Here is a 288,358-nt window from a genome sequence, read left to right as displayed (position 1 = left end):
CATTCAAACAGCAACAGTCACAAGCAGTACCTGTAATCTTGGAGATGTCTTGTCTTTAAAGAGAGATCTGTATGGATTCAAATGAAATGAGTCAGGAATGTGCATCTAGGAGCTGAACTAGGCGTCCATGACCTCAGGTGAAGTCAAAGCACTTATGAGTCCTGGTTCACCAAGGCCCCCAAGCCGGTTTCAGAAGGGGGCTTTTTTGAGCCTTGGTGCCAAAACAAGTCTGTTAAGACAGCTTCGATAGAAGGAGGCCATGGGATGTTTGGTGTTAAAGCAGGCCGTCATGGCAAGTTGGTAACTAGGTATCCTATCTCAACCCTGATGGCTAGACAAAGACTGACAGAAAAGCCTGCCACCTGACACCAGCGAAGGCCAGGCACTTCCATAATGCTTGGCAAGCCAGGATCTGTACAGAGTTACCCGGTGGTGGCAAATTATCGAAAATGGCCCATATAATGGGATTTTTATCTGTACAGGGCTTGCCCTGAGCATCTAAGACCCTCACAGCGTTCCTATCTTGGGGTGTAAGAGAACAGGTACAGCCAACCCCCAGACAGGCTCAATGACGCCAAGCGCCCCAGAGTATTTAGACACTAAACATTACTGTGGAAGTTGAGACCGCCTCCTCTTCAGCCAATGATGGGGGACCAGGGAACCCCAAACCTTGGACGGTTCGACGCTGGAACTCTGCTGCCACCTCCTACAGTGCATTCCAGCTGATGCCTCACACAGGAAGCCCCGCCTTCACCTCAACGCCCCTACCACTCATAGACTTCCTGGCCGCTATTTTTTCATGCCTGTCATGGTGGACACTTGGGGGCTTATTTATGACAGCCCTGTGTCACTTTTGCCCCACTTAAAGTAGTACATGCGTGACGCAGGGATCTCATAGAGATTTATGAAGCCACGCAAAGCCACCGCACGTGGCTTAGAGTGGCCTCATAAGCCATGAGTAAGGCAACGCAGCGTAACTCTCTGAATCGCATTACTCTGCACCCGGAGGCGTTCAATGGGCCTTGCGGTGGGTTTTCCCATGCAACACCCATGGAATTTGACACTGCCCCAGATTAACAAAGTGATGTAAACCTGGGGAATCATCAAATCTGTACACCACCTCCCCCCCAGGTGAGGCGTAACAAGGAGAATATGTTTGTTTCTCCTCGTTTTTCCCTCTTTCCATGTGTATGACATTTTGCAGCACACATAGAAAGAGGAAAAGGCCTTGTAGGATTGTTTTTGTGCAGGAAGATGCCCCTTCCTGCACAAACAATCCTGCCTGCAACAGAGGCACACTTGCAGCATTGTGCAAGGGTGCCTGCATTGGTGCTAGGCCGCCATTATGGCATAATACTGTGCATTCCAGCCCTTTACCTTTGGCGTAGGGTAGCGCAGCAGGGCGCCTTGCAGTGCTGCCCTAAAACAATAAATGAGGCCACCCCAGCTTGCACCACCCCTTGTCACTTCTGTCGCGTCCAATGACAGTACCAACAAAACCGCTACAAATGTGACAATTCAGAATGTTCAAGGCCCCAAAAGCTATAAGAATTACTTGAGAGGCAGGTATTGGTTGTTTTAATGTCTATTTGATTAATAAACAACTTGTTGTGGCCATGTCTGTGTAACACACAGCAGGGACACCATGTGGTGGCTGTCTAAGTCCTGGTGTTGTCTATTAAGTGCCAGTGCTGAGCACCGGAAAACACTGGCTCAAATTAAGCACTTGGTGGAAATGAGACCCTTGGTTCCGAACTGTCTCTCTGATCTAATGAGACTGCGCTCTCTGTGTGACACCTCTCTTATAAAGCACCTGAACTTCCACCTCTCTGATGGCTACTCCTACTGAGATGATGGACTCACAAGTCTGCAGTGATAATCCCAACTTTGGGTCCATCAGTTTCAGAAGAGGAAGGAGAGCGTCGATCCTCTGAAACGGTAGGGCATTGCAATGAAGCGATAACAATCGATGTTTCCTCTGAATATCGCATCAACAGCAATGATGAGATAGAATATTAGAAATAAAATATCGACAAGTAAGTGTAGAGTTTCTATCTCTAACGCCACATATATGCACCAGCAAGGGTACATGCCGCTTCAAGGTATGTAGTTGTGGAGTTAGGAGTAGTAAATCTATACTTTCCTATATGCACTTACCTTTCCATATTCTGCCCTCAATATTAGTACGCCACGATATTGTTGGGGTCGATATTCAGTAGTACAATCCTAATAATCGAATGCTTTTCATCTGCCGTTGAGTAACACGGTGATAAGAGAGGTTGGACACCATTTACCAGCGGACAACGCTCTCTCACCGCGTCGCTCACGGACTGCGCTATCGATGGTGGTGTTGGACGCTATATCTCGCGTGTTATCGAGAAGGTTCTGTCTTTGACTTCGCTATCTCATCGTCTGAAGCCACAGATAAGTCCTTGAAGGACAAGGAGGTGTCAGCGGAAGGACCTGTGATGGTCAATGTCGCCGCTATCACTCATGGATCAGGTGCTGATAGGAGCACATCAGAGGGCTCTGATACCGCCTTGGCTCAGGTCCAAAGAGAGATAGGCTTGGAAAACCAGGAGAAGACAGGAAGCGGTCCTCGCTTTCTCCTTCAGGTATCTCCTTTTAAGTCATAAACAGTGGGATATCTCTGCCTGGAGCCTGCTCCCAGAGCACAATATATAAGAGAGAAAACATTTAGCCTTTTAAAGAAAATATACTTCATTGTAATCGTATTTCTCCCACCTGTGTATCTTCCTACATTTAATAATCATGATAATATATTTGCCAAAGAACCGGATCTCCGAACACAGCACAGCAGATAAAATATTTATAATTTAAAAGAAAACATACTTCATTCTAATCTTATTCCTCCCCTGTGTGTCTTCCTACAATTAATAATCATTATAATATATTTGCGGATGTTCAGGATCCTCGAACACATCTCAGCAGATAAAATATTTAACAGTTCAATTTATGAAAATGATCCCAGGCCAGAATCAAATCATGCGCCTGCCCACGCGATTTATCGTATTCATTTCACAGAAGCCCATAAAAAACCTACTGTTAACATTATAAACTGCACAGCCCCCTAACACCCACTTTAAGAACAAGAGTTAGGTGCGCGTCGGCATCACTGCTGACAGAAGAAACCTGACCCTGTCCTTTTAAGGAAAGAAGGGCTCCACTGTCCCAGAAACCACCGCGGTGTCGGCCAGGCACTTCACTTTGATGTAAGGGCCAACAAGCAGCGATCAAAGTGCATTCGAGAAGTATGGGGCTGTGATCCTGAGTGTAAACGAGTGACGTCAGTGAGCGGGGCGGGGTTGGGGGGGGGGGAGAGGGTTAAAAAGAACAATATATTATGTCACTAATTTGTTGGTCTTTCACCTTCAGGTAACTGTCTATAAAATAACACACACACAAAATGAAAGATACATGCAAATTAAACGAATCCGTGGAAAATGCACTTTAATAGCCGGTATAGCCCTGCTGTGAAGGGCTATAAGACTAGAACATTCTGCCACTAGAGGGAAGAATGTTCTAAAAAATAAAACTAAGGCTTCTCAGCTCGAGGGGATTCCAGGTTGGTGCAGCAGGGAATAATGGCTTGTGTATTTTAAGAGCTACAAAGTCCTTGTCTGTTCCGAAAGTACTTTGAATATGTCTGTCATTACTTTAAACATTCATGATTTAAATTTAAGATAAAAAAAGTCCATTCGAAAACATTTTTTAAAAGTGTTCATTAAAAGGAGGCCCTTCTCATGTCAGCTGGTGACACTCTTACAATACCTCTCAAGCTTGAAGTGACTCCATCAATTAAAGCTAATAACAGCTCCTACACAGCCTTTACATGTTTTTTCACCAACAATTAATAACTGTTCCTTTCCCAGAATCACAGAAACAACTTTTTATTCTTAACACCGTCCTTTCTATCTCTCAGAGTAAAAAAACATACATTGAGTAAAACATTTGCAATCAACAGAAAAGGAGCCTACACGTGCACACTTATGGAAGTCAAAGATGGCTTTGTTTATTGCAAGTTGGCTTCTGAAATGTGTCCTCACCCTCAAGTGTTTCACTGTGCACCCACAGCCCCTCTTTCAAGTGAGAAACAGCTCTGCTGAAGAGTGTGGGGCTTTCAGCTCCACTATGCACAGGTCTGACGAGAAGACACTTTACACCCCCTCACACCAGACATTAATAAGAACCACAGCATCTCTGGGCTCCTTCTAGAAGCTTGAGCCCCTCTTGAAACTGCTCTATTTTCAGAACAGCATCTGTCTGATGTAATCAGAAATGTGTGCAGCTAGTGAAAGAAAACAGCTGTTATGATTCACCATGTAATTTCGAATAAAGCTTATTTGAGTGAAAGAAGACATTTCCATGACAAACAATGGATCAATATTTACATCTTATATAAATTGCATTTAAAGGGGCCTGGAGTGAAGACAAAAAACTGTGGGGCATATTAACAAGATGTGCATTAAAAAACGCACATCGCACATCGCACATTTCAGTATCGCCGGCTATCGCCGGATTTTTTCGCCGTGTTAGCGCATTATTATCAACGCGCAACACGTAGGCGATAGTAAATCCTGCGATAGCCGGCGATAGTGAACATTAGCGCGTGAAAACAAGCGTTGTTTTCACGCGCTAATGTGTGCTTTGATAATATTGGGGGGTGGATTCAGCTTTATGATCCACACCCCCATGTTAACAATGCCTAACGCCTGGTCAGAGCAGGCGTTGGGAGACCTGCGATAAACGAGTTTATCGCAGGTCTTTTCCTCCCAACGCCTGCCTTGGTGATAGGGTGTTCCCACCTCCAACCACATTTTACATGTGGTTGGACGTGGGAACACCCACTTTGCATGTCATTAGCAATGTTAATCGCGGACATGCAAAGTGGGCTAGAGGCAGGCGTTGCAATGCCCTTGTGAATAGGGCGCTGGAAGTATCGCCGCTTTCTCGGCGAATTGTGCCGAGAAAGCGGCGATACTTCAGCTTGTTAATATGCCCCTCTATTCTTTACCCAGACCTGCATCTTTAATCATCACCAGCAACAGACCTTCGAGAATATTCCTTTGTTCGATGGGGGCTCCTTCGGACCCCTGCAGTGATGCATTCATTGGGTGGCCGATGTAAGTAATTAACATATCTGTTTCCAGCTGCAGACAAAAGCCCCCTCCCTAATCCACTGGGAATATTTTTGCCGCCTCTGTTAATGCTTGATTAAAGCAGCCCGCTGAAAAGGGGCCAGTTAACGTTTGCAAAGTTACAAAGTACCCGGTGTAGCGCTGCATCTTGTGTGCGAATGCTTCACCAGCCTTTGATCAGCTAGAGTTAGAACTTGATTGTAGAATTCTGCAATTTAGTCAGAGGATGTTGAGTGATGAGTTGAGTGAGGCAAAATCATACTTATGCGGAAACCTCTGTGACCACACTGTCATATCTCCATTGGTCATAGCTTAATGATATATAAATACAATGGAATACTCTACACAGCATGCACAAACGGACTGACGCTAACTCGCCCTTGTAACTGATGTTAAAGCCACCTCTCGCGAGAAATGCCGCACAACACGTCTCGATAAGTTTCAAGTAGGGTTCCCAGTTTTATGGTATTTATTTTTGTTGACATTTCCGTCTGTATTTATCCATATTTCTTTTTTGTCAACTTTATCTGTATTTATCCATATTTACTTTTTGTCAACTTTATCTGTATTTATCCATATTTATTATGGGTTTTGTAAAAAAATAAAGCTGAAACTGGTATATTTCCACATTTATTTAACCAATAACTATGCAGTCATGCTTGAATGCCTGCCAGGTTTCAGTGATATGAACATCCTCAGAAAATAAATCAATGCACTTGTATGAAAATATGCCCATTTCAGTATCAGCCTTGTGCATTTCTACTGCTTCTTAAGCCTCTTTACTAAAATTCCTTTCTTTTTTAACCCCCTTAAAACCTCAATCCATACAGCTATTGGCATGGCAAAGTATATTTAGAATCACTTAAAAAGTACCCAATATCTGTTTTTATCCACATTTAAAAATAAATACAGATAAGAAAATGAATGTTTTTCTGTCTGTATTTATCTGTAAAAATCAGTAAAAAAGGAAAACAGGGAGCCTTAGTTACAAGGTAACGAGGCGCCCACATTTTGGTAAGACTACCATTGAGTAGAAAACTTCTTGACTCTTGGAATGACCATCCTAAGATGCCCTCTATTTTCTATCCCTGACCTGAGGACAAACAAAACCTTCGATGATTTCTCTTGAACTCCAATATTCCTCAAATGTATATCCACTGAAAAAATTGATAACCGTATTCAATTAAAGTTGAAAGTTCAGATGGCCGTCTCTTTCTGATGTTATGTTATGTTATAATGAGTTTTGTATAGCGCTCAGCTACTCCGAGGAGCGTCCCGGCGCTTTGAACCCACAGCGGTGCAGAGCAGAAGAAAGCAGACAAAAACCTACTGAACAAAAAGCCAAGACTTAAGGTCCTTCCTAAATGCCAATAGATTTCCATTCATCCTAAGAGACAGAGGTAGGGCATTCCACAGCTGTGGTGCCAGGCATTTAAAGGAGCGGCCGCCGCAACGGGCACGCCTGAAAGCTGGAACGAAGGCCAAGGTCAAGGAGGATGATCTAAGTGACCTGGATGGCTGATAAAACTTCATCCGTTTGCTGATGTATTTAGCACCCGTGCCCTGACGTGCCTTAAAGGCCAGAGTAAACGCTTTAAAAATGATGTATCTCTGTATCCATATGCTCATACTGACACCGACTGCAGAATCGCCTCCAATGTCCAGAGTGCGATGAGGATACGGAAGGGCGCCTTGTCTCTCTACGCATGCAGATGGAGGTAAGACCGTGGTTTGGGTGATGCGGTGGAAGAGCTGAAGGGCCAAGCGGTCAAGATCCGTGATGCTTGGCAAAGTCCTTCAAAGGGAACCTGAACTGAACTGGAGGCTGCTCAGTGACTTTGGGAAGTGGACAACTGGGCAAGAAGGTCTGCCCATCCCCCCTCCACCACCTTCCCCAGGGCAGTCAGTTGGGAGAACAAAGAATATTTGCAGTTATGGGTCTTTCAAACCTGATCGTCTTTAGGATCAGAAAGACATCGAAGGTAGCCCCACTCTGGGGAATCAGCACTACAATGATGCACCGTCCTAAAAAGGGGAAAAGAATAAAGTGAGAACCTATCGAAGGTCATTAGCGTAATATTGCGGCTACTCCTAGCACAAGACGAGCAAACAGCGATGATGCAGCTTTCAGGGATGCAGTGTGACATCAGCACTAGATAGAAACCTCTAGTGAATTCTCACCAACCAAATTCTCGCTGACATCTTCAGCCAATAAGGAATTCCAAAACAAATATGGGCACAGCAAACATACCCAGAGAGTGGGTTTACGCCATCAGTGCCGCGTAGCTGGTCTTGCTGGCTGCTGTTTCCTAGCATCTTACAAACTTCAGATTTTCCTTGTTTGGAACGCTCACTGTCCTGTCAATCTTCCGCTGACGTAACTCTTGGACCGGCCAATCTGGAGGATGAGGCTTCACTGAAAGGGTCTAAGATGGAGCTGAGGCTGAACCTTGGTGCGTCAATGGAGGAGAGAGGACCCTCTGATGGTAGGACATCTGCCACTGAGGGAACTTCAGATGTGAGGTTCAACCACTGGAGACGCAGGTGAAAAACCTGGTGTATTGTGGCAGCTCGGCCATTATCCCCCTCCTCGAATACAAGCTGTGAGTCAAAGGGAGCAGGTAAAAAGCAAAGGTTAGAGGGATTAACGCAGACTTCTAGGGCACCCCCTAAGAAGGCCAACTGGAACGAAGGCTTGGACCCAGCAGAAGAGCCAGCGGGGGATGCATCACGCCTTAGGTAGATCTTTGATGCTTCTGAGCTGGGCACTTCCATCTTCCCCACTTGAGTGCATGATGTTGTGACAGCAGGAGAAACCCACACTGTTCTGTGACCACCCTATGTGCCATTCTGAGGGATGAGAGGGGCAAGAGAGAATGTAGAAACATCTAATACTCTCCTCTTTGTACCCTCTCCTGAATGTCAGTGAGTGAGCGAGCGAGTGAGCAAGTGAGTGAGAGAGTGGGACAGTGAGGGAGTGAGGGAGCAAGCGAGAAAGTGAGTGAGCAAGTGAGTGAGCGAGTGAATGAGTGAGCGAGCGAGCATGGCATTCATTTGGTTACATCCTGGAGGAAATATTCAAACCAATGTGGTTAAATCAAACTTTTACCATGAGCATTCTCAGTGAATTTGCAGATCAATCTATCTCTCCATACTCGCTGCCTTTTCTTCCTCCTCTCATCCACCCTTCCTTCTCTCATAAATTCATCCATTCATCCAACCACATCTCCATCCATCTTTGCTCCTCTCCATCAATCCATGGTCCTTACCTCTCTCCATCCACATCTTCCTATCTTAATTCCATCCTTCTTTCCATCATTCCAGCAATCAAGCCTTCTCCCATCAATATATCTTCACCCTCCATCCAACTCTTTATGAACCAATTAATCAAGTTTCAAGTTTCAAGTTTCAAAAACTTTATTCGATTAAAAAGAGTTCAATCATAAAAGCAAACAATACATATGCTACATAATATACAGTCTAATATGATTATACATAAAAGGAAATTTGGTGCAACCTAGTACAGGGGATAAAATAGTTAAAAGATCATACTTTTCCTTGCGGCCACAGATTTCAATATAAACGTAGCAGTGTGAAAACAGATATCAAAATCATCAAGAGAAAACAACATCTTCATTGCCAAATTTACCGTTGTAATTGCCCGTTTAATAAGTAATGGTTTTAAATAGGCAACGCGTAGATGTTTGTAGAGGTCACACAAACATAAGAAGTGTACAGTACTCTGTTTAGCGAACCAATTAATCATCCTTCGCCACCCACCCAATCATCCATTCACCTCTCTATTCATGCTTCTTCACCTCTCCATCAGCCTCTCACTTCTTTCTTTCCTCTTGTGTTCTCCAGTTTCATTTCCTCCTTCCCCACAACTTCATCATGCTTTTACTGTCAAGGGTCTCCGATCAAACAAAGTCAACAAAATTAACAATGTGTACAGCCCTCACTCTGCTGCTCACAGTCAAATCCCCAATGATGGGCTCTTTAAAGCGCTCCTTCCACCCTTGGAACCCCTGCTCCCAGTGTCGACCTGTATACAGACCTCCTTCCACCCTTAGAACCCCTGCTCCCGGTGCTGGCCTGTATACAGACCTCCTTCCACCCTTAGAACCCCTGCTCCTGGTGCTGGGCTGTGCACAGCCCTCCTTCCACCCTTAGAACCCTTTGCTTCCGGTGCTGGGCTGTGTGTACAGCCCTCTTTCCACCCTTAGAACCCCTGCTCCCGGTCCTGTCCTGTACACAGCCATTTTCCATCCTTAGAACCCATGCTCCTGGGGTTGGGTTGTGCACAGCCCTCCTTTCACCCTTGGAACCCCTGCTCCCGGTGCTGGTCTGTATACGGCCCTCCTGCCACCCTTAGAACCCCTGCTCCCGGGGCTGGGCTGTGTAAGTGCTCCTTCCACCCTTAGAACCCTTGCTCCCGGGGCTGGGCTGTGCACAGCCCTCCTTCCACCCTTAGAACCCCTGCTCCCGGGGCTGGGCTGTGCACAGCCCTCCTTCTACCCTTAGAACCCCTGCTCCTGGTGCTGGCCTGTATACAGACCTCCTTCCACCCTTAGAACCCCTGCTCCCGGGGCTGGGCTGTGTAAGCGTTCCTTCCACCCTTAGAACCCCTGCTCCTGGTGCTGGCCTGTATACAGACCTTCTTCCATCCTTAGAACACCTGCTCCCGGGGCTGGGCAGTGTAAGCGCTCCTTCCACCCTAGAACTCCTGCTCCCGGGGCTGGGCTGTTCACAGCCCTCCTTCCACCCTTAGAACCCCTGCTCCCGGGGCTGGGCTGTGTAAGCGCTTTTTCCACCCTTAGAACCCCTGCTCCTGGTGCTGGGCTGTGCACAGCCCTCCTTCCACCCTTAGAACCCCTGCTACTGGTGCTGGGCTGTGCACAGCCCTCCTTCCACCCTTAGAACCCTTTGCTCCCGGTGCTGGGCTGTGTGTACAGCCCTCCTTCTACCCTTGGAACCCCTACTCCCGGTGCTGGCCTGTATATGGCCCTCCTTCCACCCTTAGAACCCCTGCTCCCAGTGCCTACCTGTATACAGACCTCCTTCCACCCTTAGAACCCCTGCTCCCGGTGCTGGCCTGTATACAGACCTCTTTCCACCCTTAGAACCCCTGCTCCTGGTGCTGGGCTGTGCACAGCCCTCCTTCCACCCTTAGAACCCTTTGCTCCCGGTGCTGGGCTGTGTGTACAGCCCTCCTTCCACCCTTAGAACCCCTGCTCCCGGTCCTGTCCTGTACACAGCCATTTCCCATCCTTAGAACCCATGCTCCTGAGGTTGGGTTGTGCACAGCCCTCCTTCCACCCTTGGAACCCCTGCTCCCGGTGCTGGTCTGTATACGGCCCTCCTGCCACCCTTAGAACCCCTGCTCCCGGGGCTGGGCTGTGCACAGCCCTCCTTCCACCCTTAGAACCCCTGCTCCCGGTGCTGGGCTGTGCACAGCCCTCCTTCCACCCTTAGAACCCCTGCTCCCGGTGCTGGGCTGTGTAAGCCCTCCTTCCACCCTTAGAACCCCTGCTCCCGGGTTGGGCTGTGCACAGCCCTCCTTCTACCCTTAGAACCCCTGCTCCTGGTGCTGGCCTGTATACAGACCTCCTTCCACCCTTAGAACCCCTGCTCCCGGGGCTGGGCTGTGTAAGCGCTCCTTCCACCCTTTAGAACCCCTGCTCCTGGTGCTGGCTTGTATACAGACCTTCTTCCACCCTTAAAACCCCTGCTCCCGGGGCTGGGCTGTGTAAGCGCTCCTTCCACCCTAGAACTCCTGCTCCCGGGGCTGGGCTGTTCACAGCCCTCCTTCCACCCTTAGAACCCCTGCTCCCGGGGCTGGGCTGTGTAAGCGCTTTTTCCACCCTTAGAACCCCTGCTACTGGTGCTGGGCTGTGCACAGCCCTCCTTCCACCCTTAGAACCCCTGCTCCTGGTGCTGGGCTGTGCACAGCCCTCCGTCCACCCTTAGAACTCTTTGCTCCCGGTGCTGGGCTGCGTGTACAGCCCTCCTTCTACCCTTGGAACCCCTGCTCCCGGTGCTGGCCTGTATACGGCCCTCCTTCCACCCTTAGAACCCCTGCTCCCGGGGCTGGGCTGTGCACAGCCCTCCTTCCACCCTTAGAACCCCTGCTCCCGAAGCTGGGCTGTGCACAGCCCTCCTTCCACCCGTAGAACCCCTACTCCAGGTGCTGACCTGTATACAGCCCTCCTTCCACCCTTAGAACACCTGCCCCCAGTGCTGGGCTGTGTAAGCGCTCCTTCCACCCTTAAAACCCCTGCTCCTGGTGCTGGCCTGTATACAGACCTCCTTCCATCCGTAGAACCCCTGCTCCCGGTGCTGGGCTGTGCACAGCCCTCCTTCCACCCTTAGAACCCCTACTCCAGGTGCTGACCTGTATACAGCCCTCCTTCCACTCTTAGAACCCCTGCTCCCAGTGCCGACCTGTATACAGACCTCCTTCCACCCTTAGAACCCCTGCTCCTGGTGCTGGCCTGTATACATCCCTCCTTCTACCCTACCCTTAGAACCCCTGCTCCCGGTGCTGGCTGTGTACAGCCCTCCTTCCACCCTTAGAACCCCGACTCCAGGTGCTTGGCTGTGTACAGCACTCCTTCGAACCTTAGAATACGTTGTGCCCGGTGCTGGGCTGCGCACAGGCCTCCTTCCACCCTTAGAACCTCTGCTCCCGGTCCTGTCCTGTACACAGCCCTTTTCCATCTTTAGAACCCAGGCTCGCGGGGTTGGGCTGTGCACAGCCCTCCGTCCACCCTTGGAACCCCTGCTCCCGGTGCTGGCCTGTATACGGCCCTCCTTCCACCCTTATAACCTCTGCTCCTGGGGCTGGGCTGTGCACAGCCCTACTTCCACCCTTAGAGCCCCTGCTACCGGTGCTGGGCTGTGTAAGCGCTCCTTCCACCCTTTAGAACCCCTGCTCCTGGTGCTGGCTTGTATACAGACCTTCTTCCACCCTTAAAACCCCTGCTCCCGGGGCTGGGCTGTGTAAGCGCTCCTTCCACCCTAGAACTCCTGCTCCCGGGGCTGGGCTGTTCACAGCCCTCCTTCCACCCTTAGAACCCCTGCTCCCGGGGCTGGGCTGTGTAAGCGCTTTTTCCACCCTTAGAACCCCTGCTACTGGTGCTGGGCTGTGCACAGCCCTCCTTCCACCCTTAGAACCCCTGCTCCTGGTGCTGGGCTGTGCACAGCCCTCCGTCCACCCTTAGAACTCTTTGCTCCCGGTGCTGGGCTGCGTGTACAGCCCTCCTTCTACCCTTGGAACCCCTGCTCCCGGTGCTGGCCTGTATACGGCCCTCCTTCCACCCTTAGAACCCCTGCTCCCGGGGCTGGGCTGTGCACAGCCCTCCTTCCACCCTTAGAACCCCTGCTCCCGAAGCTGGGCTGTGCACAGCCCTCCTTCCACCCGTAGAACCCCTACTCCAGGTGCTGACCTGTATACAGCCCTCCTTCCACCCTTAGAACACCTGCCCCCAGTGCTGGGCTGTGTAAGCGCTCCTTCCACCCTTAAAACCCCTGCTCCTGGTGCTGGCCTGTATACAGACCTCCTTCCATCCGTAGAACCCCTGCTCCCGGTGCTGGGCTGTGCACAGCCCTCCTTCCACCCTTAGAACCCCTACTCCAGGTGCTGACCTGTATACAGCCCTCCTTCCACTCTTAGAACCCCTGCTCCCAGTGCCGACCTGTATACAGACCTCCTTCCACCCTTAGAACCCCTGCTCCTGGTGCTGGCCTGTATACATCCCTCCTTCTACCCTACCCTTAGAACCCCTGCTCCCGGTGCTGGCTGTGTACAGCCCTCCTTCCACCCTTAGAACCCCGACTCCAGGTGCTTGGCTGTGTACAGCACTCCTTCGAACCTTAGAATACGTTGTGCCCGGTGCTGGGCTGCGCACAGGCCTCCTTCCACCCTTAGAACCTCTGCTCCCGGTCCTGTCCTGTACACAGCCCTTTTCCATCTTTAGAACCCAGGCTCGCGGGGTTGGGCTGTGCACAGCCCTCCGTCCACCCTTGGAACCCCTGCTCCCGGTGCTGGCCTGTATACGGCCCTCCTTCCACCCTTATAACCTCTGCTCCTGGGGCTGGGCTGTGCACAGCCCTACTTCCACCCTTAGAGCCCCTGCTACCGGTGCTGGGCTGTGTAAGCGCTCCTTCCACCCTTAGAACCCCTGCTCCTGGTGCTGGCCTGTATACAGACCTCATTCCACCCTTAGAACACCTGCTCCCAGTGCTGGGCTGTGTACAGCGCTCCTTCCACCCTTAGAACCCCTGCTCCTGGTGCTGGCCTGTATACAGACCTCCTTCCACCCTTAGAACCCCTGCTCCCGGGGCTGGGCTGTGCACAGCCCTCCTTCCATCCTTTGAACCCTTGCTCCCAGTGCTGGCCTGTATACAGCCCTCCTTCCACCCTTAGAACACCTGCTCCCAGTGCTGGGCTGTGTACAGCGCTCCTTCCACCCTTAGAACCCCTGCTCCCAGTACTGGGCTGTCTATAGCCCTCCTTCCATCTATAGAACCCATGCTCCCGGTGCTTGGCTGTGCACAACCCTCCTTCCACCCTTAGAACCCTTTGCTCCCGGTGCTGGGCTGTGTGTACAGCCCTCCTTCCACCCTTAGAACCCCTGCTCCCAGTGCTGGGCTGTGTGTACAGCGCTCCTTCCACCCTTAGAACCCCTGCTCCCGGTGCTGGGCTGTGTGTACAGCCCTCCTTCTACCCTTTGAACCCCTGCTCCCGGTGCTGGCCTGTATACGGCCCTCCTTCCACCCTTAGAACCCCTGCTCCCAGTGCCGACCTGTATACAGGCCTCCTTCCACCCTTAGAACCCCTGATCCCGGTGCTGGCCTGTATACAGACTTCCTTCCACCCTTAGAACCCCTGCTCCTGGTGCTGGGCTGTGCACAGCCCTCCTTCCACCCTTAGAACCCTTTGCTCCCGGTGCTGGGCTGTGTGTACAGCCCTCCTTCCACCCTTAGAACCCCTGCTCCCGGTCCTGTCCTGTACACAGCCATTTTTCACCCTTGGAACCCCTGCTCCCGGTGCTGGTCTGTATACGGCCCTCCTGCCACCCTTAGAACCCCTGCTCCCGGGGCTGGGCTGTGCACAGCCCTCCTTCCACCCTTAGAACCCCTGCTCCCGGTGCTGGGCTGTGCACAGCCCTCCTTCCACCCTTAGAACCCCTGCTCCCGGTGCTGAGCTGTGTAAGCGCTCCTTCCACCCTTAGAACCCTTGCTCTTGGGGCTGGGCTGTGCACAGCCCTCCTTCCACCCTTAGAACCCCTGCTCCCGGGGCTGCGCTGTGCACAGCCCTCCTTCTACCCTTAGAACCCCTGCTCCTGGTGCTGGCCTGTATACAGACCTCCTTCCACCCTTAGAACCCCTGCTCCCGGGGCTGGGCTGTGTAAGCGCTCCTTCCACCCTTAGAACCCCTGCTCCTGGTGCTGGCCTGTATACAGACCTTCTTCCACCCTTAGAACCCCTGCTCCCGGGGCTGGGCTGTGTAAGCGCTCCTTCCACCCTTAGAACTCCTGCTCCCGGGGCTGGGCTGTTCACAGCCCTCCTTCCACCCTTAGAACCCCTGCTCCCGGGGCTGGGCTATGTAAGCGCTTTTTCCACCCTTAGAACCCCTGCTCCTGGTGCTGGGCTGTGCACAGCCCTCCTTCCACCCTTAGAACCCCTGATCCTGGTGCTGGGCTGTGCACAGCACTCCGTCCACCCTTAGAACTCTTTGCTCCCGGTGCTGGGCTGTGTGTACAGCCCTCCTTCTACCCTTGGAACCCCTGCTCCCGGTGCTGGCCTGTATACGGCCCTCCTTCCACCCTTAGAACCCCTGCTCCCGGGGCTGGGCTGTGCACAGCCCTCCTTCCACCCTTAGAACCCCTGCTCCCGAAGCTGGGCTGTGCACAGCCCTCCTTCCACCCGTAGAACCCCTACTCCAGGTGCTGACCTGTATACAGCCGTCCTTCCACCCTTAGAACACCTGCTCCCAGTGCTGGGCTGTGTAAGCGCTCCTTCCACCCTTAGAACCCCTGCTCCTGGTGCTGGCCTGTATACAGACCTCCTTCCATCCGTAGAACCCCTGCTCCCGGTGCTGGGCTGTGCACAGCCCTCCTTCCACCCTTAGAACCCCTACTCCAGGTGCTGACCTGTATACGGCCCTCCTTCCACCCTTAGAACCCCTGCTCCCAGTGCCGACCTGTATACAGACATCCTTCCACCCTTAGAACCCCTGCTCCTGGTGCTGGCCTGTATACATGTTATGTTATGTTATGTTATTTATTGATTTCTATAGCGCACGGCTACTCAAAAAGAGTGTCCCGGCGCTTTAATGGAGAAAGAAACAATGCTGCCACACATAAAAAACATAACACCAAGATAAAAACTAACAGAAGAATAGGCCGGAAGTTAGCGGGAGACCGGCTACTGAGTAAACAGCCACGTTTTGAGGCCCTTCCTGAAAGCCAGTAGGCTGGTCGCTCCCCGTAGGGCCAGTGGTAAAGAGTTCCAGAGCTGAGATGCCAGCAGTCCGAAAGAGCGGCCTCCAAGGCGCGCTTTCTTTACCCGGGGAACAACTGCAAGGTGCAAGGCTTCCGACCTTAGAGACCTGGTCGGATGATAAAAGACCAGTCTCTTTTGGAGGTACTTGGCTCCCTCCTTGTGAAGGGCTTTATAGGCCAAGGTCAGCGCCTTAAAGGCAATCCTCTTGCGGATAGGAAGCCAGTGTAACGTTGCCAACAAACCCGAGGCCCTGGAACGCCTGCTAAGGCCAAAGACAGCCCTGGCAGCGGCATTCTGTGCCACTTGTAGCCGCTGCAACAAGTACTCTGGGAGGCCCAGGTAAAGAACGTTGGAATAATCCAACCTGGACCCGATCAGAGCCTGGACAGTCAGCGTCCTATGTTCCACGGATAACAGAGGAAGAAACCTCCGCAACATCCTGAGGATGCCAAAGCACATGCCCGACACCCCCAGGATCTGGGATTTTAAGGAAAGCCTGTTATCCATCTTCACCCCCAGATTCTTAGCGACCTGAGAGGAGCAGGACGGAGGGAACATATCCCGAGGCCACCAGGTCTGCCAGTCTGGTTCTGTATCGCACCCAAAGAAAAGAACTTCGGACTTGTCGGAATTGCACTTAAGGCTGTTTAGATGGAACCAGTGAAAAACAGCCCCAAGGCAATCCCGAATGCTCTCCCCATCAAAGTCGCCTCCTCTCTTACAAGAGAAGAGGAGCTGGGTGTCATCCGCATAGGATACGATCTGGGCACCATGCGACTCCACCAGCGCCGCCAATGGGGTCATAATGATGTTAAAGAGGGTCGGGCTCAAAATAGAACCCTGAGGGACCCCGACTCCCAGAGGCGGCATCGCGGCGGAATCCGGCGGGGCCCAGATCGACTGCCGGCGGCCGGCTAGGAAAGAAGAAAACCAGTCGAGCACCGTCCCCCGTAGGCCAATCTCGAAAAGTCTGGCGAGAAGACCATCATGGGGAACGGTGTCGAACGCCGCCGACAGATCTAACATCACCAGCATGACTTTGCCCCCCGAGTCCAGAACCCCTTTAATGGTTCCCGAGACCTCCAGGAGCGCTGTCTCAGTACTGAGATGGGGACGAAAGCCCGATTGGGTGGCGTGCAGAATCTCATGAGATTCAAGAAAGTTGTTCTACCCTACCCTTAGAACCCCTGCTCCCGGTGCTGGCTGTGTACAGCCCTCCTTCCACCCTTAGAACCCCGACTCCAGGTGCTTGGCTGTGTACAGCACTCCTTCGAACCTTAGAATACTTTGTGCCTGGTGCTGGGCTGCGCACAGGCCTCCTTCCACCCTTAGAACCTCTGCTCCCGGTCCTGTCCTGTACACAGCCCTTTTCCATCTTTAGAACCCATGCTCCCGGGGTTGGGCTGTGCACAGCCCTCCTTCCACCCTTGGAACCCCTGCTCCCGGTGCTGGCCTGTATACGGCCCTCCTTCCACCCTTAGAACCTCTGCTCCTGGGGCTGGGCTGTGCACAGCCCTACTTCCACCCTTAGAACCCCTGCTCCCGGGGCTGGGCTGTGCACAGCCCTCCTTCTACCCTTAGAACCCCTGCTCCTGGTGCTGGCCTGTATACAGCCCTCCTTCCACCCTTAGTACCCCTGCTCCCGGTGCTGGGCTGTGCACAGCCCTCCTTCCACCCTTAGAACCCCTGCTCCCGGTGCTGAGCTGTGTAAGCGCTCCTTCCACCCATAGAACCCTTGCTCCCGGGGCTGGGCTGTGCACAGCCCTCCTTACACCCTTAGAACCCCTGCTCCCGGGGCTGGGCTGTGCACAGCCCTCCTTCTACCCGTAGAACCCCTGCTCCTGGTGCTGGCCTGTATACAGACCTCCTTCCACCCTTAGAACCCCTGCTCCCGGGGCTGGGCTGTGTAAGCGCTCCTTCCACCCTTAGAACCCCTGCTCCTGGAGCTGGCCTGTATACAGACCTTCTTCCACCCTTAGAACCCCTGCTCCCGGGGCTGGGCTGTGTAAGCGCTCCTTCCACCCTAGAACTCCTGCTCCCGGGGCTGGGCTGTTCACAGCCCTCCTTCCACCCTTAGAACCCCTGCTCCCGGGGCTGGGCTGTGTAAGCACTTTTTCCACCCTTAGAACCCCTGCTCCTGGTGCTGGGCTGTGCACAGCCCTCCTTCCACCCTTAGAACCCCTACTCCTGGTGCTGGGCTGTGCACAGCCCTCCGTCCACCCTTAGAACTCTTTGCTCCCGGTGCTGGGCTGTGTGTACAGCCCTCCTTCTACCCTTGGAACCCCTGCTCCCGGTGCTGGCCTGTATACGGCCCTCCTTCCACCCTTAGAACCCCTGCTCCCGGGGCTGGGCTGTGCACAGCCCTCCTTCCACCCTTAGAACCCCTGCTCCCGAAGCTGGGCTGTGCACAGCCCTCCTTCCACCCGTAGAACCCCTACTCCAGGTGCTGACCTGTATACAGCCCTCCTTCCACCCTTAGAACACCTGCTCCCAGTGCTGGGCTGTGCACAGCCCTCCTTCCACCCTTAGAACCCCTGCTCCCGAAGCTGGGCTGTGCACAGCCCTCCTTCCACCCGTAGAACCCCTACTCCAGGTGCTGACCTGTATACAGCCGTCCTTCCACCCTTAGAACACCTGCTCCCAGTGCTGGGCTGTGTAAGCGTTCCTTCCACCCTTAGAACCCCTGCTCCTGGTGCTGGCCTGTATACAGACCTCCTTCCATCCGTAGAACCCCTGCTCCCGGCGCTGGGCTGTGCACAGCCCTCCTTCCACCCTTAGAACCCCTACTCCAGGTGCTGACCTGTATACAGCCCTCCTTCCACCCTTAGAACCCCTGCTCCCAGTGCCGACCTGTATACAGACATCCTTCCACCCTTAGAACCCCTGCTCCTGGTGCTGGCCTGTATACATCCCTCCTTCTACCCTACCCTTAGAACCCCTGCTCCCGGTGCTGGCTGTGTACAGCCCTCCTTCCACCCTTAGAACCCCGACTCCAGGTGCTTGGCTGTGTACAGCACTCCTTCGAACCTTAGAATACTTTGTGCCCGGTGCTGGGCTGCGCACAGGCCTCCTTCCACCCTTAGAACCTCTGCTCCCGGTCCTGTCCTGTACACAGCCCTTTTCCATCTTTAGAACCCATGCTCCCGGGGTTGGGCTGTGCACAGCCCTCCTTCCACCCTTGGAACCCCTGCTCCCGGTGCTGGCCTGTATACGGCCCTCCTTCCACCCTTAGAACCTCTGCTCCTGGGGCTGGGCTGTGCACAGCCCTACTTCCACCCTTAGAACCCCTGCTCCCGGGGCTGGGCTGTGCACAGCCCTCCTTCTACCCTTAGAACCCCTGCTCCTGGTGCTGGCCTGTATACGGCCCTCCTTCCACCCTTAGAACCCCTGCTCCCGGTGCTGGGCTGTGCACAGCCCTCCTTCCACCCTTAGAACCCCTGCTCCCGGTGCTGAGCTGTGTAAGCGCTCCTTCCACCCTTAGAACCCTTGCTCCCGGGGCTGGGCTGTGCACAGCCCTCCTTACACCCTTAGAACCCCTGCTCCCGGGGCTGGGCTGTGCACAGCCCTCCTTCTACCCGTAGAACCCCTGCTCCTGGTGCTGGCCTGTATACAGACCTCCTTCCACCCTTAGAACCCCTGCTCCCGGGGCTGGGCTGTGTAAGCGCTCCTTCCACCCTTAGAACCCCTGCTCCTGGTGCTGGCCTGTATACAGACCTTCTTCCACCCTTAGAACCCCTGCTCCCGGGGCTGGGCTGTGTAAGCGCTCCTTCCACCCTAGAACTCCTGCTCCCGGGGCTGGGCTGTTCACAGCCCTCCTTCCACCCTTAGAACCCCTGCTCCCGGGGCTGGGCTATGTAAGCGCTTTTTCCACCCTTAGAACCCCTGCTCCTGGTGCTGGGCTGTGCACAGCCCTCCTTCCACCCTTAGAACCCCTGCTCCTGGTGCTGGGCTGTGCACAGCACTCCGTCCACCCTTAGAACTCTTTGCTCCCGGTGCTGGGCTGTGTGTACAGCCCTCCTTCTACCCTTGGAACCCCTGCTCCCGGTGCTGGCCTGTATACGGCCCTCCTTCCACCCTTAGAACCCCTGCTCCCGGGGCTGGGCTGTGCACAGCCCTCCTTCCACCCTTAGAACCCCTGCTCCTGAAGCTGGGCTGTGCACAGCCCTCCTTCCACCCGTAGAACCCCTACTCCAGGTGCTGACCTGTATACAGCCGTCCTTCCACCCTTAGAACACCTGCTCCCAGTGCTGGGCTGTGTAAGCGCTCCTTCCACCCTTAGAACCCCTGCTCCTGGTGCTGGCCTGTATACAGACCTCCTTTCATCCATAGAACCCCTGCTCCCGGTGCTGGGCTGTGCACAGCCCTCCTTCCACCCTTAGAACCCCTACTCCAGGTGCTGACCTGTATACAGCCCTCCTTCCACCCTTAGAACCCCTGCTCCCAGTGCCGACCTGTATACAGACATCCTTCCACCCTTAGAACCCCTGCTCCTGGTGCTGGCCTGTATACATCCCTCCTTCTACCCTACCCTTAGAACCCCTGCTCCCGGTGCTGGCTGTGTACAGCCCTCCTTCCACCCTTAGAACCCCGACTCCAGGTGCTTGGCTGTGTACAGCACTCCTTTGAACCTTAGAATACTTTGTGCCAGGTGCTGGGCTGCGCACAGGCCTCCTTACACCCTTAGAACCTCTGCTCCCGGTCCTGTCCTGTACACAGCCCTTTTCCATCTTTAGAACCCATGCTCCCGGGGTTGGGCTGTGCACAGCCCTCCTTCCACCCTTGGAACCCCTGCTCCCGGTGCTGGCCTGTATACGGCCCTCCTTCCACCCTTAGAACCTCTGCTCCTGGGGCTGGGCTGTGCACAGCCCTACTTCCACCCTTAGAACCCCTGCTCCCGGGGCTGGGCTGTGCACAGCCCTCCTTCTACCCTTAGAACCCCTGCTCCTGGTGCTGGCCTGTATACAGCCCTCCTTCCACCCTTAGAACCCCTGCTCCCGGTGCTGGGCTGTGCACAGCCCTCCTTCCACCCTTAGAACCCCTGCTCCCGGTGCTGAGCTGTGTAAGCGCTCCTTCCACCCTTAGAACCCTTGCTCCCGGGGCTGGGCTGTGCACAGCCCTCCTTACACCCTTAGAACCCCTGCTCCCGGGGCTGGGCTGTGCACAGCCCTCCTTCTACCCGTAGAACCCCTGCTCCTGATGCTGGCCTGTATACAGACCTCCTTCCACCCTTAGAACCCCTGCTCCCGGGGCTGGGCTGTGTAAGCGCTCCTTCCACCCTTAGAACCCCTGCTCCTGGTGCTGGCCTGTATACAGACCTTCTTCCACCCTTAGAACCCCTGCTCCTGGGGCTGGGCTGTGTAAGCGCTCCTTCCACCCTAGAACTCCTGCTCCCGGGGCTGGGCTGTTCACAGCCCTCCTTCCACCCTTAGAACCCCTGCTCCCGGGGCTGGGCTGTGTAAGCACTTTTTCCACCCTTAGAACCCCTGCTCCTGGTGCTGGGCTGTGCACAGCCCTCCTTCCACCCTTAGAACCCCTGCTCCTGGTGCTGGGCTGTGCACAGCCCTCCGTCCACCCTTAGAACCCTTTGCTCCCGGTGCTGGGCTGTGTGTACAGCCCTCCTTCTACCCTTGGAACCCCTGCTCCCGGTGCTGGCCTGTATACGGCCCTCCTTCCACCCTTAGAACCCCTGCTCCCGGGGCTGGGCTGTGCACAGCCCTCCTTCCACCCTTAGAACCCCTGCTCCCGAAGCTGGGCTGTGCACAGCCCTCCTTCCACCCGTAGAACCCCTACTCCAGGTGCTGACCTGTATACAGCCCTCCTTCCACCCTTAGAACACCTGCTCCCAGTGCTGGGCTGTGTAAGCGCTCCTTCCACCCTTAGAACCCCTGCTCCTGGTGCTGGCCTGTATACAGACCTCCTTCCATCCGTAGAACCCCTGCTCCCGGTGCTGGGCTGTGCACAGCCCTCCTTCCACCCTTAGAACCCTGTAGGAAGGTGGCTACCTGACTATGGTTACCCCAGATTTTTTGCCTGTGTTTAGCTGGTTTTTTGACTTAGTTGACCTGGTTCCCTGCTAATCAGGGCCCCAGGCCATCTGCTCTCTCTGTAAAATGGATTCCATGTACCCTAGGTACATACCACAATTGGAAATGGACTCCTTGTCAGCCCCTGTATAATGCACTATAGGTGCCCAGGGCATAGGGGCCACCAAGGCCTACCAGGGGCTGCAGCATATCTTTTGCCACCCCTGGCTGGTTCTTAAATTGACACAACTGGCTGATCACTCAGCTGGGGTAAGGTGGTGTAATCACCCCTTACTTAGATATAGTATACCTATATCTAAACCTATATCTGGACACATATCAACCTGTGAGCCACTCCTATGGAAGGCCTCATCAATCCTGGAGGCAGAGTGCGTGGTTTAATGTGAGATGGAGCTCTAGCATGAGCTGAGCCTGTCTGCAGCTGTCGGGAACAACTCCCTAAGCTGTTTCAGGATAATGCCATACCATATACTCTTAAGTGCCTTATAATCCTCGCGGTTATATAGCAACTCTGGTTTGGCTTTATCAAAACATGTCGTGTAAGGTGTCATACGATTTGGAATACTATCCCCTCGCCAGTTCTGGCGACGGGGATAGCATTCCACCCCTCTAGAGGGGTAAGACATGTTACTTTGCTTAAATGCGGTTAATTTCTAAAAGGGCCTTAGATCCACAAAATGGATGCCTCTGCCACAGACAAGAGTCTGACCCCCTGAAGCTGACCGAAACTCAGCCAAATGGGGCCTGGACAAAGGGTTTCCTGTCGCAGGAGGGTGTCACCACCCTCCAGACAGGAGATAGTGGATTGTAGCAGGGAGGTCTGAAAGAAACCAGACACTGCCTGGGGCGCACAAGGCTGCCCCTTGCATAATCCGGCCAAACCGGTTCTGGGGCACTCCAGCCCTCGTGCCAGGGCGGCCTGGATCAAAGGAAAGGGGTGTATCCACCCCCTTCCTGGGTCCCACCCATAGGAGGGGACCTAGCAGGTAATCCAGCCCCCAAAATTAGTATAAGACTGGGAGCAGTGCCAATGCACTTCAGATTATCCTGAAGAAACATAAGAAACGAAATTCTGGACCCTTCGACATCCTACTCGACGTAGAAGCCCGAAGAATCTCCCTTGTGGTCAAGGAGTGACCACCCTGTGCAAACAGGCACCATCCAGCCATCGACGTCTGCTTTGTCGCAGTTCCCGCTGGAACTCGAGCGACAGAGATCGACAAGATCAAGCTTGCCTGCCTTCCAACAGCCCGATCCACAGTCCCTGCAGAGCTGAGACCCGTGGAGGCGACCGGAAGCGTGGGGCACGCCATCTTGAATTGACCACGAGACGCTGACTGTGCAGCCCACGAGTGACCCTCGAAGCTGTACACCGGGGTTTGAGAAGCCCCAACCCTGAGCCACTCTTGCACCGAAGTTCAGCCCTCCACACTCGACGAGTGCTGCGTGGGGCCCTTCTGCTCCATTTGGCTCAATGCGTTGGCCCGGTCACTTGCCAGCCGGCTAGTGGCCCCTGTACCGACGAACTTTGAAATTCGACCTGTGAATCTGGTTGCTCCAGATCTACACCAGCTCCCCTGAAAAGGAGCCCCCACTCTGACCCTCCTGGTTTGAGTGAGAAGCAATCTCCCGGTTCCGCGTGGATTGCTCTTGCCAAGTGTTGTTTGCTCCAAACTTGAAGCCGACTGCGCCGACGGTGAGAGCCCTTGTGGGACAGATCGTGACCCGCTCCTGGACGTCGCAGATGCCCCAGAGCCCACGTGACAGCGGAGAGAAGCTCCTCGACGACCACCTGATTGCGCCCGACATTGCCTGGTTCCGTCCTGGTTCCACCCTGGTCACTGCTGAGTGACCCAGACTCTGTCCCCTCTGCTTTCAGGTACTTTTCGACTCGAGTCCACCCTTGGACTCCACCGGACACTTCTCTTTCACCCCGCCTGCAGCCCTTTCAGCTTCAAGCACCAAGAGCCTGCGTGACGAAACCCGACTCAACTTCGACCCTGTGCACCTACTTCCTGTGGGTGAGGTAACTTTGCTCCGCCGGTGTTCCCACACTGGTACACATCTCTAGGGTCTGTGTCTTAAGTTTTGTTCCTCTAGGTTCAGCGGAAGTGTCCTTAAACTTTAACTTTGTAACTTTTACGCACCATTGGTTAACATTGGTGCATGCGTGCGCTTTCCGCACTGCTCCCGAATCCCGTGGGCCTCTCCCGACTTCAGCGCTGCTTGTCCTGACTGCTCCCAGCGATTCCCTAGGCCCTAGGCCTAACCACTGTTCGATTGGTATCTCTTATACCACTTGTTTAGTATATGGTTTGAGTGGCCCCCCGCCCTCATCCATAATTGTGCAACTTTGTATATTTAAACTGTGCTTTTGATTTAACGCTTGTGCCCCTTTATTCATAAAGAATACTGGGGATTGTTTTTAGTAATAAACACATATATTTTTATAATATATACTTGTGTGGTGTCCTTTCATTTGATATTACAGGATTGTATGTGGTAAAACAGCTCGCTTAACACGACCTCTTAAGTTAAGCCTTTAGGCTCCTTAATCCATGCTACCCCTAGGATAGCTTGTCTAACAAGGTTGACTTACAACCTGACACCATAAGGGATTGTTTGGTCTGATAATAGGTGGTTCCAGAATTGGAAACATCACCTATCAGGCCAACTTCTCACATTGGTGAGCAGCGGTGCGGATTTGAGCTTGCTGTTGTTTTACCATTGCAATCTTTTTATCAAATTGAAAGATCACATCAAGTACCTCTAGGTACATATAAATCAAAAGCTTAGCATATTAAGTTCTACTGAACTTAGTAGTTGTAGATAAAAGGGATTAGCACACCCTGACTACAACTCACTAGCAAGGTACAGTAGGAAAACGCTTAGTGTAGGTAAGTGCACCACTTACACCTCACTAGCAGTCATGTCTGACACAGGAAAAGCCTCAGGGTCTGCTCCTGTGACAGTTGACCTTACCAAGGCAACTTCCAGCTATGACAAGTTAACTCGAAAGGACTTGATTGCCCTGTGCATATCAAGAGGGTTAAAAAGGGGCAGAAGTCCCACATGTCCTATCCTGATAGCCATTCTAGAGCAGGATGACTTAGAGAAGGGAAAGGAAGCTCCCTTAGAATCAGGAGATGGAGTGAACCACCCTGTAACTGATACCCCTCAAGAGGAAGGAGAAGAGGAGGAAGAAGAGGAGGAGGAGGACTCAGATGTAGAGGACCCAGAAGATAAGGATCAGAGGGGTAGCCAGGTCCAAGTTGCCAGGCTTAACCAGGCCAACTTAGACCTACTGGGAAATGGAGAGGGCCAGCACCTCCCCAGATCCAACCATATCATTCTCCCAGGCAACAGAAGAGTGAGATCTCCTTCAGGGGACTCTCATATTTCTAGTGCCTCAAGAGAATCTCAGAGAGGTATGACTGCCTCTCAGAAGATAGAGCATAGGGCCAGAATGAGGGCTGTCAAACTCCAAATAGAGAGGGAGGAGGTAGCCTTGGCTCAAGCTAGACTTGCCTTGGCAAGAGAGCAAAAATTGTGTGGCTTAGATGCCACTGGTGGCAGCAATATTCCTAAAGAGAAATCCAGGTCCTATGATAGTAGAAACCTGACAAAGATTGTGCCCCCCTACAAGGAAGGGGATGACATCCACAAGTGGATAACTGCTCTTGAGAGAGCCTGCATGGTACAGCAGGTTCCTGAGGAACAGTGGGCAGCAATCTTATGGTACTCCTTTTCAGAGAAAGGGAGAGATAAGCTCCTCACTGTCAGACATGAGGATGCAAACAATTACAAAGTCCTGAAGAGTGTCCTAATAGATGGGTTTGGCTTAACCACTGAACAGTACAGGTTGAAGTTCAGAGACACCCAGAAGACACAGACTCAGGACTGGACTGATTTTGTTGATTGTGCAACTAAGGCTCTGGAGGGTTGGCTACATGGCAGCAAAGTACATGACTTTACAGGATTGTATAATTTGATTATGAGGGAGCAGATCCTAAGTAATTGTCAGAACCAGCTCTTACACCAGCACCTGGTGGACTCTGATCTGACCTCTCCCCAAGAATTGGGAAAGAAGGCAGACAAGTGGGTCAGAACCAGGATTAGGCCTAAGAATCAGGACAGTAACCAGAAGAAGGAGTCTACCAAGCCTCAAGATAAGGGTGGGGATAGAAATAAAGAAAAGACTTCCCCAGGGCCCCAAAACTCCAAGAATGGGGGTGGGTCCCAAGACACTTCTTCAACTGAGAAAAAGCCTTATTGTTATGCCTGTAAACAGGTTAGGCATTACAAAACAGACAACTGTTGTCCCAAGAATAACAATAAAGAGAATATACCTCCAAAGCCAGCTCCAACACCTCCTGTTACTGTCAGCAGTAATACCCCAGGAAGTGGGAGCACACCCAGGAATCTGGGTGGGTTTACTTTTGGAGCCCAGGAGGACCCTGGCCTATCCAGGTCCCCCTCCCCAAATAATCTTGTTTATGAGACTGGCATGGGGTTTGCCAACTTCTCTGATTGCCCAAATACTTTGAGCAAATATAGACAAGAACCCATCATCAATGGTTTGAAAGTTGAAGCTTTTAGAGACACAGGGGCTAGCATCACCATGGAGCCTGATGGCATAGTCCCCTCTAAGCAACTTTTACCTGGTGCCACATACCAGGTTACAACCATTGATGGAATCCAAACAAATCATCCCATGGCAGTAGTAAGTCTCAGCTGGGGAGGTGTCATTGGCCCAAAGAGAGTGGCAGTGTCACCAAACTTGCCTGTAGACTGCCTACTTGGTAATGATTTGGAAATCTCAGCCTGGACTGAGGTTGAACAGGAAACCCATTCTAGAATGATAAATTCCAATGGAAAGGTTAGTGGGGCTGTAATGGCTACAGCCCCAATCCAAGATGTCCTTCCTGAAAAGGTTGGTAGGGCTGAAAAACTCTCTGCCCCATCTTTAGCAAAAGCTCTTCCTGAACAGAATAGCAAAGCTGTTATGATAACAGCAGAAACCCAAACTGAGTCTCCTCCTGAAAAGGTTGGTGGGGCTGTGATGGCCACAGCCCAAACTCAAACTGATATGTGTGTTGTGAAGCCTGAAAAGATGGATAACTCCACACAAACTGAGAGCATGGAGGAGGAAGAGAAATCTCCCCCTCACCAGACTTTAGGACAGGATCAGCCTCCTCAGGGAACTGATCTTACCCCTGATGAAGGAACTGCCCCAGAGGTTGTTAGGCCTGGCCTGACAGAGCCTCTGATGGCAGTGGACCCTTCTCAGGTGGGACCCAGTCTGGAGCAGGTAACCTGCCCCTCTCTCCCTTGCCTTAGCCAGCCCAGGGCTGCAGGGGACAAGAAGGACAGTGAGACCCAGAGGGCCCCCTGTCAAATAAAGCACCCCCATCAACAGATTAGGGGCACCAAAACTAGTAGCCCTAGTGAGGTGAAAACTTTAAAAACTCCTGAGGGAGCCCCCTTAAAAACAGTTAGGGACCTCCCACAGATGGATTCTGTTGGGCACAGCCAAACCTGGGACCCAAAGGGCCCAAACCTGAACTGTCCCTCCAGCAAGCCAAACAGAGGGACCCAGCCTCCAGCTTTAGGTAGCCAGAGGTTGACCCTGAGAGCACAGTGCAACTCAGTTAAAGAAAGCAAGGCACACATGGTGGAAGATAATTGGAGGAAGCTAAGCCCTAAATTAGTAGAGCCTCACTTCAGTACTCCATATCCAAACCAGCCTTTAACTTTGCATAAACACACCCAAGGTAGTGATTCCCTATGGTGGAGACCCTCTAATACCCCAAGGGTGAGGGACTGCTTAGTGGACCATGAGACAGGGGGTACCCATGCTAGTGCAGGTACTTCCTTATATGGCCACTCAGGCAATATAGGCTTACCTGGCCAAGGATAGCCTTATCTCCTTTCGTTTGGGGGGGGGGGGGGTTGTGTAGGAAGGTGGCTACCTGACTATGGTTACCCCAGATTTTTTGCCTGTGTTTAGCTGGTTTTTTGACTTAGTTGACCTGGTTCCCTGCTAATCAGGGCCCCAGGCCATCTGCTCTCTCTGTAAAATGGATTCCATGTACCCTAGGTACATACCACAATTGGAAATGGACTCCTTGTCAGCCCCTGTATAATGCACTATAGGTGCCCAGGGCATAGGGGCCACCAAGGCCTACCAGGGGCTCCAGCATATCTTTTGCCACCCCTGGCTGGTTCTTAAATTGACACAACTGGCTGATCACTCAGCTGGGGTAAGGTGGTGTAATCACCCCATACTTAGATATAGTATACCTATATCTAAACCTATATCTGGACACATATCAACCTGTGAGCCACTCCTATGGAAGGCCTCATCAATCCTGGAGGCAGAGTGCGTGGTTTAATGTGAGATGGAGCTCTAGCATGAGCTGAGCCTGTCTGCAGCTGTCGGGAACAACTCCCTAAGCTGTTTCAGGATAATGCCATACCATATACTCTTAAGTGCCTTATAATCCTCGCGGTTATATAGCAACTCTGGTTTGGCTTTATCAAAACATGTCGTGTAAGGTGTCATACGATTTGGAATACTATCCCCTCGCCAGTTCTGGCGACGGGGATAGCATTCCACCCCTCTAGAGGGGTAAGACATGTTACTTTGCTTAAATGCGGTTAATTTCTAAAAGGGCCTTAGATCCACAAAATGGATGCCTCTGCCACAGACAAGAGTCTGACCCCCTGAAGCTGACCGAAACTCAGCCAAATGGGGCCTGGACAAAGGGTTTCCTGTCGCAGGAGGGTGTCACCACCCTCCAGACAGGAGATAGTGGATTGTAGCAGGGAGGTCTGAAAGAAACCAGACACTGCCTGGGGCGCACAAGGCTGCCCCTTGCATAATCCGGCCAAACCGGTTCTGGGGCACTCCAGCCCTCGTGCCAGGGCGGCCTGGATCAAAGGAAAGGGGTGTATCCACCCCCTTCCTGGGTCCCACCCATAGGAGGGGACCTAGCAGGTAATCCAGCCCCCAAAATTAGTATAAAACTGGGAGCAGTGCCAATGCACTTCAGATTATCCTGAAGAAACATAAGAAACGAAATTCTGGACCCTTCGACATCCTACTCGACATAGAAGCCCGAAGAATCTCCCTTGTGGTCAAGGAGTGACCACCCTGTGCAAACAGGCACCATCCAGCCATCGACGTCTGCTTTGTCGCAGTTCCCGCTGGAACTCGAGCGACAGAGATCGACGAGATCAAGCTTGCCTGCCTTCCAACAGCCCGATCCACAGTCCCTGCAGAGCTGAGACCCGTGGAGGCGACCGGAAGCGTGGGGCACGCCATCTTGAATTGACCACGAGACGCTGACTGTGCAGCCCACGAGTGACCCTCGAAGCTGTACACCGGGGTTTGAGAAGCCCCAACCCTGAGCCACTCTTGCACCGAAGTTCAGCCCTCCACACTCGACGAGTGCTGCGTGGGGCCCTTCTGCTCCATTTGGCTCAACGCGTTGGCCCGGTCACTTGCCAGCCGGCTAGTGGCCCCTGTACCGACGAACTTTGAAATTCGACCTGTGAATCTGGTTGCTCCAGATCTACACCAGCTCCCCTGAAAAGGAGCCCCCACTCTGACCCTCCTGGTTTGAGTGAGAAGCAATCTCCCGGTTCCGCGTGGATTGCTCTTGCCAAGTGTTGTTTGCTCCAAACTTGAAGCCGACTGCGCCGACGGTGAGAGCCCTCGTGGGACAGATCGTGACCCGCTCCTGGACGTCGCAGATGCCCCAGAGCCCACGTGAGAGCGGAGAGAAGCTCCTCGACGACCACCTGATTGCGCCCGACATTGCCTGGTTCCGTCCTGGTTCTACCCTGGTCACTGCTGAGTGACCCAGACTCTGTCCCCTCTGCTTTCAGGTACTTTTCGACTCGAGTCCACCCTTGGACTCCACCGGACACTTCTCTTTCACCCCGCCTGCAGCCCTTTCAGCTTCAAGGACCAAGAGCCTGCGTGACGAAACCCGACTCAACTTCGACCCTGTGCACCCACTTCCTGTGGGTGAGGTAACTTTGCTCCGCCGGTGTTCCCACACTGGTACACATCTCTAGGGTCTGTGTCTTAAGTTTTGTTCCTCTAGGTTCAGCGGAAGTGTCCTTAAACTTTAACTTTGTAACTTTTACGCACCATTGGTTAACATTGGTGCATGCGTGCGCTTTCCGCACTGCTCCCGAATCCCGTGGGCCTCTCCCGACTTCAGCGCTGCTTGTCCTGACTGCTCCCAGCGATTCCCTAGGCCCTAGGCCTAACCACTGTTCGATTGGTATCTCTTATACCACTTGTTTAGTATATGGTTTGAGTGGCCCCCCGCCCTCATCCATAATTGTGCAACTTTGTATGTTTAAACTGTGCTTTTGATTTAACGCTTGTGCCCCTTTATTCATAAAGAATACTGGGGATTGTTTTTAGTAATAAACACATATATTTTTATAATATATACTTGTGTGGTGTCCTTTCATTTGATATTACAGGATTGTATGTGGTAAAACAGCTCGCTTAACACGACCTCTTAAGTTAAGCCTTTAGGCTGCTTAGTCCATGCTACCCCTAGGATAGCTTGTCTAACAAGGTTGACTTACAACCTGACACCATAAGGGATTGTTTGGTCTGATAATAGGTGGTTCCAGAATTGGAAACATCACCTATCAGGCCAACTTCTCACAAACCCCTACTCCAGGTGCTGACCTGTATACAGCCCTCCTTCCACCCTTAGAACCCCTGCTCCCAGTGCCGACCTGTATACAGACCTCCTTCCATCCTTAGAACCCCTGCTCCTGGTGCTGGCCTGTATACATCCCTCCTTCTACCCTACCCTTAGAACCCCGACTCCAGGTGCTTGGCTGTGTACAGCACTCCTTCGAACCTTAGAATACTTTGTGCCCGGTGCTGGGCTGCGCACAGGCCTCCTTCCACCCTTAGAACCTCTGCTCCCGGTCCTGTCCTGTACACAGCCCTTTTCCATCTTTAAAACCCATGCTCCCGGGGTTGGGCTGTGCACAGCCCTCCTTCCACCCTTGGAACCCCTGCTCCCGGTGCTGGCCTGTATACGGCCCTCCTTCCACCCTTAGAACCTCTGCTCCTGGGGCTGGGCTGTGCACAGCCCTACTTCCACCCTTAGAACCCCTGCTCCCGGGGCTGGGCTGTGCACAGCCCTCCTTCCACCCTTAGAGCCCCTGCTACCGGTGCTGGGCTGTGTAAGCGCTCCTTCCACCCTTAGAACCCCTGCTCCTGGTGCTGGCCTGTATACAGACCTCCTTCCACCCTTAGAACACCTGCTCCCAGTGCTGGGCTGTGTACAGCGCTCCTTCCACCCTTAGAACCCCTGCTCCTGGTGCTGGCCTGTATACAGACCTCCTTCCACCCTTAGAACCCCTGCTCCCGGGACTGGGCTGTGCACAGCCCTACTTCCACCCTTAGAACCCCTGCTACTGGTGCTGGGCTGTGTAAGCGCTCCTTCCACCCTTAGAACCCCTGCTCACAGTACTGGGCTGTCTATAGCCCTCCTTCCATCTATAGAACCCATGCTCCCGGTGCTTGGCTGTGCACAACCCTCCTTCCCCCTTAGAACCCTTTGCTCCCGGTGCTGGGCTGTGTGTACAGCCCTCCTTACACCCTTAGAACCCCTGCTCCCAGTGCTGGGCTGTGTGTACAGCGCTCCTTCCACCCTTAGAACCCCTGCTCCCGGTGCTGGGCTGTGTGTACAGGGCTCCTTCCATCCTTAGAACCCCTACTCCAGGTGCTTAGCTGTGTAAGCATTCCTTCCACCCTTAAAGCCCCTGTGCACAGCCCTCCTTCCACCCTTAGAACCCCTGTTCCTGGTGCTGGCCTGTATTCAGCCCTCCTTCCACCCTTAGAACCCCTGCTACTGGTGCTGGCCTGTATACATCCCTCCTTCCACCCTTAGAACCCCTGCTCCTGGTGCTGGCCTGTATACATCCCTCCTTCCACCCTTAGAACCCCTGCTCCCGGTGCTGGCCTGTATACATCCCTCCTTCCACCCTTAGAACCCCTGCTCCTGGTGCTGGCCTGTATACATCCCTCCTCCCACCCTTAGAACCCCTGCTCCCGGTGCTGGCCTGTATACATCCCTCCTTCCACCCTTAGAACCCCTACTCCAGGTGCTTGGCTGTAAACAGACCTCCATCCAGCCTTAGAACCCCTGCTTCCAGTGCTGGCCTGTATACAGACCTCCATCCACCCATAGAACCCTTCCTCCCAGTGCTGGCCTGTATACAGCCCTCCTTCTACCCTTAGAACCCTTCCTCCCAGTGTTGGCCTGCATACAGACCTCCTTCCACCCTTAGAACCCCTGCTCCCGGTGCTGGCCTGTATACAGCCCTCCTTCCACCCTTAGAACCCCTGCTCTTGGTGCTGGCCTGTATACACCCCTCCTTCCACCCTTAGAACCCCTACTCCAGGTGCTTGGCTGTGTAAGCATTCCTTCCACCCTTAGAACACCTGCTCCCAGTTCTGGGCTGTGTACATCCCTCCTTCCACCCTTAGAACCCCTATCCCAGGTGCTGGCCTGTATACAGACCTCCTTCCACCCTTAGAACCCCTGCTCCTGGTGCTGGGCTGTGCACAGCCCTCCTTCCACCCTTAGAACCCCTGCTCCCGGTGCTGGGCTGTGTGTACAGCCCTCCTTCCGCCCTTAGAACACCTGCTCCCAGTGCTGGGCTGTGTACATCCCTCCTTTCACCCTTAGAACCCCTACTCCAGGTGCTTGGCTGTGTAAGCATTCCTTCCACCCTTACAACACCTGCTCCCAGTGCTGGGCTGTCTATAGCCCTCCTTCCTTCCATAGAACCCCTGCTCCCGGTGCTGGGCTGTGCACAGCCATCCTTTCACCCTTAGAACCCTTTGCTCCCGGTGCTGGGCTGTGTACAGCGCTCCTTCCACCCTTAGAACCCCTGCTCCCGGTGCTGGGATGTGTGTACAGCCCTCCCTCCACCCTTAGAACCCCTGATCCCAGTGCTGGGCTGTGCACAGCCCTCCTTCCACCCTTAGACCCCCTACTCCAGGTGCTTGGCTGTGTAAGCATTCTTTCCACCCTTAAAACCCCTGCGCACAGCCCTCCTTCCACCCTTAGAACCCCTGCTCCTGGTGCTGGCCTGTATACATCCCTCCTTCCCCCCTTAGAACCCCTGCTCCCGGTGCTGGCCTGTATACATCCCTCCTTCCACCCTTAGAACCTCTGCTCCCGGTGCTGGCCTGTATACATCCCTCCTTCCACCCTTAGAACCCCTACTGCAGGTGCTTGGCTGTAAACAGACCTCCTTCCAGCCTTAGAACCCCTGCTCCCAGTGCCGGCCTGTATATCTTATGTTATGTTAATAACTATTTCTAGAGCGCACGTACACCCTTGGGTTTCTTTGCGCTATTTGTTCAAGAAACTAGACACAGTTCTAAGCGTAAGCCTGTTGGAAAAGCCACGTTTTTAAAGACTTTCGAAATGCCAGTAAATCATTGCTCTGTCTAATAGGAAGTGGAAGAGCGTTCCAAAGAGAGGCAGCCAGATGGTAGAAACAGCTGCCACCCTGGCGTTTCTTCTTAAATGAAGAGACATTTGCAAGGCCTAGGTGTGTAGAGCGTAAGTTGCGCTGAGGCTTATAGTTAGTGATGGACTTCCTAATGAATATAGGGCCATTATCATGAAGCGCCCTGAAAGTGATGCATCCTGCTTTAAAAGCAATTCGCTGGGCCACTGGCAACCAGTGGAGTTTTTCCAGCCCAGCCCTGATTGAATGCCACTTGGGTTGTTTCCAAATGAGCCTAGCCGCCTGGTTTTGGACCATCTGGAGACGTTTTAGTAGGCCAGTTGGAAGGCCCAAATAGAGACTGTTGAAATCCAGACGGGAGAGAACAAGGGTAATCACTACTTGAATGAGTGCTGAGTGTGTTAAAAAGTGGGCAATTTTCCTAATCTATCTAAGTTGAAAGAAACTAGAAGAGGCCACAATTCCTACCTGTCCTTTAAGAGATAGATCCTCGTTAAGAGTGATCCCTAGGCTTTTAACCGAGTGGGTCTTTGTGGGAGGAATACCCATATCGGTTGGCCAAAAATGTTGGCCCCAGCTCAGTTCGCTTTCCCCGGGCAAGATCAATTCTGTCTTGCCCGGGTTAAGTTTGAGATGATTTAGGGTCATCCATCTCTGTATGTGTGACATAACGGCCAGGCATTCGGCAGCTGAATCCTGGGTGTTTATGGGAATGATTAACTGAAGATCGTCAGCATAGGTATAGAGGAAGATTTTATAGTTTTTTAAATAGTGAATCAGTGGACGAAAATATAAATAAATAATAAAGGGGAAAGTGACGAACCTTGGGGAATCCCACAGGTAGATGACATCCTGGGGGCTGTGAAAGACCCTAATCTCACTGACTGTGTGCGATTTGTAATAAAAGAGGCAATCCAGTTCAGTGCGGAGCCCCTGAGGCCGGCCTGCTCGACACGGCTGATCAGAATGTTATAGTCGACCGTGTCGAACGCAGCCGACAAATCAAGGAGCACCAGGGCCTGGTGGATGCCCTTATCTGCATTAGATCTTAGCGTATCCTGGACAGCCAAAATGACAGTTTCTGTTGAGTGAGATGGTCGAAAACCCGCTTGATTCGGTTCTAGGTATTCCGAGCTTTCAATAAAATTAGACAAACACCTGGATACATGAGCCCCCATGAGTCTAGAGCAAAAAGGGAGAAGGGAAATAGGCCTATAATTGGCTGGATCCAGGGGGTCTGCTCCCTGTTTTTTCAATAGTGGGATCACAATGGCATTTTTAAACGTATCAGGGACGTTGCCCTGTATGAGTGATTCATTCAGAAGAGAAAGAATTCCTGATGGAATGGCTGAACACACCTCCTTTAAAATATGGGGAGGGCAACTGTCATAGGGCGAGCCTGATTTGACACGAGAAAGAAATTCTGGAAAAATCTTTTCATCAATAGATGGAAAAGCATCTAGAGTAACTAGGTTATGATGGATGTCTTCAATGGGATCCCCGCAGGGGAGACTTTGAATATTCCTTTTGTATGGTGACAATTTTATCTATGAAATAATTGTAGCAGAGTAGGGTCTGCTATCCTATGGTCACCCCAAATTTTTGCTTTTTGCTTCACTGGTTTATGACTTAATGTGGCTGTGGGCCTGCTAATCAGACCCACAGCCTGCTGTTCTCTCTCTAAATTAATGCCAATGCACTCTAGGTGCATTACGAATTGGAACTGGTTCACCTTATAGGCCCCTGTAACAGTGTACCCAGGGTACCCAGGGCATAGGTGTTTCCAAGGCCTACCAGGGGCTGCAGCACGTATTGTGCCACCCCTGGCCTGGCCTCCATATTTGACACAACTGGCTGATCACTCAGCTGGGGTAAGTCGGTGTAATCACCCCTTACTTAGGTATAGTATGCCTATACCTAACCTAAAATGGACACATATGTTCCTATCAGCCACTCCTATGGAAGGCCTCATCAATCCTGGAGGCAGAGTGCTTGGAAATATGTGAGATGGTGCTCTAGCATGAGCTGAGCCTGTCTGCAGCTTTCGGAACCACTTCCTGTAGCTGTTCCATGATACTGCCATACCATATACTCTTAAGTGCATTATAATCCTTGCGGTTATTTGCTAACTTTGGTTTGGCTTTATCAAAACATGTCGAGTAAGGTGTCATACGAATTGGAATACTACCCCCTCGCCAGTTCTGGCAACGGGGGTAGCATTCCACCCTCCTAGAGGGACACGACATGTACATAGCCTGAACCCCGGTTACAGTTAAACTAGAGCCTCAGCATCACAAAATGGATGCTGCCACCACAGACACAAGTCTGACCTCCTGCTGCTGGGAGTCCTTCCAGCGAGGGAGGCTTGGACAAAGGGTTTCCTGCCTTGGGAGGTGCTAGCACCACCCCAGACAGGATTTTGTGTATTGGGTAGGACAGGGCTGAATAGAATGAGACATGCCTGGGGCACACAAGGTGTCCCCGTGCATAAGCCAGTCCAAACCGGTGCTGGGGCTTCCCAGCCCCAGTCTTGGCGCGGAGATGGACAAAGGAAAGGGGGTGTAGCCACCCCCCTTCCTGGTCCCACCCAGAGGAGGGACCTAGCAGGTAATCCGGCCCCTAGATTTGGAATAAGAGTAGGAGCTGTGTCCCAAGACTTCAGATCATCCTGAACTCGACTTGAAACTAAGAAGAAAACTGGACTTCGACATTCTGCTGCACAGAAGACTGAAGAGAATCTCCCTTGTGGCCAAGGAGTGACCACCCTGTGAATACAGGCACCAACCAGCAACTCGACGTCTGCTTTGCCGCCGCCTCCCGCCGGAGCCCGAGCCCAGAGCCCAACAAGACCTGGATTCCCAGACATCTCACAGCCCGATCCACAGTCCCTGAAAAGAAGAGACCCGTGGAGGCATCGAGAGACGTGGGACCGGCCATCTTGAAAGACCCCCGAGAAGCTGACTGCGCAGTACCCGAGGCGCCCTCAATGCTGTGCTTTGGGGTTTGAGAAGCCCCACCACCGAGCAGCATCTGCACCGAAGATCAGCCCCCCAGCATCTCCACGATCGGCGTGGGGCCCTTTTGCATTTTGCCACTTGACGCGCCATCCCGGTCACTTGCCACCCAGCTAGTGGCCATCTTGGCGACGAAATCTACGATCTAAACCGTTGATCTGGTTGCTCCAGATTGGCCCTCGCTCCTGTAAAAAGGAGCAGCCCCTCTGACCTTGCTGGTCCGAGTACTAAGCTTTTTCTACTTCCTGCGTGGCTTGCATTAGCCAAGGCCTGTTTGCTCCAATCAAGTTGTCGACACCACCATCAGCTAGAGCCTTTGTGGGACAGCTCGTGATCGACTCCTGGACGTCCTTGACCTCTTCGTGTCCACGTGGCTGCGGAGACAAGCTGCACCTCTTCACCTGTTTGCACCCGACATCGCCTGGTTCCATCCTGGTTCCACGGCAGTCACTGGCTAGTGACTTTGAACATTGTCCCCTCTGCTTTCAGGTCTTCACATCTTCAGATCCATCCTTGGATCCACCGGAACTCTCCTCGACGACCCGCCTGCAGCATCTCCAGGCACCATCGACCTGCCTGACGAAACCCGACACTACTTGGCACCTGTGCACCCGCTTCCTGTGGGTGAGGTAACTCAGCAACGCCGGTGTTCCTACACTGGTACACACCTCTAGTGCCTAGATCTAAAGTTTTGTCCTTCTAGGTCAGTCGGAAGGTTCCTAAAACACTAACTTTGTAACTTTTAAGCACCATTGACATTGCATTGGTGAATGCGTGTGCTTTAAGCGCTGCACCCGAGTCCCGCGGGCCTTTCCCGACTTCTTCACTGTTAGTCCCGAACAGCTCCAGCGATTCCCCAGGCCCTAGGCCTATTTCCTTTCCAATTGGTGGTTCTTATACCACTATTTTAGTATATGGTTTAAGTGGCCCCTAGGGCTCATCCATATTGTGCAACTTTTGTGTATTTAAACTGTGTTTTGTTTTAACGCAATTGCTTCTGTGCTCATAAAGAGTATAGGGGATATTTGTAGTAAATAAATATATATATATTTTCAATATATATCTGTGTGGTGTGCTTTCACTTGGTATTCAAGGGGATTGTGTATGGTAAAACAGCTTGCTTCACATGCCTTTACAGAGTTTAGCCTAAGACTGCTTTGTCCACGCTACTAGGATAGCTGGTCTATAAGGTTGACTTACAACCAATCATCATAAGGGTTGCTTGGCATGGTACAAGGTGATCACTAGAACTAGTGAGCATCATATACCAGGCCAACTTCTCACATTGGTGACCAGCGGTTGGGATTTGAGCTTGCTGTTGTTTTACCATTACAATCTTTGAGAGTATCATTTGAAAGATCATACAGGTACCTGTTAGGTATATATAAAATAAGACTAGTATACTTAAGTTCTACTGAACTTAGTTGTTGTAGAGGATAGGGAGTAGCACACCCTGACTACAACTACTAGATAGGTTTAGTAGGTGAACACCAGTGTAGGTAGATTGCAACATATCCACCCACACTAGAGCAATGTCTGGAGCTTAGGGGGGCACTGAACCTGTCCCTGTTGAGAGTGACCCTCCAAGGGCACCATCCAAATTTGCTATGTTAAACTTTAAAGAAATGAGGCAGCTGTGTACCTTAAGAGGTCTCAAGACGGGTCCAGCCCCTACCACAGCACACCTCAGAGAGCTTTTAGACCCGTCTGAAGTTCTAAAGACCTCTAAAGCAGACCCCACAGGGAATGTTGAAGGAGGCTCTCCCACTGAAGATGATAACACCGATGCCCCTGTCCCTGTTGTCCAGATAGATGAGGAAAACCAGAACACTGGAGATACTCAGCCTGAGGATGAGGAGGATGAAGAGGAGGAAGAAGAAAGTGATTCTGATGATGAGAGACTTAGTCAGGTGCCAGCCAGAGGGCTTAGCCAGGCTAACTCAAGCCTATTTGGGACTGAGTCAGGGTCAAACCCACTCAGACCCCCAAGTGGACTTAACCAGGAGCAAGGGAGGAGGAGGAATCACTCAGGTGAATCCAATACTTCCCAAGCTTCTAGAGGTTCTCATGGTCACTCCAGAAAGGGGATGACTAGCCCTCAGAGAAGGGAGCATGAGTCCAGAATGAGAGAGGCTGAGCTTAGGATCCAGAAGCAAGAATTAGAAGTTGACCTGGCCCAAGAGAAGCTTGCTAAGGCAAGACAGCCTAGAGAGAGTGGATTAGGATCCACTGGTGGCAGCATTATCCCAAAGGATAAAGACAGGTCCTATGACAATAGAAACCTGAGTAAGATTGTGCCCCCCTACAAAGCTGAGGATGATATCCACAAATGGATGACTGCACTTGAGAGGGCCTGCAGAGTACAGCAGATCCCTCAGGAGCAGTGGGCAGCAATCTTGTGGCTCTCCTTTGAAGGTAGAGGCCGAGACAGACTCCTCACAGTTAGTGATGGGGATTCTAGAAACTACCTGGTCCTGAAGAGTGCTCTGATCGATGGGTTAGGCTTAACCACTGAACAGTACAGGTTAATGTTCAGAGAAACCCTGAAGACACAGACTCAGGGCTGGTCTGAATTTGTTGAATGTGCCACTAAGGCTCTGGAGGGATGGTTGCTGGGAAGTAAGGGTACAGACTATGAAGGATTGTACAATTTACTTATGAGAGAACACATTGTAAATAATTGTCAGAACCAGCAGTTGCATCAACATTTGGTTGACTCAGATCTGACCTCTCCCCAAGAATTGGGAAAGAGGGCAGACAAATGGGTTAGAACCAGAGTTAAGCAAAAGAACCAGAACCAGAACCAGGGTGGTGACCAAAAGAAAACAGACCAGAAGGGTGGGGAGCAGAAAGCTAAAGACCAGAAGTCTTCAACAGGGCCCCAAACTAATACTGAGGGTGGGTCTCAAACTTCCAAGAAGAAGAAGAAAGAAGGTTAAAGAAAACCCTGGTGTAGTAACTGTAAAAACACCTCTCACTGGACCAGTGAGTGTAAAAAGGGTGGAGCCCCCAACACTGCAGCCCCTAAGGCACCTGCACCCAATAGTACAGTCAGCAGTGTTGGTCCACAAACTAAGGGGGTAGTAGGTATCACCTTGGGAACTGAGGGAGAGTCTGGCCTAGTCAGAACCCCTACACAGGCTGTTCTGATTTGTGATGTGGAAATAGATTTGTCCACTACTGTCAGCCCCAGTAATCTGGGCAAGTACAGGCAGACGCCTTTGATTAATGAAAAAGTGGCTCAAGCATACAGGGACACATGTGCCAGTGTCACCATGGTGACACCTAGCTTTGTGTACCCTGGACAATACATACCAGGTGATAATTACCTGGTGACCAATGCCAGCAATGTCACTACTACACATAGTGTGGCACTTGTTAACTTTTCCTGGTGAGGGGTAACTGGCCTAAAAAGAGTTGTGGTTAGTGCTGATCTCCCAGTTGAATGTTTGTTGGGCAATGACCTGGAGAGCTCTCTATGGTCAGAAGTTGAGTACAGGACTCATGCAGAGATGTTAGGGATATCATCACATGTCCTTGCTGTGACCAGGTCACAGGCCAAAAAGTGCATCTCTGAACCTCAGGTCTTGGATCCTGGAACAATGGACCAAGCACCTTCCAAGAAGAAGAACAGGAGGGTAAAGGCTGTGCCTTCCCAACTGCCTACAAGTGAGGATCAGCCTTCACAGGAAGATGATCTTGAGACCCCTGAAGGAACTGTCCCTGAAGAGCTTGAACCTGATCAGGTTGAGTTTCTGGGGACAGGGGGACCTTCTAGGGCAGACTTGGGGCAGGCTCAGTTAACCTGTCCTTCTCTTGAACCCCTCAGACAGCAGGCTGCTGCTGAGGCTGCTGGGAATGCTCAAGGTACCCATAAAGTGTATTGGGATGATGGGCTCCTTTATTCAGAGGGTAGAGACCCCAACCTGGTACAACCAGGAGGTTGGTTATACCTCTGCAATTTAGGGGCTTCCTTCTAACCTTGGCCCATGATATTCCTTTAGCAGGACACCTAGGCCAGAACAAGACTTGGGACAGGCTTGTCCCTCACTTTCACTGGCCTCACATGTCTGAAGATACAAAGGAGTTTTGTCGCTCCTGTGTAACCCGCCAAGCCAGTGGCAAAGCAGGTGGAACAACAAAGGCCCCCCTGATACCACTACCTGTGGTAGGGGTCCCCTTTGAAGGAATGGGGATTGATATTGTAGGTCCAATGGATCCCCCTACAGCATCTGGTCACAGATTCATACTGGTGGTGGTGGACCATGCCACCAGGTCCTCAGAGGCAATTCCCCTTAGGACCACTACAGCTCCTGTTGTGGCCAGGGCCTTACTTGGAGTTTTCTCCAGAGTGGGGTTTCCTAAGGAGGTAGTATCTGATAGAGGTGCCAACTTCATGTCAGGATACTTAACAGCTATGTGGAAGGAATGTGGTGTCAACTACAAGTTCACCACTCATATCATCCACAATGCAATGGGCTTGTTGAAAGGTTCAACAAGACCCTAAAGGGTATGATCAAAGGATTACAAGAAAAGCTCAGGCAAAGATGGAACATCCTTCTACCCTGCCTTCTGTTTGCTTACAGAGAGGTCCCGCAAAAGGGGGTTGGCTTCAGCCCCTTTGAATTGTTGTTTGGGCACCCTGTAAGAGGACCCCTGTGTTTAGTGAGGGAAGGATGGGAGTTACCTCTCAGAAAACCCAAGCAAGACATAGTGGACTATGTACTTGATCTCCGCTCCAGGATGGCTGAGTATATGGAGAAGGCATCCAAAAACGTTGAGGCCAGCCAAGAATTACAGAAAGCTTGGCATGACCAAAAGGCTGTCCTGACTGAGTACCAGCCTGGACAGAAAGTATGGGTGTTGGAGCCAGTGGCCCCAGCAGCACTCCAAGACAAATGGTTTGGGCCCCATACTATCATTGAAAAGAAGGGAGAGGTTACCTACTTGGTGGACCTAGGAACTCCCAGGAGCCCCCACAAGGTGCTCCATGTTAACCGATTGAAGGCATATGTTAACAGGGCAGACATGGGCTTGCTCATGGCTACACATGAGGGGCAGGAGGAAGAGAGTGACCCTCTCCCAGACCTGCTGACTCAGAACCCTGAAGATGGCTCAGTTGATGGTGTGGCCTTGGATGGCAGCCTCACTGAACATCAGCAAAATGACTGTAGACAAGTTTTGCAGTCATACAGGCATATGTTCTCCTTGACACCCAGTCAGACTAACTGGTGTACCCATGTGGTAGACACTGGTGACAGTCTTCCTGTGAAAAACAAGATTTACAGGCAACCTGACCATGTCAGGGACTGTATAAAGACTGAGGTGCAAGAGATGCTGGAATTAGGTGTTATTGAGCCTTCAGAGAGCCCCTGGGCTAGCCCAGTGGTTCTGGTCCCCAAACCTCACACCAAAGATGGCAAGAGAGAGATGAGGTTCTGTGTGGATTACAGAGGACTCAATGCTGTCACCAGGACAGATGCACACCCTATGCAAAGGGCAGATGAGCTCATAGACAAATTGGCTTCTGCCAAGTATTTGAGCACATTTGACTTGACAGCTGGCTACTGGCAAATCAGGTTAGCTGAAGAGTCTAAAGCCAAAACTGCATTTTCTACCCCAGGCGGGCATTACCAATTTGTGGTGTTGCCCTTTGGTTTGAAAAATGCACCTGCCACCTTCCAAAGGTTGGTGAATCAAGTCCTTACTGGGTTGGATGACTTTTGCGCAGCATATCTTGATGATATTGCTGTCTTCAGCTCCACCTGGGAGGATCACCTGGTCCACCTGAAGGAAGTGCTAGAGGCTCTGCAGAAGGCAGGCCTCACTATCAAGGCCACAAAGTGCCAGATAGGGCAGAGTAAAGTTGTATACTTGGGCCACCTTGTAGGTGGAGGCCAAGTTCAACCACTGGAGAGTAAGATCCAGACCATAAAGGACTGGTCCCCTCCAACTACCCAGACTCAGGTCAGAGCTTTCTTGGGCCTGACTGGGTACTACAGGAAGTTTGTTAAGAACTATGGGTCCATTGTGACTCCTCTTAATGATCTGACATCAAAGAAGATGCCCAAAAAGGTTCAGTGGACAGTAAACTGTCAAAAGGCATTTAATGACCTGAAGAAGGCCATGTGCTCTGCACCAATCCTGAAGAGTCCTGATTACTCAAGAGAGTTCATTGTCCAAACAGATGCTTCTGAGTTGGGAGTGGGAGCTGTGCTTTCACAACTTAATGTAGATGGTCAAGACCAGCCCATTGCTTTTATTAGCAGAAGGCTGACCCCCAGAGAGAAACGTTGGTCAGCCATTGAGAGGGAGGCCTTTGCTGTGGTGTGGGCCCTGAAGAAGTTGAGACCATACTTGTTTGGCACTCAATTCAAGATTCAGACAGACCATAAGCCCCTCTTATGGCTCAATCAGATGAAGGGTGAAAACCCCAAACTGCTCAGGTGGTCCATTTCCCTACAGGGGATGGACTTTACAGTGGAGCACCGCCCAGGGACTGACCATGGTAATGCAGATGGTCTCTCCAGGTACTTCCACTTAGAAAATGAAGACACAACTGGTCAAGGTTAGTCTAATGTCCCTGCGTTTGGGGGGGGGGGGTTGTGTAGGAGAGTAGGGTCTGCTATCCTATGGTCACCCCAAATGTTTGCTTTTTGCTTCACTGGTTTATGACTTAATGTGGCTGTGGGCCTGCTAATCAGACCCACAGCCTGCTATTCTCTCTCTAAATTAATGCCAATGCACTCTAGGTGCATTACGAATTGGAACTGGTTCACCTTAAAGGCCCCTGTAACAGTATACCCAGGGTACCCAGGGCATAGGTGTTTCCAAGGCCTACCAGGGGCTGCAGCACGTATTGTGCCACCCCTGGCCTGGCCTCCATATTTGACACAACTGGCTGATCACTCAGCTGGGGTAAGTCGGTGTAATCACCCCTTACTTAGGTATAGTATGCCTATACCTAACCTAAAATGGACACATATGTTCCTATCAGCAACTCCTATGGAAGGCCTCATCAATCCTGGAGGCAGAGTGCTTGGAAATATGTGAGATGGTGCTCTAGCATGAGCTGAGCCTGTCTGCAGCTTTCGGAACCACTTCCTGTAGCTGTTCCATGATACTGCCATACCATATACTCTTAAGTGCATTATAATCCTCGCGGTTATTAGCTAACTTTGGTTTGGCTTTATCACAACATGTCGAGTAAGGTGTCATACGAATTGGAATACTACCCCCTCGCCAGTTCTGGCGACGGGGGTAGCATTCGACCCTTCTAGAGGGACACGACATGTACATAGCCTGAACCCCGGTTAAAGTTAAACTAGAGCCTCAGCATCACAAAATGGATGCTGCCACCACAGACACAAGTCTGACCTCCTGCTGCTGGGAGTCCTTCCAGCGAGGGAGGCTTGGACAAAGGGTTTCCTGCCTTGGGAGGTGCTAGCACCACCCCAGACAGGATTTTGTGTATTGGGTAGGACAGGGGTGAATAGAATGAGACATGCCTGGGGCACACAAGGTGTCCCTGTGCATAAGCCAGTCCAAACCGGTGCTGGGGCTTCCCAGCCCCAGTCTTGGCGCGGAGATGGACAAAGGAAAGGGGGTGTAGCCACCCCCCTTCCTGGTCCCACCCAGAGGAGGGACCTAGCAGGTAATCCGGCCCCTAGATTTGGAATAAGAGTAGGAGCTGTGTCCCAAGACTTCAGATCATCCTGAACTCGACTTGAAACTAAGAAGAAAATTGGACTTCGACATTCTGCTGCACAGAAGACTGAAGAGAATCTCCCTTGTGGCCAAGGAGTGACCACCCTGTGAATACAGGCACCAACCAGCAACTCGACGTCTGCTTTGCCGCCGCCTCCCGCAGGAGCCCGAGCCCAGAGCCCAACAAGACCTGGATTCCCAGACATCTCACAGCCCAATCCACAGACCCTGAAAAGAAGAGACCCGTGGAGGCATTGAGAGACGTGGGACCGGCCATCTTGAAAGACCCCCGAGAAGCTGACTGCGCAGCACCCGAGGCTCCCTCAACGCTGTGCTTTGGGGTTTGAGAAGCCCCACCACCGAGCAGCATCTGCACCGAAAATCAGCCCCCCAGCATCTCCACGATAGGCGTGGGGCCCTTTTGCATTTTGCCACTCGATGTGCCATCCCGGTCACTTGCCACGCGGCTAGTGGCCATCTTGGCGACGAAATCTACAATCTAAACCATTGATCTGGTTGCTCCAGATTGGCCCTCGCTCCTGTAAAAAGGAGCAGCCCCTCTGACCTTGCTGGTCCGAGTACTAAGCTTTTTCCACTTCCTGCGTGGCTTGCATTAGCCAAGGCCTGTTTGCTCCAATCAAGTTGCCGACACCACCATCAGCTAGAGCCTTTGTGGGACAGCTCGTGATCGACTCCTGGACGTCCTTGACCTCTTCGTGTCCACGTGGCTGCGGAGACAAGCTGCACCTCTTCACCTGTTTGCACCCGACATCGCCTGGTTCCATCCTGGTTCCACGGTAGTCACTGGCTAGTGACTTTGAACATTGTCCCCTTTGCTTTCAGGTCTTCACATCTTCATATCCATCCTTGGATCCACCGGAACTCTCCTCGACGACCCGCCTGCAGCATCTTCATCTCCAGGCACCATCGACCTGCGTGACGAAACCCGACACTACTTGGCACCTGTGCACCCGCTTCCTGTGGGTGAGGTAACTCAGCAACGCCGGTGTTCCTACACTGGTACACACCTCTAGTGCCTAGATCTAAAGTTTTGTCCTCCTAGGTCAGTCGGAAGGTTCCTAAAACACTAACTTTGTAACTTTTACGCACCATTGACATTGCATTGGTGCATGCGTGTGCTTTAAGCGCTGCACCCGAGTCCCGCGGGCCTTTCCCGACTTCTTCACTGTTAGTCCCGAACAGCTCCAGCGATTCCCCAGGCCCTAGGCCTATTTCCTTTCCAATTGGTGGTTCTTATACCACTATTTTAGTATATGGTTTAAGTTGCCCCTAGGGCTCATCCATATTGTGCAACTTTTGTGTATTTAAACTGTGTTTTGTTTTAACGCAATTGCTTCTGTGCTCATAAAGAGTATAGGGGATATTTGTAGTAAATAAATATATATATATTTTCAATATATATCTGTGTGGTGTCCTTTCACTTGGTATTCAAGGGGATTTTGTATGGTAAAACAGCTTGCTTCACATGCCTTTACAGAGTTTAGCCTAAGACTGCTTTGTCCACGCTACTAGGATAGCTGGTCTATAAGGTTGACTTACAACCAATCATCATAAGGGTTGCTTGGCATGGTACAAGGTGATCACTAGAACTAGTGAGCATCATATACCAGGCCAACTTCTCACAATAATCATTTAGTGAATTGCAAAGTTCCTGCGAGGAAGCCAAGGGAAGCACAGTTCTTTCGCTATTACACAGGTCATTCACTATATCAATTCAATTCAAAAGTGCTTTATTCGAGTAGTTACTCATAAAAGCAGACAAACAAACACATAATAAAATACAATTAAATTTCTAAGTCAGCATGACTTTAAGCACAAATACACATAAAAAGAGATTTAAAATAACATTACATCCAGTTAATTACCATCAAGGTGCAAAGTTCATATAAAAACATATTAAAAAACAATCCAAATACATAGTTAAAAATTGATATAAAAATTTTACGTCAGATAGACACCAGGCATGGGAACAGAGAATAGATAAACTAGCAGTCTCTGATCAACTAGGCAGAGAGTAGTCACCCTACTAGCAATCTCTGTCTAGTTACCCACGCCCACCCCAAGTACTTTGCGGTCGCTATGATAATCCAATTTAAGGAGGTAGTTTTAACAATACGTAGAGCAACCATGCTGTTTTTAGTACCCAAATTTCTACACATGGGGGCCAACCACACACGTCTGGGAACAGAATATACAGGGCAAACAAACAAGAAATGACCCAGCGTCTCGTTGCCTTCCCCACAAACTGGACAAGTTGCTGGACCTACATTTCTCCATTTAGATGTTAAATTACCAAGAGGTAGTGAGCCAGCCCTCATTTGAAAAAACAGCTTCCTGTCCATGGGTCTAGTTATAATGTCCCAGTACATTTCAAACATTGGAAACAGTTTAGCTTCAAGGAAGGCAGTCGTCATAGTCCCATTATTGTTGTTAAGGAGACTCTTATTTTCAACCTGTTCCCAATAAAGGTTTTTTATAAACAGCTTCGATGGAAAGGATGACCCGGTTGGATCAGACCATAATTCACTTAACCCTAGTTCCCTTAATGCAGTTCTCAATGATCTAAACCATTTAATTTCATGAAATCGATCTGCTTTGATCACATCAGCAAATCCTTCTGCATATTGTGACAACTCGGGGGTGGTCCAAATTCTACGCCAATATAATATCGGTCGAAGTTTACACATAGCCGAGATTTCCTTTCTGCCAAGATCATATCTGAGTGGCAAGAGGGGACTGCTCTGTGGGGTACCAGTTAGTTTTCGGAGGAAGCTATTCTCTGACCTCTGTAGCTCCTGGAGGTTTTCTTGCCCCCACAGCTCTACCCCATATAGTGCAGACCCTATTGCTTTAGCCTCATATATGATTAGTGGCGGTTTAATTGGCTTAGTTAAAGATTTCATATGCTCCTTAATAATGGTACCAGCCAGTTGTTTGTGTCTTAAAACTGCCAGATTCAAGTGGTGGTTCCATCTGTTGTCATTTGAGATTTGAATCCCTAGATAGGTAAAAGAATTCACAACTTCAAGGCAGCGCCCACTCATGGTTATTTTGGATTTGAAATTCCTACAAGGATTAAAAACCATGAGTTTTGTTTTTGCTGCGTTTACCTCCAAGCCGTGATCACAACAAAATTTGTCAAAAATTACCAATGCCTTTTGCAGACCACTTGGGGATTTTGATAAAATTAAGGTGTCGTCTGCAAACATTAAAATAGGAACTTTTGCACCAGCAAGTGAGGGAGCATCTACGGGCTCAGCTTGCATGAGGGAGACAATTCCATTTATATAAAGAGTAAACAATGTTGGTGCCATTGAACAACCCTGCCGAACCCCACGCTCGACAGGGAAGTCAATGGTATCGTTACCATAGCCACCCCATTGGATCTTAGCATAAGTGCCCTCATGAAGTCTCATGATCAAGGTTAAAATAATCATCGGGACCCCCAGGGCTGCCAACACCTCCCACAACTTTGCCCTCGGCACCAGGTCGAATGCAGCCCGTAGGTCAACGAAAGCTGCATAGAGACTGCATCCGCCCAGGACCACTGTCCGCCATTGTATCAGTTGGAAGCGGAAGACCTGGTCTACAGTGCTAGTTGCTCTGCGAAAACCAGCCTGAAAAGGGGATAGGACATTCTGCTCCTCAGCCCAATCAAGCAGATTATTAATGAGTACACGCCCTACCACTTTTTGGACCGTGTCTATTAAGCTGATTGGGCGATAATTACAGGGTTGTGCACGATCCCCCTTTTTATATACCGGTATAATGACTGCACCCCGCCAGGATACCGGGATTTCAGCCCCCCTGGCTATATGATTTAATAAAAGGCAGATGTATTTACTCCACCTGTCGGTGTCATCTAAGAAGACATCCGCCGGGACACCGTCATTTCCCGGGGCTCTGCCCCTATGAAAAGATTTCAGGGCAGTCAGGATTTCACTTAGCATAAAAATATCTTCAGCTGCAAACAGATATATAAGGTTGGAATTACTACCAGGCTGATCTCTGGAAGAATACTGCTCGCTGAAGAACTTAACCCAGGCATCATGAGGGACATTGTTATTGGGAGGCTCTGGAGATCTATCATGGCCCCATTTGACAATATGCCAAAATTGCCTAGAATTTTTACTTTCACTAGCACATCTCAGTTTCTGCCAGTGGTCTTCATCCCAGTCTCTTTTTGCCCTGGCGATACAGTTTTTGTAGTGCTTCCTGGCAGACCGAATGACACTCAGATTATTGTTTTTAATAGCAGCTCCTAGTTTAAATCTTGCTGCCCTGCAATCTTGGTTATACCACTTAGCTGGTTTAAATGGACAAGCCCTGCTGTTTCGTGCGGGTTTTAAGAAGAAGTTTTTGACTTCATCAAAGAGAGTCGTATGAACTTTATTAACATCTTCTTGTCCTTGTTCAAAAGCAGTAATATTTTCCAATGCCAGAATGGCCTTGTCTGCCGCTGCTCCTATCTTTTCCAGGGCCTGTTGGTCCGTCTTAACACCAGACCACCTTAACCTACGCATATTATTGGATTGCACGATCGTTGGCGGCACAAGTAAGTCACAAGGGTTTGGAGTGATTACATTAGATGTCCACCAATTATGCGAGACGCATAGCGGGTCGTGGTCACTTTCTATCCTGGCTGTAACTACCATGTCACTGAGAGATGGCCATAACGATGTGCTACAGATGACATAGTCAATACGACTTTTGCTTCGCCCGTTATTAAACGTCATGGCGGGAACACTGTCTGATAGGGTTCGGCCGTTCAGGGCTCGTAACCCATGCTCCAAGCACATGGCGTTTAGACCTAGGATATCGGCCGTCCACCGAATTAACGGGGGGGACTCTAGTGTGGGAATGTCCCAGAGCTTGTCTTCCTCCGATCCCAGAGGAGAATCACCAGTGATGAGAGGTTCGAATGTCCGATTCAAATCACCTGCAATTAAAATGTTTTTTCCTGCAGATTGGGTCTCAAGAAGTGTAAAAAGGCACTTTAGAACCTCGGATCTACCTTTGCTACCACCTCTAGCATAGATATTGTATATATCCATGGAGAGGGGTAAATCACTGGTCAATCTAATAAGCTGGATGTCTTTCTGGTCAAGTTCCACACATTTTACAGCAATTTTTAAAGACTGTCTAACCCATATAGTGAGGCCCCCCATCGGCCGCCCGTTAGGGCCCTTAATAGCAGGAACATAAAAGTTTACATACCCCAATGCAAAAGTAGGCTCACAGGCCCAAGTCTCTTGGAAAATGCAGAGGTCATACTTATTAATAAATTCAAGCCAATCAGCGCTGTCCATTTTAGAAGATATTCCAGCCACATTCCATGACAAAAGATTCCCTGAGATAGATGTCATAAGAATACCGGGGTTTGTAGTATGCATGTTTAGCACCTTACCCTCAGTAGCCTGGTCTATGGTTGTAACATTGGATAACCCAGGTAAATCAACAGACAGAAGCCCCAAAGGGCTAGTAGTTGTAAAATTACAGGCTAAATCAGATGTACTTTTAGCACAAAGAGGCACGACAGCAGTATTACAGGTAAATGGTTGTCAATCGCAATCGCTTAAGTTAGACAATGCAGAAAAACGATTTTCCAACCCCAAACCCCAGTCCACTGAAGCAACATCCTTCCTCCCCCTCTTAGTCACAATGTTCCATTTGGTTCTTAAAATACTTGAGTTTGGTCCACTTCCCTTTCTAGGATAAAAGAAGTCCAAAGTCAATGGAACAATTGAAGTTGTTCGCCTTTGTGGTGGTAAGATGTTTGGTAGGATGTTAGGCAAGACCCCAGGGTCGGAGAAGTGAAGAACGACACACTCCCCGTTAAACTTTTTCACCCTATCCCCGATCCACTGTACCCTTCTCACTTTGACGAGCTCTTCAGAAAGTTGCTGCTTTCCCCAAGGAGTAATTACCATGTTGGTGGTTAACCATGATAAAGATTTATTTCTTAGAGAAGATGTAGTTTCCCGCTCTCCTTGAGCCAAGGGAGGAACGTTGGCAAGGACAAGTACCAGTGGCGAAGCTTCAACCACAAGCTCGAAAGTCCCCTTTTCAATAAATGGGTCTTCAACAGCAGGAACAGGGATCGAGGAAATATGGGAATCACCTGGTAGGATATTATCACTTGCCATTAGGGGATTTAATACAGGGGCGGGGATGAGACCACTAACAGCTGTAGTTACTGATTTGTTTACGAATTCCTCTATCCTTACAGAGACATTTTCCGGAAGTTTCCCTATCTCACCCATGGATTTTTGTAATAGACCTTCCAGTCGGTTAACCTCAGAAGTTAACTTATCTATTTTGCTAACCAGGGGTTTAACCACACCTTTAATTTTTGTGTCCATTAGAGCCAGTAGTTTATTGAATTGGGCATTCGAAAGTGTAACGTACGCTTCATTAGTCAGGTCAAGCTCCTCATCCTCAGAATGTTTCCTCGGGAGGTTTGCAACTTTGTTTTTAGCTGACCTGAGACATTCCCGTTTACCCAGGACGGGTGCTGGAGGGGAGGTAGAATGAACATGACTAATAGTTATATCAGCCAATACCTCGTTGACACTAAGGTCTTCAGCTACAGCAACAGTACCACTTGGCTGGATAGTAATAGTGTCTGGAAACAAATCAGGTGTAGCACTATTAGTACTATTGTTGATTAGAAGGCCAAAGGGATCATCAGCCTCGATATCAATAAAGGGAGATTGAGCAGGTGAGTCTATTCCCAAAGAGGCTCTTCTGTCGATGTTAATTTTTTCAACTACTTGCACCAGGTAGTTCTCAATAGAGTTACTAGAAGTGGTTAACTTTTTTGGAGGCATCATATACTTTAAATACAACCAAAGTCAATGTAACTTACGTAGCAATGTGCACGGCAGATGTCGATGCACAGAAACGTCAACTCCAAAGCAACGAACCAAGAGACCAGGCCCAACCCAACCTTGGCCAACCTCGGACGGCCTCAGACGGCCCGCCCTTTGCCCGGGCTTCGCCCCGGGCGTCCCGCGACGCGGGTCTCCTCGTCCTTTATCTGTCCCTGTGCGCTCTTCCGACGCGTCCCGCGTCACTCACGCGCCACCGCAAGGCCTGCCGGGAGTTGAAGTCCTCCCGGAGCGGCGGCGCGGTTACCAATGCCCTTTGATGACTCTCGGCGGTGGCGGCTTGGGCGTCGTTACAGGCGAGTGCTGTGCTGTGCGTGGCCAGGAATGACTCTCGGCGGTGGCGGCAGGTAAGTGGCTCTCCCCCCGCTCTGCCGGTCTCCTCGTCCTTTATCTGTCCCTGTGCGCTCTTCCGGCACGTCCCGCGTCACTCACGCGCCACCGCAAGGCCTGCCGGGAGTTGAAGTCCTCCCGGAGCGGCGGCGTGGTTACCAATGCCCTTTGATGACTCTCGGCGGTGGCGGCTTGGGCGTCGTTACAGGCGAGTGCTGTGCTGTGCGTGGCCAGTAATGACTCTCGGCGGTGGCGGCAGGTAAGTGGCTCTCCCCCCGCTCTGCCGGTCTCCTCGTCCTTTATCTGTCCCTGTGCGCTCTTCCGGAGCGTCCCGCGTCACTCACGCGCCACCGCAAGGCCTGCCGGGAGTTGAAGTCCTCCCGGAGCGGCGGCGCGGTTACCAATGCCCTTTGATGACTCTCGGCGGTGGCGGCTTGGGCGTCGTTACAGGCGAGTGCTGTGCTGTGCGTGGCCAGGAATGACTCTCGGCGGTGGCGGCAGGTAAGTGGCTCTCCCTATATGGAAGATGTCTTTAGATTTATTTTGAGAGTTTGGAATTTTTCCCGAGAAATAATCAGTTTTACTTTGTAAAATAATCGTTAGATCATTTCTGCGAGCCGCAATATATTCCTCCTTGTCTTGGGGCTTATATTTTGCTCTCCACTTTCTTTCTTTCTGGCGTACCTCAAGTTTTAAGTTCTTAAGGTCCGAGGTGAACCACTTATGAGCATCCATAGTGCGTGCACGAGTGAATTTTACTAAAGGCACGTGTGTGTCAGTAGCCTTCAGAAGCCATTGTGAGATTTCCTCCTCCATAAGGTTTACCTCCTTATAGGGTGCTGGCAACGTAGATGCCAGTGTTTTAATAAAGGCAGATGTATTAATGGCTTTCCATTTCCTGGTTTCTCCACCCACCAAGGGCGGTGATTTGGTGTACCCACTGATAGTTATTGAAAACCGAATTAAAAAATGGTCAGACCAGATGCAAGGCATGATGGAGAGTAATGAAAAAGAAAGATTAAGGGACCAGATTTGGTCCAGAGTATGACCTTTTACATGAGTAGAAGAATGTATATGCTGAGTCAGATTGATGTCTGAGAGTAATTCTGAGAGTTCCCTTGCCTGGGGGTCGCCAAAAGGATTGTCAAACCAATAGTTTAAATCGCCAGCCAGGAGTATTTTTGGATACTTAGTCACAAGATGAGCAATCTGCTCTGCCAGAGACATTGGAAAAGTAGTCTTGATTTGAGGAGGTCGGTAAAGCAGGACGAGTAATAAAGCCCCACCAGCCGTGTCAATTTTAATTACTATATTCTCCGTGTCACTCAAGGTCAGGGAAGGCAGCAGCGCAAATTTGTGATCTTTACGAATAATGGCTGCTACCCCCCCACCCCTTTTACCCATCGGACGATTCTCAGCTATGATGTAATACTCAGATGGGAGAGCTGGAGAATGTCTGGTAATGAGTCCTGGGTAAGCCAAGTCTCTGTGACCAAAAGGATATCAGGTTTTTCCGTGTATACAGCCCTCCTTCCACCCTTAGAACCCCTGCGCACAGACCTCATTCCACCCTTAGAACCCCTGCTCCTGGTGCTGGCCTGTATACATCCCTCCTTCCACCCTTAGAACCCCTGCTCCCGGTGCTGGCCTGAATACATCTCTCCTTCCACCCTTAGAACCCCTGCTCCTGGTGCTGGCCTGTATACAGCCCTCCTTCCACCCTTAGAATCCCTCCTCCAGGTGCTGGCCTGTAAACAGCCCTCCTTCCACCCTTAGAATCCCTCCTCCAGGTGCTGGCCTGTACACAGCCCTCCTTCCACCCTTAGAACCCCTGCTCCCGGTGCTGGCCTGTATACATCCCTCCTTCCACCCTTAGAACCCCTACTCCAGGTGATTGGCTGTAAACAGACCTCCTTCCACCCTTAGAACCCCTACTCCAGGTGCTTGGCTGTGCAAGCATTCCTTCCACCCTTAAAACCCTTGCGCGCAGCCCTCCTTCCACCCTTAGAACCCCTGCTACTGTGCTGGCCTGTATATAGCCCTCCTTCCACCCTTAGAACCCCTGCTACCGGTGCTGGCCTGTATACATCCCTCCTTCCACCCTTAGAACCCCTGCTCCCGGTGCTGGCCTGTATACAGCCCTCCTTCCACCCTTAGAACCCCTACTCCAGGTGCTTGGCTGTAAACAGACCTTCTTCCACCCTTAGAACCCCTGCTCCCAGTGCCGGCCTGTTTACAGACCTCCTTCCGCCATTAGAACCCTTGTTTCCGGTGCTGGCCTGTATACAGCCCTCCTTCCACCCTTAAAACCCCTGCTCCCGTGGCTGGGCCGTGCTCAGCTCTCCTTCCAACCTTAGAACCCCTGCTCCCAGTGCCGACCTGCATACATACCTCCTACCACCCTTAGAACCCCCGCTCCCGGTGCTGGCCTGTATACAGCCCTCCTTCCGCCCTTAGAACCCCTGCTCCCAGTGCCCGCCTGAATACAGACCTCCTTCCACCCTTAGAACCCCTGCTCCCGGTGCTGGCCTGTATACAGACCTTCATCCACCCTTAGAACCCCTGCTTCTGGTGCTGGCCCGTACACAGCCCTCCTTCCACCCTTAGAACCCCTACTCCAGGTGCTGGCCCGTATACAGCCCTCCTTCCACCCTTAGAACCCCTGCTCCCGGTGCTGGGCTGTATACAGCCCTCCTTCCACCCTTAGAACCCCTGCGCACAGCCCTCCTTCCACCCTTAGAACCCCTGCTCCTGGCCTGTATACAGGCCTCCTTCCACCCTTAGAACCCCTGCTCCCAGTGCTGGCCTGTATACATTCCTCCTTCCACCCTTAGAACCCCTACTCCCAGTCCTGGGCTGCCTATAGCCCTCCTTCCACCCTTAGAACCCCTGCTCCCAGTGCCGACCTGCATACAGACCTCCTTCCACCCTTAGAACCCCTACTCCAGGTGCTGGCCCATATACAGCCCTCCTTCCACCCTTAGAACCCCTACTCCAGGTGCTGGCCCATATACAGCCCTCCTTCCACCCTTAGAACCCCTACTCCAGGTGCTGGCCCGTATACAGCCCTCCTTCCACCCTTAGAACCCCTGCTCCTGGTGCTTGGCTGTGTACAGCCCGCCTTCCACCCTTAGAACCCCTGTTCCCGGTGCTGGGCTGTATACAGCCCTCCTTCCACCCTTAGAACCCCTGCGCACAGCCCTCCTTCCACCCTTAGAACCCCTGCTCCCAGTGCCGACCTGCATACAGACCTACTTCCACCCTTAGAACCCCTACTCCAGGTGCTGGCCCATATGCAGCCCTCCTTCCACCCTTAGAACCCCTGCTCCTGGTGCTGGCCTGTATACAGCCCTCCTTCCACCCTTAAAACCCCTGCTCCCAGTGCTGGCCTGTATACATCCCTCCTTCTACCCTTAGAACCCCTGCTCCCAGTGCTGGGCTGTCTATAGCCCTCCTTCCACCCTTAGAACCCCTGCTCCCAGTGCCGACCTGCATACAGCCCTCCTTCCACCCTTAGAACCCCTGCTCCCAGTGCCGACCTGCATACAGCCCTCCTTCCACCCTTAGAACCCCTGCTACCGGCGCTGGCCTGTATACAGACCTTCTTCCACCCTTAGAACCCCTACTCCAGGTGCTGGCCTGTATACATCTCTCCTTCCACCCTTAGAACCCCTGCTCCTGGTGCTGGCCTGTATACAGCCCTCCTTCCACCCTTAGAACCCATGCTCCCAGTGCCGACCTGCATACAGCCCTCCTTCCACCCTTAGAACCCCTGCTCCCAGTGCCGACCTGCATACAGCCCTCCTTCCACCCTTAAAACCCCTGCTCCCGGTGCTGGGCTGTGTGTAAAGCCCCCCCTTCTGCCCCCAAGTCTTGCTTCTCGTATTTGGCAAGACACAGCCCCCATCCCTTCTCCTCTTCCAGGGCTGTGTAAAGCGCCCCTCTCTTCTCCCACTAGCCCTGCTCCCACTCCTGTGCTGCACACAGCTACCCTCCCTTTTCTCCACCACACCAGGTGTGCTGTGTCGGCCCCCTCCCTTCTCCCATATGCCCTGCTCCCACTCCTGTGCTGCACACAGCCCCCTTCCCTTGTCTCCACCACACCAGGTGTGCTCTGTCCGCCCCCTCCCTTCTCCCATATGCCCTGCTCCCAGTCCTGTGCTGCACACAGCCCCCTCCATGTTGGGTGCAAAGACCCTGATCTCGCTGCCCTCTCACAGGTGCACAGGGGCTGGCCCGCCTCCAGTCTTCAGCCTGCCAACTGTGCCAGAGGCCTCTCGCTGCCATGTGACATTCCAGAGTAAGTAAGTAAGTAAGTAAATTTTAAACAAACAGGGCGCCCATGCACACTCTAATGATAAAGATAAACATCGTAGTCGTGGTTAACAGTTTCTATGGAGACAAAGGTAAGTGCAAGAACATGTATAATAAGTATGTAACACGAGTAGTCCAGCGTAGATGTGGTGTCTTTTATTGTTCAGACACGAGAAGGACCAGCCGACACGTGTTTCGTCGTATATGGCACAATCAGCCTACGACTCTTCAGGGTTGTACCGAACGGGTACAAAACGAAAGGTCGCCTTATCGGTGATACTTCCGACCCGATAGGGCCCAGGACCGGTGAAAGAGGACGTCACGTCTGTAAGTAAAGGCTCTTAAGCAGAATCTGAGTAACAATCTGGATCCAAATATCCAAACAAAGCAAAATTGCGAGGCAATCCGATTTTAACAGGTTAAAAATTATTTCTGTAGGGAAGGAGTTGATAAGCGGACAGGTGCGTTCGGAGAAGTATCAGTTGCGAGCCAGATAAGCCCATCTTCTGGGGGGTTATAGGGCTTATCCCCTCGTCCATTTGCACCTCGTATAACTAGAATCCTTACTTATACTTTTAGCGTTACTTTAAGCTGTGCGCCACCTTCGAAAAACCCTTGCTCTGTCCCATATAAGTAAGTAAATTTTATTTGCATAGTTAATTAAAACCATTGCAATTCCTCATTTGAAACATTTTCTACATACAATACATATTTCACTGCAACCATAAAATTACATCTATTTATATTAAAATATATATTACATTTTACGTTTCCGATATTTAAAATCTTAAGGTTAATACATTTTACAAACATTATTAAATAAGATTCAATTTGATTTTAATGTCCTCTAAGGGCTCAGCGAGGGGTCGAGTTCCGACATTCTCACTTCCACCACCTTCAAAATGTAATACTTTTTAGGCAACGTTAATAGTTCAGCTGGATTTAATAAACTCTAAAAGCATCATGAAGGGTCAAGTTTCTGCATCCTTTTTTCTACCTCCTTCATAAACTTCACCAAGCTACAGTTCAACTGCCGGTCGTTTGGTACAAAACAGGCAAGGACTGCATATCTTCGTGCGTATTCCTCGCCGGTTCAATTGGAATTTCAACAAACGTTTCCTTTCCTCCAATAATTTGTCGCAAGAACAAAACACGTGTGGCATGTCCTCAGACGCCATGCCATTTAGCCGAAAAAGGGATCCCTCCTTCTCCATAAGCCAGTGAGGGAGATGACATATGCAAGCTAACATTCCTCTGACATTCCAGAGGGGTGAGCATAGCATCAGCAGGACGCACCTGACAGAAAGTGCACGCTTTACTAGCAGCATCGCAGCAGCACCCAGTGAAGCAGAGCCCGAAGGCCGGGCTGCTGGTTCTACTTCTGAGGACGGAAATCAGTATTATCTCTAGAACATCTGCCTATTCAGAGGTCTTATGCTACAAAAGAGAACCCGCCCACCCAACAGGACCATCAACCGCATCACCACCAGAGAGAACCTGATCATTGCTTCTAGACCAACCATCACCAAAGTGAATGTGCCTACCAGAGAAGCAATCTGCAGGGACCAGCCAGCTCCACACACCCTGTCCACACCAGAAACCATCCTTCACCAAAGTGGATGTGCCAACCAGAGCACCAATCTGCAGGGACCAGCCATCTCCACACACCCTGTCCACACCAGAGACCATCCTTCAGCAACGTGAATGTGCCCACACCACGGATAATATCCACACCCAGAGAACCAACCTGCACGGACCAGCCAGCTCCACACAACCTCTCCACACCAGAGACCATTCTTCACCAAAGTGAATGTGCCAATCAGAGAACCAATCTGCAGGGACCAGCCAGCTCCACACACCCTGTCCACACCAGAGACCATCCTTCACCAAAGTGAATGTCCCACACCACAGATAATATCCACAACCAGAGAACCAACCTGCAGGGACCAGCCAGCTCCACACAACCTCTTCACACCAGAGACCATCCTTCACCAAAGTGAATGTACCCACACCATAGATAATATCCACAACCAGAGAACCAATCTGCAGGGACCAGCCAGCTCTACACACCATGTCCACACCAGAAACCATCCTTCACCAAAGTGAATGTGCCCACACCACAGATAATATCCCCAACCAGAGAACCAACCTGCAGGGACCAGCCAGCTCCACACAACCTCTCCACACCAGAGACCATCCTTCACCAAAGTGAATGTACCCACACCACAGATAATATCCACAACCAGAGAACCAATCTGCAGGGACCAGCCAGCTCCACACACCATGTCAACACCAGAGACCTTCCTTCACCAAAGTGAATGTACCCACACCACAGATAATATCCACAACCAGAGAACCAACCTGCAGGGACAAGCCAGCTCCACACAACCTCTCCACACCAGAGACCATCCTTCACCAAAGTGAATGTACCCACACCACAGATAATATCCACAACCAGAGAACCAACCTGAAGGGACCAGCCAGCTCCACACAACCTCTCCACACTAGAGACCATCCTTCACCAAAGTGAAAGTGCCAACCAGAGAACCAATCTGCAGGGACCAGCCAGCTCCACACACCATGTCCACACCAGAGACCATCCTTCACTAAAGTGAATGTACCAACACCACAGGTAATATCCCAACCAGAGAACCAACCTGCAGGGACCAGCCAGCACCACACACCCTGTCCACACCAGAGACCATCCTTCACCAAAGTGAATGTGCTCACATTGCGGATAATATCTACAACCAGAGAACCAACCTGCAGGGACCAGCCAGCTCAACACACCATGTCCACACCAGAAACCATCCTTCACAAAAGTCAATGTGCCCACACCGCGGATAATATCCACAACCAGGGAACCAACCTGAAGGGACCAGCAAGCTCCACACAACCTCTCCACACTAGAGACCATCCTTCACCAAAGTGAAAGTGCCAACCAGAGAACCAATCTGCAGGGACCAGCCAGCTCCACACACCATGTCCACACCAGAGACCATCCTTCACTAAAGTGAATGTACCCACACCACAGGTAATATCCCAACCAGAGAACCAACCTGCAGGGACCAGCCAGCACCACACACCCTGTCCACACCAGAGACCATCCTTCACCAAAGTGAATGTGTGCACATTGCGGATAATATCCAAACCAGAGAACCAACCTGCAGGGACCAGCCAGCTCCACACAACCTGTCCACACTAGAGACCATCCTTCACCAAAGTGAATGTGCCCACACAGCGGATAATATCTACAACCAGAGAACCAACCTGCACGGACCAGCCAGCTCCACACAACCTCTCCACACCAGAGACCATCCTTCACCTAAGTGAATGCACCCACACCACAGGTAATTTCCCCAAACAGAGAACCAACCTACAGGGACCAGCCAGCACCACACAACCTGTCCACACCAGAGACCATCCTTCACCTAAGTGAATGCACCCACACCACAGGTAATTTCCCCAAACAGAGAACCAACCTACAGGGACCAGCCAGCACCACACAACCTGTCCACACCAGAGACCATCCTTCACCAAAGTGAATGTGTGCACATTGCGGATAATATCCACAACCAGAGAACCAACCTGCAGGGACCAGCCAGCTCCACACAACCTGTCCACACTAGAGACCATCCTTCACCAAAGTGAATGTGCCCACACAGCGGATAATATCTACAACCAGAGAACCAACCTGCACGGACCAGCCAGCTCCACACAACCTCTCCACACCAGAGACCATCCTTCACCTAAGTGAATGCACCCACACCACAGGTAATTTCCCCAAACAGAGAACCAACCTACAGGGACCAGCCAGCACCACACAACCTGTCCACACCAGAGACCATCCTTCACCTAAGTGAATGCACCCACACCACAGGTAATTTTCCCAACCAGAGAACCAACCTGCAGGGACCAGTCAGCTCCACACAACCTGTCCACGCTAGAGACCATCCTTCACCAAAGTGAATGTACCCACACCACAGATAATATACCAACCTAGAGAACCGACCTGCAGGGACCAGTCAGCTCCACACAACCTCTCCAAACCAGAGACCATCCTTCACCAAAGTGAATGTGCCAACCAGAGAACCAATCTGCAGGGACCAGCCCGCACCACACAACCCGTCCACACCAGAGACCATCCTTCACCAAAGTGAACGCACCCACACCACAGGCAATTTCCCCAAACAGAGAACCAACCTGCAGGGACCAGCCAGCACCACACAACAATTCCACACCAGAGACCATCCTTCACCAAAGTGAATGCACCCACACCACAGGTCATTTCCCCAACCAGAGAACCAACCTGCAGGGACCAGTCAGCTCCACAGAACCTCTCCACACCAGAGACCATCGTTCACCAAAGTGAATGTATCCACACCACAGGTAATATCCCAACCTAGAGAACCAACCTGCAGGGACCAGCCAGCACCACACAACCTGTCCACAACTGAGACCCTCCTTCACCAAAGTGAATGTACCCACACCACAGATAATATCCCAACCTAGAGAACCAACCTGCAGGGACCAGCCAGCACCACACAACAAGTCCACGCTAGAGACCATTCTTCACCAAAGTGAATGTGCCCACACCACAGATAATATCCCAACCTAGAGAACCGACCTGCAGGGACCAGTCAGCTCCACAAAACCTCTCCACACCAGAGACCATCCTTCACCAAAGTGAATGCACCCACACCACAGGTAATATCCCTAACCAGAGAACCAACCTGCAGGGACAAGCCAGCTCCACAGAACCTGTCCACGCTAGAGACCATCCTTCACCAAAGTGAATGTGCCAACCAGAGAACCAATCTGCAGGGACCAACCAGCTCCACACACCCTGTCCACACCAAAGACCATCCTTCACCAAAGTGAATGTGCCAACCAGAGATCCAATCTGCAGGGACCAGCCAGCTCCCCACACCCTGTCCACACCAGAGACCATCCTTCACCAAAGTGAATGTGCCCACACCACAGATAATATCCCCAACCATAGAACCAACCTGCAGGGACCAGTCAGCGCCACACAACCTGTCCATACCAGAGACCATCCTTCACCAAAGTGAATGCACCCACACCGTGGATAATATCCACAACCTGAGAACCAACCTGCAGGGTAGAGACTAGCCAGCTCCACACAACCTGTCCACATTAGAGACCATTCATCACAGTAGAGATTCCGGCTATGTCATTGAGAACAACCACTACCATGGAGAACCTGACAAACACCAATCTCAGCCCTACCTGAAACATATAAATGAGCCACCACGACAAAGAACCTGTCCATATTAGAGACCAGCCTCATCACATTGCACCTCCGCACCCTGCAGAAACGAAACAACTCCAAAAACAAGCTGAACACACAAAGACCACCCATCACTGCGGAGCACCTGACTACACCAGAGCTCAAGCACCACTATAAAGATCCTTTCTATTTCAGAAACCATTATCATCGAAGAGCATCTACTCACACTGCAGACACCAGCCATCACCAAAGAGCATCACCACATGACAGACACCCCAATCAGCATCACCCTGGAGACCCTTCCCACACCAAAGACCTTCCTTCACCATAGAGAACCTTACTAGACCACAAAGGACGACCACCACAACAAAGACCCTGTCCTCACCACTGAGAACCTACCGACGCTGCAGAAATCATCCATCATCATAGAGAACCTACCCACACCTCAGAGCTTATGCACCAACAGAGAGACCCTGACTACACCTCAAAGACCAGCCAGGACTATAAAGAACCATCCCACCCTATAAACTATCCCCTATCGAGAGAACCAGTCCACACCAGTGACTGCATGTATCACCATTCAGAGTATGATAACACCAAAGATACTATCCTCTACCACTGAGAACCTGCACACACTATAGACCACACATCACCTCAAAGTACCTGCCCCCACAACCCACCACCCACACTACAAAGAATCTGCACACAACAGAAGACATCACCCACCACCCTCAAGAACCTGATCGCAGCAGAGATTGCTCACCAAAACGAACAGGCTGCCCATACCACAGGCCATCCATAGCAAACAGGAAAATATCAAACCGACAGTCACACACCACTATAGAAGATATGCTCATAGTAGAGACTGCTTAGCAATGCAACAAACCTGCCCACACCAGAGATCATTCATCACCACAGAGCAACTATCTCGATCACAGAGACCATCCTATACCACAGAAAAACCAGCCCACACCAGGCGCCATCCACAACCACAAAGAACACTCCTATGCCAAAGAGATCATCACCACCACTGAAGAGAACATCTTCCACCATAGAGACAACCCCACACCAAATAGACCACCCACCACAAAATAGAGCCTGGCCATAGTGCATAAATCTCCTGTCACTATAAAGAAAATGTCCAAACCTGAGCACATGGCCATCTATCAGAGAGAGAGTGCACACACCACAGACACAGTTTACCATGACAAAAAGAGACTCTTGTTACAGAGACCATTGATTATGACAGTGCACCTGCAGACACCAGTGACCACCCACCTCCACAAACCACTTGTCTATATTCGAGAATACTGACCACCACATATAACCTCCCTACACCTGAGATCATCCACGACTATAGACAAACTGAACACACCACAGCGACCATCCACATTAAGGAACATACCTACATCACAGAGACCATCTACCAGTACAAAGAACAGAGAGCATTGACCACACAGAACCTGCCCATCACACACACAACAGAAAACTGCACGCTCCATAGACCAGCCGCTACCACAACAAATATGTCGACACAAGAGACCATCTTAGAGAATTTTCCTACACTGGAGACCAACACAGTGAGCCAGCACACCAGAAACCACCTACCACAAAGGGAATGCATACATGAGAAACCATCCATCACTACAGATAACATGTGTGACCCAATGAGAGCACATCCACCACCAGAGAGATAGGCTTGAAGCAGGCATAAGGAGTGACGCAGGGCTTTTCTCATGAGCTTGTCCCATGTGAAAAGACCCATTGCTGGAGTTGCGTCTGTTTTCAGACACACTCCGGCAATCTGCCAATTTTGAGTGTTGCTTCGCTGTTTTCCTGCAGCGATACAACACTTTTCATAAATGAGGCCCAAGTTGTTGATGCACAAATGATAAATATTTGTTGGAACTCAATTGCCACACATTATCGCTCAAGTGTGTGATATAGTTTCATCAGTAAAACCCCATGTAAAGGCAAATTCTTTTGACATTTCAATGGCAAAAATGTTAAAATAAAGGTTTGAGTCGGGGACAATCGATATTTGCCCGGCGGTATTGCCTCTGTGACCCTCTAGTTATTTAATCAATGAAGAGGCAGGCGCTGGAGACTGGAAAGCAGGAAACAAGGTTTTTATTCTCTCCGGAGGAGAACACGGCAAAACGGACAGCAGGTATCGTTCTGAGGTGCTCTAACTTATGTTTGAGGCCTGGCCCCTTATATACAGTGTTTGCGGTTTTTATTACAGTTTACACACTCATGATAAAGCTTTGATGTACGGAAAGACATTCCCGGAAACCCCCCCCCTCCGGGCCCGTTCCCACACACATTTACAGTAGAGGTCCCCACCCTAGTCACAACAGGTTATGAGTATCGCGCAGCTGGATATTCCGTCAATTCATGGAATGCGGGGTTCGATCGGATCTCGTGGGGTGGGGGCTTTGATCAACCCGGGGATCCTTTGATGGGGGAGGCTTTCTTTTGTACGGGGAGGGGCAAAGAATAGTATTGGCAGAGCTGGGTGCCGGCCTGGGAACGAGGAGGAAAAACGGGCACACGGGGAAAAGGGGGTTTGCATCAAAGGGCCGGGGATCATGAAAGGGAAGAAGGGAGGTGTTGCGCTGGGAACAGGATGAGGGCCTGAGGCAGAGCAGCGCCGGAGAGGGGTTTATGATCCAGGGCAGGTGCAAGCAGGGGGTTGGTCAGCGTGCAGGCTTAGTGAGGGCGAAGGGCTATGTCAGGGGCCAGCGGTATGCAAAAAGGGTTTGTTCTGTTCAGGGCATCTTAAAATGGCGGGTGCGCACGACAAAAGTGTGGCATCAGGGGAAGAGGCAAGATGGCGCAGATAATGTTCACCAAACCGTACTAATTTTCAACAGTCCTCCCTTTAACATATTCAAGGCATCTTGCTGGTTCATTTTCTACTCGGTTCTATTGTGGTGGGCATGAGAAAGAAAGCAGTAGGAACCCTAGATGAAAGAGTTGTAAACAATACATTTTAAGATTTCTAGTTTTAGGAGGCGGACCTATTGATAAACTTTGATAAACTTGTCTAGCAGGAAAGTCATGGAAATGCAATACAAAAACGATTCTGTTGCGAGAGCAGCGAGTACATTTCATAATGTGAACTGATAGGTTATTACATATATCAGATTCGGATTGGTGCATAATCAACACAATGGCGGCTGGGAGAGAAATGAGGCGCAGCAGAAACGGTGATTGGGGATGTCAGAATGTTCGCAGTTAATGAGTTCTCAGTATTCTTTGTTGTCTTTCGTTGGCGCTGTGGAGCACCGGCGGTGGAGCTACGGGTCCAGCTCTATTCTAGGTCTCACGTTGCAGGGCACGACCTTTCCCTCGCATTCCTGGTCGAAAAGGTCCTTTTCGCCCTGTGTCCTTTGTGGTGATTGTCAAAAAGTTCAGATGGAAGAAGGGTGCATGTGAGCAGTTCTTTCGGGTAGGTCGGAGGAAAAAAAGGGGGATGGAGCAGGGCCAGATCGGGTACAGACTAGGGGGACGGAGAATTTCTGATAGGCAGGCTTATGACCGAATTCAGAGAGCGGGGACTTGTCGGCAAACACTGGACATCGAGCAGGGGCATCAGGTCGGCCCTTTCTTCTCATTTTGTCGAAAACAGTGCCTCGTCCTGCAGCTCTTTTCTGTCGTGGTCTCGCCTTGGCCAATGTCGCAGGTGTTCCATAGTCTGCAGTCAGGCCTCGTGCTTCCACATCCGGTCCTTCTCTCTCCCGACAGCCGTACCCTTAAACGAGTTTGAAAAGACAGTCTTTAGAGAATTTGCAGAGGAAGGTAATCACAAAAGTCTATTTCTCTCTCAGCTCCGGGCAGAAACGAAAACGTCCGTTATATTAAGGTTCACAACTAACATATAAATGACCGATGGCGGGCCTGTTGGGTTTACCATGACTTTCCTTCACAATTATTTATTACAGTTACGACAGTTTATCTGATGGAGACCCACCTTCGTAAGACGAGCCTGACAAAGATATGCCGTTCTCTAGGGGTTTATATTTACCAAGGGTTCTGTGTGCTATCAACATGGTACTAAACAGGTATTTGCTGGGGGACACCCCCGCGCCGCACGGCCACCAGCTGCTGCGTGTGCCCCTGCCCGCCCTCTGCCTCGCTACTGCCTCGTTTTGCCGGCTGCCGGCTGCCTCCGCAGTAGGGTTTGTTTTGTCAAGCATTTGTGCCTGTTTTCTCCATAACTTCGTGCATCTCCTTTATTCTTTCCTTTTTTCCTTGTTTTGTCCAACAGTTGTGCCTGTTTAGTTTACTCCGTGTATCTTGGTATCTCTCCCCTTATATCCCTCGTTTTGTAGCAGATTTGTGCCTGTTTTGTTTTTCCCCCTTTTCACCCGTGTTTCTGGCTCTCCTTCCGTGTTGTCCGCCGCCCTCCACCCTCCCTTCCCGCCACCGCCGCTTGTCCCCGCCCCTTTCTTCTCTTCTGTATCCCTCCCCGCTCCCGCCTCCCAGCTGCTCCGCCCACCCGCGCACTTCGCCTTAAATGGCGACCGTGCGAACGCGCAGCGTTGACGCGCAGCGGGCGCGCCGATTGTGCGCCGAAGGTGCGCCAAAGGTAAGCCTGTCTGCGCCCGTCCGCGCCTGGACCGCGCCCAGGGCCAGGACCCCTGGACCTCGACGATCCCGACCGACCCGCAGGACGTACTCCGCCGCCACCCTCAGCGCACTCAACACCGGCCGACGCCCAGAGTGCCACCAAGCCACTCCACGACGCACCCACGGACCTTTCAGCTGCCACGCCTGCAAGTTCGCCTGCATCCGGACCTGCCTCACACCAGCACCCGCCAAGTCGAACACCAGCAGCACACACCTCAAGTGCATCTTGCTCAACACCCGCTCTGTCCACAGACACGCCGTAGAACTCTGGAACCTCCTAGACGCCACAGCCCCTGACGTTGCCTTCCTCACAGAGACCTGGATGAACGCCTCTTCAGCTCCCGACATCGCCATCGCCATCCCAGAAGGCTACAAGATCGTCCGCAGGGACCGCAACGCCAACCAGATGGGAGGAGGCATCGCCATCATCCACAGGAACACCATCCGTCTCACGACCAGCACAGACGACACCCTGACCAGCGCCGAACACCTGGATTTCCAGATCCACACCAACCCGAACACCACCCTCAGAGGCACCCTGATCTACCGACCCCCCGGACCACGCACACATTTCAGCGAGGACATCGCCGACTTCGTCAGCCCGCATGCCCTCCCCTCCGCTGACTACATCCTCCTGGGAGACCTCAACTTCCACCTGGAAAACAACAACGACCGCAACTCCAGCACCCTGCTCGACAACCTCGCCAACCTGGGACTCAAGCAACTGGTGTCCACCCCCACCCACCGCGCCGGACACACACTCGACGCAGTCTTCTCCTCCAGCAAAGACGTCAGCTTCAGCCACGCCACTGAGCTTCAATGGACGGACCACAGCTGCGTCCACTTCACCTTCAAGAGAACGACGACCCACCACCACCAGCAACAGACCGCCCGCAGAAGCTGGAACAAGATCACAGCAGACCAGCTCGCCACGTCCCTGAGCCAGCACCCTCCTGCCAGCTCAGCAGACCCCAGCCAGGCCGCCGACAACCTCACGAAGTGGATCAGCATCTGCGCGGACGAGCTCACCCCCCTGAGGACCCCGCCTAGCAGACCCGGCAGCAAGAAGGCCTCATGGTTCACCGACGAACTCAAGAGCTCCAAGAAGAACTGCCGAGCCCTCGAGAAAGTCTGGAAAAGGGAACCGACACCGGACAACAGGACCTCCTTCAAACTCGCCACCCGGAAACACCACCAGCTGATCCGCGCCGCCAAGAAAACAGCATTCAAGGACCGGCTGGACAACAACGCACACAACTGCAAGGAACTCTTCAACATCGTGAAAGAGCTTTCCAACCCCAGCGCAGGAAACAACGACATCACCCCATCGCAAGACCTCTGCAACTCCCTCGCTTCATACTTCCACAACAAGATCGCGGACATACACAACAGCTTCAACAACCAACCAACGCACACCATGACCGAACAACCACCCCCCACCACCACCCTCCACGCCTGGACCCCGATCAGCACCGAAGACACCATCCGCACGATGAACTCCATCCACTCCGGATCACCAACCGAACCCTGCCCTCACCACGTCTTCAACAAGGCCGACGCAGTCATCGCACCCCACCTGCGAGACATCATCAACACATCCTTCGACACCGCCACCTTCCCGGAGAGCTGGAAACACGCCGAACTCAGCACTCTACTCAAGAAACCAACAGCGGACCCCACCGACCTCAAGAATTACCGCCCCATCTCGCTCCTCCCGTTTCCGGCCAAAGTCATTGAGAAGAACGTCAACAAGCAGATGGCCGCCTTCCTCGAGACGAACGGATCCCTCGACCCCTCACAGTCCGGCTTCCGAGCCAATCACAGCACCGAGACCGCCCTCATCGCCGCCACCGATGACATCCGAGCCCTGATGGACAATGGAGAAACAGCGGCCCTCATCCTCCTTGACCTCTCCGCGGCCTTCGACACGGTCTGCCACCGCACCCTAGTGCAGCGCCTCGACAACGCCGGAGTCCAGGGGAAGGCACTGGAATGGATCATCTCCTTCCTCGACGGAAGAACACAGAGAGTCCACCGTACAAGTCAGAGGCCACCGAAGTCATCTGCGGCGTCCCCCAAGGATCCTCTCTGAGCCCAACCCTCTTCAACGTCTACATGAGCCCCCTTGCGGCCATCGTACGCAAACACAACCTCAGCATTATCTCCTACGCCGACGACACCCAGCTGATCCTCTCCCTGACCAACAACCCCGCCGCCGCCAGAGCCAACCTGCACGAAGGGATGAAAGAGGTAGCCGAGTGGATGACGACCAGCCGCCTGAAACTGAACTCGGACAAGACGGAGGTCCTCATCCTGGGCTCCTCGCCCTCCGCCTGGGACGACTCCTGGTGGCCCCCCGCCCTGGGCACCGCACCCAAACCGACGGACCACGCACGCAACCTGGGTTTCATCCTGGACTCCTCCCTCTCCATGACCAGGCAAGTCAACAACGTCTCCTCGGCGTGCTTCAACATTCTGCGCATGCTACGGAAGATCTTCTGGTGGATCCCCACCGAGACCAGGAAGACCGTCACCCAGGCCCTCGTCACCAGCCGGCTGGACTACGGCAACGCCCTCTACGCCGGGACCACCGCCAAGCTCCAGAAGAGACTCCAGCGGATCCAGAACGCCTCAGCCAGACTCATCCTCGACCTCCCACGAACCAGCCACATCTCCGGACATCTGAGAGACCTTCACTGGCTCCCCGTCAACAAAAGAATCACGTTCCGCCTCCTCACCCACGCACACAAAGCCCTACACGACCAAGGCCCGAGCTACCTCAACAGCCGAGTCAACTTCTACGCTCCCAAACGCCACCTCCGATCAGCCAACCACGCCCTCGCCGCCGTCCCCCGCATCCGAAGAGCGACATCAGGAGGAAGGTCCTTCTCCTACCTGGCCGCCAAGACCTGGAACTCCCTCCCGACCGACCTGCGCCTGACCCAAGACCACCTCTCCTTCAGGAAGAAGCTGAAGACCTGGCTGTAAAAAAATATAATACATTGTACATTTATAATCATCATTTTTAACACGATCCTTTTACATGTTCCTCGAGTGAGCTCTCCGTTCTTCTCGTCAAGTGTACAAAGGGTCATATATGTATCGGAACATTAAGTTTGTATAGTGAAAAGGGACACCACGAGGTGTTCGTAAGTTCCTATTGATACCGGCGCCATTTTGGGCGGGGCCGGGTTAGTCCGGAAGTAGCATCAGGGAAAAATGTTTCCTACAACCGGCAGTTGGACCAGAGTCCTTTTCGGCAGTTCTAGAATTCATGCTAACAGAAGGAGTGGCAATGTCATGCCTGTTTCGTTAGTGATCAAGGCAGCCGTCCCTTACCGGAAGCCTGCAGGGGCCGAAGGCTCCGCCGGGGACCTTTGTAGAATCTTCAAGGCTGCGGAGATGCTGTCGGAGATGGGGGCTTGTGCCCCAGTGGGCAAGTGTCCGAGTTATATTGCTGGTCAAAGTTGCTCTAGCGGCCGGGGCCCGCCTTCCAGCGGACCCAGAGGCCATTTTGAGGCCCTACAGGGGCCACTCTCGTCGAGTTTGCAAGAGTGGAAGAGATCCTTCGGAGTGAAAGGAAGAGGGCTCTGTTTTGTGAAAGCGGGACATTCGGCTGGGGTGCAGCTGTGATGCCCCCACCTGGGGGGGCGAGGGAGACTCGTTCGCGCCGTCTCCTTCTTCCGGTGCACCCCATGCTGCTCTTTTTCATCGGCCCGCACGAAGGTCTCTCCCCATCCGGTGCTCCCCAAGTCGTGTGCTCAGTGCTGTGGGAGTATGGCCACCTGTGGCGCGCATTCGGTGCGGCACGAGTATCGGTGCAGTCATTGCAGGTTCGGTGTTCCGAACATATGGGCACCATTGCACGTTCGGTGCTGCGCAAGTATTGGGGCACCATCGCCTGACTGGGGGTGTTCGGCGTTGGGCCGGGGGCTGGGAGACCTCCTATCCGTGGAGGTGGGAGAGGCTTGTCCGCGTCGCCTCTCCCTCCCAGCCCGACCTGGACGCATTCCTGCAGAGGTGTGGACAGGGCATCCCGCCGCCCAGAGCTGCTGCGACTGTTACGGAAGGGAAAAGGAAGAGGTGTCTCGTTCTTCTATGGACATGTGGCGGGACTACTTAAGACTATCCAGGCCCGTTGCGGCTGGGCCGAGGAGGCATGTGGCGGGACTACCGGCAACTACCTAGGGCCGTTGCGGCTGGACTCCGCTGGCCCCTGCCTCTCCTCCGGCTCCCCCATACGTTAAGATTTCCTGACCAAGTGTTGGCAGCAGGGCCCGCCTTATATGGGTTGCCGCCGGTTGGGCGTAGCCGTAACCCAGCCCTACTTTGGAAGGTTCCAGAATGTGGGGGGGGCGAATGTTCTGTTGACTTTCCTGTTCTATAGTTTACCGTTCTTGTTTTTCTAGCGTTATTGTGTTTTTCTTTGCTTGTTATGTTAAAATAAAAGTTCGTGTTTATCAGTGGCTTACTGATTTCGTTTCCCATTTCTTTCTTTCCAGGTTGTTTCATGCTAAAATTTCTATTACCACAGTTTATGTAACATGGAAGCACGTGCAGGGGGATGACGCAGATTCATATATTACGTACACACAAACTCGGACGGGGGGGTAATAGAAAAGTATGACACACAAGATCCAAAGACAAACATAAAACAGTGATTATTTGGCCAAAATTATCTTTTTCCGTCTGTTAATTTAGAGCTAGGCTGGGTTCCCGTTTTTATATTGTCCGACCTAGGAAAACTCGAACATGTCGCTGAAATCGTTCTGGCGGAACCTGTGCCATCGGGCATAATCAAACGCGGTGGTTCTGTCTGGTCTGTCCGCGCGAGTCGGATTTTTCTTTGTCTCGCGCTTTTTCTCATTCTGCTGGCCTGTCATTCCTGTCGGCCCTTTGCCCTTACTCACGCTCAGTAGAGTCGGGCATTGGGCTTTCCAGTGTCCGACATATCTACAAAAAGCGCATTGGTCTGGCCCTAAGTCTGGCCGTCTTTTGCGTAGTGTCGGGGGATAACTTTTGGGTCGTGGTGTCCCGGGGTTGTCCTGTCGGTATATTTCTCTACCTGGTTTGTCCTCGTCTTTTCTCTGTCGTTGCATAGCCTCTCTGCGCCACATACCGAGACTGTCGAGCATAATAGGCGTTGTCTTATTATTGCGAAGGGCTATTTCCAACGTTTCTATTTTATCAAGGTCAAAGGATCCTGCCAGTGGCCACTGTTTGTCTTGACTTTCTTTGGTATACCTGTGCCACAATTTATTATAGGCTATGGTAACTAATCCATAGTTTATGAACATGTCCTTATTAGGGGTGCCTTCTAGTGGAGCTATATGGTCCACCTCTAATACACGGTCCGGGCTGAACCAATTATCAATCAATGGGGAGAAGACAGACATGACGGCTCGTAACGAGGGACTAAAAAGTCAGCACTGCCTATCTTATCACTAGGTGCAAAGACTAGACAGAATATTCCTATTCTACGTTGTTTGCAGGCAGTGAATACCTCATGAACAAAAAGTAACAAATAATGAAGAACAATCAAACAATCAATAAATAAATAAGATAGAGTAAGATCAATGGGGAGAGTAAGTAGGGCGCAAAAGTCTGCGTCCTCTACCCTTTCACTATCCGCAAAGAGGAATCTGTTGTTTCCGGTTTGCAGACAGAGAATCTCCAGAAGACAATCTGCGAACAATAGTTCGGGGTCAAAGAACCCAGTTAATCAGTGAGGGAGAGGGAGTCTCCCAAAAACCGTTAAGAAATAATAGAGTCAGTGGGGGAGAAAAAAATAGGCGCGACGGTTACGTTACCTATCCTTCACTGTTTGCAAAAGAGAAGGAGCCTACTGTTTCTCCGTGTGCAGACAGTGAATCTCCAAATAGGTCAAACAAAGAGTAATACTAGTATATTTTTTGTAAACAATCAAGCAATCAATTATTTTCGCAATCCGTCGTGTTTACACGACCTTACCCGGACCGTATGGACAGTTTCTTGTCTTCCGAATCCAGCGCCCGTTCGTCCTCTTTTTCTCGTATTTCTCACGGCACTCCTAATGGTCCCCAGTCAGGACCGTAGATCACTCGAGAGAGGTCTGTTCGGAACTAGTGAAGTTCGGATGATCGGCTGCCAGACGAGGGTCTATTGGGCAAGAGCTCTCCCGATCGTTGCAGTCATTCACTCTGTCGTCGGGACCTCTCCCACTGGATCCACGAGTCGCTGATGGGCCCCACGCTTGGGACGCCAATTGTTAAAATAAAGGTTTGAGTCGGGGACAATCGATATTTGCCCGGCGGTATTGCCTCTGTGACCCTCTAGTTATTTAATCAATGAAGAGGCAGGCGCTGGAGACTGGAAAGCAGGAAACAAGGTTTTTATTCTCTCCGGAGGAGAACACGGCAAAACGGACAGCAGGTATCGTTCTGAGGTGCTCTAACTTATGTTTGAGGCCTGGCCCCTTATATACAGTGTTTGCGGTTTTTATTACAGTTTACACACTCATGATAAAGCTTTGATGTACGGAAAGACATTCCCGGAAACCCCCCCCCTCCGGGCCCGTTCCCACACACATTTACAGTAGAGGTCCCCACCCTAGTCACAACAGGTGATGAGTATCGCGCAGCTGGATATTCCGTCAATTCATGGAATGCGGGGTTCGATCGGATCTCGTGGGGTGGGGGCTTTGATCAACCCGGGGATCCTTTGATGGGGGAGGCTTTCTTTTGTACGGGGAGGGGCAAAGAATAGTATCGGCAGAGCTGGGTGCCGGCCTGGGAACGAGGAGGAAAAACGGGCACACAGGGAAAAGGGGGTTTGCATCAAAGGGCCGGGGATCATGAAAGGGAAGAAGGGAGGTGTTGCGCTGGGAACAGGATGAGGGCCTGAGGCAGAGCAGCGCCGGAGAGGGGTTTATGATCCAGGGCAGGTGCAAGCAGGGGGTTGGTCAGCGTGCAGGCTTAGTGAGGGCGAAGGGCTATGTCAGGGGCCAGCGGTATGCAAAAAGGGTTTGTTCTGTTCAGGGCATCTTAAAATGGCGGGTGCGCACGACAAAAGTGTGGCATCAGGGGAAGAGGCAAGATGGCGCAGATAATGTTCACCAAACCGTACTAATTTTCAACAAAAACTGCTTTTTGTAAATGGAAATGTGCTACCACACCATGCTTTAGTAATATATTGGTGACAGTGTGTTTTAAACTGCAACATTAGATCCACACCACACCCTTACTCTCTCCTGCTGAACTGGCAAAGATCATTTGCTGCACTTGTTCTTTGTGTGACGCTTGGATTTTTCACAATCCCTATGACTTCAGTGATGTAACATTATTGGCAGGTCCCTGCTCTGAAAATAGTTCAATCACCCTGGTGGTGGTACCAACATAGAATGACCAAATGGAACGGTCATTTTTTTCGACCATGCCTAGTCGACCCTCCTGCCAGTTCAGGTCCTCTTGTGACTCGACCCGTTCTTGGGGTCCCCCTGAAGAGGCCCACGTAGGGGTGTTGTCTTGCATGGCTCTGTGTGTTTTAGTAAATTCAAAGTAATGCAAGGCAGAGCATTGCACTACCTTGTGTTACCTTGCGGAAGGGGGGTGTTCCATGATGGAGTGTGGATGTTTGAACGCGTCCACCCATGGTTTTACAAGGGTCTTTAAACCTGCGATCGCACAAAAACAATGTGCCTCCCCAACCTCGGCGTAATGAGGGGAAATACCTTTATTTCTCCTTGTATCTTCCCAATAGTAGCTGCAGGGAATGAGGGTGGACGAGTGAGTGAGTGGTGGGGGGAGCAAAATAAAAAATGAAATGAAAAATACCATTTATCTCTTTGCTTACCGTGTCTCTCCTCGCCTCTCTGGTGAGTCCGGAACTGGAACAAGGAAGCACCCAGGCTCCCCAGAGCCAATCACAATGCTGAAAGTTAGCGTTCTGATTGGTCGGAGCACAGTGGATCGGTGCTCAGATGGGGACTGGGGGCCTGGGCATGTTCCTCACTAGACTGTGTAATGCAGCCTGGAGGGGAACATGAAAAGGGCGCATGACTGGTTGCCAAGACAGCTGGCCAAGCAGTCATGCACACTTGGAGTGTGCAACCACTCCTCCCCTGTAACCCGAGCCCACCATGCCCTATCCCTAAAATAAAATGATGAGAACTATGTTATTATCATTTTATTTTTCCTGCTCAAAGAGCAGTGGGGCGACGCTCCTCCGCCTTAGCGGAGGAGCCACCCCCGTTTCTTCCTCTTTCTGTACATGCTGCATTCAGCAGCACACATACAAGGAGGAACATTTCTTTCAGGATTGTTTTTGTGCAGGAAGGTGACCCTGCCTGCACAAAAACAATCCTGCTGGTAACACAGGCATCCTTGCAGCATGGTGAACGGGTGCCTCCGTTGGCGCTAGGTTGCCATAAGTGCACAGATATGGTGCATTTCTGCTCAAATTTGAATTCATCTGCGCATTGGAAGCCACTCAGTTCAAAGTATGCACTAGAGAAAACTAACATGCTACCCGAAAAAAAAATGGAGTCTCACACCGTCCTGAAATAGGTAACATTTTTATGGAGTGCGAGATTAAGTTTAACAGGTCAAATATAAAGAGGAACTAAATTGATGAGTGTCATTTGTCAGTAAAGTTAAGGACATGAACACAGGGCTCGACAGGGACCCGTTTCGTGTCCATTTGAATTACTCCTGGGTCTGAGACCCGGGAGGACCTGGCCCACTTAAACAGGGCCGTTCCTAGGATTTGGCGGGCACTGGGCAGGATAGGAACATGCGAGGCCCCTCTAATTTACATAAGATGTAATGTCAAAGGGAGTGACGTCATAGGAAGTGTCAACTGACCATTCATTTTCTGACCGTGTTGAAGCAGCTTTGCAAGAAGTGAATATCACTGAGATGGCTACCATTTGGGCAGCCATTATTGCGGCTTGCTAGAGGCATAACCACCACTTGTTAGTTTTAACACCACTATGCTTCTCTGCGTCCAGCGCGTCGCCTCTTAAAAGAAGCTTTAGAAGCCCCTCTGGGGATTGTAGTCCTAATGAGGTATATTGCCAGTAAGAGGAATTGTCCTGTGGACTACAACCCCTAAGAGCGAGAAGTGCGCCGAGTCTTCAATGCATGCGAGTCATTGGTGTCTGTTCCATTCTGGCAAGTGCCTTCTTAACTGGGTATAACATCAGCCCAGCGTGATGCCAGTAACAGTACCCATGCTCCTCTCCAGTGAAGGATGAAGCAATAATCATAAATAAAACAGGATATATAGGGCCCTATTGTGAATGTGTCACTAATCCAAGCAGAATGCAGAGTGCTCATTTAACCCCTTGCATGCTGATGACGGCCCCCGTCCGTCATGCATTGCAGTGCTCGTGTGCGGATGACGGCCGTCATAAACCCGCCCACTTGCGATTTTAGCCGCACAGGCGCAGAATCGCGGCCGCATGCAAGGGGTTAACCTGCTTCACAGGAAGGGGCTTTGTCAGCTAACTCAGAGGATCATACTTTATTTCCCCGTCCCCTTGCCCCAGCCTTCAACTCCTCCCTGTTGTGAGAAAGTGCGAGAAAGTGGAGAGCGAAACCCCGGTACAGCGATGGTTTCTTTTTGGTGCTTCATAGACTATTGCCTCGGCTTTATTGCATTATGTAGGTGCATGGGATTATGGTTAGTGACAACCAGTTTGTATACTAACAAGAGCATAATGCTCCATAACTCCACTCGAACGCCCATGCACCTCTTCCTGCCTGACCTCTCCTGTTTCTTCTATTCATCTGGTCTTCCTCCATTCTCCTGTACCCTCTTTTCTCTTATTTCTTGCTCCTCCTCTTTCTCACATTATCCTTCCACCCTCTGAAGTTGTCTTCCTGCCCTCACCAGTGCCCTGATCTCCCTGCCCGTAGCCCAATTCACACCTCTACAACTCCCATCAAATGCCATTTTTTACTTCCTTGCCTTAGCTCCATCATTCCTCCCGTTTGTTCCCATAATCCACCATCAAGCCCTCCATTGCTTTCCTAACCCCCCCTCCCACCTCCTTCCACTTACCCTCAGCCTCCACTCTTTTTTTCCATCTCTGATCACTTGCTCCCTTCTTGCTATTAAGGCTGCTTTTCTGCATCCACTCTTGAAGGCCCTAGAAAGGTTTGCATTTATATAGTGCTTGCTGCCCCTAATGAGGTGTTGAAGTGCTTTTTTCGGTGAGTAGCACGGTACTCGGAACCCATAAAGGATTAGTGGTGATTTTGTATAGAGGAATATGAAATTTGAGAAGAGAAGATGTTAGTCTGTTATTTTGATTGAAAAGGATAGTGGAGGGATAGAAGAGTGAAGGGTTGGATTATTTTATTTTTAGGTCATAGCAGTAGGAGGAGGCTTGGGATGAGTAAAAAGGGGTTTTGTAGGGGATGAGTCAGAAGGAAGGGTTTAGAAAGGTTTGTTTTGGGGTGAAGTGCGCTGACACCTTTGGGTAAAGTCTGCGCTATATAAAAATGCATTAAATAAAATACAAAAAATCAATAAATAAATCACCTCTTAGGTACGAATGTACAGATAGATTGTCCATGCTATTTATGTATAATAAGGATCTGTTATCGACTCGTATAATAGGGACATACTTTGCATAATAGCTCCATCGTGTGGTGACATGATGTACTACCTGAGAAGGTGCTCAAGGGTAGATAAAGAGTATCAATCAGTCCACTGGGTAATATTACACGAATACAAATGCAAAGCAAAAAACACAATTATTATGCTTGAGAATGCTATCAGCACGAACTGCACTCTTGCAGAATGTATAACAACACTGCTGACCCTCAGACACAGGGAGGTAAATATAGGGAGAGGACCAGTGATAACAGAGATGGAAAGAGGGGGGTCAGAATCAGACACATCAGGAAAGCAGCGGTCGACCAGACTTGTCATTGATGTGACCTCGGCTTTATGGAAAATAAGATACACACCCCAGAAAGTAAGACACATTCCCCCAGAAAGTAAGATACACTCCCCGGAAAGTAAGATACATTCCCCCAGAAAGTAAGATACATTCCCCCGGAGAGTAAGATACACTCCCCCAGAAAGTAAGATACACTCCCCCTGAAAGTAAGATGCATTCCCCAGAAAGTAAGATACACTATCCCAGAAAGTAAAATACACTACCCCAGAAAGTAAGATACACTCCCCAGAAAGGAAAAATGCACTCCCCAGAAAGTAAGATGCACTCGCCAGAAAGTAAAATACACTCCCAAGAAAGTAAGATGCACTCCCCAGAAAGTGAGATACACTACCCCAGAAAGTAAAATACACTCCCCAGAAAGTAAGAGGTACTCGCCAGAAAGTAAAATACACTCCCCCAGAAAGTAAGATGCACTCCCCAGAAAGTGAGATACACTACCCCAAAAAGTAAGATACACTCCCCAGAAAGTAGAATACACTCCCCCAGAAAGTAAGATGCACTCACCAGAAAGTAAAATACACTCCCCAGAAAGTAAGATACACTCCCCCGGAGAGTAAGATACACTCCCCAGAAAGTAGAATACACTCCCCCAGAAAGTAGAATACACTCCCCCAGAAAGTAAAATACATTCCCCCAGAAAGTAAGATACACTCCCCAGAAAGTAAGATACATTCCCCCAGAAAGTAAGATACACTACCCCAGAAGTAATATACACTCCCCCGAAAGTAGAATACACTCCCCCAGAAACTAAAATACATTCCCCCAGAAAGTAAGATACACTCCCCAGAAAGTAAGATACACTCCCCAGAAAGTACGATACATTCCCCCAGAAAAAAAGATACACTCCCCCAGAAAGTAAGATACACTACCCCAAAAAGTAAGATACACTCCCCAGAAAGTAGAATACACTCCCCCAGAAAGTAAGATGCACTCGCCAGAAAGTAAAATACACTCTCCAGAAAGTAAGATGCACTCCCCAGAAAGTGAGATACACTACCCCAGAAAGTGAGATACACTCCCCAGAAAGTAGAATACACTCCCCCAGAAAGTAAGATGCACTCGCCAGAAAGTAAAATACACTCCCCAGAAATTAAGATGCACTCGCCAGAAAGTAAAATACACTCCCCAGAAAGTAAGATGCACTCCCCAGAAAGTAAGATACACTCCCCCGGAGAGTAAGATACACTCCCCAGAAAGTAGAATACACTCCCCCAGAAAGTAAAATACATTCCCGGAGAAAGTAAGATACACTCCCCAGAAAGTAAGATACACTCCCCAGAAAGTAAGATACATTCCCCCAGAAAGTAATATACACTCCCCAGAAAGTAGAATACACTCCCCCAGAAAGTAAAATACATTCTCCCAGAAAGTAAGATACACTCCCCAGAAAGTAAGATACACTCCCCAGAAAGTACGATACATTCCCGGAGAAAGTAAGATACACTCCCCCAGAAAGTAAGATACACAACCCCAGAAAGTAAGATACACTCCCCAGAAAGTAGAATACACTCTCCCAGAAAGTAAGATGCACTCGACAGAAAGTAAAATACACTCCCCAGAAAGTAAGATGCACTCGCCAGCAAGTAGAATACACTCCCCAGAAAGTAAGATGCACTCACCAGAAAGGAAAATACACTCCCCAGAAAGTAAGATGCACTCCCCAGAAAGTGAGATACACTACCCCAGAAAGTAAGATACACTCCCCAGAAAGTAGAATACACTCCCCCAGAAAGTAAAATACATTCCCCCAGAAAGTATGTACGTGCTAAGCAGTGGCCGACAATGCCACTCGATCTTACAATGAGGTGGTTGGTATTCCCCAGTTCGTACCCCGCATGAGTGTCGGTCCCGACACTCTCCAACGGAGGGCTACACGGAAGGCACGGGTCCTTGAGTTTGCGGGGTTCAGAGACCTTGCACTCGAATCCCTTGAATGGGGACAGTGGCTAGGGCAGATAATACTGGGAGCTAGGTATATACAAAAGGAGCGTCTCTCGCGCTCGGTAACCCTCGAGCGGGGACTGCAACAAGTTCCAAGGGAGCGTCTCACACGCTCGATAACCCTCGAGCGGGGACTGCAACAAGTTCCAAGGGAGCGTCTCACACGCTCGATAACCCTCGAGCGGGGACTGCAACAAGTTCCAAGGGAGCGTCTCACACGCTCGATAACCCTCGAGCGGGGACTGCAACAAGTTCCAAGGGAGCGTCTCACACGCTCGATAACCCTCGAGCGGGGACTGCAACAAGTTCCAAGGGAGCGTCTCACACGCTCGATAACCCTCGAGCAGGGACTGCACAAGGTAAGTTCCAAGGGAGCGTCTCACACGCTCGATGACCCTCGAGCGGGGACTGCGACAAGATCCAAGGGAGCATCTCACGCGCTCGATAACCCTCGAGCGGGGACTGCAACAGGGTAGTGTCCAAGGGAGCGTTTCTCGCGCTCGAATACCCTCGAGCGGGGACTGCACACGGTAAGTTCCAAGGGAGCGTCTCTCGCGCTCGAGAACCCTCGAGCGGGGACTGGTGTAACAACGGCTTACCGAAACTGAAGCTCTCCTTACATCTGTGCACGTCTGGTCAACCCTTCCGTTCAGCGTATGAGTCCTGTAACCTGAACCGGGAATATCCGACGCCGCGTCCTGCCATCCTGTTTGTTTTATGGCGGCGCCTGCTTCCGTCCCGCGCGGAGCTTCCTGGGATTTGTAGTTCAGGGCGAGGGTTTCTTGGGAATTGTAGTTCCGATCTCGTTGCGCCCGTTTGCGGTGCTTTCAGCGATTTCGTGTCCTAACAGTAAGATACACTCCCCAAGGAAGTAAGATACACTTCCTAAGGAAGTAAGATACACTCCCCAGAAAGTAAGATACACTCCCCAGAAAGTAAGATACAATCCCCAGAAAGTAAGATACACTCCCCCAGAAAGTAAAATACATTCCCCCAGAAAGTAAGATACACTCCCCAGAAAGTAAGATACACTCCCCAAGGAAGTAAGATACACTTCCCAAGGAAGTAAGATACACTCCCCAGAAAGTAAGATACACTCCCCAGAAAGTAAGATACACTCTCCAGAAAGTAAGATACACTCCCCCAAAAGTAAGATACACTCCCCAAGGAAGTAAGATACACTTCCCAAGGAAGTAAGATACACTCCCCAGAAAATAAGATACACTCTCCAGAAAGTAAGAGACACTCCCCAGAAAGTAAGAAACACCGCTGTAGTGATCTTGTAGAATACAAATTCAGGAAACAAAGTAGTTGGAGCTATAGGTTTATTGCCAACCCACAGGAAACAAGTTTACTCCTCAATCGGAGCGTACCATCCGAATCAGAGCATTCCACAGGCAGGTAAAAAGGTAGAACATGGAATTAACAAGTGGAAGTTCTGACTTCCAAGAATACACTATATTCTAATGTGGCATACAAATGAATACAACATACACAACTTATTGCAATGAAATACAAGTAACCATAAATTAACATATACTACACATCCTCCCCTTTATAAATCAAATTTTAAAAATATTTAAAAAAAACTTTATTTACAAACAAAATCATTAAAACGAACTGGCTTTTCAATAATCATCCCACGGGAGGTTGCCCGCTCGTTAGACAAAGAACAACCCTCAATAACCAAAAGGGGTTGAACAGAGACTGGCTGAGTGGTGTCTTGTGCACTTACTTGAGTACCTGATGAATTATCTTCAGGAAGGTAAGTGGAATTTGAACATAAATCACAATCCAACAACCACCAATAATTCTTGTGAGGAGGGACAATGTCAAATGAATTGTGGACAACATTTCTAGTGAGGGCTAAGCGACTCATATGCCAAACTTCACCATTGTCAAGAATAACAGTATTATTATTTACTTTGACAACTTGGCGAGGTTCGCTAAATCTAATGCCCTTTGGAATTATTTTTGCTAGTTTGACACAAACCCATTGACCGACAGAAAGATTAGATTGTTTGCTACCATATTTCTTGTCAAAATAAACCTTATTTTTTGATTGAGACAGTTAATGTGATGTTTAACACTATACCAATCACAATTAACACATTTGCTTCTATTTATCCAACTGAGATTCTCCTTCGAAAATGGAATCCTACCCCTCATGATAGAGAAAGGATTGCAACCAAGAGAGGAATGACAAGTAACCCTGTAAGACCAAGTCATCTTCATCAATTCATTTTCCCACGACAAATCAGACTTATATCAAAGTTGAATAATACCTTTGATAGTTCTATTAATTCTTTCTACTACACTATTCCCACTTGGATTATAAAATGTAGTAAACTTTTGTTCAATGCCAGAAGAACGTAAATATTTGACCATTTCATTGGATTGAACCCCATTGTCTGTGAGGATGAATGTGGAAAACCTTCCCTTAAAACACTGCATCCATAAACTTAATAACAGCACAGGAATTCACATTCTCCACACCACTCAACTCAAACCATTTAGAAAATAAGTCAACCAGGACAATGATGTACTTAATAGAACCATCTTGCCAAGAAATAGGTCCCATGATGTCCAAGAAGAGTTCAGACAGTGCAATGGAAAAGAGGGTGGATTAAGGGTTTTGTGAGATTTGTCCACTATTTCACAACTGACACACTCCCCAACAAATCGCTCCACAGCAGTATCTGCACCTGGCCACCTATCCAAGGCCTTAAGTCTTCGTTTTGTGCGGGTGATTCCGGAATGACCCTCATGACACAAACTAATTATTTTCTCTCTTAAGGTGGTAGGAGGCACTACTTTGTCCCCTCTCATCAGAAATTGATCATTCACACTCAATTCATTCCTCACCTCCCAGAATCCTCTGAGTTCATCTGTAAGATTCTTTCTTTCAACACCAGACCAACCTTTAATAACTTTTGATTTAACATCCAGAAGAATAACAACCTCAGTTTCAGCGTGAATTCACTCTGACAGGGGCGTAACACAGGCCCCTGCAGCCCCCGCGGTGCGGGGGGCCCTCACCCTCCAGGTGGCCCCATCAGCACCACACTTCTGCTAGGGAGCTCTAGATTGAGTCTGGAGGGGGCCCCTTCACGTACCCTGCAGGGGGGCCCCCTCAAGGTTTGTTACGCCACTGCACTCTGAATGTTCAATACTCGCTTGCAACACATCAACAGAAGAGACACTGGCAACAGAAAACTCATTCCACGAATTAGAGTCGATCTCAGTCAAAGGTGTTCTATTTTTTACACCCTAAATTACCATATACTACAACTGCCTTAGAATAGGAACCTCTGCTGTAAAGAATCCTCTCTCTGGATAATCAATTTTACAGGTTTGAAGTTGAACACATGTTCTGCTTTCTTCTTCTGCTGCTGGTGGAAATTTAAGAGATATCCGAAAAGGCCAAGAGAACATATGAAGCCAGATGTGGTGACTCCGTCGACTAATGCATGAGTTGTAGAGATTTCTTTGGCCCCGGCTCGAATCCTTTTGGCTCCCTCAGTCCCAGGATACTTGGAGACCAGAATATTTGATTTTAGCTGGTTAGACCCTGGAAAGGGGAATGAACCCCCAGATCCAGAAGTATGGGTGCTCGGGTGAGACGGCGCGGCCACAGACCACATGAGACTGTTAAATGTGAAAGGCCGCTTTAAGGAGACCGGTGCAAAGACTTTACTTAAACAATCCTTGGCATTACGCCACACAAACTAGCACCAAACCCCGTTCTCACTAGACACATGGGGGCATATTATCAAGGAACGGCGATAACATTATCTCTGTTTTAGCGGCATAAAACCGCCGCTAAAACGGCGATAATGGGCTTGATAAATTGCCCTTGAAAATTCCAATAGAAGTCCATGTTCTGGTGTCAACTTGGACTTCTATTGGAATTCTCTACGGCATATTATCAGGCCCATTATCGCCGATTTAGCTGCAGTTTTCTGCCGCTAAAACGGCGATAATTTCAATGCTGTGCTTGATAATCTGCCCCTAAGACAACTTAACCATCCACCCCCTCCCCTAAATCACCCTTAACTCGTCCAAACTACGCACAACCTTTCTTCACTCGCTCTCTCGTACAGCCAACCACGGCGATGGGTTGCAGCTTGAGGAGCTTATTCATGGTGTCTGGCAGGGTATTGGAGAGAGATGGCATCTTAAAAGTCCTAGCACTCTCCTGGAAAGAGGTGTAGATGCTATTCACTTTATTCGCAAAAAATCTTGCAATTTGATCACAGCGCTCAGTAGAGGAAGGGATTATCGATGTGGTACGTTCAAGGGAGGTCAGGGATTTTATTACCTGGAAGAGCTCTCTGGTGGAGTTTTTGGAGAGTTCAATTTGGAAGACATAATACTTTGAATGGGCCTGCCTAAGATCCCTGTGGGACTTCTTTAAGGCTGCTAGGTAGGTGGATTTATGTTGTTTGTGGTACTCATTGCACCATATTCCCTCTAACTTTTTGCATGACCTCTTAGTTTCCTGGAGTTTCTCTGAGAACCAGGGTGTAGAGGGCTTCGATCGCCTGCTAGTGATTAGCTTAGATGGTGCTAGTGTATCCAAGGCTAGTTTAATTCACCCCTTAATCACAGTATTAGCTGCTGATGGGCATTCTTTGAGAGTTGTTCTGTGAGAATTTAAAACCTTTGTGAATGCAGAGGGTGTAATCCGTGCCGGTTGGCGCGAGGAGGGTTTAAAGGGAGGTACAATTTCCAATGAGGGTTCATTAGTTCCAAAGGGAATCAAGTGGTGGTCTGACAACGCCACCGGGATGGGTTTGGCTGCTGTTAGGGAAGGGGAGTTAGTGAAATGGGGTCCAATAGATGGCCCAGCTCATGTGTAGGGACATTAACTAATTGAGTGAGTTGGCACATACTTAGATCACTCATTATGTTGTTCGTGATTGGGCAGTCCCTCTTATCTACGTGAATGTTTACGTCCCCTAAAACTGTGAAATAGGCATATCTGACTGCGTAGTCCAGAATCATATCGGCTAAGCTTTTAACAAAGGCAGTCGCTGGACCCGGTGGACGTTAGATTAGAAACTGACTCAGTGTGATCTTACTGTTTAAGTTTAGGCTAAAAAAAGCTGCCTCAGCATTTGCAATATTAATTGGTTGTAGTTGACAACGCAAATTGCTTTTAAAAATTATCGCTAGCCCCCTCTGAGTGTAGATCGGTCAAGGTGGAATTTAGCGTAATCAGGGGGGTACTGCAGCTAATATATCAGGGGGCGATGTTTCGATTAGCCAGGTTTCAGTTAAAAAAATGGGCATTAGGTCAAAACTCCAAAATAAGATCTGCTATCTCTAGTTTATGTTTGGGTAACAAGCGACAATTGAGTAATAAACATTGCTTCCTCCCATTGTCAAGAAGACAGGTCATTTCAATTCCTTTTACCTCTCAGGAGCATGGACCAAGTACTAATTGATTCTGCTGCATGCACTGTGATTCAGGGTACATTTCTTTTATTTTGTTGACGTCATTTCCACTTCCATGCTACACCTTTGGGTTGCTTTTAACTTCCATCCTACAGGTTTCTTTGTTGTTGCCTTAATTTGTTTTGGAATTATGCACCTCCTTTTAAAGCACAAAACAAATTGCAGAGACTTTTAAAGCAGTTCGTGACTTTGTTTTACAGTTCGGTGCTTCCTTTTATAGAACCAAATAAATGGTAAAGAATATGACTACATGTGTGTGTAGGCTGTGCCTGTTCGCTGCACATAAAAGTATGTGTCTGTTTTAAGAGTACACTAGTCTGAAACTGGACTCCCGTAGTCTTTCCAGACAGGCAGTCCCGTCACATGGCTCAGGGCAGGCCGCCACTAAACAACATAAACATTTTGGACACATCTGTGCCTTTTCAGACACAAAATATGTGGCTTTTAAAAGTGCCTGAGGTTTGGCCAGAGCTGCAGCTAATCACCCAGTCACAGATCCACTCAGGCACTCATGCAACTACTTACAACACACTTAAGACACTCTTAAAACTTTTTACAAAGTCATTGTAATATGAATAGAGTCAAAATTAGAGTTATAAATGTTTAATATGTTGTGCATTGAATTTGTGCTTTTGCTTTGTGGAACAGCGACGGAGTCGCAACTCCGTAAAATATTTTCCACTCAGAGATTCATTCATCCAGTGACAGACCTACTGTGATACTCATGCACCCTCTCTTAGTAGTACTGAGACACTCATTCACTCACAGAACCACTGATACTTGTGCACCCACTCACAGACCTACTCAGTCATGCACCCACTAAGAGATCAACTCAGACTCATGCTGCTACTCACAGACCCACTCAGAGACTCACGCACCCTATCACAAATGCACTCAAAGACTCATTCACCTATTCTCAGACCTACTTAGACACTCTGTCACGCTCACAGACCCGCTCAGACTCATGCACACACTCACAGATGCACTCACTTATTCACCCACTCAGAGACTCATGCTTCCACTCAGACTCATGTTCCCACTCACACACTCATACACTCATGCACCCACTGACAGAATAACTCAGACTAACTTACCCACTTACACACTCAGAGACTCACACACACTCTCATAGACCCAAACTCACACACCCTCTGACAGAGGTTCTGAGACAGTTATGCACCCGCTGACGGACTCACTCAAGCTTTCACACATGCACTCACAGACACACTCAGAGAATCAAACATGTTTTTGAGTAATTCAGATAGTGATGTAAATAAAATGCTGCTTACATATATATATATATATATACATATATATTTTGAATGTGGTGGTGGCTATTTAATGTAATGTAATGTAAAGTAAACTTGTATCGCGCACATCTGCCCCAGCGAAGGGGCGTCCCAGCACTAGTAGCAGTGTCAGTAGAGAGCGAGGGGCTAGACCGTAGGGAACAGGAGAGTTTTTATGGCCCTGCGGAAGGGTAACAGGCAGTCTAAGAGGCAGATCTGGGCAGGGAGAGAATTCCACAGTTTCGCGGCAAGACAGCGAAAGGACCGGCCTCCTGCTCTAAGGCGTTTCACACGAGGAACCGTAGCCACGAATTGCTCAGCGGAGCATAGCTGGCGTGCGGGTACATAGAGGACCAATATATTGGACAAAATCTCAGGAGATGAGAGTTTTAGTATTTTGAAGGACAGAATTCGATCCTCTTAGGAACGGGTAGTCAGTGGAGGAGCCGTAAAGCACTCGTCGTAGAGCAGGTTCTTGGGAGCTTGAGCAGGACTCGGGCAGCGGCATTCTGGACTCGCTGAAGGTGATTCACTTCTGCCTTATTTGCGCCTAACATCAGGGAGTTAGCATAGTCTAGTCTGGACAAAATAGTCGCCTGTACTATCACCTGACGCGTGGATGGGTCAAAGAAACTTAATATGGGCCTTAGACCACGTAGGAGTCCAAAGCATGCTCCTGGAACCCAAGAGTGGAGTCAAACCAAATCCCTAGGTTCTTCACCACCGACTTAGGGGTGGGGGCACTGCCCATGGACACTGGCCACCACTGCGTGCTTGTCAGGACCCTAAGACCCGCTCATGGGCTTCGCTGTGTAAAATCGACCAAAACGTGCCCAGAGACATATGGTGTTGGTACTTGGTCCAAGTTGGTGAAATTGAGGAGAACTAAGATGGCCGCCTAGGTGCCCATGCCCCAGAGAGGGGTAGCGGTCTAGACTCTTGAGCGCAGCTGTTGTGAAGGTGAGGTGATGCGCGAGCGCACAGCTATCTGCGCACTTCACCAGAGTATTATCGCCTGAGAAGACGTCCGTAGTAGAAGCTCCCAGAAAATCAAGTAAATCCTTAGTGTCTCCTGTTAGTTCGTTTTCGTTAACTCGAAAACGAAATTCGGTGTCAAATTAATAGACTCGGCGCGTTTATTCAAGCGCAAGTTTAAAGCGGCAGAGTTTTGATACAGCGTCGGCTTCAGAAACCGGCGTGCGTGTTCGCTGACAGCAATTGAGAAAACCATCAAATTGGTATTCAGCGGAGAGAGAGAGAGACAGAGAGTCGTCCTGAACGGAGATGCTCGTGTGACTGAGCTAAATCATTCTGAAGGAAGAAAACGCTCGTGCTGAGGAGGAGTATCCATAGAAGCCAGAGCTAAGTGAAAACGTCACTGATAAACTGTGACTAGATAATTGAGAACTTACCTGACATATGTACAACGTTGACTCTTTTCAAGCTGAAAGACAAGGAAATAAATAGTAGAAAGTGTTAACAGACTGGTCATGTAAAAACCAGAAGGATAAGTTAAGACTTTGCATATGTATAGAAAACTGTGAATACTCACCTTGAAAAAACTTCTTGCTGCCCCCTATTCTTCAAGAACCTGATAAGAAAAAGATAAAGAACAGTTTCAGGAGAATTGGTCGCAGATACTTAAGCAGTTTAAAAAAGGCTAAAGAGAGAGAGATAACAGAACCCCACATAAGGACTAATTCTTCTAGTTAGTGAAGTAAGTGCACTTACGATATCAGGTTATATTGAGAGAGTGTAGGTGACATAGAAACAAGTACTAATTTGTTCTTATTTTAAAATAGTAACAACGAACCGGAGGAAGAAAACTGTATTTACACTAGAACAGAAGAGAAGCAAGGTCCAGCATAGCCAGGGTGGGTGAGATCCTAATATCTGTCAGTAGTATAAGAACCAAGCTAGAATAGAGTTGGTGGTTATAATGATGTGTTAAATTACAGGTTCCCCCAAACTGAAGAGAGAACGTTTTGGCAAGAAGCTGACGAAGGAGCCAAGTCTGGATCTGTCTCTTCTTTGTTTGTTATTTTATCCAATTCCCCCGTCCCTTAAGGTAATGACTGGAGGGTTCTAAAGAAAGCCCCACTGGCCACTGCTAAGAGGGATTAGGGACCTAGCATCTCTGTTCCCGTGCAAGAACCGGTAAGCCCAAGTAATTCTTAGCTTCGAGTTCTGACAGAGTGAAGTGCCCAAGTTGCCTTCGCACCTGAACAGAGATGGCGGAGGGAATTGATGTGCAATCCTTAGGAACCATTCTTGATGCTATACAAAATGAATTAGGAGCAGTCAGAGAAGAAAATCGTAATCTTAGACAAGAGGTAGTCAGCGCTAGGAAAGAGACTGCAGAATTAGCGCTAAGATTGAGGCAGTCTAGTAGCCTAGAGAGAGAGGCAATGAATCCAGTATTAGAAGCCACAAATAGAACAACCACACAAGTCATACATTCTCTATCCCCAGTTATTCCATTAGCACCCACAGAAAGATTTAACGGAGATCCGCAGAAGGCGCAAATATTTCTCTCCCAATGCTCCTTACACTTCATGTGCCGTCCTTCGATATTCCCTGATGCGCAGTCTAAAGTGGCTTTCATTCTCTCATATCTGAGTGGGGATGCAGCTTCATGGTCCATGCCTCTAGTTACCCGAGACGATCCTTTACTGAGAAACTTCGAGGAATTTAAACAAGAATTTCTTTGAATATTTGACCGACGAAGAATATCTCAAGTAGTGGATAACGAATTACTCGACCTGCGGCAAGGGAATAGAGATCTAATTGCGTATCTGGCCCAGTTCAATAAGCTGGTCGTGGACACTAACTGGCCAGAAAGTAAGAGAGCGGCAGTGTTTTATCGGGGTTTAAGAGATGAATTAAAAGACACCTTGGCTCAAATTCCGAACCGACCAACTGAAGTTTCAGCTCTAATAGACTTGGTCTTAGAGATAGATTTCCGCCAGGGAGAGAGGAGAGGAGAAAAGAAAAAGGACTTTAAAACAATAACCCCTAGGTTTGATAGAGTTCGACCCGAAAACGCAAGGAGTTCTGACACCCAATCTGGAACGGAACCAATGCAGATTGGAACAATAAGAGGGCCTCTATCTAAAGAAGAGAAGGGCGAGTAACTTGTGTATGTATTGCGGATCCGGTGGGCATTTTGTTCGAAATTGCCCAAAGAAACCCAAAAGCACCTTCAAGCCGAAGGAAAACTAATAGCACCACCTGTGGATGGAGTTGAACAGGTGGGTGCGATCTCAGAAAAGACTCCGCAGGAACATCAGATAGCAAATACGCTGCAATCGGCGGCTCCGCATTTGAATCTGTCCATGGAAGCGAGATTCAGGCAAACTACTCTGACGGATGTATCAGTCATGATAGACTCAGGAGCCACCGGAAACTTTTGCGACTTAAGATTTGTGGCCAAGGTGGGCATTCAGGCCATCCAGAAGATAAAGAGTGAGCCCGTCCGGGCAGTGGACGGAACAAACCTGTCGTCAGGACCAATTGTAAGCCACACGGAACCAATCCAATTGATTTCAAGTGAGGGACATCAAGAAAAGATCCAGTTGAACTTAATTGATGCTCCACAGTTTCAACTGATTCTTGGCCTCCCGTGGCTTACTGAACACAATCCTACGATCGACTGGAGCTCTAGAACCATTGTAATGGACTCAAGATATTGTCATGAAAATTGTTTTGGTATAAGAGAGAAATCTTTGGAGAACAATCCAGCCTTATCCCTGTGTTCAAATGGGCATTCCATGTGTGTGATAAACGTCCAAGAAATTCCTGAGGAGTACAAGGAGTTTAAAGAAGTGTTTAATGAGGTGGAAGCTGAACAGTTACCTCCACACCGGGCCTATGACTGCAAGATAGAATTGGAGCCAGGTTCGAATCTACCCTGTAGTCGAGTTTATGCATTGACGGAGAAGGAATATCATCACTTGAAAGAGTACTTGGACAAATATTTAGCCAACGGGTTTATTCGGCCGTCGCAGTCCCCGGTCTCATCTCCGCTATTTTTCGTGCCAAAGAAGGAGGGGGACTTGCGGATGTGTATCGACTACAGGGCCATCAACAAGATAACCAAAAAGAACCGATATCCCCTACCATTGATCTCAGTTCTCCTAGATCAAGTAAAAGGCGCCCAAATCTACACAAAATTGGATTTGAGAGGCGCATACCATCTAGTTCGAATGCGTGAGGGCGATGAGTGGAAGACGGCATTTCGGACTAGATTTGGGCTTTTTGAATATCAGGTAATGCCTTATGGATTATGCAACGCGCCAGCTGCCTTTCAGCACTTCATCAATGACGTCTTAAAAGAATTTATTGATCAGTGCGCAATCGTCTACATTGATGACATCTTAATATATTCACCTGATGTAACCAAACACCACGAACAAGTGAAAGGTGTTTTGAGAAAGCTACAAGAAAATAAGTTGTTTGTCAAATTGGAAAAATGCGCCTTCGATGTTTCGCAGGTGGAGTTCTTAGGTTTTGTCATTTCACCTACTGGAATACTGATGGACCAGCGAAAAGTGGAAGCTGTTATGAACTGGGAATCTCCAACGAGTTTAAATGAAGTCCAAGGCTTCATTGGATTTGCTAATTTTCGAAGAATTCTCCCGGAAGATCCTTCCACTTACTAAACTGCTGAAAAAAGGAACCAAGTTTGAATGGTTAAAGGAGTCGGAGGAAGCCTTTCAGTCCTTAAAAAAGGATTTCACCACAGCGCCAGTCATGTTACACGCGGATCCTACTGAACCCTTCTATGTGGAGACGGATGCGTCGGACCAAGCCGTGGGTGGAGTACTATCCCAACGACACAAAACCACAGGCCAGTTACATCCGGTAGCTTACCGATCCAGGAAACTGATGCAGGCAGAGATCAACTACACCATCACCGAGAAAGAGTCATTGGCTATTAAAGATGCCTTTAAAGAATGGTGACATTATTTGATGGGAGCCCTACATCAAGTTACGGTGTTTACTGATCATTGCAATTTGAAATTCTTAAAAACAGCCAGAACCCTTACGCCCAGGCAATTGAGGTGGTCCTTGTATTTTGCAGACTACGATTTCGTGATTACGTATCGTCCTGGAGCCCAGAATGGAAAAGCAGATGCATTATCTCGAATAGGCACTGAAACCCAGAAAACTGTCACAGAGAATCAACCAATCACTCCTAGTGAAAAGATTATTGGAGTCACGAGCTCAATCAATGTGGAAAGAGATATCGCTGACATCATGAGTCCAGAAGATATGCAGGAATGGGCAAAAGAAGATTCAGATAGGAAGATTATTCGACAATTGCCCTATTACCATGAAGCCTTGTATATCCCCACTACAGAGTTACAACAACAAGTCATGCGCGAGAGCCATGATGATAAGATGGCTGGGCATAAAGGAGAAGCCAAAACTGAGGAATTGATTAAGAAACACTATTGGTGGCCCAGGATGACTTCGGATATCGAGAGGTATGTTAAATCATGTGAAGTCTGCGCACAGGGAAAATCGGAACGACAGGCCCCAAAGGGTCTATTGCAACCCTTACCCACACCACCTTATCCATGACACACGGTAACCCTCGATCTTATCACAGATTTACCCAAAAGTCAAGGCTTTGATACCATCCTTGTAGTGGTAGATGCCTTTTCCAAGATGGCCCATTTTACAGCATTAAAAGGGGTTCCTACTGCCAAGCAGTTAGCTACTCATTTCAGTTCCCAGGTAGTCAAGATACATGGTATACCCAATATTGTAATATCAGACAGAGGTACTCAGTTTGTGTCACATTTTTGGAGAGCCTTTATGGAAGGATTAGGTACAGAGGTCAGATTCTCCACCAGCTATCACCCTGAGACTGATGGGTAGACAGAGAGGGCAAACCAAGAATTAGAACAATATCTGCGACTGATTCTTTTGAAAGAGGAGGGTGATTGGTCGGATTATCTGTGGACTGCGGAATTCGCCCACAATAATGCGAAGAATAGTTCAACAGGTTATTCCCCCTTTTACCTAAATTATGGCAGACATCCAAATGCTACCATTCGACAAACAGATATATCAGTCCTGGCAGTAAAAAAGGTAGTTTCCCATTTAGGTCAAATACAGCAAAAGGCAGAAGACAATCTTAAGGTAGCTAAGGAAAAGTACAAGAGTTACGCAGATCGAAAAAGAAGAGAAGGACCTTCTTTGACTACAGGAGATTGAGTTTGGCTAAGCACAAAAAACTTAAGATTAAAAGGAAACAGAAAATGTTAACCTCGTTTTATTGGCCCATATCCAGTGGAAGAAAAGGTTAATCAGGTCACCTATCGATTGAAGTTAACCACTAAGTTGAGGATCCATCCAGTTTTTCATGTTTCCCTGTTAAAGAAGATTTCCACAGATTTGAGAATCCAATCACCCCCAAAGCCAATCCAGTTAGAGACAGGAACTGAGTTTGAAGTAAAAGAAATTTTAGATTCAAAGAGATCCAGAGGAAAATTGCATTATTTAATCGACTGGAAGGGCTATGGTCCAGAGGAGCGGTCTTGGGAGCTGAAGGAGGATGTTCATGCTCCCAGATTAATCAGGTAATTTCATCAGTGATTCCCCATGAAACCCAGGGAGAGAGAACCTGCCTTGTTGGGGGGTACTGTCAGGACCCTAGGACCCGCTCATGGGCTTTGCTGTGTAAAATCGACCAAAACGTGCCCAGAGACATATGGTGTTGGTACTTGGTCCAAGTTGGTGAAATTGAGGAGAACTAAGATGGCCTCCAAGGTGCCCATGCCCCAGAGTGGGGTAGCGGTCTAGACTCTTGAGCGCAGCTGTTGTGAAGGTGAGGTGATGCGCGAGCGCACGGCTATCTGCGCACTTCACCAGAGTATTATCGCCTGAGAAGACGTCCGTAGTAGAAGCTCCCAGAAAATCAAGTAAATCCTTAGTGTCTCCTGTTAGTTCGTTTTCGTTAACTCGAAAACGAAATTCGGTGTCAAATTAATAGACTCGGCGCGTTTATTCAAGCGCGAGTTTAAAGCGGCAGAGTTTTGATACAACGTCGGCTTCAGAAACCGGCGTGCGTGTTCGCTGACAGCAATTGAGAAAACCATCAAATTGGTATTCAGCGGAGAGAGAGAGAGAGAGAGAGTCGTCTTGAACGGAGATGCTCGTGTGACTGAGCTAAATCATTCTGAAGGAAGAAAACGCTTGTGCTGAGGAGGAGTATCCATAGAAGCCAGAGCTAAGTGAAAACGTCATTGATAAACTGTGACTAGATAATTGAGAACTTACCTGACATATGTACATCGTTGACTCTTTTCAAGCTGAAAGACAAGGAAATAAATGTTAGAAAGTGTTAACAGACTGGTGATGTAAAAACCAGAAGGATAAGTTAAGACTTTGCATATGTATAGAAAACTATGAATACTCACCTTGAAAAAACTTCTTGCTGCCCCCTATTCTTCAAGAACCTGATAAGAAAAAGATAAAGAACAGTTTCAGGAGAATTGGTCGCAGATACTTAAGCAGTTTAAAAAAGGCTAAAGAGAGAGAGATAACAGAACCCCACATAAGGACTAATTCTTCTAGTTAGTGAAGTAAGTGCACTTACGATATCAGGTTATATTGAGAGAGTGTAGGTGACATAGAAACAAGTACTAATTTGTTCTTATTTTAAAATAGTAACAACTAACCGGAGGAAGAAAACTGTATTTACACTAGAACAGAAGAGAAGCAAGGTCCAGCATAGCCAGGGTGGGTGAGATCCTAATATCTGTCAGTAGTATAAGAACCAAGCTAGAATAGAGTTGGTGGTTATAATGATGTGTTAAATTACAGGTTCCCCCAAACTGAAGAGAGAACGTTTTGGCAAGAAGCTGACGAAGGAGCCAAGTCTGGATCTGTCTCTTCTTTGTTTGTTATTTTATCCAATTCCCCGTCCCTTAAGGTAATGACTGGAGGGTTCTAAAGAAAGACCCACTGGCCACTGCTAAGAGGGATTAGGGACCTAACATCTCTGTTCCCGTGCAAGAACCGGTAAGCCCAAGCAATTCTTAGCTTCGAGTTCTGACAGTGCTCCAGAGTTCCTTGTCTTTCACCACCAACAGCACTTCTGTCTTGTTGGCGTTAAGTTGAAGGCAGTTGGTGGTTATCCAGCGTGTGACCGCCTCTAGTCCGTTCCGGAACTGTGTGGCAACCCGAGCATGGTCATCGGAGAGGGCCACCACCAGTTGTGTGTCGTCAGCATACGACACTATGGTCATGCCATGTTCCCGCGCCATTCCTGCCAAGGATTGGACATAGAGGTTGAACAGGACAGGGCTTAATGTCTTAAGTTTTTCTTAAGACAGACTTAAGACAAAATCCTAACTTCTGTGAATACCAAAAGTAGTAAGTTCATTCTGTGAATGTCAAAAGTAGTAAGTGCATTCTGTGAATACCAAAATAGTAGTAAGTTTAGGATTGAGTCTTAAGTTCATTCTGTGAATCGGGCCCGTAGTCTTCGCTACGCATTCTGCAATATCCCTTTTTTTTAAATTCTTTTTTATTTTTGGTCCTCATCTCACCTTTCAAGCCTCTGCGGGTCTTATGAAGCCGCCTTCTCAATCTGTCGCCCCCACGGCTTACCACACTCGCTTGGGTCATCCGACCTGCCTCTTCTTTTTGTAAGAGGCCATGGTGTAATCATAAGACCAAGTATGTTTACAGTAATCTTAGCGCCTTACCCCAGCACACGAGGGGATGCCATATATTTGTTACCTGTCCTTCACACCCTCGTACTCCAACCGTGACATGGTAAATACAGCTTTGAGCCAGTCTTCCCTTTGGGGAGGGAGGGGGTCCTTCCACCTCTTGCACACCTCCCTTCTAGCCAGCAATATCAGATACAATAATAAACCCCTATCTTTCTGAGAGAGGGTCTGGCTGAGGCGTCCATCATCTCCGAAAAACACCAAAGACATGTTGATTTCAATCCTGGTTTTGAAAATGTCTCGTATGTTATCTCCCACCTCAGCCCAAAATTTCACTAGTGCTGGACATTCATGGAAAATGTGCATATCGTCTGCAAGAAGTGTCGCACACTTAGGGCATTTGGGGGCGGGGTGTGGGGCGAACTTTGCAATTTTTGCGGGGGTGTAGTAAAGTCTATTTATAACAAAAAAATGTTTTTTTTTAAGCAAGCAGGCTTGACGTATCTGTACATAATCTTTAGAGACGGTTCATATAAGGAGTCTATTTGCGGCACAAGTGGGGTATCTGTCCAAACTGCAGAGAAGGGGGGTACCGCTTGGTCTTCAACCTCCAGCAAGCTGTTATACCATAAGGATACTTCTTTATTTAGTGGTCGGTTAGCGCTCAACGGGTCTTCAATATCTCTGTTTCCTCCGGTCTCCCCCTTTTCTGCCTCGTACCAAGATGTTAACTGCATATATTTAAATCTTGAGAGTCCTGGCCCGATCTGAACCCCCCCGGAATCCAGCAGTTCAGACCAGTTTGTAATACCTGCCCTTCTTATTGGCAACGCCAAACTGTCCTTCAAACAGTCCGGAGTACCTGGTGCATTCCATACCGGGGCATTCTCAGAATGGTACCCAATGCCCCAGGTGCGCCTGAGCCTATACCATAACTCCAGGGCTGCCCTCAAAACCTTCAACCGCACCCTCATGAAGAACCTCGGTGACCCAAACTTGTACAAAAACGCCGCACCTTCTCCACCTCCTTCCACCCGCACCATTTCCCCCAATAGCCTCCCCCAGGCTGATTCCCCTGGTTTCACCAGCAGCGTCCGAATGCTTTTAAAGTGGAAAGCTGCCGCATACAGCCTTACATCCGGAAGGGCTAACCCACCTTTTTTTAATCTGCGCCTTAGTTTTTTCCACGCCAAACGGACCCCTTTGTTACCCCAAATAAAACTCCCGATTTTGCTCTGTATTTTCGTTAAGCTATTGCTCGCGAATGTTAATGGAATTGAAGAAAAAAGATAAGACAACTTGGGTAATATTTGCTTTACTTCACCCTTGAGGCGAAAAGCCGGGGGTTCTTTGCGCTCTCTGTGTGCCTTTGTGTTTTCTAAGAACAGCGCTTCGTTATTGATTTAAAAATAACGAATTTTTAATCATATGTAAACATTTTAAATTGCAGTTATTAATTTAGGCCCCCACCTTGGCGCAAGATTAGCGTCGTCCAAGGCTTCCTCCTGACCTGCCTACTGGATATAGCGCCACCGCTATTAGGCGCTGGTCACTGACTCTACTGACTTCAGGCGCCATCTTGGCCTGGGGTAGGCTGGCGGTCGAGCTGATTGCTAGTCCCGCCCTCCCACGATACAAAAGGGTGTCGGTCACTATCCTCGAGGTATTTGCTTTACTTCACCCTTGAGGCGAAAAGCCGGGGGTTCTTTGCGCTCTCTGTGTGCCTTTGTGTTTTCTAAGAACAGCGCTTCGTTATTGATTTAAAAATAACGAATTTTTAATCATATGTAAATATTTTAAATTGCAGTTATTAATTTAGGCCCCCACCTTGGCGCGAGATTAGCGTCGTCCAAGGCTTCCTCCTGACCTGCCTACTGGATATAGCGCCGCCGCTATTAGGCGCTGGTCACTGACTCTACTGACTTCAGGCGCCAGCTTGGCCTGGGGTAGGCTGGCGGTCGAGCTGATCGCTAGTCCCGCCCTCCCACGATACAAAAGGGTGTCGGTCACTATCCTCGAGGTATTTGCTTTACTTCACCCTTGAGGCGAAAAGCCGGGGATTCTTTGCGCTCTCTGTGTGCCTTTGTGTTTTCTAAGAACAGCGCTTCGTTATTGATTTAAAAATAACGAATTTTTAATCATATGTAAATATTTTAAATTGCAGTTATTAATTTAGGCCCCCACCTTGGCGCGAGATTAGCGTCGTCCAAGGCTTCCTCCTGACCTGCCTACTGGATATAGCGCCGCCGCTATTAGGCGCTGGTCACTGACTCTACTGACTTCAGGCGCCATCTTGGCCTGGGGTAGGCTGGCGGTCGAGCTGATCGCTAGTCCCGCCCTCCTCCCACCTAAACGATGGATAAAAACAACAGACCTGCCCGTCCGCGCAGCGGGCGCGCCGGCGGCGCGCCAAAGGCGGGCCCGTTTGCGCCCGTCCGCGCCTGGCCCGGGCCAGGGCCAGTCCCCCTGGTCTCTTCAGTCCGCATGGCTTAGACGTTCTTGGACCCTATACGTCCGATATGCTCAGGCGTCTACGACCTCCTCAACACCAGTCATGTATTGTACTGGATCCGCTACTACTTGCGGCGGATTCACCCCAAACCTGTCCCTGTTGTCAATTACAGATTCCCTCTCACCTTAACACTCCCCCTCTGACGAAGCCCAAGTTCTACTCATCCAAATCCTTTTCATTTGCCCTCATAAATGTTCGTTCGCTTGGGAAACACCGGCAGGATATAGCCGACCTGATGGAGGACAATAACTTAGATATGTTATTTATGACCGAAACCTGGATGGACAGCTCGTCTGAGCCAGATATAGTAATTGCAGTTCCTAAAGGATTCTCCATCTATAGATTGGATAGATCACGCAGGAAAGGTGGTGGGATCGCTTTTATTGTACGTGACTTGTTCACTGTTAGAACCAATATGATCCCCCTGCCATCCTGTGAAGCCCTGCAATTCTCCGTCAATCTGACCCCCTCTGATAATTTTAAAAGGATCCTTCTGTATCGTCCACCGGGATCAAGACTTGGATTCATTTCTGATTTCAGGTCTATTTTGGAATCATCCGCTCTTGACAGTTCCTTTACTGTCCTCGGTGATTTTAATTTTCACTTCGATAAAATGGAGGACAAAGACACTGCTGTGTTCTTAGGGGATATGACCATGTTTGGTCTACCCCTATTGGTCAAATCACCCACGCATGATGGGGGCCACACCTTGGACGGTATTTTTTCCAATTTACATAATCTATATGTCTCTCAAATTCTCCCCGTCACTTGGTCAGATCATCATGTTATCATGGCGTCTCTAACCCCTCATCATATAGTTTCTCCCCTACCTCCTTTTAATACCCACAAGGCTTTCCAGGCTTGGAATGACATTGATAGCTCCAGGATGGAAACCTCTTTAATTACTTCCATCCCTTTTTTATCAACCGACCCTAATACTGCCACCACTCAATTTTATGAGTGGGTGGGTTCGGCGGCTTCTTCGCTGGTCCCGATCAAACAACGATCCCGCAATAGATCCATTCCATCGGCCCCTTGGTATTCTGCAGCCTTAAGAAAACAAAAACAACTGTGCAGGCAATGGGAAAGGCATTGGCGGAAAGACTACTCAGAGGAGCTTAAAATAAAATATAAAGAAACAGTTGTCAAATATAAAAGCATGATTGATGAGGCTAAGAAATTATTTTTTAGTCATAGAATTGAGATAGCCAAAAACTCAAGTAAATCTCTGTATGAGACCGCCAAGCAGTTAGCTGGCTACACTTCCAACCTGACCCCACTCCCCTCACAATCCCTTTGTGATGCATTAGCCAGTTTTTTCTTCAGCAAAGTTAACGATATCTACTCTGTCTTTGCCAAAAAAGCCAACAGTCCTTCCAACTTGCTAACCAATACACATATTGGACCCATTCTTTCTCAATTTGCAGAAATTTCCAGCTCTCAGGTCATGGAAATAATATCCACCATTAGATCAGGTTCATCATTGGATCCATGTCCATTCAAAGTTCTACTTCCGGTCATAGAAGTGGTTCTTCCTGCTATTTCATCTATATGCAATGCAATGTTTAGCACCGGTATTTACCCTGAAAGCCTAAAAAAAACTATTATAAAACCACTTCTAAAGAAACCAAACCTTGATAGGGATGAACCTAAGAGCTACCGGCCTATTGCTAGCCTACCAGTTTTGGCTAAAATAGCAGAAAAAGCTCTGAACAAACAGCTCTCCGCCTTCTTAGAGCAACATCATTTACTTGATGAAACCCAGTATGGTTTTCGCCAATTCCATGGGACGGAGACGGCTCTAATTGAAGCAGCGGATGACATCAGATTCATCCGTGACACTGGGGGCACAGCAGTCTTGATACTGCTTGATTTATCAGCAGCCTTCGACACGGTCGATCATGTTACTCTGATCGACCGTGTCGAAAACTTGGGTGTTCAAAAGACTGCCAGCAAACTTCTGGCCTCTTTCTTGGCCGAAAGAACCCAAGTAGTCTCACTGGGACCCTTTCATTCGTCCACCTTGTCTCTGCCATGTGGAGTACCCCAAGGCTCATCCCTAAGTCCGACACTTTTTAACATTTATGTGTCGGACTTAGCCAATGTCATTCGGGCTTATGGGATGAGCCTTACATCCTATGCAGATGACACACAGTTGGTCCTCGCCATCAAGAATAACGGCGATAAAATAGCAGATGATCTTAAATCAGGTATGGTAGCAATTGGGAGTTGGATGGCCTCCAATTGCTTAAAGTTAAACTCCGATAAGACGGAAGTAGTCATCTTTGGACCACTAACTCCAGAGTGGTCGTCCAATTGGTGGCCATCTTCACTAGGTCCCCCTCCTGAGCCTGTCAGCAAGGTGAGGAATCTGGGTGTCATTTTTGATGACCGCCTCACTTTTCATCCACACGCTAATCAGATTACCTCCTCAGCCTTCTTCAAATTGAAACTTATAAAAAAAATACTCCCTTTTCTTCCAGATAAAGCTGGTAAAACCCTGGTCACTTCCCTAGTACTTTCCACCCTCGATTATTGCAATGCCTTATTCCTCAATGCACAAGAAGGAGTCCTAAACAAATTGCAAATAATACAGAACTCAGCTGCCAGGCTTTTGGGAAAAATTCCCAAACATCAATCTGCCTCGAATACCATCAGAGAGCTACACTGGCTATCCATCAAAAATAGAATAAAGTGTAAGACTCTATGCATTGTGTATAAGGCTATTCATAATCTAGGACCTGCCCATCTTATCCACAATCTGATTCCCTACTGCCCGTCTAGAACTTTACGTTCTTCTTGCCTAATCGATCTCGTGGTCCCCCGCACTAAAACAGTTTCATGGGGTGACAGAAGATTCTTGGTATCAGCTCCAAAGTTGTGGAATACTTTGCCCCACGTGATCAAAGCCAGTCCATCTCTTTGGTCTTTCCGTAAGCAACTTAAGACCTGGCTTTTTAACCAATAGACTCCGCTCTTCCTCTTAGGGTAATTTAATTCAGATACTTAGCGCCGAGACGCCCACGGGCATTTGCCTGCGCTTTAGAAATATCAATAATAAATAAATAAATAAATAAATAAATATTGTCATCTTTACCAGGTTTGTTTTTCCATAAATAGTCAGGGGAAGATTACTCCATCTGTTAAAAAGACTATCCATTTCTCTCGCCACCCTCTTAAGATTTAGCTCAGGTATCTTATCGAGATCTTTTACGATATGGATCCCCAAGTATCTCATCTCCACGCTCACTCTTCCTGACCACTCCGCATTCCAGCACATCACCTCTGTTTTTGCTTTGTTAACAAGAAACCCAGAGAGCAATCCGAACTCACTCATACACTCTTCCACCCTCGGGATAGCTATCTCAGGGTCCCCCGTATACAGTATCAGATCATCGGCATATAGGGCGATTTTTGAGCTATATTGTTCTGATCTAAATGGGATTATTCAGTCATCCAATCTGAGCATCTGGGCTAATGGTTCCACATATAGGTTAAACAGGAGGGGTGATATCGGGCACCCCTGCCTAGTTCCCCTCTGAATATTAAAGCTCTCCCTCAGGGCCCCGTTAAGAAGTATTCGAGCAGTGGCACCTTGGTAGCAGTTTTGGAGAGTTTGTATGAAGACTGGACCAAACCCCATGACTCTCAGAACCTCCCATAAATATGTCCAGCAGACTCTATCGAAAGCCTTGGCCGCGTCGACAGCGACCACGGCCAAGGGCTCTGTCCTCTGAATGGCCAGGTCTATGTTGCCGATCAGGAGCTGCGTTTGTTCCTGGATGTATCTCGCTACTACGAACCCTTTCTGATCCGAGTGTATCAATTTTGGTGTTAATTTAGCCAATCTCCCTGCTAGAATACCCATAAAGATCTTATAATCTGCATTTAGCAGGGAGATTGGTCGGTAGGAATCAGCCTTTTTTGGGTCCTTGCCGGGTTTTAAAATCAGGACTATTATAGCCTCCTTCCATGTATTAGGGACCTTCCCTGTTATACTATAAATTGAATTAAAAGTGTCTCCCGCTGCCTCTAACAACTCATTCTTAAGATGTTTATATATTTCGCTCGGGAGTGCATCTGAACCCGCAGCTTTTTTGTTCTTTGATTTCATGATCTGGGCTGCTACCTCCTCCAACGTAAAAGGGGCATCTAAGATGTTTTTACTTTCTTCTGAGAGCACCGGCAGTTGTTTACTTCCAAGGAATGTCTGTATCGCACTCAACTGAGGGGCCAAGTCCTCTTTATACAGCTCTGAGAACATGGATAGAAGGCAGGACTGTATGTCCTTGATCTCGTTAGAGACTACCCCGCTATCTTTGATATTGAGTTCCTTAATATCATTTCTGACTCGGTCAGACCTAGCTTTCCATGCCAGTAGAGCACCCGCCTTCTCCCCATATTCAAAGTTCTGCATCCCTCTCGCGGTCCACTGTGCCCTGCACTTGGCCTCCAATTTCCCTCTATATTCTGCTCTTGCCTCTTCAAGCTTGCCCGAGATCCGAATGAGTTGCTCTTGGTCTCCGTTGCTAACTTCATCCCTTTCTCTCTCCAAGCCACTTATCTTCCCCTCGATGTTCTTTAATATCTCCGCATCAGACTTGTTCTTATAAGAAATAATTCCGTGGAGTTTCCCCCTAAGCCAGGCTTTATAGGCATCCCATATTACATCTGGTGTTGTGGAGCCTGAGTTCAAAGCAAAGAACTCCAAAGAAGGGGCCTGCACCGCAGCGATCACATCGGGGTCTGATAGCTTCGCCCTATTAAGTGTCCACCTAGATGCTTGCCGATGAGCCTCTTTTATCTGATATACCGCTTGTAAAGGCGCATGATCAGACAAGTGACTCGGGAGGACTAGGATCGCCCCTAGGTTGCCTATAGATCCTCTATCCATAAAAATATAGTCGATCCTGGAGGAATGAGAGTACTTCTTACTATAAAATGTAAAGCCCTTCTGGTCTCCCTTTATCTCCCTCCACACATCAACTAAGTCCATATCGTGCATCATATTGACTAATGCCCGACGGACCTTCACAGCTCCTTTATAATGGCTTAAATTGGATCTGTCCTTGAGAGGATCCATCAACACATTAAAATCTCCTCCTATCACATGTGGTGGAGGTTCCAGCATCAACACGGATTGTAGTTTGTTAATATGTGACGGGTCGTCCGTGTTTGGGCCATAGAAGGAAGCACAGACCATCTTAAAGTTTTCAAATGTCAAACAAACAGTCAGCCACCTGCCGGTTGCGTCTGATTGTTCTTTTCCTATAATGCAGGGAGTTCCTTGTTTAATCAATATTGCAACCCCTCTGTTTTGTACTGTCTGTCTTGATACACTAAAAAACTTTACCCATTTAACCTTGGAGAAAACTGCGGTGCTCTCTTCCCAGCTCAGATGCGTCTCCTGTAACAAACATACTTGTGCAGTTGACAGTTCTAGACGCTTAAGAACTAACCTCTGCCTTCGGGGGCACCTCAACCCATTTACATTCCAAGAAACAAATGTAATCCCTTTATTCCTTAATGTCATACCAGCCATATTCCTCTGTTCCTACTGGCTGGCATTGTCTGTGTTTGGCGGAAAAAACTTCTAAGGCTATATAAAGGTTTAGAGGAGGATGAATTTTTTTCTTTTTTTCCCACTGCTCCCCCACCGCGTGCCCCCCTACCCCCCTCTGCCCTGTGCCCCTCTCCCCCCGAGGAACCCTCCCATCTAATAGGCAAAAGCCTATTCAGCCTTCCTTCCCCCCCATGGAGTGACAATTTCAAATTCTACCGTACACTTTTTCCTGCTGATCCCACATCATATTTTAGTGGAAGACCCATTTTCTTTATTTTATTTCCCCTCCTGACCCCCTTTACTGACCCTTATCTTGGCAATAAGAACATCTGCTTCTTCCCCTGACCTGATCAAGTGCATTTTATTATCCCACATCACTCTCAACTGTGCTGGAAATTTCAGCTGTGCCTTGGCTCCTAAGTTGTTTAGCACCTCCAGCCTTTTACCCAACTCCCACTGTTTTGAAGCGGTGATATGCGATATGTCCGATCTTATATGGAAGGTAAAGGGATTAGAGCTATTAAAATGTATGGAGCCCTCTTTTAATGCGGCAGTAAGAATCTGCTCTTTTATGGAATAGGTCAAGAAATTCACCAGGATCTTTCTAGGCTTTTGTTTTGCGAGGTTTCTCCTGAAGGGGTCACGGTGTACCCTTTGTATGTCGTGCATCAAGTCCAACCCCAATGAATCCTTTAGTACTGTCCCCTTCAATAGGGATATTACGAACCCCTTTATATCGCCCCCCTCCATAGCTTCCGGTACATTCAATATTCTTAAGTTGTTTCGGCGTGAATAGTTTTCCAACCGCTCGATGTCCTCTTTTAGCTCCATATTCTGAGCTGACAGTTTGGTGACCTCGGCTTCAGTGGTACTTAACGCCTTCCTGATCTTGGGGAGTTCTAACTCCACTGCCTCTGTCCTGAGTGTGACCTCATCAACCCTCTTAGCCAGCTCCTCACATGAAGCTTTTATTGCTGCTTGGTTAGCCTCGGAAACTGAAAATCTATTAGCCAGCTCAGCTTGGTTAGTTTCCGAAACTGTAAATCTGCTAGTTATTTCGTCCTTCACAGCCAATAATATATCGGCCAGTGTACCCGTTGTTGCCTCAGATTTAGCAGTGTTATCCATAGCAAGCTCTTTGCCTGTTTGGCCGAGGGAGGTTGTAGAGGTAGATTGCGGCGTATTCAGTTTACCTGTACTACTGTCTATTGCACTTAAGACCGTGTTGCTTAGCCCATCCGTCTCTAGTGCAGAAAATCAATTGGTCAAACCGATATCCGGATGCACTGTCACCACAGCCTCTTGATCCATAGGGTTATCCTCTCTGTCACCTACTGCTCCTCCCTGTGTTAGTGCCAGCATGTCGCTTGATTCCTGGGTAACTAGGATGGGGTGTGTGTTCTGCAGGGGTGAGGGCAGGGACTGGGTGTCCTTAGTGCACTGGGCAGGCTGAATATACTGTAAATGCTGCGCAACCTGAGCAGGCTGAGTGCTCGGAGTGGTAACTACGGGAGCGGAAATAGAGGTAGGTGGAGTGGAAGTAGTGGTGATGTTAGACATTACCTTGTAATAGGATTTAAGTGAGGGGGTAACTTTAATACTGGCCTCTGCTGATTTCACCGCCTTATTTTTCCTCCGACTTTCTTCAGAGGTATTCTGTTTTGCTTTCCCCCTCTTTGTACGTTCCCTTACTTCCAAAATAGGGGGTGAAACTCGTGGGGGGTAAACAGGTTTTTCCTTGACACCATTAAACACTGTCCTGGCTCTCAGCGTATACCTGTTTATTTTTACGGTGTTTTGATTCTCCTCTAGGCCAGTATTTTCCGTTCCCCCTTCGCCGCCCGTACCCTTGTCTCCTCTCCCCTCAATTTCCATGCAGCTTACCGGGGCGTCAGGGAACCTGTTCGTGTTAAGCTATGGGGGGCCCGGGAAAAAATCGCCGCACGCACTTACATGTGCGAAACCCCCCCTGGCTTTCCCCTAGCCTCCTCCTCGCAGCCCTCCTTCCGTGAACCTGCACACCAGCACTTTGGACTACTTGCGGTTTCTGCGGTTTCCGCCAATGCCGATGCCTTCCACGCCGCCTCTGCGCCGAAGATGCTGCCGCTGGCTCTGCCTCCACTGACCCGGAACACCAACAGGGCGAAGTCGCGCCTCTTCCTCTGCTTGGCCGCCTCCTCCCACAGCCAGCTCCGGTTCATCCAGACGCCGCCCTCTCGCCTCAAGCGGCACACCACAGGAGACTCGGGAGACGCGCCAGGATCTGGGGGCAAATCTCTGACCTCACTGCTTCCTCGGTACGTTCCGATATTAAATTAAGTTGAATTTGGGAGTAAGATCACTCGCAAAAAACAATGGGTCTACACAACTACGGTTTTAAAACATTGCAGCAGAAACGCTCACTGCCCCATGAAGGAGAGGTGGCTATGGCCGTTCACCTAGCGGCCGCCATGTTCCTCTCAAGCCCGCATTCTGCAATATCTCAATGTTGTCGCGAATATTACATTTTTTTTAAAAGATAAAGAAAATTAACAACATTTTGGGCAATAGGGTGGCTTTGAGAAGAGCCTTTGTGTTAATTAAGTGTATATGTGAGCTACACATAAGACCGGATGCAGAGTTTTAGGTAACTGAGAAACGCCCTGTTGCCTTCGTCTATGAAGTGAACTCCCTCACTTCTATAGATTCAATGCATGTCAAAACGCAGATTGTTGTTGTAGATAGAACTCATGCTATGGTCTCTGAAGAATGCTAAACAGTTTTATAAACATGTTTCTAGGCTTTCTCAATCTATGGACAGAATTGATTAGACCATTTCCATTTCTGTCTTTAGCATATGTTGGAATATGCCAAGTCGGTGTGAGGAAAATTTGTCATCAATTATGTAAAGGTATCCTTCATTAGGATTCCTAGTCCTCCCCCAGTCAGTGTGCCTAAGTCATTGCCACCACAGTGCACAATCATGAGGTCAGGGGGTTGGGAATCCACAATGCTTTCAACCAAAGGCAGCAACTGATGCTACTTCAATCCTCACTGGCCAATCCAAGTAATGTCCACACCAGGCAAACCTAAGTCGCTGTCAATACCACAGTTTCTAACAGCCTCTCTAGCCCAAAAGATATAGCTGTGGCCTACAATCCACTATCTAACCTTTTTGACGTGAAACAGCAGTAGCAGGCAGGAGAAGGCTGGAACTTAATGAGGCAGTTTCCAAAATGAAAGCCAGTTAAAATGCAGGTGGGATCCTGGTTAAAAAAAAACAAATTTGATTGAATGCTTTGAATATTGAGGTGAATAAAATGAGGTAGTGTCTTGAAAGCTTACGTAACTAGATCAATGATTAGCTGTAGAAAACATAAAAAAGTGAAATGTAGACTTGAACTATAACTGCACATGTTGCAGCTCATTTTGTAACCAGTTTAGCCTTTCTAGAATGTACTGAGAACTTGTGATCTACTAATTCTAGTGAGTTCCTATGGAGACTGTGCTAAGAGTGTATTGGGAAGGGTATTGAAGAGAGAGTGGTTTGTTTTAAGAAATTCAGCTTATAGGGATGTTACAGTTAGGAAACAGAATTTAAAAAAGTTAGAAATTCCCTGAAAAAACCATAGGTTACAGAGATGTTACAGTTAGGCTCACATTCACTCATACAAGAACAGTGAAATTCAGCAGTTATAGTTACCTGAACTAACTATAACTTACACCCCTGCAATGCACTGCTTATGAGCTCATATATTACATGACCTGGCCAGTGACTTCACTGATCACATCATCCAGTGATTGTGAGTGTTTTCTGAAAGATTCTGAGTGTTAAAGATATGTACAAAAAAGTTAAATGAGTATAGTTTATGTACTACTCAGTGCTACTATTTGTACCACATATTATGTGAGTGGCTGTGTGTATCCATGAGTGAGCAGATATCTGAGTGGCACTATGGGTGAGTGAGTGAGTGGCTGTGCGTGGGTCAGTTAGTGGGCGCGTCAGTGGTGTATGGGTTAGTGGGTATGCGAGAGGCTGTATAGGTGAGCAATGGGGTGTGTGGCTGTATGGGTGAGTGGGTGCATAAGTGGTGTATAGGTGAGTGGGTATGTGAGTGACTGTATGGGTGACTGAGTGAAGGTAAGAGTGGCTGTATAGGTGAGTGTGTGTGTTAGTGAATGTATAGGTGAGTAACTACATGTAAATATCTATGAGTGAGTTTGTGAGTAGCTACAGGAGAGTGAATGACTGTATGGGTGAGTAGGTGTGATGAATTGAATTGGAGACTGAAAGTGTGAGTGGCTGAATGAGTGGGTCTATTAGTGTCTGCACGATGATGTGTGAGTGGTTGTACTGGTGAGTGAGGGGGTGCATGAGTGGCTCTATGGGTGAGTTTGTGGTTGTGTAAGTAGCTGTATGAGTGAGTGGCAATATAAATCAGTGAGTGGGAAAGGGAGTACTTGTGTGGGTATGAATGGTTGTACAGGAGTGGGTATATGAGTATTTCTGTGGATGATGTCATTATAGATGTCAGTGATGTTGTCAGTGATGTCACTGATCATGTCAGGAGAGATGTAATATGTGAGGTCATAAGCAGTGCATTGCGAGCCGTAATTTATAGAAAGCTTGGGTAACTAGAACTGCTGAATTTCACTGGTTTTGTACAACAAATAAAATGTGAGACTAAGTATAACGTCCATGTAACCTTTGTTTTTTTCAGTGTGTGTGTGTTTGTATATATATATATATATATATATATATATATATATATAATATTGTGTTATATATTTAGGAAACTCATCTTTTCACTGTACTAAATATATAATTTGGCAGGAGATGATATCGTAGTTCTTACGAAACATGCCAGTCACTGTGGCATTAACTAGCAAAGACATGCCAATTGTTGGGGGAACATCCATTACAACGCAACTTTTACAACGCACTACCATTATGACGCAACTTTTACAATGCAAGTTATTACAACGCATTGCGCTTGGGGACGCTCTAGGATAGGGAATAGTTTAATTACTATCCAACACCTTCCCTACTATCCACGGGGACTGGAGTTGGAATAGTAAATTAAACTATTCACTATCCAGCGCCCCCCAACGCAAGTCGTTGTAACGACTTGCGTTGTAAAACCTGCGTCGTAATGGCATGCGTTGTAAAAGCATGCGTTGAAACGTTATACATCCCCATTGTTGTGACCAATTAGTACAGAGTGTGCCGGTCACTGTGATAGCAACTGGCATGAAGCGTGCCAATCGCAGTAAAGGTACACTGAAACCAACTGTCAACGAGTGTGCCAATCGCTGTAGAGATGAACATAGTTACACAGTCAATGAATAAAATAGGCTTTAGAGAAAGTGTGAATAATGAAAGGCCAGTGTATTCCGCGTGTGCCCACAGTGTTTACAGTCAAAGTTTTAATCCCTTTGAAAGTGCACAGTAATGGAGTAATCCTGTGACTTTATCCAATGTTTTTGGTCACAGAAAATGATAGGGTAAACTTCTGCATACTGGTACAGTTGTGACCAAATCATGGACGTAAAAGAAAATAGGCCTAGTTAACTTCCCTTGGTCGCCATTCTTCAAATGTGTAGCTCCAAAGAAGAAGGTCACACATATTTGTGAGATTTGACAGCTGGTGAACACTGTTGAGACTTTTGCTGCAAGAAATCCATTGTTTTCTCACCCGAAGCCAGGGATTGCAGAGACCTCTCTCCTCCCAAAATTCTTGCCATCAGTTTAAAAACTGAGTACTCCTATCACACAAGGATAACAAGAGGTTTCATGTGTGAATCTTAATAGTTCTAGCTTCAGAAGAGAACGTCCGAAACAGACCAATTTCATCCGTCACCAGCACCCTCTCCGCCACCTCTCCTCTACATTCTACCTTCCAGTCTTACATGTTTAACACTGATTAATAGAAACTCTAAAAGGGATATGCAGACATTACACATCATGCAAAGGAAAGCTTCCTTGAGCGATATAGTTTGACATGACCTGTTAAAGAGTAAACTACTGAATCAAATACTATCATAACAAAACACTAATTTTAATGGAATAAAAACAGAGAATGTAGAGTTAACGAAAAGTATGTAATAAAGGTATAAGAGCAAATACCACGCTCTTAAGAATACACAACTTTCTACTCAGTAAACCTTCCTCAGGAGGGGAGACTCAGTAAAGTGTTTAGTTTCTATTTGTCACTTCATGCTTTCATTTTTAGACTCTGAATTACGGCCTACTGTGACTGCAGATTTCTTTACTAAAGACCTCTGTCTATTAGCATCTGAAAGATGAGAAAATGCTGACATGCTGTGGCCAGCAGCTATTTCCTAGGTATTCTGCATTTGCACCAAAGAGGTCAATTGCACAAAGAATTGAATTTCATGGTCAATAAACAATAAACTTTCAAACTTTGATAAAGGGTCTTCAGGGCTGTTTAGAGTACATGTGCCCTCTTGGGAGTCTAGAGAATAAGCCCACATGCTGAACCAGGTTGGGCTCCACCACATAAGCCTTCTCCTCCCACATCTGACTCAGGGCAAAATACAGCGCCTTATCTTTTCCAAAGCCATACATGCAATATATCTTAGTGAGATGCACCAACACTCGCTCGGCAGAGGCTGCGGAAAACAGCATGGCTTGTGTACAGCACTCAGTAGCGGGCCCAAGATTGTAGAGGGCAGGCGACCAGCGGCGTAGTTCAAGGAGGTAGTGGCGACCAACCATTTCCACAAGCACCATGCTGTAGAGGGCAAAGAAAAGGAACGTGCAGAAGTGGGGGCTCAGTTGTCCAGTAGTCCAGGCATACAAGGAGCTCAGAGCTGCACCTGCAAACATTCCAAATCCCAACCACTCTATGAGTCGCATGGGCACTGGGCTTAAGTAGTGTTGGAATCGCTCAGGGTGGTAGAGTTTGATATAAAGGGCACCACCTAAGGGTTTCTTAGGAAACCGTGTAAGGAAAAGGTGGTTTATCACTCGAAAGATATCCTCTTCAGGAACAGCATCATCCTCAAGCAGCAGCACATACTCTGGATCAAAGGTGGAAAGTGTTCTGTCCAGGCAGTAGGTGTAGTCCTGCTTCTCATTCTGAAATTCATTGACGCTCTCATTTCGAGGGGTGGATCCATGACGTTGAGTAGTTGGAAAGATCTTCTCAAGGAGTTTGGCGTCAACATGCCTTCTCGGATCGGGATCTACATTGCAGATGAACATTAAGTAATCAGAGCAAGCGTGACCACACTCTAGCAGGAGACGATGGACCTTTGATGCCACTTGCATAAAGTAATGATACTCAGGCTCCCTACGTACAGTTATGATGGTGATAACCAGCATGACCTTGGCGCTCGCCTTCCCATCAAGGGTGAGCGCAGACTTTTGGGTGATTGGTGGGATTAAATGAGTAAAATAATTGACAGCTGCTTCCCCATCATTCAGATTCTGGAGCAAGAATTGCTGGGTCATGTGGTCCAGGTGGCAGCTGCTGCAGTAGTAATAAGAGTAGAGGAGCCGGTGGCACATCGTGGGACCCAACACCAAGAATGTCAGCACTATTAGCACAACACTTTGGACAGCACGGTTGCTGCAGTACCATCTTCTCTGGTAAGGACGTAGAATCATCGCTGTAGTTTTACCACACCTTGGGTGTAAGATAGTTTCACTTGGATTTCACCTCTTTCGTCTTGTCCTTCAACCTTTCTGGGGTTTTTAGTGGGCTGTGGATTCAGACAACCCCCTGGCACCAGAAATGATCCTAAAATGAAGAAGCAACAAATATTAGCTCTTTTTCTATTTTTGTACTTACACTTTTAAAAACATAACAGTATTGCCAAACTGTACTTGAAGATGTCCTCCTTTATGCTTAGTGATTGGTATCATTATGCACAATTAAATTCTGCTACAAAATATGAATACACATTTTGCAGGGTACAAAATATATCCATAGATATAATAATTCAAGCACTAAAAACCAGTAACCAACCAAGCCTAATCCACCATTTCTTCTTTCACAGAGGGTGGCACTTGTGATACATAAACATACTTTGCAAGTGTAAAACAAATTCTAGAGGAGCTGACACGTTCACAATCATTTTCAGAAAATTTAATTCACAGGTGTTACACGTCAAGCGACCTGTGTCCTGTCTGTGTTACAGACAATATCACTACAACTCCCATATGTACCCACTCTGAGAATTAGTGTCCTTGTTTGTGTACTATCTCATATCACACTTGTAACATATTGTCAGGTGACTGCGTGGGTATAAAGGAGGCCTGCCCACTAACCCCAATGCTTGGCTTACTCTTTTCAAAAGGACCACGCCCTCTGATCTGGATATTCTGTTGTTGAACTTCCTGTAGCAACCTGAAACCTTGCTGGACCTACACTGTATCTGTGGGACCTCTCAGCTATACAGAATATCTGGCTGTTACTCTCTTCGAGAATCGCATTCTTCAGTACGTGGGGTAACTATTCTGTTAAATGTTTTCTGCCTCATTGCTAGCACCTGCAAAAACAACAGTTGATGGACAGAATGCAGAACAATGTCATACATTCACCCCAGTACAGAGATCTGGGCCTAAAGCCATAATTTTTTTGCTCACCATGCCTTTCCAGTTTGAACCCAGACATATGCAAATCAGTCTTGACCCTGTGCCCCATGGGAACAGCCCAGCCCGAACTGCCAAGCCAGGTCCTCCCTGGACTGGAAACAAGCGTCCTAGGACCGGTTTCGGGCTTTTAGCCCACATCGGCCAGGATAGCTTGATTCTAGTGGCATGGAGAGCACAGGACTCACGCCTGAGCATATCCGTCCCACACGGGGTGACAAATGCAAAAACAACAGTTGATGGACAGAATGCAGAATAATGGCATACATTCACCCCAGTACAGAGATCTGCCACTAAAGGATGACTTCAACTATAAGCAGCGCTGGCATTAAGACATACAGTCACATGCGCAACCCAGGCCATGTCCCTTTATTAGTTCTCTTGTGAAACAATACAGACCTCGGTGGCTCCCTTGCACATACGTACATCGAGCACACCCGAAAAATTTTAAGGTTTGCTAACTCAAGAGGATTTTCATTCCGTTCATGTGATGGAACAAAGTTTATGAAATTCAAGAAGAGAGCTTCAAATTATCACGAAGTCTCGAATAAAAAGCAATTTATGAGAGGTATGCAATTAGCCTATCTGTATGGATACATATAGATTTCTGGTATACCCAGGGAATTTTCCAAAAATATCATAATGTCCCCTTTTGATAACACCTGAAGACTGCAATCACGCTGGGCGCTGTTTGATCGCGCTCCTCTTTTTAAAGCCTCCCGTTTTTCGATTTAATTTATTTTAGGTTTCTTAAACCCTGCTTTTACTGGACAGCTTCTAGGGCCCCTTACCTGCACTTTAATAGTTTTCCACCGCATTTGGCGGGTCCGGTTCCCGGTTCTGGGTGGTGGGCTAGGAACGGCCGCCATCTTGGAGTGGGGTGAATGCCACGAAGTGCATTAGTGAGCAGTGTAGTGCTCCGGATGTCCACAGGGACTACTATTTAAGGCGAGCACTCGAGGGATTATCCCTTTTGATAACACCTGAAGACACCTGAAGACTGCAATCACGCTGGGCGCTGTTTGATCGCGCTCCTCTTTTTAAAGCCTCCCGTTTTTCGATTTAATTTAGTTTAGGTTTCTTAAACCCTGCTTTTACTGGACAGCTTCTAGGGCCCCTTACCTGCACTTTAATAGTTTTCCACCGCATTTGGCGGGTCCGGTTCCCGGTTCTGGGTGGTGGGCTAGGAACGGCCGCCATCTTGGAGTGGGGTGAATGCCACGAAGTGCATTAGTGACCAGTGTAGTGCTCCGGATGTCCACAGGGACTACTATTTAAGGCGAGCACGCGAGGGATTATCCCTTTTGATAACACCTGAAGACACCTGAAGACTGCAATCACGCTGGGCGCTGTTTGATCGCGCTCCTCTTTTTAAAGCCTCCCGTTTTTCGATTTAATTTATTTTAGGTTTCTTAAACCTTGCTTTTACTGGATAGCTTCTAGGGCCCCTTACCTGCACTTTAATAGTTTTCCACCGCATTTGGCGGGTCCGGTTCCCGGTTCTGGGTGGTGGGCTAGGAACGGCCGCCATCTTGGAGTGGGGTGAATGCCACGAAGTGCATTAGTGAGCAGTGTAGTGCTCCGGATGTCCACAGGGACTACTATTTAAAGCTCGCTTCCCCGCGTAGCGGTGACGCGTAGCGGTGACGCGTAGCGGTCGCGCCTTCCCTGCGCCTGAGTCGTGCCAGAGTCCTGCCCGTCTGCACCCGTCAGCATCCCGGAGGCGGTCCGGGAGGCGGTCGATCTGGACTAGGGGCGACGGGTTTACATCGTTGTAACTATGGTGAGTTATACCTCTGCGCAACTTCGGTCGCTTAATACGGTGACTTATGGCTGTTTTAAGGTTTTCCCCGGGCGTTATAGAGGTAAGAGCATATGCCCTGGGTGTGGTTGGTCGAAAGACGTTGGTCCACGGCCACCTCCCCATCAGAAGGTGGTTTCGGTGAAGCATCTGTGTATGCTATTGAACACCAGATCTGTGCGTAGGCACGCTCAGGAGCTCTCAGACCTCCTGACCCTGGAAAAACCGATGTGTCTGATGCTCACAGAGACCTGGCTGGGAGCTTCCTCCAACCCGGATATTGCCTCGGCTATCCCGTCAGATTATAGCATCTATAGGCAGGACCGGCAGGTAGGAAGGGGGGTGGTGTTGCCATCGTGGTGAATAACTCTGTTGCGTGCTCTATTATTCCCACTGAGGTCATTAAAGGGTGTGAGTCCCTCGCCTTCTCTTTAGCTTTGGCGCCGCATCAGTCAGTGAAAGGTTTGTTAGTCTATAGACCCCCGGGTCCAGCAGGCTCGTTCTTTGATGAACTTCAGTCTGCTATGGCATCGATGGCCATGAGAGCTGACCATTGCATTCTGGCTGGCGACTTTAACTTTCACATGGATGATGCCCAGGACTCAGACGTGATTAAACTAGCGGATATCCCGACCCCCTTGGGCTTAGCCCCTTTTCTTTTTGAACCTACGCACGACAAAGGCCATATCTTGGACCAGGTCTTTTCCTCTTCCCCCATAGAGGTGACAGCATTTCTGCCGGTGCTCTGGACTGACCATCGCCTGGTACAGTTCTATATACCGGTTAATGAGAGACCCCGGAGCAATGCCCCTAAGCAGCTTGGTTCAGAGACAAGGGCGCTGCACCAGGTGACTCCTGAACTGTTGTCTAAAGCACTGCATGACCATCCGTGCCCGCTGACGGGAGATCTGGATAGTGACCTGGAATCCTTGCAGGACTGGCTTGAGGAGAGGCTAAATGACCTGGCCCCGGTTAGGCCTCCTCGATTATTATCTAAGCGGGTTTCTGCCCCGTGGTTTACGGGTGCACTGCTTGCTTCTCGCAGGCAGTGCAAGGTGGCTGAAAGGACTTGGCGAGCCCAGTACAATCCAGAAGCCAAGGTCGAATATAGAACTATGGTCAAAGCTTACCATCGAGCGATTCTGGTCGAGAAGAAAAACTATTTTGCCAGGAGGATCGAGGATGCCTCGAACTCCTGTAAAGAGATCTTCTCGATCGTTAGGGAATACATCACCCCACGGTCGAACGTGGCCCAGTCCGTTCCCATTCAGAAGTGGGCCTCGGATCTGGCTTGTTTCTTTACCGCGAAGATCAAGACGATACAGTAGTCGTTTCCACCGCGGCAGGCGGCTGTCCTGCCTGGCCCCGTTGTTCGCTCTGTTCCTTCGATTTCTTCGGGACCTGTCCTGTCAGACTTCCCGCCTTTATCCATGGCCTCTTCTTTGGCTCTGCTGGCCAATCTTAAATCTGGGTCACCGCTCGATCCATGCCCGGCCAAATTTTTGGCGAGGATGGCGGAGGTAGTTAACCCGCTGGTCAACCCTCTCCTGAATCGTTCCCTTAGCCTAGGTGAGGTCCCTCCGGCATGGAAGCGGGCCATGGTCATTCCTTTGATTAAGAAGCCCGGTCTAGCTCCTGAGGTCTTGGCTAATTATAGGCCGATTTCTCTTCTTCCGGCTTTAGCCAAGACCCTGGAGAAGCATGTTCACAGAGTGCTTTCCAACTTTTTGGAATCCAACGACCTGCTTCACTCCACTCAGTCGGGCTTTCGCCCTAATCTGAGTACGGAGACGGCGTTGCTGGAGGTTTCTGAGGCCATCAAGGAGATGCTAGATCTGGGTGGTAGAGCGATGTTAATCATGCTCGATCTGTCGGCGGCCTTCGACACCGTCCCCCATGAGGGTCTCCTCATCAGACTTCATGAGATCGGTCTGAGGGGGACGGTGTTTAGATGGTTTGCATCTTTTCTAGCTGGTCGCCGACAGTCGGTCTGGGTTTCCTCGGCTTCCGCCGAGATGCCGCCATTGGGAGTCAGAGTCCCGCAGGGCTCGGTATTGAGCCCGACTCTGTTTAACATCTTTATGACCCCTTTGGCGGCTCTGGTGGAGTCCTATGGTGCCCAGATCGTATCCTACGCGGATGACACCCAGCTGCTCTTCACCTGCCGGAAAGGGGAGGATTTTGACGGAGAGAGTATCCGTGAGTGCCTTGGGGCTGTTTTTAAATGGCTCCAACTGAACAGCCTCAAGTGCAACTCTGATAAGTCGGAGATACTCTTCTTCGGCTGTCAATCCGACCCGGACTGGCAGATGTGGTGGCCGGCGGACATGTCTCCCCCGAGCCAATCTTCGCAGGTTGCGAAGAATCTGCGGGTCAAAATTGACAACGGTCTGACCCTCAGATCTCAGATTCTCACCCTTACAGGCACATGCTTTGGACTTCTCCGCATGCTGCGGAAGTTTTTTCCGCTGCTTTCAGAGGATCACAGGAGGATCACGGTGCAGGCCTTGATTGGGTCAAGATTGGACTATGCTAACATCTTATATCTTGGCCTGCCCGAATACCTCCTGCAGCGGATGCAGGTGGTCCAAAATGCGGCGGCTCGCGCCATTTTTGGTCTGCACAGGCGAGCGCATGTGTCTGGCCTGTTACAGGCACTTCACTGGCTGCCTATCCGACAGCGGATAGTTTTTAAAACCTTGACTCTTGCCCATAAGGCCTTTTATTCCACCTGGGCTAAATATCTGCAGAGGAGGTTTAAGCAATACTGTCCGTCGCGATCTTTGAGATCAGAATCGCAGCTTCTCGCCATTGTTCCTCGTGTGAGGAGGGCCCGACTGGGAGGTCGTTCCTTTATGCTTCGGGCTCCTCAGCTTTGGAACTCTTTGCCCTTCGCGTTACGAAGCAACTCCAACATGCTATCCTTTAGAAAGGGCCTAAAAACCTGGCTGTTTGCCTCGTAGATTTTAAATTCCCTTCTGTTCCCTTCTTTATTCTTTGTGTGTTATGTTTGCTTTCAGGATGTTAATAAAGCGCCAGAACACTCTCTGAGTAGCCGTGCGCTATAAAAGCCACAAAATAACATAACATAACATAACATCTGGGCCTAAATCCATCGTTTTTTCGCTCTCCATGCCATTCCAGTTTGAACCCAGCCATATGCAAATCAGTCTTGACCCTGTGCCCCATGGGAACCGTCCAGCCCGAACTGCCAAGCCAGGTCCTCCCAGGACTGGAAACAAGCATCCTAGGACCGGTTTCGGGCTTTCAGCCCTCATCAGCCAGGATAGCTTGATTCCAGTGGCATGGAGAGCACGGGACTCACGTCTGAGCATACCTGTCCCACTCGGGGTGACAAATGCAAAAACAACAGTGATGGACAGAATGCAGAACAATGTCATACATTCATCCCAATACAGAGATCTGGGCCTAAAGCCATCATTTTTTGCTCACCATGCCTTTCCAGTTTGAACCCAGACATATGCAAATCAGTCTTGACCCTGTGCCCCATGGAAACAGTCCAGCCCGAACTGCCAAGCCAGGTCCTCCCTGGACTGGAAACAAGCATCCTAGGACCGGTTTCGGGGTTTTAGCCCACATCAGCCAGGATAGCTTGATTCCAGTGGCATGGAGAGCACAGGACTCACGTCTGAGCATACCCGTCCCACACGGGGTGACAAATGCAAAAACAACAGTTGATGGACAGAATGCAGAACAATGTCATACATTCACCCCAGTACAGAGATCTGGGCCTAAATCCATCGTTTTTTTGTTTACCATGCCATTCCAGTTTGAACCCAGCCATATGCAAATCAGTCTTGACCCTGTGCCCCATGGGAACCGTCCAGTTCGAACAGCCAAGCCAGGTCATCCCTGGACTGGAAACAAGCATCCTAGGACCGGTTTCGGGCTTTCAGCTCTCATCAGCCAGGATAGCTTGATTCCAGTGGGATGGAGAGCACGGGACTCACGTCTGAGCATACCCGTCCCACTCGGGGTGACAGATGCAAAAACAACAGTGATGGACAGAATGCAGAACAATGTCATACATTCATTCCAATACAGAGATCTGGGCCTAAATCCATCATTGTTTTGCTCACCATGCCTTTCCAGTTTGAACCCAGACATATGCAAATCAGTCTTGACCCTGTGCCCCATGAGAACAGTCCAGCCTGAACTGCCAAGCCAGGTCCTCCCTGGACTGGAAACAAGCACCGGTTTCGGGCTTTCAGCCCACATCAGTCAGGATAGCTTGATTCCAGTGGCATGGAGAGCACAGGACTCTCGTCTGAGCATACCCGTCCCAAACGGGGTGACAAATGCAAAAACAACAGTTGATGGACAGAATGCAGAACAATGTCATACATTCATCCCAGTACAGAGATCTGGGCCTAAATCAATCGTTTTTTTGCTCACCATGCCATTCCAGTTTGAACCCAACCATATGCAAATCAGTCTTGACCCTGTGCCCCATGGGCCCAGTCCAGCCCGAACTGCCAAGCCAGGTCCTCCCTGGACTGGAAACAAGCATCCTAGGACCGGTTTCGGGCTTTTAGCCCACATCAGCCGAAGGCGCGCCAAAGGCAAGCCCGTCTGCGCCCGTCCGCGGCCGGCCGGGGCTAGGGGCACTCCACTCTTCCCGATTTTTAACTTTCTCTTCAGCCCAGCTGCGAACTATGCAAGGTCCGTGGGCTTTGGCCGATTCTATCATCTCCAAAATCTCCAAACTCGGCCTTACACCGACTTCTTCTATCCCCCTTACTCCGGTCCCAGTCCCTCCCTCTCCTGGCCTCCCAGCGTCGCCCTCTCCTACTCCCGTGACCCCGGCAACCTCGGTTCTCCTTTTGAACACTAGATCAGCGGTCAAGCATTCTCATGAACTTTTTGTTCTACTCGACACACACCAACCTGATCTTCTGTTTCTTACAGAGACTTGGTTCTGTCCGGACTCCCTCCCAAACCTCCTGGCCACTCTCCCCCCTCCTACTATGCCATCCGTGCCGACCGTCCGGCCGGTAAGGCTGGTGGTGGGGTGGCTCTCATCGCTCGCTCGGACCTTCACTTCCAGATATTACCAGCTCCCCCCATTGCAATGATTGACTACTTAGTTGTTCGTTCCGCTTCCTTTTCGCCACCTCTTACTTGTCTGCTTGTGTATCGTCCCCCTCAGACTACAGTGCACTTCCTCCACGCCTTCCAGGATCTGCTGGCTTCCCTAGCAGTTAATAACTCTTCTATCCTGGTGCTTGGTGATTTTAATTACTGGCCTACTGATCCAGCTGAAGATCTTCCGTCTAAAGAATTTTCTGGAGGAGCCAAGCTGGCGACCGAGATGGCTGCATAGACGCTCGGCTCCGTGAGCCTTCTCACCCCGCGCATACATCCTGGCAACTATCCTGAGCCATAACGGCATATTTAAGTAGGCGAAGGACAACTTTCACTGACCGTTTGCTCCTGAGGCTTTTTACGTGCGGCAGACCCGTGGAAATGTCCCCGACTGTTTTGCGGCCTTCACGGAGCTGGGACCGGGGTGTCGAGTGAGGAGAGTGGCCGGCCGCGACTGCGACAACAGCGGCCTCTGGTGGGGGTGAGGAGTCGGCCGGAGGGCACCGGAGATCTGATGGGCCGATGGCGACAGTGCCGACCCAGTCCATCTAGTGGAGTCCCTTGTGGGATGTGCGATGAAGCAGGGTCGGGGGGAGTGCACGATACTTGGCCCCCTTTCCAGTGTTGTGTCCGGGCATGACTACTGACTTCTCCCGGAATCGGCGGGCGGCTCCCAGGGAGCGGCGGAGATTTTGTTTAGCCTTTTGGTGACCCTTCGCTGGGCAGCCTGCCTTGACTTTTGGGGTCCTCGTGGTGACTCCTGTTGCGCCCTGGTGTGGGGCCCGGTCCCGAGGTGAGGTGGAGAAGGACGAGGCCGGATCAGCTAAGATGGCGACGGCACCCTCTTACGCAGACCACATCCAGGCAGAGAAGCTGCTGTGCGGGAGAGTCCTGGGGTCTGGCGACACGAGGCAGAGCCCACGTCCAGAGATATACTGGCTGCGCTAACAACCCTCCATACGACCCTACTCCGGGACGCCCGGGATCTGGGAAGAAGGATGGCCGCCATTGTTGTCCCACCGTTCCACACGGGCATAGTTCGATCTCATGGAAGCGCCGATGTGCCCGCCTCTGCGTCAGTGATGAGTGCTCCAGCTACGCCTATGTTCGTGGAGACGCTGGAAGACCCGGTTCATGAGATCGCTGTGGACAGATCTGTTGTACATGTGAGTGACTCGTCGGGGCACTTATCTATTCGGCGGCTGGGGAAACAACGTCGATCTATGGTTTGGGCTGCCCCGGCGGCGTTTCAGCGCTTACCGGATGGTGTGACTCTCTTTTCCCTGGCTGGTGAGACTGTGTCCGGACTGGAGGATGTTTTCGGGGTCGATACTGACACAGACGGATTTCCGCCCTACATACTCGGCTGGGTTTTGGTGGCTGAAGTCCCATGGAATAACAACACTGCCCGGTCCGCCCGGATCACTTGGACCCTCTACGCTGCTCTGTATGCCGATTGATAAGTGGACGTATGTTGGTACTATTGATAGGAAAGGCCAGGGTGAGACCGTCTAGGACATAGTGGAACTTATTATTGGCTGACTGTGATTTGGGGGACACTCAGCGGGGATGTTATTGATTGTGCTATCGGTGATTAATGTATCCATGGCTATTCTGATCTTGCTTTTAGGATGTTTACTGTGCAGGGTGGTGGGGGGGGGCCGGGTGGCCAGATCGATGGCCCTTCCCCACATTTTTCCTCTTTTTCTTCTTTTTCTCTTTCTCTATATTTCGGGTCTCTTATTTAGGGCGACAGGCACGCTGCTGGGGGGGGGATAGGCCGTAGCCTTCTGCAGGGGTGCAGGGTGGGGGGTAGGGGGATGGGGTTTGTTCATTTGTCCTTTCTTTGTTTCTATTGCCCTTTGTCTTCCTTTTTGGTGTCGTCGTTTTTCGTGTTTCCTGCAGTATGTTCCGTCTTGAGGGGTGGGGTGCAGCTTTGCTTCGTAACGTGTTTGTTTTTACATTTATCCTGACTCGTGTGCCTTACCCCCAATACTTCAAACGTATTTGCACTATTTGCGGATTTCCTGTTTCATGCTTGCTACTGTAGGACCATGTATGACCGTATGGCATTGATTCTGAGTTTTTCTTTATTGTAAAATGAACCTTCTCAAATCTTGAATCTCGCACAGTACGCTTGAATACGAGGTATATCCTGGACACTTCTTGGACCCTGATTTTCGGGCTGCTGTATTTTTCTACGTTGATTTGCTGTACTTACGACTTGACTAGCGGCCGGCCGGGGTGGTTGTAGGCCCATTCTTGTATTTACTTGAAGTGACAATAAAGGTTCTCAAAAAAAAAAAAAGAATTTTCTGATTCCCTTTCTTCTTTCAATCTGGTGTCTTATGTTCATAGCCCCACTCATATCCATGGTCATATCCTGGACCAGGTCTGGTCACTCAATTGCCCTGTCTCCTCTTTGGTGGTCTCCCCCTGCACTTGGTCTGATCACTTCAGTTTCTTTTTCTTTACACCCCAGCCTTGTTAGGAAACCTCCCCTTCCTAGGAATACATGGGCCCGGAATTGGACTCATGTGGATGTTCCATCACTCTGTTCCTCCCTTTCTGCTTCCTGCCCCAATCTTCAAGATCTCCCCATCCATTGCCAAATGGACTCCTTAAATAACTGGCTCAGTAGAGGTTGCGATCAGGTTGCCCCTCTCAGACGAGTTTCTGCCAGGCGCAATTATGACGCCAATAGGTGGTTCAATACCGCACTGAAAGAGGAAAAACTGTCCCTCAGGCAAGCGGAGCGTGCCTGGCGGCGTACTTATTGTCCCACTCTGAAGATTCAGTGCACAACTCTTCTGAACCAATACAAGAAATCTATCCTTCTTGCCAAAACCGAGTACTTTTCTTCGAAAATTTTACTCGCTGAAAACCAGCCTAGAGAAATTTTCTCTATTATGCAAGATCTTGCATTCTCTGATAGAGTAACCCTCAAACCTTCCCCCTCCCAGACCCTCTGCGATTCACTTAATGGCTACTTCTCTGACAAAATCTTAGCCATTAAGTCTAACGTTGTTCCTCCCCCCCCTTCTTACTTGGATCCACAGCCCTTTTCTTCTCAGATGTACCTTGAATACTTCCCTTCCCTGACTACAGAAGCTTTCCTGTCTCTTGTCTCGACGGTTAAGTCTGGCTCTCCTTCCGACACTTGCCCCGCACACATTCTAAAACAAATCTATTCTGCCTGTCCCTCCCCTCCGCTCACTTTTCTCAATAACTCTCTGACTCATGGCACTGTTCCACAGTCTCACAAATCGGCAATCATCATCCCTATTCTAAAAAAACCTGGTTCTGACCCATCTTTACTTGCTAACTACCGCCCAAACTCCCTCCTCCCTTTTTTGGGTAAAATTCTGGAGCGTCACATCACTAGAACGCTCAGTATTTTCGTGGAGGAGAACGGCTGCCTAGCCTCTTGTCAGGCTGGGTTCCGCCCGGCGCACTCCACAGAGTCCGTTGTCCTCTCTGTGATGGATAACCTCAGAGAGGGCATGGATGCTGGCCGGCCCCAGGCGTTGGTCCTCCTTGATTTATCCGCCGCTTTCGACACGGTGGATCATTCCATTCTTCTTTCCCGTGTCGAGGCGGCCGGCATCAGGGGGTCCGCCCTGGCCTGGCTAGCATCCTTTTTAAAGGACCGCACTCAGGCCGTCCATCTGGCCAATTTCTCTGCTCCCCCTCAACTGGTTCACTGCGGAGTACCACAAGGTTCTTCTTTGTTTCCTTTGTTGTTCAATCTGTATATTTCCCCCCTTATTTTTGCACTTCAGCAGATGGACGTCACCATCTACAACTATGCTGACGATCTCCAATTGGTTTTTAATTTATATCTTCTTTCCCAGAGTCCATTCACAACTTTCACTCTATTATGTTGTTCATCAGGGACGGTACACAGACATAATATCGACTCCAAAATATCGTTTGGACATAATATCGACTCCAAAATATCGTTTGGAGAAAATATCGACTGGACAGAATATCGACAGCCAAAATATCGTTTTTAAGGTAAGTGAAGTAATATCGTTTTTAAGGTAAGTGAAGTAATATCGTTTTTATTTTTAGGGTTCAGGGTCAGTTTTGGGTTTTTGGGTAAAGGGGTATTTTTAGGGTTCAGGGTCAGTTTCGGGTTTTTGGGTAAAGGGGTATTTTTAGGGTTCAGGGTCAGTTTGGGGTTTTTGGGTAAAGGGGTATTTTTAGGGTTCAGGGTCAGTTTTCAGTTTTTGGGTAAAGGGGTATTTTTAGGGTTCAGGGTCAGTTTTCAGTTTTTGGGTAAAGGGGTAGTTTTAGGGTTCAGGGTCAGTTTTCAGTTTTTGGGTAAAGGGGTATTTTTAGGGTTCAGGGTCAGTTTTCAGTTTTTGGGTAAAGGGGTATTTTTAGGGTTCAGGGTCAGTTTTCAGTTTTTGGGTAAAGGGGTATTTTTAGGGTTCAGGGTCAGTTTTCAGTTTTTGGGTATTATTTTATTATATTTTATTACTATATATATATGTTTAATAAATATGAAATAAAAAAATATTTATTTAACTTTCATTAATTATTTAATTATTATAAGTTAATTTAAGTAATTTTAAGTATATTTTAGTAATTAATTATTAATATTAATTTAATTTAACACTGTTTTTAGTAAATACGATATTTTTTACAACTATATTTTTGTAAACGATATTTTGTACTCGATATTTTTGTACTTACCTGTTTGTACATACAAACTCGATATTTTTGCTGTAGATATTTTTTCCTCGATATTTTGGGTAGTCGATATTTTGGTAGTCGATATTCTTTCAGTGAACCATCAGGGACTGGATGAGCTTTAACCATCTGAAGCTTAACCCCGACAAAACCGAGCTGGTGTTGACGGGAGGCTCCTCCAGTCCCTGGTCCCCTCTTTTTTGGCCTTCTTCCCTGGGTCCCCCCCCCTATCCCTTCTTTTTCGGTTAAAAACTTAGGCATTACACTCAACGCACACCTTACATTGCACTCCCAGATTAGTTCTGTTGTTTCCTCCTGTTTTCTCACTCTTCGCACTATCCGTAAGGTGTCCCGTTTCTTTTCCTTTTGTGCCCTCAAACTCATTCTGTCTGCGATGGTGATCTCCCGCTTGGACTATGGCAACGCCTTGTATAATGGTCTCCCTGCTTACCATCTTTGGAGACTTCAACTGGTGCAGAATCAGGCAGCTCGACTTGTTTACAATCTGTCCAAGTCCCATCATGTTACTCCGCTGCTTAAAGCTCTGCACTGGTTGCCTATCCGGGAGCGTGCCTTGTTTAAGATGGGTTGCATCACCTTCCAGGCTAGGGCAGGGACAGCCCCCCACTTCATTTCCTCTGAGATCAAGGCATATTGTCCTAGCAGAGAGCTGCGATCCTCTTCACAATCCCTTGTGGTTGTCCCTCGTTTTAAGAAGAAGAGGTCAGGTGGCGCAAAATTTTCTACGCTTGCGCCTACCTTCTGGAATGCCCTTCCTCCTTCCCTCAGATTCTCTATCCACTATTCAGAATTTCGCAAATCCTTAAAAACATTTTTGTTTACACAAGCTTTCTCACGTTAGCTGCCTGGTTCTTCACTTTCCCTTGGTCTGATGTCCTAGGGCCAAGAAACCGCGTGGTGTATGTGCGCTTTATAAATATTTTAATTTCAATTTCAGCCAGGATAGCTTGATTCCAGTGGCATGAAGAGCACAGGACTCACGTCTGAGCATACCCGTCCCACACGGGGTGACAAATGCAAAAACAATAGTTGATGAACAGAATGCAGAACAATGTCATACATTCACCCCAGTACAGAGATCTGGGCCTAAATCCATCGTTTTTTGCTCACCATGCCATTCGAGTTTGAACCCAGCCATAGCCAAAAACCGGTCCCAGGATGCTTTTTTCTGGTCCAGGGTAGACATGGCTTGGCAGTTCGGGCTGGACTGTACCCATGAGGCACAGGGTCAGACTGATTTGCATATGGCCATGTCTGAACTGGGGTGGCGGAGTGAGCTAAAGAATGATGATGGATTAAACCCAGATCAGGTGACTGTGGGTGAGTGCTTGCATTGTTCAACACTCCGTCCATCATCCCCTTTGGTTTTCCATTCATCGCTAGCAACACCTGACACATCGCACATTCACTAGCGGCTATCAGCAACTCCAAACGAGGTTCCCTGCTCGTTTTTCGCCTCCTTTGAAATCTGCTGCCCCCAATAACCTCCGATAAGGAATACCGCAACAGCGGGAGGACGCCCCGATTTGCACAGTAGCTCCTGCCATCTCCAAGCTGCGAATCAGAGTCCTGTCCCTGCTTTGAGACACGCAGTCTCCAAGGATTGCTCGGCTGCCTCTCAGAGGGAGTCCGCGTTGACTTCTGAAACTGCCCACCCTTGTTGTTGATTTTGCTTAGTGAGCCTGGATAAGAGATTGGCAGCTCAAGAAAATTTCACGATAGCGTTTACTTACGCTGGACCCGGAATCTTTTTTGACTCCTTTGTTTTTTTGTTTTTTTTCTATTGAAAACTCTATTGGGAGCAATCTGTAACAAGGCTAACAATTAGGAACGCTCCAGTTAGGATAGTACTATCTATTTGTTGACTCTTGGGGAAGTACCATATCAAACTCACCAGAAGGCAGACGTGTGCCTCTGACTATACTATTGAGGAGCATCCAACGCTCTGCAAGTTAAAAGGTACATGTGAAAAGGGGGGTCCCCGCAAGAAAGTATCCAGTACTGGATATACTGGGACTTTGAGCAAAATTCACAAATCAAATCAAATACACGTATTTATGAAACTTACACAGTATTGTAGTTTATTAACAATACTGAACACATCAAATGATAACAATTACTAAATATTCATTGATCTATTTAAGAAGCCCCAAGGAAGGGGAGAAAGGAAAAGAAGGGGGGTGCTTAAAGAAGTGAAGTACAAGAAAAATTGGTCATGTTCAATCACATCAATCAGAAAATGACAAACAGAAATTAAACATTTCAGATGCAACAACCGAAATTTATGGACAAAATTGATATAACTTTTAGAAAGACATTCTACGGTAACAACCTATCAATGGAAACGTCAGGGACTTGAACCGGATGTCAACAGAACACAAGCCGTCGACGTTTCGACCCCTGTATTATAGGTCAAATTAGGTCCTTAGACGGGGTCTTCATCAGGACAGAGCGGGAAGGAAGGTGATGGGGCAACAATATCATGGGCAACAGGCCCCAAAAGGCTCTGCTGGAGGAACTCGGGTACACCACTCAGTCGTAGGGGAATATCCGCCGCGATAACAAATTCGCAGACTTTGTAAAGAACAAAGAAGGCCTGAGATATCTACAGGAAAGGACCGTAGAATAGAAATTCCTACACACGGTCCTCAAGGGTCGTATTCAACCAATGGCTACATCATTTACCAAAGGATGTCATTACTGGCAAGACGTTTCGACCCCTGTATTATAGGTCAAATTAGGTCCTTAGACGGGGTCTTCATCAGGACAGAGCGGGAAGGAAGGTGATGGGGCAACAATATCTGCAATTTAGAAAAAAGGGAGTCTGACATTCAAAGGGGTACAGCTACTGTTACAAATTAACTTAAGACGTCGTAGCAGCAGCGTCAGGAGTGTTATTAATAACAAATTACCATGGGCAACAGGCCCCAAAAAGGCTCTGCTGGAGGAACTCGGGTACACCACTCAGTCGTAGGGGAATATCCGCCGCGATAACAAATTCGCAGACTACAGAGGAATAAAAATAAAAATGGAAGTTGATTATTAGACACACTATGGTCTTGAAGATGTATCTGGTCATTAAGTCCAATCTCTTACATTAGATGATTAAAGTTATCTAATGGCATGGCGACATGAGAAAGGAGGGTTCATAGCCTACATTTGATATGGTTCATATCGTCATGGTAAATGGCTTCTCATGATCAATTACAGATGAGGAGGTTGGGCTAGTTAAATGATTTAAAAAGAAAACGAAACATGCATGTCCGTAATGCTCACCTTTGTAAAGAACAAAGAAGGCCTGAGATATCTACAGGAAAGGACCGTAGAATAGAAATTCCTACACACGGTCCTCAAGGGTCGTATTCAACCAATGGCTACATCATTTACCAAAGGATGTCATTACTGGCAAAGACCGCTGTGGGCAAAGAATAATGCGACTAGTCAGCGGAATAGGGTGCTAGAGTAACGTACCAGTCTCTAATTCAGAAAGTGGTCAGCACTTACTAATATGGATTCGGTGAAAGTGAGGCAACAAGGATAAACTGGTTTCAGATAGTTGCAAGCGGTACTGCAGAAAGGGGTAAAAAGTTTAAATTACTTAGTGCACCAGCTCATTCAGAAAATGGATAAAAATGGACCTCAAAACCGAGAAAGCACTTACATACTCCTAAAAAAGGGGGGGACCAGACGGGGTAAAGCTGCTTAACTCGTCCCACACGATAGTCTAGTGGACCACTGGCAAAAAAGTGGCCACCTAGTAAGTGATTTGAGGTGGCTGGTTGTTGAAAAAGTAACCTTAGGTAGGAGAGGGGGCAATGTAATGACCATACTAAACACACGCGAAGCTAAATGGATGTCACTGTTGGATACCATTAAAAATGGCCTCAATGAACAAGACAGTAGCCTGTCTCAATTGGCAGCTCTTGGCTAATAATGGTACCCTTGTAACATCTCCTATTGAGATTATCATGTACTAATAATGGGACGTCTGTAGCATCCCCTTTTTAGACTGTTATGCATGAATCGTATAGCCTAAGATACCGATGCTCGGTTTCACTCTCGTGCCAGAGAAGTGCCCGATTTAATGTTTGACCATTTTCATCTCACAGGTCATTTACTGTCAACAGATAAATACCCAATATTGATTTACTTCTGGGTCACATGTAAGATATTCTGTTATTGTAATTCACTTTTTGGATAAGATCCGTCTACAATCTCATGTTCCGAGAATTGCACGGTTTTTCCCAAAAACAATTCTTTTTAAGTGATCTATTTCATCCAATCACACGGAGTGCTCTGGTGGCCTCACACTTATTTTCGAACTGAATGTAAAAAATATTGACAGACAAAATTTTTTTGTAAATCTGACTACATGTGTGCATATTCAAAATCGTCTACAACCTCTTGGTTGAGAGTTGCACGATTATGTAATTGACAAGGATCCCTCCAAACCTCCCTTTCTTAATTAGGTTGGACATACGGGCTCCAATAACTTTTTCCCATTAACTTTTTCTTCATTTATTTTACATTCCAAAAAAATTCACGATTCTGATGGTCCGTACTGCTCATAATACATGAGCGTTTCGAAGGGTGAAGTATTTCTTCACTTTTTAGGACACGTGATCGGACAACTCAAAACTACGTGTAGTGTCAAGGGAGCTCCGCCTTGGTTTCCGCTACTCCGCTGGATGGCGTCTCCTAGTCCGACTAATCGTAAGTTCACTTCTCTCTTCCCGATCAGCAAACACTGTCTGGTTTGTTATTAGAAGCCGATCACGGCAATGCATAACGGAACGGTTTTCCGTTTTTGTTTCCCAATACAGCGACTATCGAGTGGGACGCGTTAAGCAGCTTTACCCCGTCTGGTCCCCCCCTTTTTTAGGAGTATGTATGTGCTTTCTCGGTTTTGATGTCCATTTTTATCCATTTTCTGAATGAGCTGGTGCACTAAGTAATTTAAACTTTTTACCCCTTTCTGCAGTACCGCTTGCAACTATCTGAAACCAGTTTATCCTTGTTGCCTCACTTTCACCGAATCCATATTAGTAAGTGCTGACCACTTTCTGAATTAGAGACTGGTACGTTACTCTAGCACCCTATTCCGCTGACTAGTCGCATTATTCTCTGCCCACAGCGGTCTTTGCCAGTAATGACATCCTTTGGTAAATGATGTAGCCATTGGTTGAATACGACCCTTGAGGACCGTGTGTAGGAATTTCTATTCTACGGTCCTTTCCTGTAGATATCTCAGGCCTTCTTTGTTCTTTACAAAGGTGAGCATTACGGACATGCATGTTTCGTTTTCTTTTTAAATCATTTAACTAGCCCAACCTCCTCATCTGTAATTGATCATGAGAAGCCATTTACCATGACGATATGAACCATATCAAGTGTAGGCTATGAACCCTCCTTTCTCATGTCGCCATGCCATTAGATAACTTTAATCATCTAATGTAAGAGATTGGACTTAATGACCAGATACATCTTCAAGACCATAGTGTGTCTAATAATCAACTTCCATTTTTATTTTAATTCCTCTGCAGTCTGCGAATTTGTTATCGCGGCGGATATTCCCCTACGACTGAGTGGTGTACCCGAGTTCCTCCAGCAGAGTCTTTTGGGGCCTGTTGCCCATGGTAATTTGTTATTAATAACACTCCTGACGCCGCTGCTACGACGTCTTAAGTTAATTTGTAACAGTAGCTGTACCCCTTTGAATGTCTGACTCCCTTTTTTCTAAATTGCAGATATTGTTGCCCCATCACCTTCCTTCCCGCTCTGCCCTGATGAAGACCCCGTCTAAGGACCTAATTTGACCTATAATACAGGGGTCGAAACGTCTTGCCAGTAATGACATCCTTTGGTAAATGATGTAGCCATTGGTTGAATACGACCCTTGAGGACCGTGTGTAGGAATTTCTATTCTACGGTCCTTTCCTGTAGATATCTCAGGCCTTCTTTGTTCTTTACAAAGTCTGCGAATTTGTTATCGCGGCGGATATTCCCCTACGACTGAGTGGTGTACCCGAGTTCCTCCAGCAGAGCCTTTTGGGGCCTGTTGCCAATGATATTGTTGCCCCATTACCTTCCTTCCCGCTCTGTCCTGATGAAGACCCCGTCTAAGGACCTAATTTGACCTATAATACAGGGGTCGAAACGTCGACGGCTTGTGTTCTGTTGACATCCGGTTCAAGTCCCTGACGTTTCCATTGATAGGTTGTTACCGTAGAATGTCTTTCTAAAAGTTATATCAATTTTGTCCATAAATTTCGGTTGTTGCATCTGAAATGTTTAATTTCTGTTTGTCATTTTCTGATTGATCTGATTGAACATGACCAATTTTTCTTGTACTTCACTTCTTTAAGCACCCCCCTTCTTTTCCTTTCTCCCCTTCCTTGGGGCTTCTTAAATAGATCAATGAATATTTAGTAATTGTTATCATTTGATGTGTTCAGTATTGTTAATAAACTACAATACTGTGTAAGTTTCATAAATACGTGTATTTGATTTGATTTGTGAATTTTGCTCAAAGTCCCAGTATATCCAGTACTGGATACTTTCTTGCGGGGACCCCCCTTTTCACATGTACCATATAACGCCCAGGTCCCCGCGACTGCATGGGTCAAACCCCCTTTTGTGTAATGACTGCAAGTTGAAAGAGCGGACTCATTAATTTTACTTTTGTCCATTTTTTGAAGAGGCTTCATTTTGGTTTGGACTCACCTCCACCGTCAATGTATGTCATAGTATACAGTCAATAATATTAGACCCTTAGCAATATAGTTATCTTTCTGTCTATTTTTAAAGGAGTCTGGGGAAACATACTTAACGCTTGTTATTTCTTCTTTGTTATTTTTTGTTTACGCAGTATTGTGGCAAAGGCATCAGGAACTCACCTTTATTACAACCCTGTCCTGTTGGAGGTCTTTCCCTGGTGGTCCTTCTATCGTCTCTTCTCTCCCCGAGGGTATTAGTCATTTTCTTAGTCATTTCAACCGCTTGGGGTGACTATAACTTACAGGAGTATAGAGGTACATCTTCGCTCCTGTGGATCTCGGTTCTTCTGCAAGTCGGAAGAAAGACCTGACCACAGGTATCTCTCTCCAGTCAGACAGCTTAAACCAATCCAGTATGAGGACTGAGATCATCCAATTTTATGAACAATCGATGAACCATAATTTTCTAAAACTTAGTTCTTTGAAAAATAAAATTCTTGTTCCTAGGCCATAATCATTCCCCTTTTGTACGATATATTATAGTGGCTCACAGACAGCCCCCCTGCAGCATCAAAGACCTCCTTCCTGGGCCTTTCAATTGATCAATATCATCTATTTGTGTAAATCACCACTTGATGTATAGAATCTTGTAGATCCACTCCCATTCCCCCACAGCCCTAAGTTGCATCACAGCTAGGTGTGTGCTATATAGAAACCAGAGCATACACACATGAAGACTCCTCTTTTAAAGTACAATTTGATGGCTTGGTTTCCTCATGTTTCTTGGGGATCACTGAAAGAATATCGACTACCACAATAGCGAGTACCCAAAATATCGAGGAGAAAATATCTACTACAAAAATATCGGGTTTGTATGTACAAACAGGTAAGTACAAAAATATCGACTACAAAATATCGTTTACAAAAATATCGTAGTAAAAAATATCGACTTTACTAAAAACAATGTTTAATTACATTAATATAAAAATTTAATTACTAAAATATAATTAACAATACTTAAAATAACTTTTAATAATTAAATATTTAATGAAAGTAAAAAAAAAATATTTTTTTAATCATATTTCTTAAAACATATATATATAGTAACAAAATTTAATTAAATAATAGGCAATATTGTATATGTACCCCAAAAACCCAAAACTGACCCTGAACCCTAAAAATACCCCTTTACCCAAAAACTAAAAACTGACCCTGAACCTTAAAAATACCCCTTTACCCAAAAACTAAAAACTGACCCTGAACCCTAAAAATACCCCTTTACCCAAAAACTGAAAACTGACCCTGAACCCTAAAAATACCCCTTTACCCAAAAACGGAAAACTGACCCTGAACCCTAAAAATACCCCTTTACCCAAAAACTGAAAACTGACCCTGAACCCTAAAAATACCCCTTTACCCAAAAACTGAAAACTGACCCTGAACCCTAAAAATACCCCTTTACCCAAAAACTAAAAATTGACCCTGAACCCTAAAAATACCCCTTTACCCAAAAACTGAAAACTGACCCTGAACCCTAAAAATACCCCTTTACCCAAAAACTGAAAACTGACCCTGAACCCTAAAAATACCCCTTTACCCAAAAACTGAAAACTGACCCTGAACCCTAAAAATACCCCTTTACCCAAAAACTGAAAACTGACCCTGAACCCTAAAAATACCCCTTTACCCAAAAACTGAAAACTGACCCTGAACCCTAAAAATACCCCTTTACCCAAAAACTAAAAACTGACCCTGAACCCTAAAAATACCCCTTTCATTTAACATAATTACCAATTAATCAATTAAATAAAATTAATTACCAATTACATTTTAATTAATTAACAAATATTTTTTAATTAACAATTAATTAAATATTACTACCAATTATTAAATTAACATATTTAATTAATTATAATTAAATTACTTCCCACCCTATTCCCCTATAAACCCACAACCCGCTAGAGAAAATACATTATTTTAATTGACATAATTAGCAATTAATCAATGAAATAAAATTAATTACCAATTAAATTTTAAATAATTAACATATATTATTTAATTACCAATTAATTAATTATTACTACCAATTAATAAATTTACATATTTAATTAATTATAATTAAATTACTTCCCACCCTATTCCCCTATAAACCCACAACCCGCTACAGAATTAAATTACACAATAATTAAAAAAATAATTAAAAATAATTATAAAATAAATTGACACTTTTCACACATATTATAACATAAACACACTATAAATAATTAAATATTATTTAAAAAACTATATTTTTTACTATCTAGATTATATACTTGGATATTTTCACTGTCTATATTATTTACAGTCGATATTACTTCACTTACCTTAAAAACGATATTTTGGCTGTCGATATTCTGTCTAGTCGATATTTTCTCCAAACGATATTTAAAACTCGATATTCTGTCCAGACGATATTTTGGAGTCGATATTATGTCTGTGCACCGTTTCTTGGCCTAGCAGAATTTAAGAGTCTTCCTTTCTTGACTGTGAATAACCATATTCTGCTGTGCCTACACTTGTTCCTTTTCGGCTAGACTATTGTAACAGGCTAGCCTGCTTGGCAAACTCCAGCAAATCTAGACCTAGCTGTGTAGGTTACAAGAAAATTGAAGAAGTATGAACGTATCTCTGAAGCTCGATGGAGCCTTCATTTGTTACCAATTGAGTAGAGATTGTAATTTAAGGATCTTTGTTTAGCCCATAACATTTCCTGATGGCTAGAAAGATCTGCATTACAGACTTCATGTGTCCTACACTACCAAGCTCTCTTTTAAGGTCTCGCTTACGCAGCGCGCATGCGCTGCATAGGAAAGAGACCTCAAGCAGTCGATTCCCTTTTTGAGGCAAAACCGTGCACGCGTTCCAGTGCCTTCAATGGCAACCCGTGCACGTGAGGCGATTGCCAATATGGTATTAATTATCGCCGATGGCTCCCGTAAGGGAATCGGCAGGCCCTCTCCCCCTGCTGGCGCGCGCGCCTGTTTTCTTCTCTCACCATATGTTCAGGACCACCACTGCAATTTTCAGAAAGTGTGCCTTAACGTCAGAAAAGAGTATACACCACGACTACCATATTTTAATGCTGTACCATGTGGTTTTTTTTTTAATGGAAAATCAGCTGTTTTTGTGTTTTGTTTCCTTGCCAGCTTCCAGGCGTACATCTGCCAGGTCTTGGTGCTGTTGTTTGTGATGAAGAAGACCTGCTTGACTGCCCTCTTCAGGCCATTGATGACTTCTGGGCCCCCCAGGACCACCTGATCCCCGCGACCGATCACCCCATCGCAGTCAAACAGCACTGTGTTCACAGTGCCGACAGCAAGTTTTTGGCCTCCGCCCCTGCCAGTCGCAGGCACTTGGAAGAGGACATGCTCGGGGTGTCGGTAAAACTGTATTAAGTTTGTATTGTAGCGCTGCAAAACAGCATTAAACAGTTTCTGGGCGCTCGCGGCTTCTTGGATCCATTTCTCGGGGAAGCAAGTACATGAAAGAACCGCCGCCATCTTTTGTTAACGCAGTTAAAGGAGGCTCCACCGCAAACAACAATTAGTAAAATGAAACAAAAGTCTATTAATCAAAATCTACACAGAAATCATCATGATATTTAATGGTGTTAGCTTATTATTCAGGAAGCTGTGTGAAAAAGACATCCCAACAGCAGGCGCAGTATCCCACTGAACTATCATGCCAGGTGTAAGCCTGATCTGTGTAAAGGTTTCATTTATTTTCGGACATACTGTCCCAGGGGCATCCAGTCCGGGACATTGGAAAACAATAACTGTATTGATGGGACTATGCCGGTCTTACCACTCCCCTCACAGCAACCCGAAACCTGGAACACGGCAGGAGCAACCCTCTTCCGACAGCCAGAGGAATCGGGACTGTGTTACTTTAACTGGGCTGAGTTCGCGGAAGACCCCGCCCCCTGGGACGTCACAGTGGGTGAGGCTGAAAACCCAGGAAGAACGGAGGAGGAGGGAGACCCGACGTGAGCGAGAGTCGGAGAGAGGGAAGAAGCTGTGGAACGAGCCGAAGAAGGTCGAGCTGAGGACCCCAGAAGAGACGGGTCCCTGCAACAGACGGCAGAGCCAGGAGGCCAACGTTTCCACTCTTCGCCCAGCCACTCGGCAGGAGACGCGTGGCTCACCCAGGTACGGGCGCGAGTCACGGGGTGGGCAGGGAGTAATTCTCACTCCGGCAACTCCCCTCACCAACCCTTTCCCTGAGCACTTCTCGGCATGCGACAGCTGTTATCAGTTGCTCGTATTTCACCTGCTTGAAATCGTTTGTGCACCGTGTGCTCCCTCACTTCCCTTCCCTCGTAGCAATAGTGCAAAACCCCAGACTGAATCAAAGTCCTTGTTTCTTTTATTTTCTTTGCTTTCCGGACCGTAGGCTGACTCGGGAGGAACCCTGGAGTGGATGAGGAAGGGAAGATCCTCTCTAAAAGGACAGGCAAGCTCAGACAAAGACTCCGAAGCTGAATTACCCTATTATAGACAAAGCCCCAGAAGAAAAAAACTGTTGAAGCCAATAAAGGCGACTTTAAAACCAATACCGATATCTGTGAGTTCATCAGTCCCGCTTACACATACCCAGAGACATTTTAAAATAATAAGGAAACAGTGTTGCACACTTCAGACTCAACATTTCGGCTGATCTTGCATAGGATCATTAATTTGTTGTATCGGGTTGGTTTGATTAGCGCTCCATGCAAAAGGAATGGTCTCAGGTGGTTTAGTTCCACCGTCACATCCGGGCGGAGATTAGAGGGAGGATGAGGCGACCACTGACGTAAATCTTGACGGTCAAGTACAGCTATGTCCGGGGCGCCTGGCCAGCCAAAGCTTTTCTGCCAACCAAGCATTGCATTGTGGGACTCTTAGTCAGGGCCAGCCGTTGGCATATGCAAGCTTGGTCCAGGCCGCCGGCACCCCGAGAGGTACAGGAGCAGTTGCAAGAAACCTCACTTCGACCAGGGACACAGAGATAATACGATCAGCGGGAGGGGTGCCAAGTGTGGTTTCGCACAGGGCGCTGCCTGGCCAAAGGCCAGTTCTGCTCGCTGTCCACCTTTGCCCATTCTAACCCTATTCCAGATGTCATCAGTGCTGCTGGCTAAAAAGCCTTAGAGATGTGATGTGGGTGCGCATTACATAGCACCATTTGGTAGCCATGGTGACATAAATGGGGTTGAGTGAACTCGGTTTCCATTACTTTTCTTACTTTGCTGAATGAGGGATAGGCAGCTCAGTTGCTTGTGCCTTCTGTGGGCACAAGACGTGATAGGGTTGATGGTTGGGGGGGGCAGGGGTGTTAGCTACTCTATTGTACCACCTCACCAGCCGCAATTGGGAATGGTTACTAGAAGGAGTCCTTTGCACCTGAACAATATGTCAGAGACTTGGATTTCAAGTCAACCACATCAGTTGGATTCTGGAAGTTGTAGTCTCATACTTGCCAGGAGTGCCAGAGGCGATGTCACCCAGTTCGAGTTACTTAGTCAATGACTTTGCATTCTGGGTCTTGTAGTTTGCTTTCTGCCACTGGACTTGTGGTCTAAATGGCAGCTCTGGCGGAGTGTCCCGCAAGGCACGGGATTATTTAACAGCTGTAGGATTTTGTTTAATTTGAAGTGTAAACAGAGTATGTACAGTTTTACATTCCTTTGTAAAATACAGAGACATCAGGTAGCCACAAAAACACATTTGCGTGCAGGGCTGGCTTTAGCACTGGTGGCACCCAGTACGACAATGTTTGTTGGTGCCCTCCAATGACCACCTCCACCATGGATTCCCTCACCACCACCTTTTAGCAGTGCCCGTCGAGGCCCCATAGCCACTCTCTTTCAGATGCATTTAATTTGTTATACAGCGCCACTCATACCAGTGTAGGGAGTCAGAGCACTATGCATCACACGCAACTAAATAAATTACGCGTTTAAGTCAGCATATAGGAGATGTCACATAAGCCAGAGGAGTACAGGATGTAGGAGTGACATGTCATCCATACTGGTAGGCAGTATAGTTTCAGAGTGCTTGGTCTTGATAAGAATAGATTTGTACCCAAATGAACCCTTTTTGCAACATTAATCTATGCTCTAATCTATACTTTGCAGTGTGTATGCAGTTCTTTGATAACAGTTAATTCTTCACTGTTCTATATTAAGATGTTAACTTATAAATTGCAAGTAACAAAAGGATGTCTCTTAAAAAAAGCAGTGACCCCTTGACCTATTCACATTATATCCACTTTGTAATCTGCATAGTACACGTTCTTTGCACCAGGCATATTAATCCTTAGTGCTATTTTATGATCAGTCAAAACCTCAGCTAGTCAAAACCCAAACTCTTTCCAAGAACAACATTAAACACTAAAGTTATCTTGACATTTTTATTATTGCCTGGGAAATGCTGAAAGCAAGGAACACAGGTGCAGGTGCCTTTGAACCCCAAATAAACTTGCAAACATAGCGCCCCTGAAGTTATCACCTGGTGCAGTAGCACTGGTCGCGTCGCCCTAGAGCCAGCCCTCGTTGCATGCTGGTTGTTTCTTTTTGCAGTTTTACATAGTACAAACTCGGCTCAAGGGCACTGGAGCACTTCACACGAGCATGAGTTACATTACACAAGGATAGATTCCTTTTTAGGCACAGGTGGGTAAGTGATTTGCCCAAAATCACCGGATGTGGGGGTGACGCCACAGGCATATTAATCCTTAGTGCTATTTTATGATCAGTCAAAACCTCAGCTAGTCAAAACCCAAACTCTTTCCAAGAACAACATTAAACACTAAAGTTATCTTGACATTTTTATTATTGCCTGGGAAATGCTGAAAGCAAGGAACACAGCTGCAGGTGCCTTTGAACCCCAAATAAACTTGCAAACATAGCGCCCCTGAAGTTATCACCTGGTGCAGTAGCACTGGTCGCGTCGCCCTAGAGCCAGCCCTCGTTGCATGCTGGTTGTTTCTTTTTGCAGTTTTACATAGTACAAACTCGGCTCAAGGGCACTGGAGCACTTCACACGAGCATGAGTTACATTACACAAGGATAGATTCCTTTTTAGGCACAGGTGAGTAAGTGATTTGCCCAAAATCACCGGATGTGGGGGTGACGCCAGGACTCGGACCCTAGTTCCAAAGTCAGCAGTTCTGGCCATAACAGCACACGCTCTAATGCAACACGCATTTGCAATGCCAATAGCTCAAACTTTAATAATGCGAGACCTATTGCATTGCAAATGCTTGTTGATCTTGGCGTCGCCTTTTGCTTAATTAGCCTCGAATAAAAGGATCTTGTCTAGGCAGCTACTTTTACTGCCTTGTGCCTGAACCAATAGCCTAACACCCAAACCACTTAGCCTTCAGACAAGCATATTTATTCTCTTAACTGTTCATCTTTTAGATGTTACTCCTCTATTACTTGATAGTATCATAAATCCTCTGTGGTGTTAGCGATATTTAGTAATAAAATATTAATATATAGTAATTATATTTATTTATTTATTTATTTATTTAGCGATTTATAGAGCGCCTGGTGACCCGGAGGCATCCCCGCGCTGTAGCATTTGTGGAGACCAGAGGGGAGAGGGGACTTTATTTTCACTAACATGAGAACCCAAGTAAGGCAGTTTATACAAGCTGAAGGAAAGAAGATTTTTTTTCGGTTGCCTTTTATTGTTTACTATAAATTTCTGACAAGTTAGGAGAGAAGCTAAATTGAACAGCAACTAAATTCAGAATTATGTATACCTAGGCCTGGATACCATTCACACGATCACAAAAGGCCTAGTGTTCCCAGGTATTTGATTTTACAGGTAGAGGAACCGAATCTACTAGCTCGAAAATCCAACCAGTAAAATAATTTATAATTTGAGCAGGGACTGCGGGCACAAGTGCCTCCTGGCCCCCACCCCAACCTCCTCTTGTGGCATAAGGAAGGCATGTAACGCTCGTCCTCTCTGGCAACAGCCTCTTGTGATGCCCTCCCCAACACCTACCTGCATAGAGGAAGTGGTAAATGAGAGGTTTGTTTCCAGTAAAGGGACACCACAGGCAGTACTGGACCTTTTAATTCCATGTCTGCACGCTATTCCCCATTCTGCATAATAAAACTCAGAAAAGATGGATTTAGGTGCAGGAACATGTATGTTAATTCCAGCTACCTCGCGTACCCACACCTACATTTGGTTCTTATTCTTCATGGGTCTTTGAAGGATAAATGTTTCCTTTGGCTATTCCATTACTTCTAAGCCCAAACTATCTCGTATATCTCATATGTGGATACCTGTCAACCAAGTGGCACAAACAGAAATGTTTTTTTATAAATGTTTGGGTGCCTAAAGAAGAGCTGAATTCACGAGACACAGGTGACAAAGGGTATCCTAGTACACAAAGTGAAGCTCGAAGAATGAAGGGATGCCCCCAGGGATGGCTCCTGATTGTGATGCATAAAAACACAACTCTTTTTGGTACTTGGAACCAATATACGTTTAGTCAGATCCTTTTAGACCTAGAAAGGAGATTTGACACAGAGATCTGCAACACCTGAAGTTGAGCCAGAGCTAGACGGTAGTGTCAAGGATGCCATTAGTTATTAGTACACCACCGAGCCCCAAATACAACAATCAAATATGGGGAGCTGTAGGAAAGTAGGATCTGCTTCTCATGGTTACCCCCACTTTTTGCTTCATGTGATACTGTTTTTGACTAGTCTGACTGGGATCCTGCTAATCAGGACCCCAGTCTATCTGTTTCTTCCTAAACTGTTATGTTATGTACTTAGGTACACTCCAGATTGGTTACTGGGGTACCCTTGTTAGTACCTGGTATATGGTTCCCATATACCCAGGGCATAGGTACCCCAGAGGCCTCCCATGGGCTGAAGCATTTATTTTGCCACCCATGAGAGGCCATACAAAATGGAACCTACAGGCCTGCGATTGCAGCCTGTGGAAGTTGGTGCATGCACTACTTACATAAGATATAGGTTTACTATATCTAAGGGTAACTACACTTAAAACCTACAAGTCGCCCCTATGGCAGGCCTTGACAATCCTGAAGGCAGGGTGCTTGGTTCTAAGTGAGAGGGTGCCACTGCATGAGCAGGTCACCCCTGCAACCTACGGAGTCCATTCTCCTGGGTTGTTAGTGCTGCAGCCATTTATGACATATAGAGTGGCATTATGCGACTGCGTGATGACCAATTCTAAAACTGCTGAAAGTAACCCTATCCTGCTTGGTGTCAAACAGAAACGAGCTTTGTGAGTACCAGCCTTCTAGTCCCGGGCAGCCCAAAAGGTTTGTTGCTTACCAGAGACACATTTCTGCCTTCCAGCTGCTGAGCCAAGCTTGAGCAGGGGAAGGCAGAACAATAGGCATCCTGTCACAGGGAGGTGTGACCACCTATCAGACAGGATTTAGTGTATTAGGCCAGGGTGAGTGCAGTTGCCAGCAATTAAAGTCTGCATGATGGGCACATTTGGTGTCCCTGTGCAGAGTCCAGTTCAAACCAGTCCCAGAAGCTGATGGCTCCTACTCTGGCACAAAACTGGACAAAGGACAAGGGAGTAACCTCCCCACTGTCCAGGTCCTCCCCTGGAGGGGTCGCCTGAATCTGTCCTACCCACACCCGTGGGTACAAAAGGGCTTACCTGGCTGTAGGATCCTAGATATGAGGTGGACAAGATTCTGACCAAGAAACCACTAGCCTTCGACCGTCTGGACACTCTGGACTTCATTTGGGCCCGACTTAGTCTCCCTCTCCGTCCAAAGCATCGTCTGTGCCCCTGCACCATACAGGCTCTGTGTAAGACCTGTGGAACATCAAGGACAACTGAAGATATCTCACATGGAGTGAAGGATTCATTCCCCTGCAACCACAAGCACAACATCACGATTGACCAGTCTTCTGCTCGTGAGCTCCTACGGACTCCGAAGGCTCCAGTATCTCAGGATGTGGGTTTCCAAGTCCCTCGAGGTCCAAGCTGCCCTCTAACTAAGTTTGAGGCCAGAATCCCTAGTGGGGGCTGCAATACCCGTACCCCTGTGCACTGCAAACTTTTGCAAGTGCATATGCTTGTTGCCGTTTCCAAAACAAGTGCACTGGACTCAGAGTAGCCCCAACCTCTGGCACCATTTCCTACAAAGAACTCCGGCCTCCTTGAACCAGTGCTCTGTGGGCTGCTGCTTTGTGAAACTGCTCAAGGTCCCCTCTCGACTCCTGTGCCTCCAGCCTGTGGGTCCTCTTGAGGGTCAACACTGCTTTTAGTTGCTCCGGGCTTGCCCTGACTCCCCTGTGTTTGGTGATTATCCTGGGCCTTGCTGGTCCGAACCAAACCTGTCTTGACCTTCTTTGTGGGTTGCCGCTGCCAAGGGCTGTTTGGTGGTGCTCCCACCAGCCACCAACCCCTCAGCACCCGACATCCTTCGTGGGACAGCTCGTGTCCGGCTCCTGGTCATCCTTGACATCTCCTCGTCCTGGTGGCTACAGAGTCAAGAACCCCCTCAACGCAGCTGAGGCACCCAACATCGGCGGGCATTCGTCTACTGAGCCCCTGGCCACTCCTGAGTGACCCAGACTCTGTCCCCTCTGCTTTCAGGTACTCTTCACCAAGGATCAACCTTTGGATTCCGGCTGACACTTTTCTTCTTCCCAGCAGTGGCTCTTTTTCGAAGTCCAATGATCAAACAGACCCTGTTTGAGCACTGGGGTGCACTATCCACAAGCCCAATCTGGTGCTCTGCTTATTTTTTTATGTGTTCGAAGTTCAATTTTTGTTCTTCAGTACATCGTCCAATATTTCTCAATGCATTTCGGTGCTGGCACCTTCATCAGGGGAACACTGTAAAAACATATAAACAGTCCATACAATCCATATCTAATGCAGTGTCTCAAGACATATCTTTTGTATACAATATCTTTATCCTTATCATGCTCTTTTGCGAGCACCACTAGCCAAAATAAAGAAAGAACATTGGTTAGTTCCCAATTGTATGTAACAACACTTGCATTAAAGTGTCCTCAAATGTGCATTAAACATCAGGATGAAGCCTATGCTTTTTTCAAAAGACGTCAACATGAAATCAATGCTCTACGATGTAGCATCTTCCCAGTTATGTAAAAAAGAGGTGCATACGTGCAAAATTACTTCACACTCTGTGACATGCTTAGTGTGTTTAAGGCCGTGCCAAGTTAAAAATGACAAATTTATGGGGCTATCCAAGCCAGTACACTCACCTCCGATGCATACGAGTGAAACCCAATATATGTGTCGCTTTCTGCTCCTAACAGGACAACCGCGTGTTTTCTATCACTTGAAGACCAGCCTAACAAACAATAACCAAATTGACCAAGAATATCCACAAAACTGTTGATAAACTATCCAAAAAGTCCAGAATAAAGTATAACTCACGTGTTCCTGAATTGATATCTCACCAAACACCCAATGTATTCCTCCTCTTATTCCGGTCCCAAAAAGTTTATCTTCAACTGCATAAGAATACATTATAATCAATGCTTGTGACTGAAATCCAATGAAACGTCCCCCAAAGTATGAATTCGGATAAATACTCCCAATTACCTGTGGTTTTCAGTATCTCCTTTCCTCGAAAATCAGACCATTGTGTCGGCGATGAACGCCGTGGCGTTCCACACGCCTTTCATTTCTACTTCCACAAAGACTTTATGAAGCCGGCATAGAGGGAACTGCTCTAGACTGGATCGCGTCCTACCTTCGAAACAGAACTAATGTCATCCACACCCCACCTTTCTCGTCCAAACCGTACTCCACAAAAGCAGGGGTCCCTCAAGGTTCTATCATCTCGCCCAGGCTTTACAACAACTACATGAAGTCTTTACCAGTACTGATCAATAAATTTCACCTCACGTGCTACAACTATGCAGATGACACACAAATACTCCTTCAACTGGAATGCCCCAAAGACATTGGAAAATCACCAATTTTCAGCTGTCTCAGAGCCGTGGATCAGTGGATGACTTGGAGCCATCTCAAATTGAATGCTTCAAAAACTGAAATACTCACGTGTGACGATTGGAAAAATTACAACCCGCTTGCCGCATGGCCTGATGAACTGGGATCACTGTCTAAAGTATCGAAGGAAGTAAGAAACCTCGGAATGACCATGGACTCCAAGCTGTCGATGAATGTCCAAGTAAATAAACTAGCAAGATCAAGCTTTCCTACTATAAAAACGCTGCGACGAATTTTCCCTCATTTGGGATTTCCACAAAAGGTCCAAGCTACCATCTCCCTTGTTCTATCCAAACTCGATTACGCCAATAGCCTCTACCACGGATCACCTTTAATGACCATGAAAAGACTACTATGGATTCCGAACTCGGCTGCCAGACTACTCTTGCATATCAAACCACGAGACCACATCTCCCCTGCCTTGAAAGCCCTGCATTGGTTACCGGTTGCCAGAAGATCCACGTTTAAGCTGCTTTCTATTACCCACAAAGCAATACATGGAATAGGACCACTCTTCATCAGGAATAAAATCACCAAACACATTCAACAAAGGAACCTACGCTCTAAAGGAGCATCTCGCCTCAAAATCCCACCATACAGGAAAAAAACAATGGGTGGCACATCCTTCTCTGTTCAAGCAGCAAACTATGGAACTCTTTACCCCCCAACATAAGATCCACCGACAACCACCTCATCTTTAGAAAACTACTCAAGATCTGGCTTTCCCCCACATAAGCACCATAAGGAAATAGAAATTTACAGCATATCCCTCTGTATATAAGCATTTGTTTTCACTATAGATATGTACCTATCTTTGTGTATTACTTTATAAAACATGTAAAACAATGATGTTGTTAAGAGAAGAAAAAAAATATTAATAATAATAATCATCAATAAATAAAATTCATTTTTGGTCTACATGTACATACTTCCATTGTACATCTATGTACCTTCCATGTACTTGGAGCTGTGTGTCTGTTACTTTTCTCCTGAAAAAGCATATCCAATGCACTACCCTATTTCTCATCCTGTGCCTCTATCAATATATTTAATCTAAATGTACTTACTTCTTTTATGTATCTATATACTTTTAATGTACTTATGGATCTATATATTTATCACTTTCTTCATGGGTCTTTGAAGGATAAATGTTTCCTTTGGCTATTCCATTACTTCTAAGCCCAAACTATCTCGTATATCTCATATGTGGATACCTGTTAACCAAGTGGCACAAACAGAAATGTTTTTTTATAAATGTTTGGGTGCCTAAAGAAGAGCTGAATTCACGAGACACAGGTGACAAAGGGTATCCTACTACACAAAGTGAAGCTCGAAGAATGAAGGGATGCCCCCAGGGATGGCTCCTGATTGTGATGCATAAAAACACAACTCTTTTTGGTACTTGGAACCAATATACGTTTAGTCAGATCCTTTTAGACCTAGAAAGGAGATTTGACACAGAGATCTGCAACACCTGAAGTTGAGCCAGAGCTAGACGGTAGTGTCAAGGATGCCATTAGTTATTAGTACACCACCGAGCCCCAAATACAACAATCAAATATGGGGAGCTGTAGGAAAGTAGGATCTGCTTCTCATGGTTACCCCCACTTTTTGCTTCATGTGATACTGTTTTTGACTAGTCTGACTGGGATCCTGCTAATCAGGACCCCAGTCTATCTGTTCCTTCCTAAACTGTTATGTTATGTACTTAGGTACACTCCAGATTGGTTACTGGGGTACCCTTGTTAGTACCTGGTATATGGTTCCCATATACCCAGGGCATAGGTACCCCAGAGGCCTCCCATGGGCTGAAGCATTTATTTTGCCACCCATGAGAGGCCATACAAAATGGAACCTACAGGCCTGCGATTGCAGCCTGTGGAAGTTGGTGCATGCACTACTTACATAAGATATAGGTTTACTATATCTAAGGGTAACTACACTTAAAACCTACAAGTCGCCCCTATGGCAGGCCTTGACAATCCTGAAGGCAGGGTGCTTGGTTCAAGTGAGAGGGTGCCACTGCATGAGCAGGTCACCCCTGCAACCTACGGAGTCCATTCTCCTGGGTTGTTAGTGCTGCAGCCATTTATGACATATAGAGTGGCATTATGCGACTGCGTGATGACCAATTCTAAAACTGCTGAAAGTAACCCTATCCTGCTTGGTGTCAAACAGAAACGAGCTTTGTGAGGTTCCCAGTACCAGCCTTCTAGTCCCGGGCAGCCCAAAAGGTTTGTTGCTTACCAGAGACACATTTCTGCCTTCCAGCTGCTGAGCCAAGCTTGAGCAGGGGAAGGCAGAACAATAGGCATCCTGTCACAGGGAGGTGTGACCACCTATCAGACAGGATTTAGTGTATTAAGCCAGGGTGAGTGCGCTTGCCAGCAATTAAAGTCTGCATGATGGGCACATTTGGTGTCCCTGTGCAGAGTCCAGTTCAAACCAGTCCCAGAAGCTGATGGCTCCTACTCTGGCACAAAACTGGACAAAGGACAAGGGAGTAACCTCCCCACTGTCCAGGTCCTCCCCTGGAGGGGTCGCCTGAATCTGTCCTACCCACACCCGTGGGTACAAAAGGGCTTACCTGGCTGTAGGATCCTAGATATGAGGTGGACAAGATTCTGACCAAGAAACCACTAGCCTTCGACCGTCTGGACACTCTGGACTTCATTTGGGCCCGACTTAGTCTCCCTCTCCGTCCAAAGCATCGTCTGTGCCCCTGCACCATACAGGCTCTGTGTAAGACCTGTGGAACATCAAGGACAACTGAAGATATCTCACATGGAGTGAAGGATTCATTCCCCTGCAACCACAAGCACAACATCACGATTGACCAGTCTTCTGCTCGTGAGCTCCTACGGACTCCGAAGGCTCCAGTATCTCAGGATGTGGGTTTCCAAGTCCCTCGAGGTCCAAGCTGCCCTCTAACTAAGTTTGAGGCCAGAATCCCTAGTGGGGGCTGCAATACCCGTACCCCTGTGCACTGCAAACTTTTGCAAGTGCATATGCTTGTTGCCGTTTCCAAAACAAGTGCACTGGACTCAGAGTAGCCCCAACCTCTGGCACCATTTCCTACAAAGAACTCCGGCCTCCTTGAACCAGTGCTCTGTGGGCTGCTGCTTTGTGAAACTGCTCAAGGTCCCCTCTCGACTCCTGTGCCTCCAGCCTGTGGGTCCTCTTGAGGGTCAACACTGCTTTTAGTTGCTCCGGGCTTGCCCTGACTCCCCTGTGTTTGGTGAGTATCCTGGGCCTTGCTGGTCCGAACCAAACCTGTCTTGACCTTCTTTGTGGGTTGCCGCTGCCAAGGGCTGTTTGGTGGTGCTCCCACCAGCCACCAACCCCTCAGCACCCGACATCCTTCGTGGGACAGCTCGTGTCCGGCTCCTGGTCATCCTTGACATCTCCTCGTCCTGGTGGCTACAGAGTCAAGAACCCCCTCAACGCAGCTGAGGCACCCAACATCGGCGGGCATTCGTCTACTGAGCCCCTGGCCACTCCTGAGTGACCCAGACTCTGTCCCCTCTGCTTTCAGGTACTCTTCACCAAGGATCAACCTTTGGATTCCGGCTGACACTTTTCTTCTTCCCAGCAGTGGCTCTTTTTCGAAGTCCAATGATCAAACAGACCCTGTTTGAGCACTGGGGTGCACTATCCACAAGCCCAATCTGGTGCTCTGCTTATTTTTTTATGTGTTCGAAGTTCAATTTTTGTTCTTCAGTACATCGTCCAATATTTCTCAATGCATTTCGGTGCTGGCACCTTCATCAGGGGAACACTGTAAAAACATATAAACAGTCCATACAATCCATATCTAATGCAGTGTCTCAAGACATATCTTTTGTATACAATATCTTTATCCTTATCATGCTCTTTTGTGAGCACCACTAGCCAAAATAAAGAAAGAACATTGGTTAGTTCCCAATTGTATGTAACAACACTTGCATTAAAGTGTCCTCAAATGTGCATTAAACATCAGGATGAAGCCTATGCTTTTTTCAAAAGACGTCAACATGAAATCAATGCTCTACGATGTAGCATCTTCCCAGTTATGTAAAAAAGAGGTGCATACGTGCAAAATTACTTCACACTCTGTGACATGCTTAGTGTGTTTAAGGCCGTGCCAAGTTAAAAATGACAAATTTATGGGGCTATCCAAGCCAGTACACTCACCTCCGATGCATACGAGTGAAACCCAATATATGTGTCGCTTTCTGCTCCTAACAGGACAACCGCGTGTTTTCTATCACTTGAAGACCAGCCTAACAAACAATAACCAAATTGACCAAGAATATCCACAAAACTGTTGATAAACTATCCAAAAAGTCCAGAATAAAGTATAACTCACGTGTTCCTGAATTGATATCTCACCAAACACCCAATGTATTCCTCCTCTTATTCCGGTCCCAAAAAGTTTATCTTCAACTGCATAAGAATACATTATAATCAATGCTTGTGACTGAAATCCAATGAAACGTCCCCCAAAGTATGAATTCGGATAAATACTCCCAATTACCTGTGGTTTTCAGTATCTCCTTTCCTCGAAAATCAGACCATTGTGTCGGCGATGAACGCCGTGGCGTTCCACACGCCTTTCATTTCTACTTCCACAAAGACTATATGAAGCCGGCATAGAGGGAACTGCTCTAGACTGGATCGCGTCCTACCTTCGAAACAGAACTAATGTCATCCACACCCCACCTTTCTCGTCCAAACCGTACTCCACAAAAGCAGGGGTCCCTCAAGGTTCTATCATCTCGCCCAGGCTTTACAACATCTACATGAAGTCTTTACCAGTACTGATCAATAAATTTCACCTCACGTGCTACAACTATGCAGATGACACACAAATACTCCTTCAACTGGAATGCCCCAAAGACATTGGAAAATCACCAATTTTCAGCTGTCTCAGAGCCGTGGATCAGTGGATGACTTGGAGCCATCTCAAATTGAATGCTTCAAAAACTGAAATACTCATGTGTGACGATTGGAAAAATTACAACCCGCTTGCCGCATGGCCTGATGAACTGGGATCACTGTCTAAAGTATCGAAGGAAGTAAGAAACCTCGGAATGACCATGGACTCCAAGCTGTCGATGAATGTCCAAGTAAATAAACTAGCAAGATCAAGCTTTCCTACTATAAAAACGCTGCGACGAATTTTCCCTCATTTGGGATTTCCACAAAAGGTCCAAGCTACCATCTCCCTTGTTCTATCCAAACTCGATTACGCCAATAGCCTCTACCACGGATCACCTTTAATGACCATGAAAAGACTACTATGGATTCCGAACTCGGCTGCCAGACTACTCTTGCATATCAAACCACGAGACCACATCTCCCCTGCCTTGAAAGCCCTGCATTGGTTACCGGTTGCCAGAAGATCCACGTTTAAGCTGCTTTCTATTACCCACAAAGCAATACATGGAATAGGACCACTCTTCATCAGGAATAAAATCACCAAACACATTCAACAAAGGAACCTACGCTCTAAAGGAGCATCTCGCCTCAAAATCCCACCATACAGGAAAAAAACAATGGGTGGCACATCCTTCTCTGTTCAAGCAGCAAACTATGGAACTCTTTACCCCCCAACATAAGATCCACCGACAACCACCTCATCTTTAGAAAACTACTCAAGATCTGGCTTTCCCCCACATAAGCACCATAAGGAAATAGAAATTTACAGCATATCCCTCTGTATATAAGCATTTGTTTTCACTATAGATATGTACCTATCTTTGTGTATTACTTTATAAAACATGTAAAACAATGATGTTGTTAAGAGAAGAAAAAAAATATTAATAATAATAATCATCAATAAATAAAATTCATTTTTGGTCTACATGTACATACTTCCATTGTACATCTATGTACCTTCCATGTACTTGGAGCTGTGTGTCTGTTACTTTTCTCCTGAAAAAGCATATCCAATGCACTACCCTATTTCTCATCCTGTGCCTCTATCAATATATTTAATCTAAATGTACTTACTTCTTTTATGTATCTATATACTTTTAATGTACTTATGGATCTATATATTTATCACTTTCTTCTAATTTAGCATTTCCAATGCACTAGCCTATTTCTCAGCCTATACTTCATTCAATATATCACTCAATAGGACCAGGAGATGTCAAGGATGACCAGGAGCCGGACACAAGCCGTCCCACGAAGGATGTCGGGTGCTGAGGGATTGGTGGCTGGTGGGAGCGCCACCAAACAGCCCTTGGCAGCGGCAACCCACAAAGAAGGTCAAGAAAGGTTTGGTTCGGACCAGCAAGGCCCAGGAGACTCACCAAACACAGGGGAGTCAGGGCAAGCCCAGAGCAACTAAAAGCAGTGTTGACTCTCAAGAGGACCCACAGGCTGGAGGCACAGGAGTCGCTAGGGGACCTTGAGCAGTTTCACAAAGCAGCAGCCCACAGAGCACCGGTTCAAGGAGGCCGGAGTTCTTTGTAGGAAATGGGGCCAGAGGTTGGGGCTACTCTGAGTCCAGTGCACTTGTTTTGGAAACGGCAACAAGCATATGCACTTGCAAAGTATGCAGTGCACAGGGGTACGGGTATTGCAGCCCCCACGAGGGATTCTGGTCTCAAACTTAGTGAGAAGGCAGCTCGGACCTCGAGGGACTTGGAAACCCACATCCTGAGATACTGGAGCCTTCGGAGTCCGTAGGAGCTCACGAGCAGAAGACTGGTCAATCGTGATGTTGTGCTTGCGGTTGCAGGGGAATGACTCCTTCACTCCATGGGCGATATCTTCAGTTGTCCTTGATGCTCCACGGGTCCTACACGGAGCCTGTATGGTGCAGGGGCACAGACGATGCTTTGGACGGAGAGGGAGATAAGTCGGGTCCAAATGAAGTCCAGAGTGTCCAGACGGTCGAAGGTTAGTGGTTTCTTGGTCAGAATCTTGTCCACCTCATATCAAGGGTCCTACAGCAGGTAAACCCTTTTGTACCCACGGGAGTGGGTAGGACAGATTCAGGCGACCCTTCCTGGGGAGGATCTGGACAGTGGGGAGGTTACTTCCATGTCCTTTGTCCAGTTTTGCGCCAGAGTAGAAGCCATCGGCTTCTTGGACTGGTTTGAACTGGACTCTGCACAGGGACACCAAATGTGCCCCTCATGCAGACTTTAATTGCTGGCAAGCACACTCACCCTGGCCTAATACACTAAATCCTGTCTAAGAGGTGGTCACACCTCCCTGTGACAGGATGCCTATTGTTCTGCCTTCCCCTGCTCAAGCTTGGCTCAGCAGCTGGAAGGCAGAAATGTGTCTCTGGTCAGCAGCAAACCTTTTGGGCTGACCGGGACTAGAAGGCTGGTACTGGGAACCTCACAAAGCTCGTTTCTGTTTGACACCAAGCAGGATTGGGTTACTTTCAGCAGTTTTAGAGTTGGTCATCACGCAGTCGCATAATGCCACTCTATATGTCGTAAATGGCTGCAGCACTAACAACCCAGGAGAATGGACTCCGTAGGTTGCAGGAGTGACCTGCTCATGCTGTGGCACCCTCTCACTTAGAGCCAAGCACCCTGCCTTCAGGATTGTCAAGGCCTGCCATAGGGGTGACTTGTAGGTTTTAAGTGTCATTGGACATTTTTTTACCTGACGGGGGTAGTCAGGCAGATCTGGGGTATGCACCATTGATAAAAACACAGATAAAAAATCGTGAAAAGATAAGAAATAACATATTAATTTTCATGAAAATATTGGAAGGTGTTCAGGCTACCCTTTTTGTAGAGTAATATATTTTTCGAAGTCCTCCATAGAGATCGACGGCAGTTTTTGACGCCACTTCAGACCTATGCACCCTTCTTCCCTGGGACAGGTAGCTCTGGTACTACCGTCTCTACGGGTGGGGTGGCTCTCCAACATTCTAACTTCCACAGGGTTTCTTCGAAGTCCACTTAGAAGGGTCCTTAAACTTTAAAACTGCGACTCTCTCATAGAATTGTACGGAGCACGCAGATGTGTTCCCACAATGCAACCGTCCTCCCTAGGGTCCCTACGTACTCACCATGGGTGGTTCCTTGGGGTCCCAGCGATTCTACATCCTCTAGACACTGTCTTGACTCGAGTGCTGGTTCTTATACTATTATTTTAGTATATGGTTTTGTCTTCCCCTGGAGCCCACTGTGTATTAGTGCTTTTTACAATTGTTTCAGGGCTACAGCATTGTGTGCTTTGTGAGTATCTTTGTGCAGAAGATACTGTGTCGTACTTAGAGTGTGTTATAACTTTAAATACATAGTTTTATAACTACTATGTGGTTCTCCTTTCATTTAACCAATACTATAAGGTTGCATTCTGGTAAAACAAGATGCTTAACATTCCTTCAAGACTAAGCCTGAAGGCTTCTTTCCACAACTACCACTTAGATAGCTTTTTAAGGGTATTTTTGTCCTCTTAAATCACCATATAGGTTGTTTGGACTGGTACAGGGTGCCCACTTTAATTAGTGGACAGCATATACCAGGCCAACTTCTCACAGGTGCCCTGAATAGAGAAGTAAGCGGTACAAAAAAGGGAGGGTAATGGACAGAGCATCTGAACCAATCAAACACTCACACCCAGTCAAAAGATCTGGGTCTAATCCATCACCGTTCTTTAGCCCACTCTGCCACCCCAGTTCAGACATGGCCATATGCAAATCAGTCTGACCCTATGCCTCATGGGAACAGTCCAGCTTTAACTGCCAAGCCATGCCTTCCCCGGACCGGAATCAAGCTTCCTAGGACCGGTTTCTGGCATTCCAGCCGTCTTCAGCCAGGCTTGCTTGAATCCAGTGGCAAAGTGAGCAAGTGACTCACGTCTGGGCATACCCTGCCAACTTATGGCCAACAAAGCGGTACAAAAGGGGGTGGTGATGGACAGAGCATATGAACCAATCAAACACTCACACCCAGTCAAAAGATCTGGGTTTAATCCATCACCGTTCTTTAGCCCACTCTGCCACCACAGTTCAGACATGGCCATATGCAAATCAGTCCCTGATTGACTATTGCAATACCCTGTTCGTTAACATCAGGAAAAGTTCCTGACTAAAATCCAGGTTGTACAAAATGCTGCTGCGCGCTTCCTTCTAGGCATCCCTAAGCATGAATCTTCTTTTTCTGTGCTGGGCCACTTGCACTGGCTGTCAATCAGAAAGCGCATTGTCTTTAATGCTTGTTGCATTGCCTTTAAAGCTCTTCATGGAACTGGCCCGGAGTTCCTTAAGCACAGTTTTCCACGTCGCTGTGGTCTGCCTCAGCACCTTATCTTGTAGTGCCCAGATACAAAAAGGCTGTCTGGGGCGGCAGAAGCTTCTTAGTGAGCACCTCCAGACTTTGGAATTCCTTCCTTTGGGAAATGAAAAGCAAAGTTGATATGTTAGTTTTTAGGAAAGCGCTTAAAACCTGGCTTTTTAACCAGCAAATCTTCACTGCAGCCCTCTCTTTTTCTCTCTGAGTCAGTGCCTAGACACCCTCAGGTATTAGTCATGCTTTATAAATTTAATTTTCATTTCAATATTACGTAGAGTATACAATAGTAGAACATTAACACTCAAAATTGGAAAAGCCATCTATGATAGGTGCACGCAGGGATATGGACGGAAGGGCATGTTCTTACATATTTTATGGGAATGTCCTAAAATCCCAAACTACTGGAGAGCAGTGGCAGGATGGCAAGGGAGTTACCACCAAGTAGGTACTCCAATGTGTGGGACTTACAAACGTCCGGACGCCAGGCGGTCCCTGACACTGGAGCACCTACTTGGTGGTAACTCCCTTCCGCCAGTGTAGCGGTTGGTTTGGATATCCAGGCAGATGCCCCTCATCAACTCCTTATATAGGTTCGCTAGAAGGACGTACTCCCTTGTCCCCCTTCCTGGATTACGCTTGAGTCCAAGATACAGGGACAGTACACCTTAGGATGCCCTCCTGACCGTCTCTTTTATACAGAGTAGAATAGGTTTTTCCCCCGGTCCTGATGAAACGCCACTCATCCATTAGGAGAATAGAGGTGTGAAACATGTCGACCTTTTAACCACTAACACACAAATTGAGCTGCATCAGGTTTAATTCTCCTAGCCAGCCACGACTCCTGTAGTCTGTTTTTAGCCATAGCATTAGTGTCCAGCTATTACACGTTTCCAAGGACACTCATAGCTAATTTTAACACACACAATTCACCCACTCTACTCAACACCCATCTGCCCCACCACCCCTTCACATGGGGCCTCAGGCTTACAATCCGGAAGACCTCTGACAAAGAGCCCCCTCCGGGGCCCATTGGGCATTGCAGCACCGGCCCAACGTGGAGCTGCTCCATGATGAAGCATGACACCTCTCTGGGTGTGTGAGGGCCCTTGCTCCTTATTGGAGCACTACCCCCATTTCCTGTCCCTTCACTTACCTGGTCTCCCGCCTCCCCTAGATCTGTCCTTCCCTTCCCTTAAAATCTGCATACCTTTTTGTAGGACCTACACGTTGCAGGGCATGTATGCTTGACCTAGAACAAAAGAGCCATTGTCCCCCCGATTGAGTATACCATTGTTGATTGTCATAATTGTAAACATGATTAGAAACACATTTGTTGAGAGTAGACCTAGAAATTAACGACACCAGTGACGGTCTTGAGTGGTCAATAGACGTGTCCAAAAACCCACAATACGCTTATTGCATTAGTTTGCGTGTGACAGAGTGACATTGACAGTCTGCAAACCCAGACATGCAGTGTAATATACCTGTTTATGTGTAGGCACACTTACTAGGCTGCGTTGTCCGTCTAGTCTGAGTGGCTACCTAGCATGGCACCAAAAGCAGAGCAACACCAGCGTAGGTGGAGTAGGGTGGCTGATGGGCCGCCAACTGAGGCTTGCTCCTATGAGTCACTTCATCATTACATATATATGTGGAGATGCCTTCACATAGGCTAACCTATGGTGAAGCACTGTTTTGACATTGGACCAATTTTGTGGTACATTTCTAAGTATGCAGTTTGGTCAGATTTTGCGTCAACACCTACCTTGTCGAGAGATGAGGAGAGCCTGTTGTGACAGTCCTAGTGGTCCCACTGCCACAAGTGTGTTGGTCGCTCCGGTTTGTCCTTGCAAAGGTGCGCGCATAGAGGCTAGGAGGAAAGGAGACACAAGTCAGCATGAGCATGCATTGCCTTTGTATGAATGCCTTATTTTTACATGTGTATGAATGGTGTAGGCGGATTTGATGACAATAGCAGTGCATATACTGCTCTACCACATGTGATGCTGAATCTTACCTTGCATAGAAGCAGGATCCCGGTTTGCTACCAGGGAGTGTCACCGTGGAGTACAGCTATGGCCTTGCAAATATATGCTTCATTCATCTTTGTTCATCAATACACATCTTACTGTACCATAAAGTGCGTACCTTCAATACAACAGCATTCTGCCATATGACTTCCTCTTTGCTCCACTGAGGACATGTGCATGCAAGGCATTTAGTTCACCATAGTAGTCAACCACCTAGTTCCCCAAATGTATGTCTCCTCTTCAATTGCTCTTGAGTGGGGGTTTTCTGCATGTTACCAGATCTTGCAGGATCCGGTAGGGACCAGGCAACACACTACAGAGGGGCCCTAGTTATGACATGTATTTATGATTCAGGTTGTAATTTTACCTGGAGTAATTGTGGTCAGGTGTGCCTGTGTCTTTTCGTTCGGAGTAGTACAAAGCGTAGACATATTAATACACAGAGGAGCAGTGGGCATGGGTATGCTAAATTAAAACCACACTTGTAGTAACATTACTTATGTAAACTGAGGCACACATTCATCCTCCCGCTTATTTACGTAGTTATGGCATGGAGGAGAAACTCAACCTTATTAATACATGTTCACAATTCTCCCAATGTACCTTGTGAACATCTTGCATTTGTAAACGTAACCTTAGTAACAGGCTTTCTACTACACAGATGTAGGTTTCTGTATGTAAAGGTATCGTTGCGAGTTAGGTCCATATGTTTGGGGGCCTGCGTAGTTGTTCCATACGTAATTGTTCAGACCCCATATGTTTAGGATTGTGGAGTTGTTTCCTGTAGTGACAGAGGTATTGGTACTGATTGGCTCGGTTATGACCGTTGCCCACCACCATCTCAGTATATGCTGCTATCACTCGAACATGTGTGATGCTCTGTTTTCGACTTTTACCTCACCTATTGGCAGGGCTTGCCTACTTGCTTTGGCATGATCTTATGCCTTCTTATATACTGCCTTTGCTCTATTTCGGGCCTAAAGGCCTATGCTCGAGCGATGCCATGTTCTTTTCTGACACCATCTTGCTGAGCCTCTTCAGGTGAAAGGCAATGTTTTAGTTTCCATGTGTTGTTCGCTAGCAGTGAACCAGAGAGGACCGGTTCTTATTGGTGGAATGTGCTCTCTTCGCGCTGGAGCCATAACAAACGTTTGGCCAGCTACTGTTGTGTGCTTGGTACGAGGTGGTACAGGAATCCTATGAGAACGGTAGGTGGGATCTTCTAGAAGCTTCGAGAGAGAGCTACATTCTATATTAGTGAAAGCGGGTCCAAGTGAGGGTGAGATGCTGGCCTGGCGGTTTTAGTGGTCTGGTGAAACATCACGGTGCAGACGTGCAGTCGTGTTTGTGGAACAAAGAGTCCTGACCCAACCAGAGAGGGAAAGAGAGTCGGACCCTTCTTCGGATTACAGATGCCTAGAAATATGGTGAAGTGTTCCATGTATATCTAACTTTATCTAACTATACCTTTATTTTCAGGTTCTATGTATATGTATGTGTTGATGATTGACTGTGATATTTAGTTATTTCTTCTTCCTTGTCATTCTGTTATCATGTAATAAAGACCCTTGGAATATATGATTTGTCCTTATTCCTTTTGGAGGAAGGTCGGGCCCCTTTTTTACCAAGTACTCACAGAGGGATGGGCTATTTCCCCTCTAATGGGTAATTGTAGATACGGAAGGGAAATCGGCTCCGAAGCAGGAGTATCCAAATTGCAGGTAGACCAACCCATCATAGTGTAAGAGGTATGTACTCATTTTCACCGGAAGGTGTTGCTCGCACAGGTGTGCGTTGTTTGTCGGGAGAAGTTGCTACTCGTACTTAGGTGCGTTGCTCGTGCAGATGCGCGTTGTTCGTTGGGAGACGTTGCTACTCGTACTTAGGTGCGTTACTCGTGCAGATGCGCGTTGTTCGTCGGGAGACGTTGCTACTCGTACTTAGGTGCGTTGCTCGCGTAGATGCGCGTTGTTCGTCGGGAGACTTTGCTGAGTCGTCGGGAGGCGTTGCTATACATACCCTCGAAGCTATGATCTGTAGTATCTTTAGCTGTTAGTATTATTTCTTTCTCAGATAGGTATTCTAAAAGTGTGGTGTTTTTAGGCATTCTGAGAAGGGACTGTGGTAAGTGATGACCTTATAGCAAACTAAGACACCCATATTTGAGAAAATAGCGGTCATTACATTTACTCAAATAGAGAAACCATGGCATGGCGGGTGGATGGGACTCAAAAGATCCATGGAGTGTTTCTCTGCACCAAGCACAAGTGGAGAGGGGCACCGACAGGCTTGCCTAATGCATGGCTGCCCCTTGGTTCATGCCATTGTTGTTATGTTATTTCCACTTAACATAGCGCAAGGACTCATACCTGCAGGTATATCTCAGCGCTTAATTGCCATTAACACAGTGGGCAGACCTGGGCAAGAGACCATCGTAGCTTCAGGCATGGCTCACCAAAAGAAATGAAAGGGGAAAGGGGATCAGAAAGAGAGCAAAGCCCGGCACCTCCCACAGTGCAGTGCCTTCATAGTGAAGAAAATAAACCAAAATATGGAACACCTACACAAAGAACTACATTTGCATTAGAACTGCTAACAAAATAGAATATTCCACCACAAAACAGTAAAAGGCCATATGCATTGAATACCCTCTGTTTTCAATCAAAGGATGTAGCCCAGTCTCCAACATCAGTAAAGACTACGGGGTGAAACACTCAAGAGGCTGCATGTAATAATGTGTCCAGAGTAAAGGAAACCTGTGAGAAAACATGCAGCAAGTAGAAATGTCCATGTGAGCATGACCCAGAGTCTAGAACTGCTACCAGCCATAACCGTCCTTACATAAAAAGATGTTGTCAACATTGAATATAAATACATTTAAAGTTCTAGAATTACAGAAAGAGGAATAAACATGCACGATCCTGTTGTAGAACAGTAACAGAGTTTAAATGGGAATCTAAACCCGCTGTTCAAGATTACTCTTCTGTACATATGTCAGTTTCTTTACAAACTCTGATCACAGAGAGCAGTCTGGTGAACTTCCCTGAAAAAGCCTTTACACCATCTACACTTCTTTCTACTCCTTTGGTGCTAGGTTTGGTGTCACGGAACCCTTCAAAGAATCATATGCTACTAATCCTTACAACTTTTAACCTATTTCTAATCGTGTTTCTACAACACTAAACCTGGCAACATTTCCTTTCTAAATAAGAATCATTTATCCCTTACTAATCAGAGTCCAAGTAGGTCAAATCTTGAAAATTCGTCGATGACCACTAGCAGGTATTTTCCACTCTCCAATGGCCCATAGAAGTCTGCTGCCAACTCTGTCCATACTGCAGGTGGCAGTTCCGACATTTTCAATGGTGTCGGTTTGGCAGGAGGTCCTGTTATTTGACAGGTGTGACAGTGCGATACCTCTTCCTCCACCATGTTGTCCAATCCCGGGAACCACACTTTTTCTCTCAACATCTTCTTTGTCGCTACAATGCCTCGATGCGACTCGTGTGCTAGCTCAACTGTTCTCTTTCTTAGCCGACGTGGTATTACAATTCTTGAGCCCCTCATCAGAACTCCCTTTTCTGTTTCAGACAGCTCTTCGCTTATCTTTTTGAATGCCAGTAGTTCCTCTTTATTGACTCCTTCCTCTGTGATGGTGTTGCTGTTGACGTGTCTCCATCTCTGCTGCCGTACCACCATTCCGATGGCCTTCATTGTCGGGTCTCCTTTTGTTTCTCGCTCTAGTTCTTCATTTGTTATTGATGCCGGAGTGTTCTGTCTCACGATGAAGTTTAGATATTCTTCTGCCATTGTGGTGCCACCTTTTTGATAGGGAAGCGGGTGCCGTGACATGGAGTCCGCTGGATTTTGATCTTTTCCTGGTTTGTGGACAATCGTGAAGTTGTAGTCCATCAGCCTGATCCCCCACCGTTCAATTCTTGGGGGTATCTTGGCGTTTGGGTTTCCGTAGATGGTTACTAGTGCTTGATGATCTGTTATTATCGTGAATGGTTTTCCGTATATGAACATGTGATAGTGCTCACATGCCCATACTACCGCCAAACTCTCCTTTTCTGGTTGAGAGTATGCCCTCTCAATGTCCGACAAGCTCTTGCTTCCGTAGGCCACTATCTGTCGAGGTGAGTCTTTTCCGGGCTTATGTTGTGCTAGTATTGCGCCAAGGCCTACCGGGCTGGCATCTACTGTCAATTCGGTGCATAGGCTCGGGTCAAAATAGGCTAGGTGGTCCACTGCCGTTACTGATGCCCTTATTTCTTCGAACGCCCTTTGGCACTCTGTGGTCCATTCGAATGTCTGGCCCTGCTTCGTCAATTCTCTCAGTGGCGTGCTCACTGTCGCGAAGTCCTTTATATATCTCGCGCAATAGCTGGCAAGGCCGAGGAATGAGCGCACGTCAGCGACATCTTTTGGCTCTTTTGTTTTTTCAAGGGTGTCTATTTTGCCACGATCTGGTCTCATCCCTCTCTTCGAAAAGATGTGTCCGAAGAATACTAGTTCTTCTCTGCCCAGTTCGCATTTCTTCTCATTTACTGTTAGGCCCACCTCTACTACTAGCTGTGAACACACTTCTCTCAGGGCCTTATCGTGTTCCTCATCAGATTTTCCAAACACCAAGATATCATCACTATAGTTCAGACTGTTTTTGATCGGTCTGATGATCTGCCTGATTGTTTCCTGGAATATCTCTGCTGCTGACGATATTCCGAAGCTTAATCTCTTGTAGCGAAATAATCCGAGGTGCGTTGAGAAGGTCGTTATGTATCTGGACTGCTGGTCCAGCTCCAGTTGGTGGTACCCTTTGCATAAGTCGAGCTTGGAGAATTTCCTCATTCCCGTCAGGCAACTTATCATGTCATCTAGATGCGGCCCTGGGTGTCGTTCTCGTTCGATGGCTGTGTTGGGTATTCTCATGTCCACACATATTCTAATTTGTGCGGCGTCCTTTTTTGGTACCGCCACTATTGGGGACACCCATGGCGTTGGCCCCTCTGCTGGCTCAATGATGTCCTGTTCTAATAGTGCCTTTATTTCTTCCTCCACCTGAGGTTGTAGATGGATGGGCACCCTTCGGTGATGCTGGGCAACTGGCCTGACTGATTCATTTATGTGCAAAGTTATTTGTCTTCCTTTCAGCTTTCCAAGTCCGTTCGTTAGCTTTGGGTACTCTTGTAATATGTTCTCTCTGTCCGACATATGATACATCATCTTTAGTAGGCCCATGATCTTCGCCGTTACGTTGCTCAGTAGACATGGTGCGGGAATGTCTCCACGTAGCACATGTATTTCTTCTGTGACAGTCTTGCCCTTGTGCGTCATGGTGTCCGTGAATTTTCCCATGTTCGTTACTGGATTCTGTGCACCCCAGGTGAATACTCTGACATTTGACGGTTTTAGTGGTGGTTTCTTCTTCATCTTATTATATTCCGTAGCACACATGATGTTACATGTGGCCCCACTGTCCAGCACAAATTCTGTTTGATGGGGCCCTACGTCGATGGTCACCCAATCCGTCTTTTTTATTGACTTCCTATCCACTAATCTGATGTGCTCCTCTTCATGCCCTTCATCCGTGGACATGAGGTATAGGCGTTCTACCTTTCCCGCTGCTCTTTCCTCTTCTTCCTCGTCTCCCGACCCTGCCGACGAGCTCCTGGTGGTCACTTCCATGTGTCGTACATGCCTGGTGGTTGTCGCTCTTGGTCTTCCTCGTTCATTTTTGAAATGTGCCCCTTGGCACATGGTGGCAAAATGGCCGCTTTTGTTGCATTTCCTGCATGTCTGACCGAATGCCGGGCATGCTCCTCGGTGTGGAAAATCCAGACCGCATCTGTAGCATTGAGAACCTTCTTTCCTTGTCCCTTGTTCCTTTGATCCTTTCTTCCAGTTGCCCGTCTTGCTTGTAACTGTCATTCGGTGTATCTGTTCTCCTCTCCGGTCCATCTGCCTGGCTTGTACCATTGCCCTTGCTTCCGCTCTTGCTAGATCTAGAATCTTTTCTACAGTGCTAGGTTCTTTAAGTAGTCTCGTGCGAAACTCTGTGTCGCGACAGCCTTCTATCAGTCGTAGGCGAAGGGCCTGTTCATTGTCATATTTTTCAAATTCACAGTGGGCCACTAGCTTTCTCAGCCTTGTTGCGAAATCGTCCATTGACTCATCCGGCTGTTGAAATGCTACGTTGAAGTTATATCTTTCAAAATCGACGTTTCTTTGGGGGTCGAACTTGGTCGTCAGACATTTTATCAATTTTTCGTATGTTTTTATTTCGCTCGGGGGCAGTGCTATGAGGAGGTCCTCCACCTCATCCCCCACTAGGTTTAGGAATAGTCCTAGTTTCTTTCCGTCCACTACATCGGTCGCCTCCATGTATCGCTCGAATTTCACAATCCACTTCTCCCATCGTATTCCCACTTGTGGCTCTGATACACTGAAAGGCAGTGGTGTGCGATATTGCGCACTTTGTTTTGTTTCTGCCATTTTCTTACTTTTCTTGTTCCTTTTGTTGTCTTTGTACTTGTTTCTTTCTGATCTTTTGTCACTTTCTTCTTGTTTTCTTCTTTTATCTTTTTATTTTTATTTTTTTCTTTGTCCTTTGTACTTTTATTTATTTTCCTTGCCTTTCTACTGGCTGCCCTTTGTTCCCTCTTGTAATTTCTTTTGTAATTTCTTTGCCCTTTTACTTTCCTGCTTATTAGACCTCTTTTCCACTTATTTCGGAGCCTTTATCCCTTATTTGTGCCTTTCTCGAATGTTTTGCCTGTTTCTAAGATGGCCGCTCGTTTTTCTGCTCTTCCTATTGGCCCGGTCGCCTGACCTTAAGATGGCCGCCAAGTCTCGCGATCTTTCGTACCCAATCCTCTTATGCCTGACTTCAAGATGGCCGCTCCGCTTTGCTGCTCTCTTATTGGTCCAGACCGCCTGACCCCAAAATGGCCGCCGAGACTCTCGCGAGAGCTCGCGCCGATTTCTTCTCTTTCGCGCGCTTCTCCCCCGATCAGGTGGGGGCTCAGATGGCGATCTTGCTCCCAGTCCGCTGTCATTCGGGGTGGGCTCCCGCGTCGCCGCACTTCATCGAGGGGCTGCTCTTCCTTCTTTTTCGGCGATGCAGGGTGTGCTCCTGTTTTTCGGTGATTCTTCCACGAGGGACACACACGTGTGGAGTCTTCAAGTACCTTCGTCGCCAGTTGTCATATATTGCTGCATCAGCTTCTCAGGGAACTCACAGGACACCAGGTGTGATTTCAATGTTCTTTATTTGTATACATGCTCAGGGTGCCTCAGCACGTCTGTCCTCGTCGTCGTCCTAGTCTGTAGTGTCCTCTTCCTGTCCGTCCACAGGAAGTCGTGTCCAGTGACCTGGACACTGCCCTGTGACCCACAGGGTCCTAGTGCCCTGCGTTGGTGGTCAGGTCACTACAATCTCGTGTTTCTGCAGGTCACACTAGTCTTCGTCCTAAAAATGCTTCCTGCTTTGAACTAGATGCAGTAGCCTTACAAGGGTCGCCGTCCCACACCATTATGACTACTGCTGTCCTAGCTCTGGTAGCTAGGCTTAAAGTAAAGAATACAACTTGGCAGAGAGTAGAGACAATTGTGTTGTCTAGTGCTTTGATTGGCGCTACTTCTAACATGTTTGTCTGTCCTTCAGGAACACCTATCACGACACATCTCTTTCTATTCCTGGTAGTGAAGCTGTTTCTAATGCAGAGCTAACACATATCCAAGCCTTGCATCCACAGAGCCAACAATACCAGTGCTCCAGTTACTAACAGACCTCACAGCACCCAATAGCTGAACTCTGCTCTTCATACAGCTGGAGAGACTGGAGTAAAACTCCTGACTGAGCAGGAGCACAACTACAGCTCTGTCTTTGATTTTAAAGCTCAATGCTTCATATTGAGCAGTCAGGGAATACACAAAAGTAATGTTTTGAGGATTTTGTACCAACCTGTAATAAAGAAGAAAATGTCCCAAAGTGAAAGAAGATATCCTAAACTATGGACACTCCACATTTATTGCTAATCTTAGGTTTTTCAAAGAAGGTGCTTGGGTCTATTCATAGTTTGCACAGAACTGTGAAGGTTTTTTTACTGCACGGAATCTACGGTCCAAGTAGTGTCACCCCTTCCTGAGTCTCATGTCTATCTACCCCCTGCTTCTGAGGCTGAAGTGTGCAAGATTTTTCAATGTTGGTTTAAGACCCTGGACCTCCCGCTATATTCCTGTCCCGACTTCTTGCCTTTTACGGCAATATCCAGAACTTGCTTTCAACTTCTGACTCAGGTCTGATCCAGGTCTTGTCTTGGTGATAGCAGAAATGCCTTTCCTACCAAACATCTCAGACGCCTTGACATATCCCAATAAAGATATCCAGCTTCTTCTGAAACGTTGGGGACTTGTTGCTTTACAGATCTGTGTCAGGTTGTGTAACCACCTCTGTGCTTTTCCTGCCATGGACTGCATTTCTTGGAATCCCCCACTTGTTCCTACATCTCTACGGTTCAAGACCAAGGATGGGTGAGGGAATCAGTAAATATAGTGTCAAGTGCTATCTCTATCACATCTGTGGCATGGGATCATTAGTGGGCTATTTTAAATCAGTCTCCTGTTGGTCAGGTTAATTCCATTTAGCTGACCTGTTTTCAGAAATTCCTAATTCCTTTGCTAATGCATTTCCTTGTTTACTGGACAAGTACTGTTTACCAGTGTATCTTTGTTTCTTTACTGTCTTGCACTGCATCCAGGTTTACTGGACCAGCACTCTTCAGCTGTAGATCCTTGTTTCCATAAACTGAACCACTGAGAAGTGTTTAAGCCAAGCTAATACTGTTGATTTCTGCTTTCTCATTACTGGAGTATGCATGATTCCTACTCAACCTTATTTCTTAAACTTGTACTACTTTCTGTATTTAGCATTTGTACAGTTCTTTCTTTTCATTTACTGCATCCTTACTTCTCAGTTTCCAATTTGTTGCCTTCCTATTTCTGCTGCTTTAGTTCCCAGTTTCCTCGTTTTCTGAGATTGCTTGCTTTCTACTAAATGTTACTTATGTTTTCCCTTGTTGTTAAGCAGTTTCCCTCTAGCTTCTTGCCTATCGTGGCAGTATATTAAGGACTTGAATCACAATTGGCCTCTGCACTCGTGGCGGGGCCCCGTAGTCGTGAAGGTGTCTCTGCACTCGGGGCAGAATCTCTGCAATGAAAATTCAAATTTCGGAGATTACTCCCTAATTGCGAAGACTGAATCAGGTCCTAAGTTTCCCTGCTGTTACTGCTTGCAGGCCCCTGTGTGATTGTGAGGATTCAGGCACAAAGCTGTAACCTAGATGGTGTTCCTTGTGTGTTGTGTTTTCTTTGTTACCTTTTATAAAATAAAAGTTATGAGATCCACAGACCCTCACCCATGTGGGGATATTTTGCAGGCAGTATCTGTAATAGCAATTCTGGATGAGGAACTTCCTTCTTACAATGTGCAGCTCCCAAGTGTTCACCCTGTATCGCTTCCAATATTAATGGTCGGTTTCTTGCACGTCTTAGATGTTACTCTAAATGCTAAAATGCCTTGCATACCTGTTCTCTGTGAGCTTTACATTTCTTTACCTTGTGAAGTGCATCCTTCGCTGATTCTGCTTGTGTTCCTGGACAGCTTGGGTTCAGGGACTATCTTTCCTTGCTAGTGGCTCACAGCCTGTTTGAATGTGGTATCTGTGGACTGTGAGCCTAGCCAAAAGGCTGAAAAGTGCTGTAAAGGGTCAAATGCAAAACTACATTCAACAAGTGATTGGAGAAGTAGCTGGCTTGTGGATTGTTAACAAAATCATGATGTAGTGTTCTTTAAAGAAGTCAAGTGATGTGGGCTCTTTGGGATCACAGCTTACAGGACTGAGAACCAATGTTTCCTAATCAGTATTTTATAGCCTGCCAGGACTGGGACTAGTATTTTCTTCTCAATGATTCACAAGCAGAAGGGGCCATAGACAGTGTTCATTAAGATAAAAGGTAAACTGTAAATTTAATGATGAATACAATAGCTTACGAAATGGAAACAAGATTTGAAATGAAAGGTTTTATACCCTATACATTAAAAGCAGCACACATAGTGGATGCCTGCACTAGAGATGACCTAACTCAAGCAAACCAGGAGCAGAAAAATTATCATCTGATTAGATGACAAAAAAAATCTCACCAAATGCTCAAATCAAAGTAACAAATTCAGAATAATTATCAACAAACATTGGCAGGTTTTACTATGTAATCATATTTTGAAAAAAGGCCTTACAGACAAGAAAAATGTTACCTTTATGAGTGATGAAGTTCTAGGGTAAATATTGAAGAGAAGCCTCTTTGACCAACTGTATAAAAACACAAATTTTGTATCAGAAACAGGCTTCTACAGTTGAGGTTTGCTGTCAAGTATGAGACCTTGGAAATTCAGAAATGAAAGCAACCAGAGTGCTTAAACGGTTGTTTATTTTGCATGAATTGACTGTTTGCTTATTTGATGATTTATGTCTTCCAGTGTTCATGTAGATTACTCCACTCTACACTATGTGCAGACCATCCTTCAGCTACTTAAGGACTGTGCCTCGCATACTTGCCTAATGTAAGACTTGTTTTGATATGTTTTTACTGTTACACTGTTCTAAATCTTACTAAGCGGGGAACAGAAATTTGGGAGGCAACATTTCTGGGTTTTTAACATTGTTTTTTCTCACTTGGAGCCACCAAATGTTTATTCCTTCTCAGAGCATCCATCTTAAGAAGTGTGAGCTCTAGCAATTTTTTGAAATACGATGCGCAGACCGTCCTTTGGCTACTCAATGACTGCTGTCTCGCGTATGCACACATTGGGCGCACTGCTGGTGACCCACGAGCGATTGATTACCCGCCTGTGCGGGAGAATTAATCAGTGTGCGGGGTCGTGACGAGCCCAGCTCGTCATGAGCACAGCTCCACTGTGACTCATGACGAGCTGGGCTCGTCACAAGCACTGTGGCGCCGCCCCCCCCGCACCTTGGGGGAATTACCCCCGCGGCGAAGGGGTTAAAGCCTGTGAGGAGATCAGAAATACTATAAACCAAGGAGGAAGAGCTGGCATCATGCTGCTCGATCTATCGGCAGCTTTCGATACAGGTAATCACGGGTTGCTGAAGGAACATCTGAGCAAATTAGGGGTGTCAGGAACCACCTGGAAATTGCTGAACTCCTTTCTCAATGATCGAGAACAAACAGTGAATCTAGGATCCTTTAACTCTTTTGCATATTCTCTTTCTTACGTAGTCCAGTAAGGCTCGTCACTCAGCCTGACACTTTTTAATATCTATGTTTAACAGCTGGCTGAGCTTATAAGATCATTTGAATTTTCCCCAACCTCACATGCAGATGACACGCAAAGTGTTGTGTCATGAGGCCTAGGGGACGCAGGAAGTGATTCCAGATTCAATGACAGTTAGTCAGTGGATAACCAGAAACTACCTTCAACTGAACTCAGCAAACACTGACGTTTTGATCTTTGGGCCTAACCTTTTTTTTTGGTGGCCATCTGAACTCTGTACACCTCATATCCCTATCAAGATAGTAAAGAATTCGGAAGTCAAGTTCAGTGACACACTTACTTTTTCTGATCAAGCGAACGCAGTTACTTCAGACGCGTTTCATACTCTTAGGCTTTTGAAAAAGATTTTGCCTTTCATTCCTGCCAATTTGCAGAAACCAGCTGTTACCTCGTTGGTGATGGCAAAGATCAACTACCGTATTAGGCTATATCTTAATGCTCATCAGTATGTCATAAACAAGTTGGAAGTATTGCAAAATGCAGCAGCTCGGCTTCTGTTTCAAATTCCTAAATAAAAATCCATTTCTACGTTTATCAGGAAACTACACTGGCTCCCAGTCAGGCACATTAGAACATTGAAAGCACTTTGTACCACTTTCAAAGCACTGCATGGCCATGGTCCAGATTTTCTTTGGGAAAGCTTTACTTGGTACATGCCAGGCAGGTCCCTTCGATCAGCGTCTGCTAAATTAGTAGCAGTGCCTAGGTTTCATCGCTTGTCTTGCGGAGGCAGAAGCTTTGTGCTAGGAGCAGCAAATGCCTGGAATTCGCCCCATATCAAAATCATGCCCTCTCTGCTGGCCTTAAGGAAGGCTTGAAAACTTGTTTTTTTCTGTACAATAATTCGCACTCTTCGGGGCATTCTCTCTTCCTCTGTAAACTCAGGTAGCGCCAAGATGCCTTTTAGGTATTTGAGTGCTTTACAAAAATAACACTATAACTGAAACCTGGGAAAAAGAGGACTCAAACCAGATTTAGCAATAGCCGTACTGCAGGAGCATGCTATTCGCAGAGTCAACCGCAGTGACAGCATGGGGTGAGGAGTGGCACAGATATACAAAGAGGCCCATATTTGCTCTCCTTGGAACACTCAGTCCATGAGAGATCCTGAAGCATTAACTGTGTCGCTCTCAGCTAGTAATAACTGTTCTGTGAAAATTCTACTGCTTTAGACCAGAGAGGCCGCTCCAGGAGTCACTTTCAGCCACTTGCCTGGAGTCAAACTTTCTTATCATACTAGGTGACCTGAACATACATTTAGATAACATTTAGGAGTCGAACGTCTCTGTGCTGGCAAGTATCTGCTTGTCTTTGAGCTCTCACAACATATTCAAGAACCTACACATAAGGCAGAACACATTTTGTATCATATCCATGAAAAGGTAATCATGCAGTAATTGACTTTGATTGAAGTTCCCTGGTCAGATGACAAGGTTATATATTTCCATATGCTGATGGGAAAGGTTACAACTCATGCACCACCATCTGGGAACATACCATATAAGGCCTGGTCCAAATTGGACAGTGAAAAATAAAATGCTTACCTTGACCACTATTTCTAGGGTCCAGTTTGATAATGATGTGGATGAAACCATTCACCAATTCAATGAATGTCTCTCAAAAGCCGTATAGGAGGTCATTCCCTTAAAAACTGACAACGCACATCGGAAAACTCCATCGACATCTGGTACTCTTAAGACTTAATGTTAGCCAAAACAAACTGTAAAAAGTTAGAAAGGATAGGAAGGCTTACATAAGCAGAAACAGCAAAGGAGCCATATATATATAAAAATAAATTACGGTATACAAAGAACTGATAAAAGCGACTAGATGTGACTTTTGTAATAATAACCACTATTTATAGTTGTTCACTAAGTGAGTGGTTTTGTACCCTCATTCTGCAGAACTGCACTTGATTTCCCCTTACTAAAAACCATACTCTGGACCCTTACATCTCAGCCATTAACCGCCCCATTTCCTTTACCCCTTTTTTTAACTAAGATTCTAGAAGGTTGGGTAAACATGCCGCTATCTTCTTTAAGTGAAGAAAATAACATTATTAATAAATGTCAGTCTGGCCCTCATTTGGCACTGAAACAGTGATTACTGCTGATGCTAATAATAATATCCGTATGATCCTGTGTGAATGGAGCTCAGTCGCTATCATCTTCCTTGATCTGTCGGCAGCCGTTGGCACAATCTCTAATACGGCTCTTTTAGAGAGACTTAGGCAAAATCGGTATTTAAGGCAAATAATTTTCAGGGGTTTAAGTGTTTTTTGACAGGTAGAACACAGGCTGTTCAAATGGCATAGTATCGCTCTAACTTAAAAAACTTAGGGCCCTATTACGAGTCTGGCAGTCCTTAAACCGCCAGACTCGTGGTGGCACTGCGGTGGCAGATCCAGCCACTGCCACAGCCACAACAGAGGTCGACCGGCAGATTACGACTCAAGCAGTTGAACTGCACTAGGACCGACGTTTCTGCCAGGGAATTGCCATTTCCTTGCGTAGGACCGGCAGTCAGGGGCCGCAATATGCTTGGCGGGACCGCCATGGTCCCGCCAAGCATATTACGAGTTTCCTCTCTGCCAGACTCTTCATGGCAGTTCCACCGCCATGAAAAGCATAGGAGAGAGTAAAAAAAGGGGTCCTACAAGCCCCCCAGTTCCTCGGACATATGCACACAGGGGGGCATAACATGTGCCCCCTTGTGGGCATGCACATTGGTTCCTACTTGGCATGGACTTACAAATCCATGCCGTGCAGGAAACTTGTGAGGCGTTGTCATATCGGTGCCTTGCACTGGCGCCTATTAAAGGGCACCACAGGGGGAACCGTCACGGCACCCGCCCGTCCACTGTAAAGTAGTAATCCGTCAGGCGGCGACTATTTTCGGTGGAGCGGTGACACAGTCATTTGCACCGCTGCGCTATAAGGATTCAATCGGGCCCTTAGTGTGCGGAGACCCTCGGGGCTCCGCTCTCAGCCCTACAATCTTTAAAATGTACATGTCTCCTCTGGCTGATCTGACTGCTTGTTTTAGCTTCCAATTTTATGGATATGCAGAGGAATCTCAGATGAATATCCGCATGAAGGGCAATCTCAGCCACCTGCAGAACCAATTTAACCTTTGATCGTTGAAGTAGTCAGCAGCAGCGGCCGGTGCAGGTAAGAGCGGTGGGGCGTTGAGGGGGTGGATGTCGACAGAAGATGAAATAGGATTTATTTATTCAATTTACCCTATTTCGTCGTCTGTTGACATCCCCCCGTGCAACCGCACCGGCAGCTGTTGGTAGCCAGCTGGATGAATGCTAATTATCTGTAATTAAACTAAGACAAAACTCAAATAGTGGTTTTTGGCAACCAATGTGTTGATCCACCTCCTGGTGGCCTCTGCCAGTAGGACCCAGTCCAAACCCAACAACTGCTGCTCGCAACTTGGGTGTCATATTTGACAAAAAATTGTCATTTAAGCCTCACATCCCAAAAATTATGAATAACTGCTTCATGGTTATAAAGACATTAAAAAACATTTCACCATGTATCCCTTGACAGTCAGGTTACTAATCCAAGCCCTGGTTAAAAGCAGGCTGGACTACTACAACGCACTGTACATTAACATCCCTGGTAATATGATACGCAAATTGCAGCTAGTCTAGCACACGGCTGCTAAATGGATATTTAGGATTGGGGAAATTTAACAGCATTACGGTATATTAAAGGAAGTTACAATGGCTCCCATTACAGAAGAGATGCTGGTTTAAGGAACTCTGTATATGCCATAATGCTTACTACCCCAAACGTATACCCCTCAAGACTATTTTGCTCCTCATTGGCAAATCTGGTTAATGGGCCTAAGTTCCGCAGGACAAGAATGGGTGGAAGAGCCTTTTCAATAGTTATACCACAGGCTTGGAGCAAGCTGTCCACTGAGCTTCATTCAGACCCCAGTATTTTAAAGATCCATAGGGCCTTATAAACCTTTGGTCTGTAATGCAAAATTTCCTAGCTAACGTGCAGGAAAGCTTTCAATTCTATTAATGACGCGGAGGCGAGGATTTCTTCGCTGCTCCAGCAGAATCAAGATGAGTGCCTTTATTTTTCCTGTCATAATGTTGGCTTATTTTTTGTAATTGACCTGTTTTGCTTACTCTGCATTATTGTGGGGCTTGTTACCATACTGTGATTTCTGCTGTGCGTTAACGCAGTGTTTTTCCCCACCGGTTCAGCCGTGGGAGCGCAGTTCGCTCTTTCGGGGCCGTTGTGATTGTCAACAAGGCCTCCCGCCACTAGGGGACCGCACGCCCTTTCGCACTGCTCACGATTCAGTGTGTTTAACCCCAGCGCGGCAACGAATCGTCTAGTTCTGCTTTTAGGCAATTAGCGTGGTTCAGACGGTGTCGTTTCAGCCGCGGGGAAGATCGTTATCAGTGTCAGCTTTATCTGTCAGTTTACCCGTGTTTGGGCTAATAACTGTCCTGGAGAGCCCCTGCCTGGAGCCTGAACACTCGCACTGAAGCGGGTAAGACAGTGCCAGATAGGAGTGACCGGCCCAGGCAGGTAATTCCTATTTCCTCAGAATAAATAAGGAGGGGGGTATTGGTCCCAGGCTTGTGCCTTTTACTGAGTGCACGCTCTCTGTGTTTTATTCAGGGTTTTTTCCCTATTGATTCCCCTATGTGTGCTGTTTAGATCTTGAGGTCCCAATATGGAATATGAAAACTGAGGAGGAGGAGGAAGTCATGTACCTGCCTGTGGATGACCATTTTTGTCAGGTCATGGACTCCTCCATCCTCAAGGCGGTGTCCCAAGTGGTTGTGCCTCTGGAGAAGAAGATTGACCTTTTTCAGGCACTATGTAAGCAACCCCTCGACCAGAGGGAAGACCTATCGGGGAATGCCCCCCTACCTCCAGGCCAACTCTCCACTAGCACAGCGGAACCCAAACATAAGCGTCCAGACGATGCGGGAGTGGACACAGATGCTTTTTCTAGCCTCAAGAAGGCGTTTATGGAAGCCAAGAACCTTGAACCACCCAGCAAACCGGAAAAAGCGATGGGGGAACCCACTGGTGTTCCTGACGATGTCGCTACATTGGACCCAGACGAGTCCCCCCAGACTTCGGATGGGGAATCGGAGAGACCAAGGCTCCCGTCCAAACCTACTCGGTCAGCATCTCACGACCTAGGTACTGACATGCTTAACCCAGACGATCTGTTACACCCGTGCTCATCATAGTGGGTCCCTGCCCCCAAGGTGGCAGCCTACATGGCAGCCAGACTTCGCAAGCCCCTAGACCAGGAGGTAATGAGTTGTCTTTGCGCTGAGTGCCCGAGGCCCACCCTAGAGGGTAAGGTGACAGTTACTCTCAAAGTGGATCCTAAGATGTCCACCCTTTTAGCAAAATTTGTCTTCAATCCCAAGAAGGGCATTGACCGCTCGTGGAGAGCGTGTCAGGATAAACTCTTGGACACAGCAGGGCCCTTGGCAAAGATTCTAGATATGACCAAAGACACCAAGGCCTCGGGCACTCTGATCTCCCCAGACACTCTTTCTAGCTGGGCACAAAGAGCCATCTTCTGGGGAACGCCAATGTGGCTATATCGACGGAGTGACGCAGGTCCCTGCTCATAAAACTAGATCCTAAGCTAGGGGAGTCGCAACCTTTGAAGCAGGTCCGGTTGCAGAGGGTAATCTCTTTGGAGACCCCTTCGTGAAGGAATTAGGAAAATTCGTGAACACCTTTAACTCTTTGGACAAGGCCCAAAAGTCGATAAAACTGATCTTCACCCCTCGTGTTTTTGGGGCAACTGGTTGTGGCAGGGGGTGCTCAACCGGCCATTCTTACAACAGAGCCTCCTTCAAGCAGGGCGAGTCCCATAGAGGGCAGTACCAGAACCCGGAAAAAGTTCGGGAACTTCTACCCGACCGGGAACTGTCACTGGCGTAGGGGTGGCAGAGAACGAGGCGATGGTTCCTATAATAACCAAAGAGGTAAGAGTCCAAAGTTTGGGGGAGGTGAAGTTGGGGGGCAGACTCCAGTTTTTTTCGCACAATTGGTCTTTGCTTACCTCCGACGCTTGGGTCTTACAAACCGTCAAGGGGTTTCAGATAGAGTATTCCGATCTACCTATTCAAACATTTGCCCCATGGCCCATGACTTTCACACAGGAACAGAGGGGTCTTATCGACACAGAGATTTCAGAGCTGTTGCGGAAAGGGGCAATTACCACCTCCACTCTACATCCCCGAGGTTCCCTCAGCAACATATTTTTGGTGGAGAAACAGGACGGAGGCTAACGCCCCGTAATCAACCTTCGAGAATTCAATGAGTGGCTCAATAACCAACATTTCAAAATTCACCTCCTGAAAGATCTACTGCAGGCACAGGACTGGATGGTCCGCCTGGATCTCAAAGACGCTTATCTTACGATCCCGATTTTTCCCCCTCACAGACGTTTTCTGCAGTTCCAGTGGGGTTCTCAGATTTTCAAGTTCGCCTCCCTTCCTTTCGGGCTGTCTTCAGCTCCGTGGTGTTTCACCAAGGTGATGAAGCCTGTGGTGGAACGTCTCAAATCGGAGGGCGCCCGACTGATAATTTATCTGGACGACATTCTCATCTTGAGTCAATGTCCCCGGCGTCAACTGACACAGCTACAGCGGGCAGTGTCTCTCTTGGAGTCTCTGGGATTGGTAATCAACGAGACCAAGTCAGAGCTGACCCCTTCCCAGACGATGCAGTTTCTGGGCTTCATGAAAGATTCGTTGGCGGCTACCTTGTCCCTGCCCTCTCGGAAGTTATCCAAGATAAAGCACAAACTCAAACGTACGCTGACAAAACCTTCAATTTCCCTACGCCACTTAGCCAGAGTGGTGGGACGTCTATCGTCTTCGATTCAGGCTATATTCCCAGGTCCCCTGCACTACACGGCCCTTCAGCGTCTCAAGACCTATCATTTACGAAGGGCCTTACCTACTCTCAGGTCATACCGCTAACAGAAGAGGACAAGACTGAACTCCAATGGTGGGTCGAACATATGGAGGCTTGGAACGGCCGGGCAATTTTCGGCTCACAACCGGATCTGGTAATAAAGTCGGACGCCAGTGGCTCCAGTTGGGGTGCCCGGTGCGGCGAAGTCTCAACCGGCGGAAGATGGTCTTCTTTCGAGCAGGCCTTTCACATCAATTGCCTGGAGTTGATGGCGGGCTCGTTCGCGGTGGAGTGTTGGAAAAGGGACAGGATCCAAAGTTGTGTTCTACTCAAGATGGACAACGTGGCAGCGGTGCGCCACATCAAACATCTAGGAGGGGCGCTGTCCAAAGCATTGTCAAACCTAGCACGCGATCTTTGTGAGTGTTGCCTATCCAATCAGATATCCCTGTCAGCGGAGCATCTACCGGGCTCGTCCAACCAAGTGTCAGACTGGTGCTCTCGTCACTGGAAGGACACCAGCTTATGGCAACTACACCCCAGTGTGTTCAAGGAAACTCAATCTCGATGGGGCCCCTTCTCGGTGGACCTTTTTGCCTCCCGTCTGTACGCCCAGCAGAAGCGTTACTTCAGTTGGCGCCCGGATAGGGAGGCAGCGGCAATGGATGTTTTCCTCCAGGACTGGAGCAAGGAACAAGAGTACGTGTTTCTCCCCTTTGCAATGATCATGAGGTTATCAACTCAGGTAAGGAGACAGCAGGCAGACCTAGTGGTGATCACTCCAATATGGAGGTCGCAAGCCTGGTTTCCGGATCTGATGGAACTTTACTGGGATTTTCAATCCCTCTACCCCTCGGTCGCGATCTCCTTAAGTATCCTCAGGGGAATCCCCACCATCTTCTGGTCACAGGAGGCCTGCACGTGATGGCCTGGCGAGTTACAGGCAACGCTGGAAAGTCCCAGACCTTTCGGAGGATTCTGCCACGTTACTCTCTAAGTCCTAGACCGAGAGGATCAATAAGAGATACCGGTCCCCATGGTCAAGGTGGGGAAGTTGGTGTATGCGACAACAGGTGGATCACATGGGGGCGGATATTGTCTACATCCTTAACTTTTTAGCCCCGCTGGCAAGGGGGGGATCTGGCTTACAGGTCAATCAATAGCTTTCGCTCAGTGATTTCGGCGGGTCATGTTCCACTGGAATATTGGCTGATTGGTGAACATCCTTTAGTTTGTAAGTTATTGAGAGGTATCCGGTTATCTGTTCCTCCAGAACCACGTTACTCGGTGTTGTGGAACGTGAACAAGGTTCTTAACCTGTTTCGGTCCTGGCCATCCAACAAGTATTTGTCGAGGAAGCAAATGTCTGCTAAGTTCGCAATGTTACTTTGTTTGATTTCATGTCGCAGAGTTTCGGATGTGAGAGCCCTAGATCTCACAGGCCGGGTCTTTACTCCGGATGTGGTTACTTTTCATATTTCCAGACAGACTGTAACTCTCGATCTGTGTCCTATCCTGCTTTCCCGGACATCCCGAAATTGTGTGTGTTCCGAGCACTCAAGGCCTACAAGGTTGCGACAATAGATATACATCCACTGGACGTTAAACAATTGTTTATTGCTCTTACTAAAACACACAGGGCGGTTTCATTCCCTACGATTGCTAGATGGGTCTGCGGGGTAATGCAGGAAGCAGGTATAGATACTTCCCGCTTTGGAGCTCATTCGGTGAGGGGTGCAATGACATCCAAGGCTTTTGCCTTGGGAGCGCGGCTAGAGGATATCATGAATGCCGCGGACTGGTCTTCGGATTCCACCTTCAAAAGATTTTTACTTTAAGCCAGTAGTGTCACTGGGATCTTTGGTGGTGGACAAGCTTTAAACTAGCCTAATCTGAAGCCTCCGATCCTGCCATAGAATGCAAAATTTCCTAGCTAATGTGCAGGAAAGTTTCAATTCTATTAAGGACGCGGATTAGCCCACCCAGTTTTTACCTGAACCCACCCAGAACATCTGCGTATGTACGGTGAGTAACTTGTAAAATTCCAGAAGAAGTCGACTTGAAATCCAGAAAAGATTAAAATCCAGTTAAATAGGATGAGCACAGTACTGCTGTTGCAGAAGTTCAGGCAATTCTATGTGATGTAATCACAACTGCAATGCTAGTGCCATAATTAAAAATACACAGTACAATTAAAAGGGCAATGTATAATTAAAAGGGAAATATAAAACAGATATACAGAAAATGTAACACATTTCTCCCCATAGAAAAATTAAGAAGAAATCATAGGACATTTAGTCAACGTCTTACATTCCAAACTTGTCCTTCTTGAGTGACTACGCTATTGCGATTGACTTTGACAATTTTCACAGGTCTGCTGAACCTTGTATCATTCTTAAGAAGAATTCCAGGTTTGCGTATTCTAACAAAATCTCCTACCACAAATTTTGGCATCTTAACATTCATGCGAAGATCATAGAGATGCTTACTCTTCTGTTGTTTTCCCTCAACTCTTTGAGCTATGACTATGTTATCTACCTCAGAGGTTTGTACTCTAACAACTTTTTTTAAACCACCGAGGGCACAATTTGGACACTGGATCTCTACCTTTAAGTAAACAGAAAGGTGAAACTTCAGTTGTTGAATGAGGAGTTATACGGTACAACCATAACTTCTCTCTTAATTTATCTTTCCATTCTGTACCAAAATTCCGTGCCCAAAGAATGTCTTGCTTGAGAACCCTATTGAACCTCTCCACTTAACCATTCCCTTGAGGCTCATAAAGGGATGTGCTAATATGACGGGTAATTTATGTAATTTTAAAAGCTCCGTCATCTCGAAATATTTCAACTGTACACCATTGTCTTAAATAAGGACTTCAGGACTACCCTCCCTCGCAAAACCTTCTTTTAAAAATAAAACAATACTACTGGTGGTAACACGTGGGTCTAACTTTACCTCAGGCCACTTAGAGTGATAATCCAACAATAACAATAGCAAATCTGCAATCCTGTGGCAGAAGTTGAAAGGGCCAGCAATGTCTAATCCAACCTTCTGCCATGGATAATCAGGCCACTTGACAGGAATGAGGGGAGCCGGATTACATTTGAGAGGTTTTTCACTGCACACACATTCGGGACATTCTCTTACCATTATATCCACATACATGCCTAATCCAGGCCACCAAAAGATCGATCTGATGAGTCTTTTCATTGAAGACATTCCTAAATGACTTTCATGACTCATGGATAAAATGATATCACGTAAGGAAACGGGTAGATTGCATTTTCCTTGTCTATAAATCAAATCTCCTTCTACAATAATTTCATCAGAAACTTTCCAATACGGAAATAACTCATCAGAAATTTCCTTCTTGGAAGGCAAACCAACATTGGTATACTCAACAACTTGCTATAAAAGATTATCTTCACTCATACTCTTCCACAAATCTTCTGAAATTTAACTAAATTTCTCTGGTAATGCTTCAGAAATACTTGCAACAATTTTCTCTCCACATGAAACATCATTAACCTCGCAGGGAAGTCGTGATAAACAATCAGCTGTGACATTCACTTTTTCCTGGAACGTATTCAACAGTAAATGTATATTCTTGTAACGTGACATTAACCTAGCTAGTCTTGCCGTGGCATTTAGATCACCACCAGGAGCTAATATGTGGATCAAAGGTTTATGATCAGTTTTTAAAATAAAGAGTCCACCCCAAATGTAGTTCCTAAAATGCGCTACACCCCATACACACGCTAACAACTCTCTTTCGATGACAGCATATCGTCTTTCTGTAAAATATAACATGCGTGATGCAAAAGCCACATTCTATTCTTCCTTGCCAGCACACAGGGACAACACACAACCAAGTCCATACAGACTGACATCCGCAGTAGTTACACAAGTATTCTCAACACAAAAAGGTTTAAGAGTAGGAGCAGCAATAATTTCTGCCTTAATGTTTTCAAACGTGTTTTGTTGTTTTTCACCCCACACAAATTCAACATTTTTCCCGTTAGTTCTTTTAACGGTTCCATTTTTGATGCAAAATCTTAAAAAAGTTTCTCTTTTGAATCAGGAGAAGGCGCTCTAAGTATAGCATCAACTAGTGATTTCTTAGGAACAACACCTTCTTTGGAGAGTGTATGTCCTAGATACTCAACCAATTCTTGGAAAAACTTGCATTTGGTTCTCTTTAGTGTAAATCCATAATCCTTGAGAATCCCACATACTTTATTAAGATGATTCAAATGAGTTGCTTCGTCTGGTGAGTAGATTCAAATGTCATCTTGAAAACATTTTACGCATGATTCCATTTGTTTAAACAGATGACACATGGATATCGAAATACAGATGACGCAGACGCAAGTCCGAAAGGCATCCTCTTGAATTGGAACAAATCCTGTGGAGTGATAAATGCAGTCATGTGACGAGAATCTTTGGCTAATTCAATTTGATGATAAGCTGACCTAAGATCCAAGGTGGAGAAAACTGTGGTCCCTCCAAACATGCTCACAACCTCATTAATATTTGGTCAGGGATGGCAATCAATCAAAATATTAGCATTAAGCGCACGAAGATCAATGCACAGCCTCAAAGAATTGCCAGATTTCCGTGCCAAAACGATCTGAGAAACCCACTCTGATGACTCCACCTCTTCAATCACTCCCTCATCCAGCATACCTCTCAAACGTTTCCCCAATTCATCCCTCACGTTAATGGGCACAATCCTAAGTTTTTGTTTAACGGGTGATGCTCCTTTTTTTAGTTTAATCTCATGAGTGAAACCTTTGAGCTTCCCCAAAGTATCAGAAAACACTTCAGGAAACATTTTATCAACAACATCGGAACCATCACCTTTAGTCATAACACCAACAGTATCGCTCCCTTCAATTACCATAACAGGTTCTTTGTTACGTGGGTTAAGAATGATCCCCAACCTCCATTGATCCCGCCATCCTAAAAACATTGACACCTTTCCTAGCAACATACACTTTTATAAATCCTTTACAAACATGTCTTTACCAAACTTTTCTTCAAAGTAACCTTCAGTTATGATGGTCTACGGCGAACCTGAATCTGCCATCAGATGTAACATCTCATTCAAAAAGTAACTCTACACTTAGGTGAACTTAAATTCTCCTCTAAAGAACACACATCAATAATAGAAACAACTATTCCTTTTTCGCTAACCTGATACTCATTAGAATGGTTAACACCTCTCACAAAGGAAACATCATTAGTTTTAAAGCTTACGTTTTTATGTGTATCAATAGTCCTTTTACGATCATCTTTGCATGCCTTAGCAAAATGTCCAATCCTTCCACATTTGATACACTCTTTGCCTATGGCAGGACAAAATGTAAATGATGCTACATGGTAATTACTTTCACATCTAAAACAAACAATATTTTTAGTCTCTCTATTGCTCTGGTGAGTTGTCCTGGCAAACGTTTTTTTAACAACACAAACCTCATCGATGCATTTACTACTGTCACCTTTAGAATTCACATCTTCAATAGTTTTTCTCTACTGCTCGAAAGCTTTTGCAGTAGCAATTGTGTCATTCAAATTAGGATTACCTAAAATCCACAACTGTTCTTGCGTTTTCTTACTCCTTACATTAACAATAATCTGATCTCTAACCATTTCATCGGCTAGACTGCCAAAATTGCAAGAAATTGCAAGACTTCTAAGAGCAGTCAAAAAATCATCAAATGTTTCAGTTTCCCTTTGAGCCCTAGGATAAAATGTATATCTGTTGAGCGCAATACTAGTTGTAGGTTTGGAACGAGTTTCCATTCTCATGAGTGCTTCTTCAAATGTACTAAGTTCACCAGGGTAACGTTCTAAAAACAGCTTGGCCTTCTGAGCCTAAATAATGTAATAAAATACTTTTTTTTTCTCAGACCAATTCTCTCTCCATCAATCGCTTTCAAGTATGTCAGAAATTCTTCCTTCCATTTAGACCATGGAATAGGAGGTTCTCCTTTAGATTGTATGAACTTTGTGGGTGGATCAAACTGCATGGTGACACTTAAAATTAAGAAGTGCACACAAATAAATAAATTGGCACAGTAAACTATTACCTATAATGTGTACCCCAAAGAATACAATTTGTGTAATCCTAAATTGAACTACACAGACAGATAAACACAATAAAAAAATCCTTATTAGATAGTGTAAAAGCTGTATGCATCAGCGTTGTGCACCAAATGATATAATACTTTGGAACTTAAACGCGCTGCTGTGCACATCGGCGATGAGAAAGAATGAATTCCAAAAGAACTCTACAATCCACATTAGAGATGTCCGATGTGAAGTCAAAATTTTGCCGTGCGCATTGGCGATGTCGCATTGAAGGAAATTAACATGCTGCCGTGCGCATCACAATGTCAAAATATTGCCGTGCGCATCGGCGAAGCAGTATGCAAAGAATTTAAAACACTGCCATGCTAGTCACAGTAAGTCGTGGGGTGTATCCATGGAAACAGAAACAAAGTGGCCGCCAAACGTGATGACGTTACTGCGACGCCAACTTGATGACCAAACATGCAGCGCATCAGTCTGTCTTCACTTCCGAACGTTTTCACGGAGCCGTTCCAGCAGGCAGAATGCATCATTGATGTCCATGGCAACGCGCGACCGTGGAACACAGCGCGTCTTATATCACCGATGACAAGGAAGATCTCGAGGCAGGTAACGATGAATTTGAATGATGCAAAAGCCAATAATAGCTCAAATTGTTCAAAAAACAGCTCCAAGGTACATGAACCACTTATAAAGTTGGGAGAAACACGGTGGTGAATAATACAGGCTAATTATTCACGTAAAGCCTCAATTTCAGCTCCAAGCACAGAAAAAGAAGCAAATGTTCCAAAGTTTGATCCGAAAATAAATAGTACTAATCCTGTGCTCCAAAAAGTAGCAGGTACAGGGTCCATCGTTGCCAAAATGTAAAATTCCAGAAGAAGTAGACTTGAAATCCAGAAAAGATTAAAATCCAGTTTAATAGGATGAGCACAGGACTGCTGTTTTAGAAGTTTGACTACTATTTGGGCCATAAGAACATCAAACTGTGCTGGAAATGTCACAAATTTTTATGAAAGATAGTCAGGTCAGGTCAGGTCAAATATCTTTATTCGATTGTTTACATTTAACAATCATAAAAGTACATTTCAAAACATATACATTTGACACAGATGAAATTGTAATAAAAAGACATTACAAAAAAGGGAAGGACACAAGCGGAATATGTAGTTAAAAATATAAATATACGATTAGATAAAAGGATATAACTATCAGTAGCATAATTAATTAACCTTCCATACTTTTTCTAAACTTGAGTGCTAATTTTAAAAAGCTGCATACAAACATGGTACAGTCACAGTTTAGCATTTGAAGGTAATAAAGTGCTGGTCTGATTTGTGCAAAATTCAGCTGTTTAACCACTTGGATGCTAAGGTACCTGATATTCTCCCATGCAATTTCCATTGAAATCAATGGAAACTCCATGACGAGCTGAGCTCGTCATGAGCGTCGAAGGGGTTAAGAAGAGGTTTTAAAAACAATTTACGAGGTACTGTGTAATAGGAACAAATAAATAAAAAGTGGGCCAGGTCTTGCTGAGACTTACTGTCGCAGCCGCAAGCTGGCAACACTTGACCTCTATGGGCCCCACTTGGTACAGCTAGCAGTAGGTGAAACAAATCAAAACGAAACCTTGACAACAAGAAGCGTTCATAACCAGACATGGGCCAAGATAAATAGGGTTCCATTTGTAAACAGGTTTTTGTCAAAACATGCTTCCTCACACTGTCTTTCTTAAGCTCTGTCTCCTCCCTAGCTAAGTACCTAGATGACATAAAGATGTTCTTCACATAGGTTACATCTAGTTTAGCTATTGACTCCGGGGCTAGGAAGAGATCCAGCCGTCCCATTTCAAGAAGACATTTTCTAACATATTTTATCCAAGGGATCTTGAACCTCCCTTCCCACGATAGTGCTTCATATAGGATGTTTTGGGTGAGGGGTATGTCTGCATTCAGCCAGCAGTTTAGCCAGCACAGCAAGGGGTTTGCAGCTATTCTGTCGCTTAAATAGGGCATACCTAATTCTTCATGAACGGAGAAATTAGCCGTTCCCCTTGGCAGCCTTAATACTTGTTTTAGGAATTTATTTTCGATAACCTCAAGATCGCCTAGGGGAACAAAACCCCATATTTCGCTCCCGTAACACGCAACGGCAGTGCTTTTGGCTTGGTATAGTTTCAGCAGAGCAGCCACCGGGCTATTTCCCATTTTTCTTGCGAAATCTATTATCGCTGCATTTGCCCGCACCACCTCACCCTTCTTCTTTCGTACCGCAGGTGCCCACGTTAGTTGGTGATCAAAAAGAACACCAAGGTACGAAAAGGTCTTTGTTGTCTGTATTTTTTCATCATTTACTGAGAAGGAATACAACTTTCTAGAACCTAATCCTGTCTTCATAACGAATGATTTCGAATTATTAATACTCAGGCCTCGGGAGTTCATAAATACAAAAAATGAGTCTAACAAGGTTTGGAGGCCAATTGCGGTTCTAGAAATTAGGACGGCATCGTCTGCATATAGCAGGACGGGCACGCCCTTCCTTCCTATATATGGGTAGTCTGTGCCTGTTTTTAAAAGATGCTCCTCAAATTCATTGATATAAAGATTAAAAAGAAACGGGGCTAAAATACACCCCTGCCTAACCCCCCGATTTATCCTAATATCCCTAGTTACTTTCATGTCTTGGGTGTAGCGGACATTTGCTCTGGTGTCCGAATGAAGGTCGGCCAGAAAATTAATCAGATTTTGCTCGACCCCCATTTTTGACAGGACGTCCCAGAGCCTGCCTCTGTCGACACAATCAAAGGCGGACGATAAGTCCATAAAGGCCATGTGGACAGTACCTTTTCTGGCCATGGTATATTTGCCATTGATTAAATACAAATTCAGACACTGGGAGACCGTTGAGTGACCTGGTCTGAACCCGTATTGAGTTGGCGACATTACATTATTATCATTTGCCCATGCTACCAGCCTATTTAAAATTATACCCCCCACTACCTTAGCAACTGAGTTAATCAGGGAAATAGGCCTATAGCATACTGCACTATTTCGGTCACCCTTCTTAAATACAGCTACTATGGTTGAGGACCCCCAGGACTTTGGGCACCCAGTTAATACTCCTGCATTAACTACTGCAGTAAGGACTGGAGCCCATAGGTGGATATTGGATTTAAATAGGTCAGGGGGAAGGCCGTCGGGGCCAGGAGCCTTGTTACAGGTTAAACCCCGAATCCCCTTCTCTACCTCCCCAACTGTAAAGCACAAAGAGACTTCCTCAGGAGTTTTAATATCATATTCCACTTGTGGCTCATCACTTTTAAAAATTAAACTAAAATGGGAGACCCACTCTTCCTCGGGTATGTTAGTGCCAAGCACTGAATCACTAGGATCATCAAACAGTGGTTTGTTAATAATGTTCCAAAACTTTGAGCTGTTACCCAAGGTTGTAGGATCGAGCAGAGACTCCCAGGTACGTGCTTTTACTTCTCTTTTCCGAGATGCCAGAGTTGCCTTGTATTTAGCTCGCAAGGTTTTAATACAGGCAGAGTCCCTTGGTTTGGTCTTTAAAGCCTTTTTAAGGTTTCGTCCGGCCTTGGAGCAAGCTTGGTCGAACCATCTTGGATGGCAATCAGACTGACCCTTCACTGGTACCGTTAACATTTGACCAACTCTTTGTACCACAACAGCAAAAGCAGTTAGGGTCGTTTCAGGTGATGTAGTTGGGGAAACACAAAGTCCAAGTTCGTGGCCGCAACTGATGTTAATTGAGCTATACAAAATGTCACTGTTCACCATTGACCATTTCAGTCGGCGATTTCCATTTTATCGACTTTAGTAACCCACAGCCTTTGGACGTCTTCCCCTGCTCGAAAATACCTGCTCCCACTGCAATGGAAATAGGATTGTGTTCGCTGTGAATACTTGTTTGAATTGTAAAGTCAGAAGCTAGATTTGCAAGGTCAATGGAAAGTAAAATGTGATCTATGTAGGAGCCATGACCAGAGCCTTTATAAGTGGGAACATCAAAGATATAAGAATCCGCCGTCATGGACATAGCAACAGTTAGGTTCGTATCATCAATTAGGTTATTGACATGCGTGCCACGTGTGTATGTTTTGTACAGATGGTTTTTGAATTCTAAAATTGGTGAAATTATAACCAAAGTAATGAAGTAAAGGAAATGAAAATAAAGAATGATTTATTCAGAAAATAAATTTCAAGGAAACAGTGTTTAATTTGTATGTTTCGCATAATTTAAACAAGGAACTAAGGTCAACAGTATTGGCACCTGTGTTGTTAGTTATTGGTCAGTGGCTTGATCTTGCTGTTGGGAGCCCAACCCAGTGGTGGTTTTTTGTTTTAGAAGTTCAGGCAAGGAATGTCACACCAACAATTCTATATGATGTAATCACAACTGCAATACATGTGCCATAATTAAAAATACACAGTACAATTAAAAGGGCAATATATAATTAAAAGGGAAATATAAAACAGATATACAGAAAATGTAACATAACTGTTTATGATAATATATTCCTGATGGTAGAAGGCTGGTTTTGCCATTGCTCTTTACTTGTCTTGTTGCAAATATCATGTTAATCGAGTTTTTCCTGTTACATAGGGTTCTAGTCCCTTAGACTTACCTACAAGTTTTTTCTTGCCTTAGGATTGGAGACTGGCAAACAGGAATAACCAAAGACTGCCTTGATGGGGTCGCACGAATAAAGAGGAAGATAGAGCGTCCGCTGGAGGAAGTTATGGGACGTCCTCACGCAGGATTGGCTGCCTCTGTTGAACTTTGTTTTTTTCCATTTTCCTGTGTTCATGGGAAATGTAGTTTTTCATATGGTTTGTGTCTCTTTGTAAAGCTGCTGGAGCTAATAAATTGAAGAGAGAAAAGCCTAATCTGAAGCCTTCGGTCCTGCCATAGGATTGTATTTGACTCCACATTTCAGGTTATCCTCTCTCAATTAGGAATATTTCACTGGCTTATATCAGCGCAAGCACACCCATGGCTAATTACACGTTAAATAAAATGAATAAGTAAATAAATACAAATGGATAATGATGGCCCCATGGATGGATGAGGGTAATGCTTCCTGTGATCACGCTTATCGTGCCGGGCTGAGTAAAACAAAATAGTGACAGGTTGAAGCTTGAGCCAATGTCAGCCACTGGTAATTATTCAGGCCACTTCCTAGTCCATACATTTCTTTTTCTACCATGCCACCTCAGCCAGGAACCAGGCATATGCAAATACCTACTGAGTAAGGATATGCTTTCTTAATAGTTGGTGAGGCAGCTAGGCCCAAGGCCCCTGGTTCCTTATCAGTGGTTCACAGCCTGCAGAGCCCGGACCTGTGATTTCTTAACAGTGGCTCACACTAGCTGCAGGGCCAGCAGCCTGAGGTTCATCACCTGTGGACGACACCACCTTCGAAACCAAATCTGTGGTTTGTGACCAATAGGTGGCACTGCCTCCAGTGCACAGGCCTGAGTTTCCTTACCAGTTTCTCACAACCGGCTAGGCCCGGGCCTGTGGTTTCTTACCAGTGGCTGACACTACCTGCAGGGACCACAGGTTTCTTGCCAGTGGCTGACACTGTCTGCACTGTCCGGGGTCTGTGGCTCCTTACTAGTACCTCATACCCTGCAGCGTCCAGGGCCTGTGGCCCCTTACTAGTACCTCATACTCCACAACTCCAGACGGCCCAAACCAATGAACCAGCTCAATCCAGCAAGCAAGGAAAGTGGTCAGTATATTCAACATCCCGGTAGGGAAAGAAGAACTTAAACCATTGAGCCCAGGAATATTAACAATCACAGATACAGCGCATGGTAATATAGTAAACACTAACTCCTCCACCATACAAGTGAACCCCAATAGTAGCCAAGCGGATTTAGAGAGGTGTACGAAGCCCAATGGAAGAAAGAAACGGGCACAGCCGCCGGGAGCAACACACGTTCCACCAGTTATGAACACCAGCAGCTTTGAGAGAAACTGCTCTTAACATCAAACTAACTCTGCCCCTTCAGACCCGGATACTACCCGGGCAGGCACAGCCACATCAAGCAATGACGGGAAAAAAGCTACATAGAACCACCACAACTCATCCGAAGCAAAAAAGGTGAACTAACTCTGCGATACAGCTCGAGGGGGACATCTTGAATAGAGGGTCCATTTTAAAACTCTTAGAAGAATTACCAGCTCTACGTCATATAAAATCAGGCAATTTGCAATCAATTGAATTCAAAATAAACCTTCACCAAACAGGCCCAGACTCCACTATTTATAACATGGACTGAACACAGCTTTACAGAACAAATTCTGCAGCATAGGGAGGAATTCTCCAACTGGGGCATAGAGTTAATAAAGGTGGAGCCCGCACGATACCCCAGTCCACTCCAGAAACAAAGTCCGAAATGGAGCCTCCTAAAAGCCTCGAAAGGTCCAGACCAAAAGAGCACCATGGCAGAAGAAGGCCTCCTACCTAGACAAATTACAATCACAATTGCTCAACATGAAGAAGTTACACTTGAGGGGCACCCACAAGCTCCCTTGGCTTTAAATCAGAGAGGTGTAGAATGAATTAACCCAAGACAAACATCAGGAAAAGAGCAGTGTTGCAAGATCTGTTCTTGGAACGCCAACGGGTTAAGCTCAAAGTTAGAAGAAGACGATTTCATAGAGTTCATCACACAACACAACATACTTCTCTTCCAGGAGACCTGGCAGACAAAAAACTCGCCACTCATGGGCTACAAAGAACATTTCATCCCAGCACAAAAGGAGGCACAGCACGAAGGGCAAAAGGAGGGCTATCGACCTTTATATCCACTGACTTCCGTTGGAGAGATGTCTGCATTGACTTAGATTCAACATGGATGCAGTGCATTAAAGTCGAAATCTCACCTTCCATGGGCTAATTAATTCTGAATCTATATATGCACCCAGCGGGAAAACATAAAGGGCAAAGAATTAACCGCATGCGTGCGGGCGGAATTCCGCTCGCACGCTGAGATTTTGTAAAGCGCATATTACGTGACGAGCTGGGCTCGTCATGAGCGTGCGAGGAGGCTACCTCATGACGAGCCCAGCTCGTCATGAGCGTGGAAGGGGTTAAGCAACTAATAGCAGCAATTACAACGCTGAAAAGCACCTACCCAAGTGATAACATGATAATAACAGGCTACTTCAACATGAACCTAATCCAAGGACAGGAGGGAAATTTAGTGAGCTTTATAGAGCCAAGACAGGGCAATCGAAGCAGACAAGATGCCATGGGAAAGAAATGCGCAGCAAAATTGGAATACCTCTTTCTGCACACGCTAAATGGTAGGTGCCCCTTGGACAGACCAGCAGCCTTAACGAGGGTCACCAGGAACACAGGCTCAATAACAGACTTTAGGTTAGAAGGGTCGGAGCAGGCGAATGCTCTAACATTGAACACGCAACTCTTCAACTTATAACGATTAAACTGGAATGAAAACAACATCACCAATGTAATGGAGAATTGCCGCTCATTGCTATCACTACCAGTAGAAGCTCAAGATACAGTAAAGGCCTGGTACTCCTTCGTAGTCAACATCAACAAAAGATACCAAAACAAGTGCAGAGGACACAATACAACAAGAAACAGAGGCAGGAAGTGGTATACTCCAAAAATGCGTTCAATAAAAACGCAGCTGAATAGACACCTAAGGTCATTTTGAACAAAGGACCCCCAACAATCACAACAAACTCTCATAACAATAGAAAATTCTAAAAAGGCTAAAATGTGAAACCAAGGCGGCCAAGCAAAAATATAAGGAAAACCTAGAGATCATCAAACTCCATGCCAGTAAGCTGCGAAATACAAAACAGTTTTCGGCAAAAATAAACCTTATGCTTAACGGCAAACAACAGCTGTTCAACTCGGACATGACAGATAAAATTTGGAGCGTTCACATCGATGCAACATACAATACCACACTGGACATGCACAAAGACAGCATAACTGACATTTCAACAGAGCTCAATCCGACTCTCAGTTCGAGAACAACACTAGAAGTCGGGAATCCCAGCAAGCAAAAAGATTCACCTCATACCCTCATTCTGGTATCAGTGAAGCTTTAGCCGCGGACCCAATAAAGCCATTCCAAATCAAATCACAAACAGAGAAACCTATAGAGAAAGCAGTAAGCTAGCCACTCTGGAGCACAAATAAGAAACTGTCCAGATAACTCCAAAGCAGGTTCTGAGGACTATAAACCGCTTGATAGCGCACAGGGCTCCGGGACCAAATAGCCTACCTAACGCTCTATTTAGGCAAGATCTTACATTTTGGTCCAACTTCTTATCCCCTTTGTTTTGCAACAGCTTAATGACCGGAAATATTCCTGACTCCTGGAGGGGCAGCATCCTTCAACCGATTCACACATCAGGGACATGCTCAGACCCAAACAACTATAGTTTAATAGCCCTAATAGACGTTGAGGCCAAGATCTATGCATCCAACATAATGGTAGACCTACAGACTTGGGTCAGAAGCAAAAACCTGATCCCAAAGACACCAACAGGATTCCAGGCCGGCAAGGGCACCCTAACAAATTTATCAGCACTAACTCTCCTAGCAAAGAAAGCAATTGACAAACTTTAACATCCTATATACATGCTTTCAAGACCTCAAAGCAGCTTTTGATAAAGTGCCAAGAGCCAAACTATGGGCTAAAATGAAAGCTTGGGGCACCCCTCCTAATCTACTGGGAGCAATCATCAACTTATATTCGCATACCTGGGTCCAAATAAAAAAGGCGATGGTCGGCGCCTAACAAAGAAATTTCCAACAATAAATGGGATAAAGCAAGGATGTGTGCTGGCCCCTAGCCTATTCAACATCAATACTGTTGACCTAGAGAGCAACCTACGCACAATCCAGGGTGACCCACCGAAATTGAAACAAACCACCATAGCGAGTCTGCAATATGCAATGATATTGTGCTTCTCTCTCAAACTCCACTTGGCTTACAACTGCTGATTTCACAACTCACGCTGTACATCTCAAATGCACAATCAACAATTAACCTAAAAAAATCTAACATCCTATGCTTCTCCGGCACTCGCAAAAAACTATCAAAATTTGTTTGGAGGATAAATTATTGTACTCTAAACCAGGAGGATGAATACAAATATTTGGGCAGCCTACTAGATCGCCAATTAAACTATAAACATCATTTAGACAGTGGAAAAACAAAATCAAAACAACTTCAATTCGCATTCAAAACTATACAAAAAAAACTAAGTGAAAGCTCAACCAGTCACTTGCTAAAGGTTGCAATTGTAATGTAAATTTTTAACGCGCATTATCACATAGGGGTCTCTAAGCGCTGTCAGAGGGCGCACACGGACTAGATGGGGGATGGGGGGAGGCTGCTAGGTCGTACCCCATGCATCCAAGAAGAGCACGGTTTTAAGCGTCTTCCGGAAGGGCAGGTGTAGGAGAGTAGGGTCTGCTATCCTATGGTCGCCCCAAATTTTTGCTTTTTGCTTCACTGGTTTTCGACTACTGAGGCTGTGGGCCTGCTGATCAGACCCCCAGCCTGCTGTTCTCTCACTAAATTAATGATACATGTGCTATAGGCACATACCCCAATTGGAAATGGACTCCTTGTCAGCCCCTGTATAATGCACTATAGGTGCCCAGGGCATAGGGGCCACCAAGGCCTACCAGGGGCTGCAGCATATCTTTTGCCACCCCTGGCTGGTTCTTAAATTGACACAACTGGCTGATCACTCAGCTGGGGTAAGGTGGTGTAATCACCCCTTACTTAGATATAGTATACCTATATCTAAACCTATATCTGGACACATATAAACCTGTGAGCCACTCCTATGGAAGGCCTCATCAATCCTGGAGGCAGAGTGCGTGGTTTAATGTGAGATGGAGCTCTAGCATGAGCTGAGCCTGTCTGCAGCTGTCGGGAACAACTCCCTAAGCTGTTTCAGGATAATGCCATACCATATACTCTTAAGTGCCTTATAATCCTCGCGGTTATATAGCAACTCTGGTTTGGGTTTATCAAAACATGTCGTGTAAGGTGTCATACGATTTGGAATACTATCCCCTCGCCAGTTCTGGCGACGGGGATAGCATTCCACCCCTCTAGAGGGGTAAGACATGTTCCTTTACTTTAATGCGGTTAATTTCTAAAAGGGCCTTAGATCCACAAAATGGATGCCTCTGCCACAGACAAGAGTCTGGACCCCTGCAGCTGACCGAAACTCAGCAAATGGGGCCTGGACAAAGGGTTTCCTGCCACAGGAGGGTGTCACCACCCTCCAGACAGGAGATAGTGGATTGTAGCAGGGAGGTCTGAAAGAAACCAGACACTGCCTGGGGCGCACAAGGCTGCCCCTTGCATAATCCGGCCAAACCGGTTCTGGGGCACTCCAGCCCTTGTGCCAGGGCGGCCTGGATCAAAGGAAAGGGGTGTATCCACCCCCTTCCTGGGTCCCACCCATAGGGGGGGACCTAGCAGGTAATCACGCCCCCCAGATTCGAATAAGAGTGGGAGCAGTGCCAATGCACATCAGATTTCCTGGAAGAAACATTAGAAACAAAACTCTGGACCCTTGGACCTCCATCTCAACGTGGAAGCCCGAAGAATCTCCCTTGTGGTCAAGGAGTGACCACCCTGCAGCAGCAGGCACCATCCAGCCCTCGACGTCTACTTGGTTGCAGTTCCCGCCGGAACTCGAGCGACTGAGATCGACGAGATCAAGCTTGCCTGCCTTCCAACAGCCCGATCCACAGTCCCTGCAGAGCTGAGACCCGTGGAGGCGACCGGAAGTGTGGGGCACGCCATCTTGAATTGACCACGAGACGCTGACCGTGCAGCCCACGAGTGACCCTCGAAGCTGTGCACCGGGGTTTGAGAAGCCCCAACCCTGAGCCACTCTTGCACCGAAGCTCACCCCTCTACACTCATCGAGTGCTGCGTGGGGCCCTTCTGCTACTTTTGGCTCAACGCGTTGGCCCGGTCACTTGCCAGTCGGCTAGTGGCCCCTGTGCCGACAAAAACTTGAAACCGACTTGTGAATCTGGTTGCTCCAGATCTGCACCAGCTCCCCTGAAAAGGAGCCCCCACTCTGACCTTCCTGGTTCGAGTAAGAAGCAATCTCCCGGTTCCGCGTGGATTGCTTTTGCCAAGTGTTGTTTGCTCCAATCTTGAAGCCGACAGCGCCGACGGTGAGAGCCTGCGTGGGACAGATCGTGACCTGCTCCTGGACGTCGTAGATGCCCCAGAGCCCACGTGACAGCGGAGAGAAGCACCGCGACAGCGACTTGATTGCGCCCGACATTGCCTGGTTCCGTCCTGGTTCCACCCTGGTCACTGCTGAGTGACCCAGACTCTGTCCCCTCTGCTTTCAGGTACTTTTCGACTCGAGTCCACCCTTGGACTCCACCGGACACTTCTCTTTCACCCCGCCTGCAGCCCTTTCAGCTCCAAGCAGCAAGAGCCTGCGTGACGAAACCCGACTCAACTTCGACCCTGTGCACCCGCTTCCTGTGGGTGAGGTAACTTTGCTCCGCCGGTGTTCCCACACTGGTGCACACCTCTAGGGTCTGTGTCTTAAGTTTTGTTCCTCTAGGTTCAGCGGAAGTGTCCTTAAACTCTAACTTTGTCATTTTTACGCACCATTGGTTAACATTGGTGCATGCGTGCGCTTTCCGCACTGCTCCCGAATCCCGTGGGCCTCTCCCGACTTCAGCACTGCTTGTCCTGACTGCTCCCAGCGATTCCCTAGGCCCTAGGCCTAACCACTGTTCGATTGGTATCTCTTATACCACTTGTTTAGTATATGGTTTGAGTGGCCACCGCCCTCATCCATAATTGTGCAACTTTGTATGTTTAAACTGTGCTTTTGATTTAACGCTTGTGCCCCTTTATTCATAAAGAATACTGGGGATTGTTTTTAGTAATAAACACATATATTTTTATAATATATACTTGTGTGGTGTCCTTTCATTTGATATTACAGGATTGTATGTGGTAAAACAGCTCGCTTAACACGACCTCTTAAGTTAAGCCTTTAGGCTGCTTAGTCCATGCTACCCCTAGGATAGCTTGTCTAACAAGGTTGACTTACAACCTGACACCATAAGGGATTGTTTGGTCTGATAATAGGTGGTTCCAGAATTGGAAACATCACCTATCAGGCCAACTTCTCACATTGGTGAGCAGCGGTGCGGATTTGAGCTTGCTGTTGTTTTACCATTGCAATCTTTTTATCAAATTGAAAGATCACATCAAGTACCTCTAGGTACATATAAATCAAAAGCTTAGCATATTAAGTTCTACTGAACTTAGTAGTTGTAGATTAAAGGGATTAGCACACCCTGACTACAACTCACTAGCAAGGTACAGTAGGAAAACACTTAGTGTAGGTAAGTGCACCACTTACACCTCACTAGTAGTCATGTCTGACACAGGAAGAGCCTCAGGGTCTACTCCTGTGACAGTTGACCTTACCAAGGCAACTTCCAGCTATGACAAGTTAACCCGAAAGGACTTGATTGCCTTGTGCATTTCAAGAGGGTTAAAAAGGGGCAGAAGTCCCACCTGTCCTATCCTGATAGCCATTCTAGAGCACGATGACTTAGAGAGGGCGAATGGTATTCCCCTACAGTCAGGAGAAGGAGAGAAACCCCCTGTAACTGATCCCCCTCAGGAGGAAGAGGAAGAAGAAGAGGAGGAGGAGGACTCAGAAGTAGAGGACCCAGAAGATCAGGATCAGAGGGGTAGCCAGGTCCAAGTTGCCAGGCTTAACCAGGCCAACTTAGACCTACTGGGGAATGGAGAGGGCCAGCACCTCCCCAGATCCCACCATGTCATTCTCCCAGGCAACAGAAGAGTGAGATCTCCCTCAGGGGACTCTCATATTTCTAGTGCCTCAAGGGAATCACAGAGAGGCATGACTGCTTCTCAAAAGCTAGAGCATAGGGCCAGAATGAGGGCTGTCAAACTCCAGATAGAGAGGGAGGAGGTAGCCTTGGCTCAAGCTAGACTTGCCTTGGCAAGAGAGCAGAAATTAAGTGGCTTAGATGCCACTGGTGGCAGCAATTTTCCAAGAGAAAAAGACAGGGGCTATGACAATAGAAACCTGACAAAAATTGTGCCCCCCTTCAAAGAAGGGGATGACATCCACAAATGGATGACTGCTCTGGAGAGAGCCTGCATGGTACAGCAGGTTCCTCAGGATCAGTGGGCTGCAATTTTATGGTACTCCTTTTCTGAGAAAGGGAGGGACAGGCTCCTCACAGTTAGACCTGAGGATGCCAAAAACTACACTGTTTTGAAGAGTGCTCTTATTGAAGGGTTTGGCCTAACCACTGAGCAATACAGGTTGTTGTTCAGAGACACCCAAAAAGCACAGACTCAAGACTGGACTGATTTCGTTGAGTGTGCCACTAAGGCTTTGGAGGGTTGGTTGCAGGGAAGTAAAGTTTCAGACTATACAGGATTGTACAATCTTATGATGAGAGAGCAGATCCTTAATAACTGTACAAACCAGCTGTTGCATCAATACCTTATTGACTCTGATCTGACCTCTCCCCAAGAATTGGGAAAGAAGGCGGACAAATGGGTCAGAACAAGGATTAAGCAGAAACCCCAGAACCAAGGTGGTGACCAGAAGAAAACAGACCAGAAGGGTGGTAATCAGAAAGATAAAGAAAAAGACCAGAAGTCTTCAGGCCCCCAAACTGGTAGTAAGGAGGGTGGTTCCCAAAATGGAAACAAGAAGAAGAAGAATAAAGGTCCAAAGACACCTTGGTGTAATACCTGCAAATCAGTTTCACACTGGGGCAGTGAATGCACTAAGGCAAATCCAGTCTCCCCCACTCCAGCTCCTAAAGCAACTGCAACCCCTAGTACAGTAAGCAGTGGTGGAACACAGTCCAAGGGTGTAGCTGGGTTGACCCTGGGTATTGAAGTAGGATCTGGCCTAGTCAGAACCCCTACACAGGCAGTTCTCTTATATGATGTGGACATAGATTTGCCCACTGCAGTAAGCCCCAGTAACCTGGGCAAATATAGGCAGACTCCCTTAATTAATGAAAAACTGGCTCAAGCCTACAGGGACACATGTGCCAGTGTCACAATGGTGACACCTGACTTTGTGGACCCTGGACAGATTGTACTAGGTGAGAGTTACCTAGTGACCAATGCAAGCAACTCCACTACTTCCCATAGTGTGGCAGTTGTGAACTTCTCCTGGGGAGGGGTAGATGGCCTAAAGAAAGTTGTTGTGAGTGCAGACCTACCAGTAGACTGTCTGTTAGGCAATGATCTTGAAAGCTCAGCTTGGTCAGAAGTGGAGTACAGGACTCATGCAGAAATGCTAGGGATTTCAGAGCATGTCCTTGCCATGACAAGGGCTCAGGCTAAGAAGTGCCTTCCTGAACCAGTGGTGGATCTTGGAACAATAGACCAACCACAACCCAAGAGAAGGAGCAAGAGAGGAAAGGCTGAGCCTTCCACCTTGCCCCAGGTTGAGGATCAAGTTTCAGAGGAAACTGATTCTGCAGTCCAAGAGGAGACTGTCTCTGAGGAACTTGAACCTGACCAGGTTGAGTTTCTGGGGACAGGGGGACCCTCAAGGGCAGACCTGAGGCAGGCTCAATTAGATTGCCCTTCCCTTGAACCCCTCAGACAGCAGGCTGCTGCTGAGGCTGCTGGGGATGCCCAAGGTACCCATACTGTGTATTGGGATGATGGACTCCTTTACTCAGAGGCTAGAGACCCCAAGCCTGGCATGACCAGGAGGTTGGTTATACCTCTGAAGTTTAGGGGGTTCCTCCTTACCTTGGCCCATGATATTCCCCTTGCAGGACACTTAGGCCAGAACAAGACGTGGGACAGGCTTGTTTCACACTTTCACTGGCCTCATATGTCAGAAAATGTCAAGGAGTTTTGTCGCTCCTGTGTCACTTGCCAAGCCAGTGGTAAGTCAGGTGGCACAACAAAGGCCCCCCTAATACCACTACCTGTGGTGGGGGTTCCCTTTGAAAGAGTTGGAATTGATATTGTGGGTCCAATGGACCCCCAAACAGCATCTGGGAACAGGTTTATACTGGTGGTAGTGGATCATGCCACCAGGTATCCAGAGGCTATTCCCCTGAGGACCACCACAGCACCTGTGGTGGCAAAAGCCCTCATTGCAGTTTTCTCAAGAGTGGGCTTCCCAAAGGAGGTGTTATCAGATAGGGGCACAAATTTTATGTCCAGCTATCTGAAAGCAATGTGGAAGGAGTGTGGAGTAAACTACAAGTTTACCACCCCCTACCATCCACAGTGCAATGGGCTTGTGGAGAGATTTAACAAGACCCTAAAAGGCATGATAAAAGGATTACCAGAGAAGCTCAGGCGGAAATGGGACATTCTTTTACCTTGCCTGCTCTTTGCTTACAGAGAGGTCCCACAGAAGGGGGTTGGCTACAGCCCTTTTGAACTTTTGTTTGGCCACCCTGTGAGGGGTCCATTGTGTTTGGTGAAGGAAGGATGGGAGTTACCTCTCAAAAAGCCCAAACTAGACATAGTGGACTATGTACTTGGTCTCCGCTCCAGGATGGCTGAATACATGGAAAGAGCATCCAAAAACCTGGAGGCCAGCCAAGAATTACAAAAAGCTTGGCATGACCAAAAGGCTGTACTGGTAGAGTTCCAACCAGGACAGAAGGTGTGGGTACTGGAGCCAGTGGCCCCAGCAGCACTCCAGGACAAATGGAGTGGACCCTATCCTATCATTGAGAAGAAGGGAGAAGTCACTTACTTGGTTGACTTTGGAACACCCAGGAGCCCTCACAGGGTAATCCATGTGAATCGTTTGAAAGCATTTGTGGACAGGGAGGACATGAGCTTGCTCATGGCCACAGATGGGGATCAGGAGGAAGAGAGTGACCCTCTCCCAGACCTGCTCTCTCAGAACCCTGATGATGGTTCAGTTGATGGAGTAGCCTTGGCAGGCAGCCTCACTGACCAGCAACAGGTGGACTGCAGACAAGTTTTGCAGGCCCACAGGCATTTGTTTTCACTCACACCCAGCCAGACTGACTGGTGTACCCATGTAGTGGACACTGGTGACAGTCTGCCTGTGAAGAATAAGATCTACAGGCAACCTGACCATGTCAGGGATTGCATCAAGGCTGAGGTGCAAAAGATGTTAGAGCTTGGAGTGATTGAGCCATCAGAGAGCCCATGGGCCAGCCCAGTAGTCCTTGTGCCAAAACCTCATACCCAAGATGGAAAGAGAGAAATGAGATTTTGCGTGGACTACAGGGGTCTCAATGCTGTCACTAGGACAGATGCTCACCCCATTCCAAGAGCAGATGAGCTCATTGACAGATTGGCTTCTGCCAAGTTTCTGAGCACATTTGATCTGACAGCTGGCTACTGGCAAATCAGATTAGCTGAGGAGTCAAAAGCCAAAACAGCATTCTCTACCCCTAGTGGACATTATCAGTTTGTGGTAATGCCCTTTGGTTTGAAGAATGCACCTGCCACTTTCCAAAGGTTGGTGAACCAAGTCCTTGCTGGGTTGGATGACTTCTGTGCAGCATATCTAGATGATATTGCTGTCTTTAGCTCCACCTGGGAGGATCACCTGATCCACCTGAAGAAAGTTTTGGAGGCCCTGCAAAAGGCAGGCCTGACTATCAAGGCCACCAAGTGCCAGATAGGGCAGAGTAAGGTTGTATACCTGGGCCACCTAGTAGGTGGAGGTCAGGTTCAGCCACTGGAGAGCAAAATCCAGGCCATACAGGACTGGGCTCCTCCAGTTACCCAGACACAAGTCAGAGCCTTCTTGGGCCTGACTGGGTATTACAGAAAGTTTGTGAAAAACTATGGGTCTATAGTGACACCATTAAATGACTTGACATCCAAGAAGATGCCAAAAAAGGTTCAGTGGACAGTTAGCTGTCAAAAGGCATTTGATGACCTGAAGAAGGCCATGTGCTCTGCACCTATCCTGAAGAGTCCTGACTACTCCAAACAGTTCATTGTACAGACAGATGCTTCTGAGTTGGGGGTGGGAGCTGTGCTCTCACAACTTAATCAAGATGGTCAAGACCAGCCTATTGCTTTCATTAGCAGGAGGCTGACCCCTAGAGAGAAACGTTGGTCAGCCATTGAGAGGGAGGCCTTTGCTGTGGTTTGGGCCCTGAAGAAGTTGAGGTCCTACTTGTTTGGAACTCACTTCCTAGTTCAGACAGACCATAAGCCCCTCTTATGGCTCAATCAGATGAAGGGTGAAAATCCCAAACTGCTCAGGTGGTCCATTTCCCTACAGGGGATGGACTTTACAGTGGAGCACCGCCCAGGGACTGACCATGGTAATGCAGATGGTCTCTCCAGGTACTTCCACTTAGAACATGAAGACTTATCTGGTCAAGGTTAGTTTAATGTCCCTGCGTTTGGGGGGGGTTGTGTAGGAGAGTAGGGTCTGCTATCCTATGGTCGCCCCAAATTTTTGCTTTTTGCTTCACTGGTTTTCGACTACTGAGGCTGTGGGCCTGCTGATCAGACCCCCAGCCTGCTGTTCTCTCACTAAATTAATGATACATGTGCTATAGGCACATACCCCAATTGGAAATGGACTCCTTGTCAGCCCCTGTATAATGCACTATAGGTGCCCAGGGCATAGGGGCCACCAAGGCCTACCAGGGGCTGCAGCATATCTTTTGCCACCCCTGGCTGGTTCTTAAATTGACACAACTGGCTGATCACTCAGCTGGGGTAAGGTGGTGTAATCACCCCTTACTTAGATATAGTATACCTATATCTAAACCTATATCTGGACACATATAAACCTGTGAGCCACTCCTATGGAAGGCCTCATCAATCCTGGAGGCAGAGTGCGTGGTTTAATGTGAGATGGAGCTCTAGCATGAGCTGAGCCTGTCTGCAGCTGTCGGGAACAACTCCCTAAGCTGTTTCAGGATAATGCCATACCATATACTCTTAAGTGCCTTATAATCCTCGCGGTTATATAGCAACTCTGGTTTGGCTTTATCAAAACATGTCGTGTAAGGTGTCATGCGATTTGGAATACTATCCCCTCGCCAGTTCTGGCGACGGGGATAGCATTCCACCCCTCTAGAGGGGTAAGACATGTTCCTTTACTTTAATGCGGTTAATTTCTAAAAGGGCCTTAGATCCACAAAATGGATGCCTCTGCCACAGACAAGAGTCTGGACCCCTGCAGCTGACCGAAACTCAGCAAATGGGGCCTGGACAAAGGGTTTCCTGCCACAGGAGGGTGTCACCACCCTCCAGACAGGAGATAGTGGATTGTAGCAGGGAGGTCTGAAAGAAACCAGACACTGCCTGGGGCGCACAAGGCTGCCCCTTGCATAATCCGGCCAAACCGGTTCTGGGGCACTCCAGCCCTCGTGCCAGGGCGGCCTGGATCAAAGGAAAGGGGTGTATCCACCCCCTTCCTGGGTCCCACCCATAGGGGGGGACCTAGCAGGTAATCACGCCCCCCAGATTCGAATAAGAGTGGGAGCAGTGCCAATGCACATCAGATTTCCTGGAAGAAACATTAGAAACGAAACTCTGGACCCTTGGACCTCCATCTCAACGTGGAAGCCCGAAGAATCTCCCTTGTGGTCAAGGAGTGACCACCCTGCAGCAGCAGGCACCATCCAGCCCTCGACGTCTACTTGGTTGCAGTTCCCGCCGGAACTCGAGCGACTGAGATCGACGAGATCAAGCTTGCCTGCCTTCCAACAGCCCGATCCACAGTCCCTGCAGAGCTGAGACCCATGGAGGCGACCGGAAGTGTGGGGCACGCCATCTTGAATTGACCACGAGACTCTGACCGTGCAGCCCACGAGTGACCCTCGAAGCTGTGCACCGGGGTTTGAGAAGCCCCAACCCTGAGCCACTCTTGCACCGAAGCTCACCCCTCTACACTCATCGAGTGCTGCGTGGGGCCCTTCTGCTACTTTTGGCTCAACGCGTTGGCCCGGTCACTTGCCAGTCGGCTAGTGGCCCCTGTGCCGACGAAAACTTGAAACCGACTTGTGAATCTGATTGCTCCAGATCTGCACCAGCTCCCCTGAAAAGGAGCCCCCACTCTGACCTTCCTGGTTTGAGTAAGAAGCAATCTCCTGGTTCCGCGTGGATTGCTTTTGCCAAGTGTTGTTTGCTCCAATCTTGAAGCCGACAGCGCCGACGGTGAGAGCCTGCGTGGGACAGATCGTGACCTGCTCCTGGACGTCGTAGATGCCCCAGAGCCCACGTGACAGCGGAGAGAAGCACCGCGACAGCGACCTGATTGCGCCCGACATTGCCTGGTTCCGTCCTGGTTCCACCCTGGTCACTGCTGAGTGACCCAGACTCTGTCCCCTCTGCTTTCAGGTACTTTTCGACTCGAGTCCACCCTTGGACTCCACCGGACACTTCTCTTTCACCCCGCCTGCAGCCCTTTCAGCTCCAAGCACCAAGAGCCTGCGTGACGAAACCCGACTCAACTTCGACCCTGTGCACCCGCTTCCTGTGGGTGAGGTAACTTTGCTCCGCCGGTGTTCCCACACTGGTGCACACCTCTAGGGTCTGTGTCTTAAGTTTTGTTCCTCTAGGTTCAGCGGAAGTGTCCTTAAACTCTAACTTTGTCATTTTTACGCACCATTGGTTAACATTGGTGCATGCGTGCGCTTTCCGCACTGCTCCCGAATCCCGTGGGCCTCTCCCGACTTCAGCACTGCTTGTCCTGACTGCTCCCAGCGATTCCCTAGGCCCTAGGCCTAACCACTGTTCGATTGGTATCTCTTATACCACTTGTTTAGTATATGGTTTGAGTGGCCACCCGCCCTCATCCATAATTGTGCAACTTTGTATGTTTAAACTGTGCTTTTGATTTAACGCTTGTGCCCCTTTATTCATAAAGAATACTGGGGATTGTTTTTAGTAATAAACACATATATTTTTATAATATATACTTGTGTGGTGTCCTTTCATTTGATATTACAGGATTGTATGTGGTAAAACAGCTCGCTTAACACGACCTCTTAAGTTAAGCCTTTAGGCTGCTTAGTCCATGCTACCCCTAGGATAGCTTGTCTAACAAGGTTGACTTACAACCTGACACCATAAGGGATTGTTTGGTCTGATAATAGGTGGTTCCAGAATTGGAAACATCACCTATCAGGCCAACTTCTCACAGCAGGAGATTCACTTCCTTGCGTAGGCTCACTGGAAGGCTATTCCAGGCCAAGGGGATCGCGGTAGAGAACACTCACCCTCCCATAGAGGATAGTTTGAAACTGGGGCAGACTAGGGAGCCTCTGCTGATCGAAGTGTCCTTCTGGGGACATAGGGGACAATGCGGTCCTTGATGTAGCTTGGGGCTAGGCCGTGCAGGGTTTTGTGAGTAATGCAGAGACCCTTGAATATAATTCTCTGCCTGATTGGGAGCCAGTGGAGATCACGTAGCAATGGTGTGGCGTGAGTCCGTCTTGATTTTTTAAAGATTAGTCTTGCTGCATCGTTCATGACAGTTTGTAGTCTGGCCAACAGTTGTTGAGGGAGGCCAGCGTACAGAGAGTTGCCATAGTCTAGACACGACAGGATCATTGCTGAGACTGCCCGTCTGAGCGTGGCCGAGGTAAGGAGTGGAGACAGTTTACGCAGTTGTCTCAAGAGGCCCACACAAGTACCAACGACTGCCGAGACTTGTTGTGCCATAGAGAGTTTGACATCGATTTTAATACCCAGGCTTTTCACGGCCACTGCCGGTTCAGGAAAAGGTCCCAGTTCTTTTGGCCAGAAGAGATCATTCCAAGTACTGGAAGCTGTGGTGACCGCCAGCACCTCTGTTTTATCAGGGTTTATTTTTAATGAGTTGGCTGACATCCAGTTGACCGTGAATTTTAATATATTTTGCATACTTGCATATGCCGTTGGAGAACGGTCGATTTGAATAATGATTTGAGTGTCGTCCGCATAATTGTAGATCCGGCACTGCATCTGGTTCAGTGCAGAGATCAAGGGCTGTAGATAGGCGTTGAAAAGGAGGGGTGAAAGTGCTGAGCCTTGGGGAACTCCGCATGAGAGAGCTGCTGGGTTGGAAACCAGATGTGCCAGTTGAACTCTCTGGGAGCGATTTTTTAGAAATTAACTTAACCAGGCATGGGCAGTGCCCTGAATGCCGAGATCCCTCAACCATGACAATAATTGGTCAAGGTTGACCGTGTCGAATGCCGCGGAGAGGTCTAGCAGCACCAGGGCACACAGCATTTTTTTGTCTGCCCTGAGTCTCAGTTCATCCAGCACGGAAAGCATAACCAATTCCGATGCTGTGATGGGCCCTGAACCGGCCTGATTCGGTTCTAAGAGATGATTATCTTCAAGATGACGGGAAAGAAAAGGGAGAACATGCTGTTCAATTACCTTAGCTAAGAAAGGCAGCTGCGAGATTGGTCTAACGTTTTTCAGGATCTTAATGTCAGCGCCTGGTTTCTTTAGGAGCGGGATAAGACGAGCCTCCTTAAAATTGGTGGGAACAAGTCCTGATTCCAGGGAGCGATTAAGAAGGGAGAGCACATCGTCCTCGATTCCTGGCAGGGACAACTCGAAAATCTTAGGTGGGCAGGGGTTAGCTGGTGACCCAGATTTCTCTCGCCCAATCAGGACTGCCAGGGACTCCTTAGTGAGTAATGGCAGGGTGATTAAAGGATGGTCAATCAAAGGGGATGTGGGGGTGGGGTTTCTGGGACAAATGAAGCTCAGGGTGCGATGAACTTCCGTCAGGAGATCCTTTATTTTTTTAGTAAAAAAGGACTGGAATTTGTGGCAGTCTTCCTGGGTAAAGGAGGGTTTTTGCTCCTTATTTTTCCTTAACTCGTTCAGGACCTTAAAGGTTTGTTTCTGGGGGTTACTGGTGTCAGCAATTCTGTCCTCGTAGAATTCAGCTTTCCGGGATATGATGGCCTGTTTATAGGCGGCGAACGCAGTTGCATTGGAAGCCCGGGTGCTAGGTTCATAATCTTTGCACCAGGCTCTCTCGCTCTGGCGGAGGGATCGTTTCAGTAACCTAAGAGCATCATTGAACCAGGGGGCACCTTTCCCCTTGTCCAAGATTCTCACCATCCGTGCAGGTGCTACTGCTTCTATGGCGGTCTTGAGACTTAATGATAGGTTGGAGCCATCGGCCTCTAAGTCGCCCTTGGATTGCGTAGGTGGGTCGGAGTTTTTTAGGGTGGCTACCAGATCATATGCTCTAATGTTGTTCCAGCTTCGTAGAACTTTCCACCCTGGCGGTGGGTTTACCGATCACCCTGGAAATGCGAGTTGGCCCTGCATTAAATGGTGATCTGACCAAGAGCAGGGGGAGATAATGATCGGACTGGTCAGCGGGAAGGAGGTCAAGATCAAGTCCAGTGCGTGACCCTTCTCATGTGTTGATCCAACCACCCTTTGGCCGAGAACGATATCAAGGCCTCTTCTAATTGTTTTGCCTGACTGTCCTTTGGGATTTTCTCCCAATGGACATTGAAGTCCCCGATTACTACTAATCCTTCATAGCGAGACCGAAGGTCGGGGACTAATTCCAGGAAAGGTTCAACAAATCCTTGTGATGTGCGTGGGGGGCGGTAGACTAGAAGTATTGCCAAACAGTCAGTGGGGGAGCAGAACTTAACCCCTAGTACATCAGCGCCCTCAATGCTTTCTGAAAAGATGGTTTCTGTTTTAAAGGAGCGGTTATAGAGAAAGGCTACCCTCCCCCCTTCGTGCTACCTGCTCTGTTTTGATTGATGGCCGCAAAATTATGTGGCAGAGATGCGACCAAATCTGGGGTAGAAGACTCTTCAAGCCATGTTTCCGTGACCCCTAGAATATCGAGGCGATCTTCCTGAAGTAGAGAGAAGACCTCGAGAATGTGCTTTTGTAGTGAGCGTGTATTGAGCAGCGCAAAGCTGCATCCTTGTGGGGTTGCAGTTTTTATGAGGATTGTTGTGTCCTTACGTTTTGTTGAGCTGGATTGTGACTTTAGCAGCCCCTCGCGCTGAAGCCAGGCGGTTATTTCGTGATGGGGCTGCAGTGCTCCAATGACAGGAGTTCTTGCCTAGAATACCGGAGGCGGGGGCCAGGGGTCTTGGCCCCTGGTCCCAGCTGGGCACGGACGGGCGCAGACAGGCTAGCCTTAGGCGCTGCTCGCTTGCTCCAGCCTTGCTCATAATGTCTGTGACTCCTCCCACCCACCACTCAGCCCTGCTGTGCAGCAGCTGGCAAATTAGACACACTAGACCGAGATTAGCCCGGAAGTGCCAAGGCGGAAGTGAGGGGGCGCAAAGAGTGAGATGCGGGGAAAAGCAAATTCAATTCAGTGACACTATTAAAATTTTAAAAAGTTTTAAAAAACAGCGATCAGTTTTGTAAATAGCAACGTTTATGCAACGTATCAAGTTCAAGCAGAGGTGCTACCGAGCAGCCCACCACGAGTCTGGTGAGGCCCTCTATCACAGCGCGCTTGCTCCGGCCTTGCTCTTAATGCCCGTGACTCCTCCCACCCACCACTCAGCCCTGCTGTGCAGTGGCTGGCAAATTAGACACACTAGACCGAGATTAGCCCGGAAGTGCCAAAGCGGAAGTGAAGGGGCTAAGGGAGTGAGATGCGGGGAAGGCAAATTCAATTCAGTGACACAGGTAAAATTTAAAAAACAGTTTTAAAAAACAGCGATCCATTTGTAAATAGCAGCGTTTATCCAATGTATCAAGTTCAAGCAGCGGTGCTACCGAGCAGCCCACCACGAGTCCGGTGAGGCCCTCTATCCCATCGCGCTTGCTCCAGCCTTGCTCTTAATGCCTGTGACTCCTCCCACCCACCACAGTTGTAGCTGCAAAATGTCTGCCCTCAATTACATATGGCTCGAAAATGATGGCCACTAAGGACTCTAAAACGCTAAATCTTGCTCAATCAAGATTTTTTTAAAAACTGTTCTTCATTCCGTGCCATATTTCCCAAGCTCAAATAGCCTGGAATACGGATTAACAAACCAGGTACTGGCCAAAAAAGGGGTCCTGGACAAATATTACTGGCGAATGAGGGCCGCTGAAGATAACACGCTTGCCCATCACTGTTGGGAAGAGATAAAAAAGCAGGCTAGGCAGACCAATTCCACACGCAAGACTCTTAGACAAGCGCTTCTATCGCTATACCTGGAAGAAGCTTGGCATTCACCAATGTCATATCTTGCTTTTAAACAAACCACTAACAAAGCCATCAAACAAGCATTGTTGCAAATAGACAAAGCATTAGTGGCTGGCAAAAGTCATGCCTGGATCGTGATGCCAACGTATAAACAACTGAAACAACAATCCTATTTACAAGAATGCTTCAGGGATCACTATAAGAGGAAACTAAGCTTACTGAAATTTGGGTGGTTTCCGATCAAAGACCTTACCCCAAAATGATTACGGACCTTGCCATCTCTGGATTGTCACCTCTGTGACAAGGGAGAAGAGTCGCTATTACATCTTTTATGTATTTGCCCCTCCTTACACAATCTAAGGAAGATCCTCCTGAGGCCAACCCTAAGAGAAACATAAGTCAGGACCTGCAGGGCGGCTGTGATAAAATGCCTCAGTGGGTCTTCGATACAACTTTCCTGCAAAACAATAAAATTCCTGACATTTGCGGCTCAAGAGCTCGAAAAAAAGGCAGCCGCAAAACAGGAACTGGGACATATGGACACTTTGCAGCCAGACCCAGATCCTCCTTGATGCACTTCACAGCCTATTCTCCTCCCCCTCCTCTTCTCTTTAATCCTAAGAAACTGCAAGCACTTTACTTGAGACAGGGGGGACAGACACATTTAATCATATATAAGCCCTAACGTGTGCTGCATCCCTTGTTATAACAGTCATTTGCTGGCCCCAATCTTCTAATGAGAGGGCCATTGCCTTATATAGTGCTACTCCTGTTTTTATTCTTCTTGTATATTTAAAAGCGCTCTCCCTGTTTTTACTCATCATGTATATTTGTGCAATGCTGCCCAGCACAGGGGGCATGTTTTATTTTATCCAATATGTTGTTGTTTACCACATGGAGGTATGTTCCACCCTTTTACGATTTCAACAAATCAAATAAAAGTATTTCTACTTGCATAGTACCTCATACTCTGCAGTGTCCGGGGCCTGCGACTCCTTGTTATGTTATGTTAATAACAACTTATAGAACGCACGTACACCCGTAGGTTTCATGGCGCTGAGTCTGAGGGAAGTAGCCCAGAATTCCTAGGCATAAGCTTGCTCAAACAACCAAGTCTTCAGGGCTTTCCTGAAGACCAGGAGGTTGTCACAGCTCATAAGTGACAAAGGGAGGGAATTCCGGAAACTGGGGGCCAAGTAGGAGAAGCAGCTACCTCCTTGACGTTTACGTTTCAATGACGGGATAGTTACCAAGTGGACGTGAGCAGAGCGTAAGTTATGTTGGGGTTCATATTTGGTGATCATGTTTTTAATAAAGCTGGGGCTGTTACCGTGCAGAGCCTTAAAAGCTAAGCATCCCGTCTTAAAGGCAGCCCTTTGAGCCATTGGTAAACAGTAAAGTTTTGACAGTCCCGGTCTGGATGACTGCCATTTAGGCTGTTTCCAGATGAGTCTTGCTGCCTGGTTCTGAACAATCTGGAGTCGTTTTAGCAGGCCCGCTTGCAGGCCGAGGTAGAGAGCGTTTGAAAAATCGAGACGCGAGAGTACCAGGGCTATCACCACCTGTATGAGTGCTGATTCTGTCAGCAAGTGGGCAATTTTCTTAATTTTCCGTATTTGGAAAAAACTGGAAGAGATAACTGCTCCCACCTGTCCTTTGAGCGGGAGGTCAGCATTAAGAACGACCCCTAAGCTTTTGACCGAGGAGGAAGCAGTAGGGGGGGATCCCAGGTCCGCCGGCCAGTAGTGCGGGCCCCAGCTAATCTCACTCTTCCCAGGCAACACTAGTTCCGTCTTGCCTGGGTTGAGTTTCAGGTGGTTCAGGTCCATCCAGCGCTGTATGTGAGACATGGTCGCCCGGAACTCTGCCGCTGAGTCTGGGGAACTCAGTGGTATTATCAACTGAATATCATCTGCATGATTAAAAATGGTGATCTTGCTGTTTTTTAGAGAGTGTATCAAGGGTCTGAGATATAAATTAAACAATAGCGGCGATAGAGATGAACCCTGAGGAACCCCACAGGAAGAGGTGAGTTTAGGAGCAGTGAAAGTTCCAAGCCTGACTGATTGAGTCCGGTCGGAAAGGAAAGATTATATCCATCTGAGTGCGGGTCCCCTTAGGCCAGCCTGCTCGACACGGTTCAACAGGATGTTATGGTCGACCGTGTCAAACGCGGCCGACAAATCCAGAGACACCAAGGCCTGGTGGTCACCACTGTCAGTGTTTGCTCTGAGAGTATCCAGGACTGCGAGGATCACAGTCTCCGTTGAGTGTGCAGGACGAAAGCCGGTTAATTGGGTTCTAAGTAGTCAGAGCGTTCGATGAAATTCGAGAGACATCTCGACACATGAGCCTCCAGTATTTTGGCTATGAAGGGGAGATGGGAAATAGGACGATAATTAGAGGGATTTGTGGGGTCTGGCCCAGGTTTTTTTATAAGGGTGTTAGACCTGACACCCTTGGCGTGGTTTTCCCCTATCTTTTTGCCTTTGCCTCCTGTATTTTTGATGCTGTGCTGGATTTCGTTTTTGCTGGTTTAGATGCTTTGGACACTCTGCCACTGCTGATCAGTGCCAGAGTGTAAGTGCTCCCTATGTAAATTATCATATTGACTGGGTATACCTGATTGGCATATTTGTATCACCATGAAGTCCCTAGTAAAGTGCACTGTGTGTGCCAGGGCTGGTGATGACAGATGCTACTAGTGGGCCTGCAGCGCTGATTGCGCCACCCACATAAGTAGCCCTAAAATGGTGTCTCGGGCCTGCCACCGCAGTGCCTGTGTGCAGTCAGTAAACTGCCATGTCCTCCTGGCCAGTGTCCCCACTGGCTGGGCCTAACCCTTCCCTTTATGTACACATTGGTCACCCCTATGGAAGGCTCAGGGTACCCCCCGGGGCAGGGTGCAGTGTATAGGAAAGGTAGAGCACGTACTAGTGCAGGTAACATGCTCTGGTAGTGAGCAGCAGCCATTTTGTGTGCTCACTGCTGCAAGGTTATCTTGCTCCATAGACTAACATGAGGGAGGCTGGTCCCAATGGATACCAACCTATCTTCTCATAGGAACAAGATGGGACATAAGTGATTGATATCCCTGGGCTCAGAATTTAATAACACATCTTTTAGGAAAGGTTGTTTTTAAATTCTGTGTTTGAGAACAGTACTTTTAGAAAGTGGCTGTTCTCTTTTCTAACCTTTCTGTGTGCCTGGGCCTGCTTGTGGATTGACTGTCTGGTTTGAGGGTGACAGGGGCTGGGGAGCCCCCAGGAGGTTGTCTGAGTCAGCCCGTTGTTGAATGACTGCATCTGCAACTAGAGTGGTGGGAGGAGATAGCACCTCGGAGTGAATAGGGCTGTGCCTGCCTGCCACAATGCTGGCTACACCTCCTGCTGGGCGGCTGTCACCTCTGCCCCTCACACTGAAAGGAAGGAAGAAGCCAGGAAGCCCAAGTGCTCCAGCAACACCCAGAACTGGTTTAGACCGGGCTCAGGGCCCACTTGCACAAAGACTTCAAAGACTTTTTGGGGTATAAGAGAAGGACCCCTGACAACAGATTTTTAGATTCTACAATCAAGAGGAACCTCTGCCAGAAGAAGAACCGCTGAAGGAACTGAAGGAAGACTGCCTTGCTGTGTGCTCTAAGGGCTGACCTGTTCTGCTGTTCAACTGAAGGAGAGAAGAAGGGCTTGCTGTGTGCTGTGCCCCTGCCTGCTTGTGACTACCAAGACTTTGCTGTGTGCTGTGTCTTAGACTGAATCTCCAAGGGCCTGAGAAGAGCTGGCCTCCTGTCCTGGAACCCAGGGTCAAAAGGTTCCACAGAAACTGAACTACGCTGTGAAGATCGTGCTGCTTTGGCCTGGTGCATGATTTATTTCCAACTGCTGATTGTGGGCAGAGATCGGTGTGCTCATCGGCACATATTCTGCGAGGGTCGGAGGTCCGTGGTGCCTCCCTTCGTGAGCTCTGCCCCAACAAGATCTTGTGGCCGTGAGGGCGGTCTAGCTGTGACCCGCGCCCTCGAACATCACTTGCCGCCTTTTCACCGCCACTGCCCGGGGCCAGAAACACCCTGAGAAGTTCGCAGTACCTTGCCGGCACTGCCGAAGCCAAGATCGAGCCCGCTGCTCTCTCATTGGACGAGAGAGTCGAGCCCCCTCACCAACGCCGTGCTGGGATTGGCCCCAGCGCCGCCGCGTCATTGCCCGAGCCGCGCAGCCATTGGTGAGGCTAGCGCGTCACTAGGGGCTCGTCCCGGGAGCCGCACTGTCATTAGCTGACTCCCGGATGTCTGTGGAGGCTTGTCGAAAGGGCCGCGACCGGATTGGCCAGCGACATCCGAGCATTGCTGGAAGCCGCGCTCGAAGCCGAAGAGAGACCCGTCCTCGCCGAGGGAGCAACGCGAGTATTCAACGCCCCCGGCCTGTCGTACCAGTAAAGAAGTGCCGCACTAGCTCCCCGCCGCTCGTTGGATTGTCGAGAGCGGGCAGGAGAGCTGACGGGACCGGCCGGGGCTGTTCTCGAGCTTTCTCCTACGCTGAGGCTTCAGAGGGAGCGCAACGGTGAGGGGAACCTAATTAAACACCCCTAGAATTAGCGTAGAGCTGACTTTGGCCTACACCACAGCTGCATTATTCCTGTGATAGTTTTCAAGAGACTTGAGACTGCTTTTTAAACGTGTGAAACCTTCCTAGAAGATATACAAATACCAAGAGAAGATGAAGATATCGTGCAATAATACTGTAACTGCCTTTTTACTGCTGAAACTAGATAAAGTCATATTTTTGATATACTTACCTGTGTGGTCTACATTTGTGGTGTACTGGGGGGTCATTGTAGTGATTGAGTGCAAATACATTAACACATTGCCTTGGGGATAATCCTGTCTGCTCGTGCCAAGCTACCTAGAGGGTGAGCAGGGGTTATCTACAGTGTGTATTCCTTCACCCTGACTAGAAGTAGGGGTCCCTACTTGGTCAAAGGTACTTACCTCTGCCAACTAGAGACCCCCAGTTCTAACATTGGTGGCAGCGGTGGGATTTTGAACTATTATTTGCACTTGACCTGCAGTGATTTTGCGTACACCACTAGTCTAGTTTAGCAGCCACATATTGCACCTGATTTTTTTCTTTTTGGTGAAACCTATTTTTGGAAAGCCTAGGAAGCATCATGTCTCAGAAAGGAGCAAGCGAAGGAGTAGAATTGGAATTTGAAATTCAGGAGTTGCTCACATATAAAAAGGAGCAACTGAAGCAATTCTGCAAACAGCTTGGATGCCCAGTGAAGGGCAGCGCAAACAAGGAAGAGCTACAGAAAGCTCTAAGGGCCTGATGGGAGACCAAACATGTTGATTCAGAGGATGTTACTGGAGAGAGGGATGCACAGGTGATTGGTTTTGAATCCCAGGATTTACCAGTGAATAGGCCAGCTTCTAGGGCTGGCATCAACCATTCCAGTAGGGGCCTTTCTCATGAGTGAGGAGCTGGAGGAAAATCAGAGGGCTAGGGCCCATGAGATTGAGCTTTTTAAACTCAAGGCTCAAGCAGAAGAGAGAAAGTTACGCCTTGACAGTGAGAAGAAGGCGGAGGAGAGAAGGAATGATCTCGCTTTGGAGGAGAAGAAACTCCAGTTGGCTCATGAGTTGAGTCTGAGGGAGCTGGACTTTAAAGCTAAACTAGGGGAGTTCAGTTCTAATGGTGGCAGCGCACAGCCAGTGCAGGCGGGTAAGGTATACATACCCAAAGATTTGGTGCAGAATTATCAGAGGGGTGAGGATATCTATGCATGGTTTAGATCCTATGAGCTTGCCTTGAAGATGAATGAAGTGCCTGAGAAGAGTTGGGGGGCAGGTTTGTGGAAGCATTTTGAAGCCTCTTGGAGGGATGTCTAGGCACCCTTAGAAGCAGCAGGTACCTTAACCTACCCCGCTATGAAGGAGGCTTTATGCCTCAGGTATGGGCTTACTCCAGAACAGTACTGCCAGAAGTTTAGGAACTTCAAGAAACTTGATTCTAGTACCTGGGTGGAGTGTGTGAGTATGTACAGGCGTGCACTGGAAGGTTGGATAAAGGGCAGCAAAGTAACTGATTATGTGGGGTTGTGTCACTTGATTAGTTAGGAGCACTTGAGTAGTCTATGTGTTCCAGAGCTGCGCCAGCATCTTTTAGACAGCAAGTTAACTGATCCCAGTGAGCTTGCCAAGGAGGCGGACCGCTGGACTAGCACCAGGGTCCACAAGGGGTGGTAAGTACCCCTGCCAAGGGTGGACAGAGTCCCCAGCAGAAGGGTGGGGAGGACAAGGGTAACAGTAAGGAGTTCTCTAAAGGGCCCTAAACTAGTACCAAGGAGAAGGAGTCCCAACCCCCCAAGCCTAAGAGGCCTTGGCCCCATAAGGGCAGGCAGGACAACAGAGCTCAGCCTACTTGCTATGCATGTAGAGAGGTGGAGCACATTGCCCCTAAATGTCTCAACAAACCTCCAGCACCCATTGGTGCTCTAGCCCCAGGGTTAGCCAGTGTAGCTTTGGGAGGGGATTTGATTTCCAGTGGGGAGGAGGGGTTAGCAGTGATGACCCTTGTCTCTTTAGGAAACCAAGAGATGGCACAGGAAACCTTGCTGCCCCTTAACACTAAATAATAGGGGCAGAAGGTGACCATCAATGGAAAAGAGATAGAGGCTCTGGGAGACACAGGGGCCAGCGTGACATCTGTACGGTGTCAGAGGGTGTCCGAAGAGCAGATCATTCCCAATGTACTCCGTCCTGTGGTGGCAGCTGACAGTTCAGTGCGCCTCTGCAAGTTGGCACGTGTTCCCTTTGAATGGAGGGGAGTCTCTGGACTTTTGGAAGTTGTTGTCAGTGATGCCTTGCCTGTAGACTGTGTAGTGGGTAACGACCTGGAGAGTTCCCCATGGAAGGATGTAGAGCACAGAACTCATTTGGAGATGTTGGGCTTGCCTGCGTGGATCTGTGTGACCACACGTGCTATGGCAGCCAGTAGGGGTGAATCAGCAGAACTGGAGCCTGAAACAATGGCCCAGGAACCTGCCAAGAGAGGAAGGGGCAGAGGGCGCGGGAAACCAGCCCCCGCCGATCCCACGGTCCAGGAGGAAGCAGAACCTGAGGGGGATGCCCTGGAACCTACAGGGGAGCAGGTGGCCGAACTGGGGGAATTGCCTGAGCAGACCCATTGGCAGCAAGAGGGTGGTCCCTCCAGGGAGGAGTTCTGCCAGGCTAAGAAGGAGTGCCCTTCTCTCATTGGTGTGCGGCAACAGGCTGCAGACCAGGCAGCAGGCCTAGGGTCCAAGGAACATTTGATTTACTGGGAGGATGATCTACTTTATAGTGAGCCTAAGTTCGCTGAGCCCGGTGCAGCCCGTGTGCTGGTGATACCCGAGCGCTTCAGGAACTTCCTAATGGGTCTGGCTCATGACGTGCCTCTCGCAGGACATCTGGGGCAACATAAGACCTATCACAGGCTTGTCGCCCACTTTTAATGGCCCCAGATGAAAAAGCACGTCGGTGCCTTTTGTAAGTCTTGCCAAACATGTCAGGCCAGTGGCAAAAGCGGAGGGAAGTGCCTGGCACCCCTCCAACCCTTTCCTGTGGTGAGCACCCCTTTTGAGCGGGTGGGCATTGACATCGTGGGGCCCCTGGATCCCAAGACCGCCTTAGGCAACAGGTTCATCCTGGTCTTGGTGGACCATGCCACAGTCCCTCTCAGGACAATCACAGCCCCCGTGGTGGGCCGTGCATTGATGGGGATCTTTTCCAGAGTGGGGTTCCCCAGAGAGGTGGTCTCCGACCGGGGTACAAACTTCATCTCTAGGTACATGAAGTCTCTGTGGGAGGAGTGTGGGGTGACCTACAAGTTCACCACTCCTTACCACCCTCAAGGAAATGGGTTGGTTGAAAGGTTCAACCGCACCCTAAAGGGCATGATTATGGGCCTAGAAGAACCCATGAGACGGAAGTGGGACGTTTTGTTACCATGCCTGTTGTTTGCCTACAGGGAGGTGCCTCAGAAATCCTTAGGGTTCAGTCCCTTTGAGTTACTGTATGACCACCCTGTCAGAGGACCTCTCACTCTGGTGAAGGAGGGGTGGGAGAAATCCCGTGGGAAAAACCCCCAGGATGTGTTCAGCTATGTGCTGGCCATCCGCAACCAGACAAAGCGCTTCAGGAAGCTCGCTCAAGAGAACCTGGAGGCTAGCCAGGAGGAAATGAAAAGATGGTACGACCAGAATGCCAATCTGGTTGAGTTCCACCCTGGTCAGAAAGTGTGGGTGATGGCGCCGGTGGAGCCTTGTGCGCTCCGTGACAAATGGACCGGGCCATATGAGGTGGTAGAGCGCAAGAGAGAAGTTACCTACCTGGTTAACATGAAGACTCCCAGGCAGCCCCTGAGAGTGTTGCACGTGAACTGCCTCAAACCCCTCTTTGAGAGGTCTGAAGTGACTATGCTCATGGCTACAGATGCTGGAGGGGAAGAGGATAGTGATCCTCTCCCTGACCTCCTGGCAGCCAAGGAGCAGGACGGGTCAGTGGATGGTGTGGTCCTCTCGCCCACCCTGACCCCAGAGCAGCAGAGGGACTGTCGCCAGGTCTTGGGTCAGTTCGCCTCCCTGTTCTCCCTGACCCCAGGGGTCACCAACTGGTGCGCCCACGATGTGGACACTGGAGATAGTCTGCCTGTGAAGCAAAAGTTTTACAGGGTGGCTGACAAGATCAGAGCCAGCATCAAGGAAAAAGTTTCCAAGATGTTGGCGCTAGGGGTAATTGAGCCCTCCAGCAGCCCCTGGGCTAGCCCAGTGGTCTTAGTGTCTAAGAAAGCTGCTACGCCCGGTGGCCCTCCAGAACTTCGTTTCTGCGTGGACTACCGTGGGCTCAATGCGGTCACCAAGACTGACGCACACCCCATCCCCAGAGCTGATGAGCTTGTGGATCGGTTGGGAGCTGCCCAGTACCTCAGCACCTTTGATTTGACTTCAGGGTACTGGCAGATTGCCTTAACTGAGGGGGCCAAGGAGAGGTCAGCATTTTCAACGCCAGAGGGGCACTTCCAGTTCCGCGTCATGCCCTTTGGGTTGAAAAATGCCCCTGCCACATTCCAGAGACTGGTCAACCAGGTACTAGCCGGGCTGGAGCAATTCAGCGCTGCATACCTGGACGACATTGCTGTGTTCAGCTCCACTTGGGAGGAACACCTCTGTGAAGTGTTGATGGCCCTGCAGAAGGCAGGCCTCACTATCAAGGCCAGTAAGTGCCAGATAGGGCAGGGATCAATAGTGTACTTGGGACACCAGGTGGGGAGCGGCCAGGTGGCGCCCATACAGGCAAAGATTGATACCATTCTGGCTTGGGAACCCCCCAAGACCCAGACTGAGGTGAGAGCCTTTCTAGGCCTCACCGGGTATTACAGACGGTTCGTCAAAGGATACGGCACCATTGTTGCCCCTCTGACAGAACTAACCTCTAGAAATCAGCCCAGGAAAGTGAATTGGACCGAGGCCTGTCAAACTGCTTTTGATGCCCTAAAAACTGCCATGTGCACAGCACCGGTGCTTAAGGCACCTGACTTGTCCAGTGAGTTCATTGTGCAGACAGACGCTTCAGAGCAAGGCGTGGGAGCAGTACTCTCACAGATCAACGACGAGGGCGGAGACCAACCTGTAGTTTTCATTAGTAGGAGGCTACTCCCCAGGGAACAGAGATGGGGTGCAATTGAAAGGGAAGCTTTTGCTGTGGTCTGGGCTCTGAAGAAGCTGAGGCCCTACCTGTTTAGAACTCACTTCCGTGTTCAGACCGACCACAGACCCCTCAGATGATTAATGCAGATGAGGGGTGAGAACCCAAAACTGTTGAGGTGGTCCATCTCCCTACAGGGAATGGACTTTACGGTGGAACACCGCCCTGGCACAGAACACGCCAACGCTGATGGTCTGTCCAGATTCTTCCGCCTTAGTGAAGAGGACTCCCAAGAGGTTGGGTAGTTCTCCCCACTTTCAGCTGGAGGGGACACGTGTTAGACCTGACACCCTTGAAATGGTTTTCCCCTATCTTTTTGCCTCTGCCTCCTGTATTTTTGATGCTGTACTGGATTTCGTTTTTGCTGGTTTAGATGCTTTGGACACTCTGCCACTGCTGATCAGTGCCAGAGTGTAAGTGCTCCCTATGTAAATTATCATATAGATTGGGTATACCTGATTGGCATATTTGTATCACCATGAAGTCCCTAGTAAAGTGCACTGTGTGTGCCAGGGCTGGTGATGACAGATGCTACTAGTGGGCCTGCAGCGCTGATTGCGCCACCCACATAAGTAGCCCTAAAATGGTGTCTCGGGCCTGCCACCGCAGTGCCTGTGTGCAGTCAGTAAACTGCCATGTCCTCCTGGACAGTGTCCCCACTGGCTGGGCCTAACCCTTCCCTTTATGTACACATTGGTCACCCCTATGGAAGGCTCAGGGTACCCCCCAGGGCAGGGTGCAGTGTATAGGAAAGGTAGAGCATGTACGGTGCAGTGTATAGGAAAGGTAGAGCATGTACTAGTGCAGGTAACATGCTCTGGTAGTGAGCAGCAGCCATTTTGTGTGCTCACTGCTGCAAGGTTATGTTGCTCCTTAGACTAACATGAGGGAGGCTGGTCCCAATGGATACCAACCTATCTTCTCATAGGAACAAGATGGGACATAAGTGATTGATATCCCTGAAATCAGAATTTAATAACACATCTTTTAGGAAAGGTTGTTTTTAAATTCTGTGTTTGAGAACAGTACTTTTAGCAAATGGCTGTTCTCTTGTCTAACCTTTCTGTGTGCCTGGGCCTGCTTGTGGATTGACTGTCTGGTTTGAGGGTGACAGGGGCTGGGGAGCCCCCAGGAGGTTGTCCGAGTCAGCCCGTGGTTGAATGACTGCATCTGCAACTAGAGTGGTGGGAGGAGATAGCACCTGGGAGTGAATAGGGCTGTGCCTGCCTGCCACAATGCTGGCTCCACCTCCTGCTGGGCGGCTGTCACCTCTGCCCCTCACACTGAAAGGAAGGAAGAAGCCAGGAAGCCCAAGTGCTCCAGCAACACCCAGAACTGGTGTAGACCGGGCTCAGGGCCCACTTGCACAAAGACTTCAAAGACTTTTTGGGGTATAAGAAAAGGACCCCTGACAACAGATTTTTAGATTCTACAATCAAGAGGAGCCTCTGCCAGAAGGAACTGAAGTAAGACTGCCTTGCTGTGTGCTCTAAGGGCTGACCTCTTCTGCTGTTCAACTGAAGGAGAGAAGGGCTTGCTGTGTGCTGTGCCCCTGCCTGCTTGTGACTACCAAGACTTTGCTGTGTGCTGTGTCTTAGACTGAATCTCCAAGGGCCTGAGTAGAGCTGGCCTCCTGTCCTGGAACCCAGGGTCAAAAGGTTCCACAGAAACTGAACTACGCTGTGAAGATTGTGCTGTTTTGGCCTGGGCGTGATTTATTTCCAACTGCTGATCGTGGGCAGAGATCGGTGTGCTCATATGCAAATACCAAGAGAAGTTGTAGATATCGTGCAATAATACTGTAACTGTTAGCGCGCACCCAAGATGGTCGCGTGAGCTCAGAGCTCCCGGACCTTCGCCACCTCCACCGATTATCCTGCATCTTATCCTGATTTAGACGACGGGCTTTTGTGGTCGTGACCTTGCTGATCATTTATCCGTTTTCGAACTGCGAATTGGCCCACGGGAGCCGAAGATAAGGACTTTTGAACATTTCTGGCCTGCTCCAGGGTACTGCCCCGGGCTTGCTTTCTCTGCCAGCCCAGTGGTAATCGAACAACAACGGCCCTGGCGAGGCTCCTATGCCCGGTCTTCTACTTTCAGTTTCGATTCCTGTGGTCTGGCCTCACTGACTTTGCCTTGGTCGCCCTGGTTACTTGTTTCTTTCAATGTCGCGTCATCGCTTGGTGATCTAGACTTTCGCCGCACTTTGATCAGTGGCCGGCCCTCCACTTATTTTCAGAATTGATCCGGGCGCATCGAGTGTAGCCATTTTTACTAGGTCTCAAAATACCCTCCGGGGCGCACGACCTAAAATGACCACTAAGCCCGAGGCGGAGAGACGCAAGACCAGACCGGCAACTCAGGGAGGTCCTGTGCAGTCCAACGTTATGGATCGCTATACCCTCACTAAGGGATCTCCGAGCGGCATGACTAAGCCTCCGGCCACCTTTGGGGATGACTCCCTGTTGGGTGAAGAACCGTCGTTGAAAGACGTCATGGGCGCCATTGCTGGGATGAGGCCGTGTTGGGACAACAGTATGAGGCCCTGACCCACAAGCTTGACACGGTTGCTATAGATGTTATTCTGATCAGGGCAGACCTCGCAAAGACTAACGAGAAGGTCAAATCCCTTGACTTGAAGACATCCAGTCTTGTCGCCGACGTCTCTGAATTACAGACGGAGGTCGGTAATTTGAGATCCGCCCGTGACTACCTCTCCCGACGCTTGGACGATTTTGAAGGCCACGCACGGCGGAACAACGTCCGGTTGGTTGGTGTCCCGGAGAGGACGGACTCGTCGGCGGTGGACCTACTGGTGGAGGACCTTGTCTTGAATCACCTAGCGCCCAAGGGCCTAAGCAAGTTTTTTGCAGTGGAACGGGCCCACCGAATCCCAGGTGGCCCGCCCAAGTTGGGAGCTTTAACTTTCGAGACAGAGATGCGATCCTGCAGGCATCCCGCACATCGGGCCCTACGAAATATGAAAACGCCGCGGTCAGCTTCTACCCGGACTTCACCCAACAGGTTCAGAAGCAGCTGGGATTTCAAGGAGTGAAGAAGAGACTGAGAGAGAGAGCCATGAAATATGCCATGCTTTTCCCGGCTCGTCTGCGTGTGGTTCATAATGACAGAACATTTTTCTTTGACCATCCTGGAGCTGCTAGTGACTGGTTGGACTCGTTGCCCCCTGGACAGGAACAATTTGATCATTCGGAACACTCCGGTGGAGCAGAGGGCGGCCTGATGGAGCAGGAATAGGGAGTGAATCGGCTCCGGGACCAACGTATTGACTTTCGGCAGTGGTTTGATGCTATGCTATGCTACGATTGTCCGCTATTGTGTTGTCTTAATGGGGTGTGGGAGGGGGTCGGGTGTGTCTTCCTCCTCTGGGGTTCTTTTCGTAGATTAGTTGTATGTTAGGGTGACAGGCACACTGCAAGTTGGGGTGGCTTTCGAGTCTTACGCAGGGGTGCGGGGTGGGGGGTATGATGTTGTTCGGGGGGGTTGGGGGGGTTCAACTTTAAGTTTTTTTTGTTTTATTCAAGGCATAGTACTGATGATCTCCTATGTTGCAGTGTCGCGGCTGGTGTGGGGGGAGACCTGGGGTGGATTTTGGGATGGGGGATAGGGGACTACGCATTCTGTGTTGGAACGTAATGGGTTGGGAGACAGGATTAAACGGGGGGTGGTATTACAGTTGCTAAAACGCTTGTCTCCAGATGTGGTTCTGCTTCAAGAAACGCACTTGCTTGGTAATACGTGCCACGCCATGAATAGGCGTGGATACCGTCTCATAGCCCACTCGGGTTTCACTTCCGGCTCCAGAGGGGTGGGCATTCTGGTTCGGACCTCCCTCCCTCTTGCTGTTGATGACGTTATGCTTGATGATAGGGGACGTTATGCCGCTATTGTAGGGCGTTGGGAAGGGAGGGTGATTACTTTGCTCTCGGTTTACATACCCCCAGGCCTCCAAACTACGACCTATGCTGATCTGGGGAAAGTTATCCTGGGAGTACCCGAGGGTGTGCTTGTAGTAGGGGGAGACTTCAATTCAGTAGTGTCCGGCATGTATGATCGTCACCCTCCCCGAGTCCTCGTTAAATCTCAATCCTGGCTGGGGGACTTCTTGGAGGCACTGGGGCTAACTGATTGCTGGCGTTTACATCATCCTGGGCAACGGCAGTACACTTTTCACTCCGGGGCCCATGGCAGCCTTTCTAGATTGGATTATGTTTTGATGCCCTCCTCCCAGGCTTCCCTCATAGGGGAGGTGAAACATCTTGCCAGGGGTATTTCGGATCACTCCCCGCTGTGGTTAGTTGTGAACGCTCGTCTGGGGTCAGGAGGTCGGGTTGCCCCGATTAACCCATGGTACCTCCGTGATCCTAAGATTAGAGTGGAATTATTTAAAGCGATCGATTGTTACTTTGCCGAAAATGTGGATTCAGTGTCTTCTTCTGTCTCCTTGTGGGAGGCGTATAAAACTGTCATTCGGGGACAAGCCCTCTCATCGATTAGCAATGTTAAGAGATGTAAGCGGGAGGAGGTTGTCCGTCTTGAAACTGAACTTTCCATCCTTGAGGGAGAGTTGGATCCTGGAGCCTCCCCTGAGAAGCTGCACTTGTTAGACCTAAAACAGCACGAATATAGAGCACTTGTGACTGACGCTGCGAAAGAGATGAGTCGTGAACAGCAGGGGCGTCTGTATGATGTGGGGGATAAAGCTGGGAAATTGCTTGCTTGGTTGGATAGGAGAGAATGCGCGAGTCGAGTTATCCCTGTCATAGTTGGTGTAAATGGTGAAAGTATCACTGACCCTGCTGGGATTGTTGCCCGGTTCGCCGATCATTTTCGAGTAGTGTACTCCCCTATGTCCGATAGACCAGAGCAGGACTCCCGTTTGCTTCTACGTGATATCTCACTACCATGCTTGTCTGGCCCGGAACGGGACCTGCTGGAAGCTCCGCTCTCGGTTGATGAAATTGCGACCGCTATCCGATCGATCCGCTCCGGGAAGGCCTTGGGCCCTAATGGACTCCCCATTGAGCTTTACAAGCTCCGTCCGGACGTACTGGCGCCGTATTTGCGATCGATGTTTTTGGAATCCCTTGAGAGAGGGTCTCTTCCTCCTGATCAACGGTTAGCCTCCATAGTGGTTATCCATAAGGAGGGAAAGCCGCGTGACCGCTGCGAATCCTTCAGACCTATTTCCCTTATCAATGTTGAACCTAAGATCTTGGCCAAAGTTCTTGCTACTCGTTTAGTTTCTGTTATAGGAGATCTTGTTCACCCGGACCAATCCGGCTTTATACCACATCGCAATACGGCACTTAATCTTCGGCGCCTCCATGGAGTCCTGGCGCGAGCCGGGACTCTGCGGGAGTCGGCCATCTTGGCGTCTCTAGACGCCACTATGGCGTTTGATACGCTGGAGTGGCCTTATCTTTGGGCGGTCCTTTCTAAATTCGGTTTTGGGCCCGCCTTTATCCGTTGGGTGCAACTGCTTTATACTGATCCTTTGGCCCAGGTAGTGGTGAATGGGCGTGTTTCGGCCTCCTTTGCGCTTGGTAGGGGTACACGCCAGGGCTGTCCTCTGTCCCCACTTCTGTTTGCTCTTGCTTTAGAGCCATTGGCGGCTTGGTTGCGATGGGAGCCATCCTTGAAGGGTATCAGATGGTCACCGGGATTTGAAGACCGTATATCTCTATACGCAGATGATATACTCTTATACCTTACGTCGCCTCGAAAGTCGTTGATCGTCCTTTTCGATGTTTTGACTTCTTTCAATAAAAATTCCGGTCTAGTCATCAATTGGTCGAAATCTTGCATTTATGTTCTTTCCGGCGTTGCTCCCCTCCTACCACGTGGTTGTCCGATTTCGGTGGTACTCGAGGGATTCAAATATCTGGGAATCTTTGTTACCCTGGACCCCACGCTCCGTTACGAGCGCAATTTACTGCCCCCTCTCCTACGTCTTCGAGCGGATATAGAAACGTGGAACAGACTTCCTCTCTCTCCCCTGGGACGAGCGGCGTTGTTTAAGATGATGTCGCTCCCCCGATTTCTTTATGCGCTGCAAAACACGCTTGACGTAGTACCAGCCGGTTATTTCCGGGAGATTGAAAGTCTACAGCGACAGTTGATATGGGGGGGCCGTTCTCGTATAGCTCTTTCGAAACTCACGCTCCCTTGGTACGATGGTGGCATCGCACTCCCTGACATCCGACGCTATTATTGGGCCTCTCAACTAGGGGCCATCAACCACGGCGCTTATGCTCATTCACTAAACCCGGCTTTTGCGATGGATAAATGGTTGCTGCCCGGCGGCGATTACAACAGGGCTTTATACGCGAAGTCAGCCGGTAGATCCCTGACGGGTCCCACTAAAACGGCGGTACAGGTGTGGTATCGAGCTACGGCGGCCACGGGATGGGCTGACAGGCTGACCCGGGCTACTCCACTCTATGCCTCGGATAAACTTGGCTCCCTTTGGCAAACGAAGGGATTCGATCGGTGGGACATGATTGGGATCAGCAGGGTTGATGATGTGTGGATCAAGGATAGAATCAAACGTTTGAGGAATTGAAAGTTGAGTATGGATTGAATGATAAGGAATCTTTTCGATATGCGCAAATCCGGCACGCAATCTTGTCTGTTTTTCCCCGAGGCTCGGACGTGCCGGAAGCATCCCCGCTTGAAGATCGGATACTAGATGGGCATATCCCCGATAGCACTATTTCGCTCATTTATAAAAAAAAGGATTAATACCAGGATTGATTTATTGGAAGACCTCCGAGGGTTGTGGACCAGTGATGGTCTGGAGCTTGATGATGAAGATTGGCAAGCCGCGATCTCTTCCCCGAAAGAGGTGGCTATTCCGGCACGCCTTCGGTTTGTCCAACTCAAAATTCTGCATAGGGTGTATGTGACTGGTCCGCGTCTGGTGCGAATGGGGTTCTCGGCGGATGGATTGTGCAGGCGTGGATGCGGCATGGTGGCTATGTTTCTTCATATGCTTTGGGAATGTCCTGCTGTGCTGAACTATTGGAATCGAGTGCATGCGGTAATGAGCGAGGTTACGGGTGTGCGACTGATGCCTGAAGCGCGAAGGTGCTTGTTGAACGTCTGGGAGCCGAATGATTACAATCTGGCGCAGCTTCGATGGGCAACCTTAGGTAACATGATTGCCAAGCGTGACATTGCCCAACTATGGGGCGCCCAGAGGCCTCCGACAGTCCTGGGGTGGAAACAAAACATGGATTGGTGCATGTTTCGAGAAAAAACGGTTTATGTTTCCCGTGGCAAACCTGGCAAATGGGGGAAGATCTGGACTCAGTGGAACACATATCGTGGCGATATCTGTGCTCCCCCCATATCGGAATGTGATATTGATTTGTCTTTCTCCCAACCTGATGTTTCCTCCGCAGGAATATAACTGTTTTGTATACTTCTGGTCTCCTTTCCCCCCCCTCCCCCCAATTTATTGTTTGTGATGATATCTGATTTGCGTCTGTAACCCCCCCCACGGGCTAATTGGTGACACATTTCTATTGTAATGCCTTGCTATGTTTTGGTTTGTTTTCATGTTTTTATTTTCAATAAAAAGTTTCAACAAAAAAATAATAATACTGTAACTGCCTTTTTACTGCTGAAACTAGACAAAGTCATATTTTTGATAAACTTACCTGTGTGGTCTACATTTGTGGTGTACTGGGGGGTCATTGTGGTGATTGAGTGCAAATACTTTAACACATTGCCTTGGGGATAAGCCTGTCTGCTCGTGCCAAGCTACCTAGGGGGTGAGCAGGGGTTATCTACAGTGTGTATTCCTTCCCCCTGACTAGAAGTAGGGGTCCCTACTTGGTCAAAGGTACTTACCTCTGCCAATTAGAGACCCCCAGTTCTAACAAAGGGGAATGACCGTTGCGTTCCTAAAGGCGCTTGGAACCTTGCCTTGAGCGAGAGATTCATTAAGGAAGGGGAGTACACTTTGAGGTAGGGCCGAGAATACTTCTTTCAGAACGTGTGGTGGGCAGCTGTCATTAGGAGACTCAGAGTTCACACAGGACATAAGCTCTAAAAATGCTTTAGGGCGAATAGGTTGAAGGGCGTCTAAAGTAAGGTGGTTGTTAAAAATGTCATCCAGTGGTTCCCAACCGGAAGACTTGGGGAGGCTGTCTTTGATAGCAGAGATTTTATCTTTGAAGAAATTGTTCAGCGAGTTGCAGAGCTCTTGAGTAGGGGTCTGAGTGGATGCGGTTCTCTCATTATTGCATAGGTTGTTCACTATCTTAAAAATGTCTTTGGATTTGTTTTGAGAGTTTAGTATTTTGGTAGAAAAGTATGCCGCTTTCCTATTCAGAATAGTTTTTTTATATATTCCCTGCGCACCATGGAGAAATCCTCCTTGTTTTTCATGGTGTATTTTAATCTCCATTTCCTCTCTTTTTGGCGCAATTCAAGTTTTTGTTTTTTGAGATCAGAGGTGACAAGTTTATGGGCGTCCGCGCAGCATGCGCGGGAGAATTTAACAGGTGGGACGTGAGCATCGCTAGCCGATGATAGCCACTCCGCGATCTTTCCTTCCATAATGTTAACATCCCGGCAAAAGATATGTAGAGAGTTCTTCAGCGTATCGACGAAGACCGGCGTATTTAAGGATTTTCATTTCCTAGTCACCCCTCCCTCCCGGGGCAAGGACTTAGTATAGTGTGGGAGGGCAGGCTTGATGAACAGGCGTGGAGGCTTAAGTATAGGTTGAAAAGAGGATTTATTAACAAAAGTATGAGATGCAGATTGTTGCGATAAAGTCACTGGACGCTCTTCCTCTCCATCCGATGAATCCCGTGAACTGGAATGGTCTGATGAGGATAAAGGTGTTATCCTGCTTTCTGGTTGTCCTTGACCGTGGTGGTCACCCCGGAGGCTCATAGGGGGATAGAGAGAGAAAAAGGAGCTGTCAGAATGGTATATGGCACTATTTAGGGGTATACTCCCATCACCACACCTTGGTGCACTAGATATGTTAAGGTGCCTCGTGAGGTCCAACAGCCACGGATAGAAAAGAAAGAGGAAGAACGAATTTGGTGAAAGAAAATGATATATCTCCTGAGCAGAAGTTGAGTTTTCAGTGCCTAACTCAGTGCTAAACTCGGGAAAAGAAATGGTGCATGCTCATTCAGTTTAACGGTAAGGGCTCTTTATCTACAGCGTATTGGGTCACAAAAGGAAGGTAACACTATTATTGCCCCTCTGTTATACGCTTCTGCCCGACATTCCCACCCACTCTTCTCCCGCCCTCTCCCGGTTACCCCTGAGCCACAAACACTCACCTGGCTCCGCCGTAACTCTCCTGAGTCACCGCCGCTCCCCAGCCACCTCTGGACACCACCAGTCCTCGGACCAATTTTCTTCACCGTCCTCGGTATTCTCTGGTATCCAGGTCTTCTCTGTGTCGGGTCCCGCGTCTTCCCTCTGCAAACCGGGTCCCGCGTCTTCCTTCCGTAGGTCGGGTCCCCCGTCTTCTCCTTTCCTCAGACCGGGTCCCGCGTCTTCTTTCCGTTGGTCGGGTCCCGCGTCTTCTCCTTTCCTCAGACCGGGTCCCGCGTCTTCTTTCCGTTGGTCGGGTCCCGCGTCTTCTTTACGTTGGTCGGGTCCGGCGTCTTCTTTCTCCTCGTCACACTCAGTCCACTCTCCTATTATTGGTCCCGAGTATCCTCTTCCGGTTCGCGAAGGCGGGACTTCCGGGTTGTAGCTCTGACCGCGTCCCTGTGGAAACAGAGTAGAGGAGTCTGGATCTTGTGGTCTTGTGAATTGGTATGGAACCGTCACCCCTTTGGTAAGGGTATCGCTCCGCTCTGTATCTTTCTCACATCCCCTTTCCCTTGCTGTCTTTCTTCTAAGGGGTTGTGACTCTTGTGGATATCTCGACAGATAAACCGCACTAATACATAACGTTTATGAGGGTGATCTATATTACTGAACGTAACGTAGTTACAAGTGTCTTAGTCCACTTCTGATAATAAATATCTACCCTGGGGAACAGACTAGACACCTATTCCTCCTCCCCCCCTTCTGATTAACTATCTCGACAGATAGTCAGCATTCCCTTGTTCTCGCCCTTTTCTATGTCGAGTGTGAAACCATCTCAGCACTCTCTCGTTGTGGCCTTTATTCCTAGCTAACCATTCTAATGGTGCATGATCCGTGAACAGAGTGAATTCTCTTCCTTCCAGATAATACCGCAAGGTTTCTATCGCCCATTTGATGGCGAGGGCCTCTTTCTCGATTGTTGCATAATTTTTCTCTCGAGGGAAGAGTTTACGGCTAATGTACAGAATTGGTTTCTCTCCCTGAGGTGTCTCTTGAGAAAGGACTGCACCTAACCCCTGATCAGAGGCGTCTGTTTGCAGGACAAAGGGACGAGAATAATCTGGACTAATTAGGACAGTTTCCGATGTTAGAGACTTTTTCAGAGCCTCAAAGGAACGTCGTACTTGACAAGGAGGGTATTGCAATATCTGTTCCGTTTTACAGTTCTTCTGTAGAAGATCAGTCAGGGGAGCCGCCATCTGGGAAAACTGAGGGGTAAACATTCTATAGTAACCTAGTAAACCCAGGAATGCTGTGGTAAATAAATAAATAATACCCTATTTTTGGATGAATGAATGAATAACAGATAGCTCAATAAATAAGAGTCAAGATTCGAGGTAGTAGGAGTTTCTGCAGGTTTATTACAGCATAAGGACAGGATCAGGACAACCTGCATAGGAACAGGATGACAGGGGAAAAGAGGCCCGGCAGCTGCCGGGGCTTGGTCTGGGATGAGCGCGCTAACATTCAATAACAAGACATTCATTTATATACATAACGCAAACACATAGCATTACATTGCAGTAGGCGTAGCAGTGGGTGGAGCAGAAGGCATGACGTGTAGCAGTCGCGAGAGATAACAGTAAAAAGAGGTGTAACTGGGAGTTTACTTAGATATGTGAAGTAAAACGTAACAGAATATGTCATGAATGGGCGGACACATAGGAGGGGGCTACCTAAGGAGCCGGGACCTCTAACCTAATGGTGCGCGAAAACTGGCAATGACGTGTTACTAGGAGAAGCTGGGGGCTACGAACTCTGTGCTAGGAGCAGAGACTAGAGTCTGGAGGGTCGGAGCGACATGTACCTAAACCCTATCTGGTATCTAATGTTTAGGGAACATGTTGATATAAACTAGAAGTCATGAGGGGAGAGGCTAACTTGATTCTAAGACTGGACCATGCATTATTCTACATGAAATGCGTGATGAAGAATACTAAATGACCATTAAATACAGTATTTCTCTAACAGGGAGACGAGAAGGCTAGACAACGACGGAAACTATTGATGCAGTTCAGTAGCTTAGGAATGCAAAGGAGGAGGACTGAACTGATAGCTGGAACTATAACATACTTTTGACAGACTTAGAGGCAGGGCCGGGCTGCACCGGGCAGTGCGAGGCAAGAAGTAAGTGAAAGGTCGAGGATACAGGTGGGGGCTGTATCGCTCCTCAGCGAGGCTTTCAGGAGACAGGAGCTGAATCCAGGGTCCGGGCCCTTTTGAGGCCTAGAAACGGGGACTTTATAATGGAATAACGTGCACACTGAGAAACGTGGCAACATTATTTTACATAGGCCTGATATTCGTAGTATTCACGAGGACTGGAAACTAACATATTAGAGGTGGACACAACTGTAATTGCGTCATTAATCAGAAATGGGGAATAACATATGCATATTGGTCATGCATACATAACATATGATGGATGGGGCGTAGGGACACAGAACATGGCAAAATTTACTTTTCCACATTCCCTCCTTGTCACTACGTTTCCATCAGGAAACATCAATATTCATGATACCGTCTATCATTTCATACAGTACCATTTGCTCGTCTCGAATTGTCTTGGAACGGGATTTAGAACGGGGCTTGGGACTAGGAATACAAGAGGTAGCACACATGCTGCAAATCGCAGGGCCACATTGTATACAGAGGCAGCAGCTAAATATGATCGCTACTGCAATACCTAGAAAGGACAGGACTTTCCATCCCCATGCGGAAATTACATTCCAGAACCAACCGGACCATGTCCAGGTGCCTGGATCTTGATGTAACAGATGGGCAATTTTATGGAGTCTGGTTATAGCTGAATAAACAGACGGCGCGTTATTTGGAATGAAAATGCAACAACTGGATCCGAGAATTCTACAGGCCCCGCCCCTATCGGCCAGTATGACGTCAAGGACGAGACGATTCTGTAAAACGACAATTCTCATAAAGGATTGTTCTTCAGTTAAGTTACCTAGAGCAGAGGCAGTCTCATCTACTACAGCTTCAAGGGTTCTTGTTAACCTACGAATTAACTTACTATTTACAACTGTACCTAAATAAGGGAAAACACCTTTATCTATATCAATGAATTGCTCTGCGGCGGTTTCAGTATAATCGACAATCGGGAGATTTCTCTTGTGTCTAGTGTGTACTAAGAAAGAATTCCTATGATAATCAGGTGGGGCTAGAAAAACAGGTGGCAGTAGGAAAGCAATGTAACAGGTTCCCTCCCAATCGAGGGGCAGACGGACATATGCAGTTTGACCACAAACAAAATAAGAATGACGTGAAGCTTTAAAAATAGATTTCCTACTGTCACTATACTGGATAACAGTAGTACATTCACTATGACCTATATGTACAGAACCATAACTACGGACACATAATTCGCCTTTGACTGGTAGTACTGAAATAGCGGGTGAGTCTGGAGTAGTATCAGACTGAACATTCAGAACCATGAAATTCGACGAATAATTTCCTAAATTATATACTTCATTTTCTAGATCTAAACCTGTTCTATGGGGGAAACCTTGCTTGTCTGGGAAACATGTACTGTTAAGAAAAGACATATCTGTTGAGGATGACGTTAGCGTGGACCATGCTCCACACGAACCATTGTGTGAAAATGGATAAGGAAACAGTGGCAGAACTCCCTTCGATGTCTGGAAAGGGGGGAGTCGACCACACACCCAACAATTAGTGGCATTGCTGGTCTGGTGTGAATAATGTAACATACGGATGAATGTGTTATTACGCATGGCGAGGCGGTATGAATATTCGTGAGGAGGCAGATCACTAAACGTGTGCTCTACTGTAGCATGAGCAGACATATTCACATGAGGAACTGGAAAACACAGATAGAAAGCATAGCTGGTGCAAGAAATCATTATGCTGAGAAATAATATGAAACTCAGAAAAACGATACATTGCAGTGAACTTCGACTGACTCTCTCACTATGGGGGTCTATTTTATACATGTCAGAAACAGTCTAACCGTTTCACCTAGGGGAGGACTTATACAATCAAACTGGCTGACTTATTAGACCTGAGCTTTAACTTATACTCCTGTTGCGGAGTTTTCTCTACCAAGGGAGGGGTTGTAATAAAGTCTGGTGCGGGACAGTCCTTTAAAACAATGTTCTGGCAATCCTTCGAATCCGGGGAAATGTTCTTGGCAATGTCTTTGAAGTCTGGCTTTGGTCCTTTGAAAAGTTTTACATGAGAGAGGTGGACCCACCCCTTCCTGCCTTCTAACTTGACGGCAGTTCGGGTGGTCAAGAGGACCTGACGTGGCTCCTTCCAACGTGGTTCCAGCGGACTTGATCTGTCAAAATTGCGGACCATCACCAAGGATCCTGGAACGATCTCGTGCGGTGCCACCTCCGTATTGTCTGGAAATGCGGCGGCAACCTGTGAACGACATGAGTTGAGGGCAGACATCAAGGAAGCTAGGTAATCTGTCAGCATATTACATGAAACATCGGTAATACTTCGGGGTCTAGGAGTACCCCACATGTTAGGGGGGCGGCCGAATACGACCTCATACGGGGACAGACCTGATCTGGAATGTGCGACCATACGCATGTAAAATAGAGCGACTGGCAAAGCTACTAACCAGTCCACACCCTTGTCTTTACAGATTTTTGCTATACGGATTTTCAGAGTCTGATTATGTCTTTCGACTAGTCCAGCTGCTTCTGGATGGCGTACACAATGGAACTTCCACTGGTACCCTAACAACAGGGAAACGTGTTTCATGAGTTCGGATGAGAATGGCTGGCCGTTATCAGAATATACGACTCTAGGGAGTCCGTATCTAGGGAAGAATTCACGAACCAGCTGCTTGGCAGTGGTCGCGGCTGTGTAATCTGGGACTGGATATGCTTCTGTCCACCTGGACAAAGCGCATACAACTACAAGGACATACTTGAAACCTCGACATCGCTCCATCTGAATATAATCCATCTGGAGGACCTCAAAAGGGTGGTCAGGGGGCTGGAAACCACCTTGTTCCACCGGGACACTTTTACCTGGATTAAACTGGCAACATATCATACAGGTACGGACTTTCTGCTTGGCTGCAGCTCGTAAATGCTTGTTGAACCAAATGTTCTGGATACTGTCTAACATAGCTTTTTCTCCTAAATGTGCTGGACTATGTGCGGTATTGATAATAACTTGAACCATAGAATCGGGGAGAAACCATGTGGCTCTACCCTTCGTTAACCATCCTTGATCTGTCTGGACCCCTCCTTGTACAGACCATTTCTTGATTTCATCGGGAGTAGCATGTAACTGAATATCTATGACATCTTGTGTAGGGTCCTTAACTGTCATGCATGTAATCAGATCTGGAGTATGTGTCATGTTTACTGGAATGTCTGGTGTCTGTGCTGTAAGCTTGGCTGTGCGGTCTGCTAGATCATTACCTTGGGAAATAATGTCAGTAACTTTCGTATGTGCTTTGCACTTCATGATAGCAATAGATGTCGGTAAATGTATGGCATCTAACAGAGCTTGAATAAGGAGACCATGCTGAATCTTGGTTCCATGAGAAGTCATAAAACCTCTCTCCTGCCAGAGCACTCCGAAGTCGTGTACAACTCCGAATGCGTAACGTGAATCTGTGTAAACATTAACCTTCAGGTTCTTGGCGTGTATACAGGCTTGTGTCAGAGCAACTAGCTCTGCTGCTTGAGCGGACAGGGTATCAATACGGTGTGTTTCAATAACTTCAGTGTCAGTAGTCACTGCATATGCGGCGACTAGTTCTCCTGTACTAGTTCTCATACATGAACCATCCACATAAAGTGTCAGGTCAGGACCTGGTAACGGAATGTCTGTCAGGTCTTGTCTTGGCTTTGTCGTAACGTTAACTACTTCCACACAGTCATGTGTGTCTGGATTTGAATTAACTGATGGTAACAGTGTAGCAGGATTCAGGACATTGCAGCGTCTAATTTCTATGTGTGGCTGGAACAGTGTCAATTCATAACCTGTTAAACGTGCAATTGTCAAGTGCTGAGTTTGTGTTCGGTTTAAAAGAACTTCTACTGAATGTGGAACTTGTACTGTCAGGGAATGTCCTAAAACTATGGAATCACTTTGTCTGATAGCTAGTGCTGTGGCTGCAACTGACTTGAGGCACGCAGGCAACGCCTGGGCGACTGGATCTAATGTGCTTGAAAAATAAGCACAGGGCTTGTATTGACCTGCTTGATCTTGTGTGAGAACAGATAATGCTGTACCTTCGCGTTCTGTAACGAAAAGTGTAAAAGGCTTACTGTAGTTCGGTGTAGCTAGAACTGGAGCTTGGCATAGGGCTTTCTTTAACTCGTTGAAACTAAGTGTATGTTCAGATGTCCAAGGGAGGACAGTCGATACGGCTGCCTCCTGTGTCGTTAACTGTATCAGTGGCTTGGCTAGAAATGCATACTGGGGAATCCATTGTCTACAATAAGAAGTAAGGCCGATAAAAGCACGTACCTCCTTCTGGGTTCTGGGCTGGAGAAGATTCGCTATTAACTGGATACGGTCGGGTGTCAACTGCCTACCCCTCTTGGACAGCAAGTGTCCTAAGTATACCACTTGCTGGACACAGAATTGAAGCTTTGAAGGTGACACCTTGTGCCCCATCTCGGCTAGAAAATACAGAACTGTAAGTGATGCTCGCTCGCAAGCACGTTCAGAACGGGCTGTGATCAGTAGATCATCGACATACTGGAGCAGGGCAGTGTCAGTTGGCATGTGAATATTGTCTAGTTGTCTCTTGAGTGCTTGACTGTAAATACTAGGGCTTTCTGTGAAACCTTGAGGAGCGCGTGTAAACATATAGCTCCTTCCATTTAAACAAAATCCGAAAAGAAACTGGCTGTCTGGATGAATTGGAACACTAAAAAATGCATTCTTGAGGTCAATAACAGTGAAAAACATGGCTTCGGAATCAATGGCAGTTAACAGGGAAGAAATGTCTGGAACAACTGGATACTGAGGAATAATACATTTATTAAGCTCTCGTAAATCAATCACTAATCGATATACTGGGGGTGCATTTGGATCAGTACGTTTCATGACTGGAATGATCGGAGAATTGCATACATTGGAGTCAGTTTCTACAACTACTCCTTGAGCCATGAGCTCGTCAATAATTTTGGATAAGGCTGCTACAGCCTCAGGTGGCAATCTGTACTGTCTGATTCGGGGTAACACTACACCTGGTTTGAGAGTCACACGATAGGGTGTGATTTGCATGTAACCTACATCAGTTGGACCTTGCGCCCATAAATGCTGCGGAACATTAGACAATCTGGAATCAAAATCTCGTAATACATAGTGACCCTTAAAGTCACGTAGGAACAGACGTATTCCCTCTGGGGAACAGCAAATAACTGCACCTAACTCTTTCAGTGTCTTAATACCTAACAGATTTTCTGGACATGCCTTAGTAAGTAACAGATCAGTAGTACGGGACAATGGACCTACTTCTAGAGTAACTGGCTGAGATATTTCATTAACTATGGGTTTTCCTGAAAATCCAAGGGAAACATTTCTTGAGCCTGAGAGCGGAGCCCCTGGAACTTCGGCGTGACTAATTGTGGTCCTACTTGCCCCTGTATCGATCAGAAACTTTCTGTCTTTCCCTAATACTTGACTGTGTACATAGGGACCTTCTTGGTCTACAGGTATCTCGATGAGAGGCAAGCCTACCTCCCTCTCTAGGCTATTTCATGAATATGACTGGTACTCTGGATACTCAGACTGTGCATACTGGTACATCTGCGATGTAACGTGCTGTGTTGCAGCAATAGGCTGCGGTACTGTAACTGTCTGTTGTGCATTCTGTGACTGAGGAATCTGTGAAACTTGTTCTTGTCTCGGCGGACGTGGTCTTTCTTTAGTCTTACCAGTAGCTATGTTGTGTTTCAGAACTGCACACTCGTTTATAAAATGACCTGGCTGTTTACAATAATTGCAGTTCCCTTTAACGGGAGCTGCAGGATGACTGGCTTGAATCGGACCCCTCTTCTGACTGTCTTGAGGAATAGATTGTGCAACTAGCACTTTCATTTTCGTGTCTTTCATACGTTTTCTTTCGTGTTCTTGCTCTTCTCTAATTCTATTCTGGTGATACTGGAGCATCTGGAGCATCTGGGACGGAGTATTTGCTTGCCAGGTGCTTTCGACTTTCAAAACTCGGTTTTTAATTTGTGGACTTGAATTCTCGACTAATTTGGTAACGAAAAGATGAGGGTATGACTCACTACTTGTCTTGAGACCACTATTAATACTGAAACATTTCTCAAATCTAGAATAAAAATCACTAATGTCTTCATCTTGTTTCTGTTTACAGGCTGAGATGGCATCCCAGTCTTCTTTTCTAGTTGTCAATAATCTGGGTAAAACTTGAATCAATAATTCTGGTAATTCTTTACATTTATCTCCAAGACCGGTACCTGGTACTCGTGCCTTGTCTTCAGCTTCTAGAGCTGTCCAATCGATCTTTTTCTCTCCCACCTCCCATTCTTTTTCCTTTAACTTTTCATACACCCCTGCGGGTAGCAGAACCTTTAACATTTTAATGACATCTGGGTAAGTGTATTCTCCCATACGGAGCATGTCTTTTAATTCTCTATGGAACCCTGCTGGATCTTTGTCATGACAGGGAATTAATTTCTTCATCTCGAGGAGTTCCATCTTTGAAATCGGAGTGTATACAAACACTCGTTGCATTTCGCCACCCGTCCCTTGGACTGGGTGGACTTCTCGTAACGGATTCTGTCGGTCTATGTAGAATGGTTTACTTTCTGGGGGTGAGACGTGAACAAAATGCGGGTTCAGGAACGTTCTATACTTGTGACGCTGTTCTAGAATAACACTAATTAAATCGGTACCTAGACCTCTCCATCTGTACTGGAGTAACTCGTCCAGGATATCGTGTAACGGGCCTGGATCAGAGTGTTGACCCTCATACTGAGTAATGAGGTGCTGGATCATATACATACCCACCAGTCGTTGCTCGTCTGGGGGCAGTTTCAGAAACATTTGTGCCACTATTTCGTCTGGAAAAGTGGTAGAATCAGTAATCCATCGGACTGCTGATCGGGCTAATTCTTGTTCATGCATGGTGCTTAACTCGCTATAACCGACTCGTGATTTCAGAATGTGATCGGTAGCTTGAAATACTTGTTCTAGAGAACAAGGCTCTCGTTCTGGTGCTGGATGATGAAAAATAGACTTGGGTTCTAGACGTAAATGGCGATCTGGAAATCTGGATTTCCCTACATACGCTATTCTGGCGGGATTCTCGTCTTCCTCTTCAGGATCAGAGATACTCTCTTTCTCACTTACTTGTGCTGCTTTACGCTGTTCGTGTAACCTTACTATTTCTTTACGAATTTTCTTGTACATACTTTCCATGGCACTAATGGTCTTGTGCTTACCCTCGGCTATATTATCACTCCACCTTGTCAGGATTCTCATTTCGGCGGGATCTTTAGACGGGTAATCTTGTTCTCTTATTAGACAATTGATCAGGAACTTTAATATCATGAGTTGAATCTCGGCTTTCCTTTGAGACATGATCTCGCCAATACTTTCTGGATCATCCCCTGTACGGATGAAACGATATATTCTGTCTAGATCTTCTTTCATATTTGGTAAGGTGACTAGATACTCGGTCACCCTTCTTACGCGTACGGAATATAAAACCATATTATATTCGCCTGGAACTGGATCATAAACACATTCGGCAAGGGCTTGTCTGATTTCTGTAACAGACTTATTACTTTTAGGAGTACGCTGTGATGCTTGAGCATGTAATTCGAGTGCTGATAAACGTTTGTGTGGCGGCGGGGTTTGAGGAGGACCTCCTCCTGCGGCCCCTAGACTAGAATCGTCGACTGACATTCTTCGTGCTTGCAGGGTCGGTAATTGTAACGTGGGCTGAACTTGTATGGCAGGCTGACCCGGGGGTACCGTAACAGGTACTCCGGTGTCTGGAGGAACGGGAAGTGCCTGATTTACAGGGACTAGCGGAGCGCGAACAGGATTTGCATATTCTGGAACTGTGTCGTCCAAATAGGACGAAATAAAAATATCAGCTGCGGTCGGTTTGTGACGTAGCTTGGTCGGAACTAATGGTGGCGGGAAATTACTGGGTGCCTCTGGGGTCGCTTTTGGCGAGCCTTCGGCAAGGAGAGGATACATACCCTTAATAAGGGCATGCCTCTGTCTGTCTGACTGTTCGGCTTTAACTTGTTCACCTATCTCGATTAATTCTCTTTCTTGGGTTCGTTCTTGGGATTCTCTACTTAACTCTGACTTTCTGACTTCCTTTTCCGTTCTTCTATGCGCTTCCTTACGCCATAACTCGATGGCATCTTTCTGTGACTGTCTGGCTTTCTTTTTCCATAATGCTTCTTCTACTCGCATGATACATTCGGCATCCCATGTACCCGATACGGGCCATCTATACTTTTCTTCTAACTGTTTGGTATACTCTACCCATAAATCTAGATACAATATGGCGCTTATGCCATGTTTCTGATACATAAAGTGACCTGGACTGTCCCTAGGCGGAACAGGAACTGCTGCTTCCAGCAGACCCTTTCTAGTTTTTAACTGACGTAACTTGGAAAAGAGCGGCATTCTAAACTTGAATCGGAACACAATACAATACACGAAAAACAATAACAATTGGGGAAACAATTCAGGCATATCACGACATTGGAAATACATTAAACAACATTATAAATAACAGTTCGAACAGAATACTACCTGAAAATACTGAAAACAGAACAGAATTCTCGAGAACGGAACAGACTAGAGTTACTGGATGCACTGCTATAACAGTACGGAACATACCGGTCCCATAAAGGAACACATCAAGACCCGTATCCACCTAGGTGAACACTTCGTTTGTGAGCTTGGGTACCACCAACCCACGGACCAGAGTCAATTTAGACTGACCCTGTCTAGACACTACCCCAGCAATGGTACTCACCGGGCAGCACGGAACGGAAGGCCTCGGACGGGACTGGACTACGACGACGAACTTCGGACTTCGGACTTCAGTTACGGGTGGACCTCCGGATACCTCGGACCTTGGACTCTCGGCTTGGGCTCTGGTCGGGACTCGCCGCGTTCCTCCACCGTCTCGTTCGGATGCTGGACCGCCTCCTCCGTCTCCTCCGTGGGCCTGAGGGATACTTGAAGCAGAAATATCTGCCAGGTGCACGGTATGGTTCCGTCACGACTGCAGAGGGTCAGGGGGTCGGCGTGGCTTCACCGACGCGTGGGGAAAGGGCAAGTCCCTGTTCGGGCGCCATTATGTGGTAAATAAATAAATAATACCCTATTTTTGGATGAATGAATGAATAACAGATAGCTCAATAAATAAGAGTCAAGATTCGAGGTAGTAGGAGTTTCTGCAGGTTTATTACAGCATAAGGACAGGATCAGGACAACCTGCATAGGAACAGGATGACAGGGGAAAAGAGGCCCGGCAGCTGCCGGGGCTTGGTCTGGGATGAGCGCGCTAACATTCAATAACAAGACATTCATTTATATACATAACGCAAACACATAGCATTACATTGCAGTAGGCGTAGCAGTGGGTGGAGCAGAAGGCATGACGTGTAGCAGTCGCGAGAGATAACAGTAAAAAGAGGTGTAACTGGGAGTTTACTTAGATATGTGAAGTAAAACGTAACAGAATATGTCATGAATGGGCGGACACATAGGAGGGGGCTACCTAAGGAGCCGGGACCTCTAACCTAATGGTGCGCGAAAACTGGCAATGACGTGTTACTAGGAGAAGCTGGGGGCTACGAACTCTGTGCTAGGAGCAGAGACTAGAGTCTGGAGGGTCGGAGCGACATGTACCTAAACCCTATCTGGTATCTAATGTTTAGGGAACATGTTGATATAAACTAGAAGTCATGAGGGGAGAGGCTAACTTGATTCTAAGACTGGACCATGCATTATTCTACATGAAATGCGTGATGAAGAATACTAAATGACCATTAAATACAGTATTTCTCTAACAGGGAGACGAGAAGGCTAGACAACGACGGAAACTATTGATGCAGTTCAGTAGCTTAGGAATGCAAAGGAGGAGGACTGAACTGATAGCTGGAACTATAACATACTTTTGACAGACTTAGAGGCAGGGCCGGGCTGCACCGGGCAGTGCGAGGCAGGAAGTAAGTGAAAGGTCGAGGATACAGGTGGGGGCTGTATCGCTCCTCAGCGAGGCTTTCAGGAGACAGGAGCTGAATCCAGGGTCCGGGCCCTTTTGAGGCCTAGAAACGGGGACTTTATAATGGAATAACGTGCACACTGAGAAACGTGGCAACATTATTTTACATAGGCCTGATATTCGTAGTATTCACGAGGACTGGAAACTAACATATTATAGGTGGACACAACTGTAATTGCGTCATTAATCAGAAATGGGGAATAACATATGCATATTGGTCATGCATACATAACATATGATGGATGGGGCGTAGGGACACAGAACATGGCAAAATTTACTTTTCCACAATGCTCTCAAATCTTTTTTTGTTTTGGGAAATGGTATATGGGAAATAGCCGATAATTTCGACGGCTGTGGTCTTATGACACAATCCCCCAATAAGTATCCTAGATACTTGACTGTTTGGGCTGCCAAATGGCTTTTGGCTGGGTTGATTTTTAAACCCTGTGTACCTAAGGTTTGCACGATTGTGGTGAGATGGGTTAAGTGTTGTTCCCATGTGTCGCTGTATATTACGATATCATCTATGTAAGCTCCAGCAAAGTCATCGTAAGGCCCTAAAATAGTATTCATGGCCCTTTGAAAGGTTGCAGGAGCCCCGTGTAAACCAAAATGCAACATTCTAAATTGGTACAACCCGTCGGGTGTGGAAAAGGCTGTTTTTTCCTTGTCTTCTTCTTTACCAGTAACCTTTACACAGATCTAGGGTGCTGATGTATTTGGCTTTCCCTATTCTTTCTACCATTTCATCCACTCGAGGGAGTGGATATGTGTTGAACTCTGAAATCTTGTTCACCTCTCTAAAGTCAATGCAAAATCTAAATGACCCATCTGGCTTAGGCACGAGTACAATGGGTGAATTCCATTCGCTCTTAGATGGTTCTATAATTCCCATCTGTAACATCTTTTGTACTTCCTCTCTTATGGTTTGTCGCCTCGCTTCGGGTATGCGGTAGGGTCTTAGTCTAACTCGGTTATTAGGTGGTGTTTTTATGGCATGCTCAATAAGGTTGGTCACTCCTGGAGTAGTGGAAAAGACAAAATCAAGAGGTTGTAACACCTCGATTAACCTGTCTTGTAAAGTCTTAGGTAATTCTGGATCAATGCATTGTTGAAACAGGGGCACCGGGGTTTCTATGCTGTGAACAGCCACTAGAGCCGGTCCCTCCCATTTCTTCAACAGATTCACATGATAAATCTGCGATTCTTTTGTTGCTGTCTACTTCTATGCGGTAGGTTACAGGGGTGACTTGTTGGAGTACTGTGTAGGGTCCCTGCCACTGTCTTAACAGTTTCTGGTCTGATGATGACATCATAAGTAATACGAGGTGTCCCACCTGGAAAGTTCTCAGTTTGGCCCCTTTGTCATATTGAATCTTTTGTGCGTTCTGGGCACCTTCTAAATTGTTTCTGACTATCTCTCGTATTTGTCCTAAATGTGTTTTTAGATTTGAAACGTAATCCGGTAAGGGTTTGGTATCGTCTCGTCAGTCTCCCACTGTTCTCGGGCCATATCTAAGAGGGTACGGGCTTTATGCCCATAGAGTAACTCGAAGGGAGAATAACCAGTACTCTTTTGTTCCTTACACCTGATGGCGAAGAGGGCCAAGGGAAGAATGTCTTCCCACCTTCTGGTTTTTAGGTCCAGCAGCTTCTTAAGAGTGGCTTTGATAGTGGCATTATATCTTTCCACCAATCCATCCGTTTGTGGATGATATGCAGATGTTCTGATTTGTTTTATTCCTAACTGTTTACATATATCTTTCATCAGTTTGGAGACAAAAGGAGGACCCTGATCAGTTAGGATCTCTTTGGGAAATCCTACCCTGGAAAAGACTCCTATCATAGCTTTGGCTATATTAGTAGTGTCAGGACGGCGGAGTGGTATGGCCTCAGGGAACCTAGTGGCATAATCAACCATAACCAGTACATATCTATATCCACTTCGAGAAGGTAACAGGGGACCAATTATATCCATACCCACTCGACTAAAAGGGTAATTGATAATGGGAAGTGGTAGCAACGGGGCTCTGGGGGGATGATACCGACTGTGTCGCTGACAAATAGGACATTCTCTACAGTATTTCTTTACTTGTTGGTATATCCCTGGCCAGTAGAAGTTTTCTACAATGGTTTTGTCAGTTTTCTCCGCCCCAAAATGACCCCCTAAAAGGTGACTATGTGCAAGATACAATACCTTTTCACGGAAGGGTTCTGGTACTAACAACTGGCTTTTTGGTCGGGACCTCCTTTCCGATACAACAATCCATTCTTAGTAAAAAAATAAGGACCTACATGTTGTGGGTCTTCTTCTTCGAGCGCATTTTTCCATGCCTCCTGAAGTACAGGGTCCTCCCGCTGTGCAGCATGAAAATTGCGGTCTGTTTCCCAAGGGTTTTCTATCGGAATGACTGGCATTACCAGGGGTTTTATTCCTTTTTCAGCCCTTCTCTGACTTCTGCTTTTCCGGGGTTTGGAAGTCGGCCACTCTTTTTCTGTGTCTTTAGAAACAGGAGCTGTAGCTAGCCATTTATTCACTTCCTCGGATCCTGACTCCTGCAGCAACTGAGGTAGCTTGGCGTAATCATTACCAAGAATGGCTTGTTCTGGTAGTCGGGGTATTAGACCTACAGTTAGGGACGTGCCTTAATCCTGAGGATGTTGAATTAATACCTTAGCGGTAGGATACGGTTTGGTGTCTCCATGTACACATTTAATGGCTACCATTCCGTCAATGGGACCTATATTGTTACTGTTGGAAATGGGATCCCCGGCTGGCCAGGGCTTTCGCCAAAGTCAGTCAGAGAACACCACTCCCAAGTCAGGGCAAGGGAGTTACACGCCAAGATAACCCCTACTCACCCTCTAGGTAACGTGGCGCGAGCAGCAAGGCTAAACTTGGAGGCGATGTAAGTTAAGTATTTGCGCACGCACCCCAGCAACAACAACCAAAGGCCCACCACAAAGGAAACTCCACACAAGGTTATATAAAAATAGCCTTTGTATTACACCAAAACACATTAAATAAAACACACACTTTACAATGTGCCAGAGGCACGGGCAGAATTTACAAGGGGATATTTACAAGACAGGGCCACCTGGACCACTGTCAGGAATCAGAAGTAGCACTTTCAGAAATAGCACTTAGTACATAGAATATAGCACAAAATAGCACACAACCAGTAATCACTGGTAACCAGGATCTCACTAGCACCACCTGCACTAGGGAGAAAACAACCACCTATGTATCACAATACCTGTAGGGGTGTAAGAACATACACATGATGCAATGCATGACATTCATTCGGAGGTGTAAAGGCACATGACGCATAAACAATACATTCAGAGGTGCATAGAAAGTACAATTGCGCCAAACTCACGTAAGTCACCACCTGTGACTGTCCCTAGGCCCTCTGGCCTTGTTGGGGCTAGGATGCCCTGTGTCCAATGTCCAGGAGCCTAAACGTAGCAGTTGCCCACAACGTGCTGGGCAACTGGCGCAACAATGTTTGAGCCTGCCAGGGCTCAAGAACAACAATGGGGCCAATGTGGGAACCTTGCTGGGCTCTCAGAACACTGGTGGGGCGAACACGATGTGGGAGCCTCACAGGCTCTGCAGCAACAAAATGTCCCCCTGAGCCTCTCTGGGCTTTTCAACACAACTTTGGCGCCTGGAGCCTCTCTCCGGGGCCCTAAGAAATGACTGTGGCCCTCCAGAGCCTCTCAGGGCTCGTGAAATAATTGCCCCCTTGAGCCTCGGGGCTCGCAAACAGAAAATGCCCCCGAGCCTCTCATCAATCTGCCACCTCGAGCCTCTCAGGGCTCAAAAGCAGAAAGGTGCAGCCTCACTGGGCTGTTGGGGTCCCTCACGGGGGACCGGGAACACTGGGGGTGCCTGCTCGAACACCAAATGGGGTGGGGAGCCTCTCAGGGCTCGAGTGGAACTTGTGCCCAGCCGTTGGAGTCCCCCTCTCTGGGACTCGGAATCCGGAACTGCCCCCAGAGCCCTCTCAGGGCTATAAAACAAGTATGAGGCCAGAGCCTCTCCGGGCTCAAAGACGGAATGCCCCCGGGGCCCCACTCACCAGCTTGTAGGCTTCCCTTCTCGGCTCCGGGCTGTGTGGGGAGAGACTTCCTGCCCCTCTCTCTCTCTCTGGGCATAGGCTGACTCGGCAGCCAATAGCAGAGCAGCCTCCCTGACGAGCCTCCCTCCTCGGCTCTGGGCACGCTGCTGAGGCAAATCCCGGGGAAAGAAGCAGGGGGTGAGAAAAGCACTCCGAGCACTAGCAGGCCAAAAAGCTCCCCTTGGTCTAGGGTTTCAGCAAGGCCCAAATGAAAATAAAGCGCTCCCAGCGCTAAAAGGCAATTAAAGCGCTCCCCAAGCGCTATATGCAAAATAAAGCGCTCCTAAGCGCTATGGACACTAAAGCGCTCCCAGGTGCTTTAGGAGAGCACAAGTCCAGTTAAAAGTCCTTCAGGCAGGCAAGGGGGGTGGGGCAAGGCTGGGCCCAGAGCCAGCACACTGGGTCTCCAGGCAGGGAGACACCCCAAGTGGCGGTCCTCTGGCCCAGCAGCAGCAACAGCCCCCTCAGGATCCTGGAAGAGAACAACTTCAGTGGGGACACAGCCCCATTTTTATACAGTATTTTCCTTTGTTTGAAGGTGCAGGGTGGGGGCGGAACCAGTCGCAGCTGGTTCTTGAGTACTCTGTTTACCTCAACCACCCTCTCTATTCACTGGCAGAGCTTGGGTCATTAGACACACCACAGGGGGGCGGAGCCAGCATTGTGTGGGGAAAACCCAGCCCATCCAGGACACAGGTACACTCCTCCCACACATCACTCATGCTAATCTCACACTCACCACCGGGCAGACCCATCCAGACTTCCTGGAGCCTGGCATGCCAGCCAGCTCCAGCCAATCACATGCCAGCACCCTCACAGCACACGTACAGCCATGTCTAGAAATGGCGCTTCCCTACTAGACACATACAAGCCGCACATACCGTTGCGCAGCATTCACTCTCACGAGTTCACACATACCAGACTCAAGCCTGTACACCCCACGCATCAGGAACTACCAGGGACACATACATTCCCCATGCATTCCTATGGGCGGGCAGGCCCAGCCCAGCACATGCACTCAGAGTGCGCACGCACTTTCCACTGGGACACAGTGAAAGTGCGCAGAATCCCAAAAATCACCATTGCCAGGTCACCATTTCACGCAAAAAGTCTAGGGGTGAACCTGCCCTAAGGGCCAAAGTCCAACACAACCCCCTTCCAGCCAAAACGCAGGGGAGATCAATCACCACCGTGATGGACTTCCCTGCTTGGGGCGATAGAACACGGACGCGGGCCCGCAACTGCAGGGACACCCTCCTGTTCTACGCCATGGTGAACCCATGGGATTCCTTCTAAAACCACTGTCTGGACCAACTGGGCTACCCCACTGGTACTCCCAAGCTGTCCACGGCCAGGACCAGGCCCTGGGCCACCCAGGTGCCACTGGTCCTTGCCAATTCGCAGAGCGGGGGGTAGTAACCCCTGGCACATAGGAGCCATTCTCCACTCTTCCTGTCTGCAAGAGAGGACTAGACTGCCACTGGTTCTCCAGCCTAGGGCCTACAACCTCAGGCGGACCAGGAGTCTCAGGGAAGGCTCTCCTCCCCTTACCTCTTCTCCTAGGGTTCCTCCTCCTCCGGCGAGGGGTACACCTAGAACGCCATTCTAACCCAGGGCTTATCCACTCAGGTTGCACCGGGGTCAGAGGTGGGCTCTCCCACCCTCTGCACCCCCTTCCAGAGGTCTGCCCTCTCCCACCTGGAGAAGTTCCTCTGGAAGAAGAACCGGTCAGGACACTGGTTACAGTCCTCCTACCCTTCAGGTCAGGCTGATCCTGAACCTGGCCTTCCAACCTCTGGTCTAAAACCTTCGGTGGAACAATTGCCTGGCACTCCAGGACTTCTGGGGATTCACACGCAATCCCCCTGAGGCTAACAAATGTCACATCTGTTGCGTGACTGTCTGTCTGGCGCAGATCTCCCGCCCTCTGTCCACCTGACAGTGCGTGACGATCCCCCAGACCAGAAGTGGCGCCACCCGGGTCACTACACGGGAACCTAGCCCAACTGGGTAGTCCCTGACCCACTGGTCCTTCCACTGGGGAACTCCCCCAATCACTCCTCACTCTGGACTCCTGTACCCTCCCTACCGGAGCGGTACTGCCAGCCTCTCGAACCACAGGAGCTCTGGTTACAGACGCTCCAGGTCCTCTACTCATTGGGAGATCCTCCTCAACTGGACTAACAGGACAGCCTAGGTCCCCAACCTGGTGTTCCCTTAAGAAACCATCCAAGTCCTGAGGCAGGGCTTCGGGCATCTGGGGAACCTCGGTCTCCCCCTCACTCCTGCTCCACTGAGCCAGGCAGTGAGCCCCTACACCCTCCTCGCTATCCTGGGACCTAGCTGGGCTACACTGAGCCTCTTCCACCATGCTGGGCTGGAAGATCCCTGAACCACTACTTTCGGAATCCCTCACCAATGATTCTGCAGAACCTCTGGTCCTTTCCCAGCGGTCTGCTTCCTCCGCCAGCTCATCAGGATCCGCGCATTCCAAACTCAACAGGTGCTGGCGCAACTCTAGACAACAAACACCAAGGAACTGCTCTCTGAGAACCATGTCGAACAATATGTCCCAATCACATTTCGTGGGCTCCCGTACCCAATCACACAGGGCTACACAACAGTCATCCACAAAATCTTCCCAAGACTGATGAGACGGTTTCCTAAGGTTCCTAAACCTCAACCTATTCTCCTCCTCTGGGGAAACAGGAACCATACTCTGGGAACTGGGACTTTCTACACTGTGATTTAAATAGCTGCCACCACTGGACCCAACCCTCCCTGGGGGATCCAGACACTCAACACTGCGCGCAGGGGATAGTCTACCCTCCAGAGCTACTTTGCCTCTGGTGGCGGCCCTCTCAGCCTCCTCTATCCTTTCCTGCGCTAAGACCCTCTCGGTCTCCAGCTGTTGCTTCGTAACCTCCAGCTGTTGCTTTCTAACGCCCAGCTGTGCCATAGCCTGGGCATGCTCCAACTTGAGCTTTTCTAAAGCCAGCTGGTGCTCCCTTTCTCTCCTCCTATCTTCCAGCTCCTCTGGGGACAGGTAAAGGGATGAGGCGCTGCCTCCTACGCTGGACCCAGCAAGGGACTCCCTATCTATGGGGTCTCTACTCTCTACTGGCGTCCAGGTGCTGTCATCTTCTTCCTCCTCTTCTGAATCTTCAGGGCTCCCCACAGACCCACCACCATCCTGGTGTGAAATCTGGGCCCTTTCCTCACTGCGCTCAAGATCCCACTGACCCTTTTGCCATAGGATCAGGCTGCTCCTAAGTTCGGACTGAGTGTCTAACTCATCCACCCCTATGTCTCTCTCTTCACAGAACCTTACCAACTCTCCCATACTGTATCTAAACAGAACACAGAAATCAAAAGCAGGCTCCATTCTGGCGGACGTTCTAGAGAAGAGATCACACAGGGAACCTAGGGGTCTGAGCTAACACATGAGTACACAATTCACAAAGGTATCAGCGAGCTCTCTACCCCAGAGAACTCACACTCACTTGCCTAGTGCCACACACCATTCATCCACACACAACCCCCCCCTCGGACTAGTAAGGCAGTTTCTACCACCCCTGACTTCTCAACCTGACCACAAGTGACACAGGTACCAGACTCTGGGCGCGGGGTGGGGGACAAATGCACTGGACACAATTGCACAATGATACCTTCAGGAGAAGAAAATATGAAACTTCAAATACAATCCCCAAAATGTGGTCATCTAAAATGCAGAGTTTTGTGGTGCAGCCAGCTGCTACTAAGGTACAAGGCAAACACAAATCCTTATCCTCACCGCTTGCCGCCAATGTTGGAAATGGGATCCCCGGCTGGCCAGGGCTTTCGCCAAAGTCAGTCAGAGAACACCACTCCCAAGTCAGGGCAAGGGAGTTACACGCCAAGATAACCCCTACTCACCCTCTAGGTAACGTGGCGCGAGCAGCAAGGCTAAACTTGGAGGCGATGTAAGTTAAGTATTTGCGCACGCACCCCAGCAACAACAACCAAAGGCCCACCACAAAGGAAACTCCACACAAGGTTATATAAAAATAGCCTTTGTATTACACCAAAACACATTAGATAAAACACACACTTTACAATGTGCCAGAGGCACGGGCAGAATTTACAAGGGGATATTTACAAGACAGGGCCACCTGGACCACTGTCAGGAATCAGAAGTAGCACTTTCAGAAATAGCACTTAGTACATAGAATATAGCACAAAATAGCACACAACCAGTAATCACTGGTAACCAGGATCTCACTAGCACCACCTGCACTAGGGAGAAAACAACCACCTATGTATCACAATACCTGTAGGGGTGTAAGAACATACACATGATGCAATGCATGACATTCATTCGGAGGTGTAAAGGCACATGACGCATAAACAATACATTCAGAGGTGCATAGAAAGTACAATTGCGCCAAACTCACGTAAGTCACCACCTGTGACTGTCCCTAGGCCCTCTGGCCTTGTTGGGGCTAGGACGCCCTGTGTCCAATGTCCAGGAGCCTAAACGTAGCAGTTGCCCACAACGTGCTGGGCAACTGGCGCAACAATGTTTGAGCCTGCCAGGGCTCAAGAACAACAATGGGGCCAATGTGGGAACCTTGCTGGGCTCTCAGAACACTGGTGGGGCGAACACGATGTGGGAGCCTCACAGGCTCTGCAGCAACAAAATGTCCCCCTGAGCCTCTCTGGGCTTTTCAACACAACTTTGGCGCCTGGAGCCTCTCTCCGGGGCCCTAAGAAATGACTGTGGCCCTCCATAGCCTCTCAGGGCTCGTGAAATAATTGCCCCCTTGAGCCTCGGGGCTCGCAAACAGAAAATGCCCCCGAGCCTCTCATCAATCTGCCACCTCGAGCCTCTCAGGGCTCAAAAGCAGAAAGGTGCAGCCTCACTGGGCTGTTGGGGTCCCTCACGGGGGACCGGGAACACTGGGGGTGCCTGCTCGAACACCAAATGGGGTGGGGAGCCTCTCAGGGCTCGAGTGGAACTTGTGCCCAGCCGTTGGAGTCCCCCTCTCTGGGACTCGGAATCCGGAACTGCCCCCAGAGCCCTCTCAGGGCTATAAAACAAGTATGAGGCCAGAGCCTCTCCGGGCTCAAAGACGGAATGCCCCCGGGGCCCCACTCACCAGCTTGTAGGCTTCCCTTCTCGGCTCCGGGCTGTGTGGGGAGAGACTTCCTGCCCCTCTCTCTCTCTCTGGGCATAGGCTGACTCGGCAGCCAATAGCAGAGCAGCCTCCCTGACGAGCCTCCCTCCTCGGCTCTGGGCACGCTGCTGAGGCAAATCCCGGGGAAAGAAGCAGGGGGTGAGAAAAGCACTCCGAGCACTAGCAGGCCATAAAGCTCCCCTTGGTCTAGGGTTTCAGCAAGGCCCAAATGAAAATAAAGCGCTCCCAGCGCTAAAAGGCAATTAAAGCGCTCCCCAAGCGCTATATGCAAAATAAAGCGCTCCTAAGCGCTATGGACACTAAAGCGCTCCCAGGTGCTTTAGGAGAGCACAAGTCCAGTTAAAAGTCCTTCAGGCAGGCAAGGGGGGTGGGGCAAGGCTGGGCCCAGAGCCAGCACACTGGGTCTCCAGGCAGGGAGACACCCCAAGTGGCGGTCCTCTGGCCCAGCAGCAGCAACAGCCCCCTCAGGATCCTGGAAGAGAACAACTTCAGTGGGGACACAGCCCCATTTTTATACAGTATTTTCCTTTGTTTGAAGGTGCAGGGTGGGGGCGGAACCAGTCGCAGCTGGTTCTTGAGTACTCTGTTTACCTCAACCACCCTCTCTATTCACTGGCAGAGCTTGGGTCATTAGACACACCACAGGGGGGCGGAGCCAGCATTGTGTGGGGAAAACCCAGCCCATCCAGGACACAGGTACACTCCTCCCACACATCACTCATGCTAATCTCACACTCACCACCGGGCAGACCCATCCAGACTTCCTGGAGCCTGGCATGCCAGCCAGCTCCAGCCAATCACATGCCAGCACCCTCACAGCACACGTACAGCCATGTCTAGAAATGGCGCTTCCCTACTAGACACATACAAGCCGCACATACCGTTGCGCAGCATTCACTCTCACGAGTTCACACATACCAGACTCAAGCCTGTACACCCCACGCATCAGGAACTACCAGGGACACATACATTCCCCATGCATTCCTATGGGCGGGCAGGCCCAGCCCAGCACATGCACTCAGAGTGCGCACGCACTTTCCACTGGGACACAGTGAAAGTGCGCAGAATCCCAAAAATCACCATTGCCAGGTCACCATTTCACGCAAAAAGTCTAGGGGTTAACCTGCCCTAAGGGCCAAAGTCCAACAGTTACCTAAGTCTTGAGGTCGGACTACACTATGTAGACATCCTGTGTCAGCTAAAGCTGTGACTGGTTGTCCATTCACGGAGACAGTGCATTTGTAAGGAGGAAGTTTCTTGTTGGGGGGAGAGCAATAGTAATTGCGAGCCATTCCTATTTCCATAGGCTCCTCTCGTTGTGGACAAAATCGGGCGATATGTCCCATTCCTCCACATTGGAAACACTGGGGTCCGGTTACAGGAGGTCTGATGAACGGGATACTGGGCATAGGGGTGCTGGGAACAAGAGCAAGTGGTTCAGGCTTCTTGGCTACAGGAGGCCTTGTCGGCCTATGAATCGGGTGCCCCCCCAGATTTCCCTACATTTTCTTCTCTACCCTTCTGAAAGTCTTGGGCCCTACTATAAGCACTAGCTATTTCTACTGCAGAATCTAGAGTGAGGTTCGCCTGCTGCCGAACCCAACGTTGAATGGGAGGATGCAAGGATGTTAGATATTGTTCCAGGTAAATCTTTGCCATGATTCCATCCTTATCTGTATTGGCAGGTTTCAACCAACGGTCCGCCATGTCTTTCACCCTAAAGTATAAAGCACGTGGTGTCTCCTGCGGGCCTTCTTTCATTTGCCTTACTTTTATTCTATAGGTTTCATCATCAATTCCCTGTCTTTCTAGGATACATTTTTTTATCTCTGCATAGGGAACTGTTCCTTGGAGGGTGGCCGCTTGGTATGCGGCCTGTAGGTCTCCTGATAACAGTGGCCCCAAACACTGACCCCAATTATCTGCGGGCCATGAGGCTGCACTTGCCATGCGTTCGAAATTACTAAAGAAAAAATCTGGATCTTCTCCAGCTACATATCGTTTTAGTACTACTGAGGGCAGGGTTGTAGGGCCTCTTTGTTGTCCTAGGGCCGTGGTAAGTTTGTCCACAACGGCCCCTTGAGTCTGTTCTTGACCAGCGAGTACTTGGTGTAATTTTCCTCGATCTTCCTCGACAACAGTCAAAAAACGTTCCATAACCTTCTCCAGCTACATATCGTTTTAGTACTACTGAGGGCAGGGTTGTAGGGCCTCTTTGTTGTCTTAGGGCCGTGGTAAGTTTGTCCATAACGGCCCCTTGAGTCTGTTCTTGACCAGCGAGTACTGGGTGTAATTTTCCTCGATCTTCCTCGACAACAGTCAAAAAACGTTCCATAACCTTCCCCAGATGTTCTTGGTTTTCAGCCATCTTTGCTAGGGCAGCTTCCATTTCGCCTTTGTATCCCACTTCTGACACCACTTGTGGGAGGGCAGGCTTGATGACCAGGCGTGGAGGCTTAAGTATAGGTTGAAAAGAGGATTTATTAACAAAAGTATGAGATGCAGATTGTTGCGATAAAGTCACTGGACGCTCTTCCTCTCCATCCGATGAATCCCGTGAACTGGAATGGTCTGATGAGGATAAAGGTGTTATCCTGCTTTCTGGTTGTCCTTGACCGTGGTGGTCACCCCGGAGAGAAAAAGGAGCCGTCAGAATGGTATATGGCACTATTTAGGGGTATACTCCCATCACCACACCTTGGTGCACTAGATATGTTAAGGTGCCCCGTGAGGTCCTACAGCCACGGATAGAAAAGAAAGAGGAAGAACGAATTTGGTGAAAGAAAATGATATATCTCCTGAGCAGAAGTTGAGTTTTCAGTGCCTAACTCAGTGCTAAACTCGGGAAAAGAAATGGTGCATGCTCATTCAGTTTAACGGTAAGGGTCACAAAAGGAAGGTAACACTATTGTTGCGCGCGTATCAAGAGATAGAGAGAGGACTAGAAAGCTAGTCCGAGTCCCCGTGGTTTATATGTGTTATCAAAAGAGACTAGCTTAAATATGACCAATATTGTTAGGACTCTGATTAGATTTGTCATGGGCAAGGACACAGCGAGATTTAACTCTGCCCTCTCTTCTGCACTAGATATTATTTCCCCCCTGGCCCCTATGACTTCCTTCAGATCTCGCCCATCTGCTCCTTGGTTCTCCCCCACACTGAGAGAAGAAAAAAGCAGATGCAAACAGCTGGAACGAAAGTGGCGCAAGTCTTACGACCCTACCAGCAAATCAGCCTACAAAACGGCATTAAATAAATTTCAAAAACTTAAGAGGTCCATAATGAGAGCTTACTTCTCAAAACTTATCCAACAGGCGGAGAATTCCTCAAAAACTCTCTTCACAATCGTTAAGGATTTTGTGAATCCGACTGCATTGAAAGCCCATTGTATTCCCACTCAAGGTCTCTGTAACGGACTATCCGATTTTTTCCAGGAAAAAATCATCAAACTCTCGTCTTCCTTTGAGCCCGTACCTTCCAGTCTCCAGCCAGGGCCATCAGACACCCAGCTCTGTTCATTTAATTCCTTTGCTGAGCTGACCTCTGATTCAGCCCTGTCACTTTTAAACCAGGTGAAGACTGGATCTCCTCTGGACCCAGTTCCGGTGAAAATGATGGTCAATCTGGCCCCTGTTTTAATCAACCCTCTCCTCGCTATATGGAACTCTTCTCTGAATCATGGCCATTTCCCTTCAGTTTGGAAACATGCCAGGCTGCTCCCTATCTTAAAAAAACCAGATGCAGACCCCTCCCAATTCAACAATTACCGTCCCATCTCCCTTCTGCCTAAACCTGCCAAAATTCTGGAGAAAGTGGTCCAGAAACAACTGGCCCTCTATCTAGAAACTAACCAGCAGCTGCATGATTCACAGTCCGGTTTTACAACTGGATACAGTACTGAGACTGCTCTGCTAGAGGTATCGGAGACGATTAGGGAATCGGTGGACAGGGGCGAGGAGGCCATGCTGGTCCTCCTGGACCTGTCCGCTGCATTCGATACTGTGTCTCATGATATCCTGGTGACTAGGTTGCAGCAGTTGGGGATTGGAGGCACAGCCCGGGCCTGGATCAAGTCATTTCTCTCAGGGAGATCTCAAAGGGTACTCCTCCGTCCTTTTGAGTCAGAAGACAAACCCCTTCTTTGTGGGGTGCCTCAGGGCTCTGCCTTGAGCCCTCTTTTGTTTAACGCGTATGTGGGCCCTCTTGCCAGGGTAGTCGAATCGTGGGGAGTCAGGGTGGTCTCTTATGCTGATGATATCCAGCTCGTTTTTTCTTTTAGAGACCATTCTGACTCACATTTTTCCAACTTTCGTAACTGCCTTGGCAACATCTGCACCTGGATGGCTTCTAATCATCTGGCCCTAAATACAGACAAAACCGAGGTGCTTTTCTTTAGTCAGAAACCAACCCCCCCAGCCAACCTGTGGTGGCCTACTGTGCTGAACCCCCCTCCCAATCCAGTAGAGTCAGCCCGTAATCTCGGCTTCCTTTTTGATAACACCTTGTCCTGCAAAGCCCAGGTTAACAAAGTCACCGCAGCTTGCTTTGGCAAAATGCGCATGATCAGGAAGATCTTCCCTTACCTTCCCCAGACTTCCCGCAAAACAATCGTCCACGCTCTCATTACGGCACATCTGGACTACGCCAACAGCCTATATGCTGGAGCCCCCCTCTATCTCATTGACCAATTGCAAATCGTTCAAAATGCGGCTGCTAGGCTTATAGGAAACATCCCTGCCCGCAACTCAGTCAAAGCTTATCGTAAAGATTTACACTGGCTCCCTATTGCTCGCAGAGTTCAGTATAAAATCCTTACCTTTGCCTTTCGAGCCATTCATGGAATTGGCCCATCCTACCTGAGCCAAAGACTCAAACTATCTAAGTTTGAAAGAAACCTAAGGTCCAATAACCTACGCTTACTGGTTGTTCCCAGATTCAGGCTAGCCCGGAGTGGTGGCAGAACGTTCGGTGTGACGGCGGCTAAATTCTGGAACGACCTCCCTTTGAACCTTAGGCTCATCGAGTCTGAGCAGATTTTCAGACGCAAATTAAAAACCTGGCTGTTCACCCAACCTTGAGTAGGAGGGCTTCTGCTACAATGGGCTGGAAGGCAGGACCCTGGTATACTCCTCTGGTGATATTCTTGCTCTCTCAGCGCCGGGACACCCCTGACGGGGGTAGCTGCGCGCTTTATAAGCTTCTTAAATAATAATAATAATAATCATCGGGCCCACCCAGTGACACCTAATGTGTCCCGGGTGTGCTGCGACGCCTGATTACAGCGGAGCTGGTATTTTACTGAGAGTGCAGTGTGAGGTGTAAAATGAAGTGTGAGTTAAAACGGCTTGGCGAGGGTCCCAGTACCCGAGGGTAAATTAAATTTTAATAACTGGGACCCCGTCAGCGGTTAAAATAAGGCTTGGGGATGTTTAAGGGAGGCGAGGCGAGTTACTACCTCGACATGTTTCAGCCAGCGCCTTAAACTAAATCTGGCTTTCCTCAGGACCTTCCGGGAGTGAAGCGGTAAGGGGTTGACCAGCTTTTCCTCGTACTCAGGTGTAACAGGTACAAGGCAGGCTCTGACCAGAAAAGCTGGTCAACCCCTTACCGCTTCACTCCTGGAAGCATTGGCTGCAAAATCTAAGCGCATATATGAGAAGGGAATTCCCCCTCTCACACTTAGAGAAACAACCTCTATTTGCCTTTAAAAAGGAAAGCAGTGTTGCCAACCATTTAGTGCGTTCAGCGTTACCGGTCGCTTCAAAACCCACGTTGAGGCAAATGATGGGACTAACACCTGTAGTAGGCCACCATAAATGTGGTACATGTGTGTGCTGCGAACTTACAATGGAAGGCGCATTATTTCAACACAAAGGAACATCGTGGAGACACAATTCGTTCAGTAATTGCAAGACTAAATACGTCGTCTACGGGGTAATCTGCCCATGTGGACTTCTGTATGTTGGAAAAACCAATCAAGAGGTCCGCCAGAGAATTGCGCAACTCAAATCTCGAATAAAAACAAATGTGATAACTGCCCCTCTAGTAAATCATTGGAAAAAGAAAAACCATAATATCAACGATTTGAAATGGACAGTGTTTTCGAAAGTGGAAAAAGACGCCAGAGGTGGTGACAGGGACCTCCGACTTGCCAAAAGGGAAGCACTACTAATTGTCAAATTTGACACGCCGTGTCCGGTCTTAATGAGTTATCAGAAATACACAAACTGTGATACATGAACCCTCACAGTAAGTTGCCAACAGATATGCTCCATAGTAGATGGGGCTAATTGCTATGAAAATAAATTTATTATCTGCCTTACACGATGGCAGGTACCATCCATGTGTGTCCAACCAGTAACTCAACATGACAGCTATAGTAAATACCGCAGAGAAGATATCCACAATTATTATTATTCCATCAGCAGGAGTCTGTCATCGATTGCAATTGTTTTTTTTTAAAAACAGCAACATGCCCAGTCCAACTGCATGAGCGGGGCAGGACATTAGCATGTGTGCGAGCGCCAGATTGATTTTAACACAATTCGACAAACCCGTTAAATTATCAAATTATCCAATCCGTTTTCATTGCAGACTTAAGAATTCAATATTGAATGGAACGACGGGGCCCATCGGAACACTTGTCACGCATGCGCGAACTTTGGACAATACTACATTTCCCAGCGTCCCGAGTCACCAGTAGAACACGTCACTGAAAGGCGCGTGTTGAATCTTCTGTAACAGAGACGACCGGAAGGCTCCTTAGAGGAGAGAACATCTGCTAAATCGGTAAGCGTAAATACAAAGTTTGTGGAATGCAGCTAGAGGAATTCGGTGCCTAGACCACCGACCTGGACACCGTCATTCAGTATCAGTTGAACGCTAATGCACAGAACTATGCCGCTCATTCTAAAAAACACCGTGTTTGGGACTTGTTACAGGAGAATCGTATGGTAAACCTACCTGTGTGCGATTAAGATGTTCACATGACCGATACTCCGCGCCAACGAGCGACAGGGGGTAAGAGACATAGGCTGGACTCATCTTTTGTATAATTGTGGAACTCTCATGCAGATCGATAACTAAGAACCTTCATAATCTTTTTTATGAATAGACGGTCACCAGGCGAGAAATCAGCATCGCGTGGCTGTTATTCATCAAGAGGCCACATAGGTAAGATCAGGCAATAGATTTTGGTTGACTTGAGGAGTTACAAACTTAATTGTCATGGATGTGATCACATTGGATTTTTTCCTTTTTTCTTCTTTTCTTGCAGTTCTTCTGTGGGGATAGTTAAACGAACGTTCACACCTCATGGTGTTGAATTAGAGTGGTAAGCTGAAGTTTGAGAATAGTGGCAGTCACTTAGTGTTGTTGTAAGTAGTGTGGTTTTAACTAGGAAAGTACCAATTTCCCTTTATCATTTCAGAAATCTATGGTCCTGACGAGAGTCCCCACAAATTTCGGGACTCGAAACGCGTAGACTTCTGGGGCTGCCATGAAAGATTTACACTAAAAAGAACTCCTGGATTTATAATTTGCTTAGGAACAAACTGTTTAAAAAAAATATATCAGATATTGAAATTGTATGTACTGATATAATACATTTCCTAATATTGTGACAAATTATATTGGCAGACCTATTTCACTCCATAGGTCCAGTAATACCGGCGGAGTATATATCTATTCTTTTGTACAGCATGGTTGTAAGATAGGAATAAATGTGGACGTTTGATGGTATGAATGGTTGAATGCGTGAATATTTATTCATTATAGTTTTGTTTGTCCCCTTTAATCACTTATAAATGGCACCTTTTAATGCTAAAATGTTGTGGTAATCTTGTTGATTGTTAAATGAAAACAGAAAAAAAAAAAGCAATTTATAAAGCTTAAGAATGTTAATAAAATGGATATTCTGATTTAATTCATTGTTCGCAATAATTATCAGCATTGGCAAGTTTTTTTGTTAATTGGCAGACCATATCAAGGCGCGATAGTGGGCGTCGAGAGTATGAGATTAAGGGACCAGATTTGGTCCAGGATGTATCCCTTTTCATGAGTGCAGGAGTGTATATGTTGGACCATGTTCAGTTTCAGGAGGAACTCGGAAAGTTCGGCCTCCTGGGGTCCACACGCGACATTGTTGAACCAGTAGTTCAGATCACCGATTAGGAGGATTTAGCGAAGTTTACCACTAAGGAGGCCATCTGCTCACCCAGGGAGATAGGGAAAGTGGGCATGGCTTGAGGGGGACGATAAATAAGCAGGAGTGCCAAGGAACCAGTGTCCGTGTCGAGTTTGATGACTAAGTTCTCAACCTCCGGCAGGACAAGGGCTTCTTACTAAAACTTTATACTCTGCTTAGCCCGGAGCCTGTGGCTCCTTACTAGAACCTCATACGCTGCAGTGTCCGAGGCCTGTGGCTCCTAACTAGTACCTCATATCCTGCTGGGCCCGGGGCTCCCTACTAGTACCTAATACTCTGCTGGGCCAGGTCCTGTGGCTCTTTACTAGAACCTCATACCCTGCAGTGTACAGGGCCTGCGGCTCCCCACTAGTACCTGATACCCTGCAGTGCCAAAGGCTGTGGCCCCTTACTAGTATCTCATACCCTGCAGTGTCTGGGGCTTGTGGCTCCTTATTAGTACCTCATACTCTGCTGGGTCCAGGGATCCTTACTAGTAGCTTATACTCTGCTGGGCTTGGGGCCTGTGGCTCCTTACTAGTAGCTCATACTCTGCTGGGCTCGAGGCCTGTGGCTCCTTACTAGTTGCTCATACTCTGCTGGGCCCGGGGCCTTTGGCTCCTTACTAGTGGCTCATATTCAGCTGGGCCCGGGGCCAGTGGCTTCTTACTAATACTTCATTCTTTGCTGGGCTCGGGCCTGTGGCTTCTTAATAGTAGTTCATAGTCTGCTGGGCCCGGGGCTCCTTACCAGTACCTCATACACTGATGGGCTTGGGGCCTGTGGCTTCTTACTAGTAGTTCATACTCTGCTGGGCTTGGGGCCTGTGGCTCCTTACTAGTACTTCATACTCTGCTGGACCCGGTAGTGCCTGTGTCTTCTTACTAATACTTCATACTGTGCTGGGCCCGGTGCCTGTGGCTTCTTACTAATACTTCATACTGTGCTGGGCCCGGTGCCTGTGGCTTCTTACTAATACTTCATACTTCGTACTTAAACAGTACTCCTGAGGCGGAAGCCGGGAGCAGACCTAATTTTAATATTTCGAGTGTCACTTTTTGTTTGTATTTGCTGTCAAAACTTACTTTTATTAAAAGCACTTGCTGATTGACAACCCTCCTCTGGCTAAACGCTGCACAGCGGATCCTAACGCTGCGAGCAGATTTGGGCCACAACAAACATCCTCGGACGCCATCGCCGGCGTGCACATAGGCCACGCCCCCTCGAGGCCACGCCCCCCCGCACCTGTACAAAAGGCTCTGATTGCTAGCGCTTTTTTGATAAACAGTACTCCTGAGGCGGAAGCCGGGAGCAGACCTAATTTAAATATTTCGAGTGTCACCTTTTGTTTGTATTTGCTGTAAAAACTTACTTTTATTAAAAGCACTTGCTGATTGACAACCCTCCTCTGGCTAAACGCTGCACAGCGGATCCTAACGCTGCGAGCAGATTTGGGCCACAACAAACATCCTCGGACGCCATCGCCGGCGTGCACATAGGCCACGCCCCCTCGAGGTCACGCCCCCCCCCCCCCGCACCTGTACAAAAGGCTCTGATTGCTAGCGCTTTTTTGATAAACAGTACTCCTGAGGCGGAAGCCGGGAGCAGACCTAATTTTAATATTTCGAGTGTCACCTTTTGTTTGTATTTGCTGTAAAAACTTACTTTTATTAAAAGCACTTGCTGATTGACAACCCTCCTCTGGCTAAACGCTGCACAGCGGATCCTAACGCTGCGAGCAGATTTGGGCCACAACATCGCCGGCGTGCACATAGGCCACGCCCCCTCGAGGCCACGCCCCCTCCCCCCCCCCGAGCCCCCTCTCCAACAATAAACATGTGCATTTGGAGGAAGAGCAGCGGACGAGCGCAGGGGTCGCGCCGACAGCGCGCCGAAGGGCAAGCCCATCTGCGCCCGTCCGCGCCAGGACAAGCCCAGGGCCAGCAACCCTGGACCCTTTCAATCATGCAACTCTGTCATACTCCAGGGACTCCCTGCTCCTACTGAACCAGCCCCTACAGCCTTCCTGTAGCAACATCCTTACAGGCGTGAACCAGTGCACTCAATGTCCTAACTGTTCATAGCAATTAGCCCCATCATAACTGTTCATTCAAATTCACCCCAGCTCTGAAGAACCAACTCCCCCCGACAACCATTAAAATGGGTCTGTTAAATTGCCGCTCCTTACCCAAACACACCCAGGAAATACATATGCTAATACAAGAGGAGAAACTTGAGATCATGTTTCTCACAGAAACTTGGCTCAGGCCAGAGTCGGATTTCGACATTGTCCAGGCCCTACCTCAGGGCTTCCTACTGCAACATCTAGACCGAGCGAAAGGTAAGGGAGGAGGTATTGCGATCATCTATAACAACCAATTCACATGTCGTTTTCACGACAGCCCTTTACGGAACTGCGAAAATGTTCATTTCAACATCCAATTGTCCCCGTGCAACTCCCTCTCAGGAGTCCTCATTTACCGCCCACCAGGGCCCTTGGGCCAATTCTGTAGTTCCCTACTAGAATTTTCAACTGCCCTTTCGAGCACGTCGTCTAACATGTTAATCCTAGGGGACCTTAACATCCATTTTGATAAGGACAATGACGATACCGCCACAGAACTACTGGCAGATCTAGCAACTCTTCAGCTTCAACTCCAGAATAACCAACCTACACACAGGCTCGGGCATATACTTGACCCTATCATATGCAACATCGATGACCTTAAAACCAACGCCCCATTCCTCTCCCCTGGTCGGATCACCTATTCATCCCCTTCAGATGGGAAATACCTAACATCTCTTTCCCCAACAAGCCCTCTGTCGCTCCCACGCGCCCCTGGGCCAAACTAGATACTGATAAATGGATACAAGCCTTAGAACTCCACAAACCAATCCACGAGTCAGACCCTATAAGAGCAGACAAAAAGTTTGACGCTTGGATCGTAAACTCTCTTAATAAGGTCCTCCCAAAAAAACCACACCTCACCTCCCGTAAAAAAAACCCGGCCCCAAGGTTTACACAGGAGACCCGCCACTTAAAAAAACTCTGTAAAAAAGCTGAAAGAATATGGCGGAAAGACTTCGACCCTGAACGCAAAAAAAGACTACAGAATGTCGATTCTTGCGTACAAAAAAGCCTTGAAAAATGCACAAACTGCCTTTTTCCAAGAGAAAATTAGCTCAGCATCCTGCTCATCAAGAGAGACTTTTCACATCGTTAAACAACTCCTAAAAACACAAGAACCGGCAGGATCTGTCCAGCCCTCAAATAACCAATGTGACAAACTGGCCGCTTTTTTTGACCAAAAAATCCAAAATATCTTGCAAAAACTTCCCCCCCTTTCCAATACGAATCAGCCTCCGGCATCGGCAGAACAGTCCAAAACGTCTGACTCGAGTCTTGACTCATTTACCCCCATAAGCCCCGACACCCTGGTGCCGATTCTCCAGTCACTCAAAAGTGGCTCACCTTCAGACCCAGCTCCAGTCAAAATCTTAAAACTGGTAACACCGACTATTCTTGAACCACTGGTAAACGTAATTAATGCCTCTCTGACCAACGGAACAGTTCCCCCCAGCTGGAAGAAGGCGAAGGTGAGGGCTCTGCTGAAAAAAACAAATCTGGACCCCCTTAACCTTTCCAACTTTAGGCCAATATCCCTCCTGCCTTGCACCAGCAAGATAACAGAAAAATTCATAAACTCTCAGCTATCTAATTATCTCGAGACCAACAAACTACTCAAATCCTCACAAACAGGCTTTCGACCGGGTCAGGGCACTGAAACCACGATGCTGACGGTGGTCGAGGAGGCCAGGAAGATCATGGATACAGGAGGATCAGTGGCAGTGATCCTCCTGGACCTAAGCTCGGCCTTCAACACGGTCAACCATCAGATCCTGGCCCAGGGGCTTAGCGATCTTGGGATTTCAGGCCCCGCCTTATCCTGGCTGAAATAATTTCTGCAAGACCGATCATTCCAGGTGATAGAGGACAACTATTCATCCAAAGAGACCCCTGTACGTTGTGGAGTGCCCCAGGGCTCTTCTCTGAGCCCTACACTCTTCAACGTATATATGTCCCCCCCTGGAACAGATAGTCACCCCACACGGGATAAAACTCCTAACTTACGCAGATGATACGCAGCTGGTGGTTTCCCTCACCCAGCAAAAAAAAAACAAGATAAACCTTCACTCCTGCCTGACGGACATCGTCAGCTGGATGGATAGACCCCACTTAAAGCTCAACGGCGACAAGACGGAGATCATGGTGATGGGGAACCAAGCCCACCTCCTCACAGACTCCCTCTTGCCTTCTTGCATGAGTAAACCTCCAACCCCTAAGCCCGAGATTAAAAGCCTCGGTCTTTGGCTGGACAAAAATCTCACCATGCAAACCCAAGCTAGAAAAACTGCCGGAGCCTGCTTTGGTCTTCTGAGATCCATCCGAAAAATCCTACCTCTACTACCCTTCCAATCAAGGAAACTTTTGATACAGGGTCTCATCTTGTCAAGACTGGACTACGGCAATGCACTCTACCTGGGTGCACCTCTAAAAGTCACCACCAAACTTCAAGCAGTACAAAATGCCGCCGCTAGGATTCTGACCAACACCAGGAACCGCTGCTCAGCCAAACCAGCCTTGCGAGCTTTGCACTGGCTACCCATCATGGAAAGAGTGCAGTTCAAGTCACTCTGCCTCACACACAAAATTCTGAATGGGAAAGCCCCCCCCATACTCAGAAATCTGGTTACCCCCTATACCACCTCTAGACCCCTTTGATCATCTAACGCCAACCTTACCAAACCACCCAAAATCCTCCGAGCACGATCCGGAGGCCGGCGTTTTTCCTACAATGCGTCCAAGATGTGGAATTCCCTCCCCCCTGACCTCCGTGCCCAACCCAATCTTCTGGCATTTCGAAAATCCTTGAAAACATGGCTGTTCCCATGAGCCTCTCCCTCTCTCTCCATCAGTACTTGTTCAGCGCTGGGACGCTCACGGGCAGCTATGCGCTCTAGAAATCCGATAACATTAACATTAACTGTTCTGGGCCCGGTGCCTGTGGCTTCTTACTAATACTTCATACTGTGCTGGGCCCGGTGCCTGTGGCTTCTTACTAATACTTTATACTCTGCTGGGCCCGGGGCCTGTGGCTCCTTACTAGAACCTCATCCCCTGCAGTGTCTCAGGCCTGTGGCTCCTAACTAGTACCTCATATCCTGCTGGACCCGGTGGTGCCTGTGTCTTCTAACTAATACTTCATACTGTGCTGGGCCCGGTGCCTGTGGCTTCTTACTAATACTTTATACTCTGCTGGGCCCGGGGCCTGTGGCTCCTTACTAGAACCTCATCCCCTGCAGTGTCCGAGGCGTGTGGCTCCTAACTAGTAGCTCATACTGTGCTTCCTTACTAGTACCTCACATACACCTGGCCTTTGTTGTGGGTGTACACGGGGGAAACCATATTTGACGCCACCACCATCGTGTCCTCTTTAATTGCATATGTACGGATCATGTGGGAGGGTATTGGAAAGGTGAGTTGAGCCTTGAGCGTGATTATAAGGAGCGCTCTGATAAGAAAAACCGAACACGAACAAAAAGTAGGAAAAAAATAAGAATTTCAACACTATATTCTTTGCCCTAGGTGGTACGGAGACCGTTGCGGGGAGCTTCAGAGTCCATCCTGAAGGAGCCTGCACGTGCTAAAGGCTGGTCTTGACCTCACACCCAGCCGCGGCCTGCCTGCTCCCCACGGGCCTGGGGGTGGATACTACTAGCTACCCTCGTGTCCCAGAGAACGAGGTCCTTTGGCTGGCCGGGCCCATGCGACACTCTTTCCTCTCACGCTGCTAGGCCCCGGGCCTGTGCCCCATGCCTCTCTCTCCTCGGCCCATCAGCAGGTGCGGCCCTCTCATCAAACCCTGTGGAGAGACAGCTGCAGGTGCGGCCTTTCTCGCGCATCCCGGCCCCGCCACAGGCAGCAGCGAGGCCCACACACAAGGGATGGCTCTAGATTCAACAAGGCCTGGACTGTGGAGAGCCAGCGGCAGGTGCGGTCCTCCTCACCCCCCTCCCCGGCGTCCCCAGGCCCCGCAGGCCGCAGCTAGGCCCATGCACCTACAAGGGGGGTGGCTCTGGATTGAACTAGGCCCAGACGCAGGTGCGGCCCTCTCATCCACCCTCGGCCCCACAGGCACGAGGGCGCCTGTGGAGAGGCAGCCTTTCTCGTCCACCCCGGACCCGCAGGCCTCAGCTAGGCCCACACAAGGGACGGTTCCGCATGAAACTAGGCCCTGTGGAGAGCCAGCAGCAGAGGCGGCCCTTCTCACCCCCTCCCCGGCGTCCCCAGGCCCCGCAGGCCGCAGCTAGGCCCACATACAAGGGGGATGCTCTGGGTTGAACTGGGCCCCGTGGAGCCGCAGCAGCACCGGGCGCGGGGCCTCTCTCACACCGACAGTGCAATGCGCGGCCTTCCACCCCGGAGACTCGTTGTGACACCGGTCGGGGTAGGAGTGGTGGGGGTTGAGGGGAGCACAGGGCACCCGACCGGAGAAATAACATCTCTTTTACTTTCAATGCCCGGAGTCTGCCCCTCGCCGCCGCTCAGAAACACTCCAGTGCTTTAAATGAGCCGGTACTGTCCGGTACAGAGTACCGGCACTTCTCATGGGAAATACAATACCTTTAATAGGAGAGTACAGGCACTTCTCAAACTGCATTTTTATTTTTCCATTTCAAGCCCTGCTTACAGCCCTGGCTCTGGCGACTACTGGCAGCGGTAATAAATCATATACATACCTGTCCTGGTGCTTACAGCAGAGACGAGCCGCTTCTGCCACCCGCTCTCGGTGCCCTCTGCCCTCCAGCGCCAGCGCCCTCTAGTGCTGGTGTTGTGAGACTCACAGAATGCATCCAGCGAGCCTGTCTACCCCACTCTCCCCTCATTACAATCAATGCCCCACTTTATGTTACACATTTAATTTACAATTTACAACCACTAACAGTTTTAATTTGTGGGAACTCCTTTAATTATAAATTATATTGCAATGTAATACTTTACATTACATTTACGGTATAAAAGCAGTTGTAACTTTACAGTTTAGGTCCATTGTACAAATTCTCAGAGCCTCGATTGAGACGTGCACATACACTGGTATCCCACTATTTAGACATTCGCAGAGCTCCCACCGTGCACCTCGCTTCTGGCCGATTCTGGTAGCTTGGAGGACTAATGCGTCCACTGAAAGGGCCTGCGCTTGACTTCATGGTCACAGGTTCAAATCCTAATGGGCCACTCAGCCTTTCATCCTTCTCAGGTCAATACAATTAGTACAGTTGGGGAACAATAAATGTTATTCAGCGTTATTTGCACAGCCCTCTGGGTGAACATATACACACATATTATGTTATGTTCTAACAATTCCCTTCCATTTTAACTTCCACCATACACTGACGTTCCTCATGGTGCACACATATACTCAACAGCGTGCACAACGGTTTCACTGCTGAAACATCCATAGAGCCCTCGCAATCAACATCTATCGTGATTTTCATAATGTACTAAATATTTAATTTTTAGGATGAATGTAGGGCTATCACAAACCAACTCATTTATGCATAACTGTATGTGCTGGTAACTCAGGACAGAGACAGTCACTTCTTACTGCCAATAGGTCTGGCATTGGCTGCCACCTGTTTGCTTTATAAATGCTTTCTTTCTTTTGTTATGGTTTTTGAAAACTTTATTGTATGTAAAGCTGCCAGGCACTACTTAATTAAAAAAAAATTGCTAAAAGCAAAAATATATTTTGATCTCAAAAAGCACATATGCGTTTGGCACTGAAGGAAACTACTTTGTGCTCGAAAGTGCTCCTTGTTAATTGGATTAATGCCATAACTCACAGTGAAGTTAACCAATACCTGATGTGGACTGACCGATTACCCCAGGCTGTATGCTGTAGTGGGCAGAAGAACAACGTGAATGAATGACACAGTTACAGACCAATGGATGAAGAGGGCTGACTGAAAACACCTATGCATGTTTTGTTTAACACAAACCTAGCCAAAAGGCAGTGGAGCACAGTACAGGGTCAATGGCAAGGAAACAGTCAAAACGTGATAGCAGAGGTAGCAGGATTCTGGTAGCAGAAGTGTACTGTTACATCATTGTCATGTAGTGGTTGTTAAAGAGGTGTGTCTTGTCTTGAACTGAGTCTTAAATTGGAGCAGCGGTGGGGTGATCCTTCAGGATACAGGGATACTGTCCACATCCTGAGTGCACAGATGGAAAACACCAGCTGCAGGGTTTTTTTGACTTTTCACACTTTTTAGACCCCATTCTGGTGGTGCCCTGACTACAGGCGTGCCAAAAGCCACAGGTGATGGTGACCCTATCTGCATGAGATGCAGTGGTGTGTTGCACCTGGTTTGAGGATGGTGCGGGCTGGCAAGGTAATTCCCTGTAATTGGCGTTCCATGTAGGATGCCTTTAAAGGGGTCAAGTGTGAAGTCTGGGATACTAAGAAGCAGGGCATTACCAGATCCATCCATATATAAGGGTACATGGGCTTGACTAGCAGTTATGAAGTCGCTTTCTGGAAGAAACTATTTCACTTTCTTTAGAAGAGCGAGCTCCCTGAGAATGAAGTTGGCATGATTAGGGGTGAATCTGGCAAAACCAAGAACAGATAGTCTCACCTTTGGATTAAGGATAATATCCTCAGGGATAATGGAGTCCACCATGTCAAAGTTGCAAAACTGCAAAGGTAATGGAAGCTGCAGAAAATGTTAGAGAGAATAGCAGACCAATTCCAAGCATATTTCCAGACGTGCTAGATAATGCACACGCATCAAAGAGTAGCGTTTCTGGCTTGACAACCACCCTACATAGAAGGCATCTTTAGTCTATAAAAGATGGAACATTGTTCAGTGTCACCCTCCACAACTGTATTCCTTGGATCCAGTATCAAAGCTCCATGTTATCTATTTCTCTTGTTGTCTAACCTTCAGTACTGCTTGTTGGGACAGTAATGTCCACTACACGGTGTACAGTTGTGTCCTCTGCATGCCCAAATGTAAATATCTGGTTTCTGGAATTTTGGCCCCAACCTCATGCCATTCTTGCATGTGCATGGAGGTCTAGGCCTGTCTATGACATGAGCTCAGTTCTGGACCTGTTTTGGATATGGAACGGCGAACTAAGCATAGTGACAGAGGACTACTGGCCCTGTCGCAGGTTCGTGAGAAGAGCATTGGTGGCAGCATTCCGTGTTTTATAGTTACCTTAGCGTGACCAGGACTTTTTAACTGTCATCATGGAAGTGAGTCTACTAGCCCACTCGTATAAATTTGCGCTAACGATTGACCCAAAATCCTAGCGCAGAGTACCATGAACATGGATGCATGGGTGTGAAATGCATGTTACACACTGCATGAGTGTTTGAGTGAGCCAGAGTAAGGCGGGCCAGTGGGTTCTATTCCTATGTTTATGATGGAGGTAAGGTTGTTTCTCTAGACACTGGAAGTGTATTGCTGACATTCCTGAGACTGAAGGGAGGAAACTCAGACAATGAAGTGGGGAAAGAGGCTTTCCCTTAGAAATTCAATGAGGTTCTATTGATACAGAGAACTGCAGTTCAGTCTGCCTGAAACTGCCATTTGATGAATGGTGTGGGTGGATTGTGGGATTGCAGTCACTGTTGTCAGAGTGTGGAAGGTGCTTTAGAAGGGGGAAGTCCTTTGTCTCTCTTCCTGGTCACTCTCAGAGGTGGCTAATCCTGTGGCAGAACACAATCTCTTATAGCCCAGCAATGCTAGTGGCGAGTCTCCTCCTGTGTCCCAAAAACTTTGCAAAGAGAGAAAGAAGCCCTCGACAATGAGGTCTCCCAACGCAGCCAATACCAAATTGAGTAGCAATTTATGTACAGTTTTTTCCTTAGTAGGAGGGAGTAGGCGTTGTCTGTAAGAGGTAGAAGAGGGGAGTATGCCATAATGAGTGCCATCTGCCGCGCCACGCCCCACTAGGCACTACAGGTCATGGCTACAACATCCACACCCCCTTGCATCCAACGCGCTGGATGCACACATTCCCTAACGACTGGAAGCGTACAACTGCACGTTTGACTCTGACATGCACAGCAGTTGCCTGGAATGTGGTCCAAACTTTTAAATAGTGTGCATGCGCCGTTAGGTAATATAAGTAGAAACTCGGTACAGCAAGCTCTCTGTCCCTCAAGGGTCGGGTAAGCTCCTCCAAATACATCTTATTAAGTGATATTCGCCCAATCAGGGAAAGGGGTAGATGGATCCAATCTTGGCGACCCAGATGCCTGACTCCTTCCGGGCTCCATTGTAAAGGATACTCCATAACAGGGACCGCAGAAAAGTCAGTAAGGGGGAATATTTAAGATATGGACCAATCAGTTTGCAATCCTGAAAACCCCCTAAAACACACGACTTCCAGATTAATTTAAGGTAAGTTCTCTTCAGGTCGCTGGACGTACAGAATCAGGTTTGCATATATCGAGATAATCAATGAGCTGTTTCGAAGCTGCAGGCCTCAGTGAGAGTGTTGTTCCCTCACAAAACACGCCAATGGCTCCATGGCACCTGCAAAAATCAATGGAGAAAGAAGGCACCTTTGTCAGGTCCCCCTGCCCACACAGAAGAGATCAGAGTTCATCTTTTTAAGCCTAATTCAGGCCATGGGGGAAGTTTACAAAAGATTAATCAATGACAAGAAGTAGTTGCTCAGCTCATGCGGCACAATATCAACCTCATGACCGGCGGTGGTTCTAGCGTATCAAATGCTTTTTCTGCATCCAGAAGCACAGCTACTGTGGTGAGGCCCAGATCCACTCTATGGCCGACCGCCATCAGTGTCCTTAGATTAAAAGCCGTGGATCTCTGAGGGATAAAACCGGCTTGCTCCAGCAGACCTAGGAAGTGCACGAGTGGCCAGAGGTATTGTGCCTATACAGTGGCAAGGATTTTATTATCTGTGTTTAATAGTGATAATGGCCTGTATGAGGATTTCATATAGTGGGATCTCTATTTGGTTTAAACAGTACATGTTAGAATTGGGGGTCTCTGGTTGGCACAAGTATGCACTTGTGACAAGCAGGGACCCTCTCCTCTAAGTCAGGGCGAAGGATGACCCCTTTAGAATTACCCTTGCTCACCCTCTAGATGCGTGGCGTGAGCAGCCAAGGCTATTCTTCAGGCATTATTCAGTTAAGCATTTGTAGTCACACACACAGTAAAATGTACCAATCCCCCCACAAATGGACACCAGGCTGTGAATATATAAAAATACGTTCCTTTATGTAAATATATATATATATGAGCAGTTCAGACTTATTACAAGACCAATAACGTTTTTGTATGCCACAGATTGTAAATAGGCAAGCTTCTCTTTAGTTCCAAGTTCAAATGGGGATTTCCTTGTTAAATCACTCCTTTTATAGTTCTCTTAGTTTCAGTTGCTTTCAAGACAGTTCTCTTTGTTACAGTTATTTTCCCCGTGGTTCTCTTCCCCAGTTCGGCGGATTTTAGTTCAGCCCTGGGCCTCCGGAGGCCTTCGCAGCGCCTCCCTCGCTCTCTCCGAGGAAACTGACCCGGGCCCTACCGCGGCTCACGCATCAGGCGTGAGTATGCCTACGCCGCGTACGGGTCTTCCCAGCGGCTCGGGGACAGAGTCAGACGCGAGTCAGGCTCGGCAGTGCGGGATGGCTCCGAGGGCCGGGCTCCAGTCAGGGGGGGGCTAGGGGTCCCAAACGGGGAGTGTGGAAGGGCGCGCTCGGCTCTCACTCACCCGCGAGAACTCCTAGGGCACGCAGACTTCCTCCTTGGATTCCACGGCAGAAGTCAGCTCCGGTGGACGTGGAAAGAACAAGTTGCGGGCCCAGAGCCCGATGAGGTCTTTAGGAGCGTTTCTTTTCGTTCGTTGAGGGCCGAGTCGGCACGGCCAGCGCGACTCGGTCCATGCAGTGCAGGGGGATCCCTTCTAAAGGCGGAGGATCTCCGGGAGGTGACACACAGCGTGGGGGCTCTCAGTACCGACGGTACGGCGAGGGGGCTCCCTTCCTAGTGCGGCGCGGCCTCTCCTGGGGGGGCAAAGCAAAGCGGGGCGGCTGGGTGCAAGGGAAATGCAAGGACGGCCGTCCAGGCTGCAGACAGCTCACGTCCCCGGGATTCCGGCGGGAGGGGCTGAAATTGCGCTCAGGCACTCCTTGAAGCAGGCGGGGGTAGAGGAGCGGCCGGCCTTAGCCCAGGGGCAGAGAGCGGCTCCGAGTGGAGCGATGCTCTCAAGGGCAAGAGGGCAGGCTGGCTCCCGGGTACCACGGCCCTAGGAGGGGGCGAGAGGGGGCAACTTCACCTCCGGCGGGAGGAAATACTCGGTCTCAGATAGCAGACGGGCCCAAGCACAGGAGAACCCACTGGTCCTGGGGTTCAGTTCAGGGGGCAAGCTCAATCAAGCCCTTGGAGAAAAGTTTCAAGCACAAGTCAGCAAAGTCTTTTAGAAAAGTCTTCTCCTCTCCTTTCTCAGCAAGGCATGGAGCAGGCCAGTCCTTCCAGCGTCTTCTTCTCCTTCTAGTCGGGCAGAGGTTCTTTGTGGGAAACAGGATTCTGATTTACAAGGAGCAGAGCTCCTACTTTTATACAGCATTTCTTTTGTCTTCTCAGGCCAGGGGGGCCTTTGCATAACTGATTTCAGTCTCGGAGTACTTGCTGGGTGTACTTCTGGCTTCTGCTTTCAGTGTGAGGGGCAGGAATATCAGACACTCCACAGGGAGGTGGAGCCAGCATTGTGTGGACAGGGGCAGCCAGGAGTACCTTGACGACAGTGCTTCGCCCTTCCTGGGCCAGGTGCAGGCTGAGTCATCAGTCGCTCCCCAGGGGGGCGGAGCCAGCATTGTGGTGGCAGAGCACAGCCTGATTAAGAGTCCAGGGGCACTCCTACCTCCCACTAAGGTGTAATCCTTGCATTCACCACCTGTCATCCCCCAGCCCTGTCACTCACACAACCCAGACAGTCAGATACACATACTGAAGAGGCGGGCTGAAATGGTTAGGCAAGCAAATGCTAACTTTCTAAAAGTAGCATTTGCAAACACAGTATATTAAAATAAACTTTACTAAAAGAAGTATTTTATTATTCTGAGTTCAGGCATACTAAACATTATTTTCTACCATGTTCCCTGAGCCTGCTGGGATTATAGTGTGTAATAATTCCAGCAGCCCATCTGGCCTAAAGGGAACAGGTAGCCTTACAATAGTGAAAAACGAATTTGGCAGTAATTCACTATTAGGACATGCCACACTCACCAGAGCATGTCCTACCTTACACTTCCAATGCACCCTGCCCTTGGGCCTACCATAGGGGTGACTAATATGAAGTTAAGGGAAGGTTTAGGGGCTGGCAAGTGTGTGCACTTGCCCAGCCAGCATGACAGTACCAGACTGCACGCAGGTTCTGCAGTGGCAGACCCTAGACACATTTTAAAAGGCTGCTTCTGTAGGTGGCGCAACCAGCGCTGCAGGCCCACTAGCAGTATTGGCATTTACAAGGCCTGGCACTCCTGGTGCACTTTACTGGGGACTGACAGTAAATCCAATGAACCAATCAGGAATATCAATCACAGTTACACTTTTCATAGGGAGCATTTGCACTGCGGCACGGGTTGGCTGTGGCGCAGTGCCCTGAGCAGCGGACACCAGCAAAAACATCTGAGGCACATCAGCAAAAAGTGGAAGGGAAACTCACGCCAAGGTGCCAGGTCTAACACGTGTCCCCTCCAGCTGAAATGTGGGGGGAACTACCCTTCCCCAGGGAGTTCCTCATCACTAAGTTGGAAAAACCTGGACAGACCGTCAGCGTTGGCGTGATCTGTGCCAGGGCGATGTTCCACCGTGAAGTCCATACCCTGTAGGGAGATGGACCACCTCAACAGCTTTGGGTTCTCACCCCTCATTTGCATCAACCATCTGAGGGGCCTGTGGTCTGTCTGAACCCGGAAGTGAGACCCAAACAAGTAGGGTCTTAGCTTCTTCAGTGCCCAGACCACAGCAAATGCTTCTCGCTCTATTGCACTCCACCTACGTTCCCGTGGAAGTAACCTCCTACTGATGAAGGCTACAGGTTGGTACCAGCCTTCCTCAGTCATCTGTGAGAGAACAGCCGCTACACCATGCTCTGAAGCGTCTGTTTGTACTAGAAATTCCTTGGAGAAATCAGGGGCCAAAAACACGGGCGCCGTGCACATGGCAGTCTTCAGGGTGTCAAAAGCCTTCGGACAGGTGTCAGTCCAAATCACATTCCTGGGCTGCTTCTTAGAAGTCAGCTCTGTCAAGGGGGCCACAATAGTGCCAAGCCCTTGACAAACCTCCTGTAGTACCCAGTGAGCCCCAGGAAGGCTCTCACTGCAGTCTTGGTCTTAGGGGGCTCCCAAGCCAGGATGGTCTCGATTTTGGGTTGCAAGGGTGCCACCTTGCTACTCCCCACTTGGTGTCCCAAGTACACCACTGAGCCCTGCCCAATCTGGCACTTGCTTGCCTTGATTGTGAAGCCTGCTTTGCGCAGCGCCATCAACACTTCCCAGAGGTGTCGCAGGTGTTCTGGCCAGGTACCACTGAACACTGCGATGTCATCCAGGTAGGCGGCACTGAACTCATCCAGCCCAACCAACACCTGGTTGACCAACCTCTGAAAGGTGGCAGGGGCATTCTTCATTCCAAATGGCGTAACCCAGAACTGGAAATGCCCATCTGGTGTAGAGAATGCTGACCTCTCTTTTGCCCCATCGGTCAAGGCGATCTGCCAGTACCCAGACGGTAAATTAAACGTGCTGAGGAACCGGGCAGCCCCTAGCCGATCAATGAGCTCATCAGCTCTGGGGATAGGGTGCGCGTCAGTCTTGGTGACTGAATTGAGCCCTCTGTAGTCCACACAGAACCGGAGTTCAGGTGTGGCTCCCGGCGCAGCAGCCTTTGGGACCAAGACCACGGGGCTGGACCAAGGACTGCTGGAGGACTCAACCACCCTAAGAGCAAGCATCTTGGAGACCTCCTCCTTGATGCAGGCCCTGACCCTGTCAGTTACTCTGTAGGCCTTATGCCTCACAGGTAAGCTGTCTCCTGTGTCCACATCATGGACGCACCAATCTGTGACACCAGGAACCAGGGAGAACAGATCTGGAAACTGCCCCAGCAATTGGCGGCAGTCTTCCTGTTGCTCAGGCGTCAGGGTGGGTGAGAGGTTAACTCCATCCACTGACCCATCTTTCTCAGAGGCTACCAAGAGGTCAGGAAGAGGTTCAGACTCCTCCTCCATTCCATCATCAGTTGCCAACAACATGCCCACTTCGGACCTCTCCAAGTGGGGCTTAAGGCGGTTAACATGTAGGACCCTCAAAGGGTTCCTGGGAGACTGCATGTCCAACAAGTAGGTTACCGGACTCTTGCGCTCCACAACCTCAAATGGACCTGTCCACTTATCCTGAAGTGCACAAGGCTCCACTGGGGCCAAGACCCACACCTTTTGTCCAGGCTGAAGCTCTACCAGAGTGGCATTCTGGTCGTACCACCGCTTCATCTCTTCCTGGCTGGCTTCCAGATTTGCCTCAGCAAGTTGTCTGAAGCGCCTGGTCTGGTTTCTGAAGGCCAGCATGTAACTGTATACATTCTGGGGAGGTTTCCTGGGAGATTGCTCCCAGCCTTCCTTTACCAAACTCAGAGGTCCTCTCACTGGGTGACCATACAGCAGTTCAAAGGGGCTGAACCCTAGGGACTTCTGTGGCACCTCACGGTATGCAAAGAGAAGGCATGGCAAGAGGACGTCCCACTTACGCCTCATTGGACCTTCCAGGCCCATGATCATGCCTTTCAGGGTTCGGTTGAATCTCTCAACCAACCCATTTCCTTGGGGATGGTAAGGGGTGGTGAACTTGTAGGTTACACCACACTCTTGCCAAAGGGACTTCATATACTTGGATATGAAGTTGGTCCCCCTGTCACTCACCCCCTCTAGAGGGAATCCCACTCGTGAGAAAATTCCCATCAGTGCACGTCCCACTACGGGGGCCGTCACTGTCCTCAGAGGGATGGCTTCAGGGCACCGGGTGGCATGGTCCACCAAGACCAGGATGAACCTGTTGCCCATGGCTGTCTTGGGGTCCAGTGGCCCCACAATGTCAATACCCACTCGCTGGAATGGCGTACCGACCACGGGGAAGGGTTGCAGAGGAGGCTTGTGCCTCCCTCCGCTCTTACCACTTGCCTGGCAAGTCTGATAGGATCTACAATGAACATCTGAGCTCTTGTGCATTTGGGGCCAATAAAAGTGGGTGACAAGCCTGTCATAGGTCTTGTCCACCCCCAAATGTCCTGATAACAGCACATCATGAGCCAGCCCCAGTAGGAAGGCTCTGAACTTCTGGGGTACCACCAGCACATGGGCTGACCCAGGTTCAGCAGCCTTAGGCTCTGAATACAGGAGGTCATTCTCCCAGTACACATAATGTGTCTTGGCCTGAACACCATTGGCCTGGTCTGCAGCCTGCTGGCGCATACCCAAGAGAGAAGGGCATTCTTTCTGCTCCCTGCAGAATTCTTCCCTGGAGGGGCCTCCTTCTTGCTGCCAATGGGTCAGCTCAGGCAGGTCCCCCAGTTCAGCAATCTGTTCCCCAGTAGGCTCCAGGCCATCCCCCTCAAGGTCTGCTTCCTCCTGGACCGTGGGAACTTCAGGGGCCGGTTTCCCGCGCCCCCTGCGCCTTCTCTCTAAGGCCGGTTCCTGGGCCTCTCCTCCAGGCCCCAGGATCCCTTGAGCACCCCTACTGGCTGCCATTGACCGGGTGGTCACGCACGCCCAGTCAGGCAGACCCACCATCCTCAGGTGAGTCGTCTTCTCCACCTTTTCCCAAGGGGAGTCCTCCAAGTCATTCCCTAGCTAACAGTCTACAGGCATGGTTTTCCTCACACAGACCTGCAGAGTACCAGAGACCCCCCCCCCACTCGAAGGGAACTTGAGCCACCGGACACTGACTCTCTGAATTATCAGCATTGATAACCCTACAGTAGGCATGGGGTACAACCTGCTCTTGAGACACCAAGTGCTGCCTCACTGCAGTCACACTGGCTCCTGTATCTCTAAGAGCCTCAGCTTTCTTACCATTGATGGTCACCACCTGCCCATATTTTTTAGTGTTAGAGGGCAGGTAGTTCTCAGGGACCATCTCACTGTCTCCTAGCGAGACTAGGGTCATCTGGACAGGATCTCCACCCCCTGGGACCACTACTTCTTCTCCCAAGTGAACACTAGTTACTTGCCGGGGTGGAGCACCAGTGGGTGCTGGTTTACCAAACAGGCGACACTTGGGGTCACTGGCAATGTGCCCCGGGTCACCACATATGAAACAATTGAAGGGCCCCTTTAGAACAGGCCTACCTGTCGGGGCCCCATCCTGCTTTGGGGGTGGGGGTGGCTGAGAACCTCGCTGCTGGTTCCCTTGGGGATTACTTTGGGGGCCTCGCTGGAACCCTCTTTGTTTATCCCTGTCCCCCCCACTCTTCTGCTGGGGACCCTGCCCACCCTTGACGGAGTCTCCCACTGGACCCTTGTGGACCCTGGTGCTGAGCCAGCGGTCCGCCTCCTCAGCAAGCTTCCTCGAGTTGGACAGCTTGCTATCAATCAGGTGCTGGCGTAGCTCAGGAAAACAGTGATCAGACAAGTGCTCCCATGCAATTAAATCAAAAAGCCCCTGAAAATCATTTACCTTACTACCCTTTAACCATCCATCCAGTGCTTTGCAAAATCCAGTCACATACTCCACATACGTATTCCCAGGACGCTTTACACTCTCCCTGAACTTCTGTCTGTACATTTCAGGGGTAAGCCCATACCTGGTCATTAAGGCCTCTTTCATGCGGGGGTAGGAACTCAGTTCTTCAAGGGGCAAATCTAGGAGGGTGTCCCGCCTTTCGCTAAGGAACCTTCCCCACAACCCCGCTCCCCAATCCTTGTCAGGGACCCGGTGGGAGGACATGGCTACCTCATATGCCCTAAACCACTGTCCTATGTCACCCCCCCCAAAGAACTCCTTAACTACATCTTTGGGTATGTACACCCTGGACTCTACCTGCACCGGCGTTGTGCTGCCACCAGAAGGAGTTGTTCCCAAACCTCTCAGCTCCAACTCCTTCAATCTCAGGTCATGCTCCATTTGGCGTTGCTGCGCCTCCATGACCAATCTTTGCTTGTCCATCTCCATTTGCCCAGCTAATCTTGCCATCTCCATTGCATGTGCCCTGTCTGCTGCCCTGTCTGCCAGCTCCTCTGGTGACAGGCCTCTGCTGGGCTCCACAATGCCATCTGGTGGTATGATATCCACCGCATTCTGTGGTTCTCTAGACTCTTAGACTCTTTCCAGGCTCCCAGTGCCTTGATGTATTGGGCTTTCTTCTTGCACCATGTGCGTAACTCTGAACTTTGCACAGAAGCCTCTCAATTGCTCTACTTTGTAGCCCTCCAGACCTCCGTGTTCCCAATCCACATCTTCAATTCCAGAAATCACAGAGGGTGCTCTTCCAGCAGGGAGTGAGCCAGGCATGGCTTCAGCAATGGCAGATGTCTCAACAAAATTATCAAAAATGGAAATCTGTGGCTGCGTTATAGGTCTGCTCTCGCTATGTGGTGATCAGTAATTCACTGTATGTCAACTACAAATGCAAATTCGCAAATCCTCACCGCTGCGTCCAATGTTAGAATTGGGGGTCTCTGTTGGCGCAAGTATGCACTTGAGACAAGCAGGGACCCTCTCCTCTAAGTCAGGGCGAAGGATGACCCCTTTAGAATTACCCTTGCTCACCCTCTAGGTGCGTGGCGTGAGCAGCCAAGGCTATTCTTCAGGTATTATTCAGTTAAGCATTTGTAGTCACACACACAGTAAAATGTACCAATCCCCCCACAAATGGACACCAGGCTGTGAATATATAAAAATACGTTCCTTTATGTAAAAATATATATATATGAGCAGTTCAGACTTATTACAAGACCAATAACGTTTTTGTATGCCACAGATTGTAAATAGGCAAGCTTCTCTTTAGTTCCAAGTTCAAATGGGGATTTCCTTGTTAAATCACTCCTTTTATAGTTCTCTTAGTTTCAGTTGCTTTCAAGACAGTTCTCTTTGTTACAGTTATTTTCCCCGTGGTTCTCTTCCCCAGTTCGGGGGATTTTACTTCAGCCCTGGGCCTCCGGGGCGCTTCGCAGCACCTCCCTCGCTCTCTCCGAGGAAACTGACCCGGGCCCTACCGCGGCTCACGCATCAGGCGTGAGTATGCCTACGCCGCGTACGGCTCTTCCCAGCGGCTCGGGGACAGAGTCAGACGCGAGCCGGGCTCGGCAGTGCGGGAAGGCTCCGAGGGCCGGGCTCCAGTCAGGGGGAGGGGGGGGGGCTGGGGGTCCCAAACGGGGAGTGTGGAAGGGCGCGCTCGGCTCTCACTCACCCGCGAGGACTCCTAGGGCGCGCAGACTTCCTCCTTGGATTCCACGGCAGAAGTCAGCTCCGGTGGACGGGGAAAGAACAAGTTGCGGGCCCCGAGCCCGATGAGGTCTTTAGGAGCGTTTATTTTCGTTCGTTGAGGGCCGAGTCGGCACGGCCAGCGCGACTCGGTCCAGGCAGTGCAGGGGGATCCCTTCTAAAGGCGGAGGATTTCCGGGAGGTGACACACAGCACGGGGTCCTCAGTACCGACGGTACAGCGAGGGGGCTCCCTTCCTAGTGCGACGCGGCCTCTCCTGGGGGGGCAAAGCAAAGCGGGGAGGCCGGGTGCAATGGAAATGCATGGAAGGCCGTCCAGGCTGCAGACAGCTCGCGTCCCCGGGATTCCGGTGGGAGGGGCTGAAATCGCGCTCAGGCGCTCCTTGAAGCAGGCGGGGGTAGTGGAGCGGCCGGCCTTAGCCCAGGGGCAGAGAGCGACTCAGAGTGGAGCGAGGCTCTCAAGGGCAAGAGGGCAGGCTGGCTCCCGGGTACCACGGCCCTAGGAGGGGGCAAGAGGGGGCAACTTCACCTCCGGCGGGAGGAAATACTCGGCCTTAGATAGCAGACGGGCCCAAGCACAGGAGAACCCACTGGTCCTGGGGTTCAGTTCAGGGGGCAAGCTCAATCAAGCCCTTGGAGAAAAGTTTCAAGCACAAGTCAGCAAAGTCTTTTAGAAAAGTCTTCTCTCCTTTCTCAGCAAGGCAAGCAGCAGGCCAGTCCTTCCATCGCCTTCTTCTCCTTCTAGTCGGGCAGAGGTTCTTTGTCGGAAACAGGATTCTGATTTACAAGGAGCAGGGCTCCTACTTTTATACAGCATTTCTTTTGTCTTCTCAGGCCAGGGGGGCCTTTGCATAACTGCTTTCAGTCTCTGAGTACTTGTTGGGTGTACTTCTGGCTTCGGCTTTCAGTGTGAGGGGCAGGCAAATCAGACGCTCCACAGGGAGGTGGAGCCAGCATTGTGTGGACAGGGGCAGCCAGGAGTACCTTGACGACAGTGCTTCGCCCTTCCTGTGCCAGGTGCAGGCTGAGTCATCAGTCGCTCCCCAGGGGGCGGAGCCAGCATTGTGGTGGCAGAGCACAGCCTGATTAAGAGTCCAGGGGCACTCCTACCTCCCACTAAGGTGTAATCCTTGCATTCACCACCTGTCATCCCCCAGCCCTGTCACTCACACAACCCAGACAGTCAGATACACATACTGCAGAGGCGGGCTGAAATGGTTAGGCAAGCAAATGCTAACTTTCTAAAAGTAGCATTTGCAAACACAGGATATTAAAATAAACTTTACTAAAAGAAGTATTTTATTATTCTGAGTTCAGGCATACTAAACATTATTTTCTACCATGTTCCCTGAGCCTGCTGGGATTATAGTGTGTAATAATTCCAGCAGCCCATCTGGCCTAAAGGTAACAGGTAGCCTTACAATAGTGAAAAACGAATTTGGCAGTAATTCACTATTAGGACATGCCACACTCACCAGAGCATGTCCTACCTTACACTTCCAATGCACCCTGCCCTTGGGCCTACCATAGGGGTGACTAATATGAAGTTAAGGGAAGGTTTAGGGGCTGGCAAGTGTGTGCACTTGCCCAGCCAGCATGACAGTACCAGGCTGCACGCAGGTTCTGCAGTGGCAGACCCTAGAAAGATTTTAAAAGGCTGCTTCTGTGGGTGGCGCAACCAGCGCTGCAGGCCCACTAGCAGTATTGGCATTTACAAGCCCTGGCACTCCTGGTGCACTTTACTGGGGACTGACAGTAAATCCAATGAACCAATCAGGAATATCAATCACAGTTACACTTTTCATAGGGAGCACTTGCACTGCGGCACGGGTTGGCCGTGGCGCAGTGCCCTGAGCAGCGGACACCAGCAAAAACATCTGAGGCACATCAGCAAAAAGTGGAAGGGAAACTCACGCCAAGGTGCCAGGTCTAACAGTACAGTTATGACTGCCTCCATTGTGGTGGGGGGTGGGTAGGGAACCTTTAGTTAGTGCTGCACTGTACATGTCTGAAAGCTGTGGTGCCAGCTGGCGTATAGTACATTTGCTCTAAAAAGTATACTGGAGGTCTGTCACCTCCTGGAGCCTTCCCCCTAGGGAGACTCCTCTTCATTTTTCTGATTCATTCAAGTGTAAGTGGGGAGTTTAGCAACTTCTTAACTACACCATTTAGCTTGGCTAGTGCCTCTTGGTCCAAGTACCTTCAAGAGCAACTCTGTCTGGGCCTGATCCTGGAGTGTATATAGCCTAGCATAAAACTATCAAAACTCAGAATACAACATGGTACCATAGTGGGTTCAGTCCAGCGCCCTATCACCCTCCTTGTGGCAGCAGGCGCTTGCCTCTCAACCCAGATAGAGGACCTTGTGCTCCACTTCCTTTCTAAACTCAGACAGAACCTCCTCAATCTTGACTAAGATTGCGTTATTATTGGTACTTTTAAAAGTATTTTCCAACAATGTGAGGTCAGATTCAAAACAATTCAATCGGTTATGAATTGACTTGAGAACTCCAGCACTTTCAGGTATACACATTCCTCTTATTTATACTTTTAAAGCTTCCCAGAGAGTACCTCCATCTGCAACAAAGTCAACATTTAGGTTATAGCAGTTTGTAATGGCGGCTCTTATTTCAGACCCAAAGATCACGTTACATAGCTTAGAGTCCTTTAGACAGCAAATGCAGGACTGTGGCGGGGTGGGGGTGATATCAGTCTAATAGCATCATCACTTGGGATTGATTACATAAAGTACGAGGAAGTATTTCAATCTTACCTACCGTGGAATTTGAGCCCAAGATGCCAGACACATGTCAATATGAGAGGACATGTCATGCGTTGGAGAGTAAAACCCATGCTCAGTGGCATTGAAATTTAAGACCCGCCAGGCATCCACTAAATTGCATAGCTGCATTATGCGTTTAAGCGCCATGTTGGCCAGTGAGGGGGATAGTGTTTTCTCAGCGTTCTGTCCAGTTGCACAGAGAATATCAAATTATGCGTTGGCCGTTCAGTGTATTTGGAGCATACTTTTACCAGTTGATCAAAGTAGGCAGAACAACCTATATTGGGGCCATATATATTCACTAGTAAGGTTTTTGTCCATCTAGGGTGCAGGATAACCACCCTGCCCGTAGTGTCCGCACTACACTCCACTCGTATAAAATTTAGGTTTTGTTTTCCATAAGAGTGACCACCACCAAAGAGTAAGTTAAATATGAGGAAAAATAAAGATGCGGGCCAGGCAGTGTCAAAGGTGGGTTGACCCATTGGAGAACAGTGCGTCTCCGGTAGCATAGCAACATCCACCCTGTGTCTGTCCAAGGATGCTAACACCTGCCATGCTTTATGGGGGTGTTCACTCCTTGTATATTTTAGGTGACAGCATTCACCATTGAAGCTATGGCCAACTCAAAAAGTCATTTTATGAACAGATGGGTTGTGATAGTATCTGTCAGAGGAGCTGTGCAGCAAAGGACGAATCAACAACCCCACCCACACCAGCCCTGATTCTCAAAGAGTACCCTAATCTAGAAACCCATAAAGAAAATAACCACCATAGAACATATCTGCACATCTCACATTGAGGGGGACCAAGGAGCACGGCTAGACCCCAGGTAGGGCACATGTAACTGCATTAGCATGTTGTCTATTCAGTCTATTCAACCAAATGCCACCTGATAAGCAAGTGGACTGTCCACATCTCATAATAACCAGAGAGTATATGTGAGGGTTACAGCAACATCATAGCATGCAATCAATAAAAACATTCAATCTCGTTAAGTAATTACATAGGATTACCATACCCATATTTCAACTAACCATACAAACATCTGGAGAACATGACTATACAAAACAGCCTTCAGAAATGTGGTCAAGTGATACACCTTGTTGGCAGATTAATCATTATTGCTGAGAGTGGAGGTTCCGCACAGCCTGCCACCACTGGAAGATTCACCCTCCTTACAGCTATCTGGTGTTCAATAAAGACAAGTGCTGTCTCCGTTTGCTGAAAGAAATTAGTTTCAGCATTAAACCCCAGCTGGAGCTTAGCTGGGAACAGCACGGAATACTTGATGGTCCTGGCTCTGAGGAATTTCTTGACCTCTGTGAAGGACTGGCGGGTCTCCTGGACTGTGTGGGTGAAGTCCGGGTAGAATAACATGCTAGAGTCCTCGAACTGGAAGTGAGGAGTGTAGAAAGTTGGCTCTGTGTATACTATGCCAAAGTGAGGTGTAGTGCGCACAGAGTCCAGTGGATCCACAGAGGCTAAAGTAGATAATACCTTACTCTCTTTTGTGATTGTGTGGTTGAGCAGTTAGGCTTATCAGAGAACTGTGTTAAGTACTTGTTGTACACACTCAGGCAAGAAATGGTTAAACATGCTCAAAGACTGAACCTCAGACCAATTGTTTTGTATAAAAATAATGCTTTGCTACTTTTATTTCAGAACCAAGCAGAACTCAGTTCAGGTCAGTATCAGTTTAACAATAGCAATACTTTTCAGGTACAGTAGAAATGTGTTTGCAAAGACAACACGCATATTTTACAGTGATATAGAAAATACATTGTGGTGTCAATAAACAGTAGCAGTACTTGGCAATTCTAAAAGATAGTGCAATATCAAGTAATGCAATGAAATCCTATGTGAGGAAAACAGTTATGCACAGGTAAGTACTCGACTCACACATCCAGTCTTCTGGGTTTTAGACTATCGCCGGGCAGTGGTCAGATCAAGGTAGGCACTGCACCACCTGCACCACTGGGGCTGCCGGGTGCAGAGGTCACTGAGCCCACTGTTAGTAAATGGAGACTCCGAGCACCCACAGAGGTGCTGGTTGGAGGTAGGCATCAGCGGTTTTCAGGCCACAGGCCCCGGGGGTTTAGGCAAGCAGTGGGGGCCAGAAGGCAGCACCAACTACACACCAGCAGCAGCACAGGGGCAGCCGGATGCAGGGTGCAAATCAACGTCGGGCGCGCAATCCAATTGAAGGGGGAATCTCGGTTGTACAAAGAGGCTGCAGGCTTGGACCAGGAGGCTGTATGAAGTTGACCAACAGCAAGGCAGGTAAGTAGAGGTGTCGGTGGATGCCTGAGCACTGTCAGCTGGGTTCCCCAAAGTCGGGGCGGAGGATGCAGGGGTCAATTTGGACATCCGAACCTCTTTACCAGAGCCAGTTGCGGTCAGGGGGGCCCTTTGAGATGAGGCTGCAGGCATTGTTATGGAGTCCAGAAGAGGTCAACCACCAATGGTTTAGAGGTCAGTATTGCTGGAGAGACTTCAATGGACAGGTGAGCCACTCAGACCTGGGCTGTGGGGTTCAGATGCAGCGTGGGCAGGCATTGTGGTTCCAGCTGGACTTGGGGTGGGTTTTTTCTGGACAGAGCTGCTGTCCTCAGGAGATCTGGTCTTTGTTGAAGAAAAAGCAGTCTTTCTCCGGTTTCTGGAAGTCGCTGGCTGCAGGACAAGCGTTGTCGTCTTTGCAGAGCCTTTAAGCAGTAGGAAGGCGAGTAAGCCTGGGATGAAATCAGTAGTTGTCTTCAGGCTTGGTTGCATGGCGTCTTCTTCGTCCTTCTTCTTCTTAGGTCTTGGGAATCTGAAGATCAAGGTTCAGGGGTGCCACTAAATACAGAATTTAGGAGTGTTACAGATACTGGCAGGTGGTAGCCAGTGGACTGTTTACCTTTAGGGTAACTATGCCATTTGTATGTCCCCTCCTTTTAGGGAGGGGTATCCCCTAACTCTATTGGCTAAACTCCTTTCATCCAATATGGAGGATTTTCTACAAGAGGGTCACCTTAGAGATGGTCCTGGCTGAGAGGGGACACACATCTCCTGACTCCTAATTTTCCCGTCGCCCCTACTGCCAAAAGCAGGACTTGTTCCAAGAGGCGGGCATCTCCACTAGCTGGAGAGGTCCTGGCTAGCATAACAAAGGGCAGGAAGCCTTTGAAGCTCACCACCCTGAATGCTGCTCCCTCTTGAGGGTAGGTGACAAGCACCTCTACCCCAAGCAGGCTTTGGTCCTGACCCACGAGAGCACAAGGGCTCCCGCCTCAGGGAATCCGAAACATGTCTGAGTGTGGCAGGCTGGTGCAGACCAGTCAGCTGGATACTAGGGAGGTAGTCGTTTTTCAGAGGGCATCTATAAGATGCCCTCTGAGTGAATTTTGTAATAGATCCAGCAACAGTGTGGATGTATTATGCTGAGAAGTTTGATACCAAACTTCGTAGCACTCAGTAAAGCCATCATGGAGCTGTTTGTAAATGTAAATGTAGTTGAGCTTATATAGCGCACAGCTACCCGCAGTGGGTTTCCCGGCGCTTGCTTAGGGAACCCTTCCTGGTATTCCCCTGTGAGATAGCAGGGTATCCACAAGGTGAAAGTCAGGCATCCCGCCGCGAGGGGCCGTTGTGGAGATTAAGCAAGCTATTGCCCAGAGTCGCAGAGTGTGAACCCGTGAGTCGAGGAGGCACCGGGGCGAGAATTATCGAGTCCGTGGAATTTTTTAGCCCAAGACCCCGCCGAGGCGGGGAATTGAACCCTGGTCCAGGACCGATCTCAGCTTCCGGGTCCGCTGCCTCTAACCCCTGAGCCACACTTCTAATGACAACCTCCCAGCCCATGTACTCAATATGTCTTCACTGCACTTTCAATGTCTAAGAATGGACGTAGACACTGTAGGGGCATATTGCGCGTACAGCTGTCTGGTGGTATACTGTTATGTTATGTTAAAAAAACTTATATAGCGCACAGCTGCCCCAGCAAAGGGGCGTCCCGGCGCTTAGGATAGGCAGAAGAAATACAACACTACAGAAAACAACAGAGAAACCAGGGGCACAGAATACTAAGGTACGGGAGGAAACAGAAAAGTTTTGATAGCCCTCCTGAACTCAAGCAAGTCATTAAGAGCACGTATATAACGTGGAAGGGAGTTCCAAAGTTTGGCAGCTAAAACACGAAAGGAACGTCCTCCGACTCTGCAGAGCCTAAATCGTGGGACAACAACCAGATTTTGACCAAGAGACCTCAGAGATCGTGAGGGGACATAGGGGTTGAGAAGATTCTCAAGTATCCGAGGGGAAGATAGCTTGAGAATCTTAAAGGAGAGACATAAGGCCATGTGCCATCGGTAGCCAGTGGAGTGCACGAATAGTTCCTTTTACAGAGCAGAACCTCGGTAGACCTACCACAGCCCTAGCCGCAGCATTCTGTGCACGCTGTAACCGGACAATTTCCGCTTGATTGGCCCCTAACAGGAGTGAGCTGGCGTAATCAAGTCGGGATAAGATGCTTGCCTGAATAATCAGCTGCCTAGTAGGAGCATCGAAAAAGTTTAATACGGGCCTCAAGCCACGTAAAATCCCAAAGCAGGTCGCTGCTACTTTTTTTGTATGGCCACAAAGAGTAAGGGCTTGGTCTAACCAGACACCTAGGTTTTTAACATCCGAGACCGGGGTAGGAGTAATTCCTAACTCTGGGGGCCACCAATTATCACCCCAGAGATTGCTTTGCTTGCCCACGATCAGGACCTCCGTTTTCTTGCATTAAGCTGAAGACAGTTAGCTGTCATCCAGCCAGCCACTGCCAGGAGACCATTTCGAAACCTAAGGGCGTCGAGGTCGGAGTTCCCACTAAGAGTAACCGCCAGCTGCGTGTCATCAGCGTAGGAGACAACAGTCATACCCCACAGCTTTGGGACCGCAGCCAGCGGCTGCACATAAAGATTAAATAATGTGGGACTCAATGCCGATCCCTGGGGCACCCCCAATTCCAAAGGGTAAGGTTTAGACTCGTAAGGCAAAGTGGCGACCCTGAATGAGCGGTCTGCCAGAAAAGACCTGAACCATTCAAGGGCTATGCCAGAGACACCTGCATCTCCCAACCGTTGCAATAGTATCGTGTGGGAGACTGTGTCAAACGCGGCACTGAGGTCAAGTAACACCAGTCCGCAGATATTCCGTCATCGAGAGTAGAGCTGTCTCGGTGCTGTGGCCAGCACGAAAACCATTCTGGGAAGAGTCCAGAATATTGACCCTCTGCAGATGTTCAGACAAGATGTTGTTTACATGGGCCTCAGCGACCGTCGCGGCCCATGGAAGAAGAGAAATAGGTCGATAATTCTCTAATTTGAGAGGATCCAATGTGGATTTCTTCAGGATGGGAGTGACATAGGCCTGTTTCCATTTGATTGGGACTGTGCCTGATGAAAGAGATAGGTTAATGAGATGGCGCACATGGGGCAGACATCGAGTAGAGGATTCTCTCAGCTGTGCTGGTCTAAGTGGGTCAGCAGGGGATCCAGATTTTACCTTTGTTGCCAGGCTGTCGAATACTTCCCTGGACATGTCAGGGAGGGTCGAAAGAACTACATCGGTGGTGCAGCTGGGCCTCAAGGTCTCGCTCAGTAAGGTGGAACTAGGGAAGGAGCGGTAGATGGTCTGTATCTTTTCAAGAAAGAAGGTCGCTAAGTCTTCATAATGGGCCACCGAGCGGATTTCAGCTGCTGGGGCTCTCGTGGTAGTAAGATCTTTAAGAACTTTAAAAATCAGCTTCGAGGGATTCGAGCAGTTTTTGAACTCTAGAGCGTAGTAGGCCGCACGGGCTCTACAAATGGCTCTATGATAGATTTTAACTTTAGAAAGATACAATGCTTTCTTCTCAGCCTCGAAGGTTTTACGACAGCACCTTTCCGCTTGTTTACAAGCTTTTTTCAAAGGCAGCAAGGTACTATCGTACCAAGGGCTGGGCTCTTGGGAGCGGCATTTACTCCAAGTGGCAGGAATCAGAAGATCAAGAGCCCGAGTGATCCAATCACAAAATAGATCATAGCCATGATCTACATCAGTAAACGGACCAAGCGGATTTTCAACAAGTAGTCTATGAAAATCAATGTACAATGTGGGAACCAATGCCGAATACTCAGAAGCTCCTCCCTTGAGTACCTACCTCCAGTGACCTGAGACAGAGCAGAGTTCCTGGCGCTGAGCGCTTCCTTAGCGCTGACGGGCGCAGACGGGCAGGACTCTGGCACGACTCCGGCGCGAGTGCACCCTGCCTTGGGGCTGTGAGGCATGCTAGCGTTGTGATTTACTTATGTCATAGGAAGTTTATGTGGGCATGACATAGAAGGAGTTGTGCCATGTCAACTCTTAAGTTTTCTCTGCACCAAAACATGCAGGCTGCAATGACGACAGTGGGTATGTGTTTGGTGAGGGGTTGACTGAAGGTGGCACAATACATGCTGCAGCCCTTAAAGATCATCTGTAGTCACAAGGCCCATGGTACCAGTGGTACCTTTTACAAGAGACTTATAGGTGTGCCAGAGGTGTGCCAATTGTGGAAACAAAGGTACAGTTTTTGGAAAGAACACAGGCACTGGGAAGCTGATTAGCAGGTATGCAGTGCACATTCAAAGTGCATCAGAAATCAGCCAAAAAGTGGGGGGTAACTATGCAAAAAGGGGCACTTTCCTATACAACCTCCATCTAACGGAAAAGGATGAGACTAACCTTTCCCAAGAAAGTCTTCATCGTCTAAGTGGAAGAACCTAGAAAGTCCATCTGCATTGCAATGGTCAGTCCCAGGTCTGTGCTCCACTGACAAGTCCATTCCTTGTAGGAAGATGGACCACATAAAACGTTTTGGGTTCTTACCTTTCATCTTCATAAACCATCTGAAAGGTCTGTGTTCGGTTTGAATGAGGAAGTGGGTATCAAACAGGTACAGTCTCACCTTCTTCATTGACCAGACCTCAGCAAATGCCTCGATCTCAATGGCACTGCAACACCATTCCCTAAGGAAGTAACCTCCTGCTAACCAAAGCAAGAGGCTGGGCTTGGCCATCATCATTTCTTTGGGATAGTACTGTCCCTATCCTTAGCTCAGAGGCATCAGCCTGCACAATAACTGCTTAGAGTGGCCTGTTGCTTTGAGAATTGGCGTTCAACACATTGTCTCTTTCAGGGTGTCAAAAGCCTTTTGACAATTAACTGGCCAGTTTAATTTCTTGGACATTTTCATGGGGGTGAGCACTGTGAGGGGTGTTATAATAGATCCATACCCCTTCACAAACCTTCTGCAATACCCAGTCAAGCCACGGAATGCCCTGACTTAGGTCTGGGTTGTTGGAGCTGCCCATTCCAGAATTGTCTGGATCTTGGGTTGTAAGGGTTGCACTTGGCCTCCACCTACAAGATGGCCCACGTATACAAAAGTGCCCTGCCCTATCTGGCATTAGGATGCCCTAATAATTGGACCTGCAGAATGCGGTGCCTGTAACGCCATCCCCTGGTGGACCAGGTGATCCTGCCAGAAGGAGCTAAAGACAGCAATATCATCAACATATGCTGCACTAAAAGGCTCCAACCCAGTAAGGACTTGATTCGCCAACCTTTGGAAGGTTGCAGGGGCATTCTTTAAGCCACAGGGCAAACGAGAAAACTGATAATGCCCCTCTGGTATGAAGAATGCTGTCTTTTCTTTGGCTCCTGGGGCAATGCCAATCTGCCAGTACCCTGCAGTTAAGTCAAAACTACTGAGAAATTTGGCTGCAGCTAATTTGCCTATTAGCTCATCATCCCTGTGTATAGGGTGTACATCTGTCTTAGTGACAGCATTGAGACCTCTGTAGTCCATACAAAACCTAATTTCTCTCCTTCCACCCTGTGGCTGAGGCTTGGGTACTCAGACCACTGGGCTGGCCTAGGGACTCTCAGAGGGTTCAATAACCCCTATCTCCCGCATCTTGCTTACTTGCAGGAGCTTGCCTCGTGGATGTCTACCAACTGCTTGAGACTGAATGGCAGCAAGACGGAGGTGCTCGTGTTGGGGGGGTGCCCATCTGTGTGGTCCTCTGCATGGTGGCCTCCCTGCCTGGGATCAGTCCCCGTGCCCTGCCAACAAGCTAAAAATCTGGGCGTATGGATCGATTCTGACTTAACATTTGCGCCACAGATTGGGCGGGTGGTGGGGGTGTGCTTCGGGATCCTGAAAGTTCTGCGGAAGGTGCTGGACATTCTTCCAATGGAGGCTAGATGGACGCTGGTGCACGCCCTAGTCACCTCATGTATGGACTATGGCAACCTACTGTATTTGGGTGCTACGGTTAGGAGCCATGACCGCCTGCAGGTGTTACAGAACGCCGCAGCCCGGTTGGTTCTGAGGCTTCCTAGAAGATCGGCCTCTAAGATCGCGTTACAGGCACTGCACTGGCTCCCGGTCAGGAGAAGGATTGAGTTTAAGGCCCTGGGCATGTGCCACCGTATTATGGGAGGCAAAGCACCAGGGCCTCTACAGAGCCTCATCACACAGTATAGACCAGCTCGACCTCTGAGATCCACAGGCACTGGCCTGTTAGAGATCCCAAAAATTAAAAAAACCCGCATGGGGGGCAGATCCTTCCGGTTTCTTGCAGCAAAGAGCTGGAATAAATTACCACTGGAGCTACGCTTAGAGCTATCTGAGGCAAGGTTCAGGGGAAAGCTCAAGACGCATCTATTTGGGCAATAGATAGGGCACAGCTGAGTATATTGGGGACCCACTTCTCTCACTTACCACAGCGCGGGGACACGCCGGTGTGCGTAACCAGGCGCTTTATAAACTTTCCTATTATTATTATTATTATTTAGCTTTGATGCTCTCCGTAACTCGGTCAGACTACTAATTGATCTTTGGTTTGACAGTGATGCGGTCCCAAGTGACCACATCATGGATACACCAGAGTGTCTGTCCTGGGGTTAAGAAGAAAAGCTCAGCATCCTGCTATAGGACTTCCCTGCAGTCAGCCTGCTGAGAGGGTGCCTGAATAGCAACTCCATCAACGGATCCATCTTTTGGACTGTAGGAGAGGAGGCCATGGAGAGGCTCACACTCTTTCTCCTGATGCTTATCAGAAACCATCAACATGGTTACATCAGCCCTGTCATAGAAAGGTTTCAGGCGGTTCATATGGATCACCCTCTTGGGGTTCCTGCTAATCCCCAGGTCCACCTCACTTGTCTTCTCCATGATAGGGTAAGGAACACTCCATTTGTCTTGGAGGGACCTTGATGCCACAGCTCCAAAACTTATATATTCTGCCCTGGTTGGAACTCCACCAGATGCAACCATTTGGTCATACCAGAGTCTCTGGAGCTCTTTGCTGGCCTCAAGGATGTAGGATGCTTTCTCCATGTACCCTGCCATTCTGGAGCAAAGGCCAAGTACAAAGTCCACAATATCCTCTTTAGGTTCTTGGAGAGGCTTCTCCAAACCTTCCTTCACAAGACAAAGTGGTCCCTTAACAGGATGGCCAAACAGAAGTTCAAAGGGGGGAAACCCTACTCCCTTCAGAGGCACCTCTCTGTAGACAAAAACAGGCATGGCAAAAGGATATCACATGTCTTCTTGAGTTTTTCAGGGAGTCTCATGATCATACCATTCAATGTCTTGTTGAACCTTTCAACAAGGCCATTGGTTTGTGGATGTTAAGGCGTAGTGAACTTATAGGTCCCCTCACTCTCATTCCACACGTCAGGATTGCGGAAATGAAGTTGGAACCTGTGTCTGATACTACCTCCTTAGGAAACCCTACCCTGGTAAAGATACCAATGAGGGCTTTAGATGCTGCAGGGGCTGTAGTCGTCCTAAGGGGACTTGCTTCAGGATGTCTGGTAGCATGATCCACTACTAACAGTATGAATTTGTTTCCTGGTACTGTGGGAGGTTCAAGTGGAACCAGTATGTCAACACCTACCCTTTCAAAGGAAACCCCAGCCACTGGGAGTGGAATTAAGGGGGCCATCAGTCTTGCACTGGCTTGACAGGTGACACAGGAGCTGCAAACCCTTTTACTGTCTGGGACATGTTTAGCTAATAGATATGGCGGACAAGCTAGTCCAGGTTTTTGCCTGGCCAAGATGACCAGCTAGGGGGATTTCATGGGCCAATCTGTGGAGCAATTCTGTAAACTGCTGAGGCACAACCACTCTCTGAGTGGTACCAGGTTTGGAGGTTTCTGGCCTCAATGAAAAGGAGTCCCGCCTCCCAATAGATCCTGTAGTAGCCTCTGACATCTCCCTTTTCTTGTGCAGCAGCTTTCTGTTGCAGGTTTTCAAGAGTTGGACAGGCCCTCTGTCAAAGGCAAAGTTGGGCCCACCTGGGCCCAGGAACTAAACCTGGTAAGATTCAAGTTCTATAGGCTCAGTTCCCTCTTGGGTTGACAAGTCCTCTCCCTGAGGGGAGGGGTCCTGGGCTCTTTGCTGTACAGAAGCTGGTTCCCCAGTCTTCTTACTTTTCCTCTCTGAAGGTTGGGCCATTATTCCAGACTCCAACACTTCTTTTTCACCTGATGCTTGGCTCAGTGCCCTTGTTTTCACACACACACCTACTCAGGGATTTCCAGCATGGCTGCGTGGGTTTTCATTTCTACCTCAGCCCATGCTAAGGCCTCCAGATCAATCCCTAGCAGACATTCAACTAGGATCCTGAGTGAGACCACTACCTGTTTCAGGCCAGTAACCCCACTGCATTCTAATGTCAGCACAGCCATGGGGTGGACTGATGTGACGTTATCACATGTTTAGTGACTGAATAGGTTTTTCCAGCTAAGTAATATATTGGGGAAACAGTGTTTCTATCACCATGGTGACACTGGCACCTGTATTCTTCAGGGCTTCTAATCTAGTCCCATTAATCAAAGGTTGCTGCTGGTACTTCTTCATATTAGAGGGCCAGACAGCCAGAAAGGCCAAATCTACCCCACCCTCAGACACTTAAGTAGCTTCAGTGTGGACCCCGATTTGCTCTGGGCATACTATTGATCCCACCTGGATACTTGCCGTACCAGTATTAACTGGAGGAGTACAAGGAGTATTCTTTTGAGACAGACAGGGTCTCCAGTTTTGTGTCCCAGCTTCTTACAGTTGTAACAGCAGGACTTTCCGGGATCACATTGTTTACCTTTGTACCCACTGCTGGGTCGTGAATAGGTCTGGGCCCACCCTCCTGTGCAGGTTGTTGGGGGCCTTTAAAAGTCGCTTGTTTTTTTATTTTTAGGCTGATCACCCACCTTCCCCCTTGGGAGGATTTAACCCCTATCTTTGGTCACCAAAGTGGTCTGCCTTCTTTATCAATTCTTGGGGAGAAATAGGACCTAGGTCTACCAGATACTGATGCAACTTTTCATTAATGCAATTACTTAAAATGTGTTCTTTCATAAACAAATTATAATGCCCAGCATAGTCGTCATGCAGTTTACTTCCAGTTAACCAGCCGTCTAGTATTTTCACTGACTAGTCTATGAAGTCAACCCAGGACTGACTCGAGTTTTTGTAAGACCCCTGATCTTATTCTGTATTCCCTAGTGGTGAGTCCAAAGACCTTAATCAGGGTGCTCTTCTTGAGGTGATAGGTCTCAGCGTTGATTAAGTAAGGGCAAGGAGTCTGTCCTTGCAGTTACAAGTAAACAGTTCCCAAAGCAATGCTCTCCAGTGCGACGTTTTCACTTTTCTCACTCTACAAGCCCTCTCAAACGGTTTTGAACCATTTGGTGATGTCATTACCTTCTTCATATTTGGGGACAATCCCTTTGGAGATTTTGGGGTCATAAGAATTCTCTCTGTCCCTAGGTATCATATTGCTGCCGCCATTTCTGCTCTGTCCTTTTCTATAGCCAGGAGTCTATCCTCCAGGGCTAATCTTTTAGTCAACCTTTCTAAAAGGCTGTCTTCTTAATTGAGGCTGTCCTCAATGTAATTTGACAGATAAATATCCCCACAGATTTGTAGACCTAGCATTGGTACTATTCAAACATCAGAATGCCATGCCCTGGCAGTCACAGACGCCTCCCGAAATGTTGTGCTGGCTCCACACGCTACTTAAATGGCCGCATGCGGAGGCCAATGTCCTCACAGAAGCTCGCAGATGGGGGATGACAGGAGCGGGGGCATGATATATGACGTTTATGTCAGGAATTTCAAAGTGAGAACATTTTGTGCCCGTAAAAGTCCTGGCTGCTGCATTTGTTTGGTCCCTCTTACCCATTGTAATCAACAACAAACAGTCCGGTTGCACATAATTGTAAGCACTCAACATTTCTCCCCTATAGTGGAGGTGATAACACCCCCTTCACCTTCCCAAAGACAGACTCAGAACCCTCCCCAACTGACTTTCCACCCAGGTGTAACACTAATTCATCTGGAATATAGAACGGCTGTGTACTAGTCCCACCCCAGACCCTCTACTCAGGTGACTATCCTCTAACCCCATCTGAACTCAACAAAGCTAAAAAAGGAAGAGACTGAAACTATGAGCAGTGGTTGACCTTTCAAGGGCCGATCCAAAGCAGAGGACCCTCAACTGGTTTGAGTCTGTCAGCTCTGATGCCCCAGCTGGGTCAAAAGAGAGCTCAGAATATTCCCCCCTCCATCACCCTTCGCCTCATCCTTTATTGGAATCATCCTGCTGAGGGCTGAACACTTTCCCTTCCAGAGTCCCAAATTTCAAGCCAGATCCCAGCTCTTTCAGGTTGCTCAAAACACACTGTGAGAAGTTAACCTGGCATATGATGTCCACTATTCTAGTGGGCACCTTGCACCAGTCTAAACGACCCTTATGGTGATGGTTGTAAAATCAACCTTATAGATCAGCTATCCTAGTGGTAGCATGGACCAGCAGTCATAGGCTAAGACTTCAGAGAGCATGTGAAGCAAGCTGTTTTACCAATTATAATCCCTTGAATACCAAATGAAAGGACACCACACAAGGTATATATCAAATATATATGTATTTATTTCTAACACAACCCCTCTGCACTCTTTATGAGGTCAGAGATTGAAGTACATCACAAGTTACTCAATTAGCATACGATACGTTGCACAAATACAGTTATGCCCTAGGGCCTCACAAACCATATATTATGTAAGTGGTATAAGAATCACTACAGAAATTGTGAGTAGGCCTAGGGCCTAGGGAATCGTTGAGGCTACACTAAACAACCAAAGGTTAGGAAGTAGGAGACCCACGGGAGAGGCGTGCAGTGTCTAAACACAGTCGCGAGTTATCATTGACTTATAATGGAGAACAAAGAAGTTACAAAGTTACTGTTTAAGGGCCCTTCTGGATGGACTACGATAAAACCCCTTTAGATTAGGACACTTCGAAAGTCAAGACCCACGGGAGCACCGGAGTACTCGTGTTACCTCACCCAGGGAAGCCGGATGCATAGGTGTCTTTTCGTGTCGGGTTTCGTCGTCGTTTTCTATGGAGATCTGCAAAGAAGTGCTGCAGGCGACCAGAGGAAAAGTGTCCGGGTGGTTCCAAGGGTGATTCGGTGAAATGAAGAACCTGAAAGGAGAAGGGACAGAGTCTGGGTCACTAGCCAGTGACCAGGAAGGAACCAGGAAGGAACCAGGCGAAGCCACGATGATCTCAGGTGAAGAGGTGAAGCTTGTCTCTGCAGCCACGAGGGCCAGGAGGTGTCGACGATGACCAGGAGCTGGATTCGAGCCGTACCACAAAGGATCCAGTTGACTGCGGTGTCGGTATCCGGATTGGACCCAACAAGACTTGTCAAACGCAATCCACGCAGGAAGTGAAGTTTGGCTTCGGAGCAGACCAGCAAGGTCTGAGGAGCTTTTCCTTTGCAGGGAAGCTGAAGCAAGCCTGGAGCAATCAGGAAAGCAGTTTGGTTTCAAAGGTTTGTCTTCAGGGGGCTCACTAGCCAGCGGGCTAGCAACCGGGAAGGCACGTTGAGCTGAAATGCAAGAGCGGGCCCCACGCGGCACTCGTGGAGTGTGGAGGGCTGAGCTTCGGTGCAAATGGCGCTCGGGTCTGGGGCTTCTCGTACCCCAATGCACAACTGCGAGGGTACCTCAGTAGTCGAGCTGTTAGCAAAATGCAGGATGTCCAGGGTGTCCAGTCCCACGTCTCTCGTGTTCGCCACGGGTCTCAGCTTTGCTGTGGATGTGGGTCGGAGTCAGAGAAGTCTGAGAGTCCAGTTCCTGTGTTGCTGAGTCTTCGAGTTCCGGTGGGAGCGTCGACAAAGCAGACCGGCAAGTTACTGGTGGTGCCTGTTTGCACAGGGTGGTCACTCCTTGACCACAAGGGAGATGTTTTCAGTCTTCTAGTCAAAATAGAACATCGAAGGTCCAAGAGTTCTGTATCAAAGTTTTGTTCCAGGATAATCTGAAGTCCTGGGGACACAGCTCCTATCTTTATACTAAGAAAATGGGCTGGATTACCTGCTAGGTCCCTCCTATGGGTGGACCTGGGAAGGGGGTGGTTACACCCCTTTCCCTTTGTCCAGTTTCGCGCCAGAGCGGGGCTGGAGTGCCCCAGCAACTGGTTTGAACCGGGCTATGCATGGAGCACCTTGTGTGCCCCAGGCAGTGTCTCAAAAAGCATCTGCTGATGCAGCCCTCCCTGTCCCAATACACATCTGCCTGGACAGGAAACCTATTGTCCAGGCCTCCCCTGCCGGAGTTTCGTCCAGCAGCAGGAGGTCAGACTTGTGTCTGTGACAGCAGCATCCAATTTGTGATGCTGGGGCTCTGTTTAACTTTAACCGGGTAAAGCAGGAACATGCATGTCTTTTCCCTCTAGAAGGGTGGAATGCTACCCCCACCATCAGAACTGGTGGGGGCTAGTATTCCACAGTATTTGACACCTTACACAACTTGTTTTGATAAAGCCAAACCAAAGTTAGCATTAACCGCGAGGATTATAATGCACTTAAGAGTATATGGTATGGTTATATCATAGAACAGCTGTAAGGAGATGGTCTCGAAAGCTGCAGAGGGGCTCAGCTCATGCTAGGGCACTCTCTCACATAAAAACAAGCACTCTGCCTCCAGGATTGTCGAGGCCTACCATAGAATGAAATGAAAATTATATTTATATAGCGCATAATCTACCCTGAGGCCTCGCAGCGCTTTGGCTAGAATCAAAGAGGCGACAGGACAGGGCGCTAGCAGGTTATTCCGAACAAATGAGTTTTTAAAAGCTTTCTAAATGCCAGCAGATTGTTGTTCTCTCTGAGGGTAAGAGGGAGGGAATTCCATATTCTCGCGGCGTTGTGTGAGAATGAGCGGCCGCCCCAATGGGCTTTGTTTATCTTAATGGCGGTTGCCAGGTGTAATGAGCTGGAGCGAAGAGCTCTGTGGGGGAGTTACGGGGTGACTAAAGGATGCATTATAGCTGGACCCGTTCTCCATATAGCTTTCTGGGTCAGACACATGGCTTTAAACTGTATCCTAGCTGCCACAGGAAGCCAGTGCAGTTTCCTCAAAGCCGGTTTGGCCGACTGCCAGCGTGGAATTTGAAAAAGCAGTCGGGCAGCACAGTTTTGGGTGACCTGGAGCTTGTTAATCGCAGCCATCGGAGCTCCCAGGTAGAGAGCATTACCGTAATCCAGGCGAGAAAGTATCAGAGCCTGAACCATGATTCTTCTCGCCTGGAACGGAAGCAAAGGGAGAACCTTCCGGAGCATTCTAATCAGACCATAACAGGTGGATGAGGTTTTGGTGGCCTGGAATGTAAAATCGAGTGAACTATCCAGCCAAACTCCTAAGCTTTTTATCTGTGGTTTGGGAGAAGGGGGGGGGGGTCCTAGGCACATAGGCCAGATAGGGGCCAGGATGGTAGGTGAAGGATTGCCTAATAACATGACTTCTGTTTTCCCCCCGTTTAGTATGAGGCAGGAGAGTTCCATCCATCTGGCCACTGCCTCTAAGCAAGGGCTCAGAGTGCTAGACGACCCCTCAGCGTGATTCAGTGAAACCACAAGCTGGGTGACGTCTGCATAGGTGACAATTCGAACGCCAAATGGATGGATTATCTCCGCCAGGGGCCTCATGTAAACATTGAAGAGTGTGGGGCTCAGGGCAGAGCCCTGAGGAACCCCACAACTGAGTGGCTGCTTGGTGGATACAACCTCTCCTTCAAAGACCTGAAAGAAGCGCTCGTCCAGGAAGGAGGTGAGCAATGTCAGAGCCGCGCCCGACACACCCATGCCATTAAGTCGATGTAATAAAATGGCATGGTTAACCGTGTTGAACGCGGCACTGAGATCTAACAATATAATGGCTGCCTTCCCTCCCAGGTCTAGCGCAATTCTTGTTTCCTCTGTCACTGCCAACAAGGCTGTCTCGGTCCCATGTTGGGGACGAAATCCCGTCTGGGAGGTACACAGCAGATCATTGGATTCTAAATGTTCCACTAGGATGTTGTTAACGTGCTTCTCGACCAGTTTACTCATCCAGGGCATCAGGGAAATAGGGCGAAAGTTGGATAAATTACTTTGGTCCAAATTGGGCTTTTTTTAAGAGAGCCCTAACCA

General features: G+C 48.3%; 1 protein-coding gene across 6 annotated transcripts; it reads right to left on the bottom strand.

Annotated features, from left to right (window-relative positions):
• Positions 1-107,826: 107,826 nt before the first annotated feature.
• LOC144805765 (GPI-N-acetylgalactosamine transferase PGAP4-like) lies at positions 107,827-256,436 on the bottom strand. 6 transcript variants are annotated; one of them, XM_078672263.1, is made up of 4 exons: positions 256,303-256,392; positions 164,961-165,136; positions 151,799-151,903; positions 107,827-109,554 (listed from the first exon to the last, which is right to left on the bottom strand). In XM_078672263.1, the coding sequence occupies exon 4, from the start codon at positions 109,419-109,421 to the stop codon at positions 108,228-108,230; it is 1,194 nt and encodes a 397-aa protein (XP_078528389.1). In that variant the 5' UTR covers positions 109,422-109,554; positions 151,799-151,903; positions 164,961-165,136; positions 256,303-256,392; the 3' UTR covers positions 107,827-108,227. The 6 variants fall into 6 exon arrangements, with proteins under 6 accessions (XP_078528389.1, XP_078528403.1, XP_078528394.1 ...); XM_078672277.1 differs by lacking the exon at positions 164,961-165,136 and adding an exon at positions 181,093-181,326 and having other exon boundaries at positions 256,303-256,318; XM_078672268.1 differs by lacking the exon at positions 256,303-256,392 and adding an exon at positions 256,187-256,204.
• Positions 256,437-288,358: the final 31,922 nt, after the last annotated feature.

This window comes from Lissotriton helveticus, chromosome 1_2, assembly GCF_964261635.1.
Source record: "Lissotriton helveticus chromosome 1_2, aLisHel1.1, whole genome shotgun sequence".
NCBI lineage: Eukaryota > Metazoa > Chordata > Amphibia > Caudata > Salamandridae > Lissotriton > Lissotriton helveticus.
Note: the sequence above shows the minus strand (reverse complement) of the source record. Positions and strands in the feature narration are given on the sequence as shown.

Excerpts from the sequence above, each read along its gene's own strand:
- LOC144805765 (XM_078672256.1), bottom strand. The coding sequence starts at position 109,421 with ATGATTCTACGTCCTTACCAGAGAAGATGGTACTGCAGCAACCGTGCT.